Genomic DNA, 242691 nt, shown 5'->3' with positions numbered 1-242691 from the left:
ATAGCAGCCCAATGACTCACTTCATGTTTGTTTCATTCCTCAGTGCCCCGTCATTCTCGCCAAAGCCCAGTCAATAATTTGCCCATATCCTCTCACCTCTCATCCTACTTCTGTGATTCATTTGGGGCGTCAGATCATCCCCCTTGCTTCGCTTCTTAACTTGCACGCCCTCCCCTCTCCTCCTCGGCTTTGAGCGTGACCTCGGTTTAATGAAGCACAGATTCAGAAGGCTGACCCCAACTGCAACGGTGAAGGAGCTTCCTCTCCACTTGCTGCTTCCTAAGCCACTCCTAAGTGGTGTAACTGTGCCCCATTCACATTTTCTGGGAGAATCAAAGACATGCGCTGCAGAAACTATCGTGGTAACCTGACGCTGCATTTGGGGGAATTCCACCTCGTGTGTCACGACTAAACACACGAGACATCAGAGTTTGTGAATGCAGCTTGTCCATACACTGCAAAGCCAGTCATATACTACAGCTTCAGGATTGTCTTAGGAAACATCAGCACCAGAATATTCTGCATCTTTTCCCTAATAACATAGTATTAAAGTCGACTGAGTGAAATGTTCATTCATGTTTCAATGGCATGAATTCAGTGGGACAAACACGGTGTGCACAGGCATTTTTAGTTTTTTAGAAATGTGTCCTCTGAGAGGACGTCTAACTAAATATGTAGAGACACAAATGTGTCTTTTTATTGTCTCCTTTGCTCAAGTTCAAACTGTACTAAGAGCAGCATTTCCCAAAATCCAAAACACCACTGACATCTAGTGGGAGTTAAGGAACTTAGTGAATTCTTCTTGGTAGCGTCTTGGACCACACAGGGATAGACTTTTTTTTACCGAGTGTCTTACTCCCTCTCTAATTACCTGCAGGCAGAGCTCAAAATGAACATCATGGCCTCATACGTGTTTTTTTTTTTTTTCTCACAAGGACTATATAACAATACAAGGCCTCCGTGTCTCCATAATATTATGCTGCAGCTCCATGGTAACTGGGCAGGATTTGGCTCAGGCCTGGGCTCTCCCAGCCACAGATCCTATATGTGCCTCTGCATAAGTCTGGAATGTAACAATTACTCAAGCATGTAAAACTGTGCCAGGGTCCCGGTTTGAGAGCCTGCCTGTACGTAGCGGACATTTTTAACTTGAAGTTGACGCTGCGAATAGAAATATTAGGAGCACGACCTGTCAGTCTTTGCCTCCGGGTACAAAATCAAAGGATGGAGCAGTTGGTCCAGGGTGTGTAATGGAAAAGTTTGCAGTAAACTTCTTTGTGTTGCACCCTGTGGTTCATGGCCCAACCACGAGGCAGGCATAAATTACGCCGTCACACGTCGTGCTAGTCCAGCCCAAGGCTAACCTGTAATTTTACACGTTACTGCTCATTTATTACAAAATGGTGTTGATTTGTTTTTAAATGTTTTTGATTTGTGTTACATTTTTTATTTTAAATTTGATTGACATGGGACTGCTATCACTAGTCTTCTCACTAGACTGTTTGAAACCTCGTGACGCTTTAGGAGTTTCTTTTCCGTTTGTGCCAAAAAAAAAAAAAAAAAAAAGAGTCAAAGCTCGGAGGCTTCTAACTAAATAATTACAGTGACATCTGGTGGTTTGTAAAACTTCTAGCAGCTGCATTAGTGCTGTTGTGCTACATTCCAGACTGCTCCATTGGGTTATTACATTAGATCTAATGAGTGCACTTATGGCACCAACTGTTGAATTCTGATTTATTAATGTCTCCGTGAAACAGCTTTCACCATTTTTAGGGTAAAGTTCCCGTGACCAATGGGTGGTCCCAACCCGAACCAGCTAATCTGAATCCCTAATCCCAAACATCTCCATCTAAGCTCCTTGTCATGCTGAAACATCAGCATCACCTCCTGGAATACATATTAGTGATGATGTTAAAATGCACACTGGGTCTTATAAACTAATAAAGTACATTAGCATTTAGTGGCACTAAAAGTGTGTTACATCTAGTTCTATTTAAATGTCACCTATCATAGCACATCTAGATATAATGTTTTAATGAAGAAGCTTGAGGTTTCAGATATGAGACAGATACATGGAAACAGCACTCTGTGTGCTCAACATGCAAAAGATTTTATAGGAATAAAAAAATAATCACATACAAATATTGTTTTGTGTGTTTTATTGAATTTATTGTTACATATATATTATATAAATAAAACCAACTCTCACCTTAAAGGAGCAATCAGTGATTCCATATCACCATCTAGTGGTGATCAGACATAACTGCAGCAGGCTGTGCAAGTAGCACACAATGGATTTATTACAGGCGGGATCAAGTTGTTGGATGGTAGAAATTAACCACATTAATGTCAAATTCTCCTCTAGCTCGAATCGAACTCCAGAAACCATCCTTACATCCTTCTGCTCGTTCTGCAGTTTGTCGAAGACTCACAGACGCAGTGATCCACAGTTTTATAACCGATTTCAAATGGTGCTAGACGGCTGCAGCGGGCTCTAAGCACCAGAAGAAATCAGTTATCAGAAAGGAGATCAGTTATTACCAAGGAGGGGGGGGGGGAGGGAGGGAGGGAGGAGGACGGCTCGTCCCGTGCTTGTCTTCCCCCGAAGGCTCACTCACAGCCAGAGCTGTCCTCCTGTCCCCAAGAACACTGATTTCAAATGGTGCTAGACAACGGGAACACACATCTAAACCACCACGTGAAACCAGCATCTGGGGGAAGATAGTTTTTTTATGGTGTCAGACCACAACTGCAGCAGTGAGACGAACCAAGGGTGGGAACGTTTGACATTTTCATTCTACTAGTGACTTAACAAGAAGGAACCTGAGTACAGGCTGGCAGGACGTACCTGGAGCTGGTTCTACTGGTCTGCAGCGTGAACTGTCCTGTCAGGAGACAACAAACATACAGCGCCTCTAATTTACAGCAAGTCTTTTATAAATATGAATATGGTTGTCATGGCAGCAGTTGGCGCATGAAAATCCACCTCTAGCAACAGAGATGAATTCAAACCGAACAGACATCACAACAAAACGACAGTGTAGCCCGTATTGCATACATGCACCCGCTGACTCATCTTAATCTGCAAAGTAACTAGTAACTGAAGCTGGTGGAGGGACATGTCTGTGTGGCGTCTCCTGTCACAGCACCACACAGCTGATGGGAACTGTTGCCTAGCACTTATGTAACCGTGCGTGGCGCTGGTGGCGACGGAGCTTCAGTAAAAAAAAAAAAAAAAAAAAAAAAGGATGCTCTGGCCCCAGATGTCCTCGCAGGTGTGCGGACAATGGGTGTCGTGTGTGTTTACCTGACCTCGCTCTGGCACTACGACATCAGCAAAAGACAACAGGAACAGCGGACGGATGACGCACACGACTGCATCACTCAGCCGTGCACTTCTTAACATATCAAAGTCAACAAAGCGCTGCGGCGTGCGATATTTGGGACGACGGAGGTGTTTGAATATGTAAATGACGTTCGGTGGAGTGAAGGGCGAGTGCTCATATCCATTTTTATTATGGTTCACCAGGCTGCCTGAATCCTGTAATTCTACTCCGGAGGCACTAGAGGGTGACACGGCATCTGCAATCAACAGTTGCCATGGTGATGTGACTGCCTGTCTCTTTACAGAGGGAACCGGCTCTCATCTCTCCTGCCCCTTAGTTCAGGGAGATCCAAAGTCAGGATCAGCTGTACAGCAGCAGTGACCTCACAGGCTCAGTCTGCGCAGTGCTGTCAAGTAAACATCTTCCTTCGCAGTAGAAAGCAATAAAACAAGCGCTTCCAAGTCAGCGTTCTTACTATGCTGCCACTCAAGCAATGAACTTAATGGGCAAGTGTTGCCCAGGCTACTGAACTCTATTTTAATCTAGCATGAACTGATCAGAGGAAAGAAAAAGAAAACTGAAATGATTTTAGAGCTAAAGAGTCACGCCAAGAGTATAAAACTATTTCCAGTGCTTTAAGTGACATTAATAACTGGGAAGAGGGAGAAACGTGGACCCACTGAGACTCTCTGTCGAGTCAGCCGTCCATCCGCGCTCAATAATAACCGAGTAAGAACGGCCTTGGTCAGGAAAGTGTCCAAGAACCCGACAGTTAATCTAACAGAGCTTGAGAAGTTCTCTGCAGAGATGGAGCAGAACAGGACAGACAGTCTCAGCAGCTCTCCATCAGCTGGTTTGATGTTGTATTTGCTCCACATTGCATGTAGCTTCCATGTAACTGCTAATTAACTTATCTTTCAGCGACTACATTCATTTTAGTCTCCATAAGTCGCACATTTGTAGAAGCCTAATGTTCTCTCACTTTCAGCTGGTCCAGACTGAAACGCTGCTTTTTCCCGTTCCAGAACTGAGCTTTTCTTTTTTTTTCAAAACAGTTTCCAGAGCGCATAAATCCTTAAACGCAGGCTTTTGGCATTTTAGTGTGTGTGTGCAGAACAAACAGTGGCCCAGTGAGGGTGGGAGGCTGCGTTCCAGTAAAGTTAAGAAGGGCTCTCTGTCGCCTTAAAGGAGCGCTACACCCTAGGTTTCCACCTGGATCATATCCAGAGGGTTTAAAAATGAAACGTGAGCAGTAGGGCGAGTAGTAGTAGTAGTAGTAGTGGCCGTCTCCACATAGGTAACAGTCCCTACGATGAGGTTGGTGCCTTTAAATGATTGTGAAACTAAACTTCACACACTAAACGTCACACGTCACAGAAGCAAATGCCAAATGTGCCAAAGTGGACACTTTGTTCCTAAAATTAAAAAAAAAAGAAAGAGTGCACATAAAAAAAGCGCTCACATTTTTTTGTGCAAAGGTTTTGTAAGACTGACCTAAACTAAAAGAAACCAGTTGATGCTTACGCAAACAGACCCTCTGCAGCATGAATGCAGGAGAGAGAGAGAGAGAGAGGGACAAACACTCCTCCTCCTCCTTCTCTCTCAGGGGAGAAAGGCTTCCCTGTGAAGGTGAGGCCACTGCTTGTTCCCTCTTGCTCCCTTGCTCTGGCTTCCTGTTCTATTCTCTCCCAGGAAGTGGCACGCAGAGACACAGGCTCTCTCTCTCTCTCTCTCTCACACACACACACACACGCTATCCACTGGCATGAATCGCAGGCCCCCGGCTTCCACAGTTATGTCATCCTCCCTGGCGATCCGTCCGCCCTGGGCCCGTCCACGCTGATGGCCTCCGTGTGCCTGGAAGCGGAAGAGATATAACTGATGTTAAATGATAATGCGACTTTATATAAGATGCATTATTGTTTTCCAAAGTTGGCTGAGTCATGGTAAAAACGCACGAATGCATTGATGGCGGATTCTTTTCTAATAAGCTGAGTCAAACGTATCCCAGAAAGCTCTACATCTGCACTGCAGTTTACCTTGAGGAAGGGATGGATGTAAAGGTGAAAGTAGGAGGGAGAGAAGCTGGACTAATCAAACAGGATGTACGCAGTGACTGGACCACCTGCCACAGGCCAAATTGACTGTTCCTCATACAGTTAAGCTCCTTATTTCCTAAAAGACGCCCGTGCCGCAGTGCCGAGGAGCTAAACTCTCCGTTTGCTCCCGTAAAACAGACGAAAAGACCTCACACTGATCCTCCCTCCCTGTCAAGAAAACCCTCCCCTGTGAGCCGTCTTACTGTTCATATCTCTTCCAGTAAAAGTAGAAACTCGACACATTCGCGGGGGAAGTGATGATGCTCAATAGATTCTATGGTGTGTTGTTACAGACGCTGAATCACAGAGCGGTCAGTCGGGGTATTGATTAAACCAATGATACCATTCGTCACTCCTTAAACACATTTATATTCTCTATTGTAGTTCTTTTTTTCTTTTTTTTTTTTTTCGCTTTCATTTCCTGGGACTCTGTGAAAGTTGGCACAAATCCAACCATTCATCATTGGGAAACCGGTCCCAGCGGGGGAGGGAGCGTGCAAGCTCATATCACTGTTCTCTTTAAAGCAACAAGCTCTTTCTTAAGAGCAGTGATCTAAACCCACTTACAGTCCGTGTGTCCTTACTGATGCTCTTTATTACCACTACCCAACATCTGGATTCTTGGATGGATGTCAGGCAGGGGGCGGATCACCCCCGTTTCTCTCGTCTGTTACATTACCATTAAGTGTATAGCTTCGGGTTCCTGTGTGAAATAATGTGTGTCAATGGTGTGCACAGGTGAGCAAGGCAGCTACCGTACATCATTCATCATTCATTGACGTCTGCCACAAAGACACACCTCCAGAAGACGTGGATGTGATGCGATGACAGCTCCGCGTGCAAGGCAGCGCGTTGTGTTAAGCATTAGCACCTGAAGGAGAGTGCTTTTTCCTTCCCGCTGCTCCACGTAACGTAGCAAAGCGCTGACGTGAAACCATGAAATGAGGATGAAACACGAACTCCGACTCAGCTGAATGTGAGGCTTCGGCTTTACAGTAGTGTCTCCGAGCGTGAAGGCTGTTTTAAATACGACCTATGACATACGAGCAGGTATGAAGTGTTTCTTTCAGCCTTCTTGATCCAACTTGTTTTCTAGTGTGCATGTGCGGAATGCGCCCGTGCACACATCCGCAATACACAGTGAGTTGTCAAAGTGCATTGTCATGTTTGTTATGTTATGCAACAGCTTGAGTACAAGTGAAGAGGTCAGAGGAAGCGTCACTGTGTGTAACCAGGGACCAAGACTAAGACTGGTTTCATACATTACACAAACCTGCAACAAGAATGGTGTCAGCTATCACTGATCCAACGTGACTGACACGACTGAAAAGACTCTAAATAATATTATCCATTGAGCGCGCGCCACAGCTCCCACAGGCCATCAATTTTCCACTGAAAACTAAATCCCACATCACAGAGTAAACCTCAACAGTTCCTGCGTTTCCGGAACACAAACAAGAATGACGTATTTCTCCTCGCCCTCCTCTTCCATCCTGGAAAAGAGAGAGGACAAAACAAAAACCTCTCCTTCTGGAGAATTTCAAACATCTGGCTTTGTTTGGGCTCAGTTCCGGGAACGGATCACAACTTCGGCGCAGGGGAGGCCGTCTTCCTCCCTGGACGGAGATAAACAATCTGAACAGGCCGGTTTTTGAAAGCCGGGGTAAAAATAGCAGCGTGTCGTCGCATGAGGATCCAAAGTTAGCCGTAAAGCAGGCCTCTGTGGGGGTGGACGGATAGGATGGTGTGATGCGGGGGTCACCCTGGGCAAGGGGGGGGGGGGGGGGGGTGAGGCGGTTGCCATGACAACAATCTGAGTCACTTAAGTAGCAATATGGGCTGATGCAGTATCAGAGTTTAGAGGATGCTGCTGTCGGGATTTAAAAAGAGGGAGAGCAAGATGAAGAGAGATTAAGTGTGTGTGTGTGTGTGTGTGTGTGTGTGTGTGTGTGAGGAGAGATAATTTGTGCAAGGGAAATAGGTCATGACACAATCTTGACACATCATCCACTTACAGTAAAACAAGATATTTAGTCATTTCTCTTCCAGTAACAGCACCTACTCATTCCCCCTGCCACTTATCGGCTCTCAAACACACACACACACACACACACACACACACACACACACACACACTTAAAACACCATCAGGAACTTTCTGCTGTTGTTTTTTGTGTCTGACCCTCCGAAGGCCCACAAAGCAGTGAGTCAGACATCAGTCTCTGTTCCTCTCTCTCCCCCCTCTCTCTCAAACACACACACACACACACACACACACACACACACTTAAATGACAAATAATAGTCTCTACCGGAAACGTGGTGCCAAAATCAGCTCGTCACACAGCTCGTACACTCTGGTCTTGCTGCCAGGCAGACACACAGCAGCCGTGTGATGGATGCGTTTGGAGTGAACACACACACAGCAGAGTTAGTCAGCACTAACACACGGCGAACCGCAAGGCCCACATGTAAATCTCCAAGTTCCCCTCTGCTTCCCTGTTGGCACGGCGCCACGTCAGCTTCCCAAAACGAGCGCCAGCGTTACAGTAAGGGCCGTTACCTTCCTGGAATCTCCTGTCTGTCAACACATCACACAGCGTGACTCTGCAATAAAATAAAAAAAACACTTCTCACCGGAACCCCAGATACCCCTTAATTTCAAACAGACATCTTGATATGTGATTGTGCTGCAGGCATGTGGGTGTTTTGTTAGAAAGTGTAGGCGGGGGTGGGGGGGGGGGGGGGGCTGCGAGTGAAAGATTCACGTCAAGGTCTGCTGGCAAAGGGTAAACAGTCTCTGTGCAAATGAAATCTTCTTTTTAAAATGTGTTGGCAGCCATTCAACACCGAGCATCTCTTTCATAGATGAGTGTGTGTGTGTTGACTTATGTATTCAAAAGCACCAGAGGAACTTTGTATTTAAATTGTCCAATTTTCCAACTCAACCAGCCCTCGTAAACAAGTTACATAACGTGGACATTAGAAAGGTGCGGCTGGTCCTTCTCTGGTGTTCATACTGGTGCAGATCAGATAGAGAGCCGGCCGTATAACGCGCATCGCTCCAAACTCCGGAGGCTTGCTTTTTGGTTTGTTTAATCATTCAAAGTGTTTCATGCATGAGGAACTGCGTGGCTTCAGATGTCATGTTTTCGCACATTGGATTCATTTCATGTACCGTTTGGGGATTATCAATCTGATAAACACCGTCACAGTTGTGTATTTGTTACTTTGCATTTGTTACACATAGTTTCTCTAGATCTGTTAACACTGTTCTCAAATGAATCAGTGACTGTCAGAGTGGAACCTAGTGCGTGCTCATCTGAGATGTCACTACATGGAAAATGGGCACGTTGTATAAATGGATTGACCACTGATTGATTTTTTTATTGGATTTCAATGATTGCCTACACACGTACACAAGCTCCTACTTAAAAGCTAAATTAAACAGTCGGCTACTGAATTCTTTGGAACCACCTCAAGATCTGTATTTTCAACACCAGCCTCTATTTTCACGTATTTGAAACCATATGCACTCTTTCAGATACTACACCTGACCTGGGGAAAGTAGGAAGCAGTCGGCATTTTTTATGAATGAGCAGCTCAACTCGCCACTGTCGGGAATATGAATCCAAGAAAAGCACATTTCACTTGTAGCTTGGTGATCTCCAAGTCAAAGAATAAAGCAACCACTGAGCTAAATTGAGCAGTAATGCATCAGTCAATAACTGACGGCATGCTGAGACACATTAGTTACTGCAAAACAAATTTTGAAAGCAAATGAGGCCAGACATGAGTCTAATAGATGTGTTGAGCTTCAAGAAAAACGTACTGTTCAGCACTGAGTGCTCTCACTTTTGGCTAAAGCCGATTTGGAAACCCTAACTTTGTTGTTTATTGCAGTTAAAATAGGTCTGTTTCCTCATTTGGTTTAATATTTTGGATGCAGATCAACAAGAACAAAGCAGCCGGGCTGCGGATCGAAAAACTTGTCATGACATTCTGTAGAGGAAGTTGTCTTGGTCTGGTTGCAAATAAATTCTGGAGCAGTTTTGTGGTACAAATGTAATCTGACCTTGATCTTGCCCAAGTACAAGGTGTACTCAGCAAGTAGTCAGGTGCTGCAGTGCAACCTAGAGTGACATCAACAGAAGGATGATGGAAGGATAGAGCTACTTTTTAAGTTCTTTACTTATCTGCTAATTGGAAACAGAGCGTTCATTGGAACATAGTCCCCATAACTGTGCAGACTGACCTCAGAGCGTGAATGGATTATGATTGAAAGCATAAAGTCAGTATAGTTGTAACAACCCATTATGTAATAATATACATATGCAGGAGTGACACAAGCGCCAAACATGCTGTGTCACAAGCACGCACACACAATAAACACGGCGAAGTCTGACGTACTAATAATAGTGCCCTGGGCTGGCACTCTATTGTGTTTGAGCAAATGTCAAACGTCACGGCTTTGTGTCTAATTTAAGTCATAAGGGCAAGTCAGTTCTCCCGTTGCACAGAAACAGGAACCGTGGGTTTACCAAGCGACGCCACATGACCCCCCCCGTGGGCTGTGCCGCCGTGCCTGTTTGGACACAACAATGACGACGCGGATGTGATGACAGACAGGGATGTTACGAGCGGCCCGGCAACAAATGCAGACCGAATGTGTGCTTTAGTGACCTTTTAACATTTAGTAATAGCTAAGTATCACTTCTTTAAGCAAACTAACCCCAGTTCAAAAGAGGCATTAACACAGGAAGTGAAAAGTACAGACTAGTCAATCACCTCCAGAACAGTTTGCATATTGTTCTAGCCTACCTTTATACAGCACTAACCATAGCACATGTATGCTGGCAGGATACTGGTTCATCGCTGTGAGGTGATCCCTTGTTAGTGAAATTCCATGTTAGTAAAGACACTGGCCAAAATCCACGGCCCTCTTTCTCGCCTAGAGGATTACTGTTGTGTCTTGGCATCAAACGTGCTTACCAGGATACATCTTGATGTGACTCAGCAATAAAGCTGTCTCTGGGTTGATACAAAGAGGAATCAGCTTCCCACAAAATGAAACATTGTCCCCCTTGACTTGTCAAACTCGGACTGCTCATCAGCTTAGCTGACCTTAAAAATACAAGACTGCTGAATCATCGTAAGGAGAGTGGTAGTAATGTTTACAGTGCTGTAAGCTTTTAAAAGCAACGAATCGAGATGGATCTGATACGTATGAACTGATATTTGATTGTTTATTATGTCGTCAAACAGTAAAGCAGCTATTAAGTATCATGTCTTTACAGTTAAGCGGAGAGAAAAGAGCATCATCTGCATAAAAACACATTATGTATCTATACAATTGCAACTTACTGTTTTGCTGTAGACTGTCACACTTCTGATTTGGTCTCCTCTTTGTTCTGTGTGGGTAAAGAAGATAGAGACAGTTAGATGGTGCCGCCCTCAAAATGGATCATCAATCATAGCCGATTATCATTTCAAAGGTTTAGCTCTAGATTTCAAGGCTCAGGAATGGATTTTAGAGATACAGATATGTGTCTTCTCGTACCTTAGTCATAACCTAACATTCACCTGAAGCCTAACCTAGACATGTGCTGTATTATGATGCATAACCTGATCCCTGCCTCACTGTATGTCAAAGAAGAAGAGGGCGTTCACATTCTGTCGCAAATAGGTCTCGCACAACCCTGCCCACATTATTTCCTGGTCTGCCTGCTTTTTTGCGTTGCCAATACATACAACATAAGCCCATGTGATCAGTCAAGGATGGCCCTGGCTGTAGGACTGGCCTGTAAACAACTGGACTGGTTAAGAATGAAGTTGTTGAAACAGGCTGTACTTTCCAGTGATCAGGAATTTAAAGATATTTTGATCCAAATCATCACTGTGACCACACACATCAAAAAACACTATGAGGTCAGTGCTCATGCTCCTTAGTGGTGTTTGTGCTTCCACTGAGAGCAGCAGGGAGAGAGAAAGAGAAAGAGAGAGAGAGAGTCCGAGAGTCAGAGGCTCTCTCACAGCACACTAATGCCTGTCACGGCACATAAACACACCCCGCTGTGACCCAGGCTCTTTGCCACTACTTCCAAGTCAAACAAAGTGCTCAGCGTGGCTGCTGCCAGCTCCCAGCCCGGCAGGAAATGATGTCAAGCAGGCTCACGTCACAGTTCTAGGCCACATCTGAGGGCACCACTATGATGCCTATTGATTGTCAGCCGTCATATGTTGCGGGGTTTGTGTGAAAACATGTTTTGGCTTTAATCTCTTGGCGTGGACTGGCTGAGCAGGTACAGGAGAGGAATTTGGGCAGGGCAGTTAAACAAATGTATTAGAGAAGAGCAATTACTAAATAAAAAGACAATATCAATGCTTCACTGGAACTTTTATTCTAATGCTTAAAGTCACACGAAACCATTAACTATAAATTAATAGTGTTGAATTCAAAGCTAAAGTTTAGAAAATATGGATGTCCCGGATATCACCATCTTGACCAGTAGGAAATAGTTTTTGCTGCTTGTTGTTCTTTTCTCTCTCCTCGTTCCACTCACCCCAACCGGTCGAGGCAGATGACCGCCCACCCTGAGCCTGGTTCTGCTGGAGGTTTCTTCTTCTCAACTGTTCCCTAAAGCTTGCTCAAATTATACTCTGTAAGATCTTAAACTTTACACTGTAAAGTGCCTTGAAATGACTTCTGTTGTGATTTGGCGCTATGTAAAAAAAAAAACTAAATGGAATTGAATTGAAATATGGTGTAATAATCTAGCCCTAGGCATGATCCTGAAATGTGGAGGAACATGCCAAGTACAGCATACAGTAGAGGGAGTGGTGACTGCTCTAGTCTGATTTGAAATGCCGGCTGGTCTGGTTGGTTATTCCATCACCTTGGTCCAGAAAGAAACTTTTCCTCAAGTGCCACCAGCAGAATCAAGCAGAACCAGTGTTTGCTTGACGTACATACATGGGACGCACTTTGGTGACCCCCCAAACTACCGGATGGATCACCACAGCATCTGCTACCGACAAGCTAGACTGAACGTGATGATGGTGAACGCGGTAAACATTTACCCTTAAAACAAGCAATAAAACACTGGACTCACTGTGAAACCACACCAGCTATAAAACAAGTGGCATCATTATGAAACTTTGCCGAGGTTTATTGGACAATAAATCAGTTTTGGCATGTCGTCTGACCCAATTGGACACCTCTGCATGTGTGCGTGTCAAGTGAGTGGATGCGATTAATAGAAGACTGTTACAGCCCTTATGTGTTAACTTGCATCCTGCCTTTTAGCCTGCTCTCTGCTGAAGCACTGGATGATGTTTCACTCCCTACCGGTACTTGGCATCATGTCAGTACTCCCAGACTTTCACCTCTCAACCCACACACCCTGTCTCTCCCGCCTGTCTGACAACCCGTCTCTCTCTCTGTGTGTCGTCTACATGGCAGATGTCTGACGACAGCACAGCATGATCGAGACGCGTAACAGGGTAATTGTTTCTGGCGTTAGGGGGTTAACTAGAGCCCAAGTGGATCCCATTACCTCTGTGTGAGTTTCATGTGGGAAGGCGAGCAGGCAGGTAAACAGATTCCGGCGACACGGACACTCACCCACACACACACACACACACACACACACGCACACTCTCAAATGCACTCCTGCAAACAAGCCAAAAGCCAGACCATTACCAGCATCAGATCTGTTCTTAATAAACACATAAAAACACAAGTTATTGCTGGAGCACGCTTCACTCACTGCGTCCTGCGCCGCTCCCTCCCCTGCTCCCTCCGCCCAGCGACATTTACGGGCAGCAACATTCCTCTTTCTTCAGAATTTAACCAGCTCTCCAGTTCATCAGAACATTATTATTTTATCCTCCTTCGCCTTGTTTTCATTTGAAGCGGTAGTTCCTGCCAGTGACAGAGTTACGCACTCCTCTCTCTCCTGTGTGTGTGTGCCCTGTCATACAAAACCAAGTGGGTGTGTCTCAATGAAACAAGCCCAAAAAATGTGAGTAAAGGGGAGGAAGCACACACCCACGTGTGAACACACTATGGATGTGTGTGCACAAAGTAGGTGTGACTGTCTGTGTGTGCGCGTGTGTGTGTTTTCTTCCAAGCTCTCCCTCTCTCAGTATTTCCTTGACTCCAGGATGCATGGACACTTTGCAACCAAAGGCAACTGTGTGTGTGTGTGTGTGTGTATCAAGGGCAGGATCCCAGCAAAGACGAAATGAAGACCAGGATACATAGAGAAAATAAACTATCAGCCAATTCCACACTATTAGACCGCCAACTCTGGCAGTGTTAGTGTGGAGCCACACAACATACGACCGGTTGAGACGACCTCCATCACCCGCCATCTCTGCAGAAGTAAATAAAAAAAGTTCCTGCGTGCTTTAAACTGTGCACCGTTAGCCTCCACCATATGATGTGAATGGTAAACAGCAGGAGAATGAGAGCAGCCGAGCCGCTCTATAAAAAGAGCCCTCGTCTCCATGGTGATGCCAGAGGCAAAGAGCGGTTCTGTCCGAGAGAGCAGGCTTTCCGCACCCCCCCCCCGCCCCATTACCACCTCCTCCTCTCTGTACACACAGGGCATTGTGGGAAAGCGGACACAGTTCACATGCCCTCCCTGTGGGGTATCCGACTCATTCACTGTCACACACAAGACGAGACTGCTGGGATTCGCAGCAATAGTAAGAGAAAGTTCCTCACTTGGCACGTACCCCATCTGATGTCAGGTGGGTTTGCTGAGGTCAGAGGTCAAGGAATTTGCAGTACGCAGTCCATCCACTATTTCTCATTTTAAATGAAACGCAGATTAACATATGCAATATTTCATATAAAATGCTTCAAATGGAATACATTTCTCATTCTTCCAGGAAATGTAATGCAGAGCGTGCAGATGGAGCGTTAGAGTTCTGTGGATGTGACCTTTAGCTATTCAGATTCCATAGAACTGTGGTTTAAATTGCATTTCATTATGTAGCTGCTGAAACGCAGCGTTAATGGAAAGGTTCTGACGACAGAGATGCCGCTGCGGCAACGGTAGCTTGTTAACTTCCACTTGCGAACCGCATCCATCCATTAGCCGGATCCAGCATCATCTTTCTAAATAAAGCTGTTCGTGCTCCATATGAACTTAGATACCTAACCCTCAGTTTGAACTGCTGCTTTCTGAGAAAGCTGGTATCGCAACACTCTGTCAAATTACAAAGAAGTGTAACCAAGGGAAAGGGAAAATAAAAAATATCTATTGTGATTTTGGGTGAAGTGCCCCTTTAACCAACTGCAACGCTCTGTCTTGGTTGTGTGTTGGAGGTATCTGGATCAAGGCAGTAAACAGAAATACAGCTGCTCAGAGACAGAGAGAGCAGGAGAACTGGAGCTGTGTCGCCAATTAGGGAGTGTGACACACACACACACACACACACACACACACACACACACAGTTATGTCGGACCTTTACAAGTGTGTCTACAAAAGAGAGAGAAAGTGCACACAAATGACCTGAGTGATGAACAGCTTCCTCACTAATGAGGCCGAACAGTAGTTTACCCCCCACCACCCCCTCCGCTGAGATTCACCTTGTGATGGAATGAGGACTCTATTTGCACACACACACACACACACACACATACACACACACACACACACACTACAGGTGAGCTACAACACCTGTCAGCCTACTGAGAAATACAGATAAAGACTTTATCATGTGATGTTGTTGCAGCGTAGTGCAAAGGTAAGTTAGCCACGCCTTGCTCTCCCGCCCATTCACAACGATGGTAATATCCAATATTCCAGGAAATGCTGCAAAATGTGGGGCAGCAAAATGCTGGGTCAACAGTGTGTGTGTGTGTGTGTGTGTGTGTGTGTGTGTAAGAGAACTTGAAGAAAAGTAACAAAGAAATTGTGTTGAGAGGACTTGACTGTATGTGTATGAGTGACAGGGTGTGTTTTTGTGTGGGAGATTAAAGCATTTGACAGTGACATGATGGCTGTGATCAGTTCAAGCTCGTGCATATTTAATTTGAATAAAATTCCTCCGGTATCAAGCGATGCTGAAGGTTCGAGACCATGAACGTGACAATCGCGGTCTTGTCGTGACGTAGAAAAAAGGTAAAGGACAGGTTCCCAATTTTTCACATTGCACGTGCATGTTAACAGCAAAACAGGTTTGACTTGCTGCTGTCAGTCCTCCTGTTGGAACAGGGGATTACGTCAAGAGTTACTTCTTCTGTTAGTGATACACAGACTTGTATGAAAAAGTCCATCTGCAATATACAGCTTCCTCCAGTCCTACACACTATACAGTCCCTAAACACCTCACACACAGTCATTTGCAAAACATATGTTCTACTAATTGCACTGTCCCTGAACGCCTCACGCTGACAATGTAATAATCCACTCGGCTTGGCAAATGAGTCTCTCCAGAATGTAAGTGGTCAGACCTGTGTCGCTGTATTTAGTCAGTGCGAGGCAAAGGTTGTTCTTGTTAAAGTTGTGACCGATCTATGAAACAAAGTACACAAACTGTGACGCACACGACAACAGTCATGAGAGAAAAGGTTAGAAGGTGCCTACTGTGTCCTGGTTCCAGAGAAAACGCTTCTTCAGTGTCCCACTCCCTTCAACACAGAATATCTGAGTCCATCCCTCAGCTGCTGAAAACTTCAGCGTGTGCTTGAGTGTGAGCATGCGCGCGCGTGCATGCGTGTGTGTGCGCTCCCTGCTGCAACACCATGAAATGTGTCGTCACGCCACAGCTCTGACTCAACAGGAAGAGAAAACAAGCAGATCTATCTAATCCATTTATCGGCCTTTCGAGATTTACAGAGAAAGTTTGTGTGTGTGTGTGTGTGTGTGTGTGGGGCAGTGAGCAATCTAAACTAGCTGTTAGTGTATGCAAACTTCGCAAACCGCAGAGGCACTACGTGAAGGCACACATAAAAACATAAAACGCATGCCTGTGGTTTACCCTCAAATGCTGCGGCGCACGCGCGTGTGTGTGTGTGTGTGTGTGTGTGTTTGACAGGTGCTGGTGCACAATAGGAAGTGAGTTGGAGATGAGGAATTAAGAGACTTCCACTGAACTGTAATAGTGGAAAAGCATTTTGACTCACACACCCACACGGCATATTCATCATCGTGTGTCACAGCTAACCCGGTTCTGTTCTGTGTGTGTGTGTGTGTGTGCGTGTGCGCATATTTGTGTCTCGCTGGAAACTTTCACCTGATTCTCGGCCCAGGTCACCTGACACCTGTGAGTTACCCATGAGTCCGAGCTGCTATTCACAATATTTTGCTTTTCTTCTTTTCGTGATGACTTCACTTCTGTGGAACAGCAGGACTATCAAGTGTCGGCGGCTAGTTCACATATCTGTGATAAGGAGGCCAGCCGGGCATCTGTGATTAGTTCATGTGTCTGTAGTATTAGTGGGAGAGTTGGGTGTTTGTGTTTTTATCACCTGTCTGAAATAACAGTGGGATATTCCATTGATTGTAACTGTGGTTAGTTCCCGTCTCTAACAACACCACACAGGAACACACAGAGGAGGCACCATGTAATGGATAACGTGATCAACGCACCGAGAGAAATCAATAGCTTCTGGGCCACAATTTTACCGTTTTACTTCCCCCTTTATCAGATCAGAGCAAATAAAACACACCAACTTAAACAAACCACAAATAAAACACAACCGGTTTCATTCTCCTCATTTCCTCCTTTTACTCATCTCCTGACATTTTTTTTCCCCCTTCAACCCTTTCATCCTCCCGCCCTGTGTACCTGCCAGCATACACCTCTGCCAGGTGAATTCAACAAGAAAACACACACACACACACACACACACACACAGGCTGTGCAGTGTGGTCAGGAGGCAAAGTTCTCAGAGAGGGAGAATGACACACACATATACACACATAGATCCTTTCACAACAGGTAGGTTCATGCTGCTCGCCCACACACACACACACATTCTTCTCGTTCCACATCAGATAAACAATTTTAGTCCAGAGGGGACAAGCACAAAGAGGTGTACACACACACACGCCCACAGCATCTTCAGCTTGTACCCTAACACTTGTTTGTGTTGCAATCTTGAAGTTCCGCGAATTGTAAATCATCACAAGAGATTCCGTGCGGATTTTTCACTTTCCCTTATTTAAAGTATAAACACACACACACACACACACACACACACACAGAAATTAAGACCTTTATGCTTATTTAGAGCCCGTGCGCATCTGTCTCACAGAGACTCCATGGTTACACGTGAAGTTTCTGTGAGACAGAAACAGAAACAGTGTCTTTACCGCCTGCTCTAGGTGATCAGCAGCTGGCTTCACAGTCCCACAGGAAAAAAAAAAAAATCCAAAGACCCAGAGTTACATAACTGCCATTCATCGGATATAAACACGCGCGAGGCCTTGAATTACACCATGAATTACACAAATAAAGTATCTGCTGTAAACACGTTAGCAGAACAATGCGTCTCTATTTAAGCCTCTCACTAGATCTCGGCTCCTGCAGTGCTTCTCTCTCGACTGTGATCATCAGATCTGACCTTTAATCTCTTCGCTGCTGTCGTTTATGCCATTCATAAGGCAGTGGGTGACTAACGCTGGTCCTCGTGAGCCGTAGCCCCGCTTGTTTTCCAACCAGCCCTGAAATCGTAGCTTCTGATTGGCTAAAGTCACCTGATCCAGGTGCGGTGGGTGGGGCGGGGAAAGCTGGAGTTGGAGTTACACACGTTACTAGACAGAGAACACGCTGAGGAAGATTATTCAAGTATCTGCTGAGCTGAATAAAGATCACCGTCTTCACAGGTTGTTCCTGATTAGCCACAGATGGATACAAACTCATTACTGATGCCCTTTGTCAAGTCTCTTGCGCAAACAAACGCAGGTTCTCACAGCCATCTGGTCTCAGATCGGTGATGGACTAATAGATGTGCTTGAGTTCTGCAGACGCTGATCACTGTGATGAGCCTGATTGAGGAGGAGCAGCAGACATTAGCACGGGACAACATGGCCCCTCCAGCGCTCTGCTCGCCGCTGCTCAACCTCTCCTCAACCTCTCCTCATTGTCCTCTGCGCCCACTGTACCCATGATATCTTTAAGACTCTTGCATGGACACACACACACGTGCGCTGACACATGCACAAACACCACTTCATTACTGCCAGCTGTTGTGCTTCTCATGAGTACAACGAGCCGATGCATCCTGGTTTATGGACTACTAATACACTTAATTAATATGTGTGTGTGGGCATCCATATTAATGTCAAGCTGTTCCATATGTCAATCACACATCCAGCACATAACTCATGCAATTGCCTAATAGTGACAAACAGGTAGATGGATAACAAGGCCATGCTGTCCAGTACTAGCTACACTCTATTAAAGCTGCAACAGTTGAGAATTAAAGGCTAACTGCTGTTACGTTTCATTGACACTAGAGGTCGCTGCATGCAGCTACAACAAGTGCTTTGTTGACAAGCGCTTTCAAGCCCATTTCCGATGCTTGATTTGTTTTAAATAAAAAATCCCCACCATCATCGCATAGTAGCGTAACTGTGCACCCTGGGCTGCCAGTGTTATTTATAGGAAATAGGAATTGTGATCAGCCGAATAATTGAGAGTAGGCATCAAAGGAGTGTTTTGTCTGCGATGTCCCTGAGCGGAAGTACTAAGAGGAACAGCAGCAAGCACTCCTGCATACCGAAAGTACAGTCAGTGCCTACACAAATCGAATCATCGGGGCATCCTAGTTGTGCTGTGACTCTGCGTTTTTGGCTGCACAAACTAACTGGAATGGAATCCTATTATTAGATATGGGAATTTACCCCCTTGTGATGCAATTCAGGCAAAGCGGCAGATCGGGTTCTTCGGAGAACGGAACTGTTTTAGACGTATTAGTTGTGTGCTTACAAACTTGAACGTGCATGTCAGTGCACGACCAGTATAACCCTCATTATTCTGATCTTTGCAAAGGTACCCCATTCGTGCCCCTATGTCAAAAGCCTATGTAGAGTGGGTGATAGGGTGATTTTAGACCCTAACCCTAACCCCGAGACCATTCCAGGAAGTGCTCTTTTTATGTTTCCACAATATTTATCTTTTTTTGTGTCTTAACCGAGCCAACTTTATTATATATTTCACCTTTATAACCAAGCATTTACACCTGTTGTCATGACAACAGGCCAGACACACTGCTCCCGTCATTTGCATGGCATCAGATAGTGATGCCAAAGTCCTTTGAAGTCTTTTCCTTTTGTCATGCTCGTTCACATGTACAGTATGAATAGAAATGTAGATTTTCTACAACGTCACATCTAAACTGCCTCCAGTTTGAGTCGTTAGCATCATTATGTGTGTCACTGGCAGAGGTGTTTTAAAATCGGTATAAAGGTGATGAACTTGCACAATGTGGCTGGCAGGCAGCAAAGAAGGGCACATGCAGGCCTGCAGAAGTACAGGGTAAGACATAGGTGGTGTTCCTGTTGTCCTTGGACTCCGAGACGTTCACTGGCTTTAACGTGACTACTGCCAGGACAGGGCGAGAGAGCTGGAGGGACATTCCCATTGGCTAGGGAAACTGTCACAGAGGTTGGGATCTCAAAATGCTGGCTTTTGTGCATCCAGCGTACCGTACATCATGTTCCTGAGCGGTGTCTGACAGCAGCACTGCATGCTGCCAAAGAATGTGCTTCCCGGCAACAGCCTGAACGACTGACTCACACACACTCACACACACACACAGGGCTCTTTCTTTGTATCAAATACACAGACATGCACTGGTCACGGTGTCCCTGTCGTTTCACCTTTGCGGTTATTTGATTTGGCGTGAGAATCAGAGTGGTTTGGTGTATGAAACACACACACAACCACACACAGTCGTGTTTTTCTATAGTCGGCATGCATTGACTTAATGGATACCCAACCCCGCTCCATCCTAACCTTGCCTAAACCTAATCCTAACCTAAAACCAAGACTTGCCCCTCAAGGACTGCCCTCACTTTGCCAAAATGTCCTCCCTTCCTCGGAATAAAACTCAAACCTGCCGACAGCACTTCTGTTTTCTGTTACCTCACTGCTTATTACTTACTTTCAGAATGTAACCAATTTCCCTGTCTCTGCATTATCAACTTCTCCTTCCTTAATGAGTTTCCTGCTTTCCCAGAATGTCTTCAGATGCACTTCCTCTAATTTTGTCGAGATGTTTGCTTCAGAGGTAGTTGAGCTTCATCGAAAGGGAAAGCCCCAGATGTCACTAGGGTGTGTTGTCAAAAGAGTGAGCAAAAGAGGACTTCCACAGGTTGTTCAGATCATAGCTTTCGCTTCCTACTCAATCAGCAAAATACTATTTATTATTTACCAAAAGCAGAGTTTTTAAAGCACCCCACAGCCACCAGCATTTACATACCTCTAGAAACCGCTCTGCTCATGTCGGCACACTGTGACACTGCTGGTGGGCGTGATGCAACAAACCTGACTCTTTCCTCAACCATAGGTGGATTGAATGACGTGGTTAGGAGACTGGTTGTCTTTGACAGGTTTTTTAGCCTATCACACTGTGCTGTGGTTGCTGATTTGCTCAGCTCCATCCAGATTCTGACCCAATGCCCAAATTAGGATTTCTCTGCTGTCAAACTACGACGAAACTAAGACTCTATCTCAACGACGAGAAAGCAACAGTAGTTATATCACAATTATTATACTAATCTGTGAGAACTTAAGTATTGATTCCAGTGGACCTACAACATTTAGCTTCAATTATCATCATAATCTGACTATTGTATATTTTAATTATAGCCTAATGAGTAATATCAGAATCCCATAGATAAAAGTCCCTCTCTGAGGGGATTTTTATGACTGAATCTATAAGTAAAGAATAGAGAGAGATATAGATAAAGAGAGTTTTTTTATTTAACTGTCAAGCCACATTGTGATATTTTCAACACAGTCCCTCTTTGTGTTTGTCCTCTCGGTCTCATGGCTACACTCTGTGCCATTTTCATAATGAAATCAGACCAGTATCACAACTGAGGTGAATGCAGCCTTTTGTCGGGTACATAGGACATATATATATGATTGATGAGTGTAGTTTCACATCACACTGCTACTCAGGTGAAAACCCCAGGCCGTGCAGTTGATCTGCTCCCACAGTAACACACGGCACAACTGACTGCACATTGTCAGTTTGAGTCAGAACATGATAGATGAACTCTGACATGCTCATTAGAGTAGTTCTTATATGACTATCTGACTGATAGTGACTCTTACTCCCACTGTTAGGTGCTAAAATACTAGAGAGGAGCTTGTTGGGGGTGGAAAGAAAAAGATAACTAACTTCTAACTTTCATTTGAGGATGTTATGGTAGTAGTAGTAACAATTGGGTACTATCTCATTGACTGAGGCGCATTTGGGTTTTGTTTTCTGAGCCTCAGTCAAAAGGCACAAATAAAAATGAAGAGATGCCCTATTCCAAATGATTTATCTGCCTCATCACTATTAGACTAACTGAAACAACCTTCATAAGTTATTTGGGTCCTTTTGAATGGACCATGCCCAAAGATGCCCGTCAGTAAGTTACTTGGGATCATTTCCAGCTCATTCGTGCTTTTTTTCCTGCCGCTGCTGCCCTCGTTTGCCTGGCACGAGCTACGGCCACGTGACCCGCGTCGTTTGACGTAAGGTTCCTGAAAGGCATTTGAAAAGTTGACAGAACGAATGAGAAAACTATTAAATCTGTCCTTAAATGCGCTGGCAGCCTAATGGTTTGTGTGCACAAGTGCAGCATCTCTGGTTCGAGCCACACCCTTTGTCTCCATATTTCCTGTCTAACAAAGGCTAAAATGCTAAAAGAAAATGTGTTTTGTCTTTTTGTTTTTCCAATAACACAAATCAAGAAGTGCTGTCGTGGTAAGTGCTGTTTTGTTAAGCCTGTACTACAACTCTGCATACTGTACCTGTTGCCATATCTGCATGTAGCATCCCTATGCAAAACCTGCACTGCACAAACATAGTGAACAACATCTATATAATTAATTAAAAAAGCTACTCACTTACAATGACAACAACACTTACGGGGATGAACTTTAGCCCTTATTGCAACTTCCTCCATGTTGCAACGCGTTTAAAAAGTGCAACAGCATTATGAAGAAGTGTACAGTATGAGCTCTGCTGCAGAAAAGTGTGACGTAATTAGAAAGCAAAATGCTGCACCCTTGGGCAGCGAGTGGGATCCACAGGGCCGGGACTCTACGTTAAAAATCACACACACATACTTTTACTACAGCAAACTGATCAATGAATATGTGTCCACCAAACATGTTGGTGTACTTTGACCTCGGAGCCCATCTCACCCAGTCACCACAGCCTGAGGGGGACCAAAAAAACACACTCCAGCAGCAGCAGCAGACACACGCACGGCACTTTGATCTTTAAATAACAGCCACAAACCAGCGACATGATCTCAGGGGTACTCACAGCGATTTTTGTCACCCCAAGTGCGCGGCAGCCGGGAGCGGGAGCGGTGGGAATAAATACTCCGTCACGTTGTGATGTTCTCCTTTAAATCTACAGTTCACATCTCTTTGCTGCCTTTTGACATCACAGCAACAACGCTCACCCTGCCTCGTGCGATCATGAATGAAAAGAGGAACATGACTCACAGACAGCCGTCCCACTCACAGACCACAAACACACACGCACACTAAGAGTTCTAAGTAAACCAACATGCTTATGTACATATATGTGTGTGTGTGGGTGTGTATGTTAGGCTCTGGAATCAGGCTGTGATCCTCATTTGAACACACACACACGCACACACTTAAAGATAAAGATATAAATGTAGAGAATTGAGAAATAAAAGGAATCAGCAATTACCTGCACTATTCTGGCTGATTGACGTCACTTCAAACCTCAACACACAAAAGCCTTTTTCTCAAAGAGACATTGTGTTTGTGATCGAAAAGAGAGATCAGTCAACCACATCAGGGCTTCCAGAACAAGAGATGGAGGAAAGTCCCACACGTGGTTGTAGTTTCTCCACCAGAAATGTACTACAGAAAAAAAAGTGTCAGTAGTCAGTCACAGAGGCAGATCTTATTGGTCCACGCTCAACTTTTACATCCTGGAGTACCAATAAGCAGCTGGCAGGGCAGAGCCTCAGCGACCTGTCAGTAATATTACCCAACTTGTTGTTCCTGCAGGAGGGTGGTGCAATCTGGTACCATAAACAGCACAGTGCAAAAAAACACCCAGGCAGGTTACCAGAGCAGCGCAGAGGTGAAACCAGAGGCGTTGCTGCTGAACTCCAGGGTGACCTGTCGAGCGCCGACCAATGCCGAGGAAGGTGAACATGAACGGGGCAGCTCAAAGCAACCAGTGTGTTTGTATTGGGTTTGTTTTGCTGCTTCTGATGACAGGAGGCTGACAGTAGAGCGATGACAGGAAACAAAGAGCACAAACTGGACTCCACTAAGAAAGATTTTTAAACCTTACTGGTTTCAATGCTGGTGTGACTAGGCCAGATGTGCTGCACGTGTGTCTCATAAATAAAGTTCCTCAAGAAATCTCAAATGTTCAAGCCCGAGTTGAATTCTTGTACAGGATGGAAAATCTGGATTCAGACTCATACTCAAAAATAAAAGTAGAAAAGTTAGAGACATGATGTCCCAGAGGTGCTCGATTGGAAATGGGCAGGCCATCCTGCAGGAACTGCTGACACACTCCAGTCACACGAGGCCTAGCATTGTAATGCAACATAAGAAACCCAGGGCCCAATGCGCCAGTGGGTCTGAGGATCTCATCTGGGTACCTAATGGCAGTCAGGGCACCTCTGGCTAACACATAGTCCACCAAACCCGTCATGCTGGAGGATGTTTCAGGCAGCAGAACATTCTCCACCGCATCTCCAGACTCTGTCAAGTCTGCTCAGTATGAACCTGCTCTCATTCGTTAAGAGCACGGGGCGCCAATAGAATCTACCAATCTTGGTAGTGCTCACAGTGTTGGACTGTGAGCACAGGCCCCACTTCTGTGGGTTGCTGAAATCGCCTCATGCTTACTCTCGTGGTGAGGGCACTGGCAAAGCCTGACCAAAAATCAGCCAGAAAGGATGAGGACAGGGAAATGGTCTGTGGCCACCACCTGCAGAGCCATTGCTTTACAGGGGTTGTCTTGGTAAAAGCCTCTAATTTCTACTTGTTGTCTGTTCTAACCTCTAGGCCTCCGGAGCAGCACGCAGTGAACTGCGTCATGTGTTTTCAAATAGGCTTCAGTGAGAGAAGAGACCATTTATAGCAAATGATGGTTACACAGGTCACTTCAGCATAAAAGGCTCCGGTGCTATCAGGGGGAGCTCTCAATAAAGCTCCCTAAAACACACAATATTTGAGAATTGACTTTCTTTTTTTTTACCTAACAAAAAGAAAATTAACGTGAATTCATGGCCTGATAAAGCCAAAGTCAAAGCCAATCTGTAAGATCAACTGGTCTGAGTTTACTGCAAGTCAGCAGTATTGAAGAGGTGTCAAAGGCGACAGGTTCCCATTTCCTTCAACTGCTGCCACCTGAAACTCTGTTGTTAAGTTGGCTTAGAAAATCTACTCTGCTAAATGCGAAATATTGGCGATTAGGAACCTGATCAAGAGAACGAAAAACAAGTCCAACTGGAGAGAGAAGAGCAGAGAAGCAATACATTGTCACTCGTCTTGTTAGATCTTAGTGCTGCATTCGACACTATAGATCACAACATTTTATTACACAGACTGGAACATGTCATTGGAATCAAAGGAACAGCACTAGAGTGGTTTAAATCGTATCTATCGGATAGATTTCAGTTTGTACACGTTAATGATGAGTCTTCCATGCACAGCAAAGTCAGCTATGGAGTTCCACAGGGATCTGTGCTTGGACCGATTCTTTTCACGTTATATATGTCCCCTTTAGGCAATATTATTAGGAAACACTCTATAAATTTCCATTGTTATGCAGATGATACCCAGCTATATTTATCTATGAAACCAGGAGAAACTAATCAATTAGTCAAACTTCAGGAATGCTTAAAAGACATAAAGGCCTGGATGACCTCCAATTTCCTTCTCTTAAATCCGGACAAGACAGAGGTTATACTGTTTGGGCCTAAAAATCTCAGAGACACTATGTCTAAACACATTCTCACCATTGATGACTTAGTTCTGGCCTCAAGTAATACTGTAAGAAACCTCGGAGTTATCTTTGATCAGGATATCTCCTTCACTTCATACATAAAAGAAATCTCTAGAACTGCCTTTTTTCACCTAAGAAACATTGCTAAAATTAGGAGCATCCTGTCCCAAAGTGATGCTGAAAAACTAGTCCATGCATTTGTTACTTCCAGACTGGACTATTGTAATTCATTATTAATAGGATGTCCCAATAACTCATTAAAGAGCCTCCAGTTAATCCAAAATGCTGCAGCCAGAGTTCTGACTGGAATTAGCAAGAGAGATCATATTTCTCCAACGTTAGCTTCTCTCCATTGGCTCCCTGTTAAATCCAGAATTGAATTTAAAATTCTTCTCCTAACTTATAAATCCCTTAATAATCAGGCTCCATCTTATCTTAAAGACCTCATAGTTCCTTATCTTCCAAGCAGAACTCTCCGTTCTCAGACTTCAGGTTTACTTGTGGTTCCTAGAGTTTCCAAATGTAGAATGGGAGGCAGAGCCTTTAGCTACCAAGCCCCTCTCCTGTGGAACCAGCTCCCAGTTCAGATTCGGGAGGCAGACACCGTCTCTACATTTAAGACTAGACTTAAAACTTTCCTTTTTTATAAAGCTTATAGTTAGAGATGGATCAGGTGACTCTGAACCATCTCTTAGTTATGCTGATATAGGTTATTCTGCTGGGGGACCTCTACTGATAAACTGAGCTCCTCTCCTCTCTCCTTTCTCCTGTATCAATGCAAATGCCACCATTGCATGTCATTAACTTTGTGTCTTCTCTCTCTTTTAGTTGTGTTTCCTCCTCTCTGTCTCCCTCTCTCTGTACTTTTCTGCAGGTATCCTCGGCCTGGAGCTGTACATCTCCAGAATCCAGTTCATCTGCCCAATGTTCTTGATGCTTGTTGTTGTCTTTATTGCCTGCTGTTCTTTTCTCTCTTCTCTTTCCACTCACCCCAACCGGTCGAGGCAGATGGCCGCCCACTATGAGCCTGGTTCTGCTGGAGGTTTCTTCCTCTAAAGGGAGTTTTTCCTCTCCACTGTTGCCTAAAGCTTGCTCAAATGGGATTGTTGGGTTTTCTCTAATATTTTGTATAAATATTTTCTGTAAGGTCTTAAACCTTACACTGTAAAGTGCCTTGAGATAACTTCTGTTGTAAATTGGCGCTATACAAATAAAATTGAATTGAATTGAATTGAATTGAATTGTGCGAAACAGTTTATTGGTATCTCATTGGTACGTTGAGCATCAATGTTGCTGTGGCTTTAACATTAATTATTAATATCTCCTCATGGTGTTAATGGAAAATGGAAAAGGACAAAATGAAGAGCTGGGCAGGGAATGTAAGCGTTTGGCGGCAATAACATTCCCTACAAAACGGATTTGCGACTGCTGTTCAGACAGATAAAAATCGAATTTTTAGGTGAGAGAGCTGAAGATCAGAAGAAACCTCAGACCATTTCCTGTCAGCTCAGCTCTTTTTTTGTCTTTCTCTCACTTCCTGCTGGTACAAATGATCAAACAAACCAGATCTTCACCACTCATAAGGTAATCAAGATATGACCCCTGCTTTGACGAGGACTGTTAGGTCGGTTATGTTGTGGCTTTTAGCTCCATGGTGTGATCTGGTTATGATGCTGAGCACACCCTTGGCGACCGTTGACGCAGCATACATGGTACAAACTGTACCGGCTCTTCCAACTCTGTACATGATGTTCTCGCTCAAAACATCTGGTCAAAACACCCATAGAGGATTATGTTGAATCCACTAATATTTTTTATTGAGTCTTCTTCCTTCCAGAATACTAACCATGATGTTGAATTCAGTCCTTAAACTCATTTAAATCTGATCAAAGTCACTGAAAACAGCTTAATATGGTTGTTTGAACAGGAAGAAGAACATTACTCATGTAGAGTGCAAACATATTTTATCTCACTCTGCAGTGTGAGTTCTTCAAATGTTATCTTTTACATCAAATGTATTAATATAGCACCAAATCACAACAAAAGGTCATATCAAGATCTGGCAAAATATAACTGTATACACAATTTTATAGAAAACCCAACAACCCCACAAGGAGACAGAGGCGAGGAAAAACTCCCTTTAGTGGAAGAAACCTCCAGCAAAACCAGGCTCAGAGTGGGCGGTCATCTGCCTTGACTGGTTAGTGGAAATGGTGCATAGGTTTACAAAATTGTATAAATTAACAAACCTGAATCAGTGAAGCTAACTTTTTAAAAGTTATATAATTTTCCTGCAGTAGTGAGTACAGATAATTGTATTGTAACTGATAACTGTATTTCTATTTCACAGTTTGTTCTCCATGAGAACATATACTGTAAATCCACCTCACATGCAGGCTCATCTAAACAAATAAGAATATAGTGATAAAAGTTTTTTTTTCTCCGTAGTTTAAAAAATATGTATCCCAAAATATAGGAATATTTTATTTAGTTAGAGTGAATTATTATTCACAGAGTATAAATATTGTGTATCTCTCTGTCCATTTCATCACACTCAACCCCAGTCGAGGGAAAGGCTGCTGAGTTGACAGAGGTAATCAACAGCAGCCTCCACTAGGAGTGTAAGCCAAAGAAGATCATGGCTAAAAGGGCTGGATGTTTGCAGAGTGCTGTACCAAAGCATATTAATGGACAATAGTGGAGGAAAAAGTGCACAAAAAACAGGGATGACCACAAGATGACCTGGTAACCGAACTTCCAATTAGATGACTGTAACCTGAGACTGGGTGCAGTTCAGGTGGAAAGCAGATAAGTAGATTCTGGGAAGAGACGTCCATTGGACTGTGACGTCCTATACTAGCTATTACATAAACACTACAATTTTGACTACCAGTCAAAAGTTTGGACACACGTAGAAATGATTATGTTTTTGAGAGGAAAGCAGATTTTATAACATCTAATTGATCAGAAATACAGTTCAAACACTATTCATATTGTAAATGACTATATGCTGTACATTAATGTACAGCAACCTATCATCAGCAAACATTGGTACTGCCTTCCATGAGCCCACTATGTTAGCTAATGCAAGTTTAATAATTTTAGAGGAGAAGTGATTATAAGTCTCATCATTAAAGGTTGTCTCTACATTCTCATATGACCCGTGAGAGTCTCTTGAAATAAGGGTTAAAATAAGGGATTAGAATAAATGTTTTATTGCAAAATAAATACTAAAAATAGAATCCCACCCCATTCAGATTCCTGGACCTACTCTCCTATTCTATGCTAACTCCTATACTACATCGTACACTACATTAACATGATGATGCATATAATTAATTATAATCTATACATTTTACAACGCAGTTCAAATCTATTATTAAACAACTTCTCTGATCCACTCTTAGAGCGATCTTCTCTAAACAAATCTAAACTTCTTCTTGTTTTTCATACTTACAAATGTTTTTTGTTTTTTTTCTTACTTTAGCATTTTGTTTTCACAGGTTCTTTAACCAGGGCCTGCGCAGGAGTTTTTTCTCACTTGTGTGATGGCACTCTGTCTCTGTGGAAAGTTATTGTTATAATTGCATTTCAATTTTAAATCTATGATGACCGCACTTTCTTAGTTTAGAAAAACCCCTTTGCACATTATAGTCCACAACAAGTAGCCGCAGTTGACTAAAAGTGTGTGACTGAGTCAACAACAACAACTCAAACTGCCCTGCTAAGCTTCTCCAAGGTCTGCCGAGTGCCTAGGCATTGAATGCTCCACTGCTCCAAAATGTACTAATGAAGCAGAAATTCTGATTGGTTAGAAGGGCGAGCCTCACAATTAGGAGTGAACACCTCTGCACTGCTGTTCAGTGAGTCACAGGAGGCTCAGACAGCACCTTGAAAGCACCTCGAAGCCCAGTAAAAAATATTTGGAAAGACAAGACTTGGTTGAAGCCTAATACACAAACCAACTACACCAAGATAATTCAGTGACTACAGAAAAACCTCCTTAGCAGCAGACTTCAGTAGCCAGCCAGGCTGTCTGTGTATGCACAGCGTGTGTGTGTGTGTGTGTGTGTGTGTGTGTGTGTGTCGCTCGGACCCCGACTTAAAGTGAAACTTCTCATGTGACATTTCCAGATCCTAAAGTCCCAAATGTGACCAAATTCAGCAATTTCAATTCTCGCTAAGTGAAATAAAACCTCCCTGAAACCCACAAAATGTCCTGTGATTCAGAACCAGAGCTTTCACAGGACAGAAGCTGATGCATTAACAATAAAGGGCCTACTGATGACACATTAAGAAAGAGAAAGAAACTGAGGGGGGTTAATAATGAAGGTTTATTATTGACACATAAAGCTCTCGGGTACTTTTCTTTCTCTGCAGCAGTGAGCAGGGGAGCAAAGTGCTGGTGTGGTTTAAACAGTAATTACCAGCTCTGTGAGGTGAACGTGAGCTCGGCCCGACCGTTTCAACAGGTTTCTAACTGACAAGGAGAAACCCACTTTAACGCGAAAACATTTTTTGCGCTGTTAAAACAAAGAGGTATCGTTCAGTCATTTCTCACATGGCGTGACTTTGTAGCTCAGTGGATTATCTAATCCTACATAACAACAAAATGCTAATACAAATGCGGTTAAAGAACTTGATGCACAACTGGATTCATTCAATTAGAAATTAAAAAAAAGTGCTCAAAGACAGATCACTCTACTCAACTAATTGACCGCGCACTGCAAATTCCACATTTGGCCACTTTACAATTGACAATATTCCAAAACTCCCTGATGGATGTAATTTCATGTATCGTTGAGGTATATTTCAGTATAAATTACACTCAATAAAACTGCCAACTTCAGTCGGCACTAATGCAATTTCATCTACTGTGACAGACCAACGTATGGCGGTCAATTCTACAAAGTGCTTCTCGTGCTGAATAAACCCTGTTACTGTGAGTTCATTGCACTTTGTCACTTTGTCACATACTGTAGCAAATTTTACAAAAATTTTTGTGAGATGCAAGTCTAGAGAAGTACTATAATGGTCTAGTTACAGCACATAATGTTTCACACGATCAGTTGACATCCCTGTGCTTCTAATAAGGACGTAGGCGTCTCAATACCAACAGTAAGGGGTACCTTTGCCTTTAGTGTTGAGAACAGGCTTCCTGTTTATAGAAACTTGAGCTGGCAGCACGATGTGCACAATGCTGAACGCCCATTTTAAAAAGTGACACAGGTACACAGGTGAAGACGTACAGTAATTTCTTGATAAATAAAACCTCGTGTAGGATCTCAACTTTCTGTTTAATCAAATGTCAACAGCGTTTGATCAAAGGGCGAGTGATTTGCATTTCAAAGTTCTCCAAAGCTATTCCTTATGCCGAAGTTTAATATTTGGCTTAATTGCTTCTCAGCCCATGAGCACAATTTCTCTGAAATGTCACCGTTATAAAGGATATTTGCAACCTTGACTGCTTTTAACAGGGAATTTACCTGCATCTACAAAAACCTGTGTTCATTTTACACATTAGTATTGTCTTTTTTCATCCACAACACAGCCTGTTCCTCCAGAAAACATGCAGTTAACTTGATGTTATCGTCCTAAGAATCCCAAATGCAGGCATTTCCTTTCTTTGGGAAAATTAGCACAAGTGCGGGGCATGGCAGGCCACCGTTTATCTGTGAGGAGTTTGAGGAAAGAACTAAAGGCTCAATTAAGCTGTTGAGGTAAGTGGTCAAGGTGAGTGATACATGGGAAAGACACACATGGGCACGCAACATGCGGCATCTGCATTAATCACATGGCTGAGCTGCAACGTTTAATGTGTGCCGACATCACGGCCACACATGAGTCAGTGTTATTTATGAGAGCTTATATCGTAACTGATGATTCATATGAATATTGTTTGAGAAGAAAATCTTTGCAGCGTTCCTGTTAAGTGAACATGCTTCAACGTCATCCTCAATAGTCCAGTCCACAATTTGGAAACTGAAACGAATTGTTTCAAAATGGCCTTAACTGATCGATCAGGTGGAGATGCAAGTGAGGCAATCATGGATACAACTAAGGGGAGACGGGAAGAGGTTAACACATCCACAGACTTGTGCACAACAAGCGCATCAACACATCGCAACGCCTGATTTGGGTGTTTCAAGAGAAGGACTGCATTATACCTGCAGATCTGAGACTCAGAGCAGGTTAGGACACACAGTCTAAAGAACTCCCACGCAGGTACGTCAACGCACAAAGCCTTCCCTTGTGCCAGTACACAGAAACGGTTGCCGTGACTCTAATGATACTTTACCCAGCCGTATGATTCCTGCAGCACGACGCACCTGAATGTACTGTGCATTGTGTCTTAGGCTTCGAGTGGTGCTTTCATTTAGTGAGGACATGCTGTTTAAGACCAAGAGATGCAGGAGACTGCATGACTACACGGGGAAATGCATTTAGTCACAGCTTTTATTATGTTTAATATAGTTTCTAGTATGTAGTATTCCTACTTGATTACTGATTACTCTTGTTTTATCATTACAAATAGATACATATCTCTATTTATGAAAATGACAAATGCACAGAAGGGAAGGATTAATACAGATATGCAGAGGTCAAAACGTTAAATTGTCGCGCCCAATAAGCTGTGCTACATGGTTTCATCTCATTCATCTCATTATGTTTTTCAGCAGAACTCCAGTTTGTAAGAAACTTTCTGTTCTAAATTTGAAGTGTGCTAGTGATGTCATCGGGGTTATTATTATTCTTTAAACCTTGCCGTGCTTCATCTACAAGCAGAGAAACTATTACACAACAGTTTTCACAGAATGAGCACTAATGCCAAGCACACTACACTGTTAAAAACATTTTTTTTTTTTTTGGAATAAATGAATAAAGTCTAGAGTTAAATTGTTTTCATTGTTTAAAAATGTGATTATGATTATTATTTATTAAACTATTTATGCATATCACTTCCTGCGTGTGTAAATGTATCTACTATATTAAAGTGTCCTCAAAAGCACGGCATGGTTTTATAAATGTGATTTGATGTTATCTAATTTTAATCAGGATACTTCTATCACAGTTGGTAGAGACCAAACACGGAGCTTAAAGAGAGTGAATAGTGGACAATTCAGTTCAATTTGTGAAAATAACTGCTCAATCATATGTTTACCTTAAAAGGTCATGCTGTGTGCTTGTTTCCACTGTCCCCTAGTGGTCAACACATCTGATTTGATCAAAGAAATCTAAAAACCTTATCAACTTTCTAATTTGTGTCTAATAGGAAAAACATTTTTGCTCTGTCAGCTCGTATAGAGGGGTGTATGTAAACGTTACTGTTTTTCTAAAGCTCTAGGAAAGTGCCCGTTGCGTGTAAAAGATAAAACCACCCCGACACCGTCCTGTTCCTTCTCTTCTTCTTCTTCGCTTAAAGTAGGTTTACATTTCACACAGGAGAAAAACACACAGAGAGAGGCAATAAAACTCGATTTATTAGGAAATGGCTTCTGTTCGCTTCATCACTGCCTGATGCCCCCCAAACCCCCTGCAGTTGCTATGGCAACGTGACATAAGAGGCTGTGCTTTTGCCTCGCTGAGTGGACTGAGTCACCAAGAGAACCTGTGGATCCGGGCCAATCAGAGGCTGCCAGGACAGCTGAAGGGGAAGACGGAGAGACAATCGTGTGGAGTGATCGGGAAAACAGAAATTAGCATGTCACTACTTTTGCTTTCCCTCTGACTAATGACTTAGCGGTATGAATGGATATGGATGACTATTTCACTTCTGACCCAGTGTCGGCATGGCTCGGGGGAAACGATCCTAGCAGCATGTTTGAGCAGCACACAGGTCATTGGAACCTCTCTCTGGCTCTCTAACTGCAAATGAGGAAGCAATATGAAAAAATAAATAGTCACACACTGACTGGAACACATGAAATGTCAACCGGGAAGTGTTTAACTAATTTAGTCTTAGGGCAAGAGCAGTTAAGCCATGAAAATCCTATTTTTACCTTAATGTTTAAAATATACACACGTTCACTCTAAAATTAACCACTTTATGACTAGGTCAGCATGGAGAAACAACACTTACTGGGAAAGAGAAACTCCACACACGTCTGCAAATGGAAGCTCTCGGGGTGTGATATAGATTTAGTGATGGGTCCTCAGGATTTATCGTGGCCACTTTTATTGGTCTGACACAACAGAAGCGGCGCGCGGCGTGCGGATAAGCCGGCCGACAGGATAAAACAGAATAATTGCTTTCCCGACCACTCTGCACGGTTCATATAGTGGACGCCCACTGATCCTCTGGGGCTCTGTAGGAGAAAACCAGCTTTTACTGTAGGTGCTCAGTCACACACACACAAATATCATCCACTTATGCAAAAACACTAGCAGACATTTCTAAGTAAACACTTTAGTTACACAAGTGCAAATCTAATCTGTTCTCTTCTCTCCCCTCTTCACCAATCATACCCACATAGTCATACATCCAAACGCCGGCCTGACATCCATTAAAATCACATCTTTTAACTGTCTTTAGTGAGAACACCCCCCTGGGATCAACAGAGCAGAGTACATAAGTATTGCTTGCATTTCTCCCTCATAAATATGAAATGAGCTGAATTAGGGAGAATGCCCAGCGTGGGCTCTAATTGAAATGAACAGCAGCTTGGCCTCCCCTGCTGAGGCCTGCCTAATGCCATTAGAGGCGATCTGAGGCCACGGCACTGTGTGTGTGTGTGCCTGTGTGTGTGTGTAAGGTTCATTTGACACTCGCACATGCATCCATCTCATTGTTTAATCATACACTAATCCCCATTAATACCTCCAACTACAACAGCACCATTATTGAGTGACAGAGCATACACAGGATACACGCAGCATTTTTCTGTCTGAACCCGCGCTCAGCCAGAGAGCGCGGTGGTCGAACCCTACCCGAACCCAACAGGCTTATTGTATTTCATGTCCACACATGCGCAATCCGGGACCCGATGCAGTTAGTTTTGTTGTGATGAAGCATGGACTTACTTTCCTAAATATGTACAAGTACACACACGTACACCTGTTTAGCCTAAAGTACCAAACCCTACCCAAACACAAACACGACGTCTACACTTTCCTGGGTACTGATGTGTCTGTTGGGTTCGGTTTGATTATCCACCTTCTAGCACGTGAACGTAAACACATACACACATTTATATGGCAGTCAGTGTGAGGACACTCTTTGACATATTGCATTCTCTAGCTCCCTATTGTCACGTACGCCATGCTGATCTACTCTCTCAATGTTTAATTTATCACATGCACTGTCTTAGCCTAACCCTAACCAAGCTCATTAAAAACCCTTCTCGTTGTGAGGACTGGCTAAAATGTCCTCACTTTGTAACAATGTCAGTTCAAAAATTCATGCTGATCCTCACAATGATAGCCAAACAAACACACACCTCAAGCCAGAATGAGCACTAGTTGTTTGTTATATTGTTCCATCTAGGGGAAATTAAACAGGCTGCAGCAAGGAAGCTTGAAAGTCTGCACACACACACATACAGCAGTACGTATTTCTGCCCCAGGGGCAATCAGTGTTAACACTATTGGTAACGCACCCACATGAGCCTGGAGGCTAGTCAGATCTGAAAGCTGTATGTTTCCTGTTTGATTTCCTGAAGGCAGGGGCAACCACGGGGACACAAATACACACACACACACACACCAAGAGTGCTGTTATGTAACAGAGCGGGCGGGCAGACGGAGAGAGAGAAAGAGACACAGAGAGAGAAAAGCTAAGAGTACCAAATCAATAAGATGACACTGAGAGAACAAAGTGAGCCCCATCCACACCTCCCAGCACCATAAACATGCATGTGAACACACACTACACACACCACACACACACACACACACACACACACACAAAACACATCTCATGACTTGGTTTGGGTGGTTCAAACAAGGCTAGAGCAGCATGATGGCCATGCAGGTAATTTCCTTCTCCCACATGGACACACAGGGTGACTAATACTAATTAATACACACTTTTAAAGCTGCACCTGCACATATCCAATCTTTCAAAAACACATGAAATGTCTGTGTGGAAATAGAAATATAACTATTGTAGTGCAAACCATCACTGTAATTACCCTCCTTTATGTGGATTATCTTGTTATCTTTCAGCACCTTGTTTTGGTTTGACAACCTGCAGCTTTAATGTTTTTGCTCATTGCTTTTTTTTTCCCCCCAGCTGCAGCAGAGAGCTGCATTCAGCAAAAAAAAAAAAAAAAGCTGTGATATAGCTACTGTCCACTACCAGCTGGTGGACACAGTGGAACATTTAGCAGCTAAACAGACACACATTTCCCTCAGGGAAACAGAAACAGAGAGAGTACCGGACAGAGATTCAGCAGGTGGACAACTGTTAACTGCTAACGCATGTACAATATGCACCTCATATGGTGATGCTGTGATACAATCATGTAGTGCTAGAAATCTCAACTTATATAATCATATGTTGTATAATGTATCTAAACTCCACCTCAGGCATAACTTTAATATTTCTGTGCTGCAGCTTCTTGCTAAACCTTTCACTTGTCATTCTGACAAATCATCTGAGGCCTCATAATATACTGCACAGTATGCTCATCGTTTAGCACTATATTATAAAGATTAACACATTTCTACCACAAGGACCCTTTAATTTAGTTTTGTGACTGAGTCATAAGGGACATTTTAAAGCTCTAAATCAATTTGTCAGTGCTCTCTGGTGGACAAACAAGGTAATAATTCTGCAATGATTGACGAGCAATGTCTTGTTATACACAGAAATGTTCGTGATGGGTTGCTCTCAAACCATTCTGTCGTAACAATCTGCTTCTAATGGAAATTGAAAAAGTTCAATAGAAATATCTGAAATTTTAGTTTCATCGAGCATAAAGAGGGGGAGACTTTAACAATCCCTTAAATTTGGTTATTACACGACTGTGACACAGACGTGAAGTGATACATCTGTGCTAAGCCGACATTTAATTTGTTGCTTTTATTTTGTTAAGTGAGGGACGTCAATAAAAGCTGGCCCCTGTTCCTGTGTGTGAGCTTATTTGGCACTGCCCGTTGAGTCAGTGTGTGTGTGACTGTTTCAGTACAAAATGCTTTGTTACACCAGATTGGTGCACAGACTGACTGAATTCTGAATCATCACAAGTCACATTTTAGCTTTTTTGGACTGGAAAAGCATCCTGTAAACGGGCTCGGGCTTTGTTTGACGGAGGAAAAGGGCAGCTGGACTTTTTTTTTTGTGTGTGTGTGTGTGTGTTCTGCTCTGCCGTTACATCCACGAGAGGCAGGGGAAAAGGCTATAAACGGCAAGTGTTCCAGGTCCATTTTCAACAATCTAGGCCAGTCGCTGTGACGTAAAAAAAAAAAAAAAAAGCCAGCGAGGAAAGAGGAGTGGAGCTGTTGCATCTCTCATCATCAACGCGTAGAAGTGGATGTGGTCGGCGAGGGATGAGCAAGCGGTGGCGTGCGTGTTTGTGCATGAAAACACTACAATGTCAGCAGCATCGGCACCACATCAAGAGGCTTTCTGAGAAACAAAGCCTTCTGTGTGCTGTTTTTTTGTGAATTCACAGGAACCCGAGATCTTGCGTTATCCCCATGCAACCCTGGCACTTCCTCCTGCAGAGTGAACTGGTTTGGCCAGTCTACTTGGTTCTGGTTACTGGGGAAACTGGTGCCGTGGCGAAACCCTATTCGCTCCTCCTCGTGCTGCACAAAGGCCGACATGAGAGGAGAAGAAGAAACTCTCCCAGAAAACGGATGTACAAACAGACGAGTCAGTATCGATGGGTTTGTTTTTTTTCTTTCATCCACATCGCTCTGACCTCACAACTACCCCACTCCCCATCCCTTCACCTCCACTTCCTTTTCTCACAGACTCCCCCTGTATCACCATGCCTTCTGTTGCCGTGGGGATGTGTCAGAGTGAGGGCTTGTGCACGGTGGTTGCTTTGAAAGGAGGAGGAAGAGGAAGTGAAAGAGGAGCAGGAGGCTGTGACAGTATGACAGGTGATCCACTGGCATGCTCTCACCAGGAAGAGGAGAAGAAAGGAGGATGAGGAAGATGGAGGATGAGAAGGAGGTTATCGTGGGGCAGGAGGATGAGGAGAACATGTGGATGAGAAGGAAGAGGAGGAAGGGGTGGAGAGTGCATGTCAGATGAGCAACACACAGGAAAAGGAGGATTATAATGTGGTCGAGGAAGATAAGAAAGGAGGAGGACAAATGAGGAGAAGTAGGAGGAAGATGAGGAGACAAGGAGGAAGGAAGGATTGTAAACAGACAACATGAGGAGGTAATGAAAGAGGAAGAGGATAAAGGGGACACGCAGAGGAGGTGGTAAACAGACAACAAGAGGAGGAGGAGAAGAAGAGGTTCACATCAGGTAGTAAAGAGAAGCAGCTAGTGGATTAGGATGAAGGGGGGAAGGAGGAGGAGACGGAGGAAAAAGAGGAGGCGGTGGTGGAGGAGGAGGAGGAAGAGAATGGGATCATGAGACGTGATAGGTGGCAAACAGACAGCAGCCCGGTCAAAGATTTGTTGCCACAGCCTGCGACACTCCGGACCACGTCAGACTTCCTGTGGCTCAGACAGACGTGGGCCCTCCGCCTTGGAGGAAAGGAACTGGCTTCACTAACCTTGAGCTCTGGTTAATGTGGTTAAAGAGAAGGTCAGCGCCGTCTCCGGGGCCGATGGAAATGAGCACTTCCCCTCCGCAGCGCTGTGGTTTAGGGTGTCATGCACAGACGTCAAGCAGCATGGGAAACATGACGCACCGTGTCTCTCTCCCTCTCTCTCTTTTCCCTCCGTGTGTCTCTCCTCCCATCTGTGGCTGAACAGGACACTGGAGAATGGCTAACATAGCGTTGGTTCATGTGACACTCCCTGGTGCCTTTGGCCTACTTCGCTGAGCTGTAGCAGCCCGCACCTCCCCTTCAACTATCTCCTGTTTAACTAATTCCTCCCCAACTTCCTCCTGTCAAAAATGGAGCTATAACCTCACTAACCAGCTCTCTGACAAAGATCTCCCATTCATTTTTATTAACTCCCCACCCAAATGTGTGTGAAGCACCCGCCTTTATAAACCCACGCTGATCGACCAGGCATTTTTTTTCAACCCCGCAGATACGAAGGAGGATAGTCGACTTCTTTTATTTTCCAATCATCATCACCATCAGGAAGTTGCTCTTTTAGTTCACTGAGTTTATTACTTTTGTATTAAAACTACTGAAATGCTGTGTCTTACTACCTTTGACTTATCATTAAAGAACAACGTTGTCATTCGCTGTGTCCAAATTACCACAGATTCTATCTCGCATACGCTAAAACCAACACGTGGTTCCAGAGGTCGCCGTGATGCAAATGCGAAGGTAAAACAGAGTTCCAACGCATTGTCCAGCAGCTCCGCCCCAGTTATTTGCACACTATCTCGCCATCTATTATTCAACCTCCTTCCAGCTACCGTATTTCTTTCCCCAAACAGTCCATCACTTTGAACTCTTATCCACCTGGAAATGATACCCACAGGCCCAAGTGATACCGATAGCACTAATAATGGCCTTGCTCTATTGAGGTGTTCTAATAATCCAAACAGTAGAGGAATTCTGAAACCCATCCAACTAACGCCACCCTCAAATCTGACCTGCGTGCTTTAAAAAACGTGTTTTATCTCTTCACCTACAGCCACATTCTTTTAAGATTCTGGTGCTGGCAGTACTTGCTGGTGGCGGAGCTCTGTCTGTCCTGCTCCACAATGTGAGCACCTTGTTCTGGACGTCATTCAAAGCAAACAAGGGCAGCATGAGTGTGTGTTTTCTGTGTGCAAGAAGCATGGAAGGAGAGGGGAGGGCACAGAGAGAGAGAAAACACAACTATCAAGAGCTTGTGGTCTCTGTGACCATCACTTTTTTCTTCTCGCTGTCTCTATTTTCCTTCTTCATCTTACAGTTTAATTGCTGTAGCCGGCGCGCATATGGGCATCGGGCTGCTTGCACAAAATGTTGCATCCTTATTAAAGCAAAACCTGATGTTTCCTACGGTGCGGCGGCTCTGCCAAATGAGAGGAAGTCGAGAAAAATAACAAACACACAGAGTTAAGTTAGGAACAAACGCTGTAATATCTCTGCCTTTCCTCTCTCGCCTCCCCTCTAATAAAGACACAGGCAGTTTTCTCCTCCATTACCCGTGCCCTGCTGAGGTTTCATTTCACCTCCTCCCCAGGCCGGTTGTGTGTGCCAAGCAGGCTGGTTGTGCCAGGTCATACTCTCTTGCCAACTCACCCTTCATCCTGCAGGCTGCTTAAGAATGCAATCTGCCACTCACCTCTGAGCAGGCCAGCTCCAAGCTATGATTTGTATTTGCGATCCCCATGGAATGACTGATTTCACCTCCGCCCTCCAACCTTTCCCTCTAGCACCATCATCAGAACAGCGTTTTCCAATTAAATTAAATTCGAAGATTAATTAAGCAGATTACTGTGAAATTAAATGATCACATTCTTGCACCCCAGAGGATAAACCCTTACTAATGTGGGCAATAAATTGGCTTTTGCTCTAGTGCATGCCCAAAATATAAAATCTGAACCCATTATCTTTTACTTACTTAACATTTTTAGGCTCCTCAGTAGTCAGTCTTTGTCCATGTTGATACCATAGTACCCAAAGCCAGGGTCCCTTTCTGTTTTGAATTGAGCTCTATTCCACTTTCAGCTGACAATGAATTCCCTGGTCACATTCATGCTCCAATGAGGATAACCCATGTTGACTTTTTTTTGTAGGTTACTCTGTAACCTTTGCTCTACCACCACCCGAAAGACAAAGGTTAACATTCTGCCCCACTGAGGGAATCGTTCTATGAATAGCCAAACAGCACTGATACTGTTTGTTTGTGTGGCCTCTTGGGACAGATCACGGCTTGACATGATGCTATATGAGGGCAAATAGTCACTGTAGAGTCCAGTTTCAATAATGTCAACATGAGAAGGTGAGAACACTCTAAACCTCATTGTTGAGCACACTTCTTTTTGGCAGATTTCCCCTTCACCAATCCCCTGAATAATACATCCTGTCAGATGGCTCATTGGGACTTTAATGAGCTGCTCTGTAAGAGCCATCTTCCCATGTCCCTCTTCCATCTCTTAGGACGCCCGGTGTTAGCTGAGGAAATATTTGAGGAGTGTCCATTAATGAGGCTGTTATGTTTAAGTCTTCTGACAGCCAAGAAAGTTGGGGAGTCTGCTCCAGTTTGGGAGGGCAGCTGGGCAGAGAGATGATGAGGTCACTGTGAATAGCAACCGGGGAGGTTGGCTCCGAGTTGGAAACAAGCGAAGCTCTGGACAAACAAAAGCCTGTGTCACTACTTTTATAGTGAGTGGAGGGTAAACACATTTCATAATCAAATGCGCAGAGGCCCGACCTACGCAGGCACTACTCATTTTACACTGCGTTTGTTCACGGCGAAACAGCAGGGACAGGGGGCGACCATCCTGCAGTCCGCAGCAGTAACGAAGACAGTGATCGCTCATTAGTTTCTCCTTTTGCTCCCGTCGCACTCTTTCATGTGTCTGTGGTTTTCCTGTCCCTTCCGCTCTTCTCTCTTTCTATCTCTGTCTCTGCAGCAGTGTGTAATGTCTGCAGCTACCCCCCCCCCCCCACCACCACCACCACCAACACCGCCCCCCCCTCCCCTTTCTCCGCTGCTGCCTGCGTCACTTCCCTTTCTGGTCGGCTGTCATGTAAACACAAGCACACCCCGTGCTCGCAGGCGTGTTCTCACATACAAGCTTGAACACATACACACACACACACATACACCCAGTCACATGGGAGCTGCTAATTATGACCACATAAACGCAGCGGAAATACAACTTTCACAGCTGGCTGTGCTGAGACACATAGTTCAGACACTGAAAAAAAATTACAACAATAATGCACAAATTACTTCAATTATTCAGCAAAAGCACATAAGAGAAAAAAAAAAAAGTCAGGGGCTTGTTTCTCAAATTAACCACCGATGGTGAGGATACAACGATTTAGCAATGCTGCTGAGAAAAGACCCGAGAGCCTGAGATTCAGTGAGAAAGATGGAGGGAGGAAGGTTTAGCTGCATAAACTCGGAGGCAAAAAAAAAATAAAAAGGGAAAAATAAAATAGCGTGGCGGCCATTTCCACGAGGTAGAGGAGGAAACAAAGAAAATGACACATGCTCACAAACATCCAGAAGAAACATCTATTTGTTGAGTCAAGGCAAGCATAAACAGCTGCCGTGCGCAGGCAGGCTGTGACGCAGATGAGAAAAGTCTGTCTTCAGCATGCACCCAGAAAAACACACACAGAATTAACAGGAAAACACACACACACACACACACACACACACAAACGGGGCAAGTTATCTCTGCTGGACCCCTCTGACACACTCCAGCCATTTCAAGCATGTCACTAATCTGAGCTTTAAGCACATTGGTGGAATTCTGTGCATATAGGTTTGCCAAATATTGTTCTCAAGGGCGGAAGTGACAGCTTAGAGCTGTGAAAGTTCCCTTCAAAAGGCTGATGGATTTGTTTTTGGCCTAATAAGGCCAAACACAGCAGGATTAATGCCGGTTAATGGTTAATGCTGCAGGATTATTGCAAATTTCATTATCAAGCAAGTGCTTGAGGACGGCAAAAAGCCCATGTTGTGCCCTGCTCCTACTTGTCAGGGAACAGTTGTTGATTGTTTACAAGGTCCAATGAAAGACAGAAAGAAGGAGAGTTTGATTAAAAAGTGTGAAATCACAGGTAACGCACAGCTGCAGCTATCAACCGAAGCAGGAACCGGCAGTGACATGACACATTCAAGTACGGACACAGCATTATCATTTCCCTGAACTTCATCTCATGCTCGACACAGTGACATTAAAGGTTGGACTGTTACATAATCTCCGCTCGTGGATTCCACATATGTCACAGGAAAAAAAACTTTGCATACGTTTCCAATAACACGATGCAAGAAATAGCAGCGTGGAACTACTAAAGGGGGGCCTGAATTTGAAAAAGGCTTACTTTTACAGTGTATAATAATAATAATAATAATAATAATAATAATAACAATTAGTTCCAGTTTTCATTAATTAATCTTATTTGATTATGTATTTTATAAGAGAAAGAGCTAAAATAATGGCATAGTGACACTTTAAGTTGATAAAGATGCATTAGCAAAGACAATGTGTCAGAACAAAGTGCGTATGTTTGCTGATGATGTGCCTCTCTATTTCTGTGTAGATATTCTATTTTTAAAAGTTTCCTTTTACAATAGTCCATGTCTACACTTTATTTCTGCTCATGTGGATGTTTGTACTGTACATATATTTTGCTTTTCTTTCAAAAACCTGCTCCTAACTTTGCAGTGGCCCTCAGCTCTACTCTTTTTTAGCTTGTTGTAGCTCGTCACTGTAACTCGTGTTGTTTTATGGCCCACGGAAGCAGCTGTTTCCAGAGGAAAAAAAGCTCCAATAAAAACCCACCGGACCACTGATTGCTCAGCAGCAAACAACAGACAGCCCCATAAGAGGCAGATATCACCAGGAGTTGGTGGAGCCCAAAAACAGAGCTAAAAGACAAGGAATACTGGACCTAGAGTCACTGTGGTGCTGAAAGCTGTGGCTTACAATAAATTCTACTGTTGTTACTGTTACTGTTTGTTTGCTGCCCCAATTAATGGTGCAATTTATAAAATGCATACAATTATATCTATATCTATATCTATATATCTATATCTATATCTATGTATATATATATAGAGTTGTTGAGTCACACTTCTCTATACCTGAGTAGAGTTTTACTGAAGCATCAACTAGTGTTTTCCTCCAGCTGGCCCAGTCAGCCTCCGCTGCTTGGGGGTGGCGGGGGGGTGGGGGGAGCATCTCCGGAAAGTCGAGCGCATTAACACGGTCAATTGTTTCCCCTCTGCTTGAGACTGCGGCCAAATTTAGTCGCTGTTAGAACCGTGTGTGTCATGTGCGCGCAGATGTGAGTGTCCTGTTATGAATCAGCAAAATGTAGACCGGTCTGTGTGTGTGTGTGTGTGTGTGTGTGTGTGTAAATGTGTGTGTGCGTAATAGCCGCAGCGTCACAGCCAGTTATTTTTCTTTTTCTCACAGGTGAGTGTTGAAATACAGATGCGCCCACAAATGCGTCTGCAGCTTTAAAGGCTCCTAAACTGTGCTCACAGCCAGAAAACTGCCTCCCTGACGTTTAACAACGCACGCACCAGTTTATACATCTTTAATCCCCCCTCCCTGTCACCTAGGGAGCTGATGCCACATTACAATCAGCACTTTACTGTGAGAAATAAAACTTGTTTTATAGACATAGAAACCAGTTTGTGAGCAATCCTTATGAACCTGCTGCAGATGATCCCACAGTATCAGCTCCACTTGTTCTCGGCTTGTGGAGTCGGATCTCCAGGCTGAGGGCGGGATGCTTCCAGTCAAGCCCTGGAGCACCGTGGGTGAACATCAATTTTTTTTTTTGTCTTTCCAAAGCTCCACCGTGAGGCCTTATTATATTCTCACTTGTTTACTTCCAATTCAATTTCTATGTGCGCAACAGCACCTGGAATGCGGACGCTGGCGGATACCAGTGCGAGAATACGCACATGACACATGATCAAACTCTCCCCCTGCACGGGATAAAAAAACTTACTGCGCTTTCCTCCAACAAACGCACTTTCCCCAACAGCTGGGGGGATGCGGGTCCTCACTAGAATAATGCAGGCTACCGAGGGAGGGGGGGGTGGGGGGACAGCACAGATTCGCGGACGCACCTGCGGCACCGACGCGGATCCGATGGCACCTCCAGCCGAGCTATTAGGAAGAACTTCACTCACGGTGAACGGCGTTCCGCTTGTGCTCCGGGACCAGGCGACATTTTCCTCTCCTTTTCAAGTGCGTGTCATAGCTGGCAGGTGCAGCTGCGAACAGAGCAGCTCCTGTCCGATGAGGCGCAGTGAGTCCGACTCGACTCGGCCCGCCCCGGCCAGGATCGGCTCGGATCGGCCTCTATGGCTGCTGGGCGGCCGGCAGATGACTGCGTCCCTTTCGGCCCCTGCTCCATCAGGAAAGAGCTCGCCGCACTCTGGCTCTGTGTTCCCTGCCTTTTCATTATATCATGTCCATGTGACACGCTCAGGCCTCTGTCAGTGGAAACTTAAAGGGACCTCACACGTGACGGCGCTTGGTGCGCGCTCACGGCGGCCAGTGCGCGCTGCTGTGAAATAAGCCCCGCCCCTCATTAAAATATAAAACGCCAAAAGTCCCCTGCTCTGGTTTGCCGACTAAAAACGAAGCCAGTGATGGTTGTAGCTTGTGATGAGAGTGATGAAGATGAGGAGAAGCAGTCATCCCACTGGTGCTGATAGCAGTGATGAAGGTGGTGGAGGCAGCAGTGGCACTGATGGCGTTGACAGTGATGAGGATGGTTATATGGCACTAACAGCCTACTTGTGATGGAGATGATGATAACAACTGTGGATGCTGGTACTGATGACGCTAACGATGATGTCAAGTCATGCTGTATATGACATCATCACAGAGTGACTAACACTTTGAGGAAACATCTTTTAAACACAACAAGAGGCGGACAGGAGTTTTCCCCCTCCTGATTGGTTCTTTGTAAAGCAGCCAAGAGTGATTAAATATTACGAATAAAGTACCAGAGTGCATTGTAGTATAAATTAAAAACAGTAAAGAACAGTACAGTTTGTAACTATATAGTTATACACAGTGATAAACAGATGGGTGGAGGTAACAACCATACCATGTGGGGCTAATCGGTCAGGCTGTAACTGCGATACGAATGAGAGCCACGGAAGCCCAATCAGATTTGTTTGGGAGGACTGTGCCACACCTGGGTATAATGGCAGAAACTTTCTCTATAAGGGTCAGACAATAAGGCTGAATATTAATTATTAATATTATATTATCATTAATGATTATTATCAATCCCCAACTTTATACTACTAATCCCCAACTATATACATCATATGCACATAAAATTACAACACATTAGTTATTTGCAATATTAGTGCAAAAATATTGATGTTAGAAAGTACTTTACTTTTTGCAACATTTAGAAAAGAAACAGTCCACAGGTGTTGTCCTAATTGAAAACTCATTACAATCCAGACACGCAATCGAGAAATCAAAGAACAGACTCTTACAGGGCTGCTCTGCATTTCCAGGTGGAACTAGATCTTCCTGAATGTCTTTTTAACATGTGATCCAAATCAAAAGTCTTCAAAACGATCAAATTAATGTTCCGAGTCACATTACGGGATGCAGCTACCCAGTGTTTCTTAGTAATAAAACCATTCTCACCTGTGGACACAAATGAAACGTAACTAGTGTCCTTCCATTTGCAGTAAGTAGAAATAGGACTTTACCAAGTGCTGGATGTGCACTTACAAGAAACACAATTATCATTCACGGCACGTCATCGAGCCTGGAAGAGGTCCACTTGCAAATGATTCATCAAAAACTCACACTTTCACCAAGCATTTACAGAAATATCACATAAATCACAAACAATCTTAATATAAGGCTTGTCTCTTTGTGGTACTATTTTAATAGGCCATTTAGTGTACTGTTATATGCTTATGTTATAGTTTTTTTAAATGATGTTGATGTTCCACAAGCGCAGTACAACCCCTATGGTAAATAATAAAGGGTCTCCCTGGCAGTAGGGACCTTGTGAACACACCAGAGGTCTGGGGGTGTGTGAGGTTTGTCTATTCCCTGCAGTTTGAATTTGAGAGGTTTACAAAAATACTCACGATTTGAATTATATCAGCTAATGTGCTGCATAAAAGAAGGAACTGGTTTTCTTGTATCTACTGATGACTGCTGACAAAAGCAGCAGGATGGATTCTGAAGTGTTTGGGGCCGCATTATCTGCCAAATGCTTCAAAGCAATAGAGGAACAATTGAGTTTGGCTCCACAATAAGTTTCAGCCAAAGAGCTCCGGTTAACTGGAATAAAGCTACGCTCACATTACTCACCTGATGATTCATCTAGCCTGTAAATGATCAGTGACTACGCATGACGAAACGCTGAGATCACCCTGAAAGGCGCTTTCACAAAAGCACAGTTATAGCCGAGCTACCTTCATTTCACATTTCACAGACGAACCGCTGCAGTGTTTAACACACCTGCCATCTACAGTCCTATAATACAATTCAGTTCAGTTCACTGTTCATCCTCGGAACACCATGACAATATATATTAGATGTTATAATAGCAGTCACTATGTTTGCACTGACACCTAACTGTACATTACTGTAATTAGTGTTGGGTCTGAATTACAAAAATCTAATGTGTGGCTCTGAAGAATCATGTTTTATGTTGTGAACGGACAATAATAGTTGCATCCTTATCTTGCTGGCAGCCTTGTGGGATGTCATGTCAATATTCATACTTGTCCCTCTGCAGGTTTCATCTTCCAAAGCGGACCCATCCCAGCACTAGGCCATAGTGGAGAGGAAAAAAAACTCCCTTTAGAGGAAGAAACCTCCAGCAGAATCAGGCTCAGGGTGGGCGGCCATCTGCCTCGACTGGGTGGGGTGAGTGGAAAGAGAAAAGAGAAAGAGACAGCAGGCAGCTATAAACAAAACAACTATATTGGCTGACATGGTGACAGGAGCCTATCAGTTAATTAGCTGTGCTTTTGAGTGTGTTGCTATTGGATAACCAAGCATGATGATCAGTTTGGTGAAATTACTTGCTGGTGAAATTTCTATTTGCATTTGTTTTTTTAAGTTGCTCTCAAGACCACCATACTAAATAGGTATCATCTTCTTCTTCTTATTATCCATTAACTACAGTTTTGAGGTAGTAGCCTTCAGATTACACCCAACAGAACAGGGTGCACTGTCTCTTTAAGACTGTCACCGCTCGCTCCGTGTTAGCCTCCCGCTGCTTGTTTTTTTCTGCAACAAGATGGCTGCGGTTCCAGAGAGCAGAGTCCTCACTTTCAGCGTTTTTAAATGGAGCTCTTATTCCTCTACGTATTTACCTGAGTGAGTAATGCACATAACAACCGGCTCATCGTGTACATTGGGTATTCATAGCACTGGTGACCTTTTATCGCCTCAGTGCAGCTGTGTTTCTTTAGCCGGCCCGAATAGCCTAGCTTGTCTGCGATTCGGGCTAGCTAGCGTTAGCTTTGTCAGTAGCACTAGGGGCGTTTGATTTGAATGCGTACCTGCCCGTGGTAGCTAAACGACGGCTGGCTCGGTTGTCTAAGCGATAAGGCAACGTTTAAATATTTCTTGCAAACTTGTAGTTATTTGCCAGCGTCATTTAGACAGTTGACTACATTAGAGTATGTTTCTTCTGCACTGTTGTCCCGTTTAGTTCCTTTGTTTACGTTCGGTTGCATATTCTTATTTTGAGAAGAGCTCATTTTGGATCAAAGGCACATGGTACTTCGTATAAAAATGAGCTCGATCAGAAAAATTGATGGAACCACACACTTGAGTTGTTCAAACACCACCGTATTTCACAATTTAGCTTCTTAATGTGCAGCCCGGTGTCATAGTACGTCCATAACGAGCGTCCACGTTAGCTACCTGTTCGTTCGTGCTAGCTGAATTAGGGAACGCTAACTAGCATTAGCTGCTGTTATCTAACCAAACTGCTCTGCCTTAGCAGCAATAGCTAACGCAGATCAGCTTGTTTACACGCAGCCTGATGTCAAACGTGCTATTAGGAGATGGACTGTCACAATTTGAGACGCATAAACATATTACTACTCCTAAGTTCTATAATTTCACGTCTTTCATAGTTGTATAGCATTCGCCTGATGCTGTTGTTGTTGAGCACTATGGTAGCTGTAGTGGACGGTGGTGTTAACAGCTACAATCTAGCAGCATATACAGTAGTAATATTATCGACTGGAGTCAGTGCACCTGTAAGCAAAATGTAACTGGACCGCATATAAAAGTGAGATTCTATATACACACCCCAGCTTATTTTGCCGTGTAATTAATTGTGATGCTTGTATCATAACTTTGACATAACACTGTTATGTCTCTAGTGCTTGTAGGTTCTGTGATGTACCGCAGAGATAAATTAAACTTCTCTTTGTCATTATGTGTGTGCTTTTTAGGAATATCTTGGTGGACAAACCCAACGATCAGTCGTCTAGGTGGTCTTCTGAGAGCAACTACCCTCCACAGGTAGGTCCACTGCTGGCCAGACAAACTGCATCATCACGTGACTTGATAGACAAATGAATCTCCCCATTCAACAGGAATTTGATGTGATTGTGTGAACTGCACTAAGTTGTGTGGGCAAGTAGGTACCAGCACTTTCATCACCATCGTCTCTCCGAGTTCACCATACTGATAGCTGAGGGTAGAAAGGAGTATATCTGTTGGTTCTGGCTCATGAAACTCAGTGTAGGGGTTGGGAGCTGTCGTACAGGAGTGACTACCTTGTTCGATAGCTGCTTCCTATGGCGTTCAGACAGTCTGCTTAATGGAGTTCCAATGATTTTTTTTACTACAAACTTTAATTATCCAATTTAATTAATTATTTTGTTTAACACTGAGTGAACCAAACCATCAGATAAAAGAAAATGTAAGGACACTTTTAATGAAAGCTCTGTCAACAAGAGTTCTGTCAACATGAAACATGGCCAGCTTTCGTAGACCAAAAAGACATTGTTGACTTTTCTTGCACATCATGTTTGTATTTTGTTCATTGTCAATTATGATGCCCATGTATTTAAAGGACTTGACAGTTTCTGCAGCTTGTCTATTTATTACAGTTCTGACTGAACCTGGTGCATTACGTCTGAAATCAATACACATGTCCCTAGGTTTTGTTGCATTCAACTCAAGGAAGGATTCAGAATAGCATTTTATAAATTCATCCACCACAGGACCATGAGACGACCCGTGATTGTTCAGTAGGCTGACGATCGCTATGTCGTCTGCAGATTTAATATACAATAATTTTCAAACCTGCTGATACAGTCATTTGTGTATAAGAGAGGAGAGAGAAAACAGTCCTGTGGTGAACCAGTTGATACTGTGGTCCTTTCAGAGAAGTGTCCGTTCACTCTCACTCTCTAAAGTTAAGGAGTGTTATGGTGGCATCCTGTACTACCCTAATGGTTTTATAGGCGAACTGCAAGGGGGCCAAAAGGGGGACTTTTGTGGCTTAATATGACCTTTCTAATTAACTTCTCAAATAAATTCATAACCAGTGAGGTTAATGCTACAGACCTATAATCATTCAGTAACCCGAGGTGGAACAGCTTAGCAATAGGGACCACAGTCAAGCGTTTCCACAGAGTTCTCACCCTTTGCTGGCTGAGGAACAAATCGAAAATTTATGTGAAAATGTGTCCGACCTGCTCAGCACAATTCCTCATAGTTAGGCTGTTGATGGCATCAGGACCAGGACTTGTTTCAGCTTTGTGTGAAAGAAGGGGCTTAAATTTTTCTTCAAAGCAGTTGTTTCCCTGCTGAAGTCATGCACATCAAATCAGAAATAACATTTATTGAGCTCTTGGGCCAGTTCTAGGTCAGATGAAAACCCCTCTAGAGCCACTTTCTTCTTATCATTGCCATTTGTTCCAACCATGATGCTGATACTATCCTATGCAGACCCCGAGCTATTTAGTGCTGTCAATACAAGCTTTGTGTTTGTATAGCAGTTTGGCCTTGTGGATTTCACATTTGATTTCTTTCTGCAGTGAGTGTAACTCTGAAGAATTTTCCTGCTTGAAAAGCAGTCTTTTCCTATCAAGCAGCACTTTCAGTTCTTTGCTCACCTGTGGTTTACCGTTAGGCTAGACTTTAATCACCTTTTCATAAATTATGGTTTCCTCACAGTAAGAGATTCAGGCGCTGACCACAAAAGTTAGATCTTTAATATCCCAGAGGTAGGTAAAAAGGCCACGTGGACACAGATAAAAGTTCTAAATATTTAGTGCACAAACATTCCCTTCACTACAATAGTTTAACATAATCTGTTATCCACATAAATACGTACATCTGAATGACCGAGAATCTTCAACATAAATATCAGCACTACCTCCACATGACCTGCCGGTAGTTGAAGGATGCGGTCTGTGTGCCAAGACGCACCAAAGCCGTAGATTGACATAGCGGAGTCCGAGTCTTTCTGAGCCAGGTCTCTGTCAGGGCCATAATACAGTACATGCATCCCTGAAATCATGCTGGTAGTTGACATGAGCCTTGAGTTTGTCAGTTGTAGTTTTTTGTGCATTGGTGTATCCCCTGTTTTGGAAAATTGACTCAAACTCAGCTCTTTCCTTGTCTGCAGTCTTGTCGTGCAGATATGCTCTAGTAAAAAGCTGATGAGAAACCTGGTTACACATGAGTTAGTTTCAAGGACTGCTATCTGCTGTAATTTTCTGCAGGGTTGTACAGTGGATAATAAACATGATTGACCAATGCTGCTGAATGTCACTTTGCATGGCAGAAAAGGTTGCTCGTCTGTGCTGTTGTAAATGCACTTGCACATTCATTTCAGTTGTAAATATGTGTAACTGTATTAATGTGAGCTGCACGTTTGTCCTATAGTTTATCCTTTATTGATGCATCCTGAAGACTCATTTAGGAATGTCCTAATAAATGCACATCTGTACCACAACAGAAACATCCTTGTTATCTACAAGACGACCCCACCTAGAAGTGCAAAGGTGTGAACTGTCTGCCTTCTCTGTGCGATTGAAAAGGTTGTTTCTCTTTGAATCTCTTGGATTGAGTGACTGCTGCAACGCTGTGGCACACAGCCCGAGTTTGAGGTTAAATATGAAAGTTTGTGTTGTATGACAAGAGGAAATCAAGTATTTCAAAACAATGGTTAACCACTCACTCATTGGGTTGAGCATGCTAGTGTCAAAATTCTCCTCATGTTTATGTCTGGTAAAGCAGCAGCATGGTATAGAGTGGAATAACAATGTCTTTTGCATTTCCTAATCATGAAACAGAGATAAGCGACTAAATCGGCACCTAGTTGCAGCCTTGCTAGTATGAGTCTTGAGGTATAATAATAGTTTCTGTACTGTATGTGCTCCTGTGTTTTGAAGTGTGTTGCTTAATAATATGCCAATCAGCAGAGGTACTGTAAAAAGAAGGAATGACTGTCTGGTAGGAGTGAGCAATATCGTCTTAAAGCTACACAATATTTTACAGAGGTTTTGCTGTAATGATATAAGTGACAATATCATAACCCTAACCAACATCTGTTCTGCAAACCAGGTCAAAAGTCACTGCAAACAGTTTGAGAGTCATGCAAACACAAGTGGACTTAGTTAAACAAAGCTCTCATGAGACTATCAAAACCACCTAAATGTGCTTCAATAGATACAGTCAATTGAGGAAGACGTGGTCAGTGACTGAAATTTGCTCACCAAACCTGATTATTTGCAGTTGAGCATGGCAAAGTAGCAGATTCTTCCATGTGGTATCAGACTATTAACCCTACTGTTTAATTTATTTTTTTAAATAAATAAATATTGTATTTTGCTTTAAAAAAGTATGAAATATTAAAAGAGCAATAGTTCTTTTAGTTAGCTCCAGGACAAAGATACTACAGGCATATACTAAAGTTTACTTGAAATCAGTGCCTGAAGTGAAACAATGCTGAGGTAGGACATGTAGGAAAGAACGAGCGTTTGCAAAAAACATGTTCATGCAAAGTAAATACAGTCCTGATCTATGAAAACATCTCATATATCACATTGTTCATTGTGAAAATCCCAATGTTGGCACATGTATTCATAGCAAACCAGTACAGTAATACGATCTGTGCCAAACAGCAGCATAGAAGACTGCGTGACTGCCTGAGACCTGAAATGCAGATGACTAGAATGGTTTGTTCCTCCCCTATAAACCAATTAAAAGGAAATGTGGGCCCAATTACAAGCACAGATTCGTAAATGATGTCCTTCAACTTATGAGTCATTGCAGAAGCTTTATGAGAGGATGAGGTCTTTTTATCTTATGCTGACTCATGACAGACCCAGGCAAAAGGACGAGGCTAGCGCCCGACAGGAGACACACAAGTCAATAGGGCTGCTTTTATTTTTTATTTTTTTTATTGATCATAAAGGTTCAAAGCAAACTTAATGTGGAAAGACTCATGGAACATCAATGTTAACAGTTTAATCCAAGTGTTCATGTTCATTGCTTTTACAAGTAAATGTGAAAACAGTTGTTCATAGAGTTCATTAAATGCCACCTTTCCTTGACACATTTAATCAGGCTGAAGTCTTTACTCTTCCTGTCGGCCACCAGTGATATCTCATCTAATGTCCTAACTTGTTAGGGCACTTGAATGAGGCTGTGCACAAATGAAGGAAATTTGACAAGCAATTTCTGAAGGCTTCTAAACATATTAATATTTGTCTCTCCTCTTTTGTCTCTTATTTTTTTAAATGCAGTTTTTAATTTTGAAATTGGAAAGGCCGGCAATCGTTCAGAGCATCACCTTTGGGAAGTATGAGAAGACTCATGTCTGCAACTTGAAGAAGTTTAAAGTGTTTGGTGGGATGAGTGAAGAGAACATGACAGAGCTTTTGTCCAGGTGAGATGCTTAACACCATTCCAAATGCATTATCTGTGTAATGCATCATTGCTTGTTGCCTTGTGAGAAGATTTAGGATTTATTGAGCTCACTGGAGGACAGCTTTTCATCAGAATACAACCTAATCTTTATGGAATTTGAATTATCAGTATAGTATTCTGGTATTATAGGCAGATCTCAACCATGGCAATGGAAATAATGATCTGCGATCAGCTCTGGTGTTTTGCATTCAGTGATCTGTTTCGTGAGGCGTTCGGGGACAGCACAGTGCAAGTCCCCCAATGTTTGTAGATAATGACCTTTAAACATTGGACGTTCACACAATAGTAAATCCATGCACTGCCCGAATGTTTCTGGGAAATGCAGTTAAATTGTTAGGTTGCAAGTCTACAGTTTATATAGACAAACGCAGGAAACAAGACAGCAAATCGTGTTTAATATATTGAATCAGAATAGATTTTGAAACCTCTCTGAAGTGCATTTCTAAACATGTTTCACATTACGGATCGACCCGTTTGATGTGTTGAAGACAAGCTGCTGCATTCCCCAGTGGAAACACAAAGCAGCATATCTGACAGTGTCATTTCCCTAGTGTCACAGAATTTAGTCTTTCTGCAGTTTGTTACATTCATTCAGTTGTTGTAGACAAGTGACAAAAAAAATCATGATTTAAAAAAACAAAACATTTACCTTTTCTTAGAGCCAAATAATGTAATATGTATCAACAATAAAAGGAAAGTATCTGGCAATCTGTGTTTCACTACTCTAGGAGTATCTGTGAAATACCTGCTGTCAGTGCAGGAAAGTTATCTCAGTAACCGGTGATTAACACCAGGCAGGAAATCATCAAATTTCCCGATATTACCAGACAGCGTATTTGGTAAAGCAGAAGACGCATCATAGTTGGCAGCTGCCTGGCTGATAAATAAAGGTTAGTTATTTGCCAGAGTCAGCCAGCTATCTTAAAGTACCACAATATGGATGTAGTTGGCATCTCAACCCACTAATGCAATTTCTGAAATGGCTGCATCATCCTCATGTTTGTCCTTCTCTATCAGTGGCCTTAAGAATGACTACAACAAGGAAACATTCACCTTAAAGCACAAGATAGATGAACAGATGTTTCCCTGCAGATTTGTCAAAATAGGTGAGAACTGATACAGTTTGACAAAGTATGCATACAGCATGTTACATCTCTGGTTTTATACTATTCTCACTCGCTGTATTATCTTTCTTTGTGTCTCAGTGCCTCTTATGTCTTGGGGTCCTAGTTTTAACTTCAGCATTTGGTACATTGAGCTGCACGGTATTGAAGATCCTGATGTGGTGCAGCCCTGCCTTAACTGGTACAGTAAGGTAAGCACCCTCTGGTTGCTGCTTCAGCAGAGATGGATTGGATTACAGATCCAGTCCTGATTAATCTGTTTGCTTACGTAAACACCAGCAACAGGTTCTTCTCTGAACTGGGTAACTAAAACTAGGTAAAGTAAAATCACTGATTTGTTTCTACAGCCTTAAATCCAAAAAGTTGTTCGTGTTGCTGCCTTATATTTTAGTACCACTTACTTTTTATTGTTTTTGAGACATGTTGATACCGTCAATTTTTTTAAATGATACATTTTTTCAGTTGAAATATTTGATGTGTTTACGTTCTAATGTGGGTTTATGACATTTGCAAATCGTTGCATGCTCTTTTTATGGAGGTTGTACACTTTCCCAACCTTTTGAAATTGGGGTTGTAAATACTATACTATGTATCCTATATATATGTGTGTGTCCTATTTACATTCTAGTCTTTTTAAAAACATCTTTTTCTCCAATTACCATAACATGACATATCATAGATGGTTTGTCTGCCAAATGACGTGTTACAGAAAACGTTATATTACAGTTTTGTTAATAATATAAATTTTATTAATATATTATAAGTGATTGTTCAGCCTGTTTGATGGTGAAACCCAGCACGTGTGGCAGACAGTAGGAGATTGTGTTTGTGAAGCAATTTGATCCTTGATCTCTTTCTCTCCTCCATATTCTTACAGTACAGAGAACAGGAAGCCATCCGTCTTTGCCTCAAGCACTTCCGGCAGCATAACTACACAGAGGCCTTCGAGTCTCTGCAGAAGAAGACTCGGATAGCACTTGAGCACCCTATGCTGACACACCTGCATGACCGGCTGGTTCTGCAAGGAGACTTTGATGCCTGTGAAGAGCTCATAGACAAAGCTGTGAGAGGTATTACACTTGACCTGACGAAATGCCAATAAAACTTGAGAGCTTACTGCTGAGTTTAATGTAGCGTCTGGGTTATTTCTGCAATGTCTGATCCTCTTCTCTCCTTGCTAGACGGTTTGTTTAACCAGTATATCAGCCAGCAGGAGTACAAGCCCAGGTGGAGTCAGATCATCCCAAAATGCAACAAAGGTACAAGCGCCCAAGAAATCAACAGAGACGACGTGAACAGTGAGACCATCTATTCAAACGGGAAATCTTCCCGATCTGTCAGTTCATCATTTCAGTACACTGAAAGCCCTGTGGCCTTGTAGCTAAACTGCTGCTGCCTTCCTTTTTTATGCCTCACTCCCTTCATTCCTTGTTCCACCCATCCTACATTACCCTCCCTCTCACTTTCTTCTGTGTCATCCTTTTATCTCACACTCTCACACACCATCCTTGTCTCCTCCTTCCTCTCCTCTTTGCAGGTGACGGAGACGACAACAGGCCCGGGATGCGGGGGGGACATCAAATGGTCATTGACATCCAGACTGGTGAGACCCACGCAGCCAGTGTTTTGACTTAGCTGTTCAACCAATGCTATGACTCATACCAGCCTACACAGGCACAGGGCGCAAAGCTTGATACTGTGTAATCAAATTAACCCTTCTCCTCCAACGGGAAACTCTTTAGGATGTCTCTTCCAGCAGCACATAAATCACCACTTTTATTTTGACAGAAGGGAGTGTGAGCAGGCACTCTTAGTCCATATGTAAAGAAGGAATGGCTGTTTATTTTACCCCACTGTCACCTGTCATGACATCATGTCCGTCATTCTGCTTTTTTAGAACCCAAATATTGATTTGGGCAAACCAACTACCTTCTATAGATTTTTGCTGTTTTAATCTTGAAAAAATTACAGAAGACTCCAGTTGTCGATCATTATCAATGACTCATTGAATAGTTGGCCTGTATTCTGTTTTGGAATTGCAGCAGTAATGGCACAACTTATTTCCTCCACAAGAGTCAGATACAATCACAACTTCCATCTGCCTGAGCCAGTGGCCTGTGTTTCATCCAAGCAATGATGTTTTTGCAGCAGAGACTAGCACATCTAATAGAGATGGAGAACATAATATGAATGTCCTACAACACATTTTCTTTGCTAATGTGAAAAGTGAGAATTTGAATGTCCCAACATTGTAATGGTGGTACACATTCATAGTCTTGTGTCAAAGTTCTGTCAATCGGAGCCCACCTAACCTGCTGCCAGCCTGTGAGAGACATACCACCTCTCTTGGGGTGAAGTCTCAAATTAATCTTCCCTGACTCCCAGAATTCTATTATCTTTTGTTAGAGGACCTGTCACTTACCCTAAGTAAGCAGCATTGTGTCCAAAGTAGCATTAATGGTCTTCAGCTGCTGCTTCAGTGCACTGCATTCAGTATAGGCTATTAGACTCTAGTATGAAGTGTATGTTATCTGTGCTGCTACCCAAAAACAAAACTAAAGTATGAACTAAATATTTTATTCATGCAGGGAATGATGGGTGATACTGCTTCAACGCTATGTCATGATTTTTGTATTATTGTAATATCATTTTATCATGTAAATATGTATACTGTGGATGGTATGATATGGCACACATCCCTCAACAAGACCCACTCTCCACAGTCTCTGTGGTCTTACCACACGTGTCTGCCATTTTTTATGGTGTGGACCTGCAATTTGTCCACTTATTGAGCAGTTGTTGTTTTCCCTGCAGAGACTGTGTACCTGTTTGGGGGCTGGGATGGCACACAGGACCTGGCTGACTTCTGGGCTTACAGCGTTCAGGAGAACCAGTGGGCCTGCATCTCTAGAGACACTGAGAAAGAGGTAAAACTCAGAAAATATGTTTGTTGTTATTAAAAAATACCAAGAAATACCATGAATTATTCATAAATGTCTGAACTGAAAATTTGTGGGAATGAGAATTCAACATATTCCAGTGTTTTGTGCATGAAATCGAGTTGAAACAGTTGAGCAATCATGCACGTCTCCTGTGCACCAATCAGAATGGTCCGAGTGCTCGCTCCTGCCACAAGATGTGCATCGATTCCCAGCGGCGTCAGATCTACACACTTGGCCGGTACCTGGACTCCAGCGTCAGGAACAGCAAGTCTCTGAAGAGCGACTTCTACCGCTACGACATCAACGCCAACACCTGGACGCTGCTCAGCGAGGACACGTCGGCAGATGGCGGGCCAAAGTTGGTGTTTGACCATCAGGTAGCTGTGATCTTCTGATTCACCATTTATACACAAGGTGGTCTAAAATGACTCGGCATGAGATTCGCTGTGACCAGCCTTTGTCTTTAAGAGTTCTCGTAGCTATACTATTGAATTTCTAAACTAACGTTTCTGTCTCTTGTCCCTTTTGTTCTCTGCTCACTGCTCTTGCTGCAGATGTGCATGGACTCGGAGAAGCATATGATCTACACTTTTGGTGGTCGTATCTTGACATGTAACGGCAGTGTGGAGGACAGTCGGACGTCAGAGCCTCAGTTCAGTGGCCTGTATACTTACCACTGCCAGGCCGGAACATGGAGCCTCCTACGGGAAGACTCGTGTAATGCCGGGCCAGAAGACATCCAGTCCCGCATCGGACACTGCATGCTCTTCCACACAGTGAGTTCAGGCAGCCTTTTGAATATGCATTTTAAGTTGATTTCTATCGCTGTGAGGACAGACCCATTGCATTTTATGTAAATGTACAATGTTACTTAGCCATGTTAGTTAGCCATGATTTTATAATTTGCTCACCCCACTGTCTCTTTTTTTTCTCCACAGAGAAACCGCTGTCTATATGTGTTCGGAGGCCAGAGGTCAAAGACATACCTCAATGATTTCTTCAGCTATGATGTGGATGGAGACCACGTTGAGATCATATCTGATGGCACGAAGAAGGACTCGGGCATGGGTACGATTTTAACTAAAGCTAAGCAAAAGGATCTTGTCATAACACAACCGATCACTTGCTTTGTCTTTGCTGACTTTACACTGTGTCTGTGTAGAAGGTAGAATGTATAGCGTGAGCTGGCGCACGCTCCTCTCCACCCCAAACACAGTGGAAACAGAGCTCTGTCTGTCTGTGTTGTCTCTCAGTGGTACAGCTGTTTTACCACTACAGCTCTAATGCTGAGTCAGCTGAGTTTGTGCAGCTCATTGCAAATGTTGTGCTTAACATTTTGTGTTCACAATTTAGAGCAAAAATGCAATATGACCTACATCAGTGTGACTGTTGAACATAGTTGTGCTGTGCTAAGCCACTGTTAAAGTACACTATATTGTGGTCCTCCACCCGTTGTGCTCTACCCACAGTTGATCTCAGGCCTGTTATAATCACAAGAGAGCTGTGTGTTTCTCACTTCTCTTTACCATGTTGTCATGGCAGGATTTAGCATCAAGTAGTTTTTCTTATCTTTGCATTTTCTTGTCAGTTCAGTTCACTCATTTCCTTCCCTCTATGATGCTTCTCCATATTATCTAATATGTCTCGGTTGACCTCGCTGCTGTTGTTGTTTTTGCAGTGCCGATGACGGGCTTTACCCAGAGAGCCACCATCGACCCTGAGCTCAATGAAATCCACGTGCTGTCTGGCCTCAGCAAAGATAAGGACAAACGCGAGGAGAACGTCCGCAACTCCTTCTGGATTTACGACATTGCTCGCAACAACTGGTAGGCAGCAGACTGAATAACACACAGTGTGTGCAGCACAGGTTTCTGAGATTGTCGCTGCAACAAGTGCACACAACCGCAGGAAATGCTTTCTAGCACACCAGCACTCTCTCACCACAACAGATACCTGAAAGGATGTCTAAAAAACAACACACACATATTATTGTTACACAGATATCAACGCATTCCCAACCATGCAGTCATGGTTATCCCACGTGTTGTTCAGTGTGTTTGTGTGTGTTCCTGCTCCAGGTCGTGTGTGTATAAAAATGACCAGGCAGTGAAAGAAAACCCGAGTAAGGCTCTGCAGGAGGAGGAGCCGTGTCCACGCTTCGCACACCAGCTGGTCTACGATGAGATGCACAAGGTAACGCACACACTCGCACACAGTTTGTTAGTACACTATCACACAGAGTTCACAACAAACAATCATAGTGACACTTTTTTGAAGTTGAGCTCCAGCTCTTTTCAGACTTTATATAGACTCATCATCAGCTCTCTTAGTGATGCACATTCTGCATCTATCTTGTCATTGTGTTGTGTATTTCAAGATGGGAATTAATAGTTATGTAAAAGTTATGTATCTATTCATGCAGCTAATTAGACTCAGCAGTTGGGCTTTATTTTTAGCTTCTCATCTCAATTTGATATTAGCTTAACAAGCCTGTTGTGTAAATCATACAGGCTGTGAATGAGTGACGATGTGATCAGGAATGGGAGCAGTGACTTCAATGTTAGTGTGCTAAGCAACCAGACGAACCAGGAAGTCACAAGTGTACAGATATGAGTGATACTGAGCTTCTTATTCCTTTAAACAGTGTAAAGAAAGTTAACTGTCTTTATGCCGCTCTAACTGCATGTTAACAAATAGTTCATAGAAAACAACAACAGAGGAAAGGCTGGATAAGTGCAAGGAAGAGCTGCAAGAACATTTAGCAACTGTTTATGTTGATTGGAAACAGGTCAATAAAATGATTGGGTATAGGAGATATCTTAGACAGTCAAAGTATAGAAGGTAAGATTGCTAAATAACTACAGTTCATAATATCAGAGGATTCCGAGAATGTGGAGAAATCTCTGGGCACAAAGACCAAGGCAGAAGCACAGTATTGGATGCCCATAATGTTCTGGCCCTAAGACGACACTGCATTAAAAATGTATGGGCTCAGGATACTTCCAAAAACCACTTTGTGCCATCCAAAACGGCAAGTTAGACTTTTAAAGTTTAAGTTAAGTTTTAAGTTAAACTGTCATGCAAAAAAGAAACCAAATATGAAACCATGGGCACTGTGTCCTCTGGACTAAAGTGCAGAGAAACCTTCCAGCTTGTTATGCATCCCTGTTGGTGTGGGGGGGTATTGGTGCCTTTGAAATAGGCAGCTTGCACATCTGAAAAGACACCATCAATGCTGATAGTTATATCCAGGTTTTAGAGCAGCATATGTTCCCATCCAGACATCTTTCTTTTAGGGAAGGCGTTGCATATTTCAACAGGACAAAAAATCCTAAACCATATATCACATCTGTTGCTGCTTTCACACATCCTCTGAAACCCTGAAATTCTGCAGACTTGACCTGGGTGAGCTGCATGTGAGAACACAAATGTCTGAGTCAGACAGCTCAGACGTCACCTGGGCTTTATCCTGCAAGCTCCCTAGACAGGTCCCCAGGTATGAGTAGAGCAGGTAATAGTCCGGAGTATTCACAGTGAGTGAGTGGGAGTTTCCTTTCACTTGATCTGCTCAGGACAACATCAGAAAGTATAAAACATATTTATGATGCTTTCTGTCGCCGGATCGTGAAATTGGTTTGTATTATTAGTGTGTAAGTTTAGTATATGTCCATTTAGTGTTGTTGAGTTTGTGTATTCAGTATATTTTTAAAAAGTGTGTATTTCCTGTGTTTCCAGGTGCATTACCTGTTTGGTGGAAACCCAGGGAAGTCCTGTTCACCCAAGATGCGTCTGGATGACTTCTGGTCCCTCAAACTATGTCGACCCTCAAAGGAGTACCTGCTTCGACACTGCAGATACCTCATCAGGAAATACAGGTCCGCTTATTTCTTAAGCTCACATAACGTTTTATCGTAATGTTTAACCCTCTGGTAGCAGCAGGTGCCATTGAGTTTAGTTCAAGTATTCACCCTCTAGTTCACAGGCTGTTCCTAATTACTGCATTATTTGTCTATCCTCTCTGCACTAACTCCCTGCACTATGTTCCATAATCAGGCTTGGTGTTATACTGACTGTTCTCATATAAGGCTCTGCCCTGCAGCTGGACTACATGTCAACAGTGGTGTCGAAGTGATCTTTTGTTCACAATCAGAAATAACAAACATTTCTGGGCAGAGCAGTGTTTGTCAGCTTTTTGGAAAGTCATGGAAAGGCCATGGAATCTTCCAACCGTGTCCTGATGAAAAAGATAAACGCACAGCCATGGTTGTGTTTGCTGCTGTTCCAGTGCCATCTAGTGGTTGAGTAATATAAATGCAGCCCCATTATGTGGCTGTTATGTTTATTGTCATTGTGTGTTGCCCCATCAGGTTCGAGGAGAAAGCCCAGTCAGAGCCTCTGAGTGCACTGAAGTATCTCCAGAATGACCTGTCGCTCACTGTGGACCACACAGACCCTGATGAGACCAAAGAGGTATAAAGCCGTCCTTAGGTTTAGTTAAGCTAGTAGTTAAGCTAGCAGGACAGCTAGTTTGTTCCAAAATAAAAAGTAGCATGTTTACAATAAATGGAATCTATAGCAGCATAATGGCTAAAGCTAAGAGGTAAGAAGAAGCTAGAAGAGGAATAAAGAGAGATTGAAAGTGGAAGAAAATACCCATGGTTCATTACTATTGATGCTAAAGTGACCTGGATGTTTGTTATGTGCTTCAGTTTCAGCTCCTGCCCTCCGCTCTCTTCAAGTCCAGCTCTGACTTCATCCCACTGGGTAAACTCCTCCTGACCTTTACTCATACTAAACACTTCCTGTACTGTTTTGTCCACGCAGGAGCGAGAATTAGATTCATCTCCCTTTTTAAGTCTGCCTGCATATTTCAAAAAGAATTTTCCAAGCACCTGTACAGTTCAGGCTGTTTTTGCAATTTGTAAACAAATGCACCAATAATGTGGCTGTGGGAGGTGTCATATAAACAGAAGGTTTGACACTGAAGCTGAAACAAGTGACAAGACAGTTAATTAGATTAGTCAATCAGTGGAAATCCAATGGCAGAAATGATGATAATAATTAAATGTTGAACTATTGTTTTCCTGTTTCCTCTGTGCCTTGTCAGGATTCTCAGACGTAGACCAGACATACGCTCAGCGGACGCAGCTCTTCGACACGCTCGTCAACTTCTTCCCAGACAGCATGACCCCGCCCAAGGGCAACCTGGTCGACCTCATCACCCTCTAGCCCCGTCACCCCTCCTCTGTCTCCCTCCCCACACCACTCTCACCCTTTTTCTCTCCCACTGGACTGACTGAACACCCACACACCTGATTGGGTGGAGGAGACAGAGACCTGTTATTTTTCTATCGGTGGACCGCAGTACAGTTCATCTGGAACAGCTCCATCTGCATCACACTGACCTGCTGCTGTCATAGGCTGCGTTACCGTGTGGTGATGCTCACAACAAACACACACACACACACACAACTCAATAACACTGTGGGATTTTGGATATGAGAAAATGAGGTAGGTGTGTGTCTGTGTTATGTTTATTTTTTTCCAGCATGTCTCTTCTGTTTTAATGATGATTTGTCAGAGCACATAAAGCCCTTCTAAACTCTGCCAAACATCACTTGTTTTTTTTGTTTTTTTCAGCTTGATGTGGTTTTTTTTCTTTTCTTCCCAGAAATGTTTATGTTTTGTTGATCCCCAGCCCCCCACCTAAACCCCTATTTTGCTTTGTAATCACACAATTGACAGCCGACTGCAGGCATCGATCCACAAAACAGATAATGAGATGACTACCATTCAGGCCAGATGTTGCAAATGTTCCGAATTACTGGTACTTTAGAGAGGACAGTGAGATCACGAAACAGGAAACCACTTCACTCTCCCTACCCTTAAGCTCTTCTCTTTTAGTAGATTTCAACATCTCTTGCTTAGTTTGCTTTTTTTGATAACATATGCCCACTTTTATGACTATGTCGGCCATTAATGTGCAAAACGTAACCTGTAGGAACAAGGAAAGAATGAGTCTTGAAAAGTTTAATATATATATATAAGTATACATTATATTGGTTTTGGCTGTTATCCCTGTAAAAGTGGCTGATAGAAAGTGAAATTGAATTTTCTTCCTCAATAATTCATGGACTTTAACTTATTTCTAAGTGGTTAAGTGGTGTACAGAATATGTAAATATACATATAGGAATTGTTTTCAAAGATCCTTGGATTGAACAGATTCTGTGGATCTTGTTCTTTCAAATCAATCAATCAAATAGAAAGGTCGACGATAGTAGGTTTCTGGCTCCACGTGTGACACTCATCATTACCTAGTGGCCAGAATTGAAAATAACTGGTGTGCGTGTGAATGAAGTGCTGGTGACAGCTAGAGTGGGAAAAGGTGTTTTAGGTCTGCTGTGGTTGTGTTCTTTCAGTTTGAGAAATACGTAGGAGCAGCTTTCCATTTTTCTCCTTAAACTCACAAATATCAGTGTGAAGAGTTTAGTAAACTAGACGGCAGGGCTGAGTAAAAGCCCAGGAATAAGAGTCTCATTAGCCTGGAAAGTTATGGAACGTCCAGCTTGTTGACTATAGTTCTACTTGTACCATGGCCACAGGAAATATAAGTTTCCAATTATCAAAATAGTTGCTATTTAATTGGATTGGTTTAAGGAATTCACATCGTCTCAACAACCACTGGTGCTCTTTGGGGGGGTAAATATCCAACTTGCAAAGTAAAGAAATGGCCTCTGTTCATGGGTTGGATGTGGCATAAAAATCAATTTGCAGGCATACATGCAGATGCTTAAAAGGAAAAAGGCTTTTATTAGATACAGCTTCATACACAAATGCATTTGGTCTCATTTGCTTTCTTTAGGTTCTGTAAGTTTGATACATTTGATTAATTGACTGATGAAATCATCATCTGTACGCCAGAATTGAGTTTACTTTTACTTAGTTTACTTAGTCAAGATGCAGAAGGTAAAAATTAGACTTTCACCTTTCATACATTCTAAAACTCCCATAATCACACATATGAAACACCTTTAAGTTTTACATTCCTCTCTCTCTGTCGCATGTATTCATTTATTTTTGGATACACCTCTGGCTTTAGCTCCCAGCTGTTTAGCACTGGTGAGGAAAAATAGCATACAAGTCACAGGTCTCCCATCATTCTGTCCACGTACTTAAAGTTGAACCACAACTTCCTGCCAATCAGAATGGAGACATTTTAGTGGCTCTGGTACAAGTTCCTTTTCCTGTCACAGAGCTGGTTGCTGTTATTTGACTCATTCAGTACAGCTTAGCAGACCTGCGTGGGTTTTAGGTTGCCTGCTCTCTGTGGCTCATTATTCCTTTGGTCTTATGTGCTTACCTGGACAAACACTATGCAGGAGTTCTGTGGCCACCATTATCCTCTACTTATTTATTATATCTGCTGATACTTGATTTATTTACAATACAATAGGAAGAATGTAAAACTGCTGATTTCTGAGGTCAAACTCTGTGAAATGAATTAAGTGATAGGTTTAGTAAATTGAAAAAATCAAATTTCACCAATGAAATGTTAAATACTAGGTGGAAATACAAAAGTGTGCTGCAGTGATGAGAAAGCAAATGAAATCAAGCTTTCTGTAAATGAACCCGAGTTAAATAGAGCCAATGTAGATGCTTAGACATTGCTAGAGTCAGTTAGACACTGCTCAAGTCTTCCATCAGAAGTCTAAGATTGGGCTCAGCTACAGAAGAGGAGCCCTGACGAATTCATGGACAGTTCAATTTGAAATGTTTACCTGCTGTGATTCCTGGAGTTGTGGGATCCATGTTTATTGGCGCTTACTGCTCACTTCCAGTTCCACGTTTGAGTTTTCGAGTTTGTCTTCCATGAGGGTTAGTCAGGTGTTACGAGGACTAAAAGGAGTGCACATTATTCAGATAGAAGCAACAAGTGATTGTCTCCCCCTTGTGCCAGCACCTGTTACTCTTTATAACACTACGACTTGTCATTCTTGGCACATCTGCTGTGACTGTTACCACAACGTGTAGATAATGTGTTGGTAATCAGGTTCAGTTCTATTTCTGTCTGAGCCTGGAGATCATTGAGGGCAATGAAAATCATGACTTCACTTTAAAAAACACACTGAAGGTAAAAACGTAGTTTACTTAACTGTGTTAAATGAGAATGAAAGTCAGGATTTGAGTCACTTGAACACATCAACTAGATTGACTAACTTATATGAACCCCATTGAGTGGCATTTTAGACATAAGATGAATTGTACCTAATGCACTTATTTTGAAATTAAAGGACTATACTGGTGTTCTTCTGAGAGATACTTTAAAGAGATACTATTACTGTGACAAGTAAAATGGTGCTGGACTAAACGGACACCTGCTGACACATTGAAGGAAGGTCAAAAGCTGCAGTAGGCTTGGGAACGTTGTTGGGAGTAATGTTAGGAATAATTCACTATTTGTATGTTCTTGCTGAAGGTTCGCTGAGAAGATTGACACCACATTCGCCCATGTATGCCAAATATGAAACTAGCATCATGATTAGCTTAGCTTAGCTTCCCTTAGCTTAGCATAAAAAACATCGAATCAGGAGACACTTAGTTTGGTTCTGTCCAAAAGTAACACTGTCTTTATGCAAATCTAGGTAAATTACCTGCTGGATGAATTCATATTTAGCAGCCAGGTGAGAGTGGTGTGGTATCTGTTGGTCAAAATCTCAGCAAGAAACTAATGTGTTTATGTCCCACAATGTCCAACGGATTAATCGATGTGGACATTTAATACGTGCAGAAGTAGAAACAGTGGTGTGTCTGACAGAGTTTCTTCATTTTTGCAAACCCCGTTTTCAGTGCAACTGTGTGATGCTTTGCATTGAATGCCCTTCATGCCTAATCTGTATTTAGCGAGTTCAAGAACAAGGTTTTGCTCTCCCACTCCCCTTTGCCCTGGGTTAACGGAATACATATTTATCTTTCAATTTATAAAATGTAAAATCCCCTCAGAATGTAATTTGCTGTCGCTATAGGTGCTCTTTTTCAGCTGTACCCATCATCAGTGTAAAATGTTGGTGGCGTCTATATATATATTTTTTCCATACAGTTGAGCATCAGCAGGAGCAGATAGAAGGTGTCTGCTATTCAGACAGCAGTTAAATCCCTCAATCCATCAGTGGATGAAAGCGTAATAATTGACTTGTGTTTGTGTTTGTTTTGCTGGAGGATGCCATGTGCATCACTCGATCACGTTACCCTGAAATGGAAGCAGATCTGTGATTATTAGTTAAAGAGAAACAAAGCAGAGCTCATGAAAAGCTATGTGAGGCGTTGGTGACATTTTGTCAAGATGTATGGCTCATCATGCTTTGCTGTAGCATTTTTGTTTTTTGTTTGTTTTGTTTGTGCCAGAAGAAAACTGTGTAAAAAGACTTACTGAAAGCACCTTTGTACACAACTCAATGCCAAATACTACTTTTCTTTTAGGGTAAAACTCCTCACACGACGACGTTTGCTGTATGGAGTGTTATTTTGTCATTTTCTGTTCTATTTTGTTTCCCATCTCGCCCTCTTCTTGATTCCCCTCAGGAGTTTTAAGGCTGGTACTCTCAGATCAGTGAGCACTACTCTGTGGATACAGGAAATGTGTAGAAAGCCCTGTAGTATTGCATTGTATGTAATGTATATAATGAATAAAGATTGTATTTTGTTCAGGTTTTCTTAACTGCTGTCTGAGTTGTGTTTCTGCCCCCTAGTGCTCAGGTATATGTGCACAGAAGAAAACTGCGGAACCAAAGCGCAAAATCACTTCCTTTATTAGCAAATTTAAACAGGTAAAACAACATGGTCACCAAGGCGACCAACAATTTACAACTTCCAGTGTGTCAGACCCCTGCTGTTTGCTTATCTCAGCGAACACATTATAAATATATCAAATACTGGTAACGTACTTTGGTGAACATGGCACAGTTATAATAAAAGTGGAACACACGCATACAAACACACGCACACACACAAAAAAAAAAAAACACACACACACAAGTTGGATTTAGTGTCTGTGGTGAAGAAATCACATGTATATTGTGAAAGTGAATATAAATGTATAGTAATTCGTTACTTGGGACGTAAATTATTTAACAATTTAAAAATCAGACGAGTTCAGGTTCTACAATTGTTTTGATGTGAAGTTAGGCGTCTTGCTATAACTGTGTTTCTCCAGCAACCGTGAGGAAACAACTCCCATCCTATTTACAGTGTTTCCACCAGAGGGGCGGCAGCTATTAGCACAGAATCCGTGCTGACCAATACAAACTTCAATATTATGTAGGTAAAAGGTTATTTCACATTTACACTATTTCACTATTACACTTCAGATGTTATTTTAGCAGTTTTGCCATCACTACCATGCACAGTGGTCCAATGTGAGCAGTAAAAATGAAAATGAAAAAACAAAAATAATAAAGGGGATAATTATCCAAATTTCAATTAAGCTCACTTGTTCAGGTTTAATTCTGAATAAAGTGGTTCAGATCATTTCAAAAAGGTTCTGATTGAATCCTCCAGCTGCTCCGTTTCTTAAATCAACAAGCAATTCAATAACATTTATTGTGACCAATCTCTAATGACTGACGGCCAAAACTCCAGAGATAAAATCCAAAGTGTAGTAAAACCCGGTCTCATTACAATGAGGCACGTCAATAATATAACATCAATTTCATCTTTTAAAAAGAAGGATAAGCTTACTAAATGTGATCAGATATTTCTGATATGTCCCTCCTGGCTTTCCATACATGTTCTCTCTCTATATATTCTGGATTAAATCCTTCATTTGTCTTATTTCAACAGACTGATCTGTCTTTATCGTTAAGGTTAGTGCTCAGTTGCACCAGATTGGCTCTCGCGGCCTCCGGCAGTTTTCTCACAGTTCAACACGCACTAGTGGAAAGTCACCAGGATACTATGGAGCATCCTGAGGTCATCTATCTGAGTTAGTCATTCTACAAACACCAATAGGGCTGACGTTGTTGCTCACTCTCTTCTCGAGCCCCCAGAGACAAAACAAAAAAACACAAATTGAGCCAAATCCTTTAGCTGGCTCGTCTTCGCATGCAGAAAACAATATAAAAATAATATATAGGCAGATGTTTGGGTGCAGAGTGACTCTTACGTGAGCACAGTAGAAGAAAAGGCACAATCGTCTTTCTGATTTTCAGAATAAGTGTATAATATACTGTATCTTACTAATGTCTGAATGGACTAGCCTGGCCTCCTGAGGGATAAATTGAGATTTGGAATCTCAGTGGGTGGTTAAATAAAGGAACTTGAATGAACTGAACTGTGCTCTGAAGTGAATCACATGAATAACAACAACTACATCGGCACAACAGTGAACGCGTGTCCATTTTTAAGGCCGCTGTGTCTGATTTTGTTGGTTCTTCACCCACACTAAGTGTTTGATTTTTGATCATTACATATATTTCATACCACATTTGTCACAGCTGGAACTAGAAAAGTCCTGTCGCTGCTCCCTTCTCCCTCCCTTGCTCTCTTTACAGGTGGGTGTCCTCCTCATCTAGCATGTCCTCCTTCAGCAGGTTGTCGATTGGGACGATCCAGCTGTCGTTGAACTCCCCGTTCAGCGCCATCTTTTTCTCCTGCATCTCTGGCTGCACCTCCATCACCTCCAGCGTGGGGTTGTCGTGGTAGCCGTTCTCCACCGTGTGCAGCTCTTCGGTCAGGTGTTGCTGCAGAGATCAAAAGGGGCAAAGTAAGAAAGAAGTGCGCATAATCTGACTTGGTCGCTTTGTTGGGTCAGGGAAACCGACCTGGGTCTCATTGTATGGCTTGCGGTGGTGGGAGGCGCAGACGGCAAGGATGACAATCATGATGAGCAGAGCGCCACAGGAGGCCAGGATGGCTATCAGGGTTTTATTATCTGTTGTTTTCTTCAAGAGGGAGAAACACAAGAGAATGACTTTTTTTTACATTGTCCCAATGAGTCTTACTGCGGCTTACACAGCAATTTGAACCAATAATATGGTGTGTTCCCAACTACCTTGGTGAGTTCTTCATAATACTGATTTGCCAGGCTGGTTTTCACTGTAAGAGAAATTTCAGTGCGTTTATTTCCAGTTTGTAGCAATTTTGAACTGACTAATGTGACTTTTGTAAAAATGAGGTGAGCTCTACCTTTTCCATTTATCGTTACCCTCTCAAACTGTACTTTGTTGTTGTGCTGCTGCCATGTCAGGTCGCACTCTCCATCTATCAAATTGGCCATCAGCCGCTTGCACACCTCCACAAATTCCTTCTCTTCCTTGTTCTGAAGACACCACAATGAGACATCAGTGAGGATATATTTCACTTTTTTTCCGTAAAGAATTTGTAATATGAAGGGAAGTGGGGATGGAAAGGCCAGAGGTGTCATCTGAGGTCGTGTCTTCCTATGCTGTGATGCGAGGATTATTTTGGGTGTATTATGGAAGGTACAACAGTGAGAGAGCAAGAGAGGGTGAGTATATGAAAGAGGTGTGGGAACAAAGGAAACTAGTGAAAGGCAGGAAGGGTTTCCACTAAGACACTTTTTCCACCCAGTGACTGGAATTCTTGTTTTCCTGTATGGGTGGCTTAGAGAAGATCCACCCAGAGATCCCACCTATGATGGAAGTATCCATGCTGTTAGACACATTTAGACTCTAATGGCTGTTAATATCACAAACGAGTTTATAGCTTGTACGTTAGCTCGACTGTGTGTGTCAGTCAAAATGAACTCCAGTGTATGTTCATGATGATGAAGCAACATGTGACCCAGTGTAGCGCTGTGGCTCACTGATGGGTTTTTAATAGTTTGTGGATAACAATGGGGGAAGAGGAAGACGATGTACTTTACTTAAGCATGCAGTCAATAAAACAATCAGCTTCATGTCTTTCCTCAACACAGCCTTTCAACATACACAGTAATGGAACAGTTTTTAAATAACTGGTTACATAACGATGCATGTTTTCTCAATCACAATGAAGTATGGAGGAGGGAGCGTCATGATTTGGGGCTGCTTTGCTGCCTCTAGATGTAGACAGTTTGCCATCATGGAGGGGAATTTTATCAAGGAGAAGCTTAGTATAAGGTAACGTTTTGTGGCCAATTTATGCAGAAAACCAGGAAACTGAACACTTACTTTTCCTTGTCACTGTACGTATATAAAAATGTAACACTAATAATCATATTTTTGGCAACTGATCCAAAAATTGTAGCAATAAAGTGTATAATAGTGCTGTATTATTAAACTCACTGATATCATTGTTCTTATTCTTCCTGCAGGATGTTGCATAACGATTCTCGTTTTCTAAACTGAATGAACCTTTGGGAATAATTGTGAGCAGAGAAAGGAGTGGAAAGCAGTGGAAAGGGTGGGGCCCTGCCTCCCGCGATAGGACAATAACAGAGGCTTGATGAGAGTCAGAGCGGAAACTGTCTTTACTGTCACATGTATTGTTTTTGTGCATTGAAACAATTGACTTAAAGATAAATTGGTTTTGGAAAAAGTCGAGTCTTACCTCATAGCTGCTTTTTAGAGAATACTGTGGAGAGAAGTAAAAAGCATCAATGACCCTGGAGTTATGTAAAAAGTATTTATGTAGCACGTTAATGAAAAGTAAAGGCTGCTTCTCATTGTTACAGTCTTACGTGAAACGTCTTTGGCTGAGTTTCTACATGGATGGTTGTTGTTGTTGTTCTTGTGGTGATGGAAACTGGGGTCATGACCCCAGTTTTGGGAATTGTTGCCAGAGATCCTGGTGTGGTCTGGGTGGAGGTTTCACTGGTGGCTCCAGGCCCTGGGCTCCTATTTGTCTCTTGGGCCCTTGGCATTTGTGTTGCATGAGCTCCGTTTGTAATTTCAGCTAGGAACAGTAAACACAACGTTTGCAAGTTAATGATGTACAGCAGAGGACGATCACACAGTTCCCATCAGGTCAGTAGCTGTGTTTTTTGTGGTCACTGGGGAGCTTACCTTGACTAGTGATCCTGGAAGTGGAGGTGGTTTGAGGCACAGGGTTGTTTTGTGTTTTGGAGGATTTTGATACGCTTTTGATTGTCACCCCAAAAGTTTTTGGCTGCTCGGTAGTCTGTTCCTGTGTTTCATTTAATGGGTTGTTACCCTGGGGGTTACTAGTGTGAGAGGTATACGTTTTATCACTGATCCCAGAAGATGGAGTAGCAGAAATAATACTGTGATCTTGCAATGGACTGTTTGCAGTGTTTAATACTGGTGACTGGATGGTAGGCTTGTTGGCTAAGGTTGTGTGGCTGTTCATTGAAGTTGTAGAACTGTTGGTTAAAGTTGTAGGACTGTTCGTTGTAGTTGGAAGACTGTTCTTTGTAGTTATAGGACTGTTCGTTGTAGGTTATAGGACTGTTCGTTGTAGGTGTAGGACTGTTCGTTGTAGTTGGAAGGACTGTTTGTTGTAGTTGGAAGACTGTTCTTTGTAGTTGTAGAACTGTTCGTTGTAGTTGTTGGAAGACTGTTCTTTGTAGTTGTAGAACTCTTTGTTGTAGTTGGAAGACTGTTCTTTGTAGTTGTAGACTCGGAGATTGAAGCTGCTTTTGTTGTAGGCCTAATTGTTGGCATACTGGGGCTATTAGCTGTGGTGGAATTAGTGACAGTAACATTTACCACAGACCCGTCAATTATGGCTTCTTCTGTACTTACACAGTGAAATAGGAAACCTAGGGAGAAAAAAAATATATGATCACGCACTGTCCACTCCTGAATGGGCTGTACGAAAACAAACCAATCAGTAAGGGTTTATTGGTGTCTTGTGCAAGATTTGCTTCTAATATAAAGTTATTTCTAAAGTACTATAATTAAAGATTAAGTGAATTTGACAAGACTACAGGTGTCGCTGTTTGTGCGTGCTGTGGAATGTGTGGCCGAGGTAAAAACAGCTGGTGCTGATAGCAGCAGGATTAGCGGGTGCTGTCACCCGCTAAGAAACAGATGCATCGGTGACGGCCCCGGGTCGGTGGGGGGCACACTCCGGTGTGGGAGAGCAAGAGGGAGGACTGGGCGGACAGAGAAAATGGGAAATAGCTTGATTGTGGCAAACAATTTGTCGGAAAGCTAATTTTACATGGTGCCTCAAAGCTCAAACAGGCTGACCCTCTTAGTAACAGTGTTCGGAGCAACAGGCCCAGCACTGATAAGTGATGCGTCAGTGCTACCTGCCCCCTCCCTCAAAACTCCAAACCACTCTTATCAGCTAATTCCTGACACCCTCAAACCTTCGTTGTCATTGAAGTATGACGTGACAAACCCCAAATGTGATCTAGAATCAGTGTGAGTTGGTGTGTAGCCACGCAGGTATGCAGGGTGGCACGGGGAGTGGGCTGGGTAGGTCCATTGTTTTGCGGCTGTGGAGTCAGACGAGGACTGCTCACAAAGCGCTGGAAACGGACCTCGGTTATGGGTGTGGAGCTTATTGTGGTTATTGTGTGCTGCATCCTGTCCAGCTGACTATAAATAGAGACAGAGAAGAAGATGGAGCGCGACCAGGGGTCAGCACAGGTCAGACTCCCTATTTCTCTGTAGGCTTTGATTGAGCGAAAGCGGCAGTGAGTTTACATTGAATAGATACGTAAATGAATTTAAATTAAACATTAACAAAGAATGATTGAGTAATGCAAAAAAAAGGCAAGCTTGTACTGCTAAACTCACATTGATTTTACCCTCTTTCAGCCTTTTGTTTTGTTTTTAATGAGCTGTATTGTAGTGACGTTGTACAGCACCATCTTATCCTCTTGAGTTGTGCAGTGTGTCAGACGCCGACCAGAAACAGAATCAGCTATTTAATCATGCTGTCTGTCTCCTGGTGTGACCTGCTCCGCCGGACTGTGCGAGGTTCAGGCTGTGAGAACAGACCTGTTGTCCTTTCCCTGGCTCGTCTTCCTCCTTGGCTCACTTCGTTGACAGGAAACACCTCTGCTGATTTTGGGCCTGGTTGCGCCCTTTAATTTGGTTACAGTACATGCTTTAATTAAATTGGCACAAGTTTATTTGGTATTCTGCCACATTTCTATCGTTGCACGCAATATGACCGGGTCTTCCTCTGTTTATTCCGAAATATTGCGAAACTTAAAACACATGACATCCTTTGCAAACACAAGGGTATTGTAGGTGGGGCAAAAAATATTCTGTGTTTTTATGGTTAGAAAGATGGAGTGGGAGTCGACAGGGTAAATTGGTGCCACTCTCAGTTGCAGTAATAACCAGTTTTATTTTAAGGCAGGCATCAACCTGCTTTTTGTTCAGGATAAGAACAAAAACAAAAAGAACCACCATCCGTGAACATTAGAGGTGAAGTGTGGCTGGAGAGTGAAGCCTGGTTGAATTGTCTTCACTTCCTGACAGCCATGTTGTAAACACATGCCCCAGATACAAGGCCGTGCACACAGAAACACGGAGAGGTTAAGAAAGAAGACAAAGGGAGAGACGGTTTTATTGCTCTGTGCATAGCCGTAGAGTACTGTTAACACCAGCTCATATTAGTCAGCCACAAAAACAGTGGTGAGGTCCGTCTCTGATTGGGTTAGGCTGGTGAAAACATGCTCCCAATCATTAAGGACCAGACTCAGAACAGTTAAACTGCATAAAAATTGTACATTGTACATGATGCTAAGTAACGGAAACCTCACTGTTGCTTTATATCATCAAGTTTGTGTAGTGATTACATTTCAGGGCATAGTGTGTGATGGCAACTATCCAGTCGTGTTATCCACCCAGCTTAGCAGTAACTGTGAGTCAAACCCAGTATTGATGTGCGGCGAAGCGTGAACATGCACTGTGAGCGCCAGGCGGAGAAGCTCAAGTAAATAAATGTAGCTCCTGCTTCAAAGCAGTGACAGAACAAAGCTGCTCCGTTAACTCTGGTGACAGGCCACACAAAGACCTCTCTGGCTCCACGTGCAGCCAAGCAAGCATGGGCTACTCCCTCACTGCAGACCCCCTCTGTAGCCTGGGCCTTTAGGGGTTCTGCTTGACCCCCCCCCCCCCCCCCCCCAATCCCAAATCCTGTCCCACAGAGAGAGGTAATTCAGCTCTCTGGAGGACTGAGGGTGGGTGAGGAGCGGGGATAAGGGAGGAGTCTCTGCTTTACATTGTGCGCCACCAGTGTGGGGAGGTGAGAAGCTGTGAATGTAAAAAAAAAAAAAAAAAAACACTTTGGTGGAAGTAAAAGAGAGAAGAGGGAGGAGGCAGGGTTGACAGCGGAGAAAGTGAGGGGTGGGGGGGGTGTTGTGACGCTGTAAATCTAACAGCCACATGGAAATTACTGACCACACACACGGACAGACACACACACACATACACGTGCACCTACATATATAGTCCCTGTCCTTGGAAACCAGACTGGTATGTGCTTTTCTTTGAGATGCTACTAGTTAAAGTTCAATGTTAGGTCTCAACAACCCCCAGGTTATATACGCACATGGGTGTTTTCCTACACTGTGAATCATGCAACTGCAACTTTAGTGTTTAGTGATGATGATGAGTCAATAAATTCTTATGTGTATTCATTTCATTGACACTTTGGTAGTAATCACCAAACACTATCTCCATGACTAAAAACAGAAAACATGTCAGACTAGATGTGTTTGACTGACGTAGGACAAACGTAGAGTACGTCACAAAAGGTAAGGGAGAACATGTTTTTGTACTTTGGATAAACCCCTAACATTCGTGTGTGGGTATGCTTTGCTCAGACCTAATGGAGAAATAAGGAGGGGGGTGTGTGTGGGGGCATTTACACAAAGTGATGAGTTGCATGAAAAGACTGCTGAGAAAGTAAGGAGGGAAAGCCGAAGGGAGGACAGGAACGAGGAGGCTCTGTGCGAGGGAGAGGCAGAGGAGGAGGCGAGTGAAGGTCCCTGGCGGTACCAGCCTCGGGCCTGATTAATGGACACCTGGTTGTGCAGCGTGGCATGCTGGGTAGAGCTGGAGAGAGGGAGGGAGAGGTTACAGGAGAGGTTAAGGCCAGCTGCACTTTATCTGCAGCATCAGGCGTGATAAAACGCTCGTCTTTACAAAGAGCAGAGGCTCCACATGCCATCCATGCTTGGCCTTTAAAAAAAACCAGGAGACACAGCATCAGGACTTAGCACGCAGGTCTTAAGGGCGCCTCACACGTCAGACCTGTACAAGAGTGCTAGGATGGGATTCTCTGTCTTAAAAAGGAAGAAATCATTCTTATTTGTGCGGTAAACAACTCAACCCTGCATCCATCCATAAAATGTCCTCAAAGCACCAACGTTGAAGCAGACAGGGATCTCTGGAACACATCAAACAGCCCCTGCTGGAAAATCCTAATTCCATGCATTCTACACCATCCGGCTGGATGGAAAGTCTCCCTACGTCTGAGTCTGCTGCCGCCACACCCTCCTTGGGAACTGGGATGTTGATAAAAGTTTTTTTTTTTTCCCATCTATTGTTCTCCATTCTGTCTCCCATGTACAGCGGCCACCACACGCCAGACGAGTGTGCGAAGCCCCCAGCTGCTGGTGTCTGGACGGGGCCAGGGACCCCGAACTGCTGTTATCTTGTAGGAAACGGGAAAGTCTCAAACCCACAAACGCACAAGGAAGACGGATTGCGTGGGGGTTAGGAAGTCCTGGAGAGAACTGATAACCAATGATACAGCCTCCTTCCTATAGTCTGAACCGCACAGGGGATTCTTTAAACTCTGACACCAACTTTGCACTTCTGATAAATCAGTTCATCAGTTCACGTTCAAGTATCTTGACCATAGTAGTGTAGCTTTTTACTATCAGAGGTAACTCTCAAAATTCTCAAAATACACTGTACTAAGACATTTGTTGATTAAGTTGAGAGAAAGCCAGGGACCTGAGCCTCTAGAGTTCCCCCTTCTACACATGCGTGATGTAAAGACAAATCACAGCAGCCTGTTAAAGGTCAAACTCCTACTGTCATTAAAAAGTTTGTTTACACTTGAAAATCCCGTACAAAAATGTGCCATGCTCTGCTTTTTAGAGCGCGCTGACACCTTTAGACTCACTCTAAAAATGAAAGCCTCCCCATGTGAATGGCCGACTGCAGCGGGGGAGGGGGGGGGGGTGGGGGGGGGGAAGGCAGGAGCATAATTAAAGAAAAACACTTTGCTTTGCCGCTCGGGCACAGAGGTCATGGGTGCACTTCGTTATTCAGCCTCCTCTTCTCGAAGCTCTACGAACATGTGTGTGTTTTGAAGGCAGAGGAGGGGGGTGGGGGGGCACTGCGGAGGCCTTAATTGTGGGATAGTGGGGGGGGGTGGAAGGGCAGATGTTTCAGTTCTGAGAGTTAGAACACCGTTAGGCATAATTATGGTCACTTCTTCTTTTACAGATTGCATGAAAACCACACGACACACACACAGAGGACCAGCCACCAGTGTCAAACTCACTCAAACAAGAGCCTCTAGACAGTTTTAAGGCTCAAACAGGCACACAGGCTGGGAAGTCTAGAGAGTTTAGCTACTTTGAAAAGTGCAAAGTATCAGTTGAGAGAAGTCAAATAACTGAATTAATCAAATCAACTTCAGTTCAGCTCTCAATAAAATTATATATTTGTGTTAAAAGTTGCACATAAAGATTTGACAATCATGCAAAACAGTGCCACATATACACAAACTACCTAACAATATCAAGTATTTCAAATGAGTAGTAGGTTACTTTAGTTTTGATACTCTTGATGTTCAGTCTTCCGTGCGCACCTGTTGCGCACTGATGTCCTGCAGTTTTTAAAGTGATGCTGCTGTGTCCCTCTACTCCAGACACACACAAAACCTGCTCTAATATCACGCAGCCTGCAGGTAAACTACTCAAACAACACGCAAGGGAGAGGGGGGAGGAGCGGGGGCACCGGCAGAGGAGGCGCGCAACTGGAGCCCGTGGCACCTGTGGCGCACGGCGGTGAGAAACGCCGCAGGTGCGCAGCAAAGGGAGCTTATCAGTGGAAAATAAAAGAGGACTCACCGAGGGAAAGCAGCAGCACACACGTCCTCCCCATGCTCGACCTGCCTCTTCTCAGATGCATTTTCTCACGCACGCCACAATCCTGCGATGCTCAGGAGCCTGGAGATGCTGCGCCGGAGTCTGGCCGCTGACTGACGCCGTCCTGTCACGCTCCTCTTCTCGGATTTGCGTTTTCAAGCAGACGTATTGTTCCGCGTTTTCTTCTTGTCTTAAAAACTGAAAGCCAGGAATGCTTTTGTTTGTCCCCTCTCTCTCTCTCTCTCTCTCTCTCGCTCTCTCTCTCCACAGAGTTGGGGATTTGGGGGAAGACTATTTGTGCGGTCTCCTTGGCTGCACGCTGCTGCTCAGTGTCTCTCCACCCTCTCTCTCTCTCTCTCCCATAGTGGCTCTGTGCTGTATTGTGCTCAGTCAGTCCTCTCTCCCTGCAGTGTGTTCAGCTGTTAGCAGACCAGGAGCACTGCCCCATCCCCTGGACTGCCCCCACTCTTTTTTCGCCTCCGCCCTTACCATGAGGAAAGCAGGGGCAGATCCAGCGAGATCCAATCCAATCCCACAGCACCGGGGACTTGTCTGCTGCCAGGACCTTTTCAATAACAAAAGGAAGCCGGGAGACAATGTGTTCCACCGCTTGTGGAGTCTTTTTTTTCCTAAAATGTCCACGACTCGAGGACGTGGGGGTCAAGTCACAGCAGCGCAGATGATGTTTGATCACAGGAAAAAACGGTTGAGATTCCTGCAGTCAGCACGTCTTCAAGTCCCCAACAGTTAGACACATGCACCTAACACCTGCAAAGAAACCGTCTCTACCATCTCTACAGGCCCTGCTCACACCACAAAGGTTGTAGACGTGGTCGACAAGTGATTCTTTTATTTGTAAGGATGCGATTTGTGACTCATATGAACTGACTTGGAGCACATCAGCACTATGGACAGAGCTTTACAACCCAACACAGCACTGTGCCGTCTGTCCAGCCCCCCCTTTGCCCTTCTCTAATATTCAAACCCCTCATCTCAGATGATGATGATGATGTCATTTTGGTTGCTCATATCGTCTCCAAAAACTCCTCCAGATGATTCAGAAGAGCTTTTGTTTCAGCTTGTGCTGTTATGTACAGTCATAGTAGTTAGTCGTCTGCTTTCTATCCTCACTTAAGTTACTGTAAGCGGACGAATGAGAAAAACACACTAACTGCTCCTACGGATCAGGAAGGAACTACATTAGCTCTGAAAAGAAACTCCCACCCCTTCCCTTCCACTCTGCGAAAGCATCTCTGGAGCTTAAAAATCTCAGTGTACCCACTCTTTCTGCTTCTACAACACGTTAAACATCGGTCACCATCCGGCACTGACGCCCTACGTTTGCAGTTTCATTTCCTCCAGTGAGGGCGCGTTGGCCCCCAGCTGGCACCGTGTTTGACTTTTGGATTAAAGTGAAGCAGCTTGGCCAGATTGTTGCCCTGCAGTTGATTCGGTCGCTTGTACTGTAGCCATGGCGACAGATACTCACAAACGTCCCAGGAATCGCTTTCAGGCCGTGTTTACTCTCTGCCTCCATTCATTTAGCTTCAAAATCTGTATTTACTGATGAGGCGCGTCGAATCCTTCACTGAATGTACCACACAACAGCAACAAACATGTACATTCTTCGATATTTTGTTGGTATATTTATGTGTTTCTGTGCTTTTAGGGATGTGATGCATGTTCCAGCAGAGATAAGATCATGGGTGTGGAGCTTGGGGTGGAGCTGGGTGTTTTTCCTGCCACTGGAACATTTAGGAGTCATTAATAAAAAAAAAACTTCAAACTTCAAAGACACGATCTCAACATCAGGAGATGCATCTGCTAAAGTTGCATGAAAAGGTCGCGGGACTTTTTGTGTAACTGTGTGTATTAGCCTGTATTAGCCTGTACAGTATAGTGCATGAGTTCACCAATGGCCTCTGGGACATCTGGGTTTAAGACGTAATCATTCCTTTATTTTTCCATTGTTCATCTTTAAAAAGCACATTAAGGTTTGTGGATTACACAGAGTTCAGTGCTCCTGCAGTAGGATTGGATGAGGCTAGTAGTGTTTACACTCACAGTCTGATTAGCACTGATGACTGTTGGAGTGTGTGCTTGCACGCATGACTGCCGCCAGTTATCCTAATTCCTGTAGCTGGTCAGCAGAATGCTGTGAACCAGCCTCACAGCGCTTGATCCTCGAGCTCCTGGTCGATTTCACCCTCCATTACCTCCGTGTGGCCTGGGATGATGCACCTCGTCTGGGGAGCTTGCCGGACCCAGGGCGTGTGTCCACATCGGTGGGTTTTAGCTGGAGTGAGATCACTGAGACAGTGGCGGATGGAGGGAGGGAGAGAGGGAAGGATGTGTCACAGAGCTTCCTGAAGAGGTCGTTGCCTCTGTCAGTGGTCTGTCACAGAGGAGGAAGGATATCCTCCATCCACTTTGATGCTAACTTTAGCCACTAATAGACTGCTGATCACTACTACTTTGGGGCTGCCACGGCAGGTTGCACATGACTTCAAGAACTGCCGCCGACCAGCTTTTGTTTGCTCGGGTCCAGGAGGAGCCTCCATCCACTTAAGCAGCAGCCGATCTCTCAGCTTGATGGTTGCTGTGGTACAACGTGCATCTGTTTGTCTGCAGCTGGCAAGGAGCCGTGCCTTCTCACGTCGGCCGTTTTGGAAATTCCTCAGCCATGAGCTCAGCCACTTGGTGCCGGCCAGCGCTCGGGTGTTTTTTTTGTCCTCTTTGTGGGCCCTGGGCAGTGCTCGCTTCCTCCCTCGCCTCATTAGCCTGCTACAATCGGGGGCAGGCACGTCGGGAATGTGAGAGTACATTCTTCCCCGTACCCCCGAACTGCCCCATCAGTAACATTCTCAGCACCTTCTCCTTTAAACACTCACTCCTCTCCTCTCCTCTCCTCACACTCCTCCACCATAGCATCCCTCTTACACATCTCCTCTCCCCCCCCCCTTTGTGTTGCTCTACATCTCCCTAGACTCAAACCTCCCACCTCCGTGCTCCTTGCTGCTTCTCTTGCAGGCCATCTCAGAGCTTTCTGAAATGCGTGGTACCAATCGCAAGAAGATAAGACTCTAATCCTCCCCATCATTCACTGTTGTTTTTGCATCAGCTCCCTGCAGATTTATGACGGGCACCTCTAACATTTGTACGCAACAGAGAAAGATTTCTCTCTTTCTTGCGTAGATTCAGCCGACAGCTATGACACACCTAAAACTCTGAGTTCGTCGGTCTAGGATTTAGTAATGTTCTATGAGTAGCGGTCACGTGGCATTAGTTTCAAACGGCCTTGTGTCTTTTTCTTTTCATTACCCTTCGTTTGTTAGTGGATCTGGATGGAAGCCCCTTTTGCAGCATACCAGAAAACCCTTAATGACTGCAGAAGATGGTTTCCTAGGTTACGTCTGGCAAGCCAGGAATCGCCACACCAGCATGAAGTGGTCTCTCTACACTGTTTTAAGCATTTATACTTGTTTTGTTTATTTATATATATTATTAATTTATACTTTATACTTGAGTAGATCCTGTTGGGGTCGGAGTTAATAGATGTTGAACAGAAGCTACGCAGAAATGCCAGTGATGGTCATAATGATGTCTGATGGACTGGACTTGACCAACAGTGAGCAGGGTCAGATTTCTGCCAACAGGGACGTGTTTGAGTGGCAAATGATGTGAAATGCAGCATATTAACTCCTCGTTAGGGAGCATGTTCACCTTTCCCTTCCAATAAACAGAGATATCATTTCATAGGTGAAACCTCTTTCTCCGTATCAGCCTGACATATTTGCTATCTTTGGAATTTCAGGAATCCCCAGCAGAGCTCAAGCTGCCAGATTGTTTGTGATGCCGTGCAGTGAAGATGTGTGGGTTTCCACAAAGTTTGGCTCCACAGGCTGAGTTTGTACCGAGTGATCCACCAGCAGTTAGTAGTTGTACTAGGTGTGTCCTTGAGCGAGACACTCCACGCTAGCTCCCCGGGATCTGTATGTAGCTACCCACTGCTCCCCCAGGGGATGGGTTAAATGCAGAGGACAAATTTCATTGTAACATGTAAATGTGACATATGACGATTAAAGGCTTTCTTCTTCTTCTTCTTATTTACACTGAATATTTGCTAAATCTCTGTTTCTCTGCACAGCGCACAACGTTTCTTCACTGGTTTTCTCCCGTGTTCTGTGTGTCAGGTGTCGAATGAAGGCTGTCACGACAGCTGAGATAGGGCGCAGAACACTCCGCACCTAGTTATCAGAAGCCTGGTACCAAGTGGGGATGCATGTCGAGCCTTAAGTAGGGTTTGTGCGTTTGTTTCAGAGAGAAAGAGCTCTTGGAAACAGTTCAATGACAGGTGGTTCCGCTCTGAGCTTCAAATGTGAAAGGCTCAGCTGCTTAACCCTCTTCCCTTCGCTTCTCGCCGCCACACAATCATCTTCTCTTTTCAAAATAGACAGGGAGGACCAGGCAAGGGGGGGTCAAAGGTTAAAAGGGAGGAAGGAGGTGACGCAGGGTGAACTGAGTAAAAGAGTGGAAGGTCGGAGGATGGTGTGCTCGCGACCTGGACGAACATTCTCCAGACGCCGGACCTGAGAGGAAGCTGCCGGGGGCCGAGGAGCCCCGGAGGAATCAGTGACAGCAGGGGTCAGGCTGACAGGCAGATACCTCTATCTCCGTGTGATAGGAGCGCAGACTTATTTGGAGGTGCTATTACACGGTTACATCTCCGACTGACACCACGCGCTGTTAGTGAGATCCACATGAGCTATCTAGTGTTTGGGGGAAAGTAATCTCTCATAGTTTTCTGTGTTCACAAAGAACGTCTTTAGTTTTCTAACATGTCACACAGTGTTCAAACATAAAGTAGCGTAAATGACCATAATACAATTCTCCAAATAATTTAAAACTTTTTAAACCCAGTAAAAAAAAAAAAAAAACACTGTAAAAAGTTACATTGAAAATTGACAGACATCAGCAAAGTATTTATTTAGGGGATTTTATATTATTATTGTTATTGTAACTATAAACAAAATATAATAATAATAATAAATCAAAATTTCTTGGGTATTTTGATGACATACATGCTGTGAGGCATATGAACATAAGCACATCACCTTATTATTTAATGATTTTTGAAATAATTATGGATTAAATATAAATTATTATGATAGAACTGGGCTTTGCTTTCTTGAATTCCCTAAGGAACACAAGTTAACACAAGGATCACAGAGTGAGAATCTGATTTATCTCATTTATAGTTCAATTTATTTTCAATTTCAATAGCAAATCTGCACGTCGTTTCAAATTGCACCAAACTTGCTGAATTGTTGAGGATCTCATTTTTAAAATTCCAATCACATCATAGCTTTTTTCCTCAGTGCCACACCTTAGGGCACACGCTCTGTTAGCTTGTAAGTGGAACATAATCATCATTACCTCATCCATTTCCTTCAGAAATGTATATAGTGGGGTATAACAACCATAATGTCATTTCCCTAATATGTGTAGTGAATAAGGCCACTGTAAACGTAGAATCTCATGACTGGTATTTATAGAGCGCCTTAAATATAACAATGATCATGATAAAAAACAATGGGTAAAACTGTAGAAAAGGAGGGAAAGGAAAGGGAGGAGGCTGGGTTGTGTGCGTTTGTCGGGACTACCTCCTTAGAAGATCCATGCGCTTATTGTGTGTGTGTAAGTCAGTCTGTCTGTCCATGAAGGGATATAGGAGACTGTGGGTGGACACTGAAGTGTGCTGTTTATGCACAGAGTGGGAGCAGCTCAGGAAACAGCCAAGGAGAGCTTCCCGGGGAAAAAGGCTATGGGCGATCCCCGCCGTTCTATAGAAGGAAATGAACCATGTGGGCGTAGGCCTGAGCAAGATCACTTTTAGCCCAGGGGCCCTGAGATGGCACCACCCAGCTTACTTTTATATTACACTGACTTAATTATCCTATCAAAGAATGAAAGAAAGCAAGGTGACAAAGCTTAGAGTCAGTCAAATGTCTAGAGGGACGAAGCTGGTAAGGCAGGTACTAAAAAAGTAACAAGCGGAGCCAGGTGATGGACAGCAGCGGAGAAGAAAGTGTGAGGACATCTGGTGGACTGATGCAGAGTGGCAGCTATTGCAGGACTTCACAGGAGTACAGGGCCTCAAAATGAAACGGAGCTAAAAAGGACTTAAATCAGACGGCAGCAACATTTCATACCCTGCTGCCAGCTCCGACAGGACACAAGCGTAACACCAGTAAATGACGACAACCACCTTTCACTTTGCTGTCTTTGTATTTGCCCTTCGCGTCCAGGACGGAGGGTTGAGCTCTGGCTTAACGTGCACTGCAGCTGCTTTAGGTCTGTGAAGCTGTGGCGCTGTGCTTTGTGGTCGGGTCGTGCACACTGGTTGATTTCTGCCTCCTACTGTCCATTAGTTTGAAAATAATACACACTACCAGGAAGTTTCAAAGGGTGCACAGTTGAGATGTGATGAGCATTTACAAGTAACAGCCTTATGCTCTATAAGTCTGCAAACAGAGTGTGTACAGATGCTGTAGACATAGAGAAAAGCTACAGCTCAAAGTAAATATAAAATATATATAAATATAAAAGAAAAGAAAAGAAAAAAGGTGAAAGCATCACTTTAGACTTTTTATTCAAAGGATTTACAGAACATTAAAGCACATGGTAAATTGTGTGAACTTACAAAAGAGCTGCATGATCTGATGACAGTAACACCGGGGGCTTCGCTCAGTTCAAACAGATAACACCTTCCAATACAGCACATCCCCATGTTAGCATCCCTCAGAGGAAAAGAAATAAGGTATAAAAGCAAAACACATTAACACACACGCGCGCGCAAAAATAATTCCACCACTAAATCATGTAGTAAAGACTAGCCTTTAAAATAAAGCCTCAGATTTCCCAGCTGGTTTGGAAGCACTCCAAAACATTTGGTACCTCACAACTAGAAACTACACTTTCTACTCAACAGGTAGTGACTTCTCTGTACATGAGGGTCTGTGCAGATGCCTCTCTCCCCCACCCCACCCCACTCCCTCTCCGTTCGTCAGACAACCTCCACCAGGTGGCGGGCTAGGTCGTCATTATGTCAGCTGGCGAGAGCGGGGCCCCGGTTCGAAGCCGCGGTGTTCAGGCTCGGCGTCGTCATGAAAACTGGATCTGTTGCACGGTGGGAATCTGGAACACAGACACGGTGGCTTAGTGGGAAACAGCGTGCAGAATTTCCTACCTCATCCAGACCAGCACTGGAACTTTCAAAGTGTGAGCCGCTGCTGCTGCCTCGCAGCTGGTTTTACCTGCTGATACGAGGTGGTGTACACCATGACATTCTGCTGCTGGCCGTCTGCAGTGATGAGCCCAGCTGGAACCGCATTTGCTGATGTGAGTGAGAAAAATGGATTTTAACTTCAAACGTACAGAGTAGATCTTAACCACAGACAGGCTTCAATACAACAGCACTATACGAGTATCTATAAAGAGGTAACTCTGAATACCTAGAGAGGACTGGATGTCTCTGTAATCTAGTTACAGTCACAGTCTTACACTGATGGGGCTAAATGGAGACTTAAAAGCCTAAAAGTTTGCTGCCTTCCATATTAATGTTTACAAGGCTCAGCACATTAGTCAAAAGGCTACTTTGATTTAAGTAGTGAGTAAAGTAATAAAGATCACTAGTCATTTTATGCGTAGATGGCTGTTTTTACCTTTTAGCTTTCGTTGTGATACTAACACGCGATGCCTACTCGTGTGATAAGTTTCACTTCACTGTTACCTGAGCTCTCTGCTACATCTCTGCCTTCTTTCAGCTACACAGTACAGCTGTGTGAAGTATGTGTGATGGCTTAATGTTGTGCTAAATCAAATTATTCCCGTAATATATATATATTAATTTATTTTTTATTAATGGATTTTAATTCTCCCCGTCTACTTACTGAAGCTGTCATCTGTGAGATCTCCCTCCAGGTTTTCTCCAACCGACACCCCGGCCATGCCCTTCTCCCCTTTCATTGCCTGAAAACACAGCAGAGGAGAAGAAGAAATTTTTACACATCTAAATGAAGATGTCATCTGGTAATAAACAGACTCTGGCCTTTGCAGTCACATGTAGAAACCCTGAAATCAGATGCTGGTGTGTTTCATAAAGCCAACAACAAACCAGACTGATGTGATCAGGAAAATGAAAATGTGAGTCAGGGTCTATGCTTATGTGGTGACTTTGAGTCTCACCTCTCTGAATTTCTGCAGGTACAGCTTCAGCGGCTCCACGTACATGTCAAAGCCCAGTGTGGACATGGCAAACAGGATGTCCTCCCCATTGATGGTCTTCCTCTTCTCCTGGTGGCAGCGCTCGCTCGCCTCTGACGTGATGAAGCTGATGAACTCGCTCACACACTCCTGCACACACTCTTTGGCATCTTTGGCAATCTTTGGAAATAACACACACATCATGGACATCAGTTAACATTACACTTCCATTAAGGGAGTTCATTAACTTTTTCTGAATCCCCCAGTTGGTATTGCTCTAACAGGAGCAGGTGTAATAGTAAAAATTCATATTTGTATTGACAGGCTGAGGCTCCAAAAGAGAACAAGTTTAGAGAAGATTGTTCTCCTGGAGTCACTTGGAAACAGACACTCTACCTTTAATAAAGATATGGCAAAGTACGACAATTTTACAATTCTTGTTTAATGGAGTGTCCAGGTAGTTTTCTACCTAGATCAACAGACAAATAACCAAATGATATTTTAGTCCTAGTATTTTCATATATTTTACCACTGTGGGTTAAATTAGTCACACATTGTAACATTCCCATATGTTTATGGTTCTACGTCCATGTGCTGCTTCAAAACCAGTTTTGACATGATAAGTCACAGCACATTTTGGGGACTTCAAGGAGCTGTTTTTCGAGACCCAAAATCGGGCTTTATATGGCACTATTAATAAATAGCTCTGAAGCAGTAAAGTGGGAATGGGAGAGCGAGCCAACTCTAGGGCAAGAACATTCTAATTAAAAATATTAAACGACACAATAACTAAGACATTTTTCTTTTACAAATATTGTAACAAATGTGACCAGCATTGCTATGATGCACTAACCCAGGGATGGTCAACCCTGGTTCTTGAGAGCCATTGCCCTGCTTGTTTTCAAACCACCTCTGTACATAATGATAATGATGATGACATGCTTGTCACTTGAAATTGTGGTTGGACAGCTGCCAGCTGCCAGACAGTACTCTACTATGGGGTTTTGGTGTCTTAACCAAGGATACAGTACAAGTAGGTTGGAGGAAACAGGAATTGAACCTCTAACCCTGGGGTTTGTAGCAAACTGCTTCACCACCTGAGTTACTGCTGCCCCCAAATACTGCAGGGATAGTTGGAAAACAAGCAGGACTATGGCTTGAGGACTGTGGCTGACCACCTCTGCACTACTCAGTCCCTCCAGAAATTCACAATAGTGTGATCTCAACAATTAACCAATAGGGAAATTCAAAAAGAGAAACTGATTCATTATCACTGAGGATCAAATGCTAATAATGAGACTAGTTATTGTTTCCACTCCCTCCCTCTCAAACCTTTCCAGTCTGCGGAACAGCGTTCTTCATGATGCGAGCCACGTTGGCAATAGGAAGATAGATATCCTGCTCCCTGTAGTTCTCTTTGATCCCACCATCTTCATGGTCATTCAAACTTTCATCAGCATCATCTACAGAAAACACACAGGAACAGTCAGCTTTCCCGCTGAGAACCCGGATGCTTGTTTTCGCACCATCTCTATTCTGTCTGCTCCTCACCATCTTGAGACTGGAGAACGTAGTGACCGGATGACATGAACTCTCCGCTGATGCCCAGCTGGGAGGCGTCCGTGGTTGAGTTGTCCCTGTCCATCTGTGGCACAAATGCAGAAACAACAACAATCTACTGTTATATGCTTAAATTGTTAAGATGAGTTAAACTGACACTAAAACTGACATGACAGGATCTACAGACACCAGCTGCAAGTAGTGATTTCTCCCAGATGATTGGTGATGTGCAGTGATCGTTGACAAATCCATTCTTCGTTAACTTAATGTTACAGTCGTTAACACATTAGGTATGGTGAGCATTTATGATACAATACATAGCCTGGCATTATTACATAAGGTAAGCCAACGTTATAAGTGCCGATCCCCAACAGCTACTTGCATTTTATTCCATCTAGACGTTTAGAACCTCTGCTGGAGGGCAGACGTACACACGACCCCGCTTCACGTTACGCGCAATCTGGAATCTGTGGTGACGAAACGTGTGTGCGGGCTAAAGCTAACGCTAGCTAGCAGCTAACGTTGCTCGTTTTAACGTTAGCGGTGACGGCACCGCAAACTATAAAACAGTGGTGACTAATGACTAATTATATTGTTGTGAGCCCCTGCTATGTCAGTTTGCGCTAGCCACGTGCTAATTATGTTGCGTTTAACTGCTGTGTGCCTACAACTGTAAGCACAATTGTGCTAACTAACGCTAGCTAGCGTTAGCTAACTTATCTCAGCGTTAACTAGCTCACAAAGGGAGCTAGCTAGCTGGTTCCCAGGTGTCGAGAAACGGCTGAGTTGAGCCTTATGAACAGATGCTACCCAGCGGGCAGTTACCTGCTGCCGTTAACATATTCTGGTACATAGTGCCCCTTGAAATAGCTCTCACTGTAAATCCACTGCAACCCGCGCCCGCACACGCCGCGCTCGGCCCCGTTCTTTGTCTCCCAGAGCCGAGCAAAGACGGTGGCCTCGGCCGAAATGTTAAATTGTCATCTGGGAAGTTTCGCCCGCTGGATACTTCCTGACGAGCAGCCCTCGTTCACCCGGACGACAAATTAAAAAAAAAAAAAAAAAAAAATCAGACAGAGACGGACATTTCCATTCGAGCTAACGAGAAATCGGTTAGCAATCATTGGCCGGAGCCAGGCACAAACCTGCAATGAAGCCCTGGTTGGTTACCTTCCTGAGACGGCTGTTTGGTTGGACGGAAAATGGCTGCGAAAGAACCAGTCCCAGCGCGGAGAGCGCGGCTGCACTACCGCCTCTGGCCGGCAGAGGGTCGCGCCGCCTTCACGAACTCCTCCGCCAGCTCCGACGAAGCAGCGGGAAACGTTGCTGGGACCACGCTGCACTCAATACGAGTATTGCGTTTGTTCCATTTTATTTAAGTTAGAGTCAGTTCTAAAAAAACAAACAAACAAAAAATATATATATATATACAGATAAATGACGAAACACATTGAACACGCCTTTATTATTATCCTAATCACCACAGTTGTCATAATTCCTACATTCATGTCACGGAGGAACGCATCCCGTCTTGAAGCCTGTAAACGCTTCATCCTCTTCTCGTCTTCAATGAAACCTGTACAGTATATAATTAATAATATTATTATCTATAATTAAATATCTGTTGGTTTTAGATGTGATCTTGGGTGTAAGGAAAAGTGAATGGCAATTTAATAATATTTGATGATATTTGCAACCCCACTTAATCCCATAGCAGCTCAAACAGATGTTATTAAAAGTTAAAAACTGCACTTTTCTGGTCTTTTCTTTTTATTATTCGAGCAATGTGCTCCACACAGGACTGTCGCCAAAGCCTCTCACAAAGTCAAATTCATATTAAAGAATTATAAAATATCATTATTTCAGGTTTTCAAACTCATCAAGCGATTCAGACCCGAGCAAACGTACTAAGGTGGGAAAAGTCCAACTAAAATAATTATATGAAATCATATTACTGGTAATACAAGTCTCAAATGGTGATGCAGTGATGAATTAAGAGACACTATCCAGTTGTTTAAGGGTAGTAGCAGCATGGATGTACAGTGTGGATGTTATGGTAGATTGTAAAATGGTTTTGTAAGTGTTCTGTGGAGATAAGACTCCACTGCATGCTCAGCACAATGAGAGAATATCTAGTGGTACAGGAGTTGGTGGAGGACAAAACAGCCACAAAATGGCTACCTGCTGCTTTTGACACCTATTGATTTTTTTTTCCCTGGCCACGTTATTATTTCGCTGTCGCCCTTTTGATGTCCTGTCACACTCCAGTCTCGAGCTACTGTGTCAAGAATTCAGTCGGGACGTATTACAGCGTTGGGGCCCCTTGAAAAAAAAAAACAAAACAAAAAGCTGCACCGTCTGGGGTCAGTGCCAGAGCAGCATATTCGAATGAGTTTTCTGCCCCGGCTGCTGCCTGCGTGAATAATTCATGGACGGTATTGAAGATGATGAAGATGACCCCACGGTACGTGAGCAGGTCACATTTTCAAAAGCTAATTAATAAGGAATTTGAATGAAGTGTTAGGTCATCTATCCTGTTGATCCCCTACTGGATTGTTTGTGTTGTGTGATGACTGCATGTTTCACAGGTTAGGGATTTGTCAAACATATTGAGTTGTATAGAAAAAGCCCCCTGTTAATCATGGTTGCCTATATCAACAGTATAATAATATAAAATCAAGCATAAAAGAGCAGGGAAATATGGCAAACTGACCATCTAATGTTGTCTTCACCTGAAGTCTGAAGGGCAAACTGTGCTTGGATGCTCTGCTAAGTGTGTGTGTGTGTGTGTGTGTGTGTGTGTTTGTCTGCTGCCGCAGTTCTGTATGCTTCAAGGAAAAAACTTTCACATATTCAATCCCGCTGATGCGTTTTATGGCTCTCAAAGGCAGATAAGTTGTTCTGTGAGGTTGTGTCTCTGTAAGCCTTAATAGAGGAGAGTTTTTAAAGGCTGCAGGAGAGCGATAAGAGTCGGGGGGATTTTGATGCATTTACATGGAGTCAAAGCTCAAGTTACTACTCTGCCGTTTTACTGCCACGGTGCCAGTCTCTGGGGGGTTTTACAGCCTTCGTTTCATGTAATGACCAAGACAGGGATTATAGAATTATCCAAATTAAATGTGTTTATTGATGCATAGAGCTATTTATTGAGACACTGTGGCTTGTCATGTCAGCAAGTGAGGATTTTATTGTTGTTATTGAACTCCCCTGTTTGCTTTTCCCTCTTTAATGTTGATGATGAGGATCATCCTCAACATCATAGAACGACTGTTGAATGTTGACGTGGATGTAGGCGCACAGTTTGCCATAGTAGTTTCTCCTTCAGACCCCCTTTCCCTTTCCCCGACAGAGCTGCATGTGTAAGTAAGACAAATGTCCTAATTAGAAGAAGTGCACAGGTTTCACCTGACCTTTGCGGACCGTGTGCTCCTGCCTCCACTAGGTGACACCGGAGCTGTATGTGGAACTGTGCAAATGAGGCAAAGTGAAGGCATTTCATCACAGATTTCAAACTGAACCTCGTGGGACCATTTTCATTGTTACTTCTAGTGTTGCAGTGCCTCCAAGAGACCCAAATCCACATCTATTCAACTTCACTTCACAGATCCACACCTGTGAAACTGTTTAAGACTTAAAAAAAAAAAAAAAAGATGTTTCTAATATATAAGTGTTGCAAAATAGAAAAATAGAAAAAATCTACCAGTTGAAGAGTTTTTGATTTTTAAAATATAATAATTAGTGTATGTGTTTCTTTCTCCTTGGATGCCTGTGCTGCTCTCCTCTTTTGTCTTAATGGGATGCTCCTGAACATCTGGACGCGCTCATTTCCATCCTAAGAGAGAGGGGGGGTGCGCGCCGTCACGCCGTCTCTGCCCCCTTCCTGCAGCCCAGCAGTGGTACGCTCCGTGTTGGATGCGTTCAGCTCATTGACCGGAGGACAATCCTCATCAGTACCAGCAGAGCTTCCAACAAACCGGCCCTTCCTCTTTTTTTTTTATCTCCCCCCCCCTCCCTGCCACAAAGCGAGCCTCTCCGTCCCGCCATGAAACAGACTCTGAGCGAACTGTTGAGGATGAGCAGGATATGCCGGATGGTATTTGCCACATGTTTGGGATCCTTTATTCTGGTCATCTTTTATTTCCAAAGTATGTTCCAACCAGGTAGGATCCCTCTCCTCTCTCGGATGTGCGTGCGCATGTGTGTGTGTGTGTGTGCGTGTGTGCGTAGCTGCGTGTGGCATCTTGTCTGGCAGGTTGGCATCGATGTGATGTCGCTACAGCGGATAAATAAATGATACCTAACGCCGCGGGAAGGCGTGAATCATCCATCAGGAGCGCATCAGTGTGTGTTTTTCTAATGTGGCACAATTGCGAGACCGTCTTGTTGCGCTTTTGTCCGGCTTCTGTTGAGCTGTTCTCTCATAAGGGTGCGTTTGGCTTCTGGGTGTGATTGGATGCGAGGATGGCACGGCAGTGGAGGCTTTTTATGTGTATTATTAATATATATTTTTTTAAATGTCTCCAGAAACGTGGCTTGGCGAAGGGGGAATCGGTGCGCGGGCGGGCGGCGGTGGTGGTGGTGGGGTTTGGCACAAGTGGGCACTCGCAGCCTGCCAGCGATCCGAATGAGATCCATGTAGAGGTTCTTACCATCTGGATCGAGGCTGAAGCTGTGGTGGAAACATCAATTTGAATGTCTAAAAATAAGCCGTCTTCAGGGAGCGTTTAAAAGCGGTGTTCTCTCTGATCTGCGCACGACGGCGTTTAATTATTTATCACCCAGCGTCAGCAGGGGCTCCCATTCATGTTAAACTGCAAGATTTACAATTTAAATTTAGCATGTTTTGCCCTTTTTTTAAACCTCTCTTCCACACATCACGACCCCTGTGATAACCCGTGCGCTCCACAGTTGAGATGCGCAAAGAACGGCGCACATGAGATGAGTGGGTCATGCTTTGCCAGCTGTCTGCTCTCCAAGAAGGGCTCCAGTGGTTGAGTTTAGGTTGCCTGGAGGCTCACACATTGCTGTAGTGGCGTGCTGCTGAGGTTAAAGGTGACAGAGACCCTACAAGACAAGGAGTGGGAGTCTTACAGGTGAGGATGTGGTCATGTGTGATCATCTGCATCTGAGTGATGGGGCTGCTGTAAATTGCTGTAAAATTGATATCTGTAGTCCCCACAGAGAAAAGCACCCTGACACACCAACTCACCTCTACTGACATCCACAAAATAGCAATTAGTTGGATTATTGAACCAGTGTTTGGAGAGAGGGAGCAGCTATAGACACTGAGAGCACATGCAAGTTAATTGGCTGGAGTTGTTCTTGATATTTGGGCGAACTGATCCTTTAAGCCTGTAATAACCAAAGGGCCACGACTTGAGGAGACCCCCGAAGTGTGACTCCAGTAAGCCTTAAGGTGCAAACAACTGCATTGTGGAGCGGCAGCAGCGTGCAGAGTGAGACCTCTCCTCCGCTGTGCAACGTTAACCGAGCTTCCACGGGGAGAGAAACATTGTTCAACATTGAACACTGAACCAAGACTCCATCAAAGCCCTGTCAAGTGGATCCTGCTCTCTGAGTTGTGCTAGTCTTCACAGGTGTTGCATCAGCATCTGTCCAACACACACACACACACACACACACAGACACGGAGAGTTGTTTTATTTCGTAGTGGTGATGACAGGGCGCTGCATCCCGGATGCTCTGATTGAAGAGGACAAGTCTGAAGCAGAGTGTTTGTGCAGGAACTTGGATATGAGTTTTAATGATGTGGTGTGTATTTATCTGTCATTACCCCGGTGAGATGGATACTAGTGAGCAGTGTGTGTGTGTGTGTGTGTGTTTGTGTTGAGTGGAGACTTCCCTAACAATCTCCATCTTACATAGTTTACTCCTGTGTCTATTCTTACCTCGCTCTTTTGGATGGCACATGTCACTGGGAGGACACTCTTTGACATGATACATTCCAAATTTGAATTTATCACCTGCACTGCCTTACACCAACCCTAACCACCTGTTACACACACACACACACACACACACACACACACACATTGTTAGCCATCATGTAAAGTTCCGGGCAGCGTCCCCCTGGTTCAGGCATGTTTAGCAGGTCTGGGAATCTCTTGTGGCCTCCCAGTGTAAACTCTCACCTCTCTTCCAGGAGCTGCGGGGTCGCGACCTCTTTGTAGAAGGAGAAAAAAACCCCACACACTAGGAAACTTTAAAGGCTTATTCCAAATAAAACACAAGAAGAAGCTCTCCGGGGGTGTGCCGCACATTCCTCCACTATGGTTAGATGTTTTTTTTTTTACATCTGGTGTCGGAGCCAGAGAGTGAGCACACCTGAAGTCACTGCAGGTACACTGGTGGCCCTGCAGCGCTGTGGAAGGAGCGTGCCAAATTAGATTTAGTTTTGGAAGGGAACTGTCAGAAAGCAGACTGAAAGCACGGCGGCAGTAAAAACATTCTGGGAACTACTTGTCAGGATCCAGTTAGGCTATTTGCACCTATGTGTTGCAGGCATGTGCCACTTTTTGGTGAACAGTAGCACTGAGAAATGTCGAATCTGCAAATTTCTGTTTGTAGTTAATTGCGATTCCACTTCATTAAAGGGACACTTCACCCCAAATTGCAAAAGACCAAATTTCCACTTAATCCTTGAGTTATCTCGCCAACAACAGGATATCTGTTACATTTTCTTTAATAATCAGTATCAGGCAGCGTGAGGTTTGAAGAAGCATCAGATTTCTAGCACATCCCTGCAGACACACACACACGCACACACACACACACACACACACACACACACACACACACACACACACACACACACACATAAACACTGTCTCGCCTGGTGGTGAGACATACAGTAGGTCATTCAGGCCAAATGGAGGCTTGTTACGCCTGTTGTTACGCCCGCAGCCTAAAGGGCAGGCTGTTGCAGCTAACAGCTACGAGCGAGGACCCGCTCCCCTTCCACCTCCATCTCCTCTCTCTGACTTCACTTCGCTCTGGAGGTTAGATCCAGCCTGGCTCCCCTGCCTCAGTTTCTGCTGCTCCTTTAAAGGCAAAAAGAAGGTGCAGAGATCGGCGTAGCTAATAAGGCAGTTTGCTCTGTGGGCTGCTTGTTTGGTTTCTTTGTCAACTGCCTCTGGGATATTTTAGAGTCTGTATATGTGTGTGTGTGTGTGTGTGTGTGTGTGTGTGTGTGTGTGTACACTGAGACTGCAGCTCTGTTTAGTCACTGCGCTCTGTCTTTTCTCAGCCTCTGAGTGGTAACCTTCTTATGCACCCAGGCCGCAAAAGTTGCACCCTCTCCCATAAAGTCCCTTGCTGTCTCCAGAGCGGGTAGCTGCTGCTGCACCCACAAACACGAGCCTGAGTCACCCCCTTTTTTTTTATGTGTGTGTGTGTGTGTGAGGCTGAGATTTCCATAACAACGGACCTTCCTTTGAAGCAAGGAACGGGAAAGCCTCGAGAAAGAATGAACGCTTCTTGCCTGGAATTTGTGATGGAAACTCAAAATTCCTCACCTTCGTGGTGTCAGCTGCAGAGGGAGAGCTCTGACTTGCTGGGGGGGGGGGGTGCGTGATCTTCAACGCGGGACCCTGTTATCACAGAAACGGGCTCCGGTCCTTCAATCTTCCTGCAAAAGTTTCAATCTTTCCGTGGTGGTTTTCAATGCAACACAATTTATCCAAACCTTCATCTGGAAGCTTTTTATGTCGAAACTTGTTCCAAACCAGCCAAACATGGCAGAATCTGTTACCATCAGGCTTTAGATCATGTAGCCCCCCCCCCACCCACCAGCTCAGTAGCACATGTCTGCCTGAATGAGAGTAACTGTGCCGCTCCACCGTCTGGACGGTGGCTTAGGCAGCAGCCAGAGGCCGGTGCTGAGGTCGCCTCATTTACTAGACTGAGTTGATGACCATCTGCATGAGCGTCTGGACTTCATTAGTGAGGCGATGAAAGGGCTTCCATGAAGAAGAAAGACACATGAACACACACACACACACACACACACACACACACACACACACACACACACACACACACACACACTTTTTCAGAGCACAATCGAAATCCACTGTTGCCTGTGAACTACTTAGAGCAGCGACTTTCTCCTTTCTCTTGCCTTTTCAGGAGACTTTTGTCCTTGTTGAAACAGAACACACACCCACACTAGCATGCACACAGAACTTTAATAGCCATTAAGTCATTAAGAGAAACAGTGAGACATTCCCACAGCTCATTGTGCATGTGTGTGTGTGTGTGTGTGTGAGAGAGAGAGAAAGGCCCCTACAGACCTATGTGCTTCCAGTTTTGCATCACTTTGCACTCTTCTGCACTCGTCATCGGTGAGGCCACCCGGCCTGAAGGGGTTTACACACATGAAACACACTGACTCAGACGCACGCTGGCAGAGCTGCACATGGGAAAAGTGCTGTCACCCCCACCTTCTTTCCCCCCGTGAAAAACCACCGTCTGTCTGGAGAAAATAGCTCTTCCATGTCTGCGCTCCTCCTTAGCCAAGTTCATCTGCGAGCGCAACCAAACTATGTTAAGTAGCGTCATAAACTTTTATGCAGAAAGTGCGTGTCCACATGTTGAAGGCACAGAGGTGCAGATGTCTTTTTTGTAACAGTTGACAGGCTCCCAGATGTTCTTGGGGGTGGTGGGGGGGAGATCAATGACTCCATCTTCCCACGAATCAGAGGCAGGGGAGTAACTTTAAGAGCCGTCTGATGTGATGTCTACACCTCAACATCTGTCTGCCATGCACTGTGAGTTGTGTTTCAGGTTGATCGAGCTGGTAAACACGTTTTGACGTGTGTTTGGAGCATTTGGAGCGATGATATCAGGATGTAGTACTGTAAACCATTGATTGCACTGAATAGTACTGCTTCCTCTGAACGTAGCACATTTCCAACTACAGGCTTGTGCCTTTATTTGAGCCAGAAGGGACTTTAAGAGTCATGAAATGATGAAAAATATTTCAAAATTATGATTAAAACATGTGCTAAATGAGTCACAAGGTTGTTTGACTATTTAAGCTTCTAATATATAAGGAGGGAGAAACTGGATGAAAGACAAATGATGGCCACGGTTTATAGCCTTACTCATTTTGCCACCTATTAGTCACTTAGGATGGTTCAGAGATTAATCCCACCTCTAAGCGATTATAAGTGATTAATAGCTGGCGAGATGAATGTCCATTTCCACCTTGCAGTTCACCTTGAGATCAATGCATTAGCTCATGGTGACAACTTAAATTTAAATTTTTACAGTCAACTCGGACTACTACTAACTACATTTTTTGTTTTTTTGGAAATGCAAATCAAATTCAAATGAATCTATAAACAAGTTTTGCACAGCCAAATGAGGATGATATTATTAGGACTCAACTACATGTTGGTACAAGAAGTTGTTAATATCAGCTTCAATTTTGTTTTAGTTTTACACTAAGTTAAAAATAACAAAAAAATAAAACTTTTTGAATTAAATTAATTTTCGAGAATTTACTAATTACTCTGTTAGTCTGCTTCTTTATTATAGTGGAGTACTTTTGCTCCAAGCAAATACTTATTTTTAAGTCCTTTTACTTGAGTATTTTGGACCTATACCACCTCTGTTACACCAGCGAGCCACACAGTTGCACTGTATGACATGTGCCTTCATTACCATGAGCAAACACTTCAGTTTATTTTTGACTCAATCTCGCACACGTCGTCCTACTGCTGCAAATACTCGCTGGAGACCAAAATGTAAATGAACCTGCTGCTGAAAATAGTCAGCAAACGCACAGTTCCTCCTTTTTTTGTTTGATACAAACTACAGTGAGCAGCTGTTTTAGGAAATGAACATCATATAAGTAAAACAAATGCATCCTGTGATCTAAAGTAAAATAGAAAATTTAGACTGATAACATCATCATGCAATTACAGAAAAACTTGGGTGGGGCTGAGAGGGGGCTCCATGCCATATTTTGTCTCAGGATCTTGAATTCCTTAGCTGCGCCCCTGCACCTCCTTGCTGAATGCTGGCATGTAGAGTTGAAGGGGGACACTTCCCTGTGGTCATTGTGCATGGTCGCCCTTGTTTGTCTGCAGGCCACAGGCAGCAGCGGAGATGAGAATGTAATCACACCGCCGCTGCCGATAAATATTGATTTGGTTGTTAGGTTGTAGCCCCCAACAGTAAGTCAGAGTGTGAGAGTCGCATGATGGCCGCATTTGGGCATTAATAACAGTGGAGCAGGAGGGAGCAGGGGGCATTTTTAAGTAGTGACAGAATGGCGTTCCAACCTGAACTCACAGTTATTGTTTACCTCTGGAGGTCGAGGAGTCGCTGTGTCTGTGTGTGTGTCGGCGTAGGTACAAAGAATGTCTAAAATTTAATATACCAGATACTGAGGCGACAGGTCCTGCACATTATGTTCAGGATCATATTGATTTGGGAATTAGGGATGGTAAAAGAAAAAAGTGTGGCTCTGGGTTCTTTGAGGGTTGGATCCAAACCGTGGACAGTGTGTGAGGTACCATAAAGAGTGACGTAAAAGAAATGTCCCCGGCATTGTGGTGATGTGGTGTGCACTGGAACTATTCAGCTACCAGTGCGCTTCCAATCATCCTCTTCTAATCTGCATCTTAATAATTCTTCAAATTCACGGAATTGTAATAGCACTCGATAGCTCGAGTCTCAATTTAAAGCCTTGTCCTCATCTTCATTGTGCACTACTGCTACTGTGGGCGTAGGAACATTACAGTATCCGTGTCTGTGTTTCTTGATGGATTTCTCCCCATATGAGTGTTGAAGGGTGGCTGTGGTGCCAGATAAAAGCCTCTTTGATTCTTAGAGACTGACACTGAAAACTGACAACTGTGATGTCTTCATTTTGTCCTCATCCACACTATAATAAAAAATAGCAACAGCAGTCCAGTTGAAGTCTCCTAGACTCCTGGACTATAAGTGATCTGTTCTCAGCATTAATTGTTTAATTAGTTGAATTGAGCCATGCAACCTTTTCTTATGCTATTTTAGCTGCTTATATCTTTTAAGCTACAAATATTGAGAGGTTTCACTTTCCACCTGTTTAATTATGCAGCCAATTGTGCCCCATCATTAACAAGTAGCCCACATTTTTCCATATTGCTTCCCTGTGCTTTCTGCTTCCCTTCATGTGTTTCCTTTCCATTCTCTGTCCATCTGGGCTCAGCGTCTGCAGAGTTCGCCATAGTTATGGTGCCAGAATGGCCAGGTTGGCCTGCGAAGCAATGCACGCTGCCACTGGCCTGCTGCAGACTCCACAGTGCGGCATGGCACAGCAGAGCCTGCTCAGCTGGCTGCACTGAAGGAAACTCAAAGGCTCCTCTCATGTCCCTCCAGAGGGGTCAGGGCGGACATGCTGGCAGAACCAGGCAAACAAAACTCTCCTCATCACTGACTCAGCAAGTGGGCACACATTTGCTTGAACAAATCTTGAAGATGGAGCCGTGGTGCAGCATGAGGCAAAATAGAGTTTATTCTCTTTGTGAGTTCGGGAGAATGATTAGAAAGCCTTTCTTTAATGTAAAGATTTCACCGCTCAAGAACTTCAATCTCTACATTAGATTTTGAGATTATATGTAAATAAATTGAAATTTGATCCTGATGAATGTTGCGTGAAGGGTTTGAAAAATAACTGTCTAGATAGTGTAAAGATTCCCTGCAGATTCCCTTGAGTTCTACCCCCACCCTGTAGGTAAAATAACTTGGATTAGGATCATAAAAGTTCTTAAAAGTGCCAATTAACATGAAAATAGGAGGTTAACCCTGAAATGGGGAAGCCCTTTCTAGTGGTTCTTTTGTTTTATGTACTGTGAAAGATGCAAGAAGATGGAAGCCAAATTGTTTAAATGGTTGGTTGCTACCCCAATTTTCCAATAGAGAAGGAGCTCTCGTAATCAATAACTTGGTTGTCTTGTATCTGTGTGTGTACCAGACTTTGTTGAAGAAGTGCAGTGGGTGTGAATGAAGCTTTTCTCATCTGATTAGCACTGTATAATGTCAGTAGTAGAGGGAGGACAGGGACATAAAAACATTTTGTCCTGGACATGCTACAGATAGACAGCTGTGGCCTGTGCTGGTTAAGTCTTGCTTGGCTGCTTTCACACACTTGTACCTTTATACGGCTAATGGAGCAGACACTGTAGGACACACAGACAGCTCATCCCAAACCGGGATTTGTTTGTTTTAAAGGACCTGCTGTTCCATTATTAAAATAAAATCTTTGTTAACAGCATGTCTCTCTCCTCTTTCTACTCATCCCAACCTGTCAAGGCAGATGGCCGCCCACCCTGAGCCTGGTTCTGGTGGAGGTTTATTCCTCTCTGGGAAGGGATTCTTTTGTTTCCTGGGTTGTTTTAGGTCCTAGGTTAGCAATCTGGTAAGCCAGACGATGTTATGTCAGGGCTGAGCTGATGTGCTGTAGAGTCTTAACAGTTTCGTGTTCACCAAAGAAATATGGTTCAATGACCTCCTTTGTTATTGACCCACTGTTGCTTAAAGTTGTTTGTAATTGAAAGATTCAGAAGTCAGAAGTCTCTCTCCCTCTCTCCCTCGATTTCGCAAACTGTTAAAATCCCACAGTGTAGTGTCTGTGGTGTGGTGTGGTGTCTGGCCAGGTCACAGCAGGACACATGATGTCTGAACACGTACGACGGGAAAGAGATGAGCAAAAAAAAAAAGCGGCTCAGAGGGAAAGAAATAAAAGGAAGAGGAATCAAGGAAGAGGAGGAGAAAGGGACGACCTCTCTATGGGGATTTATTTTGGAGAACTTGTTAAAGAGAGGGTCATTTTTCAGAGGACAGATAAAGACAAAACGTCACAATGCCAGAAGGTTAATGACAGCTATCTGCTTCTCTGATCCCTACTTCTGTTCTCCTTGCAAACACACGGTTGTACTGTAGCTTTATCTGTCTATGCAGATCATGTTAATGCCTTCATAAAAACACAACAGTGTAGTAAAAGTCGACTTTTGCATGATTGATGAATACCAGAGAGCATACCCGGAGGTTGTACAGGAGAAAAAGTGTGCTAATTTGGCTACATGGAATAGGCTAGAGGATAGAGTTATTGTTATTAATAGCCTTGAGCACCATGTGGCACAGACTGGTCACTGTAAATATCTTTGCACCATCAAACTAGCAATGATTCCCTACTCCTGCTGCAGGCTGAACAGGTGCATTTACAAGACTTTCAACTTTCTTTTGCTTATTCCTGAAGTCTTGGGAGGTGTATGACTGCAGGGTTCATCTCTCTGCCCCTTCCCTCCCCTCACTCTTGTTCGTAGGTGCAGGTTTTGCAGGTGTTTTCTGCAGTCAGCCCTCGGTATAATCTGTCATTCCTGGCATGGAAAAGTCCCATCTATCCTCTGCTCTGTGAATGTGTGGAAAAGTTATATGTGCACCTGAAGGTTTTCTGTCGGAATGCGTCATGAATCACCCAAGATGGTGATTAGGAGATATTTATGAGGACTAGCCGGGCATCTGTCACCTGCTGATAGAGGCAGAGACAGATGAACGAATGCCAGGGAGAAAAGGGAGAGACGGCAGAGAAAGGGGCAAACAAACACACAAAGCTTTTGTTCATTGCTCCTACAACCAGCTCGCTTTGCAGGTGAGATGCGGTTGCCATGGCGATCGGGAGGGAAAGCCGCGATTGGAGCAGAGCACGGTCGGCCAGCTTCCGCTCATCACGGGTAGTGTAGCAGAAGTGTGACTTCTGACAGTGAGTGTGACTGGAAGGGATTTGTTAGAGTCTGTTCTCGCCTCATGCGTTTTGCTGGGGGGGGGGGGTTTGAACACATCTAAAACGTGAGGAGATGAAGACGACAGATAGACTGCAGCGAAAGTAGCAGAAACATCTGTAAAAAAAAAAAAAGCCTGTTTTACTGGATGACCACAGTTTATTTTTTTAAGGGTTATATTAGCACAAACATGTATAATTTTCTCAACCCACACAGAAGAGTGGGAAATTTTAATTGGGATTTAAATATGTAAATTCCCCAAATTTGGAATCATGAGGTTGTAGTGAGATATTATAGCTAAAATTGGAAATGAGGTTCGGAGCGGATGATTGAAGACAGGACAGAAGTGCAGCAGTGTGTGTGTGTGTGTGTGTGTGTGTGTGTGTGTGTGTGTGTGTGTGTGTGTGTGTGTGTGTGTGTGCGCAACCTGTAGGTCTTGGGGGTGAAACTAGAAAAGCACAAACTCAGCTGTGTCTGGTTTTTGGTTGGGTTTAGACATGAAATACAACATGCTGGTCGGGTTCACCTACCACACGTTTGGACAGCCATGCCATGTCCTGGTGCACTTCAGTGGGCTTTATGTGCAGTAGTTAGGAACAGTATAAATGTACACTGTCTGTGTGTGTGTGTGTGTGTGTGTCCTCTCTCTGTTTACCGATCTGCTTCTTTTATAAGTTGCTGTTGCAGCTGTTTCCTGTTAATACCAACTCGACTTCACTCCACACTTCCTCCACCTGTTATCTTATTGGATTCAGCACAATGTAGCACATTTTCCCACAGCACACTGAGCCACTGTTGCTGCTTGTTTAATATCATTTTCCCTCATTGTAGTCAGTTTGAAAAACCTAATACCTTGATTGACAGTGGCGATATTGTCTCTCTGATTCTGACTTGTGATGACTTGGACACGTTTTGTGCCATCCGGTGCCATCCTGCATTTCCAAACAGACACCGATAGATGCTGCTTCCTATCTCTGCCCTGGGTCTCTCAGGGTCCAGTGGCTCACTGAATCGTGCTTAGCCCGTCACACACACACACGCAGTTTGGGCACACAGGGCCATAATTTCCCCTGCTGTCTATTTTAAGAAGACTCGCAGTCCTCGAAAAAAAAAAACAAAAAAAACACACACTATAATTTAGCAGTGCATAACTATAGTGTTGCAAGAGCAGGCAGCATTAAAGGTATCTGAGTGCACTGAGAGAGAAGCCAGACGGACGCAGTCGGTACCTCTGTTCTTCACTTCACTTATTAATGTGTTCTTGCAAACGAGGATTTGCAATCCTAGTAAACATGGACGCAAATAATTGTTGGCTGACGTGCTACCATTGTGTGCCCCCTAACTCAGGACCGAGCACACGCCAATAAACAAACGCAGGCTGGCGTCAATGTTTAATCTGCCTTCCTGTTACTGTGTGTGGGGCCAGGGCGGGAAACCAAAGATGAAACGGAGGCACAGCATTGTGTGCTCCCGTGTTTTTTCGCTGAAACTGAACATCGGGTGTTTTGTTGGAAGGACATCTTGGCGACGCTCGAGCAGCTCGTCAGCTCCTGCATGCATTCAGTTGGCGCGTTTGCCAAGAAAGCGAGAGTGAGAGAAAGGACAGGGAGGTTACGGCGCAACACTTAGTCAGTGTGGACGCATGAAATGGCTGCTAGGGAGAGAAAGGATCAAGTACAACATTTTTCTTTTCAGCTATTTTGTTTAGTTATAAGGGATACATGTATTAAAACATGTTTTCTCTGCCTTATGGTCAGATTAAGTGGCTGGAGACACTTAGCTGCAGCATCCGCACCCTCACAAACAAACTGTAGGTCGCCTAATGAAGGCAACACCCCGTCCCCTTCAACAGGGTCCAACGCGCGTGGGCTTAAAAGAATAATGAGGTGTAATGAAGAGGGAATGGCGAAAAAAAAAAAAAAAAAGGTAATAGGTTCATTTCGGCGGAGGCGTAATGAGCAATTGATTTCCCTAAATGTAAGCGGAGATGAAAGCGAAGTGGCAGCTCGCTGCGGAGGAAGCGGTGGCCTCCGGAAGAACTAATGAAGAAGAAAATGACAACATCAACTCCTGCGCGCGAAGGGGGTGAACCCCTGCACGATAAACAACCTAATAACAGAATTACGCTCCTGATGCGCCCCTTATTGCCGACACGAGCACACATAAGTCACACACACACACACACGCACGCACGCACGCACAAACAAACAAACACACACACTCTAGGTGTATCATCTTTTTTTTTTTTCTTTTTTTTTTTTACCTGGCTGCAAAACAAAACAATTTAAAAGTAACGAGGAAGATAAATCACGCTGTTATCACTACAATGCATTGTGCATTATAGTGTGAAACCGTAAACACATCATTGTGCATTAAGGGACACACGCACCAAAAAAAAACATGAGGATGTGTGTTTTTTCGGGGGCTGATGAATGAATGAGTGGGACAGACACATTATGATCATCCAGCATACGTTCATTCAGTGTCATCACATCTTCTCTTTATGCTGGAGTGCAGAAAAAAAAAAAAAGCTCTCCACGTTTCCTCACGCAACAGCAGGGAGAAGCTATTTAAAAAAGAGAACCCTCGGTGTTATTGCTAAATTAACAGCTTATTTTACTGCTCTCTTGGTCTCTGGGTCCATCTGTTGCTAATCCTGCTGTATAAATTCCACTTAATTCTGCCTGCTTCTGTAGTTTATGTTGCCAGATTTGTCTTTTTCATACATGCAAAATATGCATAGACTCTCCTAACTACTGTCCTCTTGCTGTCAGAGGTCACATCAATGACTATAGCAGCAATTTAAACAACTAGTTTTCCTTTTATTTTATAACTCCCTGTGTGTGTGTGTGGCTTATTGGTTTTGTGTCTGTTTCTTACAGAACATTTCAACTTTAGCACAAGGGAGAACTTTTTTGTAATTTGGGTGAACTGACCCGTAGCACCTCGCTATTATTTTCCCCTTTCTGCTACATCGAGCCGTTTCCACGTGTGATCAACACCTGTGAGAGACGTGCAGGTCAAATTGAAACCGCCGCCTGGTCCAAGCAGCAGCTGGGGGGGGGGGGGGCGACCGGTCGATCGCCAGCGGTGGCTCGTGCCGACATGCAGCAGCTGACTGGGATGTCCCTCTTCCTCCAAGTGAGCCCGGCTGCTGAGCCAGTGTTAGTGTAAAATCAATCCCATTTCTCTTCCTGTCAGCACCGTCACCACATGCACTGGTTTTTTTTCTCTCTCTCTCTCTCTCTCTCTCTCACTTCGATTGGTAGAACTGGCCTGAAACCGGCTCCCTCCTTCTCTGTTTTACGCTTAAGCAGCACGAGTTGCACAAACTCAGCAGAGCTGCTGCTGAGGATGTTGTGCTATTTATTTTTTTAAGGTCGAGAAGGAACTTTCATACTTGTTTGGGAGCTTAATGAACTGTCCTGGGTGTCTGTGCTTCATGTCAACACAGCGAAAACACATCACAACATAATGATAACGTTAAAGGATCACCAATTTTGCTCTAATTTCAAGTGTCTGCGTCTTAATTTTCGTACTCTGCTGGCATTAACTGAAACTAATTGCTGGCTGCAAGATGGGACAAACACATTTATCATCCTAAACATGCAGTATGCTGTGGAAAAACATGGGCTGTAATGTGAAAACCATGCAGAAGAACACGGGCTTGGTGTGTTCCTGGTGCCACAGTGGCTTCATGCTGGGATTATGATGTGTATGTGTGTGTGTGTGTGTGTGTGTGTGTGTGCACTGGCACTGACCACATAGTGCTGCTGCTGCTGCGATCTACTAAGGCTGCTCAGCTTCAAGCCACAGAGCACAGACACACAGCCCAGCAGCACGCCTTAAATCACCTCAGTTCACCGTGGAGGATTGTAAAACACGCTCCGCCGTGTTCTCGCGCTCAGTTCTTCACACCATCTTTGTCAGATTGTCTTTCTTCTCCCTCTCCGCACAGCTCGTCTTCGGGGTTTGATCTAAATTGATCCTCCTTTCTTCCGTCTTAGCATCTGTTCCAACCTCTGTTTTCTCTCCGAGTTGCCAACGCGTAAGCTCCCGCTCTATATTTAGTCCCCGAGGGGCCAGCTGTGGCTCTGGAGGGGGGGGGGCTGATCTGGCTCGGAGCAACCCTCGCTGGGACTCGGCTCGCCCACAAAACCCCTTAATCGCATGGGCCGCGCCCCAGAGAGGAGCTGGATGAACGAGATGCTGGTGAAGTCACAAAAACGGGGGCTAGGCTGAAAAGTAGATTTGAAAGCAGGAGGAGAAATAAAGACATAAAATGCGCCCATAAAAGCAGCTCATTAGCTTTGTGCACAAATCTCATTTTCAGCCTCTTGAATTGAACAAAGGGTGGAAAGAAAGGAAAGAAACCTGGTGCACACACACACAAACACACACACGAGCTGTACTATGAATAACATTGTCATTCATTGGCAACATACTGCTCCTGAACATCCCTGAAATGTAGCCTACACAGTTGCATCCCCTTTGCAGCCACCAATATAACCAGCAACCAACAGTCAACAGTCATCAGTAGATGTTATTTCCACTTCTGTCCACATGTGCTGTATTTTGTCTTTAAAGTTAAATTGAATTAGAAACTGCTGTCACATGAATAAGTCCAAAAATAATGCAGCGCGTCAGACGGATGAAACCTGCACTGTGACACAAACAGAGAAATTAGACCCTTAGAAAAAAACCAAAAAACATAGAAATAAAAGAAGCATGACAGTGATGGAGTCTTTAAAGAGCCCTTCAGGTGACGTATGGAGAAAAGAGCGCCGCAGCGTGTGAATAAATATACGTCAGCCTCTGTCAGCCTTCACCTGAATGGCTGACATTGGAGCGACATTGGTTTCTGACAGGGAGGAATACTTCAGCTTCACAGCCTTGTACCTCGCTCACACACACACACACACACACACACACACACACACACACACACACACACACACTTTGTGCTTTGTCAGGATGTCATCGCTTATTTTACACCCAGCTTTTTTTTCTTTTTTCTGCTGACTGGTCCGCCCTCCTTTTCCCTTTCCCTTTCATTCTGCCCTGTCGAAAGACTCGCTGCACTGTGCCACACTTGGCGTGACGTAGATCGAGGCGTTGTGTCAACAGCACAGTAGCTGCCGGGGCGACGTCAACCACGCAGACCTGCCACAAAGAGCATTTGGTGAGCTGGAGGCCCTGAGTTGCGAATGAATCAAGATTATCCCTTCAAAAAGGCAAGCAGTTAAGATAATGGATGGATGGATGGATGGATGGATGTGCAGGGTGTACCCCGTCTCTTGCACAATGACAGCTGGGATTGGCTCCAGCACAGTTCAGAGGAAAACCAGTTGGGGTGATGGATGGTCAGATGGATTTACAGTGGAATCATTTCCCCTTTCTCCAGCAAAACTAATGCAGCAATGCAGAGATTGAGATGTAATAAACTCTCATTGGTTTACGTTCTCCAAAGGAGGACGGTGTGGCATTTGCTCATGCTGCACATGGAGATTCCAGCTCTTTCAAAGTGATAAATGTAACACTCATCCTTAAATAAGACTGAAATGAATGGGTCTCCTCAGCCATTACTTAGAATATAACTTTATATTAGCCGGTCCCCTCTGAGCATTCTACAGGCTCTCATCATAGCAGAGATTTGATGGATGGTGCTGTGGCAGCAGTGTTTAGCACCGTGCCCAACAAACACAGAGCTTCACTTTACCATAAAAATAGCTCTCTCTCTAGAGAAGAGTAGCACGTCATGGTTTTAGCATCTTGCCCAAGGTCACGTCAGCAATTGCAGACGCCTGGGGATTTGGACCCTCTCGTCACCTTTTCACGCCACACCATCCCCATGCTTCAAATGCAACAACTCCTCATTCCTGAGATCCTCGACTTGAAATCGTGAGCGAGGGGTCGATGTGAACAGTTTTTCCCACTTAGCTGCTTGCAATAATGGTTTAAACCACATTAAAATGAGTACTTCCTTATCACTACTGGACCTTTGTTGCTATGGCTACAGTGATAAACATGTGGTTAGAATATAGAATTAACAAAAGTTTATCTTCTGGTTAGACTTTTAGGTAAAAGGAAAGAGTTTATTCAGTAGACAAACGTGTGTGTGTGTGTGTGGGGGGGGGGGGGTTATAAAATAGCTTATCTCTAATTATCAGCAGCCTGATGGAGCTGTTGTCTGGGCATAAACCTGCAGGATTTTTCAATTATCTTGCAATCAGCGTGTCTAATGAGCCACAATAAGACAGAATGAGGGGTTAAAGGTCACAGCTCAGTCACACGCTGTAGAGAGTGAGAACTACATTATTTTAAAAGGGGCCGGTTTTGACACTGTGTTCTCTTTTGACAGCAGTATTGACCTTTTAATGTCTCTATGTTCTACTTTGACTTTTCAAATGCCATCCATACAGATACTGAGCACTCTAATTTTAGAAGCTGGCACGCGCACAGTTGCATTTAATGAATCCCATTAGTCTTTCATTACTTCATTTAGTCGTGCTTGTTCTTATTAGTTTGTTTGTCAGCAGGATCTTTGCGAAACTGATGAATTGATTTTTATGCATCCTGGAGGAGGGAAACAGTTCGGCGCCGGGCCAGTCAACAATTGATTAAACGCTGGTGGGGGATCCAGATCAACTGTTTCTTCCACAAGACAATTATCAATCATTCGCCATAACTATGAGCTTGACGGAGACACTACTGCAGCTTAACGGAGTGTGTTCGTGCAGGTCACTAATGGGATAGGGATGATGTATTTTGGGTCTTCACCGTGATGGATGACCTATCGCAAGCGAGTTCCTGCACCGTGTTTGGAATGGTAATAAATGACTGGACGTCTGGAAGGCTGCAAAACAATGTATTTTAAGAAGAGAGAGAGGAGTTTCATTGTTTCCAGAGGAGCAAGGCTGCAGCTGGCTCTGCAGCAGGACCTCGAGGCGCGCAGCGGGGACGGCGGCTAAACAGCCAAAACAAAAAAAAAAAAAAAAAAAAGAGAGAGAGAGAGAGAGAGAAACCAATTAACACAGCCCATTTTGAGAAGTCACACGCTTCAGCAGCATCCTCTGGTTTCTGGAGTTTTACACTAAAAGGGAAGTTTCCCATAAAGCTCGGAGGCTCAAAGCCAGCGTTAGAAGCAATTTGAGCAAGTGTGAAATGCAGAATTCTAAGTTTCTTCACACATAAAGTATAATGAGATCGAGCATCATGGTGAAGCAACCGTGTTGTTTATATAAAGAATTTGAGTGCAAAGAGCAGTAGGGTTATTTTAATTTCATCCACAATCATGTGTGTCCTGGCACCCAGCTTTTATAATGCATCCATGGGCAGCTCTGCTACAGAAATCCAACTGTGGACATTGTGTAACGTGACGTGCACAGTAACCATTCAGCAACCAGGGTACTCCATCTATAACACACCTGAATAATTCCCTAACAAAGCTAGATTATCATAAAACTCGCAGACCACATTTAGAAGAATAGATTCTACACAGGCTTCCTGATAAGGTCTCATATTTCTGCGGTAGAGAATTATTGATTAGACCTGTACATTGTGTCCAGGACGGAGCGAGCACAGTGAGGAGCTCCGCGCCGTGTTTGCATTATAGTGTGCGAGGTGTGTTTCTTGATTCACTATAAATGAAGCTGAGCTGGACTCATATAACCGGCACCCATGTGTGTGCGCGTGTGTGTGTGTGTGTCACAGTAGGGCTCATATTGCTGCAGGGAAGTGTGGTGGTCAGACCCAGCACTGTTAAATATTACATGCAGGCAATTAAAGAGCCAGATAGAGAGATAAAACCAAACTAAAAGCCTAAAGACCAACTAGAGGCCCCCAAGAGGCACGGATGTTCATTACTCCGCAAATGTCTGCTGCAAACATGATTTGATCTCCTCTGTGGACAGCGAATGGACGATCATTAGGTTTGAATGCAAGGAGTGTTAGCTAGTGGGAATCTCTGACATGACATAAAGGTACGGCACTGTACAATGAAAAAGGTTACGGGCACAAAGCCAGGAATTATGATCATCTGGACGGTAGCTCTACCTTTAGGGAGTCACCGGGTTACATTCTGAGTGGAGACTCGAAGTTTGGATTGTGTGCATAGGGAGTTTGCACTTTTTACAGTGCATTTCTTTCACGCAGGCAGCTTGTCAGTGTTATTTCTTCCCCATGGTGCTATTAAAGCTGCATGAAACAATTACTTTTTATATGAAGGGTTGATCCGATTCCTAAGAATCCCTCCTCTGTTGGTCCTGAGGTGTCTTCTGAGTTTTTCCTGATCCTTAGCCTTATATTAAATATTTTAAATTACCTTTTGTTACTTTAGACTCACTTAGAACCATAGGTTTTTCTTTGTGGCTCTAACTTTTGGTTACAGGACTGTACAGATTCGACTTGTTGTCCTCGCACAGTGTAGGGTTTATTTAAACAGCCAGCTCCACCCACTGTACACCACTCATCACCAAAGACATAAATAGCAACATGGGAGTGTGATGGCATAAAGTGGAGAAAGGTTTTTTTGCTGCTGTGTATATTTTAGGGGTTACTCAGAGGTAGCGTGCTGCAGGGAGAGGTCAGTTAAACACTTACATGTGTGTGTGTGTGTGTGTGTGTGTGTGTGTGTATTGTTTCACCCCATATAACCCCTGAATTTTCATATACTGTATCTTTGTTTATGACACACCTGCTTTTCCCTTGTGCTTGTCCGCCTCTTGTGTCTTTCTCCCGTCAGACATGTGTGTGTGTGTGTGTGTGTGTGAATTCCAGCCTGCACTCTACTTTAATCTGCCCCACTGAACTGATTCAGCAGCAGGAGTGTTTAGCAGCGGCGTCCGACTGCTGGAAGGCGCGTCCCTCCCTGCTGTGCTGCGAGTGCAGCCCAGCCACTCTGATCCCAGTCAGCAGTGTATACCAACAATGCCTCCTGCTGGGTTATGGTCAGGGGCTGCGTGGGTAGTCATGTATTATTTGGGAACAGTTTAAATTTAAGCAATAAACAGCACTGGAGGGCTGGAAACGTGTAGTGTACTGGTAGTAAAAGCTGTACTTGCTTTCATGCATAATGACTCAGTAACAGGGGCCCTTGTGGAAATAGCAAACGTAATAGATAGGAGCTTCAAAGGGAGGAACAAGATTGTGTTTGAAACTTCAAACAGGTATTGATATTCATAAAAACCCGCAATCCACAGCTCGTTAGGACTTCTGTTGAGACGCTGAGAGCATCCATTTCAGCAGAATATGGAACATTACCACTGCGTCCATGCACCTGAGCGGACGCTCATAGCGTGGGGGTCGTGTGTTTCTGAACACGCTTTGCAATTAGATGACGTTAGATGGTCCAAGAAGCCGTCCGTCCGTATTCTGCCCACTTGTGCAGATTCAGGTTCATCAAGTTTAGATGATGTTTTTCTAATGGAGGAGCCCCAGGATTCTCTAGGTCAGATTAAATATATAAACCACCCAGTGTGTTCTGGCTCTGTGTCTCCTCTAGCAGCTTTACGGGAAACTCGTTTTGGCCGCCCTGGATTCCCGCCTGTCCTCGCTAGATTCTTGTTTGTCCTCCGTGCCGTTCACTCCAATCCTCATCAATCAAATCAAAGGTACTCTCAGCGTCCCATAGAAAGAGCGAGGACCGGCTCATTAGTCATCACAGAAACACACTTAAGCACTTTTGTTCAGGATTTCATGCTAATGTATTCAAATAAGTCGGGAGCAGCTTTCAGCGTGCTGAACGCCTTTATTCTCCTGTCATGCCCCATCCTGACTTGCACCTGCTGTACATCACTTACATTAGGGGATGTGCTGCATGTTTTCAGTGCAACCTAAGGGGAAACAAACCCCTAACTGACCTCGGCTGTGCTTATGCAGCGCCGTGATGTGCTCCTAACTGCAGCAGACTTAGAAGACAGGTTCACAACTTTCCAAGTCTGACTTGTCTAAACTAAACCATTGTTCCTGTTGATACAAGAGAGAGACAGAATTACACACTAAATAAACTATAAGCGTATATAGAGTTGTAGATGCACATTTGAATACTTTTATTTCTGCAATATGGGCAATACATTACAGTCATTTAGCAGACGTGACACATGTAACACTGTAAAAACCATGTTCCTTAAATCATGAAGGCAAATAGTTGTAATTTATAATGTCCGTGCTGTTCGTTGTGGTTAGTCATTTTTATTCTGTACATGCAGTTCCTCCATCTGTCCCTCTCTCTCCGTCCTTGTGGCTGATGGCGTTAGATGGGGGAAAAAAACACTGTAAAAAATAAAAAACATATGGGTCTGTTTTGTTATTTGATGGTATGCAGCTGTAATATTTTTTTTTTTTACAAGAGGTTTAATAGCAGATAATATTTCACCAGAGTAAAACAGTGACAGCAAATGGGCAGTTTTAGTACCAACAAGTCACAGTCAAACCAGCATTCTGGGAAATGTAGGAATTCACCGACTACAGAAGAAATATAAGTCGAGAGGAAGCTGGTTTATTGAGAAGCAGATACCAGCACTTTATCCTCAAAGAGAGTGCTGATCAGCCGGCATTGGTTATCTCTAGTTATGGGTGTGTGAGTGATGCTCTTCTAGCTGAGTTTAGCCTGAAGACCTCCCTGAAATTCCGCTGTTTGCGTGAATGCAGCCCTCCCTCGCCTGCAGCAGCTGGGGCCAGTCGCACCACCTGGGCCTCATTCTTCTTCTTGAGAGCTTATTGCCGCAGGCAGGGCTGCAGTCGTTCCTTATGTTCAGCTTGAATTGATAGCTCTGACTCTTTAAGAAACACTTCACGTCCACTCCCTCTTTCCCCTCTGCTTGTGTCTGACGGAGCTGCTGCGTCTGACTCATCTTTCTTCATGTGGCACTTCTCTGTCTCCCTAAATAAACCAAGGACACTGTAATATTCAGCGCTTTTTCTTACATCTATTATCTGGCCTCTGCGGCTTTGATCCTTGGCCTCTTTACTGCGGCACGGTGATTTTCAGGAATGAAAGCTTTTCTATGACTCCCAAGACTTGAGAAGAGGGCAGAAAGTTGAGTGTAATGTAAATGCGTAGCAGCTTTATTTGTGCGATTCCCTCAGGTTTTCTGCCTCCAGCCTCACAAACGTTCGAAAAATAATAATAAAAAAAAGTTTTTTTAAATGCTGGTAGACTAATTTCAGCTTGACAAACACCACCTGTTCATGCAGAGGTGTGTGTTCCTAATACCTGATCTGCAGCATAATCTGCAGCCCCCTAAAGTTTTCATAGGACAGCCTGTTCTGCTTCATTGGTGGGAAGGTTTGAAGCACGGAAATGTCAAACAAGAAGAAGTAGAAGTAGGATTTCAACACTGCAGAGCTGCAAAGTCTGCTGTCAGACAGAACTACTTTAACAGTCAGTCTTCGTTTTAGTGGAACTAAAACAACGATAAGCTTCTTATAGTACATGTGTCACTGGGGTGGAATCAGAGCAGCCGTGCTGTGACAGAAAAGAAGAGGAAATCATGCAGGCTTTGTGAAATTAGACGCTAAAAGCATCTTTCAAGAGCAACCGCGGAGGGTGACGACCACTGAGCTGCTGTATTAGAGTGGAGGGAACTTCAGGTGATGTTCTAGAGTCAGGTGTTAGAACAGAGGATAATAGTGGACCGAGAGTCAGTCAGCTCTTTATCCTTCTTAATAATAGAGTAATCAGGACCGGGGAAAGTGTTGGTGGCAACAATCCCTATTTAATGAGTTGGTATTAATATGCAGCGTTGGTAGAGGAAGTTCAGAGGCAAAGCACTTATAAAGTAATAGGCTGGCTTTATGGCTAAGCTTCAACAATGACCCTTCATAAGAAGGCGGCAGAGTGTGTTACTCCTAATGGGGAACGTATGTTTGTAATGCAGATAAAGCAACTAGAGTTCCCTCACATGTGACATCAGCGACCCTCGAGGTGATATAAAATCCTTTGAGACACTTTACCATCATCCTAAATTGTTACTAATGACCTTGTTAATAATTGATGGGCTGAGAGAATATAAAAATTTCCCAACCTGTCACCTCCAGAGGTATTTATTTCTGCACACACGTGTCACATTTTAATCTGTAACACATGAATAAATGATTCTTTAACCTTTAATATGATTCTTCATGGGATTCCTTGAAGGAATATCGTGGCTGAATTACTCACGGCCTCTCGTCAACCGAGAGCATTGCTCCAGCTTTAAGATGTTTTATGCATAAGATCCTGGAGTGCAGGCACAGAGGATCAGGGAAGTGGAGCACTAAAGTCATGTTAGTCTGTTGTTTGCTTGAGAATTAAGTGTCTCTGTTCGAACCTAATTCATCTCCCCACATTCCCCTCTGTAGCTGCCGGTCCGCGATGGTTCTCAGACGACGGCTGAACGTGTCAGCTTGCTGTCGGGCCTCAGGGATCAGATACCTGCCTCTGATCGCGGCACCTTTCTTTCTACTCCCTTTCGTGTTTGCTTCCATTCATGCGCTTTATTGCACACTGGAGTGTTGGGAAGTGGAGGGTGTGTGCTCATGTCTTTACATGCTTGGGTGGACACTTTTTGTCTGAATTAGATTTAGGTTTTAGGTGAGGGTTAGCATTTCGTTGTCATGGTTAAAGACAGGAAGGGGGGGCTAGGGAATGAAGTTTGTCAAAGATAGAAGTGAAAACGTGTGAGACGAGGTTCATTGAGTTCATTTTGATCTCTCCAGTCTCCCTGCCTCTCTTCCCCCACTTGCAGAATTTGCGTCCGCGGTCTCGTGGTTTTTTGCGGCGTCTGCTCCACTGCCCTCTCGTGTGACTGGGTCTCTCTCTCTCTCTCTCCACACACTCGGCCACCTTCAGACTGAATTGGCCCACGCTTGACCGCATTTCACCGCTGTTTCATTTCCACTCGGTTTGGATTGTATACGTGTGTGTGTTGACTTCCTGTCATCCATCAAAGCCTTGGGATCCATTAAGTCCGTGTGGGCTTGGGCTGCCTCCACCTACTGCGACCACATAAAAAACTTGTGATATGATGAAGGTCGTTCAACAGTAGCTATGCCAAAGTCAGTAATGCAACACAGTTTCAGCTTTTTAGGATTTAAAGGGAGACTTTTAATCTTGTGTATCGGGTTGAAAAGCTTCCCCTTGTAAATTATTAAAGAGTGGACCCTGTCTGAAACGAACTCCTTAATATTAATGCCAATCAGTTGACCTTTATATGTTTCCACTATCTGTCTGAGTCATGTTTCCATGCCGGCATCCACATGTGTCATCACCAAACCAGACTAAAATGAACGTCTGCGCTCCTAGTTCCCATGATGAAGCTACTAGGTATGACTTCCCTTCCTTTTTTTAGTGGGGGAAATGTGAAGTCAGGCTTGTTGAGAGGGCAGCTATGACTCAGGGGTCCTGGGAGAAACACCACGGCACACTGTCAGTATTCCTCTGACAAGTATTTTCAGAGAGAACGACCTCCTGCTGGCTGAGTTAATTGAAAGAAACCCCGCACCGAATACATTCCAAATGATCCTCACTCATCCTTTAACTTTGTTGTGTTTGTTGCCTCGGGTGTCTCTTTTAGGCAGCAAACCTCAAATGTATTATTCAGCAGCAACATGTCTTTCCACAGACCTGTGCTGCTTTGAAACATATTCACTGGGGTATGGGCTCTATGGAAGAATTGTTCCTTATGGCAGCGAGAGCTGTAGATTATCCATAGTCCATGGTAGAGCAGGCCACGTTCTTCCATTGCTTTTAGTAGATACTGATCACTGCATGATGGAAATTGGATGTTTTACGTGCATCGTCTATGTCTATGTACAGCAGCATACATCAAGTTCATGTTACCATAGTGCATGTGCACAGTGATATTACATGGACCCCATGATGTTAAAGAATAAAAGCCTTTGGCCAAGCGATGCAGAATAAAACTGCTCACCCCGGACTCTGCTTCCTGCTCCTGACCTGCTGCTTCTGCTGCTGTGTTTCATGCTCCACTGTGTTCAGTGACCACTCTGATGTGTTAAAGCAGGCCTGATAACTCCGCTCCACTGTTCTCGTACTGCGATGTAGACATTTTAGAAGCTGTCAGCTGCCATCATTCTCCTGGCTGCTTTTTGGCATTCAGTCGCCGCTTCTCCTCTTCTTACATCACACACACTCAAAAAGTTAGAACAACTTCAGGCGGTCTCCAGTCAAAAAACTGTGTCTAGGTTGAACGGGATGAATAAGCACTTCACGTGCAAATGACGTCAAATGACCACGAAGCATCCCCGGCAATCAACAGTTTATCTGGCAGACGTGGAGGCTGAGGATGAGGCCGAGTCAAATAGAAAAGGCATTATGTACTAGCAGTATCTGGTGTTCTCCTCCCGTCTCCGTCTGCGAGCCCGAGGTGAGGACTGACGTAGCTGGAATCGCTTGTGTATTATCTTAATGTTAGTAATCATTATTAAAAGGATTAGACTGAGCACTCTAACCGCAAAGAGACACGCTCATCCATCATCACATCATCATCACAGGAGGCTTGATTGCTTTTACACACACACACACACACACACACACACACACAAACACACACACACCGTGAGAAATCACTTCTGCATGTTCTTATTGCGTTTTGTTTAATTTGGTTTTGCCAACGTCGCTAATGACCTGCATCTCTACTTCTCTGCTCCACTTAAGCTGTTCATTTAAAATCCCGAACAGGCTGCAGCACTTCACTTTTGTGCAGGATGGTATATGTCAAAGTGTGTGTGTGTGTGTGTGTGTGTGTGTGTGTGTTTTGGCTGAGGACTGCTAGTCGATTGCATGTCCAGCCTCTCCCACTGCGAAGGCAAGATTAGCAACAAATTAATCCCCCTCCAGTGGATCATAATCTTGCCGCTGATAGATGGCAGCAGATGTTGTGCGTGATTGCTGTTCCATTCTGAGCATGTGCGGGAGTGGACCCTGCTGTGGGGCCTTATGTGTAATCAAAGTCTGATTCTGATAAAGCTGACGTCTTGCACTCACTGTACAGTAAGTGTGAGAAACGTTACCGGGCACCTTCATTTAGATGATCCATGCACCAGGAAAAAACATGGGAGAGCTAAGCTTCACTAAGAAGCACTTTAAGTCTGTGAACTGGATGCATACCAGCTTCACTCCCCTGCTACACCTGCTTTCAAAGACTATCCATCCATCCTGCAGATGAGCAGTATTTCGACTAAGCACGATGAAAGCAGAGCATGAAAGCTGAATAGAGGGTCCTGTGGCGTGTGCGAGTGTGTTTGCATGTTTGTGCAGAACATAGAGCGTCTCTTTCCTCCAGGGTACGTACTGGAGCCCGACTGGGCTGCTGGTGTTTGGGCTGGCAGGGGCACCGCTCGGAGCATTACAGCTAGAGGAGGAGGGAGCTCAGAGAGAGGAGAGGGGTGCTAAATGGAGTCCTGTCTTAATAACTCAGATGAATTCCAAGTGCTTCTAGCAAATGATGTGCCTGATTTCAAATGAGATACATTTATATTTTCTCACTGCAAATCCTCCACAGTATTCATGATGTAACTTTTCCTCACCCCCCCTCCAGTCTGTGAGGGTCAGGACGGATTCTCTACAACCACCCACACTAGATGCTGACTCTAGAATTCTCTTCCAGATGCCACATTTAACAGGTCAAAGTTTATTCATCTGAAATTTGCTCCACGTGCCATGTTTCTCTCGTAAGATCCCATCATGCTGCTTTTACGGGACAGGGCGGAGGTTTCATGTGGAAAATCAAAGCTAAGCTTAGCTTGTATGTTTTTTGTAAGCCACAGTGTGCAACGTGGATCTTGTAAACTTGGGTAAGACATCAACTTTGATGTATGCACACTCTTCTGAAGACAAATCGTCCTGCATTATTGAGCATGTACGTGTTCATGAGAAGGAATACGGGGCTACAGTTCAAAAGCTAAACAGTCCAGTCAGTCAGTAGCGCGTAGCCAGTACCTGTCGGCGCTGACATAATGAGAAGTTTCTGCTTTCCCGTGACCTTACCTAATTCCAGATCCGAGGAGTCCAGCCAGCCCCTGCAGGTGAGGGGATGGTGAAGGGTAGTAGCAGTTTCTATGGTTACGGATTGTTCCCCCTTATCAATGAGGCAGGTGTTGGTGGACCAACAGGGAAGGGAGGGGCCGTGGGAAGGGGAGGTAGAGTAAAGGTCCCGCAAAGATTTTATAGCAAACCAGATTTTTCCGTGCCCTGACTCGAACTAGGGGGTTCCCAATAAAGGAAGCACAGGAAGTACTGAATCTGTCGGCGTTCACGCTCAAGACAGACAAGCCTTCAACCTGATTCATTCGGGCATTCGTCGTCATTAGCAGCAGGCTCTCTGGTGCTTGCAAGCAGATATTACCACAGTTCTGTGACCCATCAGTTGCCGCGCAGCGCGGGTGCCCCCCTCACTCGTGCTAGGGGTTGAATCCTCATTACCTCGAGCTCCACCTCGAGCCTGTGTCCACTGCAATCAGTAATCACCACAGCTCTGCTGATACAGCCTGCTGGGAGTGGATATGTGTGTGTTTTCTGTGAGACAGCCTAAAGCACAAATATTCCATGATTGCACTACTACATTGAGAGCTCCCATCCTCTGAGAAAACAGTAATTGCCTATTTACATTGTCCACAGAAAGACAGAGTGCTGGACTGCATTACTAGAGACCAACTATAGCAACAAGGTTATCAATCATGCTCCTGTGTGTGTGTGTGTGCACATGTATGGGTGCATAATTAATTGTGCATGTACAGGAGTGTGTGTGTTGAGGCTGCAAAGGCATCCTTCGGTTTCTGTCTAGCCTCTCCTCCGTGTTTGAAGGTCATGCCTGTCTGTTGGGGCTGATTACACTAACAAGCACTCAGCTTGCTCCCCTGGGCTCTGTCACTGGATCTGCTTTGGTCCAACAGAGGGATTACAGTTCACACACAGCGACACCAACTATATCTGCGGTCAGCGCCAACCACAGCAAGGGTCCATTCTTTAATTTAAAAAAAATAAAAATCCACACCCTGCTGAGAAACGCGGCTCTTCTTTTGCTTTGATGTTCCTGACGTGAGCTGAGAATAAGACAGGATCACGGCAAAAGATAGACTAGAATATAACAAGGGTATAATAGGTGAAAATACAACATGCTCATTATGCTGATACCGTGTACTGGCCAAAGATTTATGTGTTTGTAGTCAACAGGATTTGTAAATTTGCAGTTGGACTCCCAAACAGGTGTGTAGCTGGGAATGTGGATTCTGACATTATTGACTTTACAAAGCAAATTTGCATCCTACATCCCCCGGTGTACATTATAAACACACAGTACAGTGGACAGTATAGCATACAGAAGCATTTTTAAGTTAGTTTAGTTCAGTGCTAAATAGTAGATCGATTTATTTGGGCCAAGAAACCACCAAACAAAAACATTCTTTCTTGATTAAATGATTTTGTGATTCAATCTGAATTTGCTAATCAACATATGGAAGCTTAAAACCATTGGTTACTATGGATTATGTAAGCATAATTGGTTATTATATCCTTGCATCATATTTCTATGAATGACAAATCCTGGAAATGTACTGTAGAGATGTGTCAAGTGTGAATATGCGTAATTTTTTACAGTCATCATCAGCTTTCAACACATGCTCGTCCCTGAACATGAGGTAGCTGACACATGGAACAGGACATTAAGTCCCTGGCTTTCTTGTTAGAGCTTCATTTTCTTTCTTGTCGATCCTGTGACGTCCTTGAGTGCTTTTCCATCCAGAGCAATTGGAGAGAGCTTGGGAGGTTGGCGGGGGCCGAGTGAGCCGCTGCCAGCAGCCACCGCTCTGTATTGTGCAAAAGAGCTGAGATCCGGCCAAACAAACAAACGCCGAACTGTAGCTTCGCCCTCGGCTCATTATTTATCTCTGTAGCCTTCTGCCTCCTCCTTGTAGCACTTGATCATTTAAAGGGATGGTGGCATCCCTGAACCTTAACCTGCAGGGAGTGGAGTAGACACAGGCAAAAGCTGCCACTTGTTACTGTTACACTGAGTTTTGTGCAAAATCAATGTTTTGTGTATGGGTGTCGACTTTGGTTGGAAGTAAATACATAGATTCACTGCACCTCACATGAGAAATTTTGCACCTGGATCCCTCTCAAAATGATTCTTATTGGTGTCTCATTTGATTTGTTTTGCAGTCATGCGGAGGAACCCCTTTGTGGCGGACAGTTGCTGCAGGAAAGGGTCTCGCAACGCCCTGCAGGAGCTCTACAACCCCACACAGGTAGGACGTCTAGCCTGCCCACGGAGCTGCTCTCTTTGTGTCACTGTCTCGACCCTCATTCCTATTTGTACTCTCCTCCTCACCCAGCTGTGAGACGCTGACCTAAGCTGGCCTGCTTTTAGTTTTCCCAGTTCTTTTGGCTACACTGTTCCAAAGCACCACTGTAAATGAGTCGGCGTGGTGTAAAAATGAAGTCGTGTGCAGAAGATTGGATTGTGTCTGATCCTTTTTTTTTCTTACTCTTATGCAATTTTACTTCTACGCTCTATTAACCATTTATCTGTGTGCACCTCTAAGCCATACATTGGGTTTTGAGAGGTTTTCCCGGGCAGCTAAAATTAGATAAGGTGCACAGAGCTCCACCGTTTATTCATTTTCCATGGAGGATTTTTCCACACGTTCTAACTCATGTGAAGTCCCGTTGGTGTATTTCTGTGTGCACAGAGGGTGTTTCTGAAGCTAAAGTAAACTTTAACAGGGTGCCTCGGGTAAGTGGTCAGCTATTCCTGTGTGTGTGTGTGTGTGTGTGTATGCCTCTTTCCTCATGAGAAGCTGCTTGAATTGTAAATGCTCATACTTTTCTGAACATTTTTGCCATATTTTTGGCTGCTGGGACCTTTTTTTACTTTTCCAGTGGTTGACTTGAGCTCTCTGATTTGGTTTAAGGTTGAAGTGAAGCTAATGAGGCGTGCAGTGAAATACGCGGAATATACGTGAGGAGACGTGTGAGCAAACAATACGTGGAACTACTTTTTTTTTGTCCAAGGTAGATGCAGTAATTTGTGCTGGTCACAGTCGCAGGTTGCCAGGTTTTGGTACTGTCTTGTGTTTACACCTGCGCCCGTGCTCACTAATCATACCTGGCATATATGGGTGTCTATGTATGGTCCTTGCCTAGTGAGAGCTGGCAACACCTCTAGCACCCTGAGAGCTTTTAAAGTTCACCACAAGGGGCAGACTAGAGCCTGATCATTCCCGACCGTCAACGGAATTACTTCATCGTGAAGTCCTGTCACCGTGCAACACAAACAGTCATGGTGATGGAGATGAATGTTGAGATGGCGGCAGAGAGAATGACAATTACAAATGTCCTCATAATGTCCAACCCAAGCAGGTCATGTAGTTTATCCTCTTCTCAGAGGACGAAGAGCTTTCCCATGTCCAGCTACAGCTCCACCACCTCCTTTTTCACACATCCACAGTATAAGTCAGATAGATTGTTGTTTTTAGACTGAACAACTAACATGTACCACCTTCAGAACATGCACCTACTGTGCAATATATCTGCTTTAAATCACTTGATATTCATTTTTTTAAGCCTTGCATCTCCCTAACCCCCTTCCTCTAACAGCCCTTTAACTAATCTTACTCCCTGCTCTCTTTAATGCATGTTCTATGATTAACTTACAAATTCTCTTACAGATATTTTAATCAGAATTAAAATCAAACTGTGCTCATTTGCTAAATGGAATAAACTTCAAGGGGAATGACTTGATACAGCCACACACACGCAGTTAGATATAATCTACAGTAGATTCAGAAAGGAAAACGAGTCTCCCCATAGAGTATTAACCTTTCCTCCTCATTGAAATGTTTTCCACTTCCTCCCAGTAATCACAGAGACTAACAGAGACATGTAGACCATTATTACCCAGTCTCAGGCTGGTGGGAGGGACGTCCACAGTCCTGCAGTGGGTTTGTAACAAGGGAGGAATCATGTAGAGAGAGTTTTATTAGTCCTTCATAAATGAATGTATTGAGTGAAGGCAGGGAAGTGTCTGCCTGCGTCTGTGTCACTGGATAATACCTGTCTGGATTGTTTCACCAGCTGTAGATAACCCCACGATCCCTTCACATTAGTTGGGTGTGTGTGTGTGTGTGTGTGTGTGTGTGCGCGTCTTCTCACTCTTCCTCTCCCACCCTCTCTGGAATTGGATTATGCGAGAACACAGCGGCAAAGACTGGCATGGACTTGAAAGAAGCAGCCCACCTTTAACCCACGGCGAAGACGCCAAAGCAGCTGTCTGAGTGCAACCGCCGTCCAGAGAGCAGCCATGCGCGACGTGTGTGTGTGGGAAGCTGGATAAGTCATTCTGGGTGTAAAGACAAAGGGATTTAGAGGAGGAGGCTTTATTCTTTTCGTCTGTGTCTGTCTCTGGGGGCTGCATATGAGCAGAGCTGGAGAAAGGTGGTGAAAGGAGAGCGAGAGAGAGAGAGAGAGAGAGACGGGGGATTTAGACGAGATGAGTGTTCTGCTTTTCTGGCTGAGAAGATAAACTGCGTTGAGAGAGGAGGCCGCGCGGTGCACGGAGGCCACGGAGAAACGGGGATAAACAAGATGCTTAGTTTCATCATAATCAACAGGAAGTAGTTTCACAAAGTTGACAAGTTTGTTTTCCATCAAGGCTTATGCCTCTGAAAATGTGCAACATGGACACCCAGCTTCACAAAACCATATATGCAGCGTCGGACCACCCTAAGCATCACATGACCCCTGTAACGTGCACATTTACTGCAGTGTTTCTTTCTGCAAGACAAGCCGTTCACTGCTGTTTACAACAAACAGCCCTCTTGCTGACAGCTCAGGAAATGCAAACTGCAATTAAACAGTTAGGAAAAAATGTGATGGGGAAATGCAAATGAGCCATACACGATGCACTGTAGCTAATTAAACTATAAATAGTGCCAGTGGCACAAATGAGATTTTTCAAATGTTGATCTGATGCAGAATCAGAAACTATTAGAACCCTTCTCTAGACTTTGGTGAACCACTAATAGTTTATTCCATTTGGCACAAGAGGAGGAACTATTGTCCTGAAAGACAAAAGTCGTGTGTCTGGGCTGAGAAACGGAGATCCACTCCATCAGCAACCTGATGTTTTCAGGCTGAGATTACAGGACGTGATTTCTGGGTAATTAGGCCTTGAAACGTTCTTGGCGCCATCTGAAGGCAGCAATCTCCGAACTCTCCACGTCCACGTTTGAAAACCAGAGCGAGTGAAACCCTCTTCTTTTTTTTTTTACTCTTCACCTCCTCCACGTTCTCCCCCCCCCCCCCGTCTCAGATTTGGTGCTCGCCGAGGGGTGAAAACGCACCATGTGATCATGAGAGATGAAGGCGACTTTGATGGCTGAGGGAAAGTCGGAGCAGTTTGTCATTATCTTGTCTGTGGTGCTGTAATTATAGCCCCACTTTTTCTCTCTTTGAGATGCACACACAAACACAAACTCACACACATACGCAGGTCTCTAGGTAAGTGACTGTGCACTAATGCTCATACACACACACATGTGTGCATCTGCATTAGTTTCTCCTTCTCCTGGCCTGTTTCTCACAGCACCGCTCAAATGACAGCACAGCATTTCTCCTGTTTAGACTGTGACTTCCATTCCCAGGCGGGCGAACTTTCCCCTTCAGCATCAGCACGTCTCGGAGATCAGGTTGCAGGTTTAATGCGACCGTGGGACTCCGTGAGAGTCACGTCTACCCAGGTGTCGCATATCCTGCCGGTTTTTACCTGAAGCGCCCACAGAGGAGTGCATCGACCTGTCGTCGCTCAATCGTGTTTACACGCTTGTGTTTATATGCGAGTTTGGCGTCAGCAGGCAGCTGTGCTCCAAACCTGTCATTGCAGTTCTGATCCCAGTTTTATTATGGTGCAGTGTGTGGTTATGCAGCTGTGAGAGGGATGGTTGTCAGACTTGCTCGTACGGGCAGGCGGTGCATTCAAGGGCACGCCCGAGAGTTGGCAAAGAATTACACACAAAAAAAAAAAACATAAAAAAAAACTCATCTACTGTTGTAGGAGCCAAATCAGCACAAAAAGAATGCTGATCCTGACTGATCCTTATAAAAACCGCTGGTTCCATTCAATGACACGAAAATGACTTTTCCCGATTATGTCAAAGGGACAGGTTTCGGTGTGTTTGTGTGTGCGTGCATTTGTGTGTGTGTGTGTTTGGCTTCGTAGGCTCCCACATGGGAAGTCCAGTGCTTTTAGCCCCTGGCATACACACGGTGTCCATTCATTCACTGCCTCCCTGCAGTCCTTCAATGTAACAAGCATCATAAAGCCCTGTGAATCAGTGGATTTGCTTCTTTATGGTTTTCTTTTTCGCTGTTTTCCTAAACATTTTGGGTGTAGAGAGGAAGCTTGGGGCTAAGATGTTGCTTGATTTAGTCCAAGTGGCCACTGCACCAGGTGCAGTGTGCGTGCTAACTTTAAATGTAACATAGTTTATGCAGTGATATTATAATTTAATGTAGTAAAAACAGGCTGCAGCGTGCATTTAATGCATGAGGGTTAAAGAACATTTCTTCTGGTCTCTTCCGTGGCGAAGTCGGTGCAGGTGGTCAGCAAGAAGGGTGCGTGTCGACAAGGAGCCCAGAACTCCCTCTGCTTCTCATAAATGACCCGATGGAAAGTTAATGTGCTGCCGTGCAATGGAAACGATGAATCCACCTCATAAACTGTCAGCATTGTCCACGTTTTATAGGACGGCCTCGCCTTGTTGCCTTTCGCAGCGAGTCAGGTAAAACATTATGCATCGCAAATCAGGTTTGTGTGTGTGTGTGTGTGTTGGGTACACTGGTAGCTTTATTCCTGGCTGCTCTATGAATGCCAGTCTGTAAGCAGAGAGGGTCAGAGAGACAGTCTTCAGTGCTCTCTCTCTCTCCCTCTACCATACATCTGAGCCCGTCCTCATGCCTGTTTGAGGGATCAGGTTAGAATTAGTTTTAGGTCGAGGTAACGTTTGGGGTTTAGGGGCTAGGGGATGAATTATGTCAATGAGTGCACTTTGTGTGTGTGAGTGTGTCAGACAGAAGGCTGCATTGATAAATTCTCCGGTTAGACGACATCACAGCCACGATGAAGACAGACAAACTGACGCAGGGAACAGAGATGCGATGAGGTCGGCAGACAGATCAGGTTTTAGGAGACAAATTGGAAAAAAAAACGTCAGATGGAAGCGTGGATACGTTCTGCTGCAGCACTCTGCTTTCACCTTATTCATCCTGGATGGCACAGGCGCAAATTCACCAGTTCAGACAGTCGGCCAGTGGAAATATAAGCAGCACCACAGTAGCCTCACAGAAAAAGAAGCAGGGCTGCACAATTCATTAATTGTGAGGAATATCTAAATAGCAGCGCTGACTGCCGCAGTGTTTAAATTGCAATCGAAGGCAGCTTCTCTAAACAAAGTGCTCTGACGCTCTGCACCGTTCCTGGGCTGCAAATTATGATGCATTAGCATCTCATTTTCTCCCACTACACACTATGTAAAACATAGTTCTGAACCTCTAGGGGGATACTTTACCGACAGAAAGCTGCTCCCGTATGTGCGCTAATTCAAAGTGCCACTGTAACGTTGTGCAGATATAATTTGGTTTGATGCTCGGCCTTTTCGGTGGGAGCTCTAGGTGCGGGGTTAACCTATTAAGGGGCCTCAGGGAAAATATTTGCTGTTGGACTGACGCCCCTTGCACCTCTCTGTACTGTGTACGCACCTTGTGTCCGAGTAATGAACATGGAGGTGCCTTGTTTGCCTACGTTGCAAGTTAACCTCCCGCTGACCAGAGTCAGACTCACCAGCACTGCTTCAGAACTGACTGCTTCATACTGAGCAGACCCACTATTTAAACATCCCAATTCAAAGAAGTATCAGTTTTTTTGAAGGGTTTCGTCCATCTTCCATCTTTTCCTGTGAAATGACCCCCTGGCTCCTTTCTTCTTCTTCTGTTTATTGCAGCCATCAGTGGACCATGAGGTAGCTATTCATTACCACAGTTGTGTCTAGAAGACTCCGCACTGCTGTTTCTCTTATCATATTTTATACTTTGAGAGGGAATGATAATGCGGCGAAGAAATGAAGACTTAAAATACAGGAATACAGTCTCCACGTTCAGCTGCCATCAGTTTCTCACACAAGAAATGCGAAATCATTTGAAAATGCATGATGGGCTCATCTTGAAGTCGCTTCGGCTTCTGATGAGATCGAAAGCACATATTTTGCATATTCTTTTTGAAAGCTTTCATATACTGTCCACTGATGAACAGACTTTTCTCTTTTAAGATTAGGTTCTAATGGAGGCGTAGGCGTAGGCGTCGTCCCTCCTTCTCCCCAGTTGATGATCGACAAGCTTGCCAGCCAGAATTGATTTATTTGCTAACACAGAGTGCAAATTCTCACACCTCACAAACACCCTCATATCTAAATCAATATGTACAACGGTATCTGTAACACGGTGTCATTCATCAAATAGTGCAGCTGTGCAAGGAAACTGCTGAGCTGAAGGTTTGAGGTCCTTCTGGGACCTTGACCAATTGGAAGAGATCAAACTAAATTGACCATATTATGTGAAGCTGCTAACTACTTTTATAGCTGTGCTTTTATGACTTTGGCCAGCTCCTATCTGATGCTGACCCACTAGTTCATGTCTACAGGGGATTATGGGGGAAATGTGAATGCAAATAAGGCGTGTAATGGTATCTTCTCCCCCATGGGAACAGCTTGACATGGCCAGAGGTCAGTGACCTCCATCACATCTTCCCTCCAGTCTGGGTCGACGTATCACCCCTCTCATCTCTTCCTCTCTCTCATCCTTCCTCTTTCATCAAAAGTGCACAAGAGGCTCGACTGTGCTGCTCAAAGAGGAGATAAAATGGCAGAAAGTAATCCCACGGAAAGAAGAGAGATAAGGATGCGGAGAAGTGAAGCAGAGGAGGAGATGACAAGATTCTCTCCCATGTCTCTTTTTGCTCATGTTAATTACAGCATTTGTCCTCCTCTGGGACGGAAAGCCACACGCTCGCTGCAACATTTGGGTGAATCATAGCGTGATGTCTCCGAGTGGAGAGTGGGGAAAAGAGGAGCTTTTTATCAACACCTTTTAAGAGTCAGAGTTAGCATGAATAGGGAAGAATGGGGAGCAAGCACAGACAGAAGAAACCTGAGGGGGGCAAAGTGAGGCCTTTGTCTTGTGCAGAGATGTTCATAATCCATCATGCCTTGCCAATTTACACGCCCCCCAAAGTGTGGGTAACAGATTAAAGCAAAGGTAACAAGTCAGCATTTGCAGAAACGTGCAAATGAGATCTTGTGAGATCCATATGTTGAGAGAAGAAGACTCACACACTGCATGCACAAGCTGCTATCATGTGGGTATAAAATGATATGTTTCGCACACAACTTGTTTTCTTGCGGGAACAAAGATATATGTCTTGTGTGAATAACTTTCACATGTTGGGTAAGCAAGATCTAAATGTGGTGCGTTGTTTGCAGGAGAAATCAAACAGGTGTCGAACGCATCACGTACAGTAACTACTTTTGTGTGTAGTCACCGGATAAAAAAGGATCCAGTAGGTGTCCTCCCATGTTCTCTGTGTAGATAAAGATATTGGCCACTTGGAGATGTGGCTGGAGAGAAATACACACAACGCTCTTTAGTCAAACTGCCTTCGTGTGTCACTTGGTGGTGGGCCCTGAGTTATTTCAGCACTTCATGTCGGCAAAACACTCACTCCCTCTCAGCCCTGACGGGTGTAGCACTGAAAGAAGCGGTAAAGATGCAGACCGCGGTATAATCAATTTAGATTCCACGAGGGAAACCAGGGGCACTGCCCTGAAGGGGGATTCAGACCTAAAGGAAAAATAATCAGGAGGCGTAGGAAAAACATTCCTGCACTTTAGATGCAAAGCCCTCCAGCTGCTCTGCGCCTTTCCATTTCCCCACTGTGCCCCTCCTTTCTCTCCTGCCAGTGCTCACTTCACTTCATCATAAGCGTCACTGTGAATATGAAATATGCCTCCGATGAATGATAGCTCCCTGAATCCGTGCATATTGAACACTCAATATCTGTAATATCCTCCAATATCATTATTTTCCTCTATTACCATGAACTAATCTCTATCATAGTCTGTGGAGCGACTCAGATAGGGGAAAAAGATAAAGAGTAAAGAGATGAGTATGATAATAAAGGCTAAGATTAATAACACTCTCACTATCTGTCTTCCCAGTCTACCTCTCCTCTGCTTTGGTTGAGTTGTATAAAGGAAATTATACACAAACACATGCATATATTGTGATTAAATTTGTCACTATGTTCTGGTATAAAAGCTTTCTTAGGTCAAGAAAAGTTGGTTTGGCTTCAGATGTTGGTTTTTGAAGGTTTTTATTAAAATTTCTTTCTTTCTTCTCTTCCTCTTCTATGCTCGTCCCCAACTAGCCGGAGTTGTCAGGAATGGCCGTCCTCCACCAGGCCAGGAGGGATCAGGTAGTGGATGCCTGTCGAGTTTACAGTGCTTCCAGCCATAAGCGGCGAGTCCTAACACCAGGAGACCTCAAACATCTTGTGGTGGATGAGGACCACGAGCTCATCTACTGCTATGTCCCCAAGGTGGCCTGTACCAACTGGAAACGTGTCATGATGGTGCTCACAGGCCGGGGCAAATACAGGTGAGTTCATCACATTTCATACTAATGAGTTTAAAAAGTATGTTTTAGCATCCTTGCATGCTGCCCCCCATTTACTAAAAGAGGATAATGGAGTGTGCCTCTCTTCCACAGTGACCCAATGGAAATCCCTTCCAATGAAGCCCATGTTCCATCCAACCTGAAGACGCTAAACCAATACAGCATTGCTGAGATCAACCACCGCCTCAAGAACTACCTCAAGTTCCTCTTTGTACGTGAGCCCTTCGAGAGGCTGGTCTCTGCATATCGCAACAAGTTTACCCTCAAGTACAACTCGTCCTTCCACAAGCGCTTTGGAACCCGTATAGTCCGGCGCTATCGCAAGAACGCCACACAGGATGCCCTTCTCAACGGCGCTGATGTCAAATTCAAGGAATTTGCTGAGTACCTTGTGGATCCAGCCACACAGCGTGATGGCCCACTCAACGAGCACTGGCAGACTGTCTATCAGCTTTGCCACCCATGTCACATCCACTATGACCTGGTGGGCAAATATGAGACACTGGTGGAGGATGCAAACTACGTGTTGCGTCTGGTGGGTGTCGGTGACTCCCTGCGCTTCCCAAGCTACGCCAAATCCACTCGTACCACAGATGCCATGACAGCCCAGTTCTTCAGCAATATCAGCAGTCAACAGCAAATCCAACTCTACCAGCTTTACAAGTTGGACTTCCTCATGTTCAACTATTCCACACCTAGCTACCTCCGGCTGGACTAATGGAGGACAGAGCTAGGACTCGTGGGAACTGCTGCCTTGTTGTTGTAATGGACAGAATTTTTTGGGAAGCAAACTTGATTTAAATAACTGTCCTAATACCATAAAGGCATGGGGCCTGAATTAGACATATAAACAGACGCTGAAAGAAAGAAAAATAATGCATGCTCGTATGGCCATACCTAGGAAGATGTCCAATCATGTCTGGGTGACACAGAGAGCACTGGTTGGATGAGAATGTGGGCTAAATGGACCAAACGCATGCAAAGACTAAAATGTGTGGGTGAAGCAGGTCTTCAAGGTGGTTTAAAAGGAGAAATTCAGCTTCAGAGAACAGACTTGAAAGGGGATTCTCCTGATGATGTTCCCTACACGTTTCAAACAAACTGCTGACAAATTAGGCTGCTTCAGATTCTGCAAAAGCAAACAGCCGCCTCGCACGTGCCCTGACCCCGATGCATCGTGGAAGCAAAATCTATTTCACCCTCCTCCCGATCAATAGAGAGACTCCGTCAAATTGTAAAACACAGTTGATGTCCTTTGCTGCTCTGTCAGCACGGTGCGTTAGGACCCATCCCCCTTGCTCTCATTAGAGTCATACATTACAAAGGGAAACTGGCTCATCACAGGACCCTGTTTTTGATGGCTACTGACTTCACTCTCAAGACCTCTACAACTGTAACTATGGTGGCATGGTCTTCAGCCAACAGTTTTAACCAAACAAGTTCTCTGGTCTTATGATGTTTGTGGAACGGACCTCTTTTGTTACACCGCAAAGTCTCAAGTAAAATCATAGACGCCTGCCCCCAACAGTTAGACTGGGGCACACTAGCTTGCGAGCACGGAAAGAGACAGCCTCTGTGGTTATGAAAAGGTTGAGGTTACTGGATCTCATAACCCCGCCCAGCCAGGGCGAGTCAGCGGACACATTCAGGGGCGTCCCCACGAAGCCTCTGCTCCGACAACCAAACACATCTTTCAGTAAATTAAGATTATGCTTTTGTCTTTACGCTTACTTTTGTCTCCTGAAGCATTGCTGCGAGCAGCAATAACAAAAGATTATTTAATTTGCTTTGTTGATTAAAATTATTAGAGAAAGATTTAATATTTTGTTTTCCTGGGCTGAAGAACGTTTGAACAGATTTTTTTAAAGTTGAACTGTTGTTCTGTCACGTCCGGTTCTTTCTTCATAACTTGCCTCCGACACATTATCAATGCACCGCAGCGTTTTCATGGCAGAAGGTTGTGCGGACTTCGTCTGAGATGATCAAATAATAAGTCTTCGGTGCCAAAATGGCTGTAGCAGCCGTGTTCAGTGCACATCATTGCCGTTAAACAAATTCATGGGAAAGGTTCTCCCTTCCCAACGAGAACATGACACCTAACTGCTGCTGTCAGTGTACATATCAACAATTGATTGCCCAAATCCCAGAGTCAGAGATGGTATCTTATACTGTAATGTGATTAATGTTAGCAATGTTAAGCAATGTCAAGGTTAATACAGTAAGTGCACTCTCCATCATGCTGAGAACTGTATTACACAGGAGGGAGAGAAGGAGGGGAAGAAGGGGGAGAACATCTGTCCTGCACCTCTTTGTAAATTCTGAACCACTCCATCTACAAATTCAAAGAATAAATATCCGAGCTGTCTCGTGGTTCAAGATTAAGCTGCTGTACCTAAAAGGGGCACTCCACAGGTTTTAGTCTGCATGGTTAGTACTACTCACTGTACTCACTGTAATGAAAACACTTGTATAATGTCTTCTTTGGCTCTGGAGAGAGCTTTCCAATAGCTTTCGGTGGGATGTATCAGCTACCAAACCTCCTCTTGAAGCTTTTGAAGTATTACTGTACACGTGTGTGGGTTATAATGAGAGAACAGCTTTCTGTTTTTACCCCCGCATCAACATCTGGCTCTAATAAAGAAAAAAAAAAAAAAGAAGCTCCTGGTCTGGCCCGTAGACCTGGGCCCTAATCCTCCAGCAGAAACAATGGCTGTATTCTCAGTGTGGCCTCCTCCTGGGTCAGATGCGCAAAAATACACACACTCAGCTCGCACATTAGCTCTCCTGCTGATGTTGACGCCACGCAGCGGCGTCTTACTCAGCGGTGAGGCACGGGTGTGCAGCACGCCGACTGAGCCTGCAGTCAAACCGCTCATTTAGCCCCAGAATGGAAGAGAGAACGATGCACAAAGGACCTCTTAGCCCGCAAACAAGCCGTCCTCACTTTATCTTGTTCTCACCCGCCTCACTCCAAAAGTGGACTCCTGCAGAAATAAATAAAAAATAATAATACAAGCAATTCAGTGTTGCTGATCCCTACTGTCCCTGCAGGAAAAGGGCAGCCTGCTTAAACAAACAGAGCTGGTATAAGATCCCCACAGGGAGCTAAGAGAGCACGGAGAGATTTTCTGACTGGGATATAAACAAATGGCTCAACGCTGAGTCCTTTTGTGTCTATTCTTAACTGCATAAATCCAGGCCTGTTCGCTGCCCAGGCGTCTGATGCTGTAGGACTTTCTATTCAATTCAAGTCAACATTTTCGAGTGCCTACGTTCACTAGGCTGAATTACATATCTGCTGTTTGCTAGAACGAATACAGGAAATCTAAACATATCCAATCCAGCCCAAGGTTTGTTTGTGTTTTTTTTCAAGGGCAGAATGATATGATCTGTCCTCCCAGCTTTACTTTGTCATTTATTCACGATTTGAGAGATCTGTTGTCACAGCAATACAGCAAAGGCAGTGAAATTTGGCTTGTTTGAGCTCCAATGCACACATCAAGGCCTCAAAGGAAAAGCAACAAGTCCAAGATCTTATCATTGTCCAGATAGATTCGGATTTTCTCAGCACTTGAAATGCCACTAAGATCCAAAAACGAATTTCTTTGACTTATAAAAAATGTCAAACTTTAGGATTTAGTCCTCAGGAGACAAAGTAGTTTTCTGCTTGAACATATTTATATACTGTACAGTAAAGCATTGTCATAGCCGATGAATATCGCTACTAATTAAAGGGATATTACAGCATTTTAGGAGCACAGCCAGTTAAAATTCCTCGATATCCTGGGGTATAAACAAAGAAAAGGACATCAAAGCCCTGTGTTGGGCCTCAACCTCCTCTCCTTGTGGACTTTCTTGCGTTGACATTATGTGTAGCTACAGCTCCTGTCATATTTGGTACGGCCGCTAGAATTAGAACACATATTGATACGAAACGTACCGGCCTACTGGTAGGCAGTATGTTTAACCCTAACTCTAACCCTTCAGAACTATAACGTTGGCCTGATAACGACTGATAACTGGCCATTCCTCTAAACTTCATCTTCGACTAACATGAAGCCTAAAACCAACCCTTCGACAGCCCAAAGTCCCAGTCTGTTGCATTTCCTCTTGCTCCTCTAAGCAGAGACACCCATCTCGCAAAAGGAAGCACCTAAGGGTGGTTCTAATTAAATGTGCAAGACGTACAGTAACACCCGCAAGGATGTGTTGTTAACAGAATTCTATTCACACTTCTTGCAGGCCTCCCTACCGTATTTACACACACACGCTCACCTGCTGCCTCCCGAGGTTGTCGCATTTGCACAAATGTGGATGAGTTTTTAAAGTCTTAAAAAGGTGTAATTGTCATGTGATTCATTTTCTAAAACCTGGCTCTCCCTTTGTTGTCACCTGCTCCGTCAAGGATGAAACGCAAAGAAGCAGCCAGGAGAGTCTGTCACATAGAAATCTCATTAAAAGGTGTTGTAGATGTGGAAGAACACAGGAAGAACACCAGGATGCAGCCCGATTGGGGGCGAAAGATCCCCGAATCAGACGGGTTGTAAACAAGTTTCAACATCAAGATGATCTAAAGTTTTTTAAAAAAATCACACATTGTACCGAGCAGCTGAAGCTCAGTCATAAAGTTAGTCTGTAGCAGGACGGTTCCCAAAACCCTGAATCAACACATCTCTGATGCTCTCACTGACTCATCTTGTGTTTTGCCCACTCACGTCTATTTCTGCCCGTTGGAGAAACAGCTGACTTCACTGGACTTAGTTTCCATAATAAACAATGATAATGTCACCTTTCCACCAAAGGTACTGCCAAGTGCCATAACACTGATGCAGCTCTACGTGTGGCTGCTCCCGCACTCCGCACCTTGTTTTTTATGCTGGGAGATGAGGGTTTAGATACGAAGACTGAACACTCATGTGTCGCGCGCCCTTTCTGTTTTGTTGTAGCATCGCTGCCTCTTTCCCTAAACTCAGCAGGTTCACAGTGAAATTTACCAAATCGGTCTTAAAACATATGACTGTAGTACTCCAGTCCAGACTCAAGTCCATTTTTTTGTCTTGTACTCTTTGGTATTGGACGTGAACTTGGACTTGGAGTCGGCAAATACTTAGATAGTTACCTGCTATTTTGTCTTTGGAGAGTGTTGAGGACTTTAGTAGTTCTTTTTATTGGTGGTGTTTCAGTCTCATTTACTTGGACTCGACAAGCACTTGGACCTATCGTGGACTCGGAACAGGTGGACTTGACTACATCCATGCCTGACTGGTGGTTTAAGACAGACTTGAATGACTGGTTCCCACTTTTTCAACTCCTTTAATTACAACGCCATTTTCTATCTCATCACATATTAACAGAATCAGTTCACCGTGGCGGGCATGCCGTCACGTCTCCCACATCTTGTATGTCGTCCTTCATTCGAGAGAGTACAAGCACCTTACAAGCGGTGTGGAAACTGTAACCTGTGCAATATGCAGATGTAACCTTTTGAGAATGGAGTCCTGAATAAACCCCGTGTCTGTTATTGAATTCCTACCATGTCAATAGCATTTTTTTTACCATCACGTCTGACATCAGAGTGTCTCATGAGCTGTGACTATGAGTGGAGCTGCTGAATAATGGCCACACAAGTGTGTGTGTGTGTGTGTATTCTGTGCTGTACCCTCTCTGCCTTAGAGAGAGTGACTCAGGGGGGGAAAGCAGGAGTCTCAGTCAAACAGAAGCCATTTATTTATTTATCCTCACACAGCCACACACACACCCCTTCCTCGCTATTGCCATGGCAACGCGTAACCTCTCCGTATCTCTCAGTTCCTCCCGGGACAGCCTCTCGCTGTCCTGTTGTACTCAGTTCATTTTCAGGCATATTTGCTGTCATCATGAATAATGGAGCAGCGTACTGCGCAGGGAGAGCAGCAGCACGACCTGCCCTTCATCCTGTCTGGTGTTTTCACAATAAAATCAAACTGATACTCAATGCAGACGTCACTGCTTGTTTCATTGTGTGGTTGTCGAATGTCAATATCACTACTTCTTAAAACTCCAAGGGTTCACATACTTTTTCCTGCCACTGTGAGGACAGAACATATCTCTGCAGTCCATTACATTACGTGTTTTGCTCTTTTTCAGCATCAACACCAGTCAAGGCCCCGTCTATGGCTCCCCAGGGTGCCTCTCTGGGTTTAGCCCCAATAAATGGACTCTAATTGACAGGGCCTGTGGATTTATTAAACCGAAGCCCCTAACGTGGTGTTTTTTCTCTCACTGCAATGAATTTAAAAGTGCCAGGGGAATTTTGGTGCAAACATAGACGTTGTCCAGAATTATTCCCTAGACACACACATTCACTGCAGCCTATAAAATAAACACTCTATGAGATTATGATAAATTCTTTAGAAGAAGAAGAAGAAGAAAAAATCACTACCTGACCAATCAAATACTGTATCTTTGCTAACAATCACCTCATTAAAGCCATCGCAGCAGCTGCGTTTGCGTCCCAGCCTACGGTCCCTGTCCCGTCTCTGAGCCCGCGCAGCCACACTGTGTCACTGCGTCTCTGTCATTAGGCCAAAAACTGAGCCCTGTGGTCCGGGGGTTCGTCTCAAGAGGCCGGCTTTGATGAAACATCCAAAAAACGACCACATGAAAGGCAAAAAAAAAAAGGGCAGAGCTGGAGTTCTCTCATCTGAGAACGCCACGGGTTGGATTGAATATGCAACCGATGAGATGTTTTACTGTGCACAGAGACGGGGGAAATAGGGAAATGTCCAAGACCCAAACTAAGATACTGCTTAGATACTGTCTCTGGGTCAAATTGGTAGTTTGATCTACTGAACAGCTCCTCCAAGCTAAATGAACAAATACAGTGGGTTGTTAGTTAGTGTACGTGTTGTTCTGATAGGTAACCAAGTGTAACCACCTACCTGACCCTTACTCAGCACACATACATGTACACACATTGAGACACATGCACACACTCCTGGCTTCCCTTGTAGTCTTGACCCCCGAATTCCTCATCACCCTTCCCACCATCTCCGGCTACATACCCCGTCATTAGGGGGTGGCCAACAGTAACTCGCGAGTATGTGTGTGCCTTTCTACGGAGGTCACAAAACAGCCTCATGTTCCAACTGAGAACAAGCTAAAAAAAAAAAAAAAGGAAGGTTCCTTGAACAAGCTGCGGACCAATGATCTCTAAAAAGCATTTGTCAGAGAGACAGAAATAGACTAAGTGTCCTCGTATCTCTGTCTTCTCCACTGAAGGCTAGTTTTTACCCCAAAATACACAAGATTTATATGGAAAAAAGACAGAAACAATCTTTACTAAGGTTTATCTATTTAAATATTAAATGGTGCCCACTGTGCTAAGCAATGTTCCTGCTCAGTACCCAGTATGGTGCCCAGGAAACTGTTCCAGGATACAGGACGACAATTACTAAGCAACAAAACTGGAAATCAGGCTGGAATAATAAGTTTCTGCTATTACTACTACTCAAAATGAGTATAAGTATTATCCTCTAACACATACTCTCCATGGATGATGGACAGAAGAATAATTATTTCGAACCCTGAAGAGGAATTTACAGCACCTGGAATAAATCTGACATAGACTCGTACTTTCGCCACCTGTGGCAGATGTTGTTTTTTTCCTGTAAAACGTTCTGCTTGCTTAGTCAATTCCTTGTCCATAAAGATGAAAAGCATTGGCAGGATGTCCACAGCGAAAGGATTATCTGAAGCGATGACAAATGATTTATGGAAATGCCGACATTTACACTTGGGAGGCTGAACGGATGGAGCCAATCGGTCCGCTCACATCTCGGGCGTTCTGCGTCCCGATGTGTCACTGTCGCTGTAAAAAAATGTCATCTGTTATCACCGGGGGGGGGGGGGAATTTATGGTACAGTGTGTGTCAGCCTGGTGGTCAGAGAGGCTTTGGCTTTCACTGGAGGACAGCAGCGTCCTTGCAGGGTGAAGACAATGTGCTCTTTTAAAGGTGTTCAGCCTCCTCCTCCTCCTTGGAGGCCTCAAGCATTAAAACTATTCTACCATGGGGTTCAGCTAATTGATTTACTCTCCACTCGGGGCAACCTCCTTATTGACAGAACACTGTTATTGATGGTTATGAAATAGTTTTGTTGGACTAGACCTGCTTTTATGGCTCTTCAGTTACGAGCTGTTTGCCAGACTGGATGGTGAAGGTGGACAGCTACGCCCTCGGCATGAATAATTATTGTGCAAGTTATAATGTGCTACTGTTAACCTTCAAGCTGCATTGTATATGCCGACACAGTCTTTTGTGTTGATTTGTTTACTACTTTACCAACGTATCTTTTCAGGGTTCTCAGTTCCAATGCTTTTGCTCAGATCATTTGCAAAAGTTCTGCATTAGCGTGTCTGAGGCGTTCTCAGAGTGGCACACTTACAGCTGTGAGACTCCCCGCAGAGTAATAATGGCTGCATCCTCCTGCTGCCGTCTCGGTTTGGTGCCAGACGAGATTTATAACCCCCTTTACGCAGACAGATTGACCGGCATTTCACTTCAAGAACACTGAGCACCGACTACAGGCTGAGTCATCCATCCTCAACAACAGCACTATCCATCTTAGGGTGTGGAAAGTACAGTTACTGTCAATGTAGCAGATAGAGGACACGGTGGTGGGGGTGTAAAGGTCAGGGTGTCACATCCAATCCAGCTATCAGTTTCCCGGGGTTTCTCTGAGAAACGGATCAACATTTCAGACTGTGTGAGTAACAACTCTGTGAAGAGCACAGAGAAGTGCAGGTCGCAGCAGGTCAACACCGGAGCTCAATAATTCAACAGAGTTTGTACAGTGCGACTCCAGAGCAATGTCACCCCAACATGTCAGGAATGTTCCTGTGCTCAGAAAAAACCTCAACCCACAAAGGATTTACTCTGATATTTCCTGGCAGTGCTGACGTCATAGTCCAACCATCCTGCTGCACGGTACTAGAAAGGTAAAGAAACAACTCTGCTGTGTGCTCGAGTAAAGATTTTACCCAAGATCCTGCACCATCACATGCATTTAGGTGTGTCTCTTCCCCAACCTTTAGCTCTTTTATTTTATGGTGTATTTAACACCCTTGTTTTCAATGAATAACACTGCTCAAAGTGTCTGAGCACCTTGGATTCGCTATTAAGAACTCTGGAGAAATCTGTTTCCAATTACGTTGTGGAAGAAGCATCTATTGTTTCTCCGAGTGCAAAGGGAGCTGCTGGGGGAGCCCCCTCTGTCTGGACGACGGTCATTAACATACAGCTAATACCCCCGAGGGTGGCTGGATGAATGACGGTTAGTGGGGTTAGGTTTCACAGGCCCTCTGGTCCTGTCTGGGTCGCCCACTGCCGAGCCGGCAGACCGAGGCGGGCGTATGGATCTGCGAAACTTCACAGCTCGATTTATCAAGGAAGCACCGCGTCTCACTGACCTTGTTAAAAATGGCCCGTCTAGACACTAACAGAGGTGAGTTGTTAAACACAACACGTGCTCCCACACCAACTGAAACATGTGAATTATACCCCCATCCTTCAATAATATAAGAGTGCTGCTTAGATGTTGCACATATATTATTCATTACAAGCCTCTTGAACCAAAAAAGTCCTGAAGAGCCTTACAGCCGGTGAGAAAATCTATAAGCATGAATAATCTATTTCTAACGCCTTTAGCTTAGATCATAGCAGAGGTGAGAAAATCCATTTGATGATGCTGAAGACTACTCCTCGCCACGTTCAAACAGATATGGGAAATCGATCAGTTGTACAAGTCATGACTTTGAACAACAACAATGAACATGGCTGACTACCCCTTTTCCTTCCGAGTCCCAAACAAATACTGTACTTTTTACTCCACTGCGAAAGAAATATTGGAATATTTAGTTAAGGTCAGGCTTCAGCAGTCCACCTGTACCTGGATATGTCATAATGTACCACGCGTCAAACTGAAACAACAACAACAACATACACTAGATTTAAGGATGGTTGTTTGTTACGCCCGTCAACAAAAATAACCAGAAATGTAGTGCTTTTCAAGAAGGAAATTTATTTTGACATTTCGGATGCATGTGAGCCACAAAGGGCTTCATTCCAGAAGATAATTTGGCCAACTCCGACAACATTTGTGTGACAAATGTCTCATTTTGGAATGAAACTCTTAAATCTCTAAAAATACAATGGTCACTGTCGTGGAAGTGAAAGTGAAAGAATTAATTGCACCGTATTACAATGTTGTAGAAAGTAAACTGCATTAATGGCGTGACAGAGACAGACAACCTCGTCAACCAGTGAATCTCAAGAGGCACATAATGGGAGTGGAAGAGAGCCACTGGCCACGTCCACATGCGCACAATGGGCTGCAAAGTTATTTTTCCCCACTCATTTCTCTCAAGCCATTGGTCCTGGAGCTACAGGAATTGATTTAATAATAACGCCGCTTCATGTGAATCCATTTTCTCTGACCTTTTCAAACGTATCTTTGGAACAAATAATGTGCTGATTATAATCCTTGGCGAAATCGAGTAGGAAAATCTGGCTACGCTGACACAGCCTGTGTGCATGCATGTAAACAGCATGTGATTGGTGTGCAAACATCCAGTGGAATGCTCTGTGTACACAAATGCCCCCCCCCCCACTGAGGACAGGACAAACAGAGGAAATGAACGAGAATGTTAACTTTTACAGAACATAACAGGGGGGCAGAGGCTGGAAAGACACGCATAAAGTAAACGTCTCTGCTGATTGGTTAATCCAAAGCAAAAATTACCTCTTCACTTAGTTCCTGTTGCTACAGCTGTCGCTGATGGTTCATGATATTGTGCATGAAAACCCCTGATCTGATGCTCTGTCTGGAGGCAGGTTGGAAATGGAGAAAAAGATATATACAGCATAAAAAAAACATACCCAGGCCTGCTGTGAAAGAAGAATGTAGAAGAATGAAGTATGACACCACTGTGCAGTTTAGACAACGGAGAACCAACAAAACACAAAAATGGACAGACACAGAAAGAAGGAGACTTTTTTGTACCATCAATTTAAATTCATATTGTTCCCTTTTAACTCTGCTGGTAGGCCTGCTTTAATGTGTGCTCGACAGTTCCCCTGAAACAAAACAACAGCAAGCTTCGCTTGTCCTAACGGCATCCACTGATGTGATGGATGCAAAGAAGTAATGCATACATGTTGTGACGCGGCCGATGAAAAACCTTCAAAATAATTTCCAGCCAAAGAGAATTTTTAGGAAAAGACTTTCAATTAGTGCTTAGCTGCCATCAGCAGCGGTCAACATCATGGGTAGGGACTTGTGTCTTCTTATTATAAGCAAGTGCTTTGGTGCAATTGCCGAAGATCAGCACTGCTACAGAGAACAGTCTTATGACAACTGTGTTGTCTTTTGTGAGTTAAAAATAAAGCCAAGAGCAGAAAATATCGTCCAAACCATCACAATGCGGTTTACGTTTCACCCCAGTTGTGATGGATAGGAATGTGCTGGCCAGTGACAAAGAGCACCCACATTCCTGCAAGGCTTAAGGGTGTGAGAAGTCAGATGGCACACAGCAGCATCGCCGCCGCCGCTCCCTCAGTCGCCCACGTCGCTGTCCTGGTCGCCTATTAACCACAGGAAGCGGAAGCTGAGGGCCAGCAGGGCAGTGCCTAAAAGGTCACCGAAAGCGGTCAGGTAAGGGATGGAAAAACTGTCAGGGTCTTTGCCTTTCCGCCACATCAAATGCACCATCCAGTCTGCAATACACAACAGCAGGAACACCTGGGGGGGAGAGAGAAAGAAAGGATTAGACTGTTTCGTTTTTTTTGGCACAGGATTTTACCAAATCATCAACAATTTGAACACTAAGTGATACTGGGATCTGAGCACTTGTCAAATACAGATGACCAACATTCTGTACCGTCTCTGAACACCTCATAACATGGATGATCTCTATACTGTCCCTGAACGCCTCACCAGAGCAGCTGTTGACATATCTTCTACGTAGACATAGTATAAATCCCACAAATTAAGCAAGTGATTGTTGAAATGTCAGCTTTCCAGGGTACTGTCATGACATTGCCTGTTACAGCCCCAATTTTAGAATCGTTACACCTCAGGAGGAATTAAATGTACAGCTATAGGTACTGCCATCTGCTTTATAGCCATATGTTTGAATGCAAAAAAAAGCTTTTAGAGTTTCCATTGGTTGTTTGGCAAATGTTGGAGGCCATGAAACAGTCAGATAACAACCACTGCATGAAACACTGCCATTTTGTTCTTCTTCTTTTTCAGTTCAACAAACAGCACAACCAATACTTCATAATTTAATCAGTGAGCTTTAGAGGTGCTAAGAAGAGGCAGTCCCAGTGTAATTATAACCAAACATTAGAAGGAAAAGCGAGGATAGAAAAGGATTGTGTTACCAAGGCTGGGAGGGGTAAGTGCTTTAAAATGCTGGGCAGAATGCAGAATGCCATAAACACTTAAAAAGTGAAGTGTGAACAGTGAAGCAAAGGAGTAATGGACAGACAGAGTAGCAGACTGAGAGATGAGTTAAGAGAGTGCTATTCATAATTCAAGTTTTCATGCATGGAGGGAACGGTGCCGTGAGAAAATGAGAAGTCTATTAAAAGATAAGGATGAGTCTATAATTTAAGAGGAAATGAGCTGTCCACAGCAGGCAGAGCAAACAGTATTAAAAACAAAAAAAGGATTGTAGTCAGTGAAAAATACTGACAGGGGAAGAATACAAGCAGGGATGATGGCATCAAAAGACAGGAACAATTGATTATGACAACCTATTTTTTTGTGTGTAGAAAACACAGTAATTTATGAAGTGTGATAATGTCTTGACAGTCCAGACCTTGAATGTGGAGGAATTCTTGTGATGGACCGCGTAATGCAGTTAAACCGTTTTAGATTGACCAGTTTACGCGCTCGCACATGGCAGCCATAAATTATCATGCGACGTGCTGCTCCAACCAATTAGAATCATTCTGAGAGTCGGTGTTTTGCCCAAAGATAATTCAATGTGAATAAGAAGAGCTGGTACCAAACCGCTAAACCTGTGATTAATGGATGACCTATTCTACCTCCTGAGCTGTAATCACCCCACCTGCTCATGTATAGGTGTGTATAATTAATCCAAACAGATATATACTTTATGACTCTACACGGGTAAGCTAGTAAATTACAGCCTACTAATTATATAATGTTTACCCACAATTCAAATGAAATTACAACCAGTTAATGCAAATGAAGTATGACATTTTGACAGTTACCTAGTAATGTGGCCACAATTATAAATAGCAAGCTGTTACCCAAACAGGACTGAGTGAAATATTTAGCGAGATATATTTGAGCATCAAAATTGAATCAATCAAAAATGACATCTCCTGTATTGTGTTCACTGTAAGATAAGATTTATTATTATTTAGATTTGCTGGAGATAAGACTGATAACGTGATCTTCAGACCATGAGGCGCTTTCCTAGAGAACCTTTAATACACCTACAGTATTATTCCTTTGTATTTGACCATGTACTGACCTCAGGACCTCTAGCCTTAGTATTATTAAATGTTCCAGTATCATAATTCCCATGAAAATCACCATAGTCTATGCATATTCATCACGGTTTCACTTTGAGTAACCTTTTCAGAGTTAAGACTCTGACTCCAAGTGTCAAACTACTTTTTAACTTTTACTTTTTTCTTTGACAACTCCATGGCTTATTGCACTATGTTGCCTTAGTTTCATTTGCATTGCCTCATTCTTGATATGCTGATAAAGCATTGTTGTTGCTTTGTTATATTTGGTACAGTATTTTGGTATGGTATTTGCTACGACCTTCAGTTTTATTCACTGTGGATGTGTGTAAAACCATTCACCACTGTCTGCCTGCCAACATATGCAGTCAATTTAGACTCTGGTCAATTTAACATTATTCTCCATCCTTCGTTTCTGCTCACAGACTGTACTGTTAGGCTCGCAGAGATATCACAATGAGTCAAGCTGTTCTGCAGAAATGTTTCAATTTCTTCCCTAATATTCTATGGCTTTCACTTTAAATAGAGCATTATCAAACCACACCATGTGCAATTTCCTGCTTATCATCAATATTAAAGAAACACACTGTTATAGTGGTTTTCACTTTCACTGGCAGACATTATCAAGTTTCACCATGGAACTGACTGATTTTCCAAAATCTGTTTCACTCCGTGTTGGGCGGAGAGAAAATATGACACCACAGAGGAAACTGCAATGGATATGAGTGTGTTTTCCAGGTTTCTTTGAAATGCAGGTCATCTGTGAATTATTTCTCTTCTTGGGGTTCCTGCAAGCCAATAATGAAATGCATTTGCATGGATAAAGCGATTAGAGTTTCAGATATGCAGTGATAAACCGGGGTCGACTGAAGGCAGTGACTGAGGCTATGTTGCTTTCTTCTTTGATTTCTTTTACGCAGTGCTCAAACAATCTTCTGCAAATACAATAAAAAAATAAATACATATTCCATATAAAATCAGGGATTATGAATGAAAATAGAAAAAAAATCAAACCACACTTCCATTATGCACATTTAAAATTAGGAGCTTCTGTGCTTCTGTCAATTGAGTTGAATGTCAATCAGGCTGGTGAGAAGGGCATACGTTTTATAACCATCTTCAGAGCCCGGGTTGAAGTACAGGTGGAGAGGTTTACTGAAGGTGCAGCCACTGCACAAGTATACCCTGCTCATTATCCTCTAACACCCACGCATTTGTGTTCAGAGATAAAGAGCTCAGAAAGATCTTCTTTAACTACTGACTTCAATAGCTGCACAGTTTTTTCGATTCCTTTCCTGATGGCAGACTCATGAGTCCTGGTCAGGTTTCCTTTCCACCTTGATGTATTTTGGAGTTTTCACATTTAAAACAACAACAAAGTAAATCGGCTCAATTAATAAACTCACAGTTTTTGGACCTCTAGCAAAAAGTGAACTCCCAGTTAGCAAGCTCATTAGGTCAGAGAGATTTATTTTCTGTCTGCAGTAACTTCGAAATAATGGAATATGTGCTACAATGTTAGGGAAGAGGTCAAAGGAGTGGTGCAGTAATGTAAACAGTACAGTAAAGGGAAAAAAGAAGACCTGGGATTCATAGTGACATAGTCTGGCATTGTAAATAAGCAATTAGCTAGCCAGCTACAGTCTACAGCTACCTCTTCAGTATAGGAAGTATAGCCATGACATCACTATTCTCTCTACAATAAATATTTCAGATGCTAATTAATTTAGTTGGACACTTGTCATTGTGACTAGATTAGATAGAGTGATCAACACCTGAACATTACTGGCTAAAGTAGCAGTAGTAATAGTTATTAGATATAGCAATCATATTGTGGCACTATTGCTACTACATCGCACTCGCTCAATCTGGTTTATCTGTGCATATATAACTACATACTCTCAACTCTGCTATGAGCTGCTTGGGCTTTTCTCTGCCATGTCATGTAGCTGGGACTGAAGCACCCTTAAAGCAGCTTTACTGGCTACAGACTTAATTGATCTGGAAAGTCTCCAACTCTGCAGTGGCCAAGACTACATTCTAATGTTCCATATATACATTAAAGATTAAGGGAGGCTTAAAAAGCTGTCAAGCAAAGCAAGCATCCAGTGCATACGCAAAAAACGCACCAAATACATTTTTAAAATTCCAGATGTTAAGACGGATCATGGCGCACCTGAAGATGTAAAAGCAGCCATTCATTATTCAGGTTGCTACTTCATAATTATCTTAACTTCTATCTAAACATAAGCATAAACAGAAGTCAGATTCCTTCAGGCATCGCCTGAAACCACAACGCTCAAGGAATTCACAGAATACACATACCAATTTCTCCTCCTCCATACAGGTATTGAACTGAAACACATCCATGAGCTTGTATTTTTTTCCAGTTACAGACTGTGCTCTGTTTTTTATAAAAATATACCTCTGCCTTTTTAGATGTCCTAATATTGAGAAATTAGTTAAGACATTAACGCAAAAAAACCTTTCAAAAGAATGTCTTATATAACTACTGTAGTGAGCTATAAAATTTGAGACTTTGCAAGACCTGCAGAATCCCTTTAAAAATTATGAAGACTGATGAGCAATGACTGCTTTGGAACGCAAAAGTTTCTCACACTTTAAGACCTGCATTAATGTGCTCACCTGCAGTAGAGTAGTAGCCAGGTAGACAGATATAAAGATGGGAGTCAGGGTAGTGTGGCCCCTCTTCATCAGGTGAATTGTGTAGAGAAAGATCAGGTGACCAGGGATCACTAATAGAAGGAGTACCTGAGCTGATCTGTGATTGGCTCCTGAGAAAAGACGTAAAGGATTGTGAAACGAAGATTAATGGTTAATTTGAAATAATGAAATACTGTATTTGCAAAAGAAAACTATGTAAAGGTATTTCTTTTAAAAGATAATGGCATATGTGACTGTAAAGTGCCTTGAGATGACTCCTGTTGGGATTTGGCGCTATACAAATAAAACTGACTTGAATTGTGGGTTTGATATAATGTGGTATTCGCTTATCTGTTGATAATTCTCCACTGATCCACTGTGAGATGCTGGTATTTCATGCATTTTCAATTGTTCCTATTTCCAGAGAAGAGGTTTGGAGGCTGCTGCTTGTCCTTCGAGACCATGTCTTCCTTTGACAACACCTTTTGTGATGAGTCAGGCGTTCTTTATTTGGAAAATTCTATATCTTTGATAAGGATGCTTTTGTAACTCTCAGCTCACAAAGCTTGATATATTGACCATCTGATGGTGTGATCACCTGATCATCATCAGACATCACTTATGTACAATGTCGTCTTAAATATTTGGATCGAACTGTAAGTGCTGCCCATCTATAATATCAGAGTTGGAGACATATGCAATTTGATTGGTGGTCTATACAGTATGTGTGCTTGTCCTGACCTATACCACAGAAGGTTCGACAGGGGTAGTAGCAGCCCTTGGCCTTATCAGGAACTTCTCCAGGAGCACAGTGCAAATGCAGGTGAGTGGAGATCCTGCTGGACTGAATAGCCACAAGGTTACCCCCAATGCCTGCAAAAAAAGAAAAACGTATGGTTCATGACTAGAGCAGAACATTCAGCGTAAAAGTCAATCAATTTATTATTTAATACATCTACTGTACTGGCTTTTAGTAACTCAAGTGGTGATGTACTGGAAACCACATACAAAGAAAAAGAGGCGGGCTGTGCCTCAGACTTCTGGATTGTGATTGTAGTGGGTGAATTTAATTAGACACTGCCACCACCTCAGGGTGATGTCCACTTAATTCAATCGAAAGTGGCTCTTTGTCTGCCCGGTGACATTTAATTGGAGCAATACTAGCTTTCCCACTGGGCCTGTAAACAGTATGAAGTTTACCATCACACTGGATCTGCCCTGTCTGACCTCACCCCCATCACCTCACACTCCGGCCTCTGCAATTTGTATATGCCACTGATCTGATGAAGGAATACTGAAGAAAGAGCTTAACACACTTTCTGCATCTTTCAGTGAAACAAGAAAAAACAGATTCTTATGTCTGCAGTTAGCCTAGCTTAGCATAAATAAATAAATACCCAAACACAAAACAAATTTTTAAGAAGCTGCACACAAGTAATGCACCTGACTGATGTTTGCCAATTACAGTAACAGTTCAAACAACCCCCTTAAATACCCTTGAAAGACCAAGCTGTTATTTTCTTATGTGTTTGTATGTGTAGATTCAATAAGACATTGTAGTGTGAGTTAGAACATTTTCAGAAATATTATTGTTGCAAAAATCCTGGAAAATAATATTTATATAAAGGTTTAAGAGCAATGCATTTAGTACTGATCATTGTGGATAACCTTCACCAACCTTTAAAAAGCACCCATCAAGACAATTTGTAAGAAGTGCTACATGATGTATTAGGTGAAATCTCTGTGGATCACCTTGATTATAAAACATCTGGGTGGTTGTAACTGCTGAAAGTTTGAACATAATTCTTATTTTAATGAAATATTATTTTGTCAAACTTTGTCAATGGCCATTTTTGTGATCTCTTATTCAAATTCAATTTTAATTTGTTTAGAAAAGGAAATGTTAATCAGGTTAAAACTTATCAGCAATTACCAGCATGTGTATGTTTGAAAGGTCAGTACAAACGTTTTTACAAACATTTGCTTTGAATTCAGTTTATCTGACATGTAGTTATAATTTTAAATTTATTTTCATCAATTATCCCCCGCCTATCTTCGAGTCTTGATGAAGATGTGGATTTTAAAATATGTTTCAATATTAACAAATGAAGGGAGCAATTTGCCATTTTAAATTCATTTTTAGCTTTTTGATATCAAAACATGATCGAAATTGAATCTCTGCACATTTAGATTATGCACTGATGTCAACTTTCTGTCTTGTCCTTCAGGGTTTGGTTTAAGAGGTTGTTCTTACAACTTCAGCAGGGGGGCAGAGGTAGAGTGAAGTAGATTTTGGTGCAATCTGGCTTATTCAGGTCACTGGGTTTGACAGGAGGAATGAAAATGCCGACAGGCTATGTGTGAAACAGCATGGGGGTCTGTGCACCTCTCAGCTGGGCTGCTCTACCCCGAGGGAGGGAGACACAGGGACTGTCTGTTTGCTCATCTCTGCTCCTCTCCTGCAGGTCTAATTAGATTTAGCTTGTTTGAACACAACGTTGTGCCGCGATGAAGCAAACACAGATAAAATATGATGAAAGAACATTGTGGAAAGACAACGGAAATCGGTGAAAGTAAGATGTAAAGCAGCCAGACAGCTTATCGGAAAACAAAACAACAAAAGCAAACAGAGCGAGACGACAAGCGGAGATCTGTACCGAGTGCTGTCTAGTAGATGATATGTGTAGGTTCACAAAGTCAGATCAAAGGCCTCATAATAACACCTGCAGTTGAATTGAAATGTAAAGGCCTATTTCTGATGTAATATACTGTGAGCTAATCAAATGGGAAGAATTAGACCAAGTACAACAGGAAATTAACTGACATCTTGACACTTCCTCAGAACCAGAATACCTTGTAAGACCTTGAATATTAATATAATTTACTCAGCCACAGACACCTTCCACTGCAAGAGAAATTACATATAATAGTTCTAACGCATTCAAATGAAATAATGGAAGTCAGTTAGGCCTCTATCTTTTTTATTTAACCTGTCTTTTCTTATCTAGCTCTACACATCTCCTTCTCCACACTTTTTTATACAACACACATCCACACATCCCATCCTTTCCCTCTTTCTATCGGCCCTTTGTTGAATTGGAGTTTTTATTAGGACAGGAACTGTGGTGCATTTTAATCAGCCCAATACACGAGAAGCATGCCTCACAGTTCTCTCACTCGTGAATAAAATGTTGTAAACCAGACTGTAAAAGCGATAAAAAAAATTTAAAAAAAAAAGGTTAGCTGAGACAACACAAAATAAAAACATGCTTGCCCTCGCAAACAGTCACACGCTCGTCTCCCCAGCTGTTCTGTGGCGCCAATACATCTAAACGGAAACCCAATTACAGCCAGAATTGTACTCCATCTCATTAAAATGTGTCTCATTAATGCCATTTAATTAAAAGCGTATCTGTTGTTGTGGAGGTGCCAGAGCCCTGGCAACAAGGGCTGAGTCTGGTAGAGGGAGATGGAAGCAGGGGGAAATGGAAGACGACCAGTTTTATGAAGTGGGGACAGACGGACTGCAGCTGAGTGCCTAAACCTGTCTCATTAGGTAACTTATTTATACTGATGAGCATTTGGAGTCTTATTATATCCAGGGACTGTAGAGTGAGCTCACTGGCTTCTTGTTTTCACCCTGACATGGTTTCACACCAGGAAGCTACACAGTACAAAAAATGTACTCAATTGTGTGTCATCCATGTTGTATATAAAGATATGTACATATTGTAGGGTTAAGAAAACTTTATTTCTTAGCACAACTATGTAATGATACTCAAAAGTTCATGGCTCTAGCATGGCCCAGCTTGCAGCCGACCTGCTGTCAGTCACCACAGTTTCATTTCCCCCAGGAGTGTTGATGATGTAGGATGATAGCCATCCTTTCCCTGATCCAGTCTAAATAAATTTTATTTTAATTTCCTTAGATTCAGCCCAAATGAACCAAGCTATATGTTTAAGGCACCCTTAGATTTCTCTTTGATTCAGCCTTTTTTGTGGTTGGGGTCTTTGGATACAGATAACTGGCATTCTGTACTGCCACTAAAGACCTCACAGCTACACTCCCTAAAGTCCCTGTGCACCAGAGCAGCAGCAAACGAGCAGCTAGCCCTGGTCCAGACTAATTGGGCCTCATGTGCTGTGAGTACAGAATATGTAGACACAGTGGACAGTTGTTGCAGTTTTGGTTCATTAATAATAATAGTCATAAAAAAATCTTGAAATTCACAAAATAAATGGACAATTAAAATATAATATGCAGTGATGTGTAAGATAAGGTGTTATGTTGTGACTATTTGTACCACACACGCAGGTTCGACTCCTACATTAGGTGGCCATCTTAGTGGGATTCTGAACACAACACACCACTTTAACATTGAATCTTGTGACCTCTGTGTCCTGTATCTTGACAGAGGACAAATATGTGAGATTAAAGCAACCTAACCTCGCACACAATGGAGTTTCTTCACAGGATTTGGGATGCCATCACAAAAAACCTACTGTTGGGTCTTTGACCTGATTCTCCATGTCTGTTTGTGTTTTAGAAACCAGCAATTGCAAACCTCAAAGCCTCTGAGATTGAAGGAAGACGAGAGAGGGGAAGAGTGCCCATACGGTGACTCACCATTGACAACTGGGTTGTACACTACGATGCCAGCCAGATTTGGGTCAGATACGGTTTTGTCCAAGATGAGTCCTCCAATGCTGCAGAACACAATATAATTAGATCATTAACTGGTGTTACTCTGTGTACAAAAGATGGACAGAGAGAGAAGCAAAGGGGTATGGAAAAAGACAGACAGAGCATTGTCTTTCTCTTAATGATGTCCACAGTGGACTGGTGTGCTTGTCTGTAAACTCAGTTTCAATGAATGAGAAACACCAAGAGACAATTAAGGATTAAAGACTTTTCACTTGTTTTCAGCAACGGCGGTGCAGAGACGCTCTCTTTTCTCCCACTCAGTGTTGAGTGTTTTGTTGTAATTAAGAATATTTGTTCAAAAGTCTAACTGTAACTATAATGACCCGGCTGAAATAAAAGAAGTTTGCTTTCTGGTCCAGCAGAGGGAGTTTTACAAATTCATTATCTACTTGACCATATTGACAAGGGACGTCTTGATCATGTTTTGTTAACCACAATTCTTTATTATTGGCCGTTGCCAATACCGAGTCCCATCTAAAACATACCATAATACGGTACCTAGGAGAATGTGTCTCCTTCTTCTTTCGGCAAAGTAAACCTGCTGCTTGTTTCATGCAATGAAGGTAATCAACCTTTATTTTTATGATCTTGACACTGTTAGACAGCCACAGCAGTTACACATGCGTTTGTATTTCTTTCACCCCTATACATTGTTCAGTCTAATACAACGAACAAAAGAGAGTTCTGTCTCAATAATCTTAGTGTTCAGTGTTGCCACTTAATGTGTTCATGTATGTGTCCCCAAATGAAGCATGAATGGTGGGTGATGTGTCGTATGAATTGGTCTTTACTGATTAATGTTCAGCACTTGCTGGAACAAACTACCAGTAACATCAAACAGGGTATAGATGTCTTTTGGTAAAACAATCAATAATCAAAGATGCTTCCCTACTTTGCAAAACAAGTATAACAAACTGGAGGACTCACCTGCTTCTTGCCACCCAAGTGAGGCAGAAGAAGTAGCACAAACAAGTGACACTGAATTACATGGTATTGTGGGGGCTGAGTTCAAATTAATTCAAACAAATTGCACGTCATTTTGAATCGCCCGACTAGAGAGAGTGAGTGAGAGCGAAACAATCATTCCCTTCCTGCTGGTAGTGTTTGTAAGGCTGCCAGGCTCAAGGGGACCCAAGGGTATACAGTATGTGCTTGGATGCTGCAATTCATTTCGGGGATGAGTCATTGAGTCATCAAGCAAACCAGACGCTAGGAACCACAGACACAGATTAGCTGTTCTTTCCCCTTTGAAGACTAAACACACGGTTACATACACATACACAAACACACACACCTGCTGATGAGCATGGCAATGATGACTGGCTCCCATCCAGAGTAGAGCAGGGTGCGGCTGGCTGGGTGCTTGGAGGAGATGACGATCCACAGAGGAGTCAGACACATGAAGAAAGCCCAAACCAGCCACGACACAAACGGGTAGGGATCTGGGAAAGAGGAAATGAGGTTTTAATTTCTCCCGGTTTATTTTTTTTCTCATGTTTCTGCATTATATAGACGCACGAGCAGATCTGCAACATATGTGAAAACTCTCACTCTATCTGTTCAACAAACGGGTACAGCCAGCAGCTGGGTAGGTACATCAATAAAGTTCCCTCTATTACCATACATCTTACCATTTTGAAAGTGTAATTAGGGTAAGGCACCTGCTTTAAGCCACCACCATATCCCCAGTAGGATCCTCTTCCAAGCATTAAATAAGTGTCATTAGAAAACAGTTTTAGATTTATGGTAAATGGACTGCACTTACATTGCACTTTTTTAACTTAATAGACAAAGCACTTTAGATTTTTCCTCTCTTTTACCCACACACACTTTCACACAGAGCGTGAGCAGATGCCAGAGTCGCACAATGCTGCATGAAATATGACAAAATACGAAACATCTTCAAACTATTTATTTATTTTTTTTGTGCTCTCACACTGAAGAGTGGTAAGGATGTAGATGCTCCTCCTTCATACACATGTTCTAATCTAGTTATTCAGTTTTAGGATGAGGACAACATGTGGAATAACAAAAACTGAGAGGCTCTTAACATTACTTTGCGATGTTTGTTTACTGGGTTACATGTACAGCCAGAAGATGAAAATGAGAGGTTTCTGGGATGCAGTGCAATAATACATATTGCTTGTGTGTATTATGCATTTCACACAGTAAAAGAGTGATTTCAGGCCTCCAGGTTTTGGAAGTAAAAGTCTCATTTATTTTTCTACAAAGATAATGTTAGATCTCTTAATCTGGAACACTTCCAAGAACATAAAAACCTGGTGATTCTATCATCAGTACAAAAAAAATGTATGAATTGTTGATTTACATGAAGCTGGAAAGGGTCACAAAGTGATGACAAAGTGAAAGACTTTAGAAACTCAGCAGTCTACAGTTTAACAATCTACAAATGGAGACACTGTGGGACTGTGGCTCCTCTACCAGTCAAAATGACCCCAAGAGCACAACAAACACTCAAGAACCAACCTCTAAGTGACAGCCAAAGATTTGAAGGCATCATTGGAACTGGCTAACATCTGTGTTCATGAGTCTACAGTATGTAAAACATAGAACAAACACGGTGTCTATGGCAGGACACCACAAAGGAAGCTGCTGCTTACAAAAAGAACATTGCTGCACGCCTGAAGTTTGCCAAAGAGCACATAGACACTCTACAGCAGTATTAGCAAAATGTTTTGTGGACTGATGAAACTAAGATTGAAGTATTTGAAAAAACTGTTTTGTTCAGTGCTAAAAATCTCAGAGACACGAAGACACTGTGTCTAATCACATTCTTACCTTAGATCACTTAGCATTGGACTCAAGTAACACTGTGAGAAATCTCTGAGTTATCTTTGACCTCTACTGATACACTGAGCTCCTCTCCTCTCCTCTCTCCTCTATTCATTCTGGTTATGAGCCAGTTCTTAATATCAAACCAGTTCTTCATCTTTTCAAAGAAATGGGTTCATAGTGGCCCCTGTTGTCTAGGCAGTTTATTATAAGGGACTGTGTTTTTATGTCAAGTTGCTTATTACTACTGGTAATCTTGGGTTGCAGACTCTCGACTTAAACCAAAACACAGCTAAATTGTGCAACTGATGATACATCACTGATAGTTTCTTTAGTAGTCCCATGGGAGCTCTCTCTCATCCTTGACTAGTTCTATAGTTCTATAGGGAGACATAGAGTGGGATTCAAAGACTGTGCAGATTCTGTAAGTGTAAAATACGTGCACATCATGTCGATCTTGTTCAACATGCCAGCAGTGATAAACACAGAAGAAATGGAGCACAGTTCTCACCAATCAATAACCTTAAGTCTGTTCTATGCAACTTCTTTATATTCATCGTCACAGGGGGTATGCACAATAGTGCTGCAGTGAAATCCTGCTGTGCTTATGATGATATTTTTTATGAGCTGTCAAATTGATTATTACAGGGAGATCTGTAATAGAAGGACTATTTGTCATTATATGGCAGAAACGTTACTTTAAGATATATAAGACTGGATATGCTTTTTTCAGTTTAGCTTAGTTGTAAAGATAAAAATCAGGGTATATGCAGCTCTATGCAGCTTCTTTCAGCTCAAGGATTCCAGCAGCAATACACGTGAATATAATTTGTTATTTTCTATAAAACTGTACATATATTATCTGTCTAGGTAATATTGGATTGTATGCTCAGGTTAAAGATAAGCTGGTTAACTACATGGAGCTTTCAGCAGGTAAAGAACCAAATATTTCACTGAACCTCACCGATCCACAATCTACAATGCTTCAAAAGCTCAACCCCACAGGCCCAGTGCAACACTGAGACAGCATACAGCGTGACACATACATGAGTTATCTCACAGTTCATCTTTCAGAAAGGCTAGAATTTGAGCACACGTATGACTTGATAATGAGCTTTCCAAGATGAGAGTTGAAAATTTAGCAACTAGCAGTAGAGAACTTAACCAAACATCAGCAATTTAACTCCATCTCTTCTATTTTTTCCCCATTTGTCTCCATTATGGATTCAGTGCTCTTGTGGATTACCCAGCATCACCACATCCATACAAACACCCATAGCACACATGTTTACAAGCTCTTGCCCCATTTCTTGGTGTTTGGGCTTCAGCTCATGCTCTCAATATCCCTACTTTATCTATTGTCGAGCCCTCTCACTAAATAACTGTTTATTAAAAGCTATATAAATAAACTGGGCTTGTCTCCTGCAGCTAGTGTCTCGACTGCATCTCATTTCTACTCCGCTTGTTTGCTTTGAATTGAGAAAAATTTGATACATTAAGTTCTTATCTGTATAGATAATCACGTGATTTATATTCTGTTTAGTTAAAAGTAAACTGGCCATTAGTTCCAATTTAGCAGGGAAGTGTCAGCGTGACTGGGCTCAAGAACAACAGAGCCACTGTCCTCAGTGCGACACAGCCTGAAAGCCTTGCTGCACTGGCCTGCCATGGAAATCCGAAATCTGAAGTGTGTTTGATACATTCTGCTCACGGCACTCAACTGCTCCTTTCATAGCAGAGAACGTCTATATGATATAACTTGATGTGACAGCGGAGTTAATACGAGACGCTTTCCAGAGGAAACAGCTTCCAGGGTTGTGTACTAAGTAAAACAGGGTGGTGCAAGACAGGTCTGGGTGCGGCATGAATTAGACACGTGGAATATGTGGTCGGAGGAAAAGAGATGGTCTGTTCTACAACTAGAGAGCAGAGCAGCTACAGAGTGAGGGAGGAGGGACCTCTACTGGCTGACCGATGGAAGTGGATCATCTTTAAGCACCACAAGAAGTAAAGATTACTGCCATTCAGTAACAGTTTTCTGTTGTGTGTACAGAGAATTGTTTAATGATATTTTATGAAGCATGCATTCCTCTCAGGGATACTCTTTGTATGGTCATTTTTGTGTTGTCTCACAGCAAATTCAATGTAATTAATGTAATCTCAAGAACGTAACAGGGTTTCACTGACAGCCTGAACGCCGTCACACACAAACTCTACTAAACTCGTCAGCACTCCTGTCTTACTTGGGTTTCTTTTAACCTAATCAAACAGTATAGGTTTAAAAAGTGGTCACCCTAACTGAAATATAAGCACAGATCACAGTTCTAATGCCAGGAACAATCCCAATGATAAATCTCGAAGGTGAAAAATAAATTCCTCCTGATACTTTAGCCAGTGACAGAATACAAGAGGAGATGGACTCAAACTTAATAAAACCACCTATGGAGGTGATCGGTATAATGTGTTTGGCATACAGTTTGTCAGAGTGATCGTAGCAATTATTCACTTACCCAGGCACTTGTATAGGCCCTGACTTATCCAGGCCAGGATAGCCAAGGTTATGAGGTCACCAAAACTGGCAGCAATAGGCGTGGCTACATTATCTGGGTTGATGCCCGTCTTCTTCGAACCCACAATCACACCCACCATAATGATACCTGAACAGAAGAGAAGGAGGACGAGCACTTTACTAATGATCATTAAACCACTGTAAACCAGACGTTGTGATACACACACTCTGTCAGCAACGAAGAGTGTATAATTATAACCTTTAAAGTTAATTACTGTTTAAGAAGGAGACGGGGGTGACACAGCGTCTCTACAGTATTAACAGTTTATTTTAAACTGCTGGACTCAGCTGTCAGTGTGTGTGTTTACCCTGCAGCAGGGAGGCTATGGAGGCCGTGGCCACACTGCTGGAGCACAGCAGCACAACGTGGTTCATCTGGAATTTCCCCACTAGGACCCAGTCGAGAACCACAGCCGCTACAGCAGCAAGGAAACCCACCACAGTGGCCTGAACCTGGAGTAGAGAGGAGAGGGAGATTTACTGTTGTGCTCTTTTATTGATGCGAGGAAACAAACATTTCTATGTGTGTGATAACAAGCCAAGCTGCAGGATTAGAGAAAGACACGTGCTATATACACAGTACAAAATCATTCAACATCATGTCCAGGTACGATTTCTGTGATGTAACACTTCCTGCTTACAGATGTTATTGCATAAGATATTGGACACACTGGGCAGGATGTTGGGGAGTGTGTACAGTGAGTTTATCAGGATGTAGGTAGATGATTAGCAGAGCCTGTCCTGTCTTACTACACAGACCGTAAAGTCAATATGCAGATATATTTGTCTTTCTTCTTTTTTATGCCCAAATAAGGAAAGTACATCGCTATAAAAAAATAAACAAAGTTGAGGTTTTAGACTGGACAAGTCAGTCAACAGATTCTCTGGACTGAGCTTAGTTCTTATGACTTAGTTTCTAGATTTAGAAAAAAGGAAAAAAAGAGAGAGGTCCTCTGCTGTTTAAGGATTAAGGTATTAAGGTAAATAAAAGATAAAATTCTGGACTTTTGTCTGATATTGAAATGTCTTCAGTGTACAGCAAACATTAATGTACTGGCCATGTTGTTCCAGTACTTTCGGAGGAGACTGTAAGTCAATGATTCAAGACAACAAGTGTGTGTGTGTGTGTGAGAGTGAGTGATTACCTGCTTCAGTGCCAGGTTTCCTATGATTAGATTCCACTTCTCTATTGGAGAATCCATCTTACCAACATTGACCTGTGTCAAAAGTAGGGATAGAATTAAAAAAAACATATATAAGAATTTTCTATCACTGCCTACCGCTACTCTTTTTCAAGAGCCCAAAGGTGTGGCCCTCATTCTAAAAAGATCTTTAGTTTGTCTCAAGGTCTTGTCTCCTGTATCTCATCACAGTGCAGTTTTTGTTAAAAAAAACAACCATGTTCTTGCCACACTTCAGTCTGAAATGCAGAGTTTCTCTTTTAAGGACTGAGACAACCTTGAGGATGATTGTGAAACTGTCCAGAACCACCAAAGACAATATACTGTTTTAATAGTACAAGTAGAACTAATACTTTACTAATAAAGTAAATGTTAAACCAGTGTAGTTGCACATTATTTAATTGAAAACTCATCTTATTATAGGTTTTATTCTTTCAGTCATTCTCCAGAGTAGGTCAGCAGAGCTGCAACTAACAGACTCAAATCACCTGTTTGTCTGTAAAATGTCAGCAAACTGTGTAGAAATGTGCATCATATGCACCCATAGCCCAGAACGGCCCCGCTTTATACAAGCCATAGTATAAAAGTCTAATGAAAAACACTACTGAGTTGAACTGTGGGAAATATAGGACCCATTCTGTCAGGTTCTAGAAGGTAACAGAATATGTCAGCGTTTGCTGCTTTGATTTCTTTTCAATCTGTCTCACAAAATTCAGCCTTTTACCAAATACATTTCCAATAACATTCTATAGATTCTGACATCTTCACTTGTTACTGTAACTGCTGAAAAGCTCCTTTCACATTTCTCGATGCCTAACCCTCCACACTGTGAGTCCCTGTCCGTTTCCTAGCTGAGCCTGAGAAGAACAACAGTAACACGAAGACAAACAGTTTTGCAGGACACCACCGTGAAGAATCAGCTCACACTGAGCTCTGCTGTCTATGTTGACACAATGCTGTGAATGTGGAGCCTGCATGTCGAGAGCCGGGGGCCAACAGGAAGAGACAAAAACCAAACAAAGAGAGAATTCTGCTTTGTTATTTCTTCATCTTCTTTGGACTCTCAGACACAGAAACATGGATACACCGACACATTTCTGTGGACACTGTAATTAAACATATTTGTAGAGAGCAGTTGCGTGTGCTTTCACCTAATGCACATGTAAATGCTCGTGGTTCACTCACAGGCAAACCTGTTCTCCCCTCACTGCACTTCCCTTTTTGCACCATTTGCTCTGAGAAGTTAAAGCGGAGCGACAAGTTTGCCACCTGACCGTTCAGTCTCGCTGGCTGCAGCAGCCCGTCCCATTTCCCACTATAGGAAGGCACCAAATTCCTCTGCTAACACTTAATCCACAAAGTTCTTACACCAAAAAACAACTTCTAAATAATTGTTTAAACTTCTCAAAGTAATTAGAACTTCAATTAAGAAACACACACTCAGCGATCTAGTTTTCTGTTTTTGTCTCCATTTGCCCTGACATAGGAGACAATGTCAGAGCTCTAATGACAGCCTGTAATGGCTGCACAGTTTGTCACAGAGCTGACGACAACAACTATACATGGCAAGAGGTTCAGTCTGTGGAGATGAGACATGAATGCCAAAAATTAACTCCACACAAACAACCCCCCCCCAGATGATGACATCACACATCTAGGATAACATCTATGCTTGCTCATGTGTATTACATCACCATTTATGCAGAAGTAAAAAAACGCAGAAAAAAAACTAAGACGTTAGTTCACCATTTCCATGGTTGTGTGTCATGCTGACTGTGTGTGTTTTTCTCACCGCTGTGGACAGCCTGGAAGCCAGGGTCATCTCCAGGTTTCCCTTGAGCCCGAGCAGAGCAGGAACCAGGATGAAGATCTCTGTGATTTGGTGGAAGGCATCCCAGTGCTGTGGGCGACACAGAAGTGAAGTGACTTTAAACACGTCTGACCTTCTAATTTACTCCACTTTCATTTAGACTTGTCAGACGCTAAGCTACCATTTAGATAAGAAACATTCATTATTTGCATAAGCACAGGGAATTAAATCCCTGAGACGACACACTGGTTAATAATCAATTTAAGGGGTCATGTGTTTAAACAGATGGATTCTTGATAGCAGACTTCCTTTCAAAGTGGGCTTAGCATGTAGCAACCACTAGATATCTAACTATTTTAAACCTAAATGTCCTCCACCGTGTCCTCCAAATCAAGGCGAACTTTATTTTTTTATTCATTCTTAATTCAAGATTTCCTAACACTTCCTAACTTTTACCTGTGCCTTCAAATACTAGGAAATATACGTTGTAATAAGGAGAGAAATGTGTGGGAGCATGTAAAGAAACTTGCATTTGCTAGAAAACTCCCAGAGCACTGTAAGTAGCCTGATTCAGGTCGGTTATTAGCATCAGGAGCGTGTGACAACCTGTATTTCAGTTTACAACTGCAGTTCTGTTTCTATTCAGTAATCATAACTGTGTGCTGGTGGCTTTAAGATGCTGACTCTGTAGCTGTGCCTTTTTTGCACCTTCTGTAATTACCTCCCTTCTTACTCTATCATTTGATCTCCTAAAGGCAAAAATAAGGCCCCTAAATACTCCAAAAAACATCAAATACAATTATTTTTCCTCTATCAAGTTAAAGTTCACAGGTCTGGCAGCAGTAATGCGGCAAAACATGCCACTTAGCTAAATGAAAAATAGAAGAAAACAAGATACAAAGTGAACATGAATGTAAACAACAGAGGATTAAGAAAAAAAACTGAAGTGACAAGATCTTTCAGAAACCCACAAATATCACTAATACACACCCAGTAGTTAGTCAAACGTGGAGGAGAAACATGACCACATTTTATAGACTTCCTGCTTCATCTTTGACCAGTTCTAAATGGGGCCTCATTCACCAATGTCTAGCTAAGATTCCTACTTTCTGAGTCCTAAGAATGCAAAAGAATAAAAGATCTGTGCAGATTTTGTCATCCCTTTGTTCTTGCATGGAGGAATTCTATCGTCCACTAAATGGAAACGGAAGAAAAACTTCTGCAGTGCTGCAGCTGAGGCACCGCTGCAGGAAGTGAACAGCAGATGAGCTTCATATCTAGCAGAATCACTAGTGGATAGAAAATAACACACACACGCACACACATACAAAACAATGTGCTCTTGAGTATGTGTAGATTTTACCTAAGAACAAATTCCAAATAGGAAAACTTTGGTGATCATATGAATCTTGGTCAAAACTGTGTAAAAGAACAGTTGGTGAATGAGGCGCAGAATAATTACAGCATTTAATTTGTACTCGCTTTTGGTTTAGTGGTTAAGATCATCTACATAAACTGTTTTGGTTGTTCACACATCTAAGTAAAAAACTTTGCTTGTGTACAGTGTTGCCATGATTAATTAAACAATGTTCACAACTACAAAAATTATTGACAGACTGACCCTTTAATTCTGCTCTGGCTTGAGCTGGACACTGTCTGAAAAACAGCTGTATTGTAACTCAGCTTACCTGCACAATATCCAGCACCACTCCAGCTGATACAGTTCCAAATCCAGCTAGAAAGAAAGGCACCAGAATCTGCAGTGCCATGGCCAGCAGCGACTCCATGGGCATGTTCTGCACAGCAGATCCATGGCCTTCTTCCTCCTCATCCTCCTCCTTCTCCTCATCCGCCTCTGTCCCAGAGAGCCTCCTCTCAGCCAGCATGGGCTCCATTTCTGAGTAGCCTCCCTCTCCGCAGTCAGACAAACTCACGGAAGACCGAGATGCCCGGTCCGTGTGCCGCCGTACTTCTACGTGAGACGTCTCTTGTCTGTAGCCGTTCTGGAGTGAGCCCGCCTCAGGTTTGACTCCAAGATCTACCATGGCTAGTCGCTCCTCCTGCAGCTTGGTATAACCAGTGGGGACCATGGTTTGGAACAAAGAGGCAAATCTTCCAGACGAAACAGGTTTCAGGGAGAGTGCACTCCACCCACCACCTGCTGCACTCATACGCACCATAAGACTAGAGCCCACGGACTCCCCTATAGCTCCTCCCAGAGTCTGTATACTCATCATGTGGTCTAGGGCTGTAAAGTCTCATCTCCCATCATCCAGTCTGAGGACAGTGTCATGTAGTACGAAGTAAAGCTGGTTTACAGTGGCTCATGTGCATCATCCATGTCAGCATCTGGTTTCAGGGACTGGTCTGGACAGTCTGGAGACAGGACACAAGAAACAGAGCAGTGAGAAACTGAAACATCTTACAGTACAGTACAGTACAGTACAGTACATAAACTAGTTTTCAGCCTCTATTCTTGGAAAGTCTTGTGCCTAAGGTGTTTGTCTCACGCATTTTTTGAGGATGTTGAGAATGTGGAAAGTCCGGTAGAGTCAGACTTATGTTTGAATGTGATGTCACAGTAAAAGCAAATAGTAACTACAGTTCTGTTGTTAAATACCCCAGGTTATAGTTTCAGCCACATCTAAACTGCTCTATATCATTTCCAGGCCCTCCATATTAACTTACCTGCCTGTTTCCAGCTCCTCCACATTTGCGGTATTTAATTTTACAGCACAAGCTAACATTCATTGATACTGTCAAACACCAGAATAATGCTAACAGTGGATAACTGTTTATGTTAGCTAACACTGCTACGTTAGCTAGCTAGCCCTATAAAACAGTAGGCAAATACGCTCCCAACTTGCTTGTGCGCTAACCCGGAGAACAGTGGAGAAAGTTACTCAGCAGATATTTAAAAAAAACGTGTTAGTTATAGGAGTCTTTACCACACAACACAGTTTCTCTTTTTGATAAATTACCTTTCTGTTACGGAGACATTTGTTCTGGGAGAAAAGCTGCTGCTCTTCCCTGACAGCAAGAGAGCCGCGTCAGAGAAAACACTGCCGAAGATCGTCTATGTACGCTGGATGTGCGCCTCGGCAGAAAAAAAAAAAGTGGAGGCAACCAGCGTCGTTATAAATGTATTGATGCATTATCTTTAACAGCGTATTCAGGTAAAGGTCACTGATGGGGCGTTTGGGGGCTTAAAATTCCCTCTGTCCCCCCAGAACACGAAAATAGGGTAACTATTTAGGCTGTACTCGTTGTGATCATTTTTCATTATCTATTGATTGTAATAAAAGAAAGTAAGAGTGAGACCTCATCTCCAGCGCTGACACAACATTTGATTGCCGTGCCGAATAAATGCGTAAAAATATAAGCGCTTCATTTAGTTCACTAATAAACTTAACCATAAAGAGTTTCGGAGATTCGCCTGCTAGTTTCTTCTTGTTTGTACTGGATGTTGCCATTTTTAAAAGCCATATTCGCGAGTTTTCTCTAACCATTAGAGGGCGCTGTATGAATCAGAGTTCTTCTTATTAACCTTTCACCCGGATGTAGTTCTTGTAGTTTCTTGTAGTGGCAGTAACACGCATGTTGAAGAAAATATAACCGTGTCGCCTCAGAAATGGAGTTAAACGTGAAGAAAACGAGTTCGCAAGCTCTGCTGTCATGTGGCAACGGAGGAGGTCTGAGCATTTATTTTAAACGCAGCGATCAGAAGGGAAATGGTCAGAGGTTAAATGAACAGACAGCCCGTGTTAATGGCGATACACTGAAAAGTTAGCTAGGTTAGCTAATGTGGAGTTGCAGAAACCTCTCTGTGTCTGTCAGTCCTTTTGAAGAATAATGTGTTTTTATGTCTCGAAGAGTTGCAGGGTTCTATTATTGTGAAATACTCTTACTCACAATTAAGAAATCTGGTATAAGCATGTGTAAGTTTAATACCATTATACATCACACCGAGTTTGTTGCAAAAAGGTGTAATGTATTTGTCTCATGTGCTGTCAGGTATCAGTGAGAAGCTTCTCCTCAAGCCACGGGCTAGTGGATCCCTGCAGACAGAGAGAGTCCCAAGAAGCAGTGGTGAGTATGTCACGTTCCTGCATGATGTATTATTAATAAGATTTTTTCTTTAAGCTATTCACAGCCAGAAATTTAATGCGTTTTGTTTTATATCAGTGTTGGAGCGGCTGCAGAGTTTCCTGCCTCAGATGGCTGAGGCCAACGAGAAGCTGAAGCAGCAGATGGAGGAGGCTCCTGCTGGGCGCTTCGACATTGAGAACGTGGAGGAAGCACAGAGGGTTATAGAGATGGTACGTGAAAGAAATACACATAAATTGTTTGTTAAAGGCGCTTTAGTCATGATTGAGTCATAAAATGCATCCACCCTGTTCTTAGGATGTAGCACTGGTGGAGCTCAGCGGCTCAGAGGGCAGCTCCGAAGACGAAGAGGATTTGTCGGACTCTGAGGAGGAATCGGACTCTAATGATGAGCTGGAGATCACTGAGCAGAATCTCAAACTACCTGGAGACAAAGGCAAAAAGAAGAAAGCCAACATACAGGTGCTGAACCAGAAGGGGGAGTAGAGGAGGAGCCGCACGACCACTTGTCGCCACGTAGTTTTCCTCCCTGAGGTGATGTGGACAAAACTGATCAGTGACAAAAACTCTGAACCTGAGCAGAAAGCTGCAGGGGACAACAGACACAGGTCATAGTTGCAGAAGTGCTTTCGAAGCAAGGAGCAAGAGACTGTCATTACCTCATCCAGGCTGGCAATCAGCTGACCATGTGGCCTGTTATTGTACACACGGTATTGAGTCATACTAGTGTGGATCACCTTGTCACCTTGTTTTTGTCAGTTCAGACCACAGTTTTCATGAGGCAACGGTAAATCCTCTGTACACACACTCTGCTAAATGCGCCTGTGGAGTGTTTTCCTGATGAAAGTAGTCATTAGAAGGCGGCAGACCTCAGGTAGGCTGTGGCAATTACACCTGGCTCTGTTGGTGCTCAGGGGTCCACACCCACTACACCACCAGGAGCAGTCATGGATTATTGATTTTCAAATTCTCACCATCCGCGTGTGGCAGCGTAAATCCAGACTGGTGAGACCAGGACATGTTTTTCCGTCTTCTGCTGTCCAGTTTTGATCTGCGGCCATCTCGTGTTACCAACTTGTTTTCACCCACATGCCTGTTGATCGCCGGATGGTTTTGGGTTCATTTTTCTATACATGCATTGTGTACATGCATCAATCAACTGATTTAGCACATTTTTATTTGATGTTGGTGTCTCATAAACCCGCACACTTTCATGCGAAAATCCTTATCAAAGTAATATTTGGCCACCAGTGCCTGCTTGAGAAAAGTTACTTGTATTTATGCATCAAGCGGAACAAGCCCTAGTTTATTATTATGAAAAAACAACAGCTGCAAATAAATGAAAGCGGACGTCAAATCATCAGTGTAACTCTCCTTAATATCGGAGTCATCGCACACAGTGTGGAGACATGATTAAAAATGTCCATTAGCTGGAGCACGTTGGTAGCCCTATTGGTTTGTTTAATCACATTGCAGAAAACCATGAAATTCCAAAGGGTTCACATACTATTTCTTGCCACTGTATTTGTTATTAAATTATATTTTAACTAAAGGATTAATTAATGCACTGGAAAGGTATACGAGTGTCCTTTCTTATGAATTTTTTTTCCATGTACTGTCACACCATGAGGAACGGGTTCCTAACTACTAATAATGAAAGTTGTCCTTACTACTGAGAATAATCGGAAATCAGTCGGACCCATTTTACAGTAAGTGTTTGTTAGAAATGTTGTTAGAAATTGCACGTCAGTAACAGATGAACCACAAATGCTGGGCTGATATCACAAGACCTAAAAAAGGAAATGTTTTCAAAACCAAAGAAAGAAGTTACACTACTTTTGAGTACATTTATAGTAGTAGTACCTTGTTCTAATAGATATTTTCAACTGAACAGAATGAGATACCCTACTTTTAACTATGTTTATTAAAGCTGTAGTCCACTCGAATAGATATTTACTATTTTAAACAATAATTAACCGCATTTATAGAAGTAGCAGTCTACTGTAATTGATATTTACTACCTGGCAGCCCTACGTTAAACCACATTTGTACTTGTGCTTGGAGTCGCACGACTTCTGCCAGGAGCAACGGGCCAAAGTTCTTGCAGAATCCATCCACGAATACACTTTTTGCAGCGTGTCAGCAAATTGTACAAGCAACGGCACGACTACACAGTAAAATTCAAACTGACCTTTATTTACCATGATGAAAAAAGGCTCTCACAAAAACACGTAGCCCTTACTACCTTCACTGACAACGTGGGCTCGAATATAAAAGTAGCTTCACAACCTGTTCTCATTAGTGATACACCCACCTGCTCATTTACAAATGTACTACAAATGTTAGAACATATAGTGTTCCTCTGAGTGACAAGTGACGTGTCAAAAATATATCCAATCATACTTCTTTTTACCTCTCTAGTTAAAAATATTTACAAAACAAAAAACTGTGTGTGTAGTGGATATGTAACACTGTCTATTACAGCTGTACAAATGAAATCCCATCAAAATACGTCCTTTTTGTCATAAAGGCCTTAACGACAAAACATGTTGCTATGAATCTTAGCTACAGTATGTTAACTGTAATGGATTAGTTGTCATATTATTATATAATCATTATTACTTTGTCAGTTTTGATGTGGATTTTGCAGCATTAACTGTAACTTGGACCTTGTTTTCTCATCTTGGATGTGCACGTCTGTCCAGTAGCTGTTAGCTTTAGTACTGGGTTACTGTTTTAGCCTTCTGCGAGCATTTGATTCACTCAAACGGAACTTAAAAAGCATCCATACCAACATATCAACCGGTCAATTTATCCATAATCTAATGAATTTGTCTATTTTTTGCTATCAATGAGTAAACAAAGATGTTAAGGAATGGTGAAGGCAGCATCACCGACTGAGAAAGGCATGATTTTATCTGATTGTTTGACTTTGTAAATTCAATTAAATAGTTTGAACCTCAATGATAACAATAGGTTTCAGGTGGAAGTGTGTGTGTGTGTGTGTGTGTTTTAATGTAAAACACACCTATAGAACTGAAACCGTAGCAATACATCAAGAGGCTGGATGTCTGATTGGAGCGGACAGTCAAATTTGCTTCCTATTCAGATGTGGCTGGTTGGAGAGGTGTGTTCCTCAGTACTCCACAGTCACAGCTTTGGTCTTAAGGTATTCCAGTAGAGCGTCCTCTCCTGTGGGGCAGACAACAAACCAAAATGGTCAAGACATGCTGCGTCAGGCTTTCACCTCCGATAAGGTTCTCCATATGTTTACTCACCAAGGTCTTTGCCAAAGCCAGACTGCTTGAAGCCCCCAAAAGGCGAAGCCACGTCCGTCTTGTTGTAGGTGTTGATGAATACCGTTCCAGCCTCCAGTCGCTCGCTCACGTACATCGCCTTGTTGATGTCCCGGGTGAACACGCCCGAGGCCAGGCCGTACTCGGTGTCGTTGGCTCTCTGCAGCACGCCGTCCACATCGCTGTGGTTCGTGGAAAAAGTGGACAGGAAGATACAGTCGGTGCACAAGTCGTACGACAGCACTGCAGCTGGGTGCTCGTTCCGTGACTTACCCGTCTTTGAATTTCGACACCACCATGACGGGGCCGAAGGACTCCTCTTTGGCGATGAACATGTGGTCCTCCACATCAGTGAACACCGTCGGCTCCATGAAGTAACCTGAGGGAAAAATGACTATAAGGACTGTCCACTCCAAAAAAAAAAGCTGATTAGAAACTTAGTTGGGCAGTGTGTGTGTCGTACCTGGCCTGCCAACTTGTCTGCCTCCATACACCAGCGTGGCCCCCTCCTTCATCCCGGTGCTGCAGTACTCCAGCAGCTTGTCGAGGTGGGCTTTGTGATTCTGTGGGCCGTGGTCTGTGGAGCGATCTAGAGGGTCTCCAATCTTCATCTTCTTTATCTCCTCCACCTTAGGGCGGAGAAAATAGCCATGTTTAGAGGGGTATGTCCTCTGTTATTCCTACAGGAGGGTGGGGTCAGGGTCTCTCACCACTCGGCTGATGAACTCATCGTGTATGGACTCCTCCACGAACAGACGTCCAGCAGCGATGCAGTTCTCGCCCTTGTTGAAATACACAGAGCTCATGCCCTGTGGAGCAGCACACGCCCACACACACACACACACACACACACACACACACACACACACACACACACACACACACAGGATTACATAGTAAGAAGTCCCAAAAGTGTTTAGTTTTCTAATTCAGCACTACTGTATGTGGTTGAAGTCCACTATGCTCCCTCTCACCATGCGAACAGCCTTGTCTATGTCACAGTCGCTGAAGATGATGAGAGGCGACTTCCCTCCCAGCTCCAGAGAAACCTTCTTCAGGTTACTAAGCGCACAGCTGTGACAGGAAATCACAAGGACAGATGGTCAAATATTATTATTATTGTTGTTGTTGTAATTATTTCAAGTTTGTCTGGTTCTACCTCTTCATGATCTGTTTGCCGATAGGTGTGGAGCCGGTGAAGCCCAGCTTGCGGATGTGCGGGTGGTCGGACAGCCGCTGTCCCACCATGCCACCTGGAGGAGAGAGAGGGTTCAGGAATAGTGGCTAAAGACTGAGAGCCAGTCCCAAACATCATAAATATACTGAGGAATTAAGTTAACCTGGACTTGTGGATACAACAATAATGAGGTGTGATGAGTCCAATTACCTGAGCCTGGCAAAATGTTGATCACTCCTTTTGGAATTCCAGCTTTCACTGTAAGCTCTGCAAACTTGAGCGCTGTCAGTGGCGTGACCTTTAGAGGAAAAAAAAATATGCATAAAAATACGCAACCGCAACAGAGAGTCACCAGGATGAGATTAAACCAGAAGATTTGTCATTTAAACTGCCCATGTCAACGCTGTGCGCACTCCGGCGTACTCGCCTGGGCAGGTTTAAGCACGAGCGTGTTTCCGGCTGCGAGGCAGGCGGCACTCTTCCACGCCAGCATCATGAGAGGGTAGTTCCACGGGATGATGATGGCGCACACGCTATCAAAGAACAACCACACACAGCTCTGCACTCAGTAAAACGCACTCGTGAATGAATATGAATGAAGGGTGTAAACAGGCGGCTTTACCCCAGAGGTTCTTTCTTGGTGAAGGTCAGATTGCGGTTGGGTCTGGCCTGGTTGATGGGGATGGTCTTGCCCTAAAAACAACCAGCAGCGTGCCTTCGGTTATTTAATTAAGGGGATCAATAAAGTACAAGCTGCAGGGAAGGTTTTTTTTAACATGAACCCACCTGGATCTTGTCACACCAGCCAGCAAAGTAGCGGAAGGTCTGGATAGACATGCCTACGTGCGTCTTGAGGGCCAGTGTGTACACGGCTCCTGAGTCGATGGACTCGATGGTGGCCAGCTCCTCCTGGTGCTCCTCCATCAGGTCTGCAAGCCTGGGGAGAGGAGGTCATCAATGCACTGCACAAGTCTGACTGATATAATAATCAGGGCCTAAATTTAAAGAGTAACTTACTTGTAAAGCAGACTTCCTCTGTCTCTGGGGTTCATTTTGCCCCAGGGGCCGTTATCGAAAGCATCTTTGGCGGCGGCCACGGCCCGGTCCACATCCTCCACTGAGGCGTAGGACACTTTACAGATCACCTGTGTGGGGAGGTAATGGTCACACAAGGGTCACATGTGTCCTGAACTAGCCTCCTGAGGTCCCTCTGTGTGTACTGTATGCATGCATCCACGTCACTCACTTTTCCATCAGTAGGGTTGATGGTTTCATAGGTTTTGCCGTTTTCTGCATCCTCGAACTTTCCGTTGATAAAACACTGGTATGGCATTTTCACAGTCATGTTGTTCACTTCTTTGGTTGCCTGGATACAACACAAATTAATTATTTACTATGAATTATTCTGTACTTTCTGTTTCTGTCAGGGTAAATTTGAACCATACTCAGGTTGGCGTTCAGACTCACATAGTCTATGACCAGCTCTTCTTCCTGGTCCTCCCCTCTCAGCTTGCGGACGAACATCTGGATGAAATCCTGGAAGGTGGTGGCCATATACACGTCCTCGCTCTGCAGCTGGACACTGGGGCACTTCTGCTTCACCTCCTCCACCAGCCTGGACACAAACACACCACCACACCCAGATTTTTCAGTTGATCTCATGCTTTAGCTTTTGTTTTGATTGATTGATTGCACTGTTTGCTTCCCTAACCTGACCACATCCATGGAGGCGGCGCCGGACTTGAAGAAGTCTGTGGTGTCCTCAATGGCTTGGACATTACTGAGGATGCCCTTCCATATGTTCTATGATAAAAAAAAAAAACATCACTATTATCAATTTGTTTGTATGAAAGCATTCAGCTACCACAGCTTCTACTTGCCCTGATCTCCTCAGCCATCTTCTTCTCATCATCAGTCAGCTCCACGCTGGAACTCTCCCCGGACGAGAAGTACTTGGAAGCAGGGATCATCTTCCCATCCTCAAACTGCAGGTTCTTTACCAGGAGCTGTGGATCAGACAGAAAGTGGGAACCGGAACGCATGATGTATACTCTACGTTTGCTCTGACTATTAATGTTTTGTAGTCCAACAAGCTGCAGACACACTCACGGCTTTCCCATCGTTGCCATACAGGATGAGCCCGTTCTTGGTGACCAGGCCAGGTTGGGACGCCCCCTCTATTTCCAGGGGTTGACCCGCGGGTGCAGACCCCCCAAACAAAGATGAACCATACAGGGTGACAGGCTGAGGGGAAAACAAACAGAAAAACATTTAACAATAGTGCTGAATATCAGTTCAATGTGGCCTTACAACAAACAGCTAGTGTTTAGTGAGTTAGTGAGTTCCAGGAAACACACCTGACCATTAATAGCAATCCAGGCACCGGGGACTTTGTCGTGGCCGCGGATCCAGTCGTGGATGGCCTTGGCTGACTGCGCCAGGTTGATCTGGAACACAGAAAGGAGCCAGTGTCAACATGCTGTAGGCGTATTTTAGATTTCAGACCGCGCCGCACACATTTCTGAGAATGAGAGGGAAGCCCAACAGCTGGTTGGCACTAGCTGAGGGAGACATGGAAAAAAAAAAAACGAGGGTGGAAAATAACCCTCTGTACTAATAATAGCACATTAAACACGTTGCCAACATCGTGGTTACAAGTGACAAATCAGAGAGCAGCTAAGATCAGCCCCCCTCTGTCTTTCTTGTAAGATAAACACTGATTCAACACACATTTGGCCCCAAATGATGTTTTACACTGACGGTAAATTTCCATGCTGTTAAGAGAATAAAGTGAATGAACTGAACAGCATACAAGTGCTTATGTAAATGTTGCTTTTAGTGAGTAGAATAAGAACTGGGATTATCCAACCTTATTTCTCTTTAGTCAGTGGATTTTAACAGTCACTGCTACACTGCCTGTCCAAAAAAAGTCCCCACCTGGAAGTAACTGAGGAAATAGGTAAGAGAGACTGATGAAACTACTAAAACTGTCCCATGGAAGAAGGTCATGTGGTCTGATTAATCCAGATTTCCCATGTTCCAGATTGGTGGGAGCATCAGGGTAAGAAGAGAGGCAGGTGAAGTGATGCACCCATCATATCTACAAGCTGTACAAGCCTGTGGGGGCAGTGCTATGATCTGGGGCTGCTATCAAAACGTAATCAAAGCTAAAGGCTTTTTATTTTATTATATACATTTATTTTGGACGGGCATGTCTATGTAATGCAAATGCCCCCCTCACAAATTTGAAAAAAATGCATTTGTATTCATACACCCTTCACATCAAATCGAGTAATGAATCCACTTATTGCATATCATGTCACCAGTTACTGACTGGAAATACTAGGGATGTCCCAGTCAACTTTTTATGGTCCTCAATAAACCAAAGTCCAAACTGATATTGGACATAATGGGATGGTCTAGGGTGAATATGTCTCTGTCTGTTGGATTTGATGGAATGACACAATTACTCTTTACTCACAAACAATCTTTGGCTGAATCCAGACAACAACTGCACATAGGATTTTAAAACACACGTTACTCATGCTTCTTAGTGGTAGCTGTAATGACCCGACACCAGGTGGTGTTGTAGTCTCACCTTGGCGTTGGACTTCTTCTGAATGCCTTCGTAGCTGGCTCCTTCCTCTGTCTGGGGAATGCGAGGGGCCTTTCCATCAGCGATGAGCTGCACTGACTCCACCTGAAGCAGGAAACAGTGTAGAATTTATGACAATATGTAGATGACAATTTTAGTACTGATGGCCAAGAGTGCAAACCAGGCATTATGGGAAGTATTCATTATATAACTTGTCAGGAGAGGTGTTGACTGCCTAATAATAATAATACTCATATACATATTCTAGCTGTTTACCATTGCCTTGATGCCCTCTGGGAAGAGGAATCGGTTGTAGAGTGTGTCCACTGTGTCGTTGGGCTCGACAGCACACTCCCTCTGCAGCAGGATTGGTCCAGTGTCCAGTCCATCATCAGCCCAGAACACTGTGAAGCCAGCTTTTTTGTCACCATGGATCAGGGTCCTGGTGATACACACATACACACACGAAGAAATAAGCTCCTGAAGATGTGCTCTGACTGGTTCATAATGTCCACTAGACCAAAACCCTGAACTAACTGAGCAGAATCAGATAAAGTACTAATAGGAGAATGTGGATCAGCGGATAGGTACTGCATGAAGACCTAGGGCTTCATCTGTATTTTAACAGTTGAAACCAAACTGACGCTGAGTCTCTCTGATAACAGAAGCAGACAGGGTGGAGAAGAGACAGACTATCATGCGGGACAGATAAGACAACTTGAGTTTCTTGTCTGTTAAATGTCTGTTTTTTAGTGTTGTTTGCTTTAGTTAAAGCTCTTTGTGATAACAGGTCATGATGGGTAATGCTGCCAAAGAGATCTATTAATTCTTTGTGCAAAATTGAATCTCACCAGTTGATGGCTGAGGCTCCTCTGTGCAGGGGCAGGATGGAGGGATGGTAGATGATGGAGCCGTGCTTGGGTAAGTCGATGATGTTCATGGGGATGAACTGGGAGCAAAAGGGCATGACGTTGAGCTCGGCACCCACCGCTTTGTAGGCCTCCACCACGTCTGGAATGGGTTTCCCCTTGACCCGCCAGCGTGGGAACTTGAACACCGGCGTCCCGTCTTTCTCCGCTGCCACAGCTAAAGGAAAAAAAAAACAATTGTTCTGGGAGACATTTATGAGACGTAGCAAAAGTGCTCACTGTTATTTATCAGTGTTAGAGGATAAATAGTTGAATGTTGGCTTGCTCATAGCTAATGATGATGTCATAATGATCATCATGATGATGATGCTGCTTCCTGGAAAGACTGCTCAGCCAGACTGTGGACTTTGCACCTCAGAGCTGCATCTCTCGGCCGCACGGGGTCCTCTCCCTGCACAGACAATGGAGCCACTATCCCACAGCTAATGCAGGGTAAAGGCCTGTCTTTGTCCAGGAGCACTGTACAGTCAACATGCATCTACCTCAGCCTCAACACTGGACTCTGATGACCCAGAGTAAGCACACAGGATCATCACAGGGCCATCACATCTAAGAGGTTCTGTCTTTACTACAAGCATTATTGCACAAACTGAAGAACACACACTAGACTGGTGGTGCAAAAAGAGATGAAAGAAAGGCCGAGAATCAACAGGCTAACACAGAGAGAGGTAGAATGAACTTACCAAGGGGGTCAGCCTTGCCATCCTTGTCAGGAACTGTGAACACACCCACCACCTTGTGACCGTGCTTCCTTAAGTTGGTGTACACCTCCTGGCCGAATAAGCTCTGGCCAATTATAGCTAGTTTTAGCTTGTTCTGGTAATAATGCTGTAACGAGAGTGAATAAAGTAGAAATCTGAGATACTAGATTCTGAGTACTAGAAAAGCAGCATGCATTGAAACGTGCCTGGTGAGCTACACTACAGTAGATTTGAAAGAAACTGTGAATTTGAGTGTGTTGAATGTGATAGAAAATTATAAATAATGGAAGAAAAATCCTATTGACAGATGGAACAAACATCACTTGTACCATAATGATGGGAAGTATGGAGGAGGAAAGGAACTGTTCATGATCTAAAGCATACCACATGATAGGTACGTAAATTATGAATGAGTATTGTGCATTTATTTTTACACAGATGAATACTTAGCTATGTAAAAGAAATAAACCTAAAGGTAGTGAGAGTCCAGCATAAAAAAGGAGGAGGGGGCCACACTTCTCTTACCCGGGGGCCCTCAAATCACTAAGTTCGTCCCTGGCTTGGTCAGTAAAGCCAGCTCTGTGAAAATCGATGCTGGCAGACAGCCACCCCCCCCCCCCCCCCCCCCCCCCCCCCCACCACCACCACCACCACCACACTACCCCCTTCTGACTGTGGCAGCACAGGAGTGAGGGAGGGTGCCTTCAGGTTCCCGTGTCCTGTCAAGCGCACCAGTCTCTGGTTTGCTGCGCTACGCTTTGCAGCGCAGCGACCCCCCCCGTGATGCGTTCAAAGCCCTTCATTCAAAGCACTGTAGCTTTCTCTTAACAGTTGAGAAATGAATGACAGTGCAGCCCCCGGACAATGATGATCCCCAGGCACTCGGGGTAAACGAGTGCACCGTGTTGCCCTCAGCCCTGCGGGATCCCGGGCTAAGCCGCAGGCGGTGCGCACTGTGGAGCTGATGCAATTCCTCCAGATCTTGTACAGTATAAAGGCCGGCACAGGCAGATCCCAGGGGGAGGAGAGAGGAGAGGGGGGGGGAGGCGACGTAACGTGGCAATCTGGCACCGATACTGCACATCATCATCATTTACTGGTTAAATATTCTGTAGAATAGAAGAAAACGACCTGCGACCCCCATTGATCGTGAATCAAACCCGAGCTGCGTCCTGTTCCTGTCACTACCATCACCATTAGTATCCGCTTCAATCAATGCAACAGTAAAATCAAACGCACGATTCATTGTGTGGTGCAGATAAAACATTAAATGTAACGTCACTCACGGACGAGGTGGAGAATCTCCTGCAGACTTGACTCGCCGTCCACAACATGATGGCGGTGTTTGCATAGAAAGAGGTTTCTTTTTTTTTTTTTAAAAGGCTGAGAAGTCCGATTGTTGCAGAATGAATCCCACACACACACACACACACACACACCTCTACACCTCTACGTGTGTGTGACAGCGACTGTTATAGCCCCCTCGCTATAGCGGCCGACATGCGACGTGCTGCTTCGGCACGGTGCGTGCGCGCCCCCGCCTGCTGCCTCCGTCGCGCGCTCACGCGTGGGAATTCATGCAGTCGAGGGATTTCAGTCAAGGCCGCACTGACTGTGCTTAGTGGGACAGAAATAAACGTTGTTGTATGAATTACACAGTTATGTTTCATTCACTTTAGCTTAAAAGCATGCAGCTCTTTTTGTTTGGATCACCTGACACAAAAAATGATCATGCTATATACTGTATCTTATGTATTTAGGTGTAAAAACAATCAAACTACATCTCCAAATACCTGCACAACTGTCTCTGTGGCTTTACTGAGTGCATGTTCTGCACACCTGTCGGACTCCCACACAGACTAGAGTCCGACCAAACACACTTCTGGCACCATCCACACTCAGCTGCCCTGCACAGGCTCCTGTGGAGCAAAGGTTTAGACTGTCAGCACACAGCCTGCACACTCACTCCTAGAAAGGATGACATGAATCCTTTCTGGACTGTAGAATGGGGAATTTTAGAAATCACAAAAGGATCCAGAGAGAAACCAGGGGGAGCAGCTGTGATTTATTCGTGAACAATGTCAACAACATCAATAAGAGGATGAAAGGTAAGAGCACTGGTGGTGGATTGGCGGGTGACGCTCAGGGCTCCCATCTGTGCTGCCGGCCAAAGAAAAGAACATCACCTTGCCAGTGTATATGTCAGACAACAGTGCTTAAGTGATTCATTTTAACATAACGATCGATTCCCTTCCTATGCCACAGTTTGAATTAAACAGGCGCCGGTTTCTTTTATTTCCTCGTACAGCTCAACCAAAATCACGAGTTCGTGAGAGTGTGTGGCGCACGTAAAACCCTCTTCAACAACAACATCATCAAGTTCATGCAGCTGGACAAGAAGCAGTCCTGGAGACACCACACATTTGGGCAAATAATTTACTTTTGTGTCTCCACAGTTATCACAGTGGGTGAAAACACTACAACATGACTTTTCTGCAGACAATGTGCCAATGCTGGAGATTTCAAACCAAACGAAGAGGAAATGGGGCTCAAAGTGAAAGCAGTAGTGTTTTACTGAAGAGATCAACTGTTAACATGGTGTTATGACATGTACCTGATGCACCGTGAATGTATTTTTTGCATTGTGTGTCGTCATGTCATGTCATAAAGAGCGCCACAGTGCTTTATTTTCCAGATTATTGCCTGGAAAGTTTCCTTATAATGTCCTAAAAATGAGCTGGTGCTTGGTATTTTTGTGGAATTACTAGAATTAAGTGTTACAGGGAAAACTCAGCATTGGCACGTTCTCCTTCCAAAGCTTTAACTTGTGCATCATATCAAAGAGAGGCTGGGGGGGTGTTCAGGCACATTTCCCCAGGACACAAGACCCATGCTAGTTCTACACACTCTACGACAAGTTACAGGAGACAAAGAGCAAGACGTTCTCCCTTTTTCTGCTGGAAGAGATGAGGCCAGTGAAGTGAAGAGGTTACAGGAAGCGAATTCCTGCACCAAACTGGACACCATCACATATCCTGTGAGAAGACAGAGTTCAGTGTTAGGACAGGGACAGTCAATAGTTCACATCTTCTCAATAGGTTCATAAGCAATTAGTAGATGAGAACTGTATCTTGTGGTAAAGCTGTTGGCTTGGTTGCTATGTGAGCTACTTTTCTTGTCCTAATGTGCAGCTTTGTTGTTGTACCTGTGTACAGCTGCATATAAAATGCCCATTTCTTGGTAGTGTGTAATCAAATCTCTAATTCTGTTGATACTTCTCAAGTGATTAAAGGCATGAAGTCACGTGATCACCTACCTGTCTCCACTCTGAACTCCCATGGGCACGCAGTAGTTGAGCTCCAGTCTGGCGATGTTCCCAAGCCGCAGCACAATGCCCGCTCCATATGACCAGCGGATACACTCGGCTAGCTTCTGAAGGTGGGCCCGGGGACCATCACCTACACACAGAACACTCAACATGTTACAACACAACTAGGACAACTGGAGCACAGGAAGGTTTACTGTAGACACACTGTAACATTGCATCTCTGAAGCCAAATCACAGATTTCATCTCAAGGCGCTTACAGAATTTTATAGAAACAATTACGTTGATGTGTTGATGTTGCAACGAAACACAGGTGTGACAGGTGGAGGTACAATGCACTTTGACTACTTCATTAGTCTACATGTCATGTACGTATCTACTGACTTACAGTATCATTTCAGTCCATTTTAATTAATTGTAGTAGGGCTGATATGTATTAATACTTTGAATGCACTCACCATAATTGAGGTTACAGAGGTTGCCAGCATTGAGAAAGAAATGTGTCCTAAAAAGGTCTCCAAAGCCCCCCCTCCCAGGTCTGAAGGGCAGAGGGGTGTAGAGGTGCAGACCACCTGCCCAGTATGCCTCTCCACCCAGGTAATCACCTGAAACACACAGCAGAGCAGGACATGCTGCTGTACTCAGATGGGTCATGTACTGGGTACTTCAAGTTTGTCTTTGTGGTTTTTAGCACATTAAAGCCATGTTACCAACTACACTTAATCTGATTCATAGAATGACAGTTAAGAAGGTGTGGCGATTAATCAATATAGATGAACCAATGAGAATAAAGTGTAATGAAACCGGCTTAATGAACAAGTGGCTTCTTGGAGAAATCATGACGTCTGGATGACGCAGAGCAGAATGACACACAGTAACACACATCTGTAGCCAGAAACCGATGGTTTCCTTGACTCATACAGTGAAATAAATAAATGGAATAAATAATAAATAACATTGTTGGAGCCAGTTTTATTTGCATTTTTCTTAGCAATTTCATCTCTTCCCTTTGTGCTGCTAGAGGACACACGTTTGTCCTGCATGTGAGATTCACTGAGCTCTTTCTGACCCTTCATTTACTTGTATGCTTTTATCTGATCTGCTCATATCTGATCTTCTTTGCTCAAATTCTAATTTGGGGCTCCACTGATGACCTTCCCCTTCGTTTTTATGGCACAGACACCTACACCCAATTATAAGGTAATTTCTTGTGTTGCTCTTGATGCATCTGTTTCTATGCTGCATGTTTCTTTTTTACCTTCACTTTGTGGCCCAATACTGTACATCCCAAATCCTCGTACACTGGTGGGACCTCCAAGGTAGAACCTACAAGATACCGACAAGATACACAAGTACTGTTAAAGAATCCACACACAGGTGAGTTTTAGTTTTTAGTGCTAACTTGAATATACATAAAAAATGCGATTTACCTATCAGCAATGCAGGACGGGTTTCCTCCAATGGGGTAAAGCATTCCTCCCCACAAGGAAGCAGACAAGACCTGAGAGGACACCGAATGTTCCCATTATACACACAACACAGGAGGAAAAAAAAAAGCACATCGCTACAGTTTCTCTCTGTTTTGCTGCCCTCTAGTGGTTCTTTAAGGTAGACACTTACTACAACTAAGTACAACAGGCTGGATGGTGGATTTCTGAAATGGACCTAATGATACGTGAGGGTTTGGGTTTTAGAGATTTAGAGAGAGATTTAAAAATCCTGTAAGAGTTTGAGTATGGTTCATTCACATTGTTCAAACTTACTGCACTTGCAGCTTCAATATTTCACTTGGACAAAAATGGACAACAATAATCCACACATCTTCAGTCTAATTTAATATGCTGTAGTTAAATTAAACTAAACGATGAGGTGGCTTTGTTGCTTCTGGCACAAAGTCAGGCTTGTGTCACAACACTCTTGAGTGAAAGCATAAATGCAGCAGGATCCATACCCTACAACAAACAGATTTATCAGCAGAGGTGACTCTACCATCACTTCTAATCTGATACTACATCATAGAAAGAGGACTGAAACGTAGTAATTAGTGTCCATAAAATGTATTTGTTTACCTGCCCAGGGCAGACAGTGCATCAAAACAACTAATTTAAATCTTGGCAAATCATATTCAGGTTCATCAGGTCAGAGTTCTGTCTTACTGAATCCCAGAAGAGCCGTCTGTTGAGCTGCAGCTCAAAATCCTCTTTCAGAAAGCTGGCATCTCCTCCTGTGTAACCAGCCAGCTCCTGCAGGACACACACGGACAAAACACACACACACACACACACACACACACACACACACACACACACACACACACACACACACACACACACACACACACACACACACACACACACACACACACACACACACACACACACACACACACACACAAAATAAATACCTGTACAACATCAGTCAAGTTTTATTGCTAAATGTCTAACATTAACTTGATATATATCTTCATTCTTTAAATTACAATTTTCTGCACTATGTCAAGGTCACACTTTATCCCAAGCAAGTCCAGCAACAGCATAACATCAAGTGTGCACGAACATGTGTGTGAACACTTTACCTGGTTGATCCGGAATAAGGCACCTCTACTGGGGAAAATGGCAGAATTCCTTGAATCGATTGACATGGTGTGCTGCAAAGCAACATGGGGAAATGGTTTTAAAAGAGACAAAAACACATAAAGCTCAAAGTGAAAAAGGTTGTGGTTGAGCGTGTGGCGGTACCGAGAGGGCAGATTTCAGCGAGTGTCCGCTCTCCTCTCGTACTGCGAAGGAAGCGCTGCGTGCCAGGCAGCCCAGCTCCCTCCAGACGCCCTCCCACTTCAGTGTGTGGTTGGTCACTCCAAGGGGAAACTGCAGCACAGAAAGGTGGAAAAATGCAGTTAAAATAAACAGATGCTAACATAGGAACTGTGCTACTGTATTACTTTAAAGTACTATATATTTATATATATTTATAAGATGTTAATGTGCTTTTCTGTTAAACACAAATGGTAAACACATGCAGGATACTAACTTACATTTAGCTCTGCAGACACACCTCTGTCAGTCTCTTTTAAGGAGCTCCATGGAAACTGACCGGTGACTTTGTACAAATTGAGAGTGAGGCTGAAACAGAGGACACCAACTGTGAGAGATATCTTACTCTGTGTTATGTGTTTTGTTGTAAAATGATTCAGGATGTCTAACTCGTTAAAAACACCAGCAGGCTTGTTAAAACAACTGCAGAAATAAAAGATGCTGTCATGTTGTCATGTGCTGTCATACTTGCGTTCGAAGTGTCCGGGCTGGGGCTTAAAGAAGGACAGGCCGTAAGACGTCTCCTTGGTGCCGTAGGAGAACTGGAAGGTGAGTTTCTCCGCTCGACCAAACATGTTGGGAAGCTTCAGACCTAGGACCTGGAAAATAGGATACACACTGATGAAATGTTGAACTTGTTGTGGTTGTGACAATAATGTTGATCGTAACAGTCGATTTCTAATAAACACTCGCTCACTGCTTGATTTCACGAAATCTTACATGTGGCACATTTAAAACTATTAACTCAACTGCTGATTGGAACTTGATGTGCTCCAGTTTATGACTTTAACAAACATTTGCAGATCACTCAAACACAAGTAAGTCCCATAGGCCTGGTATATATATATTTTTTTTTATGTATGCAGTACGTGAGAAGAATGTGTGAGATCAAAATCTCTAAATAACACGGCAGGATTTTCTTCGTTGATGTAAAACTGCTGTGAGAAGTTAAATAGAAGAGGATGACGTGTAAGGGCTGTTTCTCTCACCATGCTTCCTTCATTGTTTCCAACCATAGTGTTGTAGCTTCCCGTCAGCCTCTTGATCTCTATCACCTCGAAAGTGACATCCAGACCGTTAGGCAGAGCATCTGCCCCTGAGAAAGGAGAGCCGATCAGGGTGAGGAAGGTTTATACCAAGGTTTATATCTATGCTATGAGTGCAGCTACTGTCCTGTCCAGGTCCTGCAGATGAGCGATCAAAGCGCATACCATGATACAAATTATGACAGGAAGTGACAGGCAAGTGAATTAAAACAGCCATGTCTAGTTCGATAGAAGTCACGGATCACTTACCTTCTGACGTGTCAATAAGAACTTCCACCTCTTTGAAAATTCCTAGGCGGAGCAGCCTCTGTCTGGCAATGTGGGATTTTTTCATCACCTGCAACCAAGACAGAACTTTCTATTTCTGCACATGTCAGCGATCGGTGCGCTGTTAGCTTAATGCATAAGTTGGTGACAATTCTAAGGACTATGTGGAGCTGGCTAATGTGATGAAAAATATAGTTATCATTGAAAGTGTTCTTGGAATAATTATGGAGATAATTTTATCACCCAGTGTTACAACTGCCATTGTTCGTGCCATTGTGCTTCTCTGTGCTGGGCTGTCATAAATACGTACATCAATTAGGTTTTTGGCGTGGAAAACATCAGAGATCTCATAGCCGAGTAGATCCTCTTTAGTTCTTCCAAGACCCTGGATGTTGACATGTTGGACAACCACCTGCAATCACAGTTATTTTAATCTGATTACGTTCACATCAGTATTATACAGCATAGGAAGGTAAGCACATGTAACACAACTTCCTACCCTGTGATGACCACTAACAATGACCCTTTTTTCCTCTACATTCTACCTTTTTCACATGTTTAATACATATTTCAGTTATAATGGAGTAGCAGTTTGCCTCCTTCTAAATTACCTACAAAAAAACTGAATGTAATATATTTATATTATAGATTCATTTTGTATAATGAAGCAGTAGCATTGTTTTGTACAGTGCAGCCATGCTGGTGTACCTCTACTGTGTCAGAATATGTAGAACAAAACACATTTTTTGACAACATCTAAAACAAATGAACTGAATGCATGACTTCAAATAGACATCAAACACTAATTCAGGGATGCGGAAGGGTACATTTAATTGCAGTGCACTTGCTGCTGTAAATAAACTTATAATCCACATTTAACATCCATATAAAAACTAGAGTACTGTATCTTTATTGCAAATCCTACTGCCACTTACATCTTTGTTTTCCAGTATTTCCTGCTTGGCCTCTTGCTCCAGCTCTGGAGTCTCCACCAAGTCATCAGGGTTAACACCTAGATCCCGGCCATGCATCGGGAGAGGATCCAGACTCTGAAATGACAGTGTGTACAGTCTGTACTGTGTCATACACAAAACACAAGGCATAATTGGAAAGAATCCTACTCTAAAAAAAAAGGTAAAGTAAAGATAATAACACCTTATGAGGATTAGCTCTCACACAGTCCTATACAAAGTCACTGCAGAGTCACTACATGCTTTAACTATTACAGACATAAGTTTCTGAATTTACAACATTGTGACACGTTTTATTTTTTTGTAAATACGCACTGAAGGCCGAACAAAAATGTACAAATAAAGACATAAAGACATTTGAAATAAACACCATGACTCTGTATAAGCGCCGCTCGTAGCCGTTAATTGACGTTAGCTGAAGCTCGAGTTAAGCTAACGTTCACACACTCAGGTGGGCAGAGGAGGTCATGGGCAAAAATGAAACAGAAAAGCCGGCTGTCAGGACGAATTGACGTTTACCTTTGCATGCACAGTCCCCATGGTAAGGAAACGCTGCTGTAAAACCTCTTTAACTGTGTTTAGCTGCGCTCGGGGGGTAAAAACTGGAAAATGACAGCTACTACTTTCTCCAGTACCAAACCCCCTTCAAGGGAGACGCCATGACAGTTGGTGAGGTCTCGCGCTGCGTTCGCGTACTCCTTCGCCCGTCTTGTCGTTTGGGAAGCCGTGCAATAGTACAACGTTTATATCATCAAACCAAAAAAAATAGAAGTGCTTAAACTTGATCGTAAGCCTGCTTGTGTCTATGTTTATCCTAGGACGTATTAACGCAACAGCTGCACAGCGGACGTAGCGGTGTGTTAAATGGGACTGCTTGGCAAATGAATGACAGAAAGGAAAGCTGACGGGACGACGTGGTGAAAGCGAGAGAGTCCGTTGCTCCGGAAGGCATCGCCGTCTCTCCTTTCTGTGATTGGCTGGAAAATGACAGCGGGTCAGTGAGTGGGTGTGGCCACGGCATCTGTAAACGTGGTGACGCTCTTCCAGCAGATGACGCCGTTTGTCTGCTTTAAAGTTTAAACTCGTTACTTAAAGTAGATCAATAACTGACAGCATCTACGCTTAAAAGTCATCTTTTCTTATTGGCCTAATGCAAATATGTTGGTTTGTTAAATAACTTCACCCGGATTGAAATGTTCTACTTATTTTCATATTCGCACCCCTATAAATATCCCACTAAACACAAGTACTGTAAGTGTGTACTTTTTCTTTTTTTTAATGTAATAACTTTATGATTGCTTCAGATCGAGTGTAAAAGTCAGAGTCATGCAACACAAAGCAGCCTTTAGTCTCACAGACGTAATCAGAGGCAATCAGGGTGATTTCCAAACTGCATTGAGACGGCGTGTAACTAAGTATATTTACTGTATTTGGTTCTCTTTACCAATTCCTGCTTCCCCTCATCGTCCAAAGACATGCAGTTAGGATAACTCTAAATTGCCCATGTGTGTGATGTACAAAACAGCTGTCAGTACTTGAGAGGTTCAAATCAGCTCCACTTCTACAAGCTGCTGCACCACCATATTCAATTAGTGGCCAAATCTCAGCAAAAAGTCACATCAAGGCACTTTATTGTGAAAGGTCGAAGATATAGCAAGATACAAGACAGGACTGCAATTATATAGAAAACCCAACAATCCCACTTGAGCAAGCACTAGGTGACAGTGGAGGGGATAAAAACTCCCTGCAGCACAGATCTTTGAACGCATCACTTAATTACTGAGTTAATATAAATTCTAATGTAATATCTTGTGTATCATTCAAAATATTTTGTATTATTCGTGGAGTAGACTACTTGAACTACTTTGTAGTTATTTGTTGTCTTTTTTTGTTTTGGGGATTATATTGTGTTTAATCTATGTTTTGGTCGTTGTGTGCCTATTTATGTAGTAGTTTTTTTTTGTCTATTTTTTGTTGTTGTTGGGGTTGTAGTATATTTGTTTTTGCTTTAAATGACCCTGTGTTTATTCTTAGTACAGTTTGTTTCAATTTGTGCCCTTGTTATGGAGTATTTTTATTGTTATAAGTAAAGGAGTGACACTGTATGAGGGGTGTTAATGGGATAATTCATTTATAGGTTTAGGTTGATGTCATCCTGTGCTGCCCGTTGTTCATTAAATAACCTCTCTCTCTCTCTCTCTCTCTCTCTCTCTCTCTCTCTCTCTTTCTATAGCGGCTCAAACAAGCCAATCACCAGGCTCGGATTGCCTCCTCTCTCTCTCTCTCTCTCTCTCTCTCTCCTGCTGCCTCCCTCCACCCTCCACCCCCCACCCCACACCCCTTCTCCCCGCCGCTACCAGTCCACCAAAAGCGGCCCTCCCTCCTGTCGTATCAGACACACACACACACACACACACACACACACACACACACACACACACACACACGTGCGCGCGCGCGCAGTCCAAACCCCCAGAAAAAGCCCTGCTGAATCCTCACACCGTCTGTCAGCATGGGGAGCGCTTGTTTTTCCCGGGACGTTTGTTTGTTTGTCCTCCTCATAAATACTTGCAGGGTGATGGGGAATGTCGGAGTCGCAGGTAAGAGCCCCCCTTTCGTCTCTGTCTTGCTTTATTTGTCAGCCATTACATGCACCTTTTGGTGGCTTCAGCCTGAATGATGAATGAAACCTGACAGGACAGGACAACAGCTGGGGATATTCACGCGACATGAGTGGAGATTTAGAACATGCTCAAGTCCACTTTAAACTTGTCATTTAATAAAACTGGCATTCTGCATGTTCCTTTTATGCCATTATACTGTCATAATATCCACTGTGATGTCAGAACAGCGTGGCATTGATGCACTTTTTGGCACTGGAAGCGCACTTTTACGCACCGCTTTCGCCACGAGCAGACGTTTTTAAACTAAATTGTGCCATTTTGAAAACCATACCTGATTAATTAAATGCCCAAATCTTGGTAGCAACTCTGCTTTACGTCATAGTTTCTTCCTTGAAAGGCGTTTGTGATGTGCAAATGCGTTTCCAGTCGGTTTACCAGCCTCCCAGACTTCACTGGAACTTCTGTTTCCTGCGCGCAAACGTCAATTTCAATCGGAAACCGCAGCTTGATCTCTGGGTTAAGCGCTCGTTTGCTTTGATTTGGAGTGAGAGGGCCTGCCTGTTTCCATATTTCACCATCTGGAAATGGTGCAAGTGATTTACCGAACTGTGGTTTTTTTTTTGGGAGCGCAGTCCGGTGCGCGCTGAGCCGCTAGGGAGCATCTTGTCTCCGGGTTTGGTGGCTTGTATGGAGCTGGAGGAGGAGGAGGTGTTTGTGCGCGTGTGTGTGTGAGTGAGAGAGAGAGAAGGTGAGAAAGAGAGAGAGAGAGAGAGAGAGAGAGGGAGAGAGCGTGGGTTCATGGGGGGTGGCGGCAGTAGCAAGAGGGCTGTCAAAGTCCCAGGAGGAGAAGGCCGGCACCAGAGGCCCAGTATCCAGCAGCAGGACATTGTTCAGCCTCCCACCACTTTGAATGGGTGCAGAGTCAATATTGAGACAAGCAGGGCTTCTCAAACCCAGGAGGGCTCAGATTAATATAGCACGCTGCAGGAGGAGCCGGGGAAGCAGAGGAGAAGAGGATCTAAAGTGTCCCCTTATGCAGGAGACCATACAAACAACAAACATCTGAACCTGTTGCTGCTTTTACTCTTACTATTTCCCTTTGCCTGTTTCACTCCCACTCCAATAAAACACCCCCTTTGCCTTTTTTTTAAACACGGGGAAAATATTTATTGTGAATTCAGTTTATTGTTTATTTATTGCTTTTTTGTACAGCTGAGCCGGGGCGGAGGGCCAGGCACAGAGCGAGGGGGCTGAACCGCAGGCTGCTTCCTAACATACACACGGGGCTGTTTATTCTCTGAAGGAAGCAGCTCTATGGTGAATGACAGGAGGGACCAGAACATCTCAGTGTCTTTGTGCATGTGTGTGTGTGTGTGTGTGTATGTGTGTGTGTGTGTACACTGTGTAATGAGTTGGCCCTCTGCCCTGGGATTCAGGCCCAGATGTGACCACCTCTTCTATCAATAACCCAATCAATGGGGAAGCCGTTAAACCCTCGGCCCTCTGCTTTAAGCTGCATTAAGCTAAATGAGACAACTTTACACTCACATTTCTGGACAATTCTTATGTCATTTCAATAGAATTTCCCTCTTTGCTATTTATTTTGAATGTTTTTTCAAAGCCTTAGGAGATACAGCTGTGTTGGAAAAGAGCTTTGGGAAAGACCTTAGAGGAAGGTTTGATCCTCATATCTAAATAATACCTGATTGATTACCTAACCCCCAAACTGTTGGTCCAGGTGTTGACGAGACAGAATCCATAAAATAAAGAGTAGAATCTAAAGTTAAGAACTCTTATGTTTAATGTGTGCACAGATATAGACGAATGTGCAGAGGCTTCCGACGACTGCCACATCGACGCCCTGTGCCAGAACACGCCCAAGTCCTACAACTGCATCTGCAAGCCGGGCTACCAGGGAGATGGCAAGGAGTGCGAAGGTGAGTGACCTACCGACGTTGAGACCCTTGCCTTAAACCAAACCTTTTCCATGATCGCCTCTGTGACGGGGGATTGTTGGATTAGCGTGTACCTAATAAACGGACGACTGAGTGCATGAAGGTGAAGCAGGATACAGAGGCTGCTCATACTAGAGAATAGTTTCAGCAGGCATGTCTGGGAACTGAGTCCATTTAAGAGAAACTGTAGTCTTTTATTTTGTGAGGCAGAAAATAAGGCAGTTGTCAGAGAGGTAGACGATGGAGTTTGAACACTGCTGTTGAATCGTGCCAATGGTTTACTCAACCTCAACCAAGAGCTTTTATGGCTCAACTCTAACCAGAGCCACTTTGCATTCCTAGTCATAATTTAGGCTTTTAAACGTAATCGTTTTGTCTCACTTAGGCCACGAACAATAGGGATTGCCAGACTTAGTGGGTTACAGCTGTTATTTCAGTGAATCAGATGCTTACTTAATTGGATCGCACCCTGTATCACTGTGTTGTGTAGGTGTATTAATAGAACTCAATGATTATCAGTCCATCCCGAACACATTTGGACCAAATCTGGGTAGTTTAGTGTTCAAGAACTGGGGCCCCTGATGTAACAGTGGGTTTAACAGCTGTTTCACAACCCTCCCCCCCCCCCCACCACCACAGGTTCTCCTAATTAATGGGGAGGAAGTGCAGGGTGAGGCAGGGGGCAGCACCTGGCTGTGCGTTCACACCTCCACTCACTTCTGCCTCAAAGCACGCCGCAGCTGGGGCAGGCTATTTATGCACGCACGCACAATGCTCCAATCTTTTCCCCCTGCACGACATGCATCGCCGCTCACAACGAGACTGGCTTCACGTAAACGATGCTACGGTACTTTTGCGTTTTTGAAAAAATATCTTAATGAGGTTAGAGGATAATGCTGGTTGAGGTTAGACTATAATTTCTATCAGCAACTATAACATTGTACACATCACATTTACCTCTGAGATCTAGGAAGACAGATGTGACATCATAGAGTCCTGTGGAAGAGATGGAGCCTGAACGTCAGCTGTTTTATTGCATCACCGTCCTGCATTCAGCATTTAGACAGTAAACACACTTCTCTCTCCTCTCGTTAATATATGCTGAGATCTATTGAACTCCCTCCGGTGATGAGGAAACAGTACATGATGGGGACACCAAATCAAGACAGATGGTGGATGGGAGTTGACCTCTGACCCTGCTGATTAGATATGGGCGCCGTAATTGGCCGGCTATGTTTTCCATCAACAGGCATTACAAGCCACTTTGCTGGCCATCGCCATTAGCGGTGCTGCTATTCTTGGCAGCACCTGGAAGCAGCCGAGCCTCTGCGTTCGCTCTCGGCATCACTCGGGTCGTCTCAGCATTGTCGAGTCCACATCAGGGAAGAATCACTCAACAGTCTAGTAAAACATGCAGTGGATTAAGAGAACGTGGATGAAACTGATAGATAGCACTGTAGATAAAATCAATCCACAGTGCACCTGTATTTATTTAGAGAGATCAAGACGCACTCTTTGAACTCCATATTCTTGGATTTTAAAGACTCGGTAAACGGGTTTGTCAGTGTTTCACAGATATTTCCGAGAAATATCCTTTACTTCAGAATGAGTAATGCACATCGATGATTTCAGTTTGTTTAAACACAGGGAGATATGATTCAGAAACACTACAGCAATGACAAAGAAAGTAACAATGTAAAGTTGGTTGGGTCAAAAACCACATGTAGCTCAGACTGAAAAAGATTCTATGGGTGTTACTAATGATTCCAGGGTTCCAGAAAGATGTAGCCTGTGTGAGAAAGAGAAAGTTCGGGCTGGCTCTTGTGCTTTTGTAACGACTGGGATTCAAGCCCCGGTGACCATGGGAGACGACCTGTGCTCTCAGCCTCTGCTACACTTCCGCACTACAAATTAGCAGCTTGCAAACCACATTGTTCTGCCAGGAGCCGTCTGCACCCGGGGTAGCTCAGCGAGACTCGGTGTGATCACGTCCCAGCCACCCGGAGTTTTCACCAAAAAAAATGACATGTGGGTGTTTTCATTGTTAGCTCAGAGCTCCTGAGTCAGAAATGTGTCCTCACAGACACAGAGTGTTTCTCTGGAAGCTGCTTGCTGACATCTGATCTTCTGATCGTTTTTTTTTTTTTTTTTTTGCCCTCTCTGTACACTTTTCCGTGAGCTGATACTGCCGACTTGTTATGGAAAAATGTGAACTTTTATCCCTGTACTGTCAAATGAAGAGTAGTGTGGGAGGAGCCGTGCATCACTCAAGCCCGCTCCGCTGCACATGTGCCTGTGTGTGCAGAACGGTGCCTGGGGTTTTCTCCCTGTTTATAGAGAGATGTAGAAAAACTGAAATTGGCCGATGAGAGAGCAATTGTTTACCGAGCTGACAGTGAAAAACGCAAAGATTATGATAAGATGAATCACAGGGGATCAAAGAGACTTTGCTGCATTTTCAGAGTTTCAGAGCAGAGAACCTCCACAAGCTTTGGCAGATTAGTGGCGGCATTCCTGCAGCAAAAACAACATCTCAAACAACAGTTTTAAATGTCATGTCTTTAAATCTCACGTCAAGCCAAAGTGCACTGTCATTTTCTTCATTCTTGACTTCTTTCAATATGGTGTGCTGGAATTAAATCAGATTTTAAAAACATGGCAGGGTGTTATCGGGATGAAGTGTGATTTTAAGGCCCCTAATGCTAAGTCAGCATTTGTCCCGTAGGCCTACAGGCTAATTGATTAAACCTCTGCCAGCTCCAAAAGGTGTTCTTTCTGGCTAAACCGTATCGCGAAAGCAGCACCCCGCCAGCTTGAGACTAGATCCTTTGTTACTCTGGGTCACAGTGACGAGCTGCTGACCTGTTTTACAGAGAAGAGGAGAAAGGGCATCTCATGGGAAGAACGGATGGCGTAGGTGGGAGGACGAGAGGGAGAAGTAGCAGACAGTTAGTAGGCCATTGTCTGCCTGGTGTCTGCACCTCCGTCATCAGTCAGTCGCTCTCCTCACTGGCTAGCTACATGCGCACACACACACACACACACACACACACACATCCAAATGCAACCCACCCAATACAGATTGGCTTCCTGCCTCTCCCATCTCTCCGTCTGCTTCTTTAGGTTCAGACTCAGTGGAACAGGTCAGGTTCAGCGAGGCTCGAGTTCTATATATAGGTACAGCGACCTCATGCCAGCCCATCTCCTTTACTGGTAACCTTTGACAGATCGCGTCTGGGGCAGTGGGGCGGATGCACCACTCGGGAAAAGTTTACGGGGATTCCCTGCAGCTTGGTACCGACTTTAGCTTTCACTCAACACATGTGATTTAAGTGCATGTTAGATGTACGTACATGACATCTGTACTAATTAGGACTGTGACTTTATATCATAACACACCCACAGCCACACACACACTCACACCGTGTGAGTAATGATATTAAAGTAACAGATATATTACATTAATTTACATTCATCTCCATAAAAACTGTTTTATGAAGAAAACAATTTATGGCTGTTAGTAATGTTGGTTCACTTGGAGGGCACAGGCCATTAATGAAGGCACCTAATCCACTTTATGAGATGTGGAACATAAATATTTCCCCGGTAATTAGAAAAGATGGCCATGTAGGCAGGAGCAGCTGCTGTTGGGGCACCACTGACAGAAATCAACAACAGCTCGAGGGCAGGAAGTGGCACCCTTTGCAGCAAAACGACTCCACATGCACCTGCCTCCTCCCTCCACCGACCTCTCCCACCTCCCTGTAATCTCTGTTACACATACACTACAATATCTCCATCAACTCAACATACACAGCAGAGTGGACTTTTATTTTCGCTAGATTAACTGAGTTAATGAATGAGTTTAATTACTTGTGGGAGCTTGAGCTTTTAACTGTGACACAATGACACAGCTCTATCATGGCTCTGTAATCATTGAGCTCTGACTTGACCAGGGGTATCAGTATGTCTGTTTTAAGCATTTCAGGCACCAATTCATCACCTGCTGCTTTTAATTCACCCTCAGTGGTGAGGATCTCTCCGCCCAGACATGCCTTTAGATCGCCTCTCCACCTTCTCCCCTCATCTCCGATGGATGAAAAGCAGAGCACATTGGAAGTACCACATTGCCACGCCATGCGAGCTGGCAACGTAGCACAGTGTCCAAACAACCTTTCTCCAAACAGTCACCCATTCCAGCTCAGCCTAATTAGTTACAAATGCCTTTTAGGATGAGCCGGTGATGGCTGTGATGAGTTTATATACACAAGGATCATGCTCTTTAAAGCAGAATTCCCCTAGGATTGATTTTTGTTGTCAGTTGTTATGTTTCCCTGCCTTTAAAGGGAACTCATTTGAAGCTGCTTTGGTCAGTTTAAAGCTTTTGAAGAAGGCTCAGGTTGCCGTTTTAGATTACAGTGCTGAATGTAGTAGAATGATATTAATCTTCTCATCTTATACCAATCGTGCTGGAGTGGTCCTTCAAGGACACAGGGTTCCTTTGTCAGAGATCAGACAAACACAATCATGTGTTCTGGCCTGCGTAATTGGCTTCCGGTAAACATGTCTGTGGCGCCTCATGGTGCAGAATGTGGCATTGATTTGGCCCTTCTCATGATGGTTTCTAACCAAGTGAAACCTCTCAGATGAGGATCTTTTCATGTTTATCTCCGCCTGCTTTCAGACTCTTCAAAGCGATTACAGTCCAAAATCATCTAAAAGGAAGTGTTTTATGGATATGTCTCCATGTATAGTGCAGTGGAGGTGTGTGCCATGATGTTTGTGGCATATGTAGTGTGTGAACATTAATTAGTAAATCTTTAACTCTGTAGTTGTGGCATATGAGTCACTGTGTGTGATTACATGTGTTCTGGTCTTGGTACTGGTGTGTGCTGTCATTTGTGTTTCCCAAGTGTGTGTATTCGTTCGGTTTCCAGGTATGCCTTATGTGCCCATGCAGGATGTGGAGGCTTTGCATGTAATTTTTCCTAAAAGCCATCAGCCACCAGCCTTTCATCAAACCTGCATGCTGTCAAGTTGTCAGTTTTCAACCACTTCCTGAGATCCAAAGAAATCACAAAGCATGGACTCATACTGGTTAACTAAAACCCGAGCTGCTAGTGGGGTTTTGAGGCTGTACAGTAGTCTGTGGATTGGATATAGAGTGACATATTGGAAGTCTTTTTGGAAGTAGTATTGGAACAGTGAAACTAGCAAGTAAGTAATGGGAATGTTGACACGTAGTACCCATGCTGTACGATGGACTGAGAAAGGGCACCAAGGGAAAGAGTTTGGGAGATAAGCAGGATGTAAGTGAAAGGCAGGGCGTTGAGTAGCTTTCGAATTAGCGAACCTTTGTCCTATTTGGCACAAGAGATAGACAGAGAGAATGACACTGTCTCCAGACAGCTCCACAAGTGTGCCCGGGTCCTGAAAACTCTGAATTCTAGAGGGGAGATACCTGCAGCGTGTCACATCAGCACAGATAGAGGAGGACAACGTGGGCTGGAGTCCTCCATGTTGTCTGGTGGATCTCTTGCTGTTCACACAGAGGGGGAGGACCGTTTGTTTAAGTAGCCCTGCTTGGCAACCACTTGCAAGTGGCTCTTGTGAAAGCCTTTACAGGCCCTCTGCATGAGTGTGGGGGTGGTTGAGAGAGGGCTGCCGTTGCCACTCCCCTCTCCTTCCTCACCTTCCACTGCAACTGCCCCCTTCTTACGCCTCATTTCCTCCATCACTGCACTGTATGTTCCAGCGCGCATCATCGTAGAACAACTGGGAAGCAGTGATGTTCATTGATTAACTGACATTGAGACCAGCTGCTGTGTTGCCTCGTGTCGCCTTTGTTAGGGCCAAAATGTGGCACAGGGACATAACTCTCTATCCCAGCAGATGGTGGTAGTCTGTATCCATTGTTCCAATAGGGAAAGTAGAAGAAGACATAAAACAGACGATAAACAAAGAGGCCGCAATTGGCAGTGTTTGCCTACTGCTTGGTAGCTTCTAATTATTGGAACGTGTTCTAATGTTCTTCCTTAAATATGCCTTAAGAAGAAGACTATAAATACTGTATGCAATATAATACATAGAAACAGTGACCAACTGTGTGGGGAGGTGCAGAATAAAAACCGACACAACCTGCTTTCTCTTTCAGACATGGATGAGTGTGACGACGATTACAACGGGGGCTGTGTCCACGAATGCATCAACATACCAGGAAACTACAGGTGCACCTGCTATGATGGATTCATGCTGGACGACGATGGACACAACTGCCTGGGTAAGAGACATAGCAGAAGATAGCAGACCAAAGGAGACTTTCTGGATATGTGTCTGTGCAAAGTAAAGGATTTGTTTTGTGAGACAATGCCAGTTTTCCACTGGAGCAGTGGCTTGTGTAGGATGTCAGTGTTTTGTGTTGTTTGTTTCCTGCTGGCTTGTCAGTAAACCGTACAGCCGCGAGCTGGCTGGTTAGCCGCTGTGGCGTTCTATGTGTTGTGGTCAAGTGAAGAAAAAAAAAGGGGGTCAGGGTTAGTGGGATGTCATTGCACGTGTTTGTGCCTCCAATTCGGAGGATCCCAAGTGAGTCATTCGACTGTCATCACCTGGTCTTTATGGAAACCAGCCCCCACATCTGACTCGAACCCAGAGGCTCGCTTTATTGGACATGAGTGGATGCGGTCTTAATGAACTGCTGCTAATTAAAGGAGAGTTCAAAGGAGGCAGTAAAGTGTGAATTTACTATGCGGGCCCAATCAAAGACAGTGCAGGCTATAAGCTACTTCTTCAACTTCCTTTTATCCCCTAGCTTTGTTCTTTTATTATTCTTTTTGATATGTTTTTTCCTCTCTTTATTTCCTTAATGCTTCGTTTTACTCACTGCTCCGTTCTTTCCTTCTTTCCTTTGCTCCTTTATTTCATCCTTGTCCGTCTCTCTAGACATTATAGTAACTAAACAGAAATTGAGGGCCTCTGGCTGACTATGATAAAAACTTTTTTTTAAAGAGCTATAGCTGAAGGAATCACATTCACATTATGAAATACTCCAGTAAAAGTCCTGTATAAAGCTGTATTTAGGTTAAAATACAGCCTGTGTTTTATCATCAGAGTTATTATTGTGGCTGCATAACAACATATTAACAATGGAAACAGTTGAAATGGAGCAAACAACAAATTCTTCATATACTTCTGGGTTGCGACAACTGTGCAGTAGCAATGCTTCATGTTTTATAAGGTGATAGTTCAAACTCCATTTCCGTTAGGCGAACACTTTTAAATTATAATAAAAGCATATACTTTTATATCATTTTACATTATAATGACTGTAGATGGTAAATTATTATTGGAATAATTTGTTTATTTGTATTTATTTGGTCTGTCGTACAATATTTGTATTGTATTGTAATCTATGAAAAGTATATATTTAGTAGAGATATGGACGATAGCTTGTCTTAATGTGCTGTCAAAGTCCCCCGTGATGCAGATATACATACATATACATATATAATAAAAAAGTGTAATACTTCCACTCAAAGTGTGCTGGATTTAAGCATTGGAAGTATTAAGTATCTCATTATTATTATTATTATTATTTATTATTATTATTATTTCAGGTATGGTAAGTGTAATGCAGCACCAGCTCTTTATTTAACCCACTTTGAGGAGATATATGACACTGCTGATTGTGTAACGTGTTCCTGTGTACTGACTCGTGGGTAGTGGTGCATCGCCAGCCTATCCGATGCTTTATGTTTACTGTCATCACTAACTGCAGACATACAGTAAGTGGTACCCCGTGATACATGGCATTCATATATATATAAACAGAGCTTTGAGAGACTGACAGTTCAGCCCGTTGTCAAACCACAATACAAGCTTAGCTCCAGCCGTCGTCTTCACGCTGCCCGGCAACAAAAACCTCAGTGTTTGTAATAATGTCTCACTTTCAAGTGTCTCATTTGTACAGATGCATACGCACAGCTAATGCTTCCAATGGCATTGCATCAGCTTTTGTATGACACGCTGTCATAACATCACACGTCAGCGTTTTGATTTGAATGAGCTGAGATGAGTTCAAAGATGCTGGAAATAAAAACCATGTATGTTGTTTAGCAGGTAAAAAATGCATTCAGGTTCAGGTCCGATAGGTCTGACAGCTGCAGAAGCTGCACATACTTAGACATTATAGGGTAGGGCAGTAAAAGGGCAAATTATGCAGCATTCAACAGTTCCATTGGAAAACAGCTTGTTTATTTCTCCGTCAAAGTTCACACTCAATTTATTTCTCATTTTTCTCACACGCTCTGGGCTCGCCTGGGAAAAACAATAAGGACTTTGTGGCTTTTAATAGACCCAAAGCATGATATTCAGAAACCTCAGAACCTTGTGGTGTTCTGAACGAGCCTTGGATGACAAACTGCTCTTTGGAAAATTGCAGAGTGTTGAAAAAGTAAAAGAACTTCACTTTGCATGAGCATACAGGAAGTCACTCCATCAACTCCAAGATGCAGTGTGTCAACAAGTTAGGGCACTAATTGATTTAAGATTGCCTAATTGTACTCTGATTAAAGAGCGGCCCTGTTCAGTTCCTTTCCTCCTTTTGATTTGGACGTTTTATTTATTTGGTTTTGGCATGGACACAGCTGGGCTCAATGTGTCGATGCATTCTGGGAATGTCTGGTGCGCTTGTGTGAGTTTATTTGCCTTCCGACGCTTCCTTTTCATGTCGTGGCAAGATCTGAGAGGTGGCTGAACAGCGGGGAGCCGGCGACCGCAGCGTGTCACGGAGAAGCCCGACATCATAACAGACAGGAGGCGGGAGACAAGACAGAGAGGGGAGGGAGAGGGCCAGATAAACTGAGGTTGATTTGACAAGCTGTAAGCCACTTGATTTATTTTAAAATAAGGGAGCAAGTACTCGGTTACAAAAAAAAAAAAAGACAGAGGCACAAAAGCAATATGGAAAATGTAAGCAAACAATGTAAGAAAAAGGCTTTAGTTTGAATGGGAAGTATTAGGTTTGACCAAACGCCGAACGCCAGCTGAGCTTTAAAAGCAAAGTCTGCAGGAAAATAAAAGAAGATATCCATCTGTGAAGCCAAGTGAAAGTTCAATCAGGAAGGCCTTCCCTCCTCTACTTCCAAACTCAATTAGCTAGCTGAAGAAAGGGTGTTTCTCTTTTCATGATAATCATCAGACTCCAGCTTTAACCGTCACCTCTCCATCGTCATCACATGGCTCCTTCGCTGGCTCAGCCTTCATCCTACACCTTCACACGACCACCAGTGTCTCGACTCTATCGGGGGATATTCCTCTTCTTTTCATAACCTGACCTTCCCTTTACCTAATCAGGTCAAAGACTTTAATCACTACTTCTTCAAGACTCTAATATCCCAGAAAGTCTCGCGTTTCCCCCTCGGAGCCTCCCACTTCACCTCATTACTCCTCCTTCTCCTCTTCTCGACGCCTCCTTTGTGTCAAGCACATCCTCGCTGTGTCTAAACAAACTTTTACTCAGGTTTACACTAGCACAATCGCACAAAACACAGGGGGCTCTGGTTGAAACTTGCAAAAAAAAAAAAAAAAAAGGCCCCCGTGGCCTTTGTTTATGCAGAAATGTTGGAGTCAATTGGAGTGCGTTTTCTTCTTTGTTTCACTCCCTCCCTCTGCTGCCTGAAAATTAAATTCTATCAGTCATATTAATGGCATCTATGAAACCGAGGGATCTGCCCTGAAATAGTGCGAGGAAGTGCAATGAAAACAAAGCCCAGAGTTGAGTTAGTGCACCGTGGCTTCTATGCCACTACTATATTAATGGATGTACATGTATGATTTCAGGCAAGTGTGTAAAATCCAGGAGCACAGTGGACCTGGACACCTATACAAATGACTATAGTTTAGTCTAGAAGGAGGACTGCGAGCCCTCTGACAATATGGGACCTCTGACGACTACATTAAAACGACCCAGTACCCAAAACCTCCAGTGCTGTGTGTTGCTGAAATGGTGGCAGCAGCTGGCACAGAGGCCGACCTCAGTGAATGAAAGGATACAGTGAAATTAGCTCTTGGCAAGTGTTTAGCAGAAGCTCTACAGCTGTGTACAGTAACTGTGACCAGCACAGCCTGTGCTGTCTGTGCCGCCGTTCATCTCCGCACTGTTCACAGCCACTGTCTTCAAGACCTCTGTTGTGCAGCCTCCCTTCCGTTTTTAAATCAACTCATTCTAGGGCTCTGTGACTGGGGGAGACCTTGGAGCTGATCTCCTTTCTCCTTTAATTCACAGGGGCATATTCACCCATATTCACCCTGTGTCCTCGCACTGTTAACAAGGCTCTTTAAAGCTCTGTCCACTCCACATGGGTTTAGAGAAATGGGTTTCCGGATAAAGCTGCAAACAAAAACCACACTGTGAGTCCAGTGGAGAAGTGACAGAAGCTGGGAGGAACCAGGCAGACAAGAAAAGACCGTTACCAAACTGTTACCTCTTCCTGCTCTGTAGCTGCACATCATAGCAGTCCTTAAGAGCCTCTGTGTGTCTCTTCCAGCATAGGCAGGAAACCAAATCCATTACAATTTCCAGCTTCCTCTATTATGATTTTTGGCTGTAATTAGGGCATAGGCTTTTCCAAATGCACACTGCTGTCCTGCATTGGTAAAACCAGTCATTTCATTTAAAGGGTCAAGTAAGATAATGTTAAAGGGTATAGTTACACTCCCATCACTACTCATTGGTTCGTGTTTAGGGGTTGCTGCATCCAAGGAATTGCCAAACTTTCCATCTTCATGCTAGAATTGGCCTGGTTTGTATGGTGAAAACGCAATATGGGCTTCAATAGCTCTTTTACAGCTACTTTCGGGCTCCCCCCGAGCAAGCTCTTCGCTCCCTCCTTTGAGTGCAGTCATTCAGAACATTTTCAACAATGACCTATAAAACGTAGCCTCCTTTCAAACTCACCTGGCATATCAGCGAGTTAAAGCAGCCACGCAGCAACAGCTGGTAGCATTAAATAAGGTTGGACGTCACGTGCGCGGACCTTTTAGAGCAGTCGCGTCCCTTTCTGTCTGCCTTTTCATTCTCTCTTGTCAACAGTAAGTCTATGTTTGTGCAACCTGTCTGCACCGTCTGCTGGGTCGGCCTCAGACTAAACACAATGTAAAGTCAGGCACAGGTCTACACACACACACACACACACATGGGCAGCCCTGTTTGATCCTTGTTAAAGTCAATTGAGGTTATCACTTCAACAACCATCAAAATGCCCTATAGGAAATTTAGTGGGCTTTCAGTGGCACATAAACACACTCATGCACACCACCGTCAAATTCCTGATTCTGGCGTCATCTCCCTCTCTCACACTTCTCTACCTTCTCCCTTTTTTTTTCTGTTTCTCCATCTGAGCAGATGTGGACGAGTGCGCGGACAACAACGGCGGTTGCCAGCAGGACTGCGTGAACGTCATGGGGAGCTACGAGTGTCACTGCAGGGACGGCTTCTTCCTCAGCGACAACCAGCACACCTGCATCCACCGCTACGATGGTAAGACCGCGTGAGGCTCGAACAAACAGGCCTTTGCAGAGTTCTACCCCAGCTGCTTGATTGCTCAGTGATTAATAAAATGCACGGATGACATTGTCTAATATGTTACAGGTTCGGGGGGTAAATAGAGCTGTTCGCTGGGATTCTTTGAGAATGCTGCAAAACATTTATTCAGCTGCAGTGATGTCACAGCCTGTGACGGGTTATTTCAAAAGCGTATGGGTCGATAAAGAGCCACAGCAGTCCATCTGGTCTTTTTGCTATGTGGTGTGTATTTGTGCTAATTGTCTGTTTTAGTTAGTTGCATTACTTTGTAGTGGTTTACAGTGTTTCTTTAATTTATTTCTGTCTGAATTGCATTTAGCCTTTTTTTTTTTGCAGTCTTTCTGTTGCTGGTTTGTAGCCATTGTAGTCTTTGCAGTCCTTTGTGGGAATTAATAATGTTGTAGTCTTTGTTGTCATGTTACATCTATTTTGTGTCTCTTTGTGGTTGTTTTGCATCTGTTGTTATTTTATGTCTGATTGTGGATATGCAAGTTTCTTCATACCCTAACCAGGGCATGTCGTAGGTGAAACATCTGTGTCGGCCTACCACTTCCGCCCAGATTAAGTGGCTCAACAACTGCTGTATGGATGATTTCTGTGATATGAAATCCACATATCCATGGATGCACGATTCCTTCTGACTTTGCTGATCCTTTTGTGTCACCTTAATAATAAACTGAAATGATTTCATGGATTGTTGTGAACTTTGACATAGGCCAATGCCCTTGGACTGGCCTACACCTGCTAAATAAAACGCTATTGTTGTTGATATATTATCCAGAGAGCTGTATTAGGGTTTAACTTGTCAGGACACTTTCACTTGCACTTGGATTTATAACCGTTTTGTGGTCAGCATAAGAGTATGAAGTATGAAGCATCGGGATGTTAGAGGATTCTCTGTGGATATGTCCAGAGAAGGAGGTGGAAGAGATGTAGAAATAGAAAGATGTTTGCTTTTTGGAAACCCCCATTAACCAGCATATGAATATATCCTTTCCCTCAAAGCTATTTCTGAACATTTGCCGTTGCTCGGTGTGGGGAAATTAGTTTCACCACTGAATCCTGACAAGGAATTACTGCATATAAAGAAAAAGTACATGGGACAACTGCAGATTCAGATACAGTACATACATCTAAATATTTTCTAGATGAAAGCAGCTACTGTGTCAGCATGAGTAATTCCTGCTGCTGTCAGAGGGATGGTCCCAGTAAACAAGCACAGGAGATGCTTGTGGGATATTTTTGTTGCCTTGCTCTGGCAGGCTGTCCCGAGCCTTTAACCTCCATCGCTCAACTCTCCCACCCCCGTGCAAGCCATCCTCAATCAGGCGCTTGTGTCTTCTGTCCCCTCCTGGGCAGGAATAGCAGCAGCATCCTGGTGTCCCGCAGGAATCTGCTTGCGCATTTTCTTCCATCCCATCACGGCGGGGACCAGCATGGCTTGCTTCTCCTGTACCTGAGCCAACTGGGCGTAGTTTAGACAGACAGCGGCATCGTGTCAGAACAAAAGTCAAGCCAGGAAATCAAAGGAACTCTCTGTAGACCTCCGTGAGGCTGGATGAGGGTATAAACCATTTCTAAAGCTCTGGGTCTTCCCAGGAGTGCTGCGGCCTCAATAGTTGTGAAGTAGAACAAGTCTGATTCGTCTTTGTTCCTTTACTTTGTAGGATTTTTACTTCTTCGGAGTAGGATTAAGAATGCAGGACTATTTCTTGTCAAGGAGTCAATTTTTGTGTTTGTGTTGTCTTAAGAATGGGACCTGAGTACTCTACAGTGCTTCTCTTATCACTGTTCAGATCACTTGGTTTAATTTAATCTAATCTCCCACGTTCGTTCAACCGATGAGCAGCTTGGTTGTTTTGTAACAGCTGACTTCTGATTTTGCTTGAGGGGTTCAGGTACACCAGTTTCATTGTGTTTTCTCTACGTTGTGATGACGATGACTCACCGTTTGCTTTTTTATCCAAATTGCTAGGAATTTCCTGTGAGGACGGGTTATACACACACATATGGCAGCGTGGTCACTGACTGGCACCTTCGGCTCCTCCAGCCACATTGCTGTGTGCTACGTGAGCCAAATTTTAGTCACATCTTCCCCTGTCATGTGGTGACCCCATTGCGTTCTCCAAGAACCTGTTGAGAGCGTTGGGACTGTGCAGCTTTTAATCAGCCTGTGTGTGAAGATGTGTAGTAGGAAACATCAAGTCCTCGCCCTCTGTTAATCTCACCTTGCCTAACTGCAACAGTAGGAGCTCTGGACTTCAACCAACTTCTGAAATTATACTCTGCTAGATAAAAACGATTAGACACACATTCGCACACTGTTCTGTGTAAGAAGGAGCAGCAGTTTGTGTTGGATTGCACGTGGTAAGTGTCAGCTCGTGGCTCATTTCTTTCTGCCTGACAATCGCCTTGGGGATAATAAAGCAACAATTGCTTGTTCCATTATTGTGTGTTTCCATTCTGTCGTAGCTGCCACAGGAGAAAACCAAAACCTTGGCCCGCAAGCTCCCAGCCACAAGTTCTCTCCTAGCAAATGTTCCCGATCTGTCATGAGGATGTGGGGAAAGCTATGACCGCATGGATCAGCTATGGCTCACGGGCCCAATGGTGACATGCGTGCGCTGTAGTATGAAGAAGCTTTAGGGACGTTTGAGGTTCTCTAAGGTGGAGAATCCGGCTTGTCAGTGCGAGGACTGGTTTATCTAAATCAACATCGAAAGGGATGCTTCAGAGATGACCATCTCTACATGTCTGATTTATTAATTGCACCTTTCCGGTCATGTAGCGCCCGCCAAAACAGAGTGAAAACAATACGCTTGTAAATTCTTCTGTGAGCTCAACACCAAACGTTCCTGGCAAAGTTGGAATTGGCCGTAATTTGGGACTTTTAAAACACACACGCATGTCGAGCCTGGTGCTCCCAGAGAATGTGTGGTCACAGGAGCCTCTGTAAATGAATTGCCCAATTAATAACTGTACGAATATTATAATTCTAACAGGGGGCTGTTTGAGTTTTTCCTCACAATTCGCAGAAACAACTCGGCGGCTTCTCAGAACTGTGGGTAAAAGCATAGTGCCAGAGGGGGAAACAGTGACCCTGTAATTTACAAGCTGAGTCTGCAAAGAAGAAAATGGCCCGTCAACAACTCCTTGAAGTCTATACTTAATAGCTGGGATTAAAATTAACAGAAGGCTATGCGTGGTATTCCAACATGCAGGGAGCTTCCAATTCACAATTAAAAAATCCTGCCTCAAAACAAAAGTCAAGTGCCAATGCGAACACATCTAGAAGGTGGTTTCTTTCGTTTCTGAACCATTACTACTTTTCAAACTGGCCATTGAGTTGAGTGATTGGGGGCCAACATCCACAGTGTTTGTATTCAAATGCGCATCCACAATATCGATCTTATCGTGCACAATGATCCAGTCCCCAGCCCCCCTGATGTAAACGGTTCTTGGTTCTAGACCAGCAAAGAGTTTGTGTCGCTCTAGAATGAGTTTTCCTGGATGAGAGCTGGTTCCTTGGCTGTCGAAACACAAAGAACTGGTTTAAAACTAAGCGCTGGCTCCAAACCAACCCTGGAAGTGGCTTGGTGGAAGAGGCCCCTCTTCCACCAATCAACAACCACCTCATCTGTGAATAGGCATTGTTGGTGATCCTCCGAGATCGTCCTGTTCAAATAAATGATTAGAGAGCATGTGCGGAGCTTAGCCAGGAAGATGATAAAATTGGTATATTGGTATAAAATAAAAAACATAATATAATAACGGAAGAGAGAGAAGAAGGCAAAGAGAGCAGTAGATTGTAGGAGCAAGGCATGGGGGAGGTGTTTGTGTGTGTGTGTGTGTGTGTGTGTGTTGGGGGAGAGAAAGAGAGAAAAATAAACATAGAGAGACAAACATAGTGGAGTGGACCAATGGAAGTTGTGTGTGTTTATTTGGAGTTGTGCGCAGAGAGGAAGCAGAACGAGGCCGACACACACACACACACACACACACACACACCTATAGACACAGGCGCATAGGGATCGCGCACAAACACTCCCATGTGCGACATGTGCACGTCATCACGATGACAGAGGAATTCTCACTTTAAATAAACCAAAATCAGGGAATACGGAGGGACGGGGAGCTCTTAAACGGCGGCCGAGAGGCACGCGGGGAACTCTTTAAGTAGAGGGAGCGCTGCCTACCTGTCTGTTATCATCATCAATTACAAACACCTCACCTGTCTACCACATGCACACTGGGGGCTATGTATATCTGCCAAATACTGTAAATGTGTGTAGAAGCATGTCATTAGGTGGAACACTCAGTTTTGATCTGTAACATTTTAGTTTATTACACGAAGCTAAAAAAAACCACACACAATACAACCTATAAATAATCATTTTATTTATTAAAGTAACATGTTTAACCAATGACTTTACAATAACTTTACAATGTGTATTAAAATACATACACATGCACAAAGCAAACAAGGAAGTGTTTGAACGATGATGCTGTGAGTCAAGTGAGATGATAGTGAGCAGATGAGGTCCTGTAAACTGTGCTTTGCATGTTGCTTCATTCACATTTGTAGCAGCTGTGTGTGTGTGTGTGTGTGTGTGTGTGAATGGCTTCCACCCTGCCAAGCATCTGTGCAGATACAGTTTGAACATTATGAAGCTGATGGTGTTTACCTCCGTGCGGGGTCCCTCAAAGCAACAATGGTCCATTGTGAGATCTCACATGCACGACGCGGGTGCTGAACGTGACTAATGCGTCTTTTTATAAATACTTTGTTTAAATATTTTTCCAGTATGTGATTTTAACTTTGAAAACAAGCCGTCACGACTGAGCAACACGTCTCTTTCTCTCTGTCTCTCTCTCTCTCTCTCTGTATGAGGTCAACTGCAGCTATTTACTGTACCTGCAAGTGGAAGGTGGAATTTCTGCTCATTCTCCCCCTCAGATGATATATTTTTAGGCCAAAGTTTGTCTTTGGTCAGTGGAAATGTTTAATGCGAGGGTGTGGAGCTGACCTGATGTGGAGGCTGCTGCTCAGTAGCAAACACAGGAAACATGGGGAGTGGACTTAAAGCACACACACACTTTCAAGAAGTAAACCTACTTCTGTCTCATTATTTAGCAGCTCTTTACAGGAAACTAACATCTGCCTCAGCCAGAACCAACCCGACATCCACCCACACACACACACACACACACACACTTGCCTTTCTATACTTATGAGGACATTGCTCAACCTACTGAACGCTGACGTTGTGAGGACACTTTGTCCTGCAGTCAGACTACTTCAGTTAACAAGTGCCGTGGAAATCCAAAAAGCGTTTCCTCTCTCTTCCCTTTAACATTAGCAGCTGGACTCTGTTAGCGTGACACAGTGAACTCTGGTTCGCCTGCTCTCTGGCCTCCATGTAAACGTTGCTTGGTTGACGCCATAGGTGTTGAGTGCTCTCGCCGCTTGTGCAGTTCAGTTCAGTTTGCAGTATACTTACTGTAATGTGTGCGGGGAAACACACTAAGCATAAATGAGTGTTGCTTTAGAGAGCTAATCCACCACAGCATATTTGGCTGCATGCAGTGTTTTGTCAGAGTGATGTTATTGGCATTGCTGCCAGACCATGTTCTTCAGGTTTGACACCTGGTTTTGCATCCTGCAGCTTTATATGTGACAACCATCACTGGGTATCACCAATGAAGACAAGATCATAACTATTGTTTATCTTACTTTTTATTGACATTGTATTTAGTTCTTAAACATGCTGTGTGTTCTGTGTTCAGCCCTCGATCCTCACACAGCCAGCGCTACATATCACCGCAGTCATCAAAATGAACAACGTTAAAATCAGCAGTCCTGCTGATGTCACAGTGCAGTATTTGATGATGTGTGTGTGTGTGTCTGTGTGGCTGTGTGGCGCTCGCTTCCTCTACTGTTTAAAGAAGAGATTGGGGAGGGTTATTAGAAAGGCACCGTCCTTATTTAAAGGAGTTCAATGCAGGCTGGTGAAGAAAGGCTCTCATTGAAATTCATGGCTTAGCACCTATAACAGTGCGGTTGGAGCAGAGCAGTGAAAGAGTCACACACAGCCAGCGTCGGACATATTTCAATTAAAGTGGCATTTACAAGAGAGCATGGGAGGAAAAGAAAAGTGGCGGGAGGGGGAAGGAAGACAGCTAGGAAAAGATTTGTTTTTTTACTGCTTTTCTCGCTAAGAATAGTTTGTCACACTTCATTATTTATTAATGTCTGAAATTACTCTCGTTAGCATCGACTAGCTCAGCTAGTTTACTACTATGCACATTTATTCAGATGTATCCAGCCTAATGGAAACCACTTGATTACTGGTTAAACACACTGCTGTTGAATGCTGCTACGCATAAGCCAGATTGGAGAATTACCGTAAATAAATACATACAAAAGAACCTGTTGCTCCCATAAATCATGTATTGACCCGGGATATTTGGCCACAATGTTGGTTTGTGAACAAGAAGTTTAGGATTTATGACAACACACACGCTGGAATGACCTAGATGAAAGAAAATACAAACTGTAGCTACAAAAAGTTTTGTCTTAGAAGGTTTTGTGTGGGTTTGTCTGTCATTCTAAATATATTAACATGGCTAAAGAGCATGTTCATAATGCTTTTTTTAAATTTCGTTAAAATTTTTTAAAAACGTTTTAAATGCACAATACAATCACAGCCACCATTTTATGTATTTCTCCTCCTCTATATTTTGCACACTTGGGAAAACATATCATACCTTGCATAATTGCTGAGGAATAAGTGCGATGACCTGTCCAAAGTGTCGACTTTATCTTGCCGTCAGTGTCTCATGTGAAGACAGATTCACAGCTGGCATTATTAGAGAGTTTATTTATTGCCATTTGACACTGACGGTGATACTGTGAAATCTCTGAGTCCCTGGTGAAGAGCTCCGGTCGATCAGCATCACCTCATTCCTCATCAGGCTCAGAGAAAACCTAGACAGGAAAGAGACTGAGAGCCTTGCACCCTCCATCAACCTTTCACTTCCACATTCCTCTCCTCTTCTCCTCTATCCTCCTTTGTCTTTCACTTCTTTTTCTTTCATTACATTCAGCCAGACTTTTTTTTTTTTGGAGGGGGGGGGGGCTTGGGGATGTAACTCTGCAAGAGTCGGGTTGCAATAACATGGCTGTGATATGCTTGGACCTCATCTGGAATCGAGGCTCCTGTGCGATGTGTGAAGAGCTGGATGATAAAAAGGCATGAAGAGTGAGAGGGAGAGAAAGACTGACAGGACGATAATAAAGGAGAAGGAGGAGAGACGAGCTGTGTCCTGAGGGCTCTAGCTGGGGTATGAAGACATGTCTCTGTGTTTTATCTGGCCCTGCCGGGGCTCCCGGTGAGGAGATTCAGTAGTCGTAAACCTGCTGACCTCCCCAATCTAAACAGAGCTGCATGGTGAGCTGGAAAGAAGAAATGCCAACGCTCTTTTTCTTTGCTAACTGAAGAATTCAAGTCAGAGGTGACAGACACCACAATTCACACCAGCACTGTGCTACATATTAGTTATTTCCATCTTTATGGGTTTATGCAGACATGCTATGTTGCATTGTTCTTGACACCAAGCCATCAAATATATATATAGTCATTTGAAACTCACAGAACACAACACTGCTTTTCTGGCTGAAACCGATGCAACGGGATCAACTGCGCTTAGTGTTTGTGTATTTTTTTTGACGTCTACGTTATGAAAAGCTTGAGAAACTATAACACGCCACTGATTTTACACATTAAGTCAGTTTACTCTTTACAAAGATGGCGAAGTGTAAGTCAACTTGGCAATTACGCGGACTTCCTCTATCCTGTGAGCGCCCCCTTGGAAAAAGTCCAATTCCAATGGAGGCAGGTGGGACACAGCCTTTTTCCTTTACTTGCTTGCATTTATTCTTCAACACTACACTTTAGAACACTTTATTCTCCAGCCTCCTAGCTGTGCTGTGCAGCAGGCTGCGGACTCTGAATGGATTTCAGTAGAGAATGATTAAACAGATTGTATACAAACCTGCAGATGTTCCACTCACTGGTTTAAAGAGGAACCAGACTTGTCATTCAGTGCCATGACTAACTACATTACATCTGATCCGTTAACTATGGAGCAGAATGTTGAAATACAATATCCGTCAAATGTTTCCGAAGGATAATTTGATTTGTATTTTACCTGTTTATAACATCTAAATAGTTAGGATGCAGTTTCAGTTTGAGCTTGACCACCTGTGAGGCTGGCCCTGCTTTGTACAGTGATTGTTGAACTAGTAGCACAGTGTGTGGAAGATAGGAAAATGGCCTTAAATCTGTCTTAATTTAGTGATTCTGTGAACAGAAGCAGCATTTTTATGGAGCTGTGAAGACTTACCTGTCAGTCACTTTGATGTTTATTTTTCATATTCATACGTCTGTGAAAATATGGGTCCCAGCATCAGCTCAGTACTGACATGAGCTAAACAGAGCTCAACATCCGATCGGGCTGATTATGTATCGAGGGACCAGTGTGGGTTATTTGGACTTGACAAGTGAACGTGTCAGCGAGCCGCACGGAATCGCGTTTCCTGCCTCAGACATGCTGAAAGCCGTGGTCTTCTCTGTTTGCTGTTTTTTTGGCTCAGTTGTGTTGAGTGCTGTAACTGTGTCCGCACTTCTCCCTGTGCCTCAGTTTATTTGACTTCTCCCAGGGTTAAATTGGTTGTAGCTACAACACTTTCTTATGAGTTTAGTTTAGTCTTACTCCCTGGCTATGTTTGACTGTACAGGCTCCACATGTAACTGTGCATCAGTACCTGCTTACATTTAATAATAACCAAGTATTGAGTGCAGGTAGGTCATTTTGTTAGTTTTGTTAATGTACAATTTTCTTTATCTGGTTCCTTTGATTTAGCACTTTGATGGAATGCTCCTGTCTGGAATGGCAGTGTTCAAGAAAGGGCTTTTTGTTTGTGAAGAGGACTCTCTTGAGAGAATGGCTCCCTAATGAGGTACTTAAAGTGCTTGGCTTCCATGAAGGGACATTATTCACCATGGGGACATGTGTCGTTGAACCAAGCATGGATGGAGAATGGTGGGTGCTGCAGTGCTACACACATACATAAAACTAATTACACATGTGCTCAGGGTGAACCTGCTCTCATCTGGAATCTTTTCTGTGCTCTTGAGGCTGTGCTGGGAGACACAGCAAACCTTCTGACAGTGGTACATATTGATGTGTCATCCGGGAGGACCTGGACTGCCTGAACTGCCAGATATTCCCTCATGCTACCAGTGGTGACACTGACTCCAGCCAAATGCAAAACTAGTGAAAATGCTTTCAGAAAAATTTTTTATAGGCACCTGCAAAACCATTTCTGGTTTGGGGTTCAACTCATTGTTGCCCTTCTAGTTTCTAATAACCCACTTTGCTACTTAACTGATCAGATTAATATCCCAGAGGTTTAACTGACAGATTACACAAGATTAGTGTTCCTTTAATGTTTTTGAGCAGTGTATATTTACTTTTACTGAGAGAAACCAGGCTTCTTGGGTAGTAAGGGTAATTGCGTATATACTAAAAAACACATACATGCAGCAAAAGAGTTAAATTTCTCTTCTCCACTGGGCGGATTTTAGAAGCACGGTTCACAGATTTTAGCGGTATGGAGATGCTTTAAGAAGTGCACGGTGAGAAGTAGTAGTAGAGTGGTAAAGGTCTGCAGCCTTTGTGGATTAGAAACCCGGTTATGTGTTTACATGGCAGAGTAATCAGAGTTCTCCAGGATAAATCTACCTTGGGAAATCAGATTTCTCTAAACCCCTACCCCGAAACACTAACCAGGTTTCCTGTTTACATGACACTTAAGAAATCAGCTTTCTCTAAAAAGCCAGGTAAACAAATTTAATATCACTGCCTGTCCTGTTCTTCTCCTTTCTACTCGGGCCATTGTCAATTGATGTTTTTGTCCTGGCTTTCATAACCTTTAAACCCCTAATTCTTACTGCACTGTCACCTTTACCAGTGACTGATGAGCAACAGAATCATAGTTCCACCTTGACACTAACTGCAGATCAACTGCTGCTATCAAGTGAGTCTTGCTAAGTACTTTTAAATTTCAAAGACAAACATTACCGTTTCAGTAGAGCTGAGTAGTATAACTGAATGTTTAGTTAAGGTTTGAAATTTCAAGCTTTTATGTCTCTTGGCTTCCAAAGCACCTGTACTCGCCTCCAAAAGTATTGGAACAGTGAGGCCTGTTCCTTTATTTATGCTATAGGGGGATACTCCCTTCAGTCTCCTCTTTGCAGGTAAAATGCTCTAGAGGGTTTAATTCTGGCAACTGACCTTACCTCCACTGTGATCCAGGGATACGCTTGTATGTTTGGGATCATGAGCAGATCCTTTCTTTCTCCAAAGTTTAGTTTTGCCATCACTGTGTATAATTAATGTAATAGGACACACTTGGGCAACAAATTACACCTGTCAGTCACTGCCATGTTCCAATAATTTTGCTCACATGAAAAGGGCAGGTTGAAACTGAAGTTGCTATCTTGTAAGCTGGTTTTTGGAACCTGGAAATTAAAGCTGAAATGTTGATCTTTTGTCTCATGTTCATCTTTTTAAGTCAAACCATAATATTTTCAGTCTACAGCAAAAGTAAAGGTACTGGCCTAACTGTTTCAATACTTGAAGTGTGTCTACGTGTACGTGAAACTTCTGAAAAATCATCCCAAACAATCTTATTGTGTAGCTCTTGCACTCACTTAAACTATAAGTGCCAGAGCTACAATCCAAGAATGATGTTGAACTGTTGGACGTGTCTATGGCAATGAATAATTGCGCCTCGCATCAGTGTATTATCCACATGTTGCTGTGGTTGAAGTCCACTCTCTATGTCCCTGCTAAGACGGATCTGTTGAAGAAAGAATCTTTTGTGAGTGAAGACATATTATTATGCCAGGAGATGTCTGCACATTCCCAAACTGACTTTTCCTATTCTTCCCCAAAGCTTTCTGATATCTTTGGCTGGCTTTTCCCTCCCTTCTTGCTTGTCTGGAGAGCCCTGGCCCTGTGTCCTCCACCTCCGTGCTTGCTCCCCCAGCTCCTCTCCGCCCTGATGAAGATTTCAACACTGGCCTGGTTCAGACAGACATTATTTCCAAAGAATGGAGAGATGCAGGGCTCAGGAGACAAGGAGGAGTGGAGAAGGGATGACTATGATGTTCACTGCCACAAAAATAGGCGTTAGGATGATGTGGCGGGCGGAAATTCACACAGTGACTTTTGTTGTTGAACTTTTAGTCAGCGCTATCACACAAAGGTTCCACAGTGTCACTAAAGTCCCTCTGACTTTCTGTCTCTGTCCCCTGCACAGACGGGATGAACTGCATGAACAAGAACCACGGCTGCGCCCACATCTGCAGAGAAGTTCCGAGCAAAGGTGGGGTGTTGTGCGAGTGCCGCCCCGGCTACGAGCTGTCCAATAACCTGAGAGACTGCACATGTACGTATCACACCTGGATCCCCGGCACTTACACCACATCTCCACACAGCTGCTCCAGGAAGTGACTGTGCTTTCAGGTCAACCTTCAGTCACCGACTCATGTATCTCACTGCGTGATTTACGTGTCAGGCTTGTTTAGACTGAATGTGCAGCTCCCAGATTGCGTGTGTGCGTAGTCAAATTCATTTTTTCGTTTGTTGCTTTCTCTTAGCTGTTAGTCTTTAGTCAGTTACTTGTCACTTTATTTTACAACTCACATGGCAGCGAGGTATTAACACTGTGTTTTATAGACTTGTTTTACTGTTGCAATGAAGGATCTGAACTATTCCTGTAGTAAACATCTGTAATAGCAATGACGGACATGTTCCAGTGGGCTTCAGTGGTAAAATACGAGGGAAGACTTTTAATACACAAATCCATTAAGTGTTTCAAGCCAAACTAAAGGATTCAGTAACGAGAATTCATGTCTTTAACGCCCCCGCAACCCTCCCCAGTTGCCACGCTCGCTGCTCCATCCTTGTTTCTCACTCTTCACGCCGACCGCCTGCGGTCATGGAATTTAGGGGCTGCTGTTTTAAAGAAGCTGAAAAGTAAGCATTTAGTTACACTTTGTTTGGCAACACATCGTGTTTTGTCCAGACAGCGAGAGCGTAAAGATTGTGAAAGGCTCTAATGCGTCCCCCCGCTGGGGTAATATTTTATTAGCAGCGAGGGACCCGGTGCTGTGTCGGGCCTGTTGAGCGCTGTAGCACAGGATGGTTATAAACGAGTGGCCTACAACACCTCCATGCACGCACAACCCCCCCACACACACACTTCCCTTTGTCCAATTCGCTTCACTTGTCCTTTCTTCTCTTCTTATTTGTTTTTCGATGCACAAAGTAATTGTATTTGTGCTCACTTTCACTCTGCCCCTTAACAGATGTAAAAATATGACAGCTGGGTCTCAGGAGTTTATGTCCTCCAATGATTAAGCTGGCAGTTGATCTGTGGCAAAAAAAAAAAAAAAAAAAAGGGAAAACTGCAAACTGAGCAAAACATTTTCACTGTTAGAGCTCTAATTTTCCACCTCTCTACTTTTATTTATTAGGGAAGATCTATGCTTACAGTACTGGCAATGCTGCAAATATTATTGAGTTTGAACCTGACACATCATAACAAAAAAATGTTAGAAGTAATGTTAGCACTCTTTCTGAAAAAAAAAAAAATTCTACATTTGCCATGAAGCCTTGGTGTAATGTCTGTACATTAGGCTTCATTGTTTTTCCATATCATTATTATCAGCTAAGAAAGGATTAGGTTGCCATGAAATTCCGTGAATTTTGTGTAATTCTAAAAAAAACCTGAGAAACTCAAATGTGTATGTTGTCTACAGTGACTTGTAACTATGGAAATGGAGGTTGCCAGCACTTGTGCGACGACACAGAAACAGGGCCAGAGTGTAGCTGCCATCCGATATACGTCCTGCACACAGACAGCAAGAGCTGCATCGGTAAGTGAGGAGCGTGTTCATTCTGAAACTCACACACACACACACAGGTGTTTCCTGAATTGATTGTAACATCTGTCATGTGACTGAAGTAATAAAAGGCTGTCAGTATCCAAAATGATGCATGAGACCTAATTCAATCAAATAACTTTATTAATGGAAGCTGAACAGATTTGTCTAAACCACCTCCTGCATCTAAGTTGAATCAAATGTCATGTTTCACAGGATGTATCCTTAATTGATAATAATCCAATAAAACTAAAAATTTTCTGTTTAAAAAGAGAAACAAGCACTGGTTCTTTAGAAGTGCCCTATTTTAATTCTATGTTTTAGTGAGATGTTTAATATAAACTTTGTAGGATAATCTGCCGTCTTACAAAACTCATCAAGAGCGGCCTGTAATCTAGAAAAGGTTGGAAAATATCATTTACTACAGATGAACAATTACTGGACCAAATATAGATCCTTGTGGAACACCTTCATCAACCCTTATAGAAGATGATTTTAAGCCATCAACTACAGTTTGAAGAGAGACATAATGTGAAGCAGATGAAAGCAGCAGGATCAAAACCCAAAGAAAGCATCTTATTCAATATTACTTTTTACCAAGTAGGGCTGTATCAAGTAAGCTACCAGTGTTTTAAGCAGGTATGAGCAGGTCTAAAAACTGACTGCTGTTGGCGAAGGAAGATATTGTCCTATAAGAAGGCATGATGCAACAGTTTATTTCCAGAACATACTTGTTGAAGATCAAATTCAAACAATTCTTCACTTTTTGCACACTTGACTGTGTTGAAGATTTAATTTGAAATTGAATCATTTGCCATTTTGGCCAGTAGTCTACATAAAATGGACCATATAGACAAAATTGTAAAATTTTATTAAAAATGAGCGACTTGTCTCCAGGCATTCAACACATTAGATTGATGGAGCATACACGTAATTTAGAAAGGCACTCACTTATATATAGTCCCACATTTCACAGTGCCTGTCAGGAGAAACCCAAGACATAATGTCCGAGGACTTCTCTGTAATTCCTAGAGACAGTTTTGTGTGAGAGCATAGGTAAATTATATGAAACTACTGCTAAAGCATAGTGTTCCCATAAAATGGAGAAAGTTTATAATCACCAGGATACTTCTTAGTTAGCCATTCTTTATTGTAGAATGGTTAAATATTAGTAACAGTTTCGAGTTTGCCAAATAGATAATGAGGACAAAGATTCTCCATCCCTTCGATGAAGCATGGTGGTAGCAGGACAGGACTGCATCAGAATTGATGAAAGTATGAATGTAGTAATACAAGAAGTCCTTCAAGAAGACCTGCTCCAGAATGCAAGACCGAGACTGGGATGGTGGTTCACCTTTCAGTGCAACAGTGACCCCAAACGTTAAGGAAAGCCAAAGCTAGAATGGAGGGGCTCCAAGTCTCTGGCTGTCTTTGAGTGATCCAGCCAAAGCCCAGACCTGAACCTCATAGAACATCTGTGGAAAGTGTCCAAATCCAGGAGTGTGAAGCTTGTGAAGACTCAGCTAAACTGCTGCAAAATCTACATAGTACTGAATTAAGGGTGTGAATACATTAGTAAAGCAGCTATTTCAGTTTTTGAGTTTTCATACATTTTGTTTTTTTACTATTGGAAAATTTGTATTAGTGAAATTAATGAGCTGACTGGTGGAGAATGTCTGACTGTCTGTCTAAAACAATAGTGCAGCATATAATTGGATCCTTTATTGATCCCCTTTGGGGAAATGTAACTAAGATAATTTCTAAAAGATGGGTTTGCTCTGTGACACTCTAGGTACCTACCTACAGTATATGTTACGTAGGCCTACACAGAATTTATTAACATGTGGATAAAGGACAGCATTGGCAAAGGTCTCTTCTGAAAGAACAGCTGCGTGGTAAGTAAGGATTGAATCCAAATCAAATAGAGACAACTATCCAAAAACGTTGGAAAGGAGCTATGAGTATAATAAGATGGAGGTTGACATCCGGTAGCCAGCAGTTCCTCACTCTCAGGAACTTACCAAACCACAGTCTTGACTATTTTTCCCAAGAATTGATGCAAACTCCAGAGTGTTTGTAGCTGTTCATTCTAGGCAGAACTCCCCAAAGTAGTCATTGCTAAAGCTCCAAGCTTGGAATCACAATTTGTTTGTACTCCCCGGCTGCCAGAATCTCTAATCTGGCAGGATGACAATTCACCACATCTCTATCCAATTAATGAGCTGCTTGGGAGTCCATGGGTCTTTTGTTTACAAGTTGTGGTCCATTTGTAATTGGGCAGTGTAAAACTTAATGAACCAAATAAAAATAAATCAAGTATACTTTTCCGTGTGGTTCAAGCTGAGGAAAACAAAGTGTAAGTGTGATTTGCTACATGTAAACCAAGAGATTACAACCACCTGCCCGAGTAGACGACTCGGTTCTCTCGTTTCTGCCGGTGAAGTGAGAATCATCATAGATCGGTGACGAGGATGCTCATCACAACAAACACAAGCTTTGATATCATGTCTGTTTTCTCATTCTCTCTATGTCTGTCTGTCCCTATCCCTCCGTCTGTCTCTCGTGTACTCCAGCAGATTGCTGGGCTGTTTTTCAGCGGTACGATATTTTGCCTGCCAGTAACCCTTTTTCCTTTCAGCTGCTTCGAAGAAGCGAAGCGCACCATCGTGGAAAGGCTTTTGAAGAGGACGCGGAATGAGAGCGAGCGAGAACCCTCCTCTCCCTCTTTTCCCAATGTCTTGTGTCTTTTCTCTTTGCCTTTCTCTCTGTCTCTTTTGACAAGAGAAAAGACCCCTGTGTCTGTGGCCCGAGTCACCCAACTTCTCTACGGGCCATGGGCCTACCTTTAACCCCTATACCCCTTTTATCCTTTCAATGTAGCACTGTCCCTCCACTCCCTCTTCCTCCTCCCTCCCACGCCTCCTGCTTTCTGGCGATAGTACCTGATTGCCTGTCTTGTCTAAGCATCATGCTAAAACGAAATCAGGTTAAAATAAGGAAAGAGTGACTATGAGTGGGGGGTGGGGAGGTGGGAACCGTGCGCTAGCCTCTGTGGTCAAAAACAGATATCTCAATTGCAGCCTGATCTTAAATGAAGCTCCCACAAACCTAACCTGTCTGACATCTCTTCATCCTGCAACCTCCTCATCATATCCCAAACAGAAAAAAAGTGACGACTCACCAAAACCTGCCAACATCAACATGACCTCCGTGTCTCATCCCCATCCATTAGCGTCTGTTTTCGCTCCATACACTCTTTACAGAAAGACAGGGACTTGCACTGCTCACCCTTCTCCACTCTGATAACATACCATTCCTACTGCATGTGTATAGTCATACGTGTCACGGCGTCCATTTGTCTGCCACTACCTCTCACTAATCTTCCTGTCTTTCTGTTTGTCTGCTTGCCCAGCTGCATGGGAGAGCCTGAACTGCATTTGTAGGATTTTCTTTTTTCATTTCTTTCTCATTTTTTTTAAATTGAAGAACATTTTATTGTTGTTGTTTTTAGCAACTCTGGTCTGTTTTCCCTGTCCTTTGTAGGTCTGGCTCTCTAAAACACTCCCCTCTCTGTGGGCCTCCAACCACAGCTTAGTCCCATAGAGTCTTTAGGGGCGAGTGGCTGGACTCCTCTCTTCCCACCCCTTCTCAACCCGTCTTACGCATCCGCATACACACACACACACACACACACACACACACGTACACATTTGATCTCCTTCTCTGACAGTTTTTTTTTTCACACACTCAAGCAAGCAGACGTTGAAAAGCACGCACACTGGTATGCACAGGCTCTATATTCAACAATGACACACACATTCACTTAGTGCCGTAAAAAGTCTCCATTCATCCCTGAGTGTACTTCAGAGATTCCTCCACTTTGTCCATCTTGCGCCTGAGAAGAGAGAGAGAAAATGGTAGTGGGCTGAAATTGGGGAATAGAAGGGATGTTAATTGCCCCCTCCCTTATCCAAACCCACCCCCGAGTAGGACTCAATGTACATCAAAGGCCAGTCCTATTGCAGCAAGTGGCGCCCATTCCCAGAGAGATGCTCCTTCAGGGCCTAATGATTCAGGCCCCGTGAAAGACCACCTTCCTCCCCAAGGTCCCTCATCCAAGCCACCATCCCCAACTGAAACACATACATGCCATCCTAACAGCTATCCCCATTACTCCCTTTGTGCCACCAACCCCACTCCACACCCCTGCCACCCACTGCCCAGCTTTGGGAAAATTGTTCTTCCAGCGTTGACTGTTAAAGCCAGTTGTGATGTGTTCCATAGACAAACAGGCAACCAGCGCTGCCCCCAGAATACCTCCTTCTCCTTATTCCTCTGCATGCATTTCCCTCTCCCTTCAATCCTCATTTCTCAGTGTGTTCACCCCTTCTTTTTCTAGATACCTCTCCCATTGTGGGCCATAATGGGACTGGGACTATTCTCTCTCATCTCCTACTCTGTTTGTCATCTCATCATTACCTGGTCTATAGAGCTCCGCTGTCTGATCTGTCGTCTTCCTCCCCCGCACCACCGTTTCTCTGCTTTCTTGTCATCATCATCCCCCTTTTGCCACTTCTGTCTGCATTTAAGGCAATTTGTGTTGGAAATGTTGGACATATATCCTTCCCTTCCTCTCTTTCTCGTCTTCCTTCTCCATCCTTATGCGAGGTGAATCATTGCTGACAAAGTGTGGCTGTTTGATATGGAAGACAGAAACTCCATGGGTGACAACAGCAACGTCAACATCAGAATTAAAATCCCACTTAATGTTCACCCCAACCCTATCCCGTACCCCAAACCCCACATCTCTATCATTTTTTACATTTGAATCATATGTGAGCCCTGAATATTCTCCCCTCCTCTTCTCTTCTCCACCTACCTACTTGCCTACCTACTGCTCCTTTTTTCTTAGCTACCCACTGACACTGATCATTCTCATTTATTTTGTTTTGTTCTTTTGATTTGCTCTGAGGGATTTATCATTTGTTTGGGGATTAACACTCTAATAGGGGTTTTGGCACTTCTTCATCGCTTCTTGCTTCTTGGCTTTAGTTTTTTGCTCAAACGCCAAGAGGGGCTGAAGGTCTGGTCATTTGGGCTTCTCATTAACCTGCTGCTCACTGTTTGTCCCCTTGTCACTTGTGTTTTAGAGAAAGATGAGGCTGCAATTGAGAGCTCTGAGTTCAATGCCACGTCAGTAGCTGATGTGGACAAGCGGGTGAAACGGCGGCTACTTATGGGTAACTCTTTTCTTCCTCTTTCTATGTGTTGCCATGGCGCTTGTGCTTGTATCCCAGACTCTACTCCTCTCTGTTTCCTCTTTGTCCTCCTCTATCTGTGTTAATTTATTTTTTTTGTTTTGTTTACTTATTTCATAAACCTTTGGTTCCCATTGTGTCTACTCCCTCAGTCAGTTTTGTTGCAACTGTACCTAACGTGATGAAAAAGGAGTAAAACAGGTAGCTGTCCCTTTAAAACTTTCCTCCCTAACTCTACCCACCACATTTCTGGATGGCTCTAAAGTTTTTTCAGTGACTAACATGTACCTTTTCACTTGTACCTTACTCAAAATGTTAAATTCCCCTCGTTTTTTTAAAACAGATGAAAGCAAAACCCCTTGTAATACTTGTAAACCCAACTTGCTCCACAGATTACACAGCTACCATGAAACATTTGCACTGTACTTGGCAGAATATTCTCAGGAGCTTCAGTCAAGGCAAAGAAAGAAACACCACTGCCATGGTATCCCATGGTGCTGAACAAAAGTGTCTCAGACATTCCAGTCCTTCCTACTTAGTGAAAAATTTGTTGTGCTTTGTGTTCAATCAAAGTTAATTTCAGCAGACTGGACAACCTTGTGGCCAAAATGGATTTTTGGAAGATTTTCCTGGTGTGTTCTAAGTTTATGTTTTCACCTTCTATACCTACAGCATTATACATACCAAGTAATGGCTTTTAAAGAATTTTAAAGAGAATACCTTGTAGTAAGCCATGGTTTGGTTTCTGAAGGACAACACCCTGCTACATCGTGTTGCTGGACCTTCAAACTGTCTGTATATTAATGAATCTATGGTGCTAATTGAGTCAAAGTTGTACTTCAGTCCTCTACTGTGTCTACTGAATCTAATGTTCCTTTTATTTTCTAAGACAGAGGTACATCAGAAATCCTGAATCCAGTACTTGAGACAAATGTTCAGGCTGTATTCTATTAAATCATGTTCCACACTGACCGACTTCCATATAAGTTTCATTTCAATAGGCTCTGGCCAGTGCGGCTTGGAGGAAGTGGAGTGAGTGAATGTGAAGTGAGTGGAGTTAAGAATTTGGTTTTAGGGGTGCTTGTTTCTCTTTTACATTTCTGTCCACCTCTCTCCTCCCTCAGTTTCCTTTTAAATTCATGTGCTGTTTCTCCTCACTAGCTAAATCCTCCTTTACCTCCTGATGAAGCAGCATGTCACCCACAGAATCCTGATGCCGTTCCTTTTATGATTAATTGTACCAAGCCATTTCCAAAAAAGTTGTGATATTGTGTACTATGATGATCAGTCAAAATCTTTCTTGAAATCATAGGCTCCATACCCGTGCTAAAGAGGAGAGGGACCATCTGAATTGTTATGACCACGGAGTCCAAAAGCCAGTAACTGTTCTGGGGTGCATTTGTTCACACAGCATGAGTAACTAGCAGATCAGCAAAGGTTTGAGTAATCGTGAATGGTTTAGAAAGGGTTTCAAAGCAACATATGCTCCCATCCAGACAATGTCTTGAATGGGAAACCACATTCTGCATGCTTTACAACAGCATGGCTCAGTAGTAAAAGAGTCCAGGTGCTAAACCGACCTGTCCTTTAGTTCAGAAATACAGTTTTATCCCCTTAACACCAACTGTTATTATTGTCAAAAGAAGACTTGATGCAACACTGTAAAAATACCCCTGTCCCAACTGAAATGTCCTGCTGGCACCTAATTTAAATGAGCAAATCAACATTTGATGTGTGCCTTTGCACTATTCAAATTCAAAATCATCATTCCGTTCTATTTTTATTTTGATTTTACACAGCATCCCAACATTTTTGAAAAAAGTGTTGTACATCCTGTATTACTCACTGGAATTACAAGAGACACACACCAGGCAGGGAGTGAAATTCTTAGTCTCTCTATGGAATGCCATATGTTGGTTAAGATTCTCAGTCATCCAGCTCAGGTTTTAGGTTTTAAGTCAAGTAATAGAAACTGCACTTGTTCCTTATTTGTTCCAAATATTCTGCTAGGTATCCAAGAAACTTCAGCCTCAGCCTGAAGAAAGTAGGTTAGGGAACCCGAAATATACCCTCCAGCAACTTGGTTGAGTAGTGAAACATTTCCAGCTAAGAAGAAAGTACAGTTGCCATGACTCCACTTCCACAGAAAGCTTTCCTTTCTAACCCCCAGCAAGATCAGGGTCACCCACAGTAGCACCAGACTTGAACCTGCTCTAGAGTTCATAAGGCTCTGTGTACACTATGGCAACCAAATGCCTTTATTCCAGTCTAATATAAATGCCTCCAGTTTTTTCAATGATTTGATGTTCTTCCCATTTCCAACAAATCTCCCTGGTTTCACCTCAGAAATGTGCAGAGATAGAAACATTATCCATTTATGGAATCAAATAAAATCAGAAATCCGCTCATGTCAGCCAAGTGTCTGTTGAAGTTGGCTTGACTGTTAAACATACAGCAAGTTGGACTGGTGTTAAATATTATGCAATTATATATAGCTTGGGTGAATCCAGCACAATTTCCTTAGTTTTTTCAGATGGCATCCAATAAATCAAGCAATTAGTACATTACTTATGTACATATACATATTAGTAGAAGTAAATTCAGCTACAGTACATATATTGACTGACCTGCATACTAATTTCCTAATAATACATTTGATTATTAACACACTACAATACTGAAAACATTTATTATTAGAGTTAGTTGGAACATCAGCATCTCCATCATGCCTGCGTGTGTGTGTGAAAGAACAAATCAGCATATGCAGGCACATAGGCCACCCCAGCGATGCTCTGGCACAACCCAGACAGCATCAGTATGTTAGATTTGACACTGCCATCACTTTGTCTACCTCCTCTGACACACAGCATTCCTGCCTCCATACCCGCTGCCATTCCACAGTCCAAACAACAAACTGATCGAGACGAATTGGAGTGCAGCCGAGGCGCTAATGAAAAGATGCTGCTGAGATGGGGACAGGCTACAAACTCATTCTGCAATATTTGTGTGGAATGAAGAACTGGACTGGGAGCCAGGTGTTGGACACATGAGCATGTCAAAAGATAGACTCTGATCGTGGCCCTGTATTCCAAATAAACTGTAGCCGTGATAACAAGTTGGAACTATGCTGACTGACAGCTGATGTACATATAGGTGCCCCTCACAGTGCATTGATAGTGCCCCTCTCACATATCAATGCATTAACTATTATTTGGTATGAAGTTTGAGTTTACACTGACCACATGGTTTTCTCCCTCCACGTATTTAATTAATGGAAATGACCCTATCTCACGGAAACAGCTGTAGTGAGTGTTTCCACGTCTCATTCCTCCTTCACCTAGAATCCTCTTAAATCTGTGCATCATCTCTTGAATAATTTTCCCGTTCCCCCATGTGACTGACCCTTAGTAAACAGTGTCAGCAGATAATACTCCAACATGCCAAGATGTTGGTGATTCCAGTAATCATGAGAAAGAAGCAAAACTACACACATACTCTCAAACCAGGCGAGTATAGAAACACCTGAACTACGCAAGGTTAGATGGAGGGTGTAGAGATTTAGTACGGGGAGGTGAGAAGGCTGTGAGGGAATGGGTGGAGGGACTTGTCCGACATGTCAATCAGACTAACAGGTCTGTGTGTTCCTGGGCTCAGCCTTGCCCTGGGACTGGGCGTGGCCTGAGAGAGAGAGAGGGGCTCCACTATGCTAACCCTCAACTAATGATAGGGCCCACTGTACTCAGTATAAATCACTCTGACCCATAAACACCACCTCTACATGCATCAAGTCTACTCGCATGCACAAGCACCTTTGACACTCATACAAGTGTTATTGATTGTACTCACCTGTGCAGACGTGCAGAATTTGACACCGTACCCATTTAGGATAGACCCCCAAGCTGGGGAGTGCAGTAGGGACAGGGGTCTGCTGTCATAGCCTACAGGGCCCATCAGACAGGATGATAAAGTGCCTCTCCTTCCAGCTTTCTTTCCTAATCGAAGAAACCTCCTGGCCTCGTTTCGAAAACTTTTTCATTTAAGACAGAGCTTTGGAATTTGAAACAGTTGAACTATCTGGCCTTAGAGTGTCTCCAAACAGAGAAGCAGACATTAAAGGCATCGCAAATGATGAACCCAGAACACAGATCTTTGACAGATAAACACATGCGAGCTAGAAAACAGAGATTACAGGAAGGAACAGTGAGATTGATCTTTGTTTGGAGCTGCATGAGGGAACACAAACAAATGTACAAATACCTTCCTGTTTCTCGGTAGAAAGCGTTGGCCATCTTGGCTCTGGTGTGTGACGCATTCTGAAAGGGCATTATGCTAATGCCTTGACCTCTAGATGTGGATTTGTTTGCTAGCCTGAAAGGGCTTTTCCTGTTTTCCCCTGTTCACTTTACACAAGCACACAATCTCCTGGCGTTTTATTGAAATGGGAAAGGCCACCAGGCGGGAGGGAAGCATCCCGGATTCAAATGTTCAAATGCCGTCCAGCAAGGACTGTCCAACTTTTTAGAAAGTAATAGATCAAATTTGACCAGTTTCATTCAACAGCATCATGTTGTACTTGGAATTTACTTGTATTATTCAAAAAGTGACAATGCCCCGATCAGTTTTTAAGAGAAGCGTCCTTCCATTGAATCCCATTCAACAAATATGAGTCAAAGTCGAATTCCATCCTCCTCAGCACTTTTTTAAAGTCTGGTGAGTTAATGCGTACTAAGCTCTGCTGTAGCAACAGCGGCCAGGCAGGTGAGCTAAAGTTACCTCGAACCGGTGTTTGTTTTGGGATCAACTCAGGGAGCATTCACAAGTCCGAGCAAACCTTATCTGCTCCTGATATACAAGAACATTTTCTCTGGAGGAGAGCTGTGCACGCCAGTTCTGCCAAGAGCGTTCTAGACTTACAGCACCTTGCCCTAACTTTATTTTTTCTGTCTGCTTACCTCAACCCTGCCTTTTTTTTATTTGTGTTAACTGATTTCTTGTCACTTTTGGAAACAGGATACGACCTTTGGGCCAAAGAGTTCTTCACCCTCCCTTATCAGCACAGTGTCATGTGTTTTTGTCTTGCTGTAATGACACACTGTTCTCAGTGATACACATCCTGATTGTGACTTTCGTTGTGTATGAACATGTGTATGTATCTCTATATCCAAATGCCTCTACTTATGAACACTGGGGTGCAGTTTGTCCATCTGCGTGTTGACAAAGCTACATGAAAAAAAGACAAGAATACATTACATCCTACTGTGCTGTTGTTTGATTGTGTATTTTTCTGATGCATGAAACTTTGTCTCACCCCACATCACCATGCTGTCTGAGAAGAAGGGGTCACGCGCTAACATCCCCTTCGTTTCTTTTTCTTTTTGCGCCTTTGTCCCGCCGCCTGCAGAGACCTGCGCCGTCAACAATGGTGGCTGCGACAGGACGTGTAAAGACACAGCCACCGGGGTGCGCTGCAGCTGCACCGTGGGATTCACCCTACAGCCTGATGGCAAAACCTGCAAAGGTAAGGAAATACAAAACAGTGTGCGTATCTGCAGTAAGGGTCAGCGATGCACAGTCCATTCTTTGAGTTTGGTCAGGTGGCCTGGCCCACCTGAGAATGCTATTACTGGTGCAATTGATCCAGTCTGATCACTAGTTGGTGATTTTGCTGACGAGCAATACTCCACTTCTGAATGTCAACCGGTGACAGCGGTAATGGTGGTATGGGGATAAAGCCACCCAAGTGTGGGCCTCAACATCCCAAACAGAATATTATATTGCTTTGGCTTTCCTCTAAACAAACTGAATGGGGCTGACTGTGGGTTCAAGCTGAATCAAACACTTGGTTGTCCCCAGGCCTGGACCAACCAGCAGTGACAGGCTTGCGAGGAGGCAGGAGACGCTATTCACAAGTTCAGGAAGATGTTGGTCTGAAAGTGTTTAGGAAAGGTGGAATCGTGCTTCTTTCACATGTATATGAAAGGCAAGAACTCCCCCACAGTGGCATCAGTACAGTAGATATTCTAGCTGTGGTAACTGAGACGGACATTGAAGCTCTGCTCCTCCTCCTTGCATGGACGGAGGGATGGAGCAGCGGGACAATGTCCCGCTCAACCAAACCTCACGTGCGTCACGTGTTCAAGGAGAAACAGGAGGCGTCATAGCAACATGACTGACAGAGCCTGGGCGCCTTGTGTGATGTGAGCACGCTTTTATAAATTGTATAATACTGTCTCTGTATTAGTGTGTGTGTGCGTGTGCATGTGTGTTTGTGAAATGAGTGTCAGGCAGTTTGAGAATGTGGCACGTAGGTGTGTGAAATCCTGGAGCCGGAGCTGTCTCAGGGCCGGCAGGCAGACGGCGTGTCAGCAAACTTTGAGATGTTTGAACACTGAGGCCCACGCTGGCCACCCTCTCTCTCTCTCTCTCTCTCTTTTCTCTCTCTCTCTCACACTCACTGTCTCTCACTTGACCACGACGTACACACGTTTGCACAGACAGCACCATCCAGCCGCAGACACGGTAAATACAGCAGTGGACCAGTTAACGCTGGAACATTATTTACAGTTACTCCAGAAATTCTATAGATACATCTAAATAAAGAGTGTGTGCACCTTCCACACAAGCCGTGAAGAACTTGTTAATTTTACCATGTGACCGTTCTATGGTTAGGGTTAGGGTCTGATTACAGCTGGTATGGTATGGTAAGTTTTAGGCTTTGGTTTGGGTACTTTGTTAGGTTAGCAGACTTTTGTCATCATGGTTTCTATAATAACCACATGTTAGGGTTATGCAATGATTGTGGACAAAACAGGAAATGAACTGCAGTCTACTTAATGTCAGTGCCACACAGTGCAACGATTGATTTGCTCGTGTCATAATCCACGCGACCTTTGCTTTGCGCAGTAACATGAAAATCAAATCTCTCACTTGCGGTTTCATTTTGACACGCAACCAATCGCTATCTCCCATTTGGCTCTGGCGGCCATTCATCATCTGCTGACAAGGCATTTTGCGTGCTGTGCTGGGGGAACATCTTGTCCACTGCTCTGATGTCAAGTTCAAGCCCGGCAGCTTGTGTGAACACTTCCACTCTGTCTCTTCGGGTGATTTGTGGCCCTGACAGTACCCAGCATTTACACTGGTGGAAAAATTGAAAGCCCCCAAACCCCCCCTTTGTGTTTGGGCCTGAGTTGAGTGGGAAAGATGGATAGGTGCTCAGTCCAGCTGTGCCCCGCCCATATAATTTGGCTGTGGATCAGCCCCTGGGCTTCATAAATCCCCGAGCAGGGATCAATGCTGAGGGGAGCTGACAGACAGAGAGCAGGCAGTCCACATCCATCAGTATCTATCAACTGGGCACCAAGCAAGAAAACACACACATTCACAGAGTAACCCTACACACATATGTGCATTGTGCTCCATGTAAGGCATCCTACAGCATCACTGCTGCTGTTTGTAAGCCCCCAGTGGGACTTAGACCACAACGTGAAGGACCTCCAAACTGGACATAAGCACAGCTGTATCATGACATCATTCACATGTCTCCGACTGGAGAGTTTCGAGCCTTTCAAGTGTGCGATTACAGATCAGTTCATTTAAAAAAAAAAAATCTGCATGATTAAATCACGCAATTAAAACTGGTTGGCTGTAGCAGGAGCAGATGTGCAAGAAAACATACAGTAAATACTGTGTGTGTCCCACACTGTTACTACTCATCCTCGTCCAGTTTGTGACATACATAATGACTGCTAATGGTTTAAAACCATATGCAGCAAGCTGGAAGGTAGGCCACAATCAATTGTATTACTCCATCCATCTGTGTATATCAAGTGACTTGTTTTCCTTAACTTAACTTGGGGCAGCCTTTAGGAAACATAGTGCGTCTCTTTTCCTGTGATCTTCCCCCAAGTGAAACTCAAAATTACAGTTTCTACCTTTCATAATGTGATCTTTGGTTAAATTAATTAAATGAACTAACTTTTATAGCAGTACAATCAACTCATCATCTTTTCTCCATGAAGTAGGGAGTTTGGAGTTAGTCCTTTCTGTAATCTTGGCAACACACACACCACACACACACACAGATTGCATTACCTTTACATGTCCGTTTATGCACGTGTGGGTGAGCATCAACTCTGGTGGCACGTGTAATCACAGCGGCGTATTGTAATGCACAGAGTATAATTGCTGCCACTTAGCGGTTTATGGAATGTAGTAGTTAGAGACAAGAAAAGTGCCACGCTGTGAGGTGGTCTCATCTAATATGCCACTAAATTGCTTGATAGAGACAGACAGCTCCGTCCCCACCTCTCTCTCTCTTTCCCGGTCTGTGTCTACCTCACTCCAAAGTTGAGGGACGTGCCCTGTCGTGCCTGTCTATCATAATCATTTCAATATAAACTATGTAGGGCATGTTTAAAACCCAACAGCGTGATAAACGCCCTTTCAACCGCACTGACAGACGAGGCGGTTCAGCCTCTCATGATGATAGACAAACCAACCTGTGGAGGCGTTTCATCACAGGGTTCTCGTGCCGACAACTGGGTGAGAGAGAGAGAGAGAGAGGGAGGGAAGGAGAGGGAGGAAGAAGATTTTTTTTTTGAACAGTTTCCAGATGTTTGATTAGAAGGTGCACGCTGGAGGTCGGATGAGTTACTGTATACAAAGTGTGTGTGTGTGTGTGTGTGTCCATGCGTGCTTTTAATTTCGTGGGTTCATTAGCACACATTTAGCTGCATGCTAGTCTGGATTTTGTGCACATACGCGTTCATGGTGTGTGCATCTTTGGATAGCGTGTGGTGGGTGTACTGAGCTATACAGCGCACAGTGTGTATTGGCACCTGAGACACGTCCCCACTGGCCTGCATTCCTCGTCTACCTGAAAAGACCTGAAACTACACACACACACACACACACACACACACACACACACGCACAATCATTGACACAATCAGTGTCCCCGTTTGATATTCAGTGGCCAAGATGAACAAATATGTTGTAAATACAAGCAAGTTTAGAATTTCTTGCTTGCAACACAAACCACTTACCATTTCTAAAAGCAAGATTGCAAAGAATTAAGGTCTTTCACAATATTACAGTCACAATATTGTGGAAAGATTTAGGGACTAGGGAATCTCGGTGCGTAAAGGGCAGAAACCACTGTGGGATTGCACGAGAAACCGTCACATGCTACCATGAATAGCTTAGCCACATGGTCTCAGTAGTGCTTTAGAAAACTGTTGTCACTTGCTAAGGTGCAAAAGGTGCAATAGCCGCAATAGCACACTAATCTGATATGGCTCCATCACCTTATTTGACTACTGCAAGGGCCTACAGTCCCCACTATGGCTTAACTGGGTCCAGATCACTGGGTGTTTAACTGTTTCCTTTGGCCCACATGCCCCCATGGAGAGTTTATTAAACAGAATCAAGTGCTGGGATCATTTCATACCTGAATAAATACACGCTGCCTCCCTGACCTGATGTCTCTCCTCTCCACTGGCAACATCCTTTGAAAACTGGATCCTCTGTATGCTGTCCCTAATTATTTGTAGAGGTTCAGGTTTCTGTAAATCTGTTCCATTTAATTGCTTTTCACCGCAAATATTTGGTAAAACCACGTCGTTTTTATCTCCTGGTGCCGCTTGTGCCTCCAGGGTTAACGCACACACACTCACGCCTTTCTCACAGGAGCGAGGTAGGCAGACGAAGCTCTTACATAACTGCTTGACCCTGTTCTTGACCTTTGGGTGCTCGGGTCAGAGATGAGAAGCTAGGGATCGTTTACTCCATCCACCAAAGGTGGCGGATGGTTTACAGCACAGCACTGATCAATGAGGTCAGTCGGTGGGTCTTAATCAAAGCAGCTGAGCCCGGCAGCAGCAGCATCAGGGTCTCTGCTGGAGTCAGGTTTCTCATTCCAAACACTAAACGTCTCAAACGCAGGCAAGGGGGAGGCGGAGCGCTTGTTTCCTTTGGCTGCGGTGGATGTTATCAAGCCTTCTCACTTGGCCTGCAGCTTCCTCTGCAGCCAGCAGTTCATTTCCAAAATATCTACCCAAAAGAAAAAAGAATTCCCTGGAGGTCACCTTTCAACTGCCAGCAGATTCAACTCAAATTCCATTGTGTAGGAGGCTGAATGCTTGGATTATGGAGAAGCTGTTAAAAGACGCCAGAATAGATTTGACAGGCTTCTAATCAATTACTCAGTGTCACATCAAGCAAACCTTTCAGCACAGTGAATTTGAAGCCCTGAAGGCTCGGAGGTATTCGCGGTCAGTCATACAGCCGTGCGACTCTGTGGCTGCTTCCTCTACTGCTACATCACAGCTATAACACCAAGTTAGTTCCTGGATTTGGACTCCATTCAGTATTTCTTAAATAATGTGACAGTTTAAATTCAGACGTCGATGGAAGCTAATGGAAATAGACTTATCTAGTAAATGCTAACAATGCATGGTAGATCTGTGACACACCAAGTGAACATCAGAACTAGAGGCAACTAGATTGCTGTGTTGTTGTCTGTCCTACGTGTGAACCAAAAAGTAGCAATAGGACATACCTGGAAGTTGAGTCGTGGCAACTGGACTTCCTTTTGTTAGGTTGAAACGCTTCGCTACTCATCCAAGGAGCTTCTTCAGTTTGAAGATAGTTGGTTAGAGGCCACAGGTTTGGTTTCACTCCACCTCTTGGCCTGAATAGGCTCGTTAGGTAAAACAAAGGATGGGGAGGATGTGAATGATGTAATGGTCACAACTCTCCCCAACCCCTCTTAACACCTAAAATCGGTAAGCGTGTCCAACCTGGTGCAAAGATCTGAGTTTGTGGGGAGCAGTGAGGACACTGAAACGGTCCTCACCTTCCCGTAAACTTTCTGTTTCCAATCAGCTTTGCCTGGAGCTGTTACAACGACCTCATCTCCATGTGATCTCCTCTTCTGCGCTGGCCGGAGAATTAGTTCCACCACCTGTTGAGCCCCATCAACAAATCACATGTTGTTTTTGCACATTATCTGGGAAATTAACTTTAAAAATGGCGTAAGCCCCGATCCTAAATCTGGATGGAAACTTGACTTATGACAAACTTGACAAGAACACGCTGTCCTCCTCCGTTCAATACTTTCTCTTGAGGTCATATTAGATATTTGGGAACCTAAAAATGTGGTCAGAAGCCAGAAAAAAGTGAAAAAGTTGTTTTTAACAGCCTTGTGTTTTATAATATATGACGTAAGGCCACTGACAGAAACGTTTCATTTAACAGTGTTTACGCCAATAATGGAAAAGCACAGAACGAATAACACTAACTATGCCAAGTAGCATGAATTGTCATTTTTCAATGAGCTTCACATGTGTCACATTCTCAGTGAGAACGTCCTTTAACAGGTCGGAAATGTTACTCTGGTGGTATTTTCTAGCAACATTTTTCTACAATTCCATTTAAAATCTCAGGACTTTAACTTGACTTTACACTGTCAACTCTGTAATCTCCTATTTTTGCTTGTTAACTTGCTCTTAAATGCACTTTGATTCATTGTGCTGTCTGGTAGAGCTGTGTGACATTAAGAGAGACGCACAGTTGTCGACAAAGGATGGAACTATTGATGAAAGACCAGAGGAAGATATTGATCCTCTAGAGTAAATGTCAGCGATGGTGCCAAGGAGGCAGCCTCTGCAGTGGAAGTGGCAAATGACTCGTGTCAGGGCAGCCAGAGAGGGAAAGACTGGCGGAGACATCAGTGTTACCGTGTGTGGACATGTTTTCTACATTTGTGTGTATGCAGAAACTATTCTCTTTGCTGTGCATATGCAGTCTTGTGCGAAGCGGTAATTAGTCAAACAGGAGCATCCTCATTAAATAAATGCCCTCTGGTGAGCCAGATGTTTGTGCACAATGCCCATTCGCTTGAACACGGTGTGGGATGTGGTCATTCAGGTGGAATGAAGCTCCCTTCGGTCCACCGCATCAGTCTAGACTGAAATATCTCCAACAACTGGATCTGAGGGATCGACATGAGATTTGCTACACATACTCATGGTGCAAACTCCCATCAGCCTCAGTTGTACTTTCGCTTTGTGCTAATAGACAAATGTTGACATGTTAACAAGGTGAATTACGGTAATATGTTAACCGAAAACACAATAACCACAAATGATACACGTTGCTCACCCAATATTAAACGTATCATAAAAAGTTACAACTGCCTTCACATGATGACCTATAAATGTCTTTCAGATGGTTGAAAGACATTCAGGTTGCTGTACAAAGCGTAGGAGTGGAAGTAATTTGCAGTACAAACACAGAATGGATGGAGCTCAAGAAAACTTGCCACACACGTCAGGCCATCATTGATTTTTCCTGCACCCACTCTCCCGACTCGCTTGTGTCTTTCGCTTTATCATTTCAAGATGTGCGGAGGCTTAATGTATTTATTTAAGCTCCATTAAAGGTAATTATATACTACGTTATGAAGCTCAGCCCCCCCCCCCCCCCCCCCCAGAGTGGCCATTAAGTGAGGGTAGATGTGGTGTTCCTGCCAGTGCTTGTGGCTGCTAGAAGGATTACGAAGCTGTGCATCTGCGTTGGGGTGGTATCCGCTGTTTTTGCATGATCATTCGAGCAGAGGCGGTGTGGGCAGGAAGGGAATGTTGTGTTTGTAAGTTTGTCCTGTTTGTTGTAGTTCATGAGGAAGCTGGTGCAGGTTAGACATCAGGCAACAGAGCATGTTGGGAGAAACCAATAAATTATACAAGGAAATAGAAAGAAGTTAAATTGAGCTAATCAAGCTAAATGGGTCTCTCCTGGTATAACATCATATTTTGGGATGACAGACATTTCATAAAAACTTGAATGCTATTACCCCGGGCCCCATTCTCTTGCCATCGACCATCAGGAAATCTGTTTTGCTTGAGCCACATGGAGGGATGATCGCTTTTAAAAAAGCCGCTGACAGGCCCTCAGCAGGACGTCGCCGCTTTTTTCTCCACGGTGCGCAGCCAGCTCGTTGTGGATTCCTGTCCCGGCTCCATATTCAGATGAAGACTTCATTCAGCAGAAGCTCCCCGAGGACACAGAGTGAGAGGATAAGGAGGTCCTGAGCCTGCCCGGGTGGAAAATAACAGCGGCTGAGTTATGGGCTGTTTTATAAGGCCTTCTATCACGATATGATGAACCTCTCTGTGCTCTCACCAGCTCCTCTTGTCCTCTTGACCCTCTTAATAGCTGCGTCTAAACTGATGAACCTGTTCTTGAAGTTCGGCCTTCATCAACCACTGCAGTGTCAAAAAAAAGATTTCCCATTAGGGATCTGTGATGTTTTTTTTAAAGGGACATACACACGATTTCTTGCTGATAGGTTTTTAAACCTGTGTCGAGTAGCTAGGATACATTTTCTGAGAAATTCATCATAGTGTCAGGACAATACATCAAGCTGGACATCCTCCAGCGGTGACCTGCTTGACTTATTGTCCCAATCAAGAGCTTAGTTGTTAATCCCTCACAGTTTTGATCACTTAGACCACAAATCAAAAAGGGCTTTGCCTGTGTAATCTTCCACACTATTGTCCACACTCCCCGCTCCTGCACTCCCGCTTCTTGCTTCTTTGCTCACTCCTTTGTCACCCTCTTAAATCCTTCTAGACTGATCTCTCCTTTTCCTTTATTATAGGAATTACATTTAATGTTTAAGTTTTTAGAATGAAAAAACCCCTGACATGTCAAATAAATGTGGAACCCAAGGTTTTGCAGTTTGGGTTCATCTGAGGGCATTGCAGGGTTGGAGTTTGTGAAATCAGATCTGCCAGCAGGTTTGTGGTTGGAGCTAAACATGCAGCCTGAGGGGGTGGCTGCATTTGCCTTGAAATATAATAGAATGTTTGCCTCTGGATTGCTGAACCACACCTGGGGTAGAGCTCAGGTATCTAGGTTTTTTATTGCATGAAGAGTAAGCAGACACTTTCTCGCCAGACCATAGGTCTGTGGGACCAACATTCACTTACCTTCATTTACCTAGATGTAGCCTTTAGGTTTCAGGTTTCTGTCTCTGTTCTCACACTAGATGTAAATTTAAGGCTTTGGACACTGGACTTTGAGTGGGTCCAGGCCTTTCCAGTGAAGCTGTGGATTTAAAAGGTGAAGGTTTATTCCATATAAAGAGATCTCATTCTCAGTGACAGTCCCCATCTCTCCTCTCTCTCTGTCCCCTTGCCAGCAGCTAAACTCCTTTAGTTCCAGCTAACTAGCAGATCATTGAATAAGAATGCGGGATCCATGTGAAAGGCCGTGTGCTGAACCTCCACAGAGTGATCCACAGTGCATGATGCCCTGTCAGTTTTTCATTTGTGCATTTTCTCACCTAGACATCGACGAATGCCTGGAGAACAACGGAGGCTGCGATCACTTCTGCAGGAACAAAGTGGGCTCCTTCGAATGCAGCTGTCAGAAAGGCCACAAACTGCTCACTGACGAACGGACGTGTCAAGGTCAGCCGCACAGATTCTCACTCACTTGCACACAGTGGGCTTTAACATTCTTTTTTTAATATAATGTACAGCTTATTGCAGCAGTGCTACTCTCTGGGCTGGGCGTGCAGTGTGAGAGAAGCCTCCTTCTGATCAGCACTTATGTTAAGACCAAAGGCGGATTCCTGGTTACAAGTCGCAGCAAGCTAGACAAACACAAAATGATTTTATTAACAACAAAACCCCAAGGAGCTTCTGTCTCCAGCCCAAAGCCGCTGAACATTGTTTATGTGTGCGTGTATATGTGTGCTGGATTAACTGCGCATCATCGGTCATGCTTTGGAGGCTTTGATTATGTGGTGTTGAGTGTTGCTAACCACATCACAACATCGGCGCCTATTTCTGACGCACCTTTGCCACGGTGCCAGGTTGGTGCTAACCGTTGACAACTGGCCTGTTCAGCTTCAGTGTGACCCACAAGGAAAACATAATGTTTTATCTGTCAGCCCTTTTTCTGCGCCCGTGAGGCCTTCCAGGGAAAACAGCTCCTGGTGATACACTGCATGCCAATGGAGAGCGTTTGCCAGAACTGGCGAAAAAGATTGATTGTTTGCCATAGTTGCATAAGCAATTTCCACAAATGAGTCCCTCTCTTCTAAATGTTTAAAAAGGCAGCGCATCATCATCAAAAATTAGCCCAACCAGAAGGCAGCATTCCTATATGTTCTTTTTGAATTAACAGCTGTAGGCAACTCCTGTGACTCAGGCTCAGATTGTGTAAACTCCGCTTGTGGCCTAGTTCAGAACATGCGAGCTATTCCTAAGTCCTCACATGGACAGTTGCCTAGAGTATTTACTGAGCCAACATCCAGTCCTTTTAACAACTTCCTCCACATGACAAACTCCATTATAACACGTCTTATTTTTAGCTCCCGTAAAGCCCCGCGGCACAGTCTGAAATAAACCAGGTGAGCTTGAAACGCTGCTCTCATTCCTGATAGTTGGAGCTGGACGTGTATATGTGTATAAATAAATGTGAAGCGTGGACTGACGTGCACACTCATTCACCCAACCTCAGTCCAGGTCAGTTTTTCCACATTTGTTCCATAGGACGTCCTAGACTAGCGTGGACCTCATGTGTTTGTTTACCATAATGTCGACTGTGATTAATGGGACGATGCGTTAGCAGCCTGTGTTTGTCTATAAATGAGTCAGACTGCTGTTTCTGTAACCCTCTCGTCCTGTCGACCTTTACTTCCATCCACGCAGCCAGGACAACAACTCAGTGGGAGCTGCTTGGATGGCTTTGATGACCATGTTTCAGAATTCCTGCATTGCAGTTGTAGCATCACTGACAGGACAGGACATCAGCAGGCGTTCACGATACTTGGAAGGGGAGCAACAACCTGCAAAAAAACAATTTCTGTTTTTTACCATGTGTTTTTCTGATTATTATGTCACTAGAATTAAATGAAGATTATACAAATAGTTGTTTATTAGGCATTAACTCTATAGGAAACGATCATGCTGCAGAAGATTCTCACAGTTTTGGGGTTTAAATGTTGCCTCTGTAAATATGTCGGTTAACGTAACCCTAAGGTGGCAAAGAAAAGTGCTTGGGGCTGGGGTCTGGGCTTCTTCCGACTACTGTAATGCGCCAGACAGAGGAGCACAAGTAGGGTTTTGCGGCAACTTGTGGAGGAAGCATGAAGTGGTGTTGGTTTCTCACCTCGGGGATTGTCGGATTGTCAACACTACAGCAATTTAACTTTTCAAAACCTCGAAGAGCGTTAGTATGCTTATTTCCCACAGTTCATCCATCATTTTATTTCCATTTCAACTGTTCCCACTGCAAATTGCTTCAGTTTCCCAGCTGTCATGCTCTGTGTTGTGTCTCCTTTAGACATCGACGAGTGCTCCTTTGAGAGAACCTGCGACCACACCTGCATCAACTTCCCCGGCGGCTACGAGTGCATGTGCAACAAGGGCTACATCCTGTATGGCTTCACTCACTGTGGAGGTAAGGGGAAACGCTAGGTTTGATCTGGCTACCTGACACAGCTGAAGTGTGTAAGGCAGTTTGTGTGTGATGCACCTGAAAGGGGATTGCTTTGCAGAGTATGAAGAGGAAGGGTCACTGAGCGTGTGCCGACGGCTGCTGCACGCCTCTGCTCCCTTGAACAACTTTGAATAAGTGTGCTTGTGTGCATTGTGTGTGTGCGCCTGCATTTCTGTCTATATAGACTGCGATGTGTGATGGTGTGCTGTCACACACCTGTAGCTCTGTCAACAACCATTTGAGACCATGTGCGTAGTGCCGTGTGGTTATTACAGTCACAGCTTCTCATTTATACCGTAGAATCACATGTCCCAGAGACGAGCTGTCCTGGCTAGTCTGTAACGCTCTGCATGGTTGTGTCTCAGATATAGATGAATGCAGCATCAACAATGGGAGCTGTGAGCACGGTTGCATAAACACCCTGGGCAGCTACGAGTGTGTGTGTCCACCCGGACAGAAACTCCACTGGAACAAGAAAGATTGCATCGGTAAGCGCTCACTCTGTGTATGCATGTATGTGTATGTGTGTGTGCATATCCATCCAGGTGGCTGTCATGGTGATGTGACTCTGTGTGCTCCTCAGAGGCGGTGAAATGTCTGGCCAATGGGAAGCCAGCACCCCGAGCCCAACTGACCTGCACCAGAAGCGGAGGGGCAGAGCTCTGCTCACTGTCCTGCCCCTTCAAGGCCCTCTTCCTCGCAGGTACAGGCACACACACACACACACACACACACACACACGTATATAACTTTACATTTATCAATCCCCCCAAGGGGAACGATTAATTAGTGCTGAAACATCAAAATACGCAACACAGCTACAGTGCTACAGTGCTGTACCAATAATGGGCAGTTGTGTTTATATATTGCGCAATCAAGGCTCTAGGAATGACAGTGTTGGTCTACTGGTGCACTAGTTTGGTCCTGGCAGGAATAACTCAAGAGAATTTGGATGGATTACCATGGAATTTAGTGCAGACATGGATGTTTTGGTGACGCCATGAGGTTTTTTCTAATAATCATTGGTTTTTGCCTTGACGCACATTAAGTGCAATTAAACCACACAAACCCTTGATGTCATCCTAATCTTTTTAAGGAAATAGCTAAAAAGTACTGCCACAGAACAGTTTTAACCGATTCTCAGGTTTACGACCAAATACCTGAGACACTACTAATAGACTGATTGATGGGTGGTCAGTCCCATTGTTGCTCCTTGGAAACTCCGATTCGGTGACTATTTTAGCTTATATTGAATATTTTTGTATCATTGCACATGATCCCAAAATAACAAGTGGTACATAACATCCTTCCCTGGGAAAAGTCCTGTCTCCAGTTATTCAGCCCTCCTCTACAGTTTTTAAAACATTCTCCACAACTTTATATCATTATATTAACCGAATCTTTGTTCAGCAAGCATTCAAGTCAGGAAAACAATACCCCTGGTGCTGATCAACTTGAGCACATTTCTGTATGTGGGGGTGATTTGTACTATTGAGAAGAGGGCAGGGTCTGGAAGAGGGCAGGGCCGTTCTATGTCAAGGTCACATACAGTAGAGTTATTGCAGTGCTATTAAAACTGAATAGCTAAATTTATGGAACTCTACTGGAAAGGTCCCAGACTTTCATACCCACCACTAAGCAGAAACTGCACTTCTATGTCAAGATGCACCCATCGATCAGCCAGAGATTGAAACAGATAATTTAAAGCTTGATCGGCCATGACCACCAGTGACAATGACAAATCGTTACCAGTCACAGAACTGGCTGTGATGCATTCAGGCTCCAATACGGTCGTAGGAACCTCATCTGATTAAACCTGTCCAAAGCTGCAGTGGACTTCTCCTCTGGTACATGATTCTGAACTTGCCTAACAGACTTAGAACTCTGGACACCAAAACTGTTGTTCATGTCTTTGTTTGCAGCCACTTAAAATGCTGTAAGTATTTATTCAGAGGACTCATTATTTGCTCCCTCGACCAGCTAATGAGGAGAATGCGGCAATACTACGACTACGGTTAAAATGAGTTTATTTTAAGATGCTCAGGAGGGAAGCAGGAAGAACAGATAACCAAACAGGAAACAGAACAAGAACTGGTGAGCAGCAGGATCTGGGAAACGGAGGATCAGTGAGAGCAATGAAAAGGGCCGGGGATGACATTGATCAAGCAGGGGGGACTGGGTAATGGAGTCCTGGGGCAGGTTAGGTAGTAATGAGACTGGCTAGGGGACTGGAGAGCAGGGAGGTATACAACAAGGCAAAGCAGAACTGAGGGGAACCAGGAGCAATGGAACACAAACAAAAATCCAGAACAGGTTGAGTAAGGTCAGGGTACACGGTGATCAGATCCACAATCCACTGTCCAAAAGGCTGGTCAGAGACAGGGTCAGAGTCACAGGGCTAAGCAGACTTACAGAGCCAGAGGATAAGGCAAGATCAGCTTCAGGTTCAGGGTCTGGTTGATGATGCAGGCAGGGGAAAACAGAGTGACAGAAAAGTGTTTAGTTTGCTCAAACTAAATGATTCTTTGAGTGATATTAATGTCTCTTCAAAACATAAGTCTTGCTGGAAAACAAATCTTCTCCCAAGCAATAGTTGGGAGGAGACTGAATTGTCCTCCAGGATTGTCCTATATATTTCAGCCTTCATCTTACCCTCTAACTTAACATGCCTTTCAGGGCCGGCTGCCGAGAAGCATCCCCACAGCACCACGCTGCCACCACCATGTTTTACAGCAGGGACGGTGTGTTAGTGGTGATGTGCAGTGTTTGGTGTGTCCATGATGGACAAAAAGCACCAATTTGGTCTCATTAGACCAAAGAACCCTCTTCCACAGGACCATAGAGTCTTTAACATTCCTGTTGTTGAACTCAATTCGTGATTTAACTTGAGTTTTCTTCAACAGAAGCTTTCTCCTTGCCACTCTCCCATTAAGCTTTGACTGGGGAAGAACCCAGGCAGTTGCTGAAGCTTCCTCCCTCAGAGAAGTCATAGTTAGCCTCTCTCACTAGTCTCCTTCTTGCAGGGTCACTCAGTTTGTCTGGACAGATATTTCATCCATTTCTTGAGGATTGATTTTACTGCACTCCAGGGGATGTTCAGTGCCTTGGAGATTTTTTTGTATCCATCTCCGGACTTCTGCTTTTCAATGACCTGTTCTCTGAGTTGCTGGGAGTGTTGTTTTTGTCTTCATGGTGTAATGGTAGCCAGGAATACTTATTAACTAGTGACTGGACCGGACACTATATATAAATGTTGATGACAGCCCATGGTATTAGTTAAACACCCATAGAACACAGTATAATGCTCTGTACCTGCATGTTGCTGCCCTCTGGTGGTGAGAGCCTACAGTCACAGCTCTCTGTTTCACTGTGCTGCTGATGCTTAATGAAGGCACCCGTGCTCTTTTTTTCTTTTTTTTTTGCTTTGCATTTGTAGGCTCCTCAGGAGGCTCTCTCCACTCGGACGGATGTGTTTTTCACTCTTCAGTGTTTTCTTGGCGCCACCCGTTCCTGCAGCTTGCCTGGCACCCCTGCCTCTCCTCCTGCGATAGTACTTAACACACATCTGCAAATCGATTGCATTTGTTGATCACAGCATTTTTATTTTCCATATTATGGCCCGTGCTACGTTTAACTTGGCAGCCATCGTGTGAGGATGATATCCCTCAGAGATGAAGTGAAATATTTGTTTTTCTGTCTTTTTGGAGAGCGTTTTAATTTTAGGTGGAGGGAGCCATGAAAATTCCTGTGGCTGAATTGAGCCTGGACTCTTTTTTTTAATAATTTCCCTTGCATGTCCTCTGAAGGGTTCACCACTTATTTCTGACTTGAAATGTGTTTTCGTGTATGTCTGCTTGACCAGAGGAAGGACTGGTTGATCTATAATCTTTCAATAAGGGATCATGGTCAGTGGTTCTTCTGAATACAAGTGGATAGTAAGTCTTTACAGCTTTCATAAAATTCTTTATAATTCCTCAACACTGTGACACATCAAGATGAAACATTCTGTGCATGTTTCCATACATGCACACACACACTGAAATGTTTTACAGTACAGGACAACCTGGCTATACGGTGACGTATATGATCGGCAGGGTCTGTTGTACAGTTCTCCTTCTGGCTCCAAGTCAAAGCAGTAAATTACAAACTGCTTGCATATGTCCCTTGGCTCTAATTTGCATTAGATAAAAACATAAACACCCCAACGGTCTCATTACAATGTTTTCTCTTGTGTTGCTGAATTCTAATATTTGTGTGCATGTGGTTCTGTGTGTTTGTTGCAGACTCAGAGAACAGCTACACGCTGAGCTGTGGAGTGCCCCTCCGGTTTGGTAAAGCCCCTCAGAACAGGAATGGCACCTCTACTTTACCTACATGTGCCGGTAAAGTAGGCCAAGTGGGATGGAAAATGTAGTTTTCATTGAGTTTGGACTCTTTGAACCAGCAAGTACCTGGTTCCTGGTACCCTCATATTTACTTTAGTAGCTTCAGCTGCTAATAATAATAATTATTATTATTCAAAATATCAGAAATAACAAAAATAATTCAGACATTAGGAGGCAATTGACACATTCATGGGAAACTAGGTGATAAGACCCTTTAAAACCACTTTTCCTCACTCTCCACAATGGAAGATTGTGGGAAACAGTACATAATCATACCAGGTTATCACACAGCTGGGTGAGATACATTATTTTCTGTGAGCCTCTGACCAGGAAATTTGTTCAACATGAGAAAAGAAATACATTTCCTGGCCTCATTTGCCATTGTTTTTTTCATTTCCTGTTACTTTCTTGCAGAATTTGCATTTGAGAAGTAAGGGACCATGTCCTTGTTTATGCAGAAGCTATTGTCAGATAAAGTAGTGTATGTATGTATCTCTATGTGTGTCACAGCCATGGTTTCAGTCAAAAGAGGCAAAGTCAGATCAAGTTAGAATCAAATGTGCTGTAATTTACTTTACAAATCTGCTGGCGCCACCATGTGCCATGTTTAATAATTGTCATTCTATTTCTGATGCGTAAAGACATACTGGCGCCGCCCATCAAACACAAGGCCAGGTTTAAAATCAAAGATGCCAAGTGTCACTTTAGGCCCCGCAACAAGGAGAAAGCCAGAGACTCATCCAGGCAGAGCGTTCCAGGTAAGGCACTCCCAAAGGTATATATTGTATATATATATATCATCAGTGCAGGGAGCCTCACACCACTATTACTAGGTTTATTTTACCTAATACATGAGAAATACACTTAGATACAAGTAATTATAACATGCCCTGATCTTTATCCTTCCTCATGTGACACTCCTTCTCCCTCTTCACGCTTCAAACCATGTTTTCTCAACTGGAAGGAGGCCAGTTCCCTTGCACGGACGACTGCCAGGTAACCTTTGTCAACTTAAAGTGCGACTCGTCAAAGAAGCGCCGGCGGGGACGCAAATCTACTACAAAAGAGGTTTCCTACATCACAGCCGAGTTAGAGATGGAGATGAAGGATGAGGAAATCTCAGGTGTGCTGCTCTTTTCTCATGTGTCTCCTCAACTCCAAACTAATTTAACGTTGCCTACATGGAACTGATGAGCTAGAATAGGACTGCACGTAGAAGCTAACTAAATGTCTGCCTCAGATTCTTGCAATGTGGACTGTGCGCGGGAGAAGATGAAGCTGAAGCTGCAGAATGCCATGCGGACACTCAGGAGGTCCATCAGCAAAAAGCAGTTCTACGTCCAGTTCTCAGGGACAGAGTACGAGGTGGCTCAGAAACCGTCCAAAGTACCAGAGGGCGCTGAGTCCTGCAGCACCGGACAAGTCCTACAAGATGGAAAGTGTGGTAAGTTTTGAGATAAACTAGCTGTCACTTGGCATCACGGTGTTATAGGAATGAAGTTCATTAGTCCACACCCGTGCTTCCTCCTCAGTGAGCTGTGGTGAGGGGACGTACTACAGCGGAGAGCAGGAACAGTGTGTCCAGTGCCCTCCCGGTACCTACCAGGATACAGTGGGTCAGCTGTCCTGTGAACCATGTCCCAGTACTCAAGAACAGGGTATTGCTGGAGCAAAGAACGTGTCTCAGTGTGGAGGTAACTTATCATCCCATCAGTGCACCAACAGTGAAAAGAGTCGTCTCTTTCAGTACGCATGTAGAAAGATAACAGATGGCGGCACCTTGTGGACATTACCAAACTGTATCTGAGCTATAGCCTCCAGAATAAGTTGGGATTGAATAATAGAATTACAATGATATTTACTGATTGGGCCTATACTGAGACACACTCTGTGTCTCACACTGTGTCATATGTTTCGATTTTTTTGACAAATAGTGTCTTGACATTAAAATGCACGAGTAACATGAGTAAAACAAACCAAAGAGTGATTTCCTTTTTCTGTCCTTCCCTCAGGACAGTGTCCAGCAGGCCATTTCTCCGCTGATGGGTTTCAACCGTGCCAGCCCTGTCCACAGGGCTACTACCAGCCCGAACCAGGCCGAGTCCTCTGCTTTCCCTGTGGAGGAAGCCTCATGACCAAGTATGAAGGATCAGTCTCTTTCAAGGACTGTGACGCCAGAGGTGAGGTCTAGTGTGTGCTTGTTTGTCACTTTCAGTCAATCTTCATCTCTTTACGTCTTCTGTTTGAACAGTTCCCATGCTTTTATTGTGTATTTACCTCTTAACTCTACACTCTCTGTTGGAGGTCTTGGTAAGGGTACCTTGTACGTGAAACAGGGTGATGATAAAGACATCCAAACAGGGTTTATTACTGCATATATATTCCTGTTCTGTATTACAGGCATGATAGATGTCACAGATTTGTGATATACCTTATCTAATAAACAACCTGCTGCATATGTGCTGTTCCCTTCTGCCCCTCTTTAGTGCACTGTACACCTGGACATTACTACACCTTCAGCATCCACCGCTGTATCCGCTGCCCAACAGGAACCTACCAATCAGATTTTGGGCAGAACTACTGCATCACCTGTCCTGGGAACACCACCACCGACTTTGATGGTGCCACCGACGTCTCCCAGTGCAAAAGTAATGCTCCTGATTACATCTAGTAATAAATTGAGACTATGAGCACCACAAGAAAACAGACAGTGGCATTTTTTAGCAGTTGGATCTGTTGTATTGAAAAGTATGATAGTGCAAAGTGTTTCTATCATTTCGTCCTCAGACCAGCTGTGTGGAGGTGAGCTGGGAGAGTATACTGGTTACATCGAGTCTCCTAACTACCCTGGAAATTACCCATCCAATGTGAACTGTATCTGGACCATCAACCCAACACATAAGAGGCGGATACTCTTTGTGGTACCAGAGATCTTCCTTCCTATTGAGGATGAGTGTGGAGATGCGCTGGTCATGAGGAAGAGTGGTAAACCAAAATATATAAAACAGTTAATGAGAAAAATAGTTTAGAAAAAAAAAAAACAGCTAGAATTCTAACATGGTTGTGCTCTGCTTGAAGCCCTGCCCAACTCCATCACCACTTACGAGACATGTCAGACCTATGAGCGGCCCATTGCCTTCACCTCACGCTCTCGCAAGCTCTGGATCCAGTTTAAATCCAATGAGATTAATAGTGGCAAGGGCTTCCAAATTCCATATGTTACCTATGATGGTGAGTTGACTCAGTGTTACTTATTTTGATAAAACCTCATATACTATACATGAAGCATCTTCTTGGAGCTCTATTTTGTTTTCGGTGACGTATGTCACTGCATAATTTGATCCTTTCGTGTTCCAGAGGACTACCAGCAGCTCATAGAGGACATAGTGCGAGATGGTAGGCTTTACGCCTCTGAGAACCACCAAGAGATACTGAAGGTACTGAATTGCATGAGCAGCCTTGAAAACCCTGAAAATAAATGTACAAGATCCACACCTTCTTACTAGTACTTGTCTTTATTACAGGACAAGAAGCTGATTAGAGCCTTGTTTGATGTGCTGGCCCACCCCCAGAACTACTTCAGATACACAGCACAGGAATCCAAAGAGATGTTCCCGCGCTCCTTCATCAAACTGCTGCGCTCCAAAGTCACCAGGTTTCTACGGCCGTACAAATAGACAAGCGCCGCTCAGCTGTCCCGCTAAAAGACCCCTGTAATCCTGCATCATTCCAAATCCAGCAACTTAAATGTAACCCATCCGACCCCACACCCAAGACCTCTAAAACATCTCCTGTATGTGTCTTCAATTGTATTTGTCACATGATGCCTTTCCTCAGCTTTGACCCCTTTAAGTAGTAATACAGATTAACCCAAAGTCCCTCCGGTTAGTGCAGCGCTTTCTATAAGGTTTGACCGACAGACAGTTTTTTGAAGGCCAGTATTAATAGTTTTATAATGTAGCAGAAAATACCTGATATATTGTATGTGTATATATTGTTTCTTTAAAAACGCTCTCAGCTGACGTGGTACAGTTGAGCGACTCACCCCGCCCGTATGTCGGTGAGGGTGCAATATTTGCAATAATGGTGCTCCATGTTCTAATTAAATGTTAAAGCTGAATTGGATATTTTCACATACATTTAAGACTATAGCGACACGATCGGACAGATTAGCAGAAGCCTTATCAAAGGTCGGGTAACGTATCACACTACATCTCGTTAGGTGTTGTTACTCTACTAAACTAAAAGAATCCACAAAGCTTTTGGTTTTTTTAAGTATTCCTTACTTAATTACCATAAGCTGCACTGGCAACAACCTGGCAACTAAAATGTTCTCATAGGTTTATAACACTATGAAGGAATAATTTGTAATTTAGGAAATCTGCGTTTGCATTATTTTCCTTAAAAGAGGAATGTGCAGCTCAATATTAGTCACATAAAGCAATTAGCTTAGCAGTTAGCTTAGCTAAAACAGCAAAAAAGACTGGTTTAAAAAAGTGTATTATTAATCTGGAAAATGAGCCGTTAATTATACATTAATGAAAACATTTACTGCCATACAGTGATACTCCCAGTGTTAAATGAAGGGCTAGTATCAGCAAACCAATACATCGGTCAAACCCTATGTCTGCACACCAGATACTATATCTTCTCCTCAACCATTCCCAGACTTCTGCACCTTCTCTAATCATTTCTTTCTTTTTACATCTTACACCCGTCGTTGTATCGTGATCTGCTTTGTTTTCGGTGTCGCTGTGTTGTTTTTGTAATATTTATACTGAACACGTGAGAAATCGCAGAAGCCCGCATCACAGGCGTTAACAGGCGGGACCGACCGACCGACCGACGAAACAATCAGTGCACTTAAAACATATTTTAACGTGGAAAATAAAGAACTGTTAAAGTGGGAAATCTGAACCATTCCACCTCAGTGGGTTTGCGACCCGCTGGAGCACAAGGATAGATTAAATGGGGTGAATTAGAAAGTCTATGTTGTAATTTTTTTAATAAATAAATGAAAAAAAAAAAGATTTATAACAAGACAAGAAAAACTACCTGCAAGTAACAGATGTTACTTAAGAGAGAAATGTATGTGATGTAACTAATATTTGGGACTTTAATTGCACTTGAATTTTACATTTTAAACTGTAGGAGGAAAAAAAAAGATCTAAGTTACATATTTGTTACCTGTTTTTTTTTTTTTTTTGTGTTGTTTTAAAATGTACCACATGTGGCAGTGATGAGAGACACTGACAGCTGTGGCTCCTGTTATTTCTCCCTCGCTCTGTAGCATCCAGCCCCCCCCACCCCCCTACAATCTCTCAGCTACCGCCACTTCAGACCCCGTTCGCACACAAGGTCGACGCAGCATTTAATCTGAGGCTGTACGTTCGCCTAAAGCGCACAGAGACGGTGGATCAGTCGAACCACCACCACCACTACAGCTTGTCAGTGTTTTCACTGCCCCGTCCTGCTTCATCACTCAATATCCTAAAGCTGCCAGAGGGAAGAAGCATCACCATAAAAGCTTCTTGTATGATGGCGTTACATACATACAGTACTACTACAATATATATCTGTCTAAAATAACTAATATCTGCATTTACCCAGATGCATCTCTTTCCATTAATTTGAAGTATAGTGTCTATACTATGCATTCTTTTGTAACCCAACTAAATGTTTATGTGTCCTAAACTGCGTATTGAAGATGAACTCTATATCAGCACAATGCAACTGGAGTTGGAAACTAGTGTGACTGGAGTGTTGGTCTGGAAGTGGCATCAACACAGTCGGAAAAAAGATGCATCTCCTGTCTGTGTGTCTGTAGCACTTGCAGCTTCAGGCTAGTGAACTCTATCCGTCTGTCGTGTTGTTCATAAAGAAGCTAGCTTCCTCTGATAAATGTTAGAGTGCACACAGAATAGCCCATAATGCTTCTTTACTTACTAAACTCCATCATTCGTCATTCGCAGGAAGCAAGCTTCTACTCTTTGTGCTGGGCACAAGAAACTGAGGGAGTATAAGTGCAAACGTTTCTTATCAAAGCCCAGTGATTTTGAATTTGCCCGTTTTTCAAAGCGCTCCTCCAGGTGTCTTATCTTCAGTTTATTTCAGAGCACTGTGGAAATTAACTTGTAGATACTGGCAACGTATTTGACATAATTATCAGTCGAACATACTGAACTGTATACAGCTGATCAGCTTCACATTATTCCATCTTGCTTTGTATAGGGCTGCCCATGTTGCTGCTGATCAAGTATTTGTTATATCATATGCAATTAGCAAGGATTCTGCAATTTTTTGTAAGCTTTTTGGATTTTTGTGTGTTTTTTTTTTTTTCTTTTAAACATGGCTCACCTACACTCTGGAATGTCCCTGAACTCCTCACAACACAGATTACAGAATCGTTACATCCCTAGCAATTTAGGACAATGTGCATTACTGTTTTTATTTAGTCTTCCTCAGCAGATAGAGTACTACGTCTTAGCTTTTTTTAAGCATGCCTTTTGGTGAGACTTACATTTTGAAACAGGATGTATTCTACTTCTTCTGTAAATGATTGTTTAGTAGCATAATTCCTCCCTGAAGATAGAGTTTTATCAACTCCAGTTTCCAAGGAGTGCTGTGCTTTTTTGCCGCACGGCTGCGTGTTGTCAGGTTGCTGTGTTATTCAGGCCGCACAGTCATAAAAGTGCGTCTCAAAGCACCATCATGTCTTTCTGATCTGAAAACAATGTTGATGCTTGATGCTTGGTATGCTATGATCACACGGGCGACTCATCCTGTCTTGTCAGTTCTACATTTCTGGGTTTGATTATTTGATATGAAAAGGTGACTAAAGGTTGTCAGGCCTCTACAGATACAGACTTTCATAGTGAACTGAAATGAAACCAACAGGTCAGACATCAATCAGAGAGCTTGTGCTTTATAAAACGGTGTGCAGTCGTGTTAAGTATTTGGCATTAACGGCCTGAAGCGGGCAAGACCCCAAGCTCCGAGCTGGTCACAGTTTGGGGATTGGTTCCAAAATGAGATACTGAATAATTGAGAGAACTAATAATGAAATTGGAAGCTGTAATTGGAAACCTTTTAAAAATAGTATGTATTTTACTGACACTGGCTGACAATGAACCCCCTCAAACTAGATAGTATCTGTGAATGCAACTCCAAAGGTCAGCGAAGGTCACTGGACTGTACGAGTATTTCCCCAGATGAAAGCATACTGACACCAGGTATTGTTCCAGGCCTTGCTACAATAGCTGCCACACAGACAAATTATGGTACAGCCTACTTCCTGTTTAAGGTGGGCACTGTTCAATATGAGTGTTATGAAAAAATATTAAATGCTCTAAAATGTACAATTGTTTTTTTTTTTTTTTCCTGAGAATGTATTCTATTGTGAATGGGTGGATTGTGACACCGCCTGAGGATGAATTTGTGAGCAGCGAGTGCGTGTCTGTAGAGAATGTGTGTGAGCAGTGAGTGTTTGTGTTGGGCGCCCGTCATAGAGAAAGACGCTGTGTACGTGTGTACTTTAGCGCATTTTGTAGAGGAATAATCTTAACGTTTGTGTTAGTCGGTTGTACCCAAAGAGAGAGTGTAACACGGTGTTGTGCCATTGTTTGGTCCATGAAACTCCAGTACTGAACAGATTAAATAAAAACAGTAGCAGAACACGGACTCCAGTCGTGTCTTTTGTGTGTTTCGTGCAGTCTAGTCATGCACAGAGGAGCGTTTCTATCTCCTCATTATATCTCTTATCGTTCCTTCAGACGTGGCTCTGTGTGACACTGCACATAGCCGGCCTCAAGTATGCTTCTGGAAAATTTAGCTGACACCGCTAATAGCGTTCTTATCTTCAAGCAACACAATCTGCGCAGCAGATCTGGAAGCTACATAAGACACACTTATCCTCGTTCACACTGGAAGGATTTTTCTATTCCATTTAAATTCTTTTTTTTTTTTTTTGCTTATTTTTCTTAAAATAAGAAGGGAAATGAGAGGCATTGTCTTTAAACTCTTAAAACTTTAAAACCTCTTAGCAAATCCCTTTAAGGACACAATCAGAACAACAATGTATTCAGTGCAAAGCGTGTTTACTGCAGCACCCCAAAA

At 43.6% G+C, this 242691-nt stretch overlaps 9 protein-coding genes and 1 long non-coding RNA gene across 16 annotated transcripts; 4 read left to right on the top strand and 6 right to left on the bottom strand.

Moving 5' to 3' along the window:
* Nucleotides 1-32774: 32774 nt before the first annotated feature.
* Nucleotides 32775-45569, bottom strand: LOC113164561. The gene is made up of 3 exons (XR_003299016.1): nucleotides 44533-45569; nucleotides 33704-33929; nucleotides 32775-33489 (listed from the first exon to the last, which is right to left on the bottom strand). It is a non-coding gene; the product is annotated as an uncharacterized LOC113164561 (long non-coding RNA).
* A 2058-nt stretch (nucleotides 45570-47627) lies between these two features.
* Nucleotides 47628-67084, top strand: mkln1 (muskelin 1, intracellular mediator containing kelch motifs). Of its 2 annotated transcripts, none has more exons than XM_026362610.1 (18): nucleotides 47628-47719; nucleotides 48811-48880; nucleotides 53125-53267; nucleotides 54326-54414; nucleotides 54514-54623; nucleotides 55310-55502; nucleotides 55614-55691; nucleotides 55970-56035; nucleotides 57247-57359; nucleotides 57539-57751; nucleotides 57929-58150; nucleotides 58313-58442; nucleotides 59053-59200; nucleotides 59453-59567; nucleotides 61110-61249; nucleotides 61742-61844; nucleotides 62084-62138; nucleotides 62482-67084. In XM_026362610.1, the coding sequence occupies exons 1-18, from the start codon at nucleotides 47640-47642 to the stop codon at nucleotides 62601-62603; spliced, it is 2190 nt and encodes a 729-aa protein (XP_026218395.1). In that variant the 5' UTR covers nucleotides 47628-47639; the 3' UTR covers nucleotides 62604-67084. The 2 variants fall into 2 exon arrangements, with proteins under 2 accessions (XP_026218395.1, XP_026218394.1); XM_026362609.1 differs by having other exon boundaries at nucleotides 55614-55730.
* Nucleotides 67085-67159: 75 nt separating this feature from the next.
* podxl (podocalyxin-like) lies at nucleotides 67160-77864 on the bottom strand. Its single transcript, XM_026363065.2, has 8 exons — nucleotides 77388-77864; nucleotides 71377-72092; nucleotides 71052-71266; nucleotides 70922-70945; nucleotides 69557-69689; nucleotides 69423-69466; nucleotides 69193-69312; nucleotides 67160-69111 (listed from the first exon to the last, which is right to left on the bottom strand). Exons 2-8 carry the CDS (start codon nucleotides 71678-71680, stop codon nucleotides 68917-68919), a joined length of 1035 nt encoding a protein of 344 aa, XP_026218850.1. The 5' UTR covers nucleotides 71681-72092; nucleotides 77388-77864; the 3' UTR covers nucleotides 67160-68916.
* A 6176-nt stretch (nucleotides 77865-84040) lies between these two features.
* nfyba (nuclear transcription factor Y, beta a) lies at nucleotides 84041-88471 on the bottom strand. Of its 3 annotated transcripts, none has more exons than XM_026364197.1 (7): nucleotides 88376-88471; nucleotides 87222-87315; nucleotides 87003-87133; nucleotides 85653-85850; nucleotides 85358-85436; nucleotides 84722-84801; nucleotides 84041-84602 (listed from the first exon to the last, which is right to left on the bottom strand). In XM_026364197.1, the coding sequence occupies exons 2-7, from the start codon at nucleotides 87313-87315 to the stop codon at nucleotides 84570-84572; spliced, it is 615 nt and encodes a 204-aa protein (XP_026219982.1). In that variant the 5' UTR covers nucleotides 88376-88471; the 3' UTR covers nucleotides 84041-84569. The 3 variants fall into 3 exon arrangements, with proteins under 3 accessions (XP_026219982.1, XP_026219983.1, XP_026219984.1); XM_026364198.1 differs by lacking the exon at nucleotides 88376-88471 and adding an exon at nucleotides 88056-88368; XM_026364199.1 differs by lacking the exon at nucleotides 88376-88471 and adding an exon at nucleotides 88108-88368.
* Nucleotides 88472-91176: 2705 nt separating this feature from the next.
* On the top strand, nucleotides 91177-129568 carry chst11 (carbohydrate (chondroitin 4) sulfotransferase 11). Of its 2 annotated transcripts, none has more exons than XM_026363903.1 (4): nucleotides 91177-91375; nucleotides 119187-119272; nucleotides 127501-127730; nucleotides 127842-129568. In XM_026363903.1, exons 1-4 carry the CDS (start codon nucleotides 91273-91275, stop codon nucleotides 128464-128466), a joined length of 1044 nt encoding a protein of 347 aa, XP_026219688.1. In that variant the 5' UTR covers nucleotides 91177-91272; the 3' UTR covers nucleotides 128467-129568. The 2 variants fall into 2 exon arrangements, with proteins under 2 accessions (XP_026219688.1, XP_026219687.1); XM_026363902.1 differs by having other exon boundaries at nucleotides 91177-91390.
* Nucleotides 129569-137787: 8219 nt separating this feature from the next.
* Nucleotides 137788-160110, bottom strand: slc41a2b (solute carrier family 41 member 2b). The gene is made up of 11 exons (XM_026363279.1): nucleotides 159996-160110; nucleotides 158703-159390; nucleotides 156997-157104; nucleotides 155169-155240; nucleotides 154332-154476; nucleotides 153965-154111; nucleotides 149956-150103; nucleotides 148584-148663; nucleotides 144698-144829; nucleotides 143939-144087; nucleotides 137788-139526 (listed from the first exon to the last, which is right to left on the bottom strand). The coding sequence occupies exons 2-11, from the start codon at nucleotides 159249-159251 to the stop codon at nucleotides 139341-139343; spliced, it is 1716 nt and encodes a 571-aa protein (XP_026219064.1). The 5' UTR covers nucleotides 159252-159390; nucleotides 159996-160110; the 3' UTR covers nucleotides 137788-139340.
* A 470-nt stretch (nucleotides 160111-160580) lies between these two features.
* On the top strand, nucleotides 160581-162603 carry c23h12orf45 (chromosome 23 C12orf45 homolog). The gene is made up of 4 exons (XM_026363708.1): nucleotides 160581-160706; nucleotides 161029-161103; nucleotides 161200-161333; nucleotides 161419-162603. The coding sequence occupies exons 1-4, from the start codon at nucleotides 160646-160648 to the stop codon at nucleotides 161605-161607; spliced, it is 459 nt and encodes a 152-aa protein (XP_026219493.1). The 5' UTR covers nucleotides 160581-160645; the 3' UTR covers nucleotides 161608-162603.
* Nucleotides 162604-162836: 233 nt separating this feature from the next.
* aldh1l2 (aldehyde dehydrogenase 1 family, member L2) lies at nucleotides 162837-172249 on the bottom strand. The gene is made up of 23 exons (XM_026363707.1): nucleotides 172106-172249; nucleotides 170802-170946; nucleotides 170041-170275; nucleotides 169466-169631; nucleotides 169193-169294; nucleotides 167952-168041; nucleotides 167704-167838; nucleotides 167475-167600; nucleotides 167306-167397; nucleotides 167062-167209; nucleotides 166841-166960; nucleotides 166612-166739; nucleotides 166381-166531; nucleotides 166217-166287; nucleotides 166022-166127; nucleotides 165805-165892; nucleotides 165577-165670; nucleotides 165392-165491; nucleotides 165128-165226; nucleotides 164881-165046; nucleotides 164691-164796; nucleotides 164400-164599; nucleotides 162837-164313 (listed from the first exon to the last, which is right to left on the bottom strand). Exons 1-23 carry the CDS (start codon nucleotides 172151-172153, stop codon nucleotides 164258-164260), a joined length of 2772 nt encoding a protein of 923 aa, XP_026219492.1. The 5' UTR covers nucleotides 172154-172249; the 3' UTR covers nucleotides 162837-164257.
* Nucleotides 172250-172865: 616 nt separating this feature from the next.
* Nucleotides 172866-180104, bottom strand: samm50l (sorting and assembly machinery component 50 homolog, like). Its single transcript, XM_026364162.1, has 15 exons — nucleotides 179762-180104; nucleotides 179207-179320; nucleotides 178582-178683; nucleotides 178254-178341; nucleotides 177948-178054; nucleotides 177427-177557; nucleotides 177180-177267; nucleotides 176884-177012; nucleotides 176721-176792; nucleotides 176302-176388; nucleotides 175576-175646; nucleotides 175404-175471; nucleotides 174604-174750; nucleotides 174136-174277; nucleotides 172866-173854 (listed from the first exon to the last, which is right to left on the bottom strand). Exons 1-15 carry the CDS (start codon nucleotides 179780-179782, stop codon nucleotides 173809-173811), a joined length of 1413 nt encoding a protein of 470 aa, XP_026219947.1. The 5' UTR covers nucleotides 179783-180104; the 3' UTR covers nucleotides 172866-173808.
* A 1591-nt stretch (nucleotides 180105-181695) lies between these two features.
* On the top strand, nucleotides 181696-242249 carry scube1 (signal peptide, CUB domain, EGF-like 1). Of its 3 annotated transcripts, none has more exons than XM_026363047.1 (23): nucleotides 181696-181842; nucleotides 183681-183803; nucleotides 189976-190101; nucleotides 195223-195357; nucleotides 206792-206920; nucleotides 208296-208412; nucleotides 213569-213658; nucleotides 219078-219194; nucleotides 228031-228153; nucleotides 230036-230152; nucleotides 230557-230679; nucleotides 230775-230894; nucleotides 234475-234573; nucleotides 235218-235334; nucleotides 235541-235699; nucleotides 235817-236020; nucleotides 236109-236270; nucleotides 236589-236756; nucleotides 237063-237224; nucleotides 237364-237561; nucleotides 237655-237807; nucleotides 237934-238013; nucleotides 238101-242249. In XM_026363047.1, exons 1-23 carry the CDS (start codon nucleotides 181755-181757, stop codon nucleotides 238251-238253), a joined length of 3063 nt encoding a protein of 1020 aa, XP_026218832.1. In that variant the 5' UTR covers nucleotides 181696-181754; the 3' UTR covers nucleotides 238254-242249. The 3 variants fall into 3 exon arrangements, with proteins under 3 accessions (XP_026218832.1, XP_026218833.1, XP_026218834.1); XM_026363049.1 differs by lacking the exon at nucleotides 181696-181842 and adding an exon at nucleotides 183096-183183; XM_026363048.1 differs by lacking the exon at nucleotides 213569-213658 and having other exon boundaries at nucleotides 181697-181842.
* The last annotated feature ends 442 nt before the right edge of the window (nucleotides 242250-242691 follow it).

This window comes from Anabas testudineus, chromosome 23, assembly GCF_900324465.2.
Source record: "Anabas testudineus chromosome 23, fAnaTes1.2, whole genome shotgun sequence".
Classification (NCBI taxonomy): domain Eukaryota; kingdom Metazoa; phylum Chordata; class Actinopteri; order Anabantiformes; family Anabantidae; genus Anabas; species Anabas testudineus.
Note: the sequence above shows the minus strand (reverse complement) of the source record. Positions and strands in the feature narration are given on the sequence as shown.

Bases quoted from the DNA above. Each gene is read 5' to 3' on its own strand.
- mkln1 (XM_026362609.1), top strand. From the start codon at position 47,640: ATGGCTGCGGTTCCAGAGAGCAGAGTCCTCACTTTCAGCGTTTTTAAA. The intron at 59,201-59,452 runs GTAGGCAGCAGA...TTCCTGCTCCAG, and splicing joins GACATTGCTCGCAACAACTG to GTCGTGTGTGTATAAAAATG. The intron at 62,139-62,481 runs GTAAACTCCTCC...GTGCCTTGTCAG, and splicing joins CTCTGACTTCATCCCACTGG to GATTCTCAGACGTAGACCAG.
- podxl (XM_026363065.2), bottom strand. From the start codon at position 71,680: ATGAACAGCCACACAACCTTAGCCAACAAGCCTACCATCCAGTCACCA. The intron at 69,690-70,921 runs GTAAGACTCGAC...TGGTGTCTTCAG, and splicing joins CTCTAAAAAGCAGCTATGAG to AACAAGGAAGAGAAGGAATT. The intron at 69,313-69,422 runs GTAGTTGGGAAC...TCCCTCTTGAAG, and splicing joins ATTATGAAGAACTCACCAAG to AAAACAACAGATAATAAAAC.
- nfyba (XM_026364197.1), bottom strand. From the start codon at position 87,315: ATGGACAGGGACAACTCAACCACGGACGCCTCCCAGCTGGGCATCAGC. The intron at 84,802-85,357 runs GTAAGTAGACGG...CACTCACATCAG, and splicing joins TCTCACAGATGACAGCTTCA to CAAATGCGGTTCCAGCTGGG. The intron at 84,603-84,721 runs GTAAAACCAGCT...TCTGTGTTCCAG, and splicing joins ACACCACCTCGTATCAGCAG to ATTCCCACCGTGCAACAGAT.
- chst11 (XM_026363902.1), top strand. From the start codon at position 91,273: ATGAAACAGACTCTGAGCGAACTGTTGAGGATGAGCAGGATATGCCGG. The intron at 91,391-119,186 runs GTAGGATCCCTC...TTTGTTTTGCAG, and splicing joins CCAAAGTATGTTCCAACCAG to TCATGCGGAGGAACCCCTTT. The intron at 127,731-127,841 runs GTGAGTTCATCA...TCTCTTCCACAG, and splicing joins ACAGGCCGGGGCAAATACAG to TGACCCAATGGAAATCCCTT.
- slc41a2b (XM_026363279.1), bottom strand. From the start codon at position 159,251: ATGATGAGTATACAGACTCTGGGAGGAGCTATAGGGGAGTCCGTGGGC. The intron at 154,477-155,168 runs GTAATCACTCAC...TCTCTACTCCAG, and splicing joins GAAACCTGGCACTGAAGCAG to GTTCAGGCCACTGTGGTGGG. The intron at 154,112-154,331 runs GTAAACACACAC...TCTTCTGTTCAG, and splicing joins CATAGCCTCCCTGCTGCAGG to GTATCATTATGGTGGGTGTG.
- c23h12orf45 (XM_026363708.1), top strand. From the start codon at position 160,646: ATGGAGTTAAACGTGAAGAAAACGAGTTCGCAAGCTCTGCTGTCATGT. The intron at 160,707-161,028 runs GTCTGAGCATTT...ATGTGCTGTCAG, and splicing joins GTCATGTGGCAACGGAGGAG to GTATCAGTGAGAAGCTTCTC. The intron at 161,334-161,418 runs GTACGTGAAAGA...CCCTGTTCTTAG, and splicing joins CACAGAGGGTTATAGAGATG to GATGTAGCACTGGTGGAGCT.
- aldh1l2 (XM_026363707.1), bottom strand. From the start codon at position 172,153: ATGTTGTGGACGGCGAGTCAAGTCTGCAGGAGATTCTCCACCTCGTCC. The intron at 169,632-170,040 runs GTGAGATTCAAT...GTGTATCACCAG, and splicing joins GGAGCCTCAGCCATCAACTG to GACCCTGATCCATGGTGACA. The intron at 165,671-165,804 runs GTAATTGGACTC...TCTCTCCTCCAG, and splicing joins CAACATTTTGCCAGGCTCAG to GTGGCATGGTGGGACAGCGG.
- samm50l (XM_026364162.1), bottom strand. From the start codon at position 179,782: ATGGGGACTGTGCATGCAAAG. The intron at 178,055-178,253 runs GTAAGTGATCCG...CTCCTTTCTCAG, and splicing joins TCTTATTGACACGTCAGAAG to GGGCAGATGCTCTGCCTAAC. The intron at 173,855-174,135 runs GTAGGTGATCAC...GTCTTCTCACAG, and splicing joins GGAGTTCAGAGTGGAGACAG to GATATGTGATGGTGTCCAGT.
- scube1 (XM_026363047.1), top strand. From the start codon at position 181,755: ATGGGGAGCGCTTGTTTTTCCCGGGACGTTTGTTTGTTTGTCCTCCTC. The intron at 181,843-183,680 runs GTAAGAGCCCCC...ATGTGTGCACAG, and splicing joins GGGGAATGTCGGAGTCGCAG to ATATAGACGAATGTGCAGAG. The intron at 238,014-238,100 runs GTACTGAATTGC...TCTTTATTACAG, and splicing joins ACCACCAAGAGATACTGAAG to GACAAGAAGCTGATTAGAGC.